This window comes from Notamacropus eugenii, chromosome 2, assembly GCF_028372415.1.
Source record: "Notamacropus eugenii isolate mMacEug1 chromosome 2, mMacEug1.pri_v2, whole genome shotgun sequence".
Lineage (NCBI taxonomy): Eukaryota > Metazoa > Chordata > Mammalia > Diprotodontia > Macropodidae > Notamacropus > Notamacropus eugenii.
In genome coordinates this window covers 54039668-54249075 of record NC_092873.1, presented here as the reverse complement: position 1 = coordinate 54249075, position 209408 = coordinate 54039668, and the positions used below count along the sequence as shown (strand labels likewise).

General features: G+C 42.7%; 2 protein-coding genes and 1 long non-coding RNA gene across 22 annotated transcripts; 2 read left to right on the top strand and 1 right to left on the bottom strand.

The window, feature by feature from the left end:
* Positions 1-48435: 48435 nt before the first annotated feature.
* KLHL24 (kelch like family member 24) lies at positions 48436-97305 on the top strand. Of its 6 annotated transcripts, none has more exons than XM_072640352.1 (7): positions 48436-48570; positions 63986-64960; positions 75549-75733; positions 78583-78701; positions 82914-83102; positions 84430-84618; positions 92172-97305. In XM_072640352.1, the coding sequence occupies exons 2-7, from the start codon at positions 64041-64043 to the stop codon at positions 92370-92372; spliced, it is 1803 nt and encodes a 600-aa protein (XP_072496453.1). In that variant the 5' UTR covers positions 48436-48570; positions 63986-64040; the 3' UTR covers positions 92373-97305. The 6 variants fall into 6 exon arrangements, with proteins under 6 accessions (XP_072496453.1, XP_072496450.1, XP_072496449.1 ...); XM_072640349.1 differs by having other exon boundaries at positions 48475-48614; XM_072640348.1 differs by having other exon boundaries at positions 48476-48650.
* Positions 71639-101656, bottom strand: LOC140525199 (uncharacterized). 5 transcript variants are annotated; one of them, XR_011973961.1, is made up of 4 exons: positions 101264-101656; positions 91175-91296; positions 85198-85343; positions 71639-71941 (listed from the first exon to the last, which is right to left on the bottom strand). It is a non-coding gene; the product is annotated as an uncharacterized lncRNA (long non-coding RNA). The 5 variants fall into 5 exon arrangements; XR_011973962.1 differs by lacking the exon at positions 71639-71941 and adding an exon at positions 82728-84824; XR_011973958.1 differs by lacking the exon at positions 85198-85343 and having other exon boundaries at positions 101264-101653.
* Positions 100548-209003, top strand: YEATS2 (YEATS domain containing 2). 11 transcript variants are annotated; one of them, XM_072640338.1, is made up of 30 exons: positions 100548-100725; positions 116295-116413; positions 117174-117271; positions 117370-117462; positions 118865-119113; positions 120549-120664; positions 125861-126022; positions 131310-131421; positions 140292-140336; positions 141901-142081; positions 147952-148191; positions 156952-157055; positions 159638-159745; positions 160561-160728; positions 162532-162790; positions 164357-164518; positions 172715-172839; positions 175087-175245; positions 177272-177448; positions 180276-180468; positions 185649-185780; positions 187104-187202; positions 188283-188394; positions 191109-191182; positions 193277-193356; positions 193717-193918; positions 196882-197108; positions 197878-197952; positions 198506-198579; positions 199182-201198. In XM_072640338.1, exons 2-30 carry the CDS (start codon positions 116314-116316, stop codon positions 199288-199290), a joined length of 4035 nt encoding a protein of 1344 aa, XP_072496439.1. In that variant the 5' UTR covers positions 100548-100725; positions 116295-116313; the 3' UTR covers positions 199291-201198. The 11 variants fall into 11 exon arrangements, with proteins under 11 accessions (XP_072496439.1, XP_072496447.1, XP_072496446.1 ...); XM_072640344.1 differs by lacking the exon at positions 199182-201198 and adding an exon at positions 205215-209003 and having other exon boundaries at positions 100562-100725; positions 116292-116413; XM_072640343.1 differs by having other exon boundaries at positions 100562-100725; positions 116292-116413; positions 187107-187202.
* Positions 209004-209408: the final 405 nt, after the last annotated feature.

The following is a 209408-nucleotide window of genomic DNA, read 5'->3' as shown; positions in this document are numbered from 1 at the left end:
ACATACAGATGTATCTAAAAAGTAACTGGAAGGGGGCACAGTAAATAGAGCAGTGACCCTGGAGTTAGGAGGATCTGAGTTCAAATCTGGCCTCAGACTACTTGACACTTACTAGCTGTGTAACCTTGGACAAGTCACTTAACCCCAATTGCCTTGCCTTCTCCTCTCCAAAAAAAAAGAGTAACTGGTGGGCTATGGGGTGATCAGAGGAATGGACCTGGAAAGATATCATGGATACCTTTTGATCCCATACAGTCATCTTACAGAGAAGGAAAATGGCACCCAAATCAAGGAAATTACCTATTCCCAGTCAGAAAGGGAAGGGCCAGGGAGTAGGTCTCCTAAGTCTTTGATGCCTTTGAGGCCTAAGGCCTGGGCTACGTTCACAAAATCTGTGCAACCCCTCCCTAGAATGGATGAGGAGAGCCCAGTGCAACCCTGACACTCTGGAGTAAGCAAGCATTTATTAAGCACCTACTATGTACCAGAGGAGAGGTGGAATGAGGGATAGCTAGTCAACCTCAGAGCCAAATTCAGGTCTTGCCTGGGACACATACTGAGTGACCTTGGTCTAGTGTCTTTACCTATAGACCAAAGGTGTCAAACTCAAATAGAAATGGGGGCCACTAAGCTGTACATCACTTAGAAAACCACACATTAACATCCTATTTTATTTTTACTTGTTTTGCTAAATATTTCCCAATTCCATTTTAATTAGGTTTCTGCTGTATTCCAGTGCTGGAAGGTGTATGGAGTCCTCAGTCATGTTTAGCACCTCTGTTCCAAGGCAAAGACCTCCTGTGGGAGAAGGAATTTCCTCCCCCCTCCAATACTCACCCCATTTCCCTAAGACAGTGAAATTCCAGGTCCAGGTTCTACCCCTATCCTGACATGCCAGGCAGTATGTTGGGTGCTGGAGATACAAAGACAAAAAGGCAACAGACAGTTCCTGCCCTAAAGAACCTTACATTCTGGAGTGGGGGCGGGGGCATTTGAGATTCTCTTCTTACTCTGGTCATTAGAAGTCAGTGACTCAGTTAAATAGGGGGTGTATGTTAGTAGTGGTCTCCCAAAACCGCTAGCCCCCCAGTCCTGAGACTGTGTACCCCTGGTGCGGGAAATGGCCCCTCCATAATCACAGAGCACCGCTGGCAAGCCCAACGGCTGCGAGTCTCTTTGCCCATCTCCTTAGTGGCAGGGACCTTGAAGGGACTGGAAGATCAGGCTTCCTTGCCTCATTTCCCCACTTATAATATGTTTCTAAAGTCATCTCAATTTGCAAAGTAATCAACTCAGACTTTCCACACACGCAGAGGTGACTTGCATGACATCTGGCATGCTGGTAAAGGTATTATTAGCCCCTCACTTTAATGACTGGTTAGGTTTAAATTTATTCACCAGAAAAAAAAGAACAAAAAGACGAGGACAGGAAGTCGACCACCTCCGCAAAGAGCTAGAACCTGACAGATTATTCAGGTACTTTCCAGACCAAGCTGAATTTCAGTTCGCCTTTTGATATCAACAGAGTGAGAGCATATGATGTCATTTTCCTGAAACATCTCCCTGCCCTTACTTTTTCTGTTCCTACAAAGATGCACAAATCAATAATTTTATTTCATAAACTCATCCTCCTCATCATCACTAACTTTTGAATAGGACAACGCACTCAACATAGGTCATCTCATTAGATCCTCAGAACAACCTTAGGAAGTAGGCCCTATTATTATATCCATTTTACAGATGAAGAAACTGAGACTGAGAAAAGTTAAAAGACCTAACCAGGGACACATATCTAGTCTCTGAGATGGGATTTGAACGCAGGTCTTCCTGAATACAAGTCCAACAGTCTGCATTTAAGTGCCACTGACTGCATTTAAGTGTCTACCATGGGCAAGGTCTAGAGATGTCAAAACAAAACCATCCCTGCCCTCAATGCATGCTATCAGGGTACACTCACATGAATAAAGGTGAAAATTGTTTGAATTTCCATTATCAAAGGAAAGCTGTAAGTTCTCCAGTATCAAAACAGATAGATATCTCGACATGAGAAAAAGAAGCAGCCCTGGTCAAGGTATATTAAAATACAGTCATGCAGGAGAGGCAGGAAGATCAAATGGGGAAAGTATTGGATCTGGAGTCAAAGGACCAGAGTTCTTCCCATACTGCCACATTAGAAGTCAACCAGAACTCCTAGGAAGCACCTGCCATTGAGAATGGATGCCATCCCTTCTTAATATGTGCACATTCTATTTTAATTAAGTACCTTTGCTTCATTTTATACGTCATCTGCTTCAGTCTGATATAAAGAGATGATACATTGGTGGGGGGTGACTTGGGCAAGTCCCACAAGATCAAACCCAGTCCACGTAGACCCAGAGCTTGGGGTTCTGGGCCAAGAGTTCCCCAGTTCTCATTCTCTTGATTTGTTGATGTTAAGACACGAACTCCACCAGATGGCAGCAGATGCCTTGACTGGTGTGAAAGCAGCAGAACCATTGTTTTAATTGACCTCTCCTGGCCAAGCCCCCTTACAAAAGGTTGGCTAAGCAAAGGCTGCTTGACAACTTCGAGGATCTGTTGTAGCAGGAATTCTTTTTTCCAGGATGGACTAGACTAAGTGTCCATTAAAGTCTCTCCCAATTTTGAGATTCTGGGATATCAGTGCCCTTCCCATTCATCCTTAGCAGCTTAGTCTCACTGATCTCTGAACAGCTTTAATTAGGTTTGTTTGAACCCACCCTGACCCTTTCCCTTGGATTCCTGCTTTCTGGGAAATGGACCTAACTCTGGGACTCCAAGGTAGTGGAGTGTCTACCATCTGCTCGGTAAGTCTATCTATACCCGAGGGCATCTTTCTACAGCTGTAACAGCTCTTGGGCATTAAAACCAGTATTCAGTCACCTTTGTAACTCCCTTGCCGTATTGTACCCCTGCCTTCCGCATCCCCACAGAAAAAGTTGAGTTGAATTAAGCATCTCTCTCAGCATAGAACATGACTCCTTTATTTTTATTTTATTTTTCTAGCCCCAAGGATGTAGCTTCCCCTCAATCTCACCCTAAGGAAAAGAGAAGCATCTCCCTTTCCTACAGGCATCTCAGGTGTTTACTTGATGGCTACATGTTGTTTGAAATTTGCCAGTTGTTTCTTCCATTGGCCAGCATAAATTTCCTGTGTTCAAGGGATATCCTTTTTCGCATGGAACACCAACTTTCTGAACAGCACTTAAACAGGAAATTTCACTTAATTCAGGTTTCCAAGGATCTGATTTCATCAATGGTTCATTATTTTTTTTCTGCTGTGGGTAGAGAATTGAAGCTGGATCACGGGACCATCGATCCAGAGTGGGAGGGAACTCTAGAGGTTGAGTCTGATCCCCTCATTTTACAGATGGGAAAACTGAGGCCCAGGGAGATTAAGTGAATTGTCCAAAATTATAAGATCTTAGATATAATTAGAGATAATGAAGTCCGGGGCGGAGCCAAGATGGCATAGTAGAAAGACGCACATACACATAACTCCGAACCCACAACCCATAGAACAACTACAAAGAAGTAACTCACGGCGAATTCTGCACCCAGAGGCCACAGAACATTGGAGTGAGGGAGATTTCTGTTCCGGAGAGACCTGCAAACCTCTCGTAAAAGGTCCTTCGTGCTGAGGACTGGGCGCCGGGACTGGGAGCTGAGTACAGCCCTGCCGTGGCCGCGGCACCGAGAGGAACAGATCCGAGCGGGCTTCAGGGACGGGATCTCCAGCGGCCGCACAAGTACCTCCACCCACAGGTGACGGGGGTCGGTGAGAGAGTCCCTTTGGCGGGTCGAGGGGGGAGTGGGGTGCCCCCATGGCTCGGGCCCCCTCGGGAGACAGAAGCTGAGGGGCAGCGGCAGACCAGGGCTCCCCAAGCAGGCAGGAGCCTGGATCCATTGTTGAAGGTCTGTGCATAAACTCCCTGAGGGAAGTGAGCCTGAGAGGCAGCCCTGCCCTCACCTGAGCATCTGAATTTAATCTCACACTGAATAGCAGCCCTGCCCCCGCCCAAAGCCCTGAGGCTGGAAGCAGCATTTGAATCTCAGACCCCAAACACTGGCTGGGAGGATCAGGAGGTGAGGTGGGTGTGAGGAAAATATTCAGAGGTCAAGTCACTGGCTGGGAAAATGCCCAGAAAAGGGAAAAGAAATAAGACTATAGAAGGTTACTTTCTTGGTGAACAGGCATTTCCTCCCTTCCTTTCTGATGAGGAAGAACAATGCTTACCATCAGGCAAAGACACAGAAATCAAGGCTTCTGTGTCTCAGCCCACTCAATGGGCTCAGGCCATGGAAGAGCTCAAAAAGAATTTTGAAAATCAAGTTAGAGAGGTGGAGGAAAAGCTGGGAAGAGAAATGAGAGACATGAAGTCAAAGCATGAACAGCAAATCAGCTCCCTGCTAAAGGAGACCCAAAAAAATGTTGAAGAAAATAACACCTTGAAAACTAGCCTAACTCAATTGGCAAAAGAGGTTCAAAAAGCCAATGAGGAGAAGAATGCTTTCAAAAGCAGAATTAGCCAAATGGAAAAGGAGATTCAAAAGCTCACTGAAGAAAATAGTTCTTTCAAAATTAGAATGGCACAGATGGAGGCTAAGGACTTTATGAGAAAGCAAGAAATCACAGAACAAAGCCAGAGGAATGGAAAAATGGAAGATAATGTGAAATATCTCACTGGAAAAACAACTGACCTTGAAAATAGATCCAGGAGAGACAATTTAAAAATTATGGGACTACCTGAAAACCATGATCAAAAGAAGAGCCTAGACATCATCTTTCATGAAATTATCAATGAAAACTGCCCTGAGATTCTAGAACCAGAGGGCAAAATAAATATTCAAGGAATCCACAGAACACTGCCTGCAAGAGATCCAAAAAGAGAAACTCCTAGGAACATTGTGGCCAAATTCCAGAACTCCCAGGTGAAAGAGAAAATATTGCAAGCAGCTAGAAAGAAACAATTCAAGTATTGTGGAAATACAATCAGGATAACACAAGATCTAGCAGCTTCTACATTAAGGGATCGAAGGGCATGGAATAGGATATTCCAGAAGTCAAAGGAACTAGGACTAAAACCAAGAATCACCTACCCAGCAAAACTGAGTATAATACTTCAGGGGAAAAATTGGTCTTTCAATGAAATAGAGGATTTTCAAGCATTCTTGATGAAAAGACCAGAGCTGAAAAGAAAATTTGACTTTCAAACACAAGAATGAAGAGAACCATGAAAAGGTGAACAGCAAAGAGAAGTCATAAGGGACTTACTAAAGTTGAACTGTTTACATTCCTACATGGAAAGACAATATTTGTAACTCTTGAAACATTTCAGTATCTGGGTACTGGGTGGGATTACACACACACACACATGCACACACGCACACACACATAGAGACAGAGTGCACAGAGTGAATTGAAGAGGATGGGATCATATCTTTAAAAAAAATGAAATCAAGCAGTGAGAGAGAAAGATATTGGGAGGAGAAAGGGAGAATTGAATGGGGCAAATTATCTCTCATAAAAGAGGCAAGCAAAAGACTCATTAGTGGAGGGATAAAGAGGGGAGGTGAGAGAAAAACATGAAGTCTACTCTCATCACATTCCACTAAAGGAAAGAATAAAATGCCTACTCATTTTGGTAGGAAAAAAAAAAAAAATGAAGTCCAACCCACATATTTTACAAATGGAGAAACGGAGGCCCAGAGAAGGAAGTGATTTGCCCTAGGTCACATGAACTCCTGGTGACTCTAAGTAGGGTACTTTTCTACTGCAATTCACTGCTTTGCACCCCTGATATGTTACGATAAAGTCCAGCATGTGTTTCTTATGTAAAGGTAAAAGAGCCTCAAAGAGTTAACCCAGTCCTATGAAGAGTGGGGAGACTGGTGAAGCAACACTCTAGGGATGCTGGTAAACGTTTAACAACTGGCTCTTTAAAAAATAAAATTACTCATGACACACTTTATAGTTTAACCTGTATTATTAACATTTCCTCCATGACTTTCTCAAGTCTAGACAATCAACACAACAAACAAAATCAAGCCCAGATTTGTAGCATTTGCCAACAAACGTTCCCATTAAAAATTTAACAATGACTCTAGAGACCCTCCCAGGGGGCTCCAACTCAACCTCTGGACGCCCCAGGAGTAAAAGACTGGTCCTCTACTTCCAAATAGTCCAAAATACAGGAACCCTTTCCCACCCCACCCCACCTTGGCCTAGGTTCCTTTCAGCTCAGCCCAGGACATAAAATATAAATTATACACATACAATATTTCATAAATTTATCACAAATTGGCTCATGCAGAATTCTGGGAAAATCTACAATTATAGTTTATGGCTCATTTCCCATTAAGATTCTCAGCTCCTTTTCCATTTTTCATGATCTGAAAGGAAAAGTCACGTTATGGTTGAGAATATCTTTACTATGAGACAATAGAATCTCTCATTCCAAATTTCTAATTTAATTCTAGTAATTCTGATTTCTTACAGTAAAGATATTGTGAATGGTAACGTGACTGTGAGTTTCCAGGGAGATAGGGTCTTCAGTCTCCATCCCGCCAAGCAACCCTGGTTCCTGTAGTGACTGAGAGAGCAACAACACTTTTCCCTAACAGAAGCTTAAATGTAACACACACAGAATTCCTCCCTTCCCGGACTCCCAGCCTTCAGCAACTATGACTAGAGAAACCTGACTGCTTTTATTAGAGGAATGTTCCCTGAATCCCAAAGTCAAAGTCTCAAGGGAAAAAGGGAAGGAATACACTCACCAACATTCATTCTGCCTAGGTGGTTTGGGGCAGGTCCACATCCCTGAGCCCCAGATTCCTTAAGGACTTTATATGTATCTTGTATGTTCTTACTTATTTACATGTCTCCCACATTAGAATGTAAGCTCGTTTTGTATTCCCTATTAAGGCAATCAATAAATGGTTGAGTGAGTGATTATAAAAAGAGGGGTCTAATTAGCTGGCCTCTGAGGTCCCTTCTAGCTTCAGAACTAGGATTCTATAAATATGTCAGTTCATCTCCCTAAGTCTCAGTTTCCTCATTTGTAAAGTAAGGTTGGACTGGAACAGATTCCCTACCCCTGGACTAGAGAGTCTCTGAGGCCTCCTCTAGTTCTAGAGCTAGGAGCTTATGGGTCAGTTTTCATGGTTTAGTGCTCCATAACTCATGTAGTCAACAGTAGGACATTCTATTGAACCTATATGCAGAAGCTGGAATTCTGACCATGTCATTTACTGCCTATATGACTTGAATTAAATCTGTCCATCACCCCGGGCCTCAGAATCTTCATCTGCAAAGTGAGCCCTACCATTTGCACTAGATGGGCTAGGAGGTCTCTTCCAGCTCTAAATCTATAAGTTAATTTTTAAATCTATATCTCTAAATCCAAATCTATGGCACTATTGTCCTTCCTGGCTGTGTTTTAGGCAGATTTTTCCAGTCAAGCATTTGACAGCCTCATCAGAAATCCCTAGGTTGCCAACTCTGACCTACAGATACCTCAGAAAGTGGGGAGGAGGAGGAGGAAGAGGAAGAGGGAAGGCAAAGCAGACAGAAAGGAGAGGATTCCCCAAGCTCTTCCCACAGTTTACACCTGGTGTCCCAAAGGAATAGAACACATCTCTTCTTAAAAGCCCCTCCCAGCATGACAGTTGACAGGGCCCCAGGTCAATGAGCTCTCAACTTTGTTTCTGAGGTGCAAAGTACACTGGTACAGGTGGACATCAGAGGAATGAGAATAAAAGACTTGTCCACATAAGCAGGGGTGACATAGTTAATCACCATCTTTCCATGCCTTAGTAAAGGAGTCTTCATGAGCTGCTCTAGGTGAAAAAAATTCATCCCTTTGTAGCCAGCTTTCTTAAGATGATTCTCTCTCTTCTCAGAGTCTGGTCCTTAGCTAGTACATAGCAGGACCAGTATTCAAAGCCTTTCCAGAAGAGATGATCCACTGGCATTGTCTTTAAGAACACATCATAACTCAGTCACTCTAGATGACTAAAAAAAAAAATAGATTAGAACTGTCAGTGACGGAGGGGTTGTGGGAAAAAGAATTACAAATACTCTCTTGGTGGAACTATAACTTGGTCCTATCACTTGAGATCAAGCTGAAATTACGCAAGAAAAATAACTACCTTGTTCTTTTCCTTTGACCTAGCAATCCCATTACTGAGCTTTTATATGCATATATGTAAGTACGTACACACTTATGTGTGTACAAATACACACACTCACAAATATATAAATACACACATATATGTACATGTACACACATTTGTATATAATACATTTCTGTTTTATGGGTGAGTTCGTTCCATTTACATTCAAAGTTGTTATTACGAATTATATATTTCCCCTCATCCTATTTTTCCTATTATTCTTCTTACCTTCTCTTTTTATCTTATCCCTCCTTATGTGATTGATTGACTTCTATCTACTATATCCCTAATCCACATCCTTTTAAAGAATCCCTCCCTTACCCTCCTGTTCCTTAATCTACCCACCCCTCTAAGAATCCCTCCCTTATCCTCTTCCTCATGTATTGATCCATATATCCTTCTAAAAGTCCCTCCTTTATCCTGTCCCTTCACCCTCCTATTTCTTAATAAATTTATTACATTACATTATTCTACATTTTAATATAATAATATTATATAATTATATATTACAATTTTATACTCATCTAGATATGTTACTCTCTCTTCAACTCACTGTCAATAAGGTAAAGTTCCAGCACCACCAGCCCTTCACCCCCACCTGCTTCCACTCTAACAGTTCTTCCATTCACGCTTTGTGTGAGATAATTTTTTCATTTTACTTCTTCCCCAATTTTATCTTTTAGAATCAACCCCAAGTCTACTATCTATGTATGCTTTTTCAAACACCTCAAGTAATGATAACATCTTTAAGAGTACAGATAACACTTTCCCATAGAAAAAGTAAACAATTTGACCTTACTGAGTCCTTGATAATTGGTCTTTAATGTTTACCTTATGTGTTTCCCGAATCTTATATGTCAAATTATCCATTGAGTTCTGGTCTTTTTGTCACAAATACCTGAAAGTCTTTCAATTCATTAAATATCCTTTTCCTTCCATTCAGGATTATTCTCAGCTTTGCTGGGTAAGTTATTCTTGGTTGCAACCTCAACTCCTTTGCTCTTCAAAATATAATGTTCTAAGCCCTTCTGTCTTTTAGTGTAGAAGCTGCTAGAACTTGTGTTATCCTGACTGTGGATCCACAGTATTTCCATTTTTGTTGCTGCTGCTTGCAGTATTTTCTCCAAAACTTGCTAATGACATTCCTGTGATTTTTCATTTTGGGATCTTTTTCAGGTGCTGATCAGTGGATCTTTTTCTACTTCTATTTTATTCTCTCATTCTAGAACTTCAGGGAAATTTTCCCAATTGATTTTTTGTGACATCGTATCTGGACTTTTTTTTTTATCAAAACTTTCAGGTAGTCCAACACTTGTTACATTGTATCTCTTTAATTTGTTCTCTAGATCAGTTGCTTTTCTAATGAGATATTTCACATTCTCTTCTATTTTTTTTCATTCTTTTGATTTTGTTTTATTATTTCTTGGTGTCTTATAACGTCATTAGCTTCCCCTTATCCAATTTTAGTTTTTAAGGAATCATTTTGTTCCTTAAGTTTTGGGATTTCTTTTTCCAATTGGTTGACTTGCTTTTCACAATTTTCTTAGATTGTTCTTATTTTTTTCCTAATTTTTCCTCAATCTCTTACTTGATTTCTAAAGTCCTTTTTAAGCTCTTTCAAGAACTCCTTTTGGACTTGTGAGCATTTAACATTTTTCTTTGAAGTAAGAGTGGCTTTTTTAATTTCATTGTCTTCTTTTGAGCGTTAACCCAAATCTCCATCCACATAGAAGTTATCTATGTTCTGGCTCTCTCTACTTTGCTTACTCTTTTCTTTTAAGTGGCTTATTTTTAGCGTCAGATTCTAATCCTTAGGTGTTTGGGGGGATGTGGAGGGAGTGATACCTCAGGCTTCAGATTTTTCTTATTTTTGTTTTCTGAGCTTTGTTTGGGGGTCCAACCTTGGTCACTTCTCTCTGGCTCTGAACCACAACCAGAGCCCCCAGTCTCTAATGGACTCCCTGAGTCCCTCCTGCACCTGCAAACTTCAGCCCACTCCTCTGCCCTAGAACTGAAACCAGGGACTCCACTGTCCTGCAAGTGCCCACAGCCAGCAGGGTCCCTGACCCTCTGCAGCTGCCCTCAGTGCACCTGGCCCTGGATCCTTCAATCTTGCCTTTCTCAGCTATCTGACCCCTACACGGTCCCTGAAGTGAAAGTTTCTGCTGCCAGTGCTGCCCCACCTCCAGGTACCCCCAGGCTTTGTTGTTTGTTGATTCAGCCAAGTCAGAGTCTCCAGGAGGTGCTTGTATTTCTTTCTGGCCAAACCCACCCCTGGTATACCAGGCTTTTTCTGAGGTCCTATCAAACTCTTTAAGGAAACTAACTGCTTTACCCTGAATTTTAATGATTCCTGCAGCTCCAAGTTCACTTGTAGGTGATGTTTTTGTCTTTAGGGGGAAATTTGGAGAGTCTGGCATTTATCTTATTCGGTCATCTTCCCTACATGCACTTTCACACATAGAAACTCATACATGCTTACATGTGTGTGCATATTAGCATGTATGAACACATGTGTTGCAAGTGTGCGTGTGCACACAAAATACATATTGTGCATGTACACATGCTCACATACATACACTCACCCTTCGATAAGGCCAAATACAGAAACGAAGAATCACTACAAAACAAAATATCCATAACAGCATTTTTTGTGGCATCAAAGAACTGGAAATAAAGTGGGCGCCCTTTGTTTGGGAAATGGTTGAACCAGCTGTTGTATAGGAATATAATAGAATATTATGGTGCTTTAAGAAATGACAGATACAAGGAACTGAGAAAAATAAGGGGAAATTACCATGGACAGATGCAGAGTGAATTGTCGGACTATATGTGTGTGTACATATATATGTATGTGTATGTATGTACATGTGTGTTTGCATATATATATATCTATATAATCACTAAAACTATGTAAATTAAAAAATCACCAAAAGGAAATCTAATTCTGAGGAATTAAGAAACTAGTAAGAGAAACTCATATGATCTGGGAGAACTGATTTAAAAAAAATAGCCACAGCACAGTGAGTGCTTTGGGGTACCAGGTGCCAATTGAGTAAGAGTGAGGGGGAATCTTCTCCTCTTTTTCTCTCTCCTCTCCTTCCCTCTCCCTCTTTCTCCTCCTCCTTCTTCCCACTTTCCAGGCATCTGTGGGGTCAGAGCAGACAGGTAGTGAGAATGCTGCCTCAAAGCTAGGTCTGATGTTCGCTCCCTGTATGACCTTGGAAAAGTCACTTGACTTCTCTCAGCCTTGGTTTCTTCATCTGTAAAATGAGGTTGGATTATATGGCCTCTGAGGGTCCCTTCCAGCATCTCATGAAACATTTCTTCCTCCTCACTTCAGAGGGGTGACTGGGGCAGAAACTCCTTCTGGCAGGTGTGGTCTCTGGATCAGGTGTCTTGCTTAATTGTTTTTCTTTGTTGGGGTGGGGGGGCTCCCTAGGGCAGGAGAGGGAGGAGGATATTTCCAGAAGTTAGCAATACATTAAAACGAAACGCATCAATAATTTTTTTTTTTTAGTACAACCCATGATGACTTCCACAAGCATCAGAGAAGGACCACAGTGGAGAGATAGGTTTTAGAAAAAAAAACACACATTTTTTTAAAAAGAGACCAAACTTCATTTCATGTCTGTCTTTCTTTTGTGTTGGTAAGAGAATAGTTAAAACAGATGATGGAAAATATGCAAGGTGGGCCTGCCCCCAAACCAGAACACTACCTCTGGGACATCTGTGGGGAAGGCCGGACAGCCACTAACGGAACAAGAACCACCTGCTCCTATATAATAAAGCCCAGAACGCAGAAGAGGAAGGAGGACAGGCTGGTTCACTCCTGTACAGACTGGCTAAAACCACTGGAACTCTATCCTTGGTAACAGCGATTAAGACAATTGCACAATCCCCTGCCCTATTCAACCATACTGAAAGTGTTGTGTTCAGTTCTAGGTCCACACTTTGCGAAGGCCCTGATCAGCCTGAGCACTTTGAGAGGAGGGAGGTCAGGGATGGTGACACACCTCCAGGATTAGTCAAAAGCACTGGGCAGGCTGAGTCTGGACAAGAGTAGGGTGAGTGGGGGAACAGGACAGGGTCATCAAGAACTGGAAGGAGAAAGAGATTTGACTCTGACCCCAGGGGGCAGAACCAGGACCAATGGGGTGAAGTCCCAGAGCAGCAACTTTAGCCAAGAAAAAGCTACCTCCCAGTGAAGGCTGTCCGATGGTGATGTGGGCTGCTATAAGAGGTGATGGACTCACCCTCTTAGGGAGTCCTTGAGCAAAGCCTGCATTGGGAATGTTGTAGAAGCCAGTCTGGCTCAGTGTGAGTTGGACTAGGTCCCCAAGATGCCTTTCAGCTCGGAAATTCTGAGATTCTACAACTCTTCACTACTCTGGAGACCTACAGAGCATTTTGGTGGTTGGTTGATTTTTTTATGCTTGTATCTTAGACTGTTGAGCTCCACCAGCACAGGGGCCATGGGACTTAAATTTTGTGTCTCCCTTAGGACCCAGCACAGTGTTGTACACAAAGCAGGTCATTAACAAGGGCTGAATGAATGAAAGTCAAAGTGGCTGCTCTGCCTGTACCCTTGTGGTCCTCCATACCCCATAGTCAGCCCCATTCTCTCTGTAGTAAATAGCTGGGATCCACTGAATGGGGTGGGGGTGGGATAGTATGTCGTCAGAAAGAGCTTGGGTTTTACTCCTAAATGAATGAATAGCATTTATTAAGTGCTAATATATGAGATTTGTTGTTCAATCATTTCAGCCATGTCCAACTTTTTATAACCCCATTTGGGAGTTTCTTGGCAGAGATCCTGGAGTGGTTTGCCATTTTCTTCTCTAGTTCATTTTACAGATGAGGAAAGTGAGGCAAACAGAGTGAAGTGACCTGCCCAGGGTCAAGCAGCTAGTAAGTGTCTGGGGCCAGATTTGAACTCAGAAAAGTGAGTCTTCCTGACTCCAGGTCTGGAACTTTATCCTTTGCATCAGCTAGCTGATATGTGTGTGTGTACATACATGTATGTATATGCATATATGCATAGCTACCATTTATACAGTGCTTTAAGGTTTTCAAAGCACTTTACAAATATTATCTCCTTTTGTCCTCTCACAACCTTGGCAGGGAGGTGCTATTTATATCCCTATTTTACAAATGAGGAAACTGAGGCTCAGAGATATTAAGTGACTTGCCCAAGATCATGCAGCTAAGTGTCAGGTTGGATTTGAACTTTGGACTTCCCAACAATAAGTCCAATGCTCGAGCCCAGGGAAATACCTTGATCAATAAGCAATAGTTTCTTCAGGAACAAAAGCCTGAGGAAGACAAATCTAAATTAGAGGGCAGGAGATCCAAGAACTTCAGAAGAGAGTTCATCTTAGGTTCCTAGGTGGCTACAAGGGAAAGGTTCTGGTTGGGTAGAACGAGCAGAATTTGGCCCAAACTCCTTCTCATAAGGGATAGAATCAATCAGTTAAGCAATAAGCATTTACTGAGTGCTTACTATATGGCAGGCACTGTGCTAAGAAACCAAAAAGAAAAACAATCCCTGTCTTTACAGAGCTTATACTCTAACGGGAAGGCAACACATATGAATGAATGATGGATGGATGGTTGGGTAGATGGACAGATGGATGAATGAATGGGTAGATGGATAGGTAGGTGGATGGATGGATGGATGGATGGATGGATGGATGGATGGATGGATAGGTGGATGGATAGGTAGGTAGTAGATGGATGGATGGATGGATGGATGGATGGATGGATGGGTGGGTGAGTGGGTGGATGAATGAATGGATGAATGGATAGATGGGTAGATAGATGGATGGGTGTGTGGATAGATGGATGAGAGAATGAATGAAAAACATTAAGTGCTTACTATAGGAAAGACAGCACATCTATCTAGAGTTGAAAATAGGAAAGGCAGAAACTTAGGCCTCATATAGCCTAGAGAGCACCAGACAGTGGCCTGATGGCCTAAGGAAGGTGGGGAAAATGAGGAGAAAGGGAAATTCACTGTACTAAGAGGATGTTTCATGCTCAAGTTTACCTGGACATTTGGGGGAAATGCCTTGTGCCAGTATGCTGTTTATTGTTTAATGAAATCTTATCTTTCCACTTCAACTGATTTTTGTTTTTTAAGAGGGAAGTTAAATAACGAATTTCAAAAGCAGGGCAGGGGGGTGGGGTGCTCAAGCCAGACCAGTGTGACCAGCTTTAGAAATTTTCCAGAACCTACTAGGGCTGGAGGAGCCAAACAAGACCTTACAAACTCTGGTTTGTAAGAAAGGGCATTTGTTTTCAAAGGGCATGTAATCAATCTAGGTATTAAATCTTGCACAATAAAAGGGTCCAGTAGACCTATTTGTATCAAAATGGAAATTTGTATCAAAGAAGGTAAACATAGTCCCTGTGAAGAGACACACAAATTCAAGATGTAGCTGATCTTTCTGTGTCCCCCTGCACCCCTTAACCCCCAACCCAAAATTACCTTGTTTATATCTCATATATGAGGCTGCTACATGCTTGCCCTGAATAGAGGGCTAACTTATTCAGGAAGGCTTGGGTTCAAAGGTGACACCTATTACCTTTTAGGCAGCTAGGTGACTCAGTGGAGAGAGTCTGGGACCTGGAATCAGGAAAACCTGTCTTCAAATCCAGCCTCAGCCACTAGCCATGGGACCCTGCACTTAATCTCTGTCTATCTCAATTTCCACAACTGTAAAATGGGAATAATAATTGCACCTACCTCCTTGGGTTGTTGTGAGGATCATATGATACAGTATTTATAAAGTGAGTGCAAACTCTAAAGAGTTCTATAAATGCCAGCGATTATGGTTAGTTATTATTGTCTAGTCTGGTGAAACCCTTGTGGTTAGTCTGTATAACCTCTGTATGCGACCCCTCCAAATAGTGCTACTAGACCTTGACCACAGTCTTACTAGTCAATAGTTCTTTTTCTCACATAACATAAATAAGTCATGGGAGGTCAGCCTTGGATAAGAATGCCCTTAGGGTTCACAGGGGCTGAATTGTCCAGGCTGGAACAGAACAGCTACAAGTATTATCACAGAGAAAATCTCCCAAAGTAGAGACAGTTGTGAACCAGAGTTTCAGGAGATTGAAAACCTATTGGGCAGAAGAGGTCTCCTGGAATGGGTGATTCTTTCAGGACAAATCAGTCAGGAGTACACTGCAGGGTGGGAGAAACTATATGAATCCTCCAAAGCAATAAGATTTGTGGGTGACATTCTGAGACCACATTGACATTCTGAGGTTTCGCACCAATGCTCTCTGCAGGAATACGATCTGTCCCAGGAATTCCAAAGCTGCACTTTTAAAATCTGGCACATAGTCAATGGCCTGAAATCCAATCCAAGATGGAGAAAGCATAAGCAATTGGTTAATGGATACCTTAGGAATCCAAAAGATCATCTTCACCCTCACACAACAGAATAAGATTTATAGCTGGAGGAGACTTTAAAGATCACCCACTCAACCCAAACTCAATCTTGGAGGTCATCTAGTTCAAACTCACTATACAGATGGGGAAACTGAGGTCCATAAGTGAAATGACTTGCCCAAGGTCACCCAGGTAGCTGATGATATATGTACTTCCTTCTTCCTGAAACTGATCAATCAGAGCTGATTCATTCCAATCCAAATGTTGGGCATATACCCAGAAAGTAATTTAAGAAGGAACTAGCCCCCCTGACATAACAGCCAGATCTGGTTGATACCAGTCTCCTTGGGTATGGGGTTCTCAAAGACTCTTTACGTCTTAGGTTGAAAACATCAAAATTAGCTCACACATGGGATGAGGAAGTAGAGTTCAGTCCACTAGGAATCATGATCTTTTAGAAGGCTACTTAATAAATGAGGAGTTTCATCATTGATAGAGAACTGGCCTCAGAGTAAGGTTCAAGCTCTAAATCTGACCCACTGGCTGTGTAGCCCCCAGGAAGTCACAAAACTTTGCTTCATGGGTGACATGGGAGACACAGACACAGGACTACTTAGAAGTGTGCCCACCTCAGAGAAGGTGCTGTGCTCTATGAGCAAAGCAGAATTGAAACAGCTCAAAGGAAACACAGGATGCACAAATTTAGAGAATCCATACCAAATGTTCGCGCAGACTATTTGTGCTTGATCTGTGGTAGAGCATTCCAGGCTCTTATTGGTCTGATCAGTCACAGTTGGACTTGACTGTAGCATAGTGATGTCATTTTGAAGGATGAAGGACAACAACCACCAGGGCCTGACTGTATGGTAGCTGGAGATCCACTTGCAAGACATGAAAAAGTAGGTTCCTGATCACTGGGTACCCACCATGAAGCCAGAGGTGAGCACAACTGTAATGTAATGGACAAATCTAGAGGCAGACTCGCCGTTTGACACTGCATTTGAGCTGAATGTTTCAGCCAAGACAAATTATCTCTGCCATACATCTCCCACCTAAGGGACTGTCCTCCGAGGAAACTAAGCTTTGTAGAAGAGGATCAACACCACCTACTGGAGAGCTGCGGTACAAAAGACCTGCAAAGGATGATGCAGAACCAAGGACGGGGAGAAAGGTAGTATTGACTTCCCCATTCTCATCTACTGGGAGGGTCAGAGAGAGAGTCCTGCCTCTGAAAGGAATGCTGTCAATGAATAACCCTGAGGGCTTCATCTGGCCCTTCCGAGTCAGTCCTACCAGGAAATGTGTGCCCCAGGGGCAATCCGTGGACCAGGAACTGTCCCATAACACAGCCTCTGAGAGACCGTGGCTGGCTTGCACGGAGGGTTCACTGTGGTGTGTTTTGTTTGTGGTGTTTGACCTGCCCAAAATAAACCTGCCCAACCTTTGAGCCAGTCTGAGACAATCCCCTGGATGACGTCAGTTAGTGAAGCTCTTACATTATCTGGGTGGAGATCATGAGTCAGAAGACCGAGAGCTTCCCCACAGTGGATGTACCTGGGCCTTTGTTTCATGGGAGGGTCTCTGACGTCAGGATTCCATGAATAAATCGGCCTCCACCCAGTCAAAATACAATGCTGCCCTCAGAAGGAGTAAGGTACAGTGGCTTGCACTGATATGCCTTTGGCTCCCAGTCCAGATTAACCATCGATTCTGCCTTTTACTACCTTGTGCTTTTAGCTGCACGTGAAGAATGTGTTTAGGTGTCATCAAATTAAATAGGAGGGATGTGAAATTAGAAAGGAAGAAAGTTCATTTAGTGTTATTTCCTTATGCACACACCCCAACTTGAACCCTGTCTGTTGACCCATACAATTCAATTCACCTCAAATGTCATACCACTTCCTACCACCAACAGCCTTCCTTAATCCTACCCCAGGGGTAGGGTCTTTTGTTTGCACTTTTACGTGTTTATCATGCATTGTTTTGGATTATGAGAGAGTGTAGAATAGTAGGTAGCAAGAATTCTCTTTCTCTGGATGAAGAAAACCAGGCCCATCTTAGCTGTGTGACTCTGGGCAAGTCACTTAACTTCTCAATGCCCCAAATCACTCTCAAGACCGAAGGCAGGACAATGATGGTTGATCTGAATTGGTGAAAGAAATTTGTTAAGGGCTCCCTATGCCAATGAAATCACAAGTCTGCTCAAAATTTTTTTAAAAGCTTTGTTACTTGTGAGTGGGTCATGTTCCACTCCTGTATTGTGAGTTCATAAGGTAGAGATCATGTCTTACCCAAAGTTTTGATTTCTCCCAGAAACTAGCACACAGGTTTGCATACAGCGGGCATTTAATAAATATTTGTTTATTTTAATCTATTGGCAGTTGGGGAAATGGTTGAACAAGCATTCAACAGACTATGAGGATCATAGGAGCCCAGAGTGAGAGCTGAAAAATGCCATCAAATCCAACCCCTTTCATTTTACAAATGAGGAAACTGAGGCAGACGGGTTAAGTAATTTACATGCAGCTAGTAAGAGTCTGAGACAGGATTTGAACTCAGATCTCCCTGAGTGTTCTATCCACTGCACCATCTAGCTGACTGGACTGTAAGAAATTAATATGAGTCTAGAGATGCCTGGGAAGAATTATATGGACAGATACAAAGTGAAATAAGTAGAACCAGGAACCCTATAAATGAGAAGAGCAATATCCCCAAAAGAGTAAAAAATGATTATCATGCAAATTATTTTTAAAAAGTTTGGCCCTAAAGAATAAATAAGATGCCCAGTCTACAGTTCAAAGACGTGAGTTCGAATTCCAGATATGCTACTATATACACATAAGTATATGTATACGCTCATACATATACACACATATTTAAACTTTTACATGAATATTGATGTCTGAGGACCAGCCTGGTTAAATGCAAACAGGCCATATGACTGGCCAGCAGGTGAATATTTTTAATTATAGCAACTCTCAGCAAGTACTTACTAAATGTCCTTTCTCCCACTAAGGGCTGAAGTTGCTATCTGCATCAGAGGAAGGAGCATCCACAGAGATGGCAAGCTTTGAAGCTCTAACTCTCATCACCTCCCAAAGCTCTGGCTCAGACAACTTAGATTATCTCAGGTACTTTAAGCATTTGGCCCATGTGGATTGCCCACGGAGTGTGAAGATGCTCAAGAGAGGGAGGCAATGTGCGTTTAAAGCCCAACTTAGTTTCATTGTCCTTTGCTCTACATAACAAGCACGGACAAGTATCTTGTAATCCTTATCTTTTTGGTACAAATTAGCCCCTAGACAGTTCTACTTCTCTTTACTGGGATTCTGTGGTCAAATTTCTTTGAAAAACTGCGCTTCCAGTTAATTAGAATTAATTTGTAAGAGCTCTTAGTCTGAGGGTTGTGAACTTGTTTTTAAAAAATATTTTAATCCTATATTTCAATATAAACTGGGCTCCTCTATAATCTAAGGCATTTTCTTTTACAAATTTAAAAACATGATTCTGAGAAACGGTCCATAGACTTCACCAGACTGATGGAAGTTTTCATGACCCAAAGAATGTTAAGACTCTCGGACCCAATTTCATCTTTCTTAGGTGCACTTAAAATTAAGCTTTCTTGTAAACATGCAATTATTATACAGTTAGTATATATTGCTTGTTCATTTGGTCTGTTTCCTCCTTTTACCCAATGAAGTCTAAAGTCTTATTCTGGGCCAGAGAGAGAGAGAGAGACAGAGACAGAGACAGAGAGAGAGAGACAGAGAGAGAGAGAGAGCGCATGTATGTGTGTGTATGTATGTATGCATGTACACATTTATTCTTTTTTCTTTGTTTCAATATTCTATCAATGACTGGAAGAAATGGCACATAACAGTCTCAAAGGAACCCAAAATGAACATCATGGAAAGGACAATGGAAGGTACCATGATAAGTATGAGCAGAAGGCTAAAGCCTGTAACCAATGAGGACAGAAGAACAGAAGCAAATGGTATCACTGGTACATGTGTGACAGAAGAGAAGATGGACTGGTCACATGGTGAGAGAGAAGGACAACAGGTGGACATTCTGAGTGCTCCACTGGGGTGCTCATGACCATGAAAGAGCAAGGAAGCTCTTTCACGGAGAATTTATAGGAGGGCATGGGCACACAAGATGGGCAGGACACACTGAGGAGTAGTGAGCCATATCACTGGAAGTCACACCCATTTTAATGAACTCATAGAGTCATTTGAGCATACTCTCTCCATTGCTATCTGGAAGAGCTAAGTAGTACAATGGTAGTAGCACGGTGCCTGGAATATAGTAGGTATTTAATAAATGCTGTTCCTTTCCCCCTCACCAGTTTACATATTCTGAGACTGCATCGTTCCATTATATGGAACCATGTAGCATCACTATGAGAACTGAGAGATTGAGAGGCAGAGCTCCTAACAACAGAGAGCTGAGCATCCCACTCTACTCTGCCCTCTTCAGATCTCATAGGGAGCATTGTGTTCAGTTCTAGGTGTCATGGTTTGAGAAGGACATTGTTTAAGCTGAAGAGTATCCAGAAGAGCCAATCCAGAGAGCAAAGGGTCTTGAATCCATGTCATGTGAGGAGCAATTGTTTCCCCTGGAGAAAGAAGACTTAGTGGCTGTCTTCAAGCATTTGAAGACATGTCACATGGAAAAGGGCTTCTTTTTGTTCTGTTGGGGCTCAGAGGGTAGAACCAGAAGGAATGGGTGAGAGTTGTAAGCACAATTTAGCTTTGATGTCAAGAAAAGCTTTCTAGCAATTAGAACCTTCCAAAAGTAGAACAAGCTGCTGTGAGAGGTGATGGATGCCTCATTCTTAGAGGTCTCAGAGCTGGATAGCCACTTGCTGAACATGTTCAAGTAAGGATCTCTTTGCATATATGTTCTAAAGTTCTTCCAAATTTAAAATTTGATCTTTCTTGGAATGGTTAATCTCCCTCTCCTCCTTTTCTTCTTCTTCCTCTCTCTCCCCCTCCCTCACCCACTGTAGATCTGGACCCATGATTTCATTGGAGTAAGGAATTCTCTGTGTAGAAACTCCCTTTCTCTGTACAAGTCAGCACTTTTTCTACCATCTACAGTCTTAAAGAGCTCCCTGGGGCACTGAGAGGTGACAGCATTTGCCCAGCGTCACATAGTCAGCAGACTTCAGAGGCCAGATGATCATCCAGTCCTCTACCTACTACACTACACTACCTCTCCATCAGACGAGAGGATACTGATGTCTGCACCAGGAAACAGCTGAGGAATATCCAAAGCTATATATGATTACCCAAATACAATACAATACAATCCCTCCTATCAGCTCTAGGCATGGTTATTGTGCATCTCTGGTATCTGTCCAAGGTATGTGTACAGATGGGCCAATTCAACGCACTACTCATTCATTGTACATCATAACCTAGGGAAGATTTTGGTTTTACTTCAGTAGATTTTCCTTAACAGATTTCATTGTCAGCTTCTTCACTGTGTGGCAGCTTGGTGGCACAGTGAGCTGGGTCTGGAATTAGGAAGACCTAAATTCAACTCGAACCTCAGACACTTCCTAGCTGTGTGACCCTGGGCAAGTCACTTCACCCTATTTGCCTCAGTTTCCTCATCTGTAAAATGAGCTGGAGAACGAAACGGAAAACCACTCCAGTATCTTTGCCAAGAAAACCCCAAATGGGGCCATGGTGAGTTGCACATGACTGAAATGACAACAGCAATAGAGGAAGGGAAGGGAAGCGAGGAAAGGATGAGAGAAGGATGTTTGTTACGGCTTTGCATTTACCCCAGTGTTCAGTGTAGACTTTCTTCACTCTCAGGTCCCTGATATGTGCAGGTGACACTTCATTACTGGGTCATTGGGAGGAAATAAATTACAAACTGTAAAGCCCCATTAGCACCTACCTCCCAAGGTGTGAGGATCAAGTGAGATTATATTTGTAAAGGGCTTAGCATGGTACAGACCACATAGTAGGTGCTCTAGAAATGCTTGGTCCCTTGGTCCTTCTCCCCACAGAAATGCGAACAGCTCCATAAGCCATAATAATGTAAAAATGTGGCGGATTCAGGTATTGAGGTGGATGGGCTGATTTTCTAGGTCACAATGATAAATATTTGCAGAGTGAACGCACAAGAATATGGACTGGCCAAGTCAACACTGTCTCAGATGTCCCTTTGCTCACCAGTACCTGTCCCCAAAAGGATCTGAGTTGGGAGCTATATATAGACAGGGGCTCAGCATGGGGTCAGCAGGAATTGCAGTGGCATTGTTTGCCAAAGGAAGGGCTGTGAGCTATACCTATTTATAAATCAAGTGTGGGGGGAGGGGAGGGGAAGGGTGGGCAAGGGCTTCCTGGGGAGGAGTGGGGGTGGGGTACAGCTTCCTGAAAGGAAAGGCTATTTCAGAAAACTTGGGGGTGGGGAAGGATACTCCCCCAATAATCCCATCAGTCACACACAATGCCCTTCAAGTGTAGTCCTGAACCTTGGTCTTCTATCACTCCTAGTTGCAAATGTTGACCTACTTTTTTATGCCTCCTTCTCCAAGGACTTTATGCCCTTGGAATGTTCTGAACTTGTGGCCTGGACCACAAGTGCCATTCACGGGGAGTCACATGATCCTGTCTGCACTTAAGGACAGCCACTTGGCAGCATGGTGGAGGATAGACCGAAACGAGGGCAGAAGAGGCAGAAAAGACAATTAAGAGAGGGATTCTTCATCTTTTTTGTGCCTTGGCCTCCCTTTGGCAGTGTGGGGCAGATTGTGTATCCCTTCTCTGAAAAATGCTTTCAAATACATAAAATAAAACATGTAGGATGACAAAGGAAACCAATTCTATTGAAAGAAAATTAGAAAATACTCAAATAAAAACAAGCTCATGGTCCCCCAAGGTATGAACCCCAGATTAGGAGGCTCTTAGAATTCTGTAAGAAAGAGTTGATGAGCCCCAAAATAAAGGTAGGGTTTATATGAATAAAAGGAGTCAGATGTGAGAGATGTTATATTTAGTATTTTATTTTCCCCCAGTTCCATGAGAAAAACAATTTTTAACTTTCGCTTTTAAAACTTTGAGTTCGAAATTCTCTCTCTTCCTCTCTCCCCACCCCCACTCCCACTGAGAGAGCACGCAGCTTTAGGTTATACTTGCGTAGTCATGCAAGACACTTCTATATTAGTCATGTTGTGAAAGAAAACAGTGAGAAATGTTATGGAAGTAAAAATAGCAAGACGATGAGCGCACTTATTCACACACGCATTTCCTATGTGCAGATCACATCTGTCCCAATGCTTTGTAAATGCTTGCTTTTTATTTTTATTAGCATTTATTCTTATTAACAATAATAATAGTGAGCATTTCTCTGGCACTTTAAAGTTTATTAAATGCTTTATAAATATTATTTGATCCTCACAGAGATAGATATTCTTATCCTCATTTTATTATTTATTATCCTCATTTTACAGATGAGGAAACTGAGGCAGACATTGGCACATGGATATTTTTGCCACTGATCCAGATTCAAATGTCTCCAAACCTTATTAGGTGGATGTTGATGATTTGCCAAGGCCAAAAGGAGTTCTTCACCTGGTGACCAGGCTTCTGGAGGTGAACCTCTCATCTCCTGCAACAGTCTTAAAGCCTTTCCAAATGTGTAGGACGTACCAGAACATGTGCTTCATTGACCAAGCCTTCAAGAACTCAAAGTAACCCATCTACCCAGGATGAGGTATTAGGGAAGACTTTAATGTAGGGTATCTACTCATGTCCAGCAAGAGTCCACCATGGCATAGTAGGTGATGAACTGGTCTTAGAGTCAAGAAGCTCTGGGGTCTATCTCTAACCTCTACTGGCTTTGAGACTCTGGACAAGTCACTTCACCTCCTGGTGCCTTAGATGACTCTAACGACAGACTCAGATGACAGATGTCCTTTCAAATAAAGATCATCCAAGGGTCATCTGGCAAAGCACCTAAATATAGTTTTGCTGCCATGAGGAGAACATTCTGAGGCTCTGGTAATAGAAGCCACTCGGCTTTCCAGAAATGCCAGGCATGAGCCTGCAATGCTGACGACAAGCAGGGACAAGAGGAATCTGTCTGTGGTGCTGGTGGCCAGTGGCAGAACCTTGCTCTCTGTCACACCAATCCCTGCCACCCAGACTGACTGCTGGGGCTAGGGAAATTTTGCCGCAATGTGCCAGAGCCAAAGCAAGATTTTTAAAGTAGAGTCAGACTGATTCCCAGCATTTGGCCAACATTTAAAATCTTTAAAAAGTAAATAAAATAAAGTAAAAAAATTTAAAATCTTTAAAAATAGCCCAAATGAACTTCCCCCCTCCTGTGGAAAAATATCTTCCCCTTTCTGTAGAAAGTATCACACAGCAGAATTACTGAATTTCAGGTTCAATCCATATTTGGAGAAAGATTCTCTTGACAACATGCGTGACAAGTGGGTAACCATCCTTTGCTTAAAGACCTCAAGTGAAGGGAAAGCAACTGCCTCCAAGGGCAGCCATCCATTTTTGGACAGTTCCCACATCTGCTTACCTCAAGGTAAATTCTCTAAAATTTCTATCCATTGCTCCTGCAGTATTCCTACCATCTAGGAACAAACAGAACAAGTTGAATCCATCTTTCATGCACCATGTCCTCAAATATTTGAAGACATATTCTGTCTTTACTCCCTTATCATATTTTCTTTTCTCCAAGTTAAATATTCTAGTTACTTCAGCTGACCCCTATATGGCATGAATTCAAGACCCTGCATCATCCTAGTTGCCCACCTGTCGACACTCTACAATTTATGGTTTTCCTAAAATGTGTTTCCCACAACATTCCAGATGTAGTCTGACAAAAATACCATCACACAAGGCTTGGAGGCTATGCCTCTTAACGCAGCCACATTAGCTTTCGTTATCACTCATCACACTAATGACTCATGCTTAGCTTGAAGTCTACTAACTTTGAGACCTCCTTCTAACAATCCTGTCTAACCACATCTCCCCCACCTTGTACTTGTGAAGTTGATTTTTTGAACCCAAGGATAGTACTTTACATTTATCCCTATGACATTTCATTTCCTTAGTTTCAACTCAGTGTCCCAGCTTGTCAAAATCTTTTTGTATCCTGACTCCAATGTGTTAACACATTTGAAATGTTAGCTATTCCTGCCAGGTTTGTGTCATAGGCAAATTTCTTAAGTGTACCATCTACACCTTTATCCTAGTCATTAATAAGAACATCAGGGCAGCTAGGTAGTGCAGTGGATAGAGCACCAGTGCAGAAGTCAGGAGGACTTGAGTTCAAATCTCACCTCAGACACTTGACACTCACTAGCTGTGTGACCTTAGGCAAGTCACTTAACCCCAATTTCCTCATCCTGGGTCATCTCCAGTCATCCTGATGAATGTCACTGGATTCAGATGACTCTGGGGGAGAAGTGAGGCTGGTGACCAGCGCAGCCCTCCCTCACTCAAAACAAAGTCAAGTGCAAGTCATGTCATCATTTCTCTGATGGCATGGTCTTCTTCAGCAATGAAGGATGAACACACAACAATAAGAACATTAAACCGCATGAATATGTTAAGAATCCCTAGGACACTGCTTTATACTTTATTTCAGTTTACAACAAACTACTGCTATTATTCTTCATATCAGACTTTCAACAAGTTTCAAATCCAATTAATTATATCACCATCTTGCCCACAATTTTCCACAAGAATAGCACGAAAGATTTTCAAACACTCTGTCAGAATCTAGGGAAAGTATGCCTACAGCCTTCCCCTGATGTACCAGGTAAGGTCCAATCAAAAAAATAAAGGAATGAAGGTTAGTCTGGTGCCAATTGTGCATGATAAAATCATGTTAATTTCTCTTTGAGAGAAATTGCTTCCTCTTCTAGAAGTTCATTGACCATCTCTTTAATAATATATTCTTAATTTTTACTAGATATTGAAGTTGATCAATAATTGGAACTCCATTCTCTTTCCCTTGCTAAAAAAAAAAATTGTCCTTTTCCAGTCCTGCATAGTACCTCTCCTGTTCTCCTTAACTTACAAAGATCACTGATAGACATTCAGCAATCACACCTGCCCGTTCTTTCTGTACACTAAGATATGGTTGCCTGGACAAGGTGACTTGATAAATCTATTACTAACTAGATCATAATATACCTAATTATCTATCATATCATAGACTATTAATGATATGTGCTTAAATAAAGGCTTACTGGTTGATTAGGACTAGAATAAACCATATAAATTATCAAATCTAATTATTTTACAGATGAGGAAAGTGAGGCCCAGATAAGAGCTCATGGTCACATAGGTAGTTTATAGCAGTACTGGGACTAAAGTCCAGATTTCTTAACTCTCCAGGCCAATACTCTTTGCATTAGACCACAGTAGATAGTCTTTGTGAGCTGAGTGCAAAGAGATTTCCTTTCAGAATCAGAAAAATGTCCAAAGAATGGATGAAAACAAACACTTCTCCTGTGATTCCTCATTCAAATTTTATAAATAAATATGCTGTACTTCATGGACTCTGGTGTTGCAACTAAGCCTACCTAAAGAATAGGATATGCTAAGAATTGTTTCTTGAGTGCTGGAAAAGTTTCATTGAGTCATCTCCAGTGTCTTACCCAATCTTCTAGATGTGCAAGAAGACTGGATGGAATTAGAAGTGAAGTTCATGGCTGAAAAATTCTGTATGAGACTAGCTGCCCTGTTTAGGGACTGACTCCTTGACCTTGGCTTCATGAGCACTGAGTACCAATGACTGAGTTTATCTAAACAGTGAACATGCACCGGGATTTTCCACACTCAAAATCTTATAACACAAAAATCTCCTCTCTTCCCCCCCCAAAAAATCTCCAAACAAAATACATTTCAATTCTCTTTAATTAAAAATAAATAAATGTCTTGGAGAACTCTTTGGAAAGGTGTTACAAAGGTTGTCATCCTGTTTCACCTGGCCATCCCATGGGTTCAGATCAGCATTGAGTACACTTTTTCCCAGTTTGGGGAAACAGAGAAGTGACAGCTAGGAATCTGCTACAAAGGTAAGGGCTAAAAGCATCTTATGACAAAGATGATTCAGTGACTATGATCCAGGTTGTGGAGGTAAATGAGCAGAGGTAGAACAGAAGCACAAAGACAGAATCCAAAAGTCTTGGGAAAATAGCAGAAAGAAAGAGAAGAAGACAAAGACAAAGGAGGAAAAGGAGGAGAGGGAAGGAGGACGAACAATTACTACCTATGCATTTCCAGGCTTAACATTTACTTTTGGCATTGTAAAATTAAGAGCAACTCTTCTGGAAAATGTCCAAACAAAAACCAATACGATGTTAATGAATCACCCCAAGGTAGTCACAGATATACTAATACCTCCATGTCAACAAGGAGGAAGAGACTTGATAGGTATTGTCAGAGTACATGCTAACTGGGTTACAAATTTAAAGAAATGCTTTTGGAACAATCAGACTTCACTTCATGAAGCAATTGTAAAGGCTGACTACAACTATACACACTGTTGGATTTGTCAAATGTGACCAAAAGTAGTTTATGTCTGGATGGAGCCCATGAAATAGCTAAGAACTAAGAGGAAACAAAAGGCTCTAACTAACTAGACTAAGATATTAATATTACATATATTAATATTATTAATCTCAATATTACACATAACCCCTCCCCGCCAAATATCCTTTAGCCAGAGCATTGTAACAGGCAGAACCCTACATGTGCTGCAGGCTGAGTCTGCCTCAGGCTGATCCCCTGGTAGTTAAGATCTAATATTGGAATGTAATGGGACGCTTGAACAAAAGGAGACTGACTTAGTCATAGCAGGGGAAGGTCATGAACAAGGAAATTCTGTGAGGAACCCACAGTGATTCAGCTGAGTTAGGTTTCTAGATATTGGTTGTGCTGATGGTCCACAGTCAGAAGCCTCAGAGAGGGAGCTGGAGATCCTTATGGCCTTTTGTTCTCAGGTGAATGGAAGGACTGTTAGCAGCCTGTGCCAGTCTTTAAGTCAGTTAAGTCCCAAGGAGAGTTTCAGTAACTCTTAAGGAAAATAACTGGCCTAATGTGTGGGGGAGGGGCTGTACTAGCCTGGTCTACACAGCAGGCTCCTAGGAAACGTGGCTCCCATCACAACATAACAGAGCCAGAATGATTTAAGAAGTACATCAGCTCCCATTCATGTAGCACCCCAAGGAAAGTGCCTTACATAAACTGGTTCATTCGATGTCATAGGGTCAGGATGAGGAAGTTTGGTAGAAAAGTAAAATGGGGATCAAATCTGCCCAAGAATCATCTTGGTTTAGCCCACTCAGCTCTCCATAGGAGAGCTTGTGTTTTTAATGTCCAGGTGTACATGGCTGCCCCTGACTTCTGGTTGCTTCTCACGGTGTCCCTGCTCCTGGTATCACCCCCATTTACTCTCCGTGGAGATGTCCTCCATGCTGCAACAGAGAACTCCAAGTAAATTGTCCAAAAGAATTCACCAATCAAGGTCCTAAGAAGGCAGGATTGGGGCCTATAGTGTGGCCTGGGGAAATGGGTGACTCCTTTCCCAGCCCCAACTAGTTTTTTTCTCCTCTAGCTCAAATATGACAAATTAGATGTTACAATCTCAGGCAACTCCTTCATATCAAAAAATTATACATAATGTATACAGATCTGGACAGGATTAAATTATATATTCACACATATCAATAATTTTCTAAAGCTATTAAAGGGAATTTTTTTCTAATTTTTAAACTCAGTTCCATTTTACTTTCAGTGAGAATATATTCATCCATTCATATGTTTATTTGAGTTAAAAAGAGAAGTGGGAGAGTAGGTGGAGACCTGAGTTTGATGCTGCAAACTATGATTTCAAATGTTTCTTCTGACATATCCGGCTGTGTGATCTCAATCACTCAATCTCTCAATGCTCCAACAACTCTCTAAATTCTCCATATATTCTCCATAAAATTGCCTGCATTGGGAGATGGTTTCCTCACATTGTCCGGTCCTCCCTATCAGGGAAGTCACAACTCTGGTTTTCACCTCCATTCCTCCATTCTTTCAGAAAACATTTGTCGAGAACCTATTAGAATCCCATAACATTAAAGGGAAAGATTTCAGAGATTATTGAGTCCTATGCTCTCCCTTGATAGAGAAGCCAATGGAAGCCCACTGAGGCTAAGGGACTGACCCAAAGTTGTAGAAGGAGTTAATGGTAAAACTAGAGCCAAAACCCAAGTCAACTAACTTCCAGGCCAACGTTCTTCTGATTGCGTCTAAACAATGCCACTGAACTAAAGAAAATGCTATAATGAGATCAACAGTCCCTTTCCCAAGGGACTTTGGGCCATATCATTTTGCAAAAACTCTAACAAGACCCCTCCCTTGTTGACACAGGGTTGATGCCTCAAAGAAAGAGGAAGGAGGCTAGGGAAAGAACTTTGAGAACTCAAATTGCGTTGATTTTATCTCTCTCTTTTTTAACCTTTCTCAAAAAACCACGTCTCGTCTAGGGTTACATGTTACATCAGGTCATAGCAGAACTGCAGGGCAAATAGAGATAAACCAAGCCTGGACACAGCACTGCTACCAAAGGAGTGGACTATGCCTGAAACAGAGAGGCAATGTGAAAGCATAGAGAGAGTCAGGAAGACTTGAGTTCAAGCTAAGCAACCCTGGACCAATCAATTCACCTGTAGGTAGTTCTCTAAGATGATAACTTGTGGATGGGATGACACCCTGCATTGATGGAGAGGAATTCCCATACCTAGGAAATCGCAGGTATAGCAGCCAAGGGGGTCACACCAATAGGGCCACCACCAGTCACTCATGAATGGAAGGACACCCAGAATCCTATGATTTGAGAGCTGGAAGAGACCTCAGCAACGTCTAGTACAAACCATTCACAAAAAGAACTGCCCTGCCCCAATCCAATGTGGCCCATAAGTGGCCATTCAACTTCTTCCTGAGTACCTCCAAGAGGGAGACACCTGTCCCCTCTTCAGGGAGCACATTCCACTCTCGCACAGCTCCAGTTGTTAGAAACTATTTCCTGAAATCAAAACGAAATTGGTTCCTTTGTACTTCTAACCTTCCCACTATTTCTCCTGGCTCTGCCTCTAGGGCCAAAGAGAAAAAGTCTAATCCTTCCTCCATATAACAGACCTTCAGATACTTGGAGGGAATTCTCACTTACCTCTAATCCTTCTCCAGGCTCAACGCACCTTCATTCCTTCACCTCAAGTTCTACAATCTGGATATTACCCAGATTCCTCCATTCCTCAATATGCCAGGGTTCAAATGATTTGACTAGCACAACCTAATCTTCCAGCAGAACTTGAAACAAGGTCTACTACAAATAGCATTGCTGTGACCAGAGCTAGAAAGCTAGAAGTTCACTGGGAAGGTATTCTGACCTCAAGACCTTGCTTCTGACCTCACCTCCAAATATGAACTTCAGTTAATCAAATAATTTTGTCTCATACCTTGTGTGACCCTCAAAATGAAGATTTTCTTTTCCATCATCTATCATACATACCTCCTCTGGTTTGAAGGATAGAATGAAGAAAAATAAAAGCTCACACCTTGGAGAAGTACCTAAGATTTAATATCACTCATCAACAAGACAGGAGACCATGTGGAGTAGTGGATAGAGAGCCAACCTAAGCATTGGGACGACCTGGGTTCAAATCGTGCCTTTGATACCTACTTCCAGTGTTCAAGAATTCTACTAATGCTATCCAATTGTACCAAAATCCCAGGATCTAAGAAGAAAAGCTGGTATAAGAGCTTAATCAGAGAATAAATGCATTATATTAAAAAGTGTTGGGAAACAGCCTAGGCTTTTTCAAGCTAATCACTCTCTAGTGGCCAGTGGGGATAGTGTAACTTCTTAGGAAACTACTGTTTACATGTACCAGAGAGAGTAGTTTGTGAGTTCTGAAGAGTGGTTTACATAGTACACTTACTTGCCTCATGGTCAGTTCAGATATTGTGCCTAGCCAATTAAATTCCTTTGCTGGATAATTAACACAGTAGCAAACAGTCCTTTTGTAAGGACACAAGAAAGACAGCCCTGGAAATGCACAACCAAAGGGTCACATCTACAGCCAGTGTCACATGACAAAGTCTCAAAGCCTAAAGTGAGCATTCACTTAGAAGGTAGTCATAATTTTCAAACACAAAGAGGTATAATGTTCAAATCTGGCCTAAAGAGTCAAGTTCTGCTCTGTGGATAAATCTACCATATGGAATCCATTTTCTCCACACCTACCACACACAGCCTCTTTGAAAGAAGTGAAGAACTATTCTCATGTTTTACTTCTGGAAAATCCTTCTCTCCTCTTCCTGATATAATGGATATCTATTATAGTAATAAACCAGTGTCTGCCTAGGGAAGTATGGTTGTCATATGTCTGAAGTATTAAGAATGTTCAGAAAACATTTACGTAAATGAAAACTGGAATAGGGTAAGAGAGTATGGTAACATTCAGTTCCAGTGTGGCAACTGAGCATAGGAAGGGCCAAGAATTTCAACGCAGTAGAGATTCAAGGAATGTGGAATCAGCAGTCATGGATAGACATGTCTGACTCCGTCTGGATCATAATAAAGGATGGAATCTTCTTACTGAGTACCAGGCTAATGTGGATGATGGGCCAATGGTGCGTTTGACAATAGGAAGCTTAGCTAAGTTAGAAGGAAGTGCTGTGAGCCATATCTGAGTGAAGAAAGGACTCTCATCTTCTTTCAATCACATGGGAAATAAGAACTAACTTGATATTATATGAGGGATCATTTTTTTGTGATGCCATTGCAAACAAAAGAGAAAAAGAAAAAGAAAAACCAAGGAGAAACAAAAATGAATAAATGTTACCATTCAAATTTATGAAAACTCCAAGGTCTTTAAATGTTACCTCACTTCTCCACAACATGATTTTGGGGATCTTTTTGTGTTACTTTCCCTCATCTTTACACAGTACTTCAGAAGGTCAATAGATCCTCAGGAGAGGACAGAGGTAGTGTAGTATATTGGATAAAAAGAAAGACCTGAGTTCAAGTCCCACCCTCCTACTCCAACTCATACTGGCTGTGTGAACCAGGGCAAGTCACATAATCTCTCTTTGCTCTGGGCATCTCCCTAAGTTTATCAGTCACAGAGAAGGTGTTGACTTACATGAGAACAAGGAGTTTTCCCACCTGAGAGTTTTCTCCATACCCATGAAATCACAGATCTGCTCCCTATCCCAGTCCCAAACTAGCTGTGGGTCCTCAGAAAAGTCACTTTCTCACCAGTACTTAATTGGAGCATCACTAGGGAATCTCTGGGGCAGCGCTAGGCCTGGAGTCAAGAAGACCCGAGCTCAAGTCTGGCCTCAGATACTAGCTGTGTGACCCTGAGCAAATCACCTAACCCTGCTTGCCTCCGTTTCCTCATCTGTAAAATCAGCTGGAGAAGGAAATGGCAAAGCACGCCAATGTCCTGACAAGAAAAGCCCAAATGGGGTCACAGAGAGTTGGAAACATGAAAAATGACTGACCAGCAACAACCAAAGAGATCTTTGAGGTCCCTTTCCAGATCTGATGGTCTAAATTTGGAGGGGGAGTGAAGGGTGGGGTTGAGAAATAAGGATTTACCATAGCTCCTTTGTTATTTTGATAAATAATGATCTCCACATCCTGTACCAGAAAAGCAGAGAAGCCTTGGAATTCTTTGTCTTCTAAGTGCTAAGGCCACAAGTCAGCCAGAAAGAAATTTTCCACAAGGGAGGCTTCCCAGATCCAATGGTCCCCAAAGGCAGGTGATCCAACTGCAGTGATGCACTTATAATCCTTGCAGGGCTGCAGGCCAGAACAGACACAGCTGGAAAGAACATGTTCTTTGCTCCTTGGAGAAAAATGATGTATGGTGCCGGCCCAAGCTGCATTATTGGGGGAAAAGTAAGGAGCATAGGATCTGAGCTGAAAGACCAAGAGGTCATCTAGTCCACCCCACCCCCATTTTAAATATGAGGAAACTGAGGCTCAGATGTGAAGTGACTTATCTATGGTCACACAGTGAGTGAGTTCCAGAGGCAAGATCTGACCCCAAGTCTTCCTGACTCCAAGGCTGCTTCTCCTTTCATTGCCTTTCAAGGATATACAACAGCTCCCCATTTCCTCGTACATCAAACCTAACCTCCTGACCTGGCATTTAAAGCCTCACCTTTGCTCCAGCCAAGCTGGTCCTCTGCTCATTCCCATTCCATGACTTCACTATGTTGTCCTCCCTGCTTGAAACATCCCTCCTAAATCAAAGAATCATCAAACATTAGATGGGAAGGACCTTACCAATCACCCTCATTTGATGGATGAGTTGCTGTGATCACGTGGGTAGTAGGGGGTAAAGTTAGGATTCCAGGATTATGCATTCCTAGTACACACTTGCTGACATTGTTTGCCCTTTGTTCTCAGAGAGAACCAACCACATCAGGAAGGTGATGCCATGACTTGCAAGTGAATTGGATTTAAGTGAGGGAGGGCTGTGCAAAGTCACCAGCCACCAGCCTCCTCTGGAGTCATCTGGGTCCAGTGGCCAGATATAGATCAGAACGACTGGAGATTTAACACATGAACGAACGAATGGTTGGTTTACTCTTCTACGGAAGAGATAGCATGAGTAAGGCTCTAGTGAGCTCAAAGAGAACTTGGATAACTTCCACAGCCAGATAGACCCAAATAAGGAAGGACAAATAAAGAAAGTAAAGCCCAGATAAAGGACTCATTAAAAGTTAGTCAAGTTAATGGAAGAACCAGGACCACAACCCAAGTAGCCCTGATGCCCAACTTAGTGGTTTTCCCAGTATGGCAGTTAGTAGATATTGAACCTTCCTACAGGCCTCTCATTATTATCATGTGTCTAGCAATGAGAAACCCCAGTCTTCTGATTCCTTTGCTGTCACAATCAAGGCTGAAGACTTACTTGGAGCAGAAACTGAATACTGTATTTGTGTAAGGCTCTAGCAACAAAATGGCAGAAAGACACTGTCTACCTCTGAGGAAACTGGAAATGATTATAGGAAGCAGTGATAATGCAGTAGAGAGAACACTTGTTCTAATATTAGAAGACCTAGATTCAAATTCTACTTGTGAGACCTTAGGTAGGTCACCTAACCACTCAGGGTCTCAGTCTCTTCATCTATAAAATGAGTAGAAAGAATGGGAGAACTAGATAACCCCTCAGGTTCCATCCTGCTCTAGAACTAATATCTTATTCACCCATGTCACTTAACTTGTGGGAGCTTCAGGTTCCTCATCTGCAAAATGAGAAAGTTGGACTAGGTAGTCCTTTCTGGCTCTGAATCAATGATCCTTTGATTAAAAATTTTAAAAAAAGAAATTTGTTTAGGATTTCAAAACCATGGTACCATGCTTGCAATGGTACCATGATAGAACATCCTGCCTCCAGTGAGGTTATCTAGCCTACAGAGGACCCAGAAACAATATTTGCCACACCAGGGAAGACCAAGTGAATGTTTCCAGTGTCAGAAGTGGGCATAAACACAAGGAAAGTTTCTGGAATAATTGGGTTGTCTAAGTCAGATTAGTTGCCTTGTGAACTGAATCTCTAACAAATGGACCTTCCATGCAGTGCATGGGACCAGGAGGGACCTGGGATATTCCCCACTGATTTGTGACCATACATCATTATCAGACATTGACTGGCATCATAACCTAGAGCTGGAAGGAGCCTCAGAAACTCTTGAGGGCTCCTGAAGTCCAGAAAAGTTAAGTGACCAACCTAAAGTAAGTGGAAGAAGTGGGATTTGAACTCGTCTTCTGACTCTAAGTAAGTCCCCTTCCCTTTCCCCTGTTCTAGGTTACCTCCACTTACTCAGTGAGATATAAGGAATGCCCTTGCCCTGCTTATTCACTGACTTCTGGAGTCATTATGTATGACTGATAAAATCAGTGGCATTTAGGGGATGATTGATCTAGTCATGGCTGACCATTTGGACTAATTTACACCTGAACCACATTCTTAGAAGAGGCTTTTAAGGGAAAGATGGGGTCTGGGAACAAGTATTTATTAAGTGCCTGCTATATGCCTAGCATTTTATAAATATGATCTCATTTGATAGGAAGAGCTGATACAGAATTGGAGAGAACAGAAAGAAATATGATAAAGAGAAGTCAGAAGGTCACACAAAGACTAGAGCTTCCTCCAGAGAAACCTGCATGGCCCTGTAATACCCTCCAGGGAATCATGTAGCTCCAGAAAAGGAAGAATGTGGTGTCCCATGAGAGGAGGAAACCACATGGCCCAAGACATTGTAGCAGCTAGAGGTAGAGCTGCAAGAATTCCTGATCATGGCCAAAGGACATGAACAGTTTTCAAAAGAATTGGAAGCTCTTGATAACCATATGAAAACAGGCTTCAGATCACTAACAAAAAGAAAATGTAAAATCAAACAACTCTAAAGTTTTTTCTCACATCCATAAAATTAGCAAAGATAGTCAAAGATGGAAATTGACCCTTAGAGGGGCTACAGAAAGATAAACACATACATTGTTGGAGGAGCTGTGAATCAATCCGTCCACTTTGGGAAAATAATTTGTAATTATTCAAGAAAAGTGACCAAACTGTTCATATTCCTTGACCTAGAGGTTGTAAAAAAGTGCTGAGAACAAAGTAGGTACTCATTGACTGGGAATTGACTGAACATATTATAGTACACAAAAATGATGAAATGGTAGTGTTGTTTAAGACATGATAAGTACAAAAAATTCAGAAAAACAGGGCAAGACTTCTATGAACTGATGCAGAGTGAAGTGAGCAGTATTAGTAGAACAATATATGCAGTGACTTCAGAAATGTAAATAAGTGAAAACAACCATAGAAAAATAAAGCTATATCATTATAATGACTAGTCTGGGCCCTGAGGAAGATACAGGAAATGCTTCTCTCTTCATTGGAGAGGTGACAAGCTATAGGTAAGTCATGTTCCAGATGCTATCAGGCATGGCCCTTGTGTCATTAGTCTTGTATAATTGTTTTGCTTTGTCTAAAGGAAAGGTGAGAGTTGGGGCAGAACAGTGATCTAAAAAAATAAATAAAAGAAATCAACCAAACGAAAAACAATGTGGGGGGCAGGGGCGCTGAGAGGGAAAAGGAATTCCTGACTAAGCCTCCTGGAGGAAAGTGGAAGGTATTGGACCAAGAGCCAGAGCCAAGAAACTGCAAGGGATTGAGCCACAACATGGAAGCACCGCCCCAGATCTTGGCCTCCATAACCATGGTGAGCTATAGGGAATGGGCTGGTCTTGCTGACAAATTGACCTTCAGGGACACAGTGCCTGGCACAGAGTAGCTGCTTAATAAATGTTCATTGATTGGTTGGTTGATTCTTAGTACTATGAGTTAAGGACTGCATCATTCTCTGGGACAGGTAGATCTTAGCAGAGAGGGAAGGAGAAAATTGCATTGACTATTTATGAGCTCAGATGTCTTTTGCATTTTTCATCAGATGAAATAAAGCCTGCCCTAAAAATCAATGCATTATTAACTTGACTATCTGCATGGGAAATGGTGGTCCTTTTACTTTTTTCTCTAGCAACCTAGATGGGAGCTGTATTCTAATGTTCCCAGGGGAATTGCTAGGTGGAAATATGAGGCAAAGGGAACAAATTGTGAGAAGCTTGCCAAGAATGAATCCAATCGATGCAGACTCAGAGCTGGACTTCTGAGCAGTGCATTAGATTAGAGGATCATTCAAAATTCCATTCACATCTGCAGGTTACAGAAAACTGGTGATATGAAGCCTGGGAATGCCTAAGAAAAATACAGTAAGGTGGCAACTAAGCCATTTTTTTCTTCTGATGTATTTCCAATGGAAAACATTTTGTTTGGAGCATTTATTATTTAGTTTGATTGTCATGTTGATGTTTGGTGTTGTATTAAATCCTGTAGGCTGTAGCCTGACAACAAAGGAACATAATTACCACACCCTTTGCTAGAAGGACTTGTCTTTGGGTTAAAAATATAACCAGGCCTGTTAAATATTATATTTCTCAATTTCAAGCATCTGTGATTTGGTCAGCAGGCACATTCCTCCAACTCGATACTAACCCTGTGTGACCTCTTTGACTTCTTTCAAAGTTGCTGAGGCTAAGGAATGATCCCCCAGAGGCCAGGCTGATGATGAATCTCTAAAATGAGTGATGCTGGTCTTTGGATAATAGATGGGCCTTTCCAGTCAGTGAGGGCCTGCTACAGTTTGCTCTCTGCTAATGAGGCCTTCAAGAACTCAGGTTTACCTCCATGCTACAAGTAAGGATTTCAGGACAAACCTTACATATTTTTAGATTTTATTTTTGTTTTCAGTGGGACCTCCTACCTTCTAATAAGCATATTTCAAGTCTCACCTGTTCCAGGAAATCTGACCTGCTTATTCTTATTCTTGTTGAGCTCTCTTGCCTCTGAAGCATTATTCTCAGCTCAAAGGTGCCTCAGAGACCATTTAGTCTAGCCCCATTACAGAAGAGGAAACTGAGGCCCAGAGAGATTGAGTGACTTCTCCAAAGTGACAGTATTGGGGATAGGATTTGAACCCAGTTTCTCTGACTCTAGGGTCCATACTCCTTCCCTATACCATATTGCCTCCTTACCCGTAGTCTGCACCAAAAATATATTAGGAGATGAAAAAATCTCCCTCTCCCTTAGTCCAGGCATTTATGCCAAGAGATGGGATCTGTCCTCCCTTTCAGAGATATTTCAGAATCATATTCTTCAAGTGATAGAGGAGACAAGAATTAAATAAAAGAATGAACAAACAAATCTGCTAATGAAAAGCAATAACTAAACAAGAAAGATAGAGAGTGTACTTTCTAAGGGAGAAGGCACTACCTGAAGGAGAGTCAGAAAGGATAGTGATGGTATATGTACTGCCACATACATTGAAAGTAACCTGGGAAAAGACATGGAGGGTGGGTTCTGAGCAACGTAATATGAATCCTCAGCTTTCAGAATCTAACATTCTAGGGGCAGTGTCCAACTTACAGTGGTAGAGGGATGGGGAGGTTGGCCAGGGTACAGATGGCATGATTTGGAAATATCTGCAAAGTGACATAGAAGTTGTTCCAGGTAAAATAAAGTGAAAGCTTCAATGACTAGAGATTCACCAAAACCAATTTGGAATGGACAATAGGTACCCATTTGGGTAGACCAAGAAAAAGGTAGTCACACATGGAAAAACCTCTACCTTTGGGTAAAGAGTGGGATAATGATGATAGGGATAGGGATAAGGGCATGGTCTGTGACTTCACTGATGGTGATTTCATAAGTTCCCATGGATTTGATTACCATCTCAATGCTGATGATCCTTAAATCTACTTGTCCTGCCCCGATCTCTCTGTTGACCTCCAATCTTGCATCTTCCAGTAGCCTCTCGGACATCTTGAACTAGATGTCCCGTAGACATCTTAAATCCAACATATCCAAAACAGAATTCATTATCTTTCTACCTAAACTCTCTTCCCTTTCCACTTTGCCTGTTACTGTAGCAGGCAGTAGTCCCTCAGGCTTACAACCTAGGTATCATCCTGGACTCCTCACTATCTCCTCCCCCATCACTGCCACCCTCTCCATATCCAAGCTGTTGCCAAGGCCTGTCTATTTCAACTACAGAACATGTCTTGTCAGTTTCACCATTGCAGCATCTCTTGTCCATTTCATCTCTTCACCATCTCTTGTCCATTTCACTATTGCAGCATCTCTTGTCCATTTCACTATTGCAACATCTCTTGTCCATTTCACTATTGCAGCATCTCTTAAATATGCTTTCTACTCTCCTCTGACACTTCTATGCCCCTAATACATGCCCTTCTCACTTCACATCTAGACATGGCAATAGCTGCTGGTGGGTCTGCTTACCTCAAGCCTCTCCCCAATCCAGTCCATCCTCCATTGAGCTACTAATTCAATTTTCCTAAAGCACAGATCTGAAAACATCACTCCCTATTCAGGAGCCACGTTGGCTCCCTATCACTTCCAAGTTCAAATACAAAATGCTCTGTTTGACATTCAAAGCCCTTTATAACATAGTCCCCTCTTTCAGTTTTCTTATGCCTTACTCCCCAACTTGTATTTTTGGATCCAGTGCCCTGGCCTCTTGGCTGTTGCACGAACAAGACACTCCATCTCTCATTATGGATATTCTCTCTGGCTGTTCCTCATGCCTAGAATGCTCTCCTTCCTCTGTTCTGACTACTGATTTCTCTGGATTATTAAAGTTCCAATTAAAATCCCACTTTCTAAAGGAAGCCTTTCCCAAACCCATTTAATTCTAGTGCCTTTCTTCTTTATTTCCTACGTATCCTATATATAGCTTGTTTTGTATATAGTTGCTTGCATGTTGTCTCCCTCATTAGACTGCAAGATCCTTGAGGACAGGAATTATCTTTTGCTTCCTTTGTTTCTCCAGTAGTTAGCACAGTGCCCGGCACATTGTAGTTGCTTAAAAATGCTTATTGATTGACAGTAGTGGGAATTCCCTAACAGTATGAAATTGTTCTAATATTGTCAGTTGAGGTATATATCATCCTTCAGGTCTACTGCCCTTCAGTTAGACTCTGGAGGTAACTAGCTTCAGGTGCTGGGGGTGAGAGCCAAGGATAGCAACAAGAAGGACCTACAACACATTCTAGGAATGAGGAATAGGAAACTAGAGGAGAACTGATAATGAAATATAAATGCCATGTAAAATGCCAGCAGGGAGCAAAGCACTAGCAGAGAGCTGGTGGCAAAAGAACAATGTGGCTTCTCCCTTCCTAGGGCCTCATCCAGGGGTAGACAAAGGAATCGTACATGTATATCCATGGTAGAAAATAGTTTATAGGAAGGCAAATCTCTTGACTCTTAGGCTCACATGACAGCCCTTTCTCTTTCCTTTACTTGTAAATAAAATTTCAATATGTTGAAGCCCTATGAGCCTAATACTTTTCAGGGGAGCTAGTGGCATCCCTTGGGGATTGAATGCTACATGCTGTTAGGTGGGGACAACAAGCCTGGTAAGTGCCAGTACTTTACTTACTTGTACATTCAACAAATATTTATTGAGGGCCTACTATTTGTGAAGTCTTAATCTTAGTTCTGTGGAAAATGCAGAGAACCATAGCACCCAAAGCAGGCTTTCAGTATCTTAAAATGGATTTGGGGAAAGAAAAATACTCACATAAAAGTTTAAACGCAAAAGTTAAATAGTAGCGTAAGAAAATAATACAAGTCCCAACTGGTGCAAATAGTGCACACTAAGAATTTATAGAAGGTGGAGACCCTTGTGAGTTGGATAAATCAAAAAAGTGTTGGTAATTGAACTGAACCTTAAAGGATGGTTGGGATTCAAATAAATTGAGAAGGAGTAAGGCAAAGGTACAAAGGTAAGAAGGAGGTTGGGTGCTCAGGGGATGGTACATAGGATAGTCAGGCTACACGGTAGGGTTTGAGGAATTCTTTTCTAGAAAGACATGCTCAGGTAGGAGTTTCAGTTGTAACTCAGCTAATAACTAGCTATGTGACTTTGAGCAAGTCTCTTCTCTCTGGGCCTTTTTCTTTGTATTGGATACAAGAGGAGTCAGACTAAATTATCTAGCTCTCAAGTCATTTCTAGCTCCAAAATTCTATTGGGGCATAATTCAGAGGGGATTGCAGTGGAGAGAAACAAAGAAATCCATTAGAAACTCTTGTAATGATAGTTCAGTTTAAGGGGAAAAAAAGAAAAGAAAGAGAAAAGATGGCCTGAAGTGGAAATAAGAGGAAAGGAAAGGAGGGGATGGAGGAGAAGGATATTGAGAAGAAAGAGTTAATAAGGCTTGAGAACTAACTGATTGGATGTGAGAAGTGATGGGGAAAGAGAAGTCAAAGACCACTTGGCATTTAGCCCTGTTCCACTGTACTGTTCTCCAGGTACCCAAGCCCCATAAAAATGGGGACTGTCTACACATCTCTTGTATTACTTTTAAAACCAGCACCTTGCACAGTGCTGAACGCATAATAGGCACTCAATAAATCTCTATTATTTGAATGTTTCATGGAAAGATACAGCAGTCTGAGGGGGAAGAGCTCTGAATTCTGCTTCAAACAACCGGGATTAGAATCTGGCCTCTGATATTTATTGGCCATGTGGCCTTGAGTTTACTTCTTGGGATTTCAGTTTCCCCATCTCTGAAACTGGGATAATAAAACTCACACAACCTAATGGTATGGAAGCAGGGACCATTTCATTTTTGCCTTTGTTTCCCTGGGCAGGGCCTGGGCAGCTAGGTGGTGCCATGGTGCACAGAGCACCAGGCCTAGAGTCAGGAAAACTCATCTTCCTGACTTCAAATTGGCCTTATTTGATACTTATTTGCTCTGTAATCCTGGGCAAGTCATTTAGCCCCATTTGACTCAGTTTCCTCATCTGTAAAATGAGTTGGAGAAGGAAATGGCAAACCACTCTAGTATCTTGGTCAAGAAAACCCCAACTGGGGTCATGAAGAGTTGAACATGACTGAACAGCAACAGCCCCAGAGCTTGGCACAGTGCCTGGCACACAGTAGAGATTTAATAAATGCTGGGGATTGATTGGCTGGCTGATTGATTTCCTTAGAAGATCATTGTAATGTAAATGCTTTGTAAATGTTAAAGGGCTGTATCCCAGAATTTCAGAGTTGGAAGAAACCTCAGAAAGCTTCTGTTGAGACCATTACTAAAAAGGATTCACCCCTCGTACAGCAGAGGAAACTCCAGCCTCCAGAGACAAGGAGCTCATCACTTCCCAAGGAAGCCCATTCTCCTTTGGGGCAGCTTTAATTATTGTGACATGGAGCCAAAACTGGCCTTCATGTAACTACCACCCATTGTTCCAAGTTTCTGGTTCTAACTCCTGGAGCCCAGTAGAACCAGGTGAATCCTTTTTCTATAGAGCAGAGTTTCAAATAACCTGAAGAATATTTAGCATGTTCTCCTTGGGTCTTTGCCCTTCCAAGCTAAAGGTCCCCCAAAGGAGGGCTGTGATGATGCCACTGTCCTCTGCTCTAAGGAGATCACAGCTGGAGGACTCCCATGGCATCATCCTACCCTCCCCATGCTGGTTTGCCATTTTCTCCATGTCCTCCATCAAATGTGGCTTATCTTCCTCCTCTGGCCTCCACTTACCCAGCTTATGAACATGCCTATTTCTAGCAAGGTCATCCAAACTTGATATCGCATCTCCTACCTCCAGTCATGGTAGCAAGATAGTGGCCATTATGGTAGCAAGAGCTTCATTATTTTGTATGTATTTTTCTCCCCATAGAATGCAAATTATTTTTGTCTTTCCACAACCAGTTCCTAATTCGTAGTGCCTTGTACATACATGGTGCTTTGTACTTAAATGTTTGTTGAGTTGAATTGATCTCCACCCACTTTCTGGACATTATTTGTCTTTTCAAGTAGCCCAAGATTGCATTACCTTTTTTGGCTGCCACTTCACAGTGTTGATCTATTGAAAATGTATTCCACTGAAGGTGCTAGTTCTGTTTCTTTGACAACTGTTGTCTAATTATCTTCCTATCCCATACTGGTATATTTGAATTTGTTATGACTTTATATTTAACCCAACTAATTTTCATTTTATTCAATTAAATTGGACTTATCAAGCATTTACTAAGTGACTATTATATATTGGACACTGGGGATACAATGAAAATTAAAAGAATTTCTGCCCTCAGGGAGCTTATATTCTACTGTAAGAAAACAACAGGCATAAATAAAGAAAAAAGGACAATAAGAAAATACGACACTATTTGGAGGTGGGAGAGAAGAATGCTAACAAGTAGAAATCTTAGGAAAGGCCTCGTGGTAGAAGTAGCACCTGAGCTGGGAAACTGTGAGAGAGAGGCGAAGAGGAAGAGCATCCCAGGTATGAGGGACAGCCTATGCAAAAGTATGGAGATAGGAAATGGAGTGTCCTAAGCAGGGAAGAGCAAGGGGCCACTTTGGCTGCAGTGTAACAACAATGGAGAGATAGGTTGGAACCAGAAGATGAAAGATTAGAAATGCCAGATGGTGGTGGGGGGGACAACAAAGAGAAGTCACTGTAGCTTCCTGAGCAGGGAAGTGATATAATCAGACCAATGCCTTATGATTAATTAATTTTGGCCCATGGCTCTAGTCTCTGCCATCTGACATGTTAACAATTCCTCCTGGCTTTGAGTTATTTACACAATTGCTAAGCAAGCCCTCCTGCTACCCCAAGAAAGCCAACAATGAGAAGAAAGTCCCTATGTACTCCAAAACATTTTTATTCACTATTTTGTGATAGTGAAGTCATGGGAACAAAGGAGATGCCCATCAGTCAGGGAATGGTACGTGAATTTAATGGAATATTTCTGTGCTGTAAGAAATGATGTGTGTGATGGATACAGAGAAGCTTGGAAAGAGCTATATGAACTGACGCAGAGTGAAGTCAGCAGGGCCGAGGAAACAACATACACAATGGCTACAATGATGTAAGTGAAAAGAACAATGTTTAGGACTGTGACCACAATCACACACCAAAAAAATCTAAAGTAAATGTAACAAAATTATACAAATCAAACAGGACTCCAGTGAGGGTGATCAAAAGTCACTCCCAACCTACACCTCAGTGGAGGTCCATGGGTGTTACAAATTGCACGTGTTTGGGGATTTTTAATGCATTGGTCAGTCATGTTAACTTTTTTTTCCTCTCTAAAAAATGCTATTTGTTTTATGGGATGGCTCTTGGGGCAGGGGTGGGAAAGAAAGGAGAAGGATGCTTGGGATAACTATGGTGATGTAGCAAACAAAAAATATCAATAAGAACTGATTTTAAAAAGAAAAACATGACATCTCTGCCTTTATTCAAGGCAATGATCAAAATATTGGCAAACGAAGGAGCTAGGGATGCATCCCTGCGGACTTCCGTATACAGTATGTGGACATTGATCCATTCATGACTTCTCTTGAGCCAAGTCTTTCAAAGAGTTCCTGTTCCACTGAAGAGTACCACCAACCAACCTACCACTGAACCTAAACAAAAACCACAACAAAAAACAACCAAGCAAAAACCCAAAGGTTGTTGAATGATTGGGGGATGAAAGCAAAAGGCATTAGATGTTACCAATGAGACTTCCCCCCCAGTGGGTGAGATTCTAGAGTCTGGGTTCTTAAGCTGGTAGTTGTAATTTGCTATTTAATATTTTGATGGCTGTATCTCAAAACAATTGATTTCCTTTGTAACCCTATGTATTCTATTTCATGCATTAAAGACATGATTCTGAGAAGGGGTTCTCAGCTGTTAAAGTGGACCATGACCCTTCCTCCAAATTTAAGACCCCTTGCTCCAAAGGGATTCCTGTGTTGGATAAGTTACTCTCAGTATCTGACCTCTCCACTTTTGAGAGCCTATGCAGAGGGTAGTAGGTAATAGAGAGCTGTGTTGGAGTCAGAAGACCTGGATTCAAATCCTGTCTGTGGAGACCTTGAGCAAGACTTAACTAACTACCTTAGCCTTGTTCAGTCATTTTCAGTCACGTCCAACTCTTTGTGACTCCATTTGAGGTTTTCTTGGCAGAGATACTGGAGTGATTTATCATTTTGTTTTCCACCTCATTTGAGAGATGAGAAAACTGAGGCAAACAGGGATAAGTGACTTCTCCAGGGTCACATAGGTAGCAAGCATCTGAGGCCAGATTTGAACCCAGGAAGATGAGTCCTCCTGACTCCAACCCTGATACTCTATCTACTGCACCACCTAGTTGTCCTCACTATAGTCTTAGTTTTCTGCTTTTTAAGGTGAGTTTTTGAACAAATGACCTCCAAGGTCCCAGCCAACTAAAAAATGATACTACAATTCTATGACTATTTGTAGGCATAAGAATAAGCGCTGAACGTATGATTTCATTGATACAGGGAGGAAACCCTTAGCAGCAATGTTGTTAAGTGATGTTCCCCCTCCCCCAGGTTTATAGTCCTAGAGAGCTGCCTAGAGAACCCAGAAGTCATGTGTTTTGTAGACTCACATAGATGGTATGTGTCATGACTAGGATTTGAACTCAGGTCTCCCCACCTCTGAAGCCAGCTCTCTATCCACTACTACACACTATCTCTATTTCTAGAGATACTTTGTTATTTTTTTTTGTTTTTTATTTGTTTTATTTTAAAAGACTAATCATGTAAAGTCAGGGTCCCATTACAGGGCTTGTGGGAGAGACAATGGTCAATTCTTGTTCTCTCTTCTACACCCCACCAGGCCATCTTCAGTCATCCTGATGGATATCTGGTCACTGGACCCAGATGGCTCAGGAGGAGAAAGTAAGGTTGGTGACCTTGCACAGCCCTCCCTCACTCAAAAGAGTCAAGTGCAAGTCACATCATCATTTTTCTGATGCAACGGTCTTTTTCAAAAATGAAGGATGAACTCAACCTGTGAGTAGACAGAGCTGCCTGAGTAGGGACCCAGCTAGATGGGTAACCCAGCTCACACTCTCCCTTCTATCTCCCCTTCCCCTTCCTTCATGGTTTATGTCCTTCCTTCCTTCCCTCCTTCCTTCCTTCCTTCCTGTTCCCAAAACCTTAAACCTAGTGTGCTCTGAAGCCCATACATCGGACAACATTAGGTCCTACCCCAAACTCCACTTAATGACTGCCTTACAGTGATTATCAATAGTAACAGTTTCTGTTTCCCTCCCAGCTTCATTTAGTTATTTTTTTCTTTTGTTCATTAAAAGGGCCATTCCTTGACTACTTCTTAAGTAGGCCTATTCACTCAACGGGCCTTACCTCCCTCTAAGTGACTACCTGAAAAGGCCAGCCTAAAAATGTCAAGGTCTCCCATTGCATCCTGATGCATTTGAACAACGTGGCCAGCCCATTGGAGTTGCACTTTCTGAAGCATAGTTGGAATACTTGGCAGTTCAGCTCCAGCAAAGACTTCAGTGTCTGGTATCTTATCTTGCCAGGTGATCCTCAGAATCTTCCTAAGAGTTCAAATGGAAGCGATTCAGTTTCCGGGCATGGTTCTGGTAGACTGTCTATGTTTCACAAGCATATAATAATGAGGTCAGCACAATGGCTCTGTAGACCTTCAGTTTTGGTGGTCAGTCTAATACCTCTTCTCTCCCAAATCTTTCTTTGGAGTCTCCTAAACACTGAGCTAGCTCTGACAATGCATGCATCAACCTCATTGTCAATGTGTACATCCCTGGAAAGTACACTACCAAAAAGTGAACTTATCCACAGCATTCAAAACTTCTCCATTTGTTATAACCAATGGTTCCAATGTATGGATGGTGTGGTGGTGGCTGATGGAGCACCTGTGTTTTTTTGGTTAATTTTCTAATTAACCAAATTGGAATTTTCTAATTTTCTAATTACAATCTCTCACCCAGGTCACTGAGCAAGGTAGGAAGAAAGGAAAGGGTTAAATCTCAGAACAGTGGTTTCCTAGGATGATTCTAGGGCATGATATCTAGAGCTGAGAATCTCTTCCAATGGTATTCAGTGTAGTTTATTATAGTTTGAGGGCGGGGTTAACCTCCTCAATAAATTTCGATGGGTCCCTACTACCTCTAGGATCAAATATAAAATGATGTTTGGCTTTCAGAGGTCCTTCCTAACCTGGGCCCTTTCTACCTTTCCAGTTTCCTCCCTTCCACGTACTCTGATGTGATTCTGTACCTTTTCATAGACTATCTTCAATGCCTGGAATTCTCTCTCCCTTGGCTGCTCCTCATAGGTTACCTTCCTTCAAAATTCTCTTAACTTTGAGATTAGCTCCAATTCACCAAGTGTATGTATTCACACTTGTATGCATACACCCTTATATACATATATACTTACATATCTTACAAGTTATCTGATGCTTGGCATGGTGACTGGCACATTGTAGATGCTTAATAAATGTTTCTTGACTTAATTTTGCTTAGATGTAAAGGGTTAATAATTTTCTTTAAATTATAGTAACTAACACATATAGTACTTTAGAGTACAGCAAACTGGTGAGATAATACACAGGAGTCAGAAAGACCTGAGTTCAGTTCTTCTTGTAGAAGAGTTTTATTCAGATCACTTAATCTCTTAGCCTCAGTTTCCTCATCTGAAAAATGGGGATAACAGTAGGACCTCAAGGTTGCTGTGAGCGTGAAATGAGATATTATCTGTAAAGTGCTTTGTGAACCTTAAAGCATTATATAGCTTATGGTGATTGGGAGGTTCATGGGTCAGCTAGGTGGCATAGTGGATAGAGGACCCAGCCTGGAGTCAGGAAAACTTGAATTCAAATCCAATCTCAGATACTTTCTAGCTGTGCAGCTTCACTGGATTTGCCCCAGTTTCCTCGTCTGTACAATGAGCTAGAGAAGGAAATGTCCAAACCACTCCAGTATCTCCACCAAGAAAACTTCAAAATGGGGTCATGAAAAATCAGATATGACTTCAAAACAACGACAAAAGAAGGTTTACCTGAAGAGGAAGCATGGGCCTGAATAATTAGGCTTTCAAGTGGCTCCCAGCTAGAGGCACGTTCACTCTTCCCGAGAGTCTCTGGTCCACCACCTGTCCTGCAGGTCCAGACAAATCCAGCAATGGAAGGGAGGGCGGCAGGAGCCTGGAGCCACCAGGCAATTGGAGGCTACTTCCCTGGCCAAAGAGCTCTTCTGATGTCACTCTTTATCAGCCCCACCCTGCTTTCCAAGTGTTTTTGGAGACTGGAGACTGTAATTATTCTGGGAATGTCCTGGATATATTGTCTTGGCATGGAGCAGACTTTTGCAAGAGTTACAAGGAAAAAGAACCCCAGACCTGATCAACCTTGAGCACATAAATTCAGGCCACTCTGTATGCCCGGCAGAGAGAGCTCTGGAACTGGTTCAAGACCTGAATGAGAATCCTCCCAGAGGTACTTGCTGCCTGTGTAGCCCTGGGCAAACTGGGGCTACCCCTCACCCAGGTGTGAGGATCCGGCAGGCCAATAGACATGCATAAAGCACTCTTCGGAGCTGGACAATAGCTAGGTGTTCTTGCACAGATTGTGCCCCCATCCACCTACTACCTACTTAGGAAGCCTCCTGGCTTCCCTCAAGTCCCAGATAAAGTCCCATGTTCTAGAAGTCTTTCCCAATCCCCCTTCATGCCTGACCTCTGTGGATTATCTCAGGTTGATCCCGTCTATGTCTTATTCTTACACAGTTGTTTGCAGTTGTCCTCCGTGAGACTGGGAGAGACTTAAAGGCTGGGACTCTTTTTTTTGATATTCTCAGCACTCAGAACAGCGCCTGGCATACAGTAGGCACTTAATAAACGCTTTTTGACTGACAGATCCCATTGGACTGAGTGTCTTGAGGACTTTTTACAGTGCCTGGCATACAGTAGGCACTTAATAAATGCTTTTTGACTGACAGACCCCATTGGACTGAGTGTCCTGAGGACTTTTTACAGTGCCTGGCATACAGTAGGTACTTAATGCTTGGGAACCTTGCCAAGTGCTTTACCAAGATTGGAGCTTGCAACAACTCTTAGTAGAAGATGTTACTATCATCCTGCTTTACAGACTGGGAAGCCGAGGCCTCAACAACAATAGGAGCCAACATTTACAGAGCGCTTTAAGGTTTCCCAAGCGCTTTCCATGTAATTCTTTCCAGAACTCAGTGTTCCTGGCAGGCGTGCGAGGATGGCCAGGTGACACGTCATCTTCCCTCCCCCCTTCTCCTTCCTTCGCTCCTCCTCCCCGCGAGAGCCGGAAGGAGTGGAAACTACACTTCCCAGCATGCCCCGGGGCTCCCGGCGCGCCCTCTCATTGGCCGGCTGTCGCCGACACGCCGTGTTTTGACTCGGGCGGATCACGTGCCTCCTTTGTTGTGAGCTCGAGCCTTCGAGCTAGGAGGTTGGAGACGCCGCCGGGAAGGGGAAGCTAGACGGGAGACCGCTCTCGCCAGCCGCGGCCGGGGTAACGTTGTCGCCCGGCCCGCGGGGGTCCGCTGTGGCTGAGAGGTAGCCGGGGCCCGTGACTCCGCGATCCGCCTAGAGGTGTGGGAGAGAGCGACCGCAGCCGACGCCGGCGGGGAGCAGGAAGCGGGGCCGTGGGGCCGTGGGGCCGGTAGGGCGGGGGGGGGGCTGGCTGTGGCGCCGGCCGGAGCGCGGAGTCGGGGTGCGCAGCGTGCATGCGGGGCTCCAGAGCGGTGCTGCTCCCCGACGCGCGGAGCCCAGACCCGGACACCCTCGTCTCTCCTCCTCGCCAGGGGGCTGGGGAAAAGAATCCGGGTCCGAGTTCCTCGCGCCCCGTCCGGGCCTGGGCCCGGGTCGCTACCCCAGTGTTATGCTCTTTGCGCGATTGCGAAACGTGCGGCGCCTCGTCACCTGACCGTGACCCCCCCCCTTCTCCCGGCCTTTGTTTGTTTAAGGCGGCGGGCTCGGAGACCGGCTGGGGGAACCTGGGTCCCCCGGGGCGGGGGTGCGGGGTATGGAGGGGGCGGTGACTCCCGAAGCCCCGCCTCCTTCTTCCTGGCCGTTGTTTCTGGATGTCTGGGCTCCGCTATCTTTACATGTCCTGCGGGCACCCTGTTAGCGCTTCCGGGATTGGCTGCCGGCCGGCTGGTGGGCGGGGCGGCGGGGCAGTTTCCGCGAATTGATTGGATGGCCTGTCTCCGGGGCGCTCCCTCCTCTTCCCTTTCGCCCGCCCCCATGAAGGTGACCTGGAGGACGCGCGCGCGCTCGCCCCTCCCCCTGCTGTCGAGGCAGTTAAGTTACCTTGAGTAGCGGCGCGTGGGGGAGAGGGCGGGGACGCTACCAGGGGTGGCGGGCCCGGAGTGGCCGTGACCTGCACGTGACCCCGCCCCGCCCCCCGCCCGGGCCTGGAGGCTGCCCGGCGGGGACGGACGCTGCACTCCGTACGGGCGCGTTCGTTTGGCCGCCCTTTGGGCCGGGCACAGCCGAGCTCCGAGTCTACGGACCCGGGTTCGATTGGTGAGACCGCCGCTTCTGCCGGCGTGCCCCCAGGGTAAGTGTTCTCTCTGCCATGTGGGGGGGGGCGCGAGTCCGAGATTCTCGGAGCCTCCGTGCGTCGTCGCCGGGCCCCTAGCAGAGGGAAGCCCCCGGTCCCGGGGCCCTGCGTGTGGGGGAGGGGTCGGAGCGCGGCTGGTCTACACCTGCGTCTGCCCCGCGCGCGGGGGAAGCGAGGCCCGGGAGCGGGCCCGAGAGGCCCCCCCACCCCCGCCTGCTCTCCGAGGCCTGCGCGCGGCCCCTTCTTTGCCTCGCCGCCGGCAGGGTATATACGCGGGCCTCCGGGCTCCTCCGGAGCTTGTGTGCGCGGGCGGGCCCGGGTCCGAACTCGTGTAAACAGGAAGCGGGGGAGCCCCGGCCCAGGAAGGCTCGTTCCGCTTCCTTGTTTCTGTGATCTTAACCTCGCCGAGGTCCCGAGAGGAGCCCGGGCCTCCCCTGCTTTCGGAAGACTGTGTTAGGGCCGAGTTAGTGACCCGTGGCCGCGATCTGCAGCCTGAAGGGCCCCGGGCCGCTCCTGCCCTGGGATGTCGTGGGGCTTTTCGTGATTTTTTCTATTTTAAACTTAATGAGAAAAGGAATGCCATGTGCAGAGCAGAGCCTTGGACGGGACCCCGCAGGAAGCAGTGAATTTCGGTTTGCAGAAAACCTGCCGGGTAAATGCCCCCCTTGTCCGAGACGCCTCCTCTGCACCCAGAGGGTGTGTTGTCTGTCCGTGTGTGGTCGAGGGGGGCAAATCCACCAGTCTCCTGTTTCTGCTGAGGCCAAGAGCATCTTCCGCCATGGGTCCTAGGCTTTACAGGGTTTTTCTAAATCAGTCAGCTCATTTCCACGGTAACATTCCAACCCAGTCATCTCCTACCTGAGACATTGCCTATGAAAATTTTGCCCCAATTTTCTGCATTCCTTGTATTCTTGGCTGCATAGATTTTATTTATACTGAACGTTTTGAATTATATTAATTTTAGTTATATAATTATATATAGTTTAAGGTCTGATACTGCTGAATCTACTTCCTTTATATCTTTTCCCCGGGCTAATTTTATTTTTTTTCCTAACTCAGTAAAATAATTTTTTAGTAATTTAATTGGATGACATTAAATAGGTTAGGTGAAATTGTTGTTTTAAAATTATATTGACTTTACCTTCTCGTAAATGTTACTTTAATTATTTAGATTTGAGTTTATATAAAAAGTACTTTATGTTTATGCTCATATGGTCCTATGTCTGTTTTGGCAGGTATACACTGAGGTATTTTATACTGTCTAGTTTTTTTAAGTGGTCTAAAGCTATATTGAATAATATTACTGATACATAGTGTAGGGTTTTTTTGACATTTGATTAGATCTACTTTGACTTTGAGAACATGATTATATCCCTGCTTTTTTTATGTGATAAATTCTACTCCTGCCCTTTATTTTATCTTTGTGTGTTTCTCTCATTTTTATGTCGCCTGAAAGCAACATATATTATTGAACTGAAATTTTTAGTCTGCTGTCCATTTTTGTTTTATGGGTAAATTCATCCTATTTACATTCCAAGCTGTGTATTTTCCTCCTTCCTATTTTTCCTCCCTATCCTTCTCACCCTCTTTACCCTAAATCTCCTAACTCCTCTGCTTTGCTTCTACCCACCACTTTGCCCTCCTGTTCATTAATCTGCCTCCCATCTAAGAATCCCTCCCTTGTCCCCCTTGTTCTCTTGTTTCTTTATGAATTTAGTTGGACGTATGTGCCCATGTGTGTATACACGTGTAATTTCCCTCTTTAACTCATTTCTTTCATTGTTGTTTTTAAGGACTTTGCACTGTATGCAACTAGTGACTATGCTAGTTTTCAATTGTAGACATCAAAAACTAAGGTGCTTTTCCAGCCCTGGCAATGCTGTAGCCAAATTAGTTGATTTTTTTTAAAGTTGAAGATTGGACCAATATTCATCATCCAAAGCTTTCATTTTTCCTCCATAAAATAAAAATATTTGTGATTACTAAAAGTTTATAGAGGCCACAGAGTGGCTTCAGAGTCAGAAACTCCTGGCTTTAAGTCCTTTGTCACCCTGGGCAAGTACCCTTATTTCTCATCCCCTGAATGAGTGCCCCAGGCAGCTCTATATCTGAGACTTTTATGTTGCCCATCCAGTACAAATCCACCTCATTATTTCTTCATCCACAGGGAGTGAAATCACAGGAGCCCTCTGCTTTGTTTTTTACACTTTTTTCCAAGTGTCTCTGAATTTTTTATTGACTTTGTTACCTTTGAGATAAATAAAAAGGCACTATTTTTTACATGACACATTATTTAGGGTCACCCTTAAATTTATTTTCAGAGTAATGGTATATATTATAAAGTTTTTGTTCATGAGCTTAACTGTACATAATTTATACGTATTGATACGTGTGTACATATAATACATATATGATATACATTAACAATATTGCATGTCTTGTATACTTTTTCATGTGTATGTATACATAATATATCTATGCACATGTATTCAAACTATAAAGAGTATAAGATAATTTTTAGAAAATACTCTAGCAGTTAGGGTATAAGGAAAGGCACTGCCTAGTTTGACTATTTGTGACAATTACTCAAAGTATTTTTTTTAATTTCAAGGTTCACGTAGAATTCTTAATGACAGTGTTGTTGTTTTTAATATGATCTTGAATGAAAAAGTGACTCTCATCCCTAACCTCACCTTATTCCATTCTTCACCATCCCAGCCTTTGGATTGTTTGGCCATGACAGCTGTTTTCTCTTCATAGCAACAATCAGAAGCTGCTTTTCAAAAAATGATCTTAACAGTTCTTTCAGCTTCAAGAAGCCCATGTCCCAGTGTAAGGGAATCAGCACCAGCTTGTCCAGTTGCCCAGCATTTTGGAGGTCTGTGCTTACTTACTGAGGATTTATTCCACTGTTTCACAGCATTCTTTTTTTTCAATTCTTGCAGTTTGCATTTTTAAAAATTACTTAGAATATTTTTCCCCAGTTACATGTAAAAACAGTTTTTAACATTCATTTTTAAGACTTTGAGTTCCAAACTCTCTCCCTTCCTTCCCCCCCCATTGAGAAGGCAAGCAATTCAGCAAAGGTTATACATGTGTAATTTTGCAAAACATTTCCATAATGGTCATATTGTGAAAGAAAACATAGACCAAAAAAAAAAAACTTCAAGAAAAACAAAGTAAAAAAAGTCTACTTTAGTCTGTATTAAGCCAACTGTTCTTTCTGTGGGGATGAATGGCATTTTCATCCTAAGTCCTTCAGAGCGGCATGAACTTAACTTTAAAAATAATAGCTGACAACAATTAAGTATTTTCAACTAAATTTTTTTAAAAACTTGCAAATAGATAGCCTGATAACAACTGAACCATTACCTCTAACTGTACTAAACATTCAAACAGTTATAGATTCAACTGGAAGGAAAAAGTCAATGACCTGGTTAGTTCAAATAAATCTAAACTAGTTTTTGAGGATAATCCATAGGTAGGTGTCTTGGGACAGGCTTGGGATTGACTAAAATAAATCAGACTCGGGACAACCCTAGACTAGATCTAGAAGATCCCTGGGTTTGTTTTCATCTGCCCCTGGGAGGATCACCCTGAAGCAGAAGAGACCCCTCGTTGTCTGGACTGTGATCTAAACAGGAAGGCACCAGAGAGGGGCATCATGGGGAGATAGAATTACTCAGTTTGGCATGCCGTATGCTTTAATGTGATTTTCCTTCTACTTGCTGAAGTAAAAATAATTTTATATTGTAAATTCAGGTGAGTAAGCATTTAAAAAACAGCGACTATCTTCAATCTAAAGTTGAAAACAACAGGAGTACATTCTAAGGCATCTGTTGTACAAGATCTGTTAAGGATGAAATGGCAATGATCTCAGAGGAACCATAGCAGCATTAAGGGGGACCAGCTAAAGCCAATCAAAGAAGATGGGATTTTAGCTGAGGTTTCAGGGAAGGCAAGAGGGAAAGGAGGAGAGGAGGGAGAGCATTCCTGCATCAGGGTGTCTGGAGAAGAAGCATCTTGTTCATAGAACAGCAAAAGAGACCATTATCCCTGAATCACAGAGTACTGGAAAATCAGGAAGTGGCCAGGTTATGAAAGGCTCAAAAAGGCAAATGAAATTTTATGTTTGATTCTGGGACTGTTAGGGAGCCACTGGAGGCTTGGGGCTAACGGTCACCAGGTCACTGTGCAGATGAGGAGAAGCTCAGAGCAGGATGGCAGACCAGTAGCAGAGGACAAGGGCCTGACCCCGTGAGCTGGGCCCAGCCTTTGCTTAGTCTCTGACTGATGCTCCTCCCCAGACTCTTGATAGGTCTCTGTATAGAGCACATCCCCTCTAATTACTGTAGAACCCAAACCCATTCAAATGAATGGGAGAGGGCTCCTCCTTTGGGTTCCATGTTTTCTGCATGTTAGAGGAGTTATGGTTACTTTTTTTTTGCTGGATACTGTGCAGTTGCTGTCTTGTGTGGTCTCCTTTGCGTTTCAGTTTTAGCCTAGTGCAGTAAAATGAGGCAGTCTTGCCTAGTGGATAGTGTTGAACTTGTTAGGAGGAATCAGGAAAGACTTGTGTTTGAATTACACCTATGGACCTGTCACTGTGTAATCTTGAGCAAATCAGTTAAATTTTGACCTTCCTAATAGGTTTATTGTGAAGTCACATATGGAAAAGGCCCTGCACACTGCAGATGTTCAAGCACTACCATTAACCAAAAAACCAATCTGAGAGTGTTTCTTCCAGCTCTCTGGTGTCGTGTGATAAATGCTCTGGTGCCTTGCCCTCTGCTGCTTCCCAGTCACTGCTGCTGTGGGACCATTCTTGGTCAGACTGGGAGTGCCATCTCAAGCCACCCCCCATATCTTCTTCCCATCAGGACTCCAGGCAGAGGGGGTGGTGCCATGGTTTGCATCTGCTCTAGTCCCAGCCCAGGCAGGGAAACTGGTGCAGTTTTAACTTTGGTCAGTATAAGAGCTGCCCTAAAACGGAATCCCTGGAATGATCCTGATGCTTCTGAACAGGGAGAGGACTCCTCAACTAACTCCAGCCTCCCTCTGGGCCAGGACAGAATGAGAGTGGCCTGTGGGAGGGTGAGGGGGCAGAACAAGGTTGCTGCCAGCCTCAGCCCTTAGATGCGGATAACAATATGTAGATTTTTGTATTCCTAGAGACATTCTCTCTCTCTCTCTCTCTCTCTCTCTCTCTCTCTCTCTCTCTCTCGTATAGCTCTGAACTCTTGGCAGAAATGCCTTAGAATGTCCTACATTTGAACCTTAAACATTCAGTGCGTAACGAATGTTCTATTCATAGATTCTTGGCTTAGAAACCGAACTCTCTGAGACTGTTGAGCCTCTTGTGCCCAATCCAATATGCTGCTCTTTTCTCCAAGCATTTTCTGCCTTCCCACAAAGGCTCACTGATCTAGCAGGGTCGGGAGGGATTCAGCTGAATGAATTGTCTTCTCTATATAGTTTAATACCATGTCTGTACATTCCCAATGAAAAGCAAATAAATGTGTGTGACTGTATGAGAGTTATCACCGTACCTTGGAGCTGTTTGACAGCAAATCTTATTCAGCTGAAGATTGGTTTTTTCCCCTTGAGTTGTCCTGGGTTCTTATTGAGACTTTCTGTAACTTATTAAAAGGTACTCAGTATAGAGCAGTTTGAGTTATGCACATTTAAGAGGTACTTAGTGGGCCTTTCGACGTAAAAGCAGACATAATTGAAATTTAAATTTGGCATTACACAGAAATTGTTTGTATTTTTAATTGAGTGGAATAGTAATATCTAAATAATTATTTGAATTGAAATAATTTTCTTTTCTTTTTCAAGTTTACAAAAATTATTCATGGCAACTCCAAAGTAATGACATAGAGGTGGCATAAATCATAAGTCCCAGCCCATGTTACCACACCGCAGACACTATGTATGGCCTGAGGAATACAAGGACCTAGAATGAAATAAATTATCCCCTGAAGCGGCTTCCATTTGAGGAGGGAGGGAGGCCACATCCCACATGCCCACGTCTACATAGGACTGTGTACAGACCCAGTGGAAAGAGGGTGGATGACTGCAAGGGAAAGGGGGAGGCATAGACATAGGAGAGGTTTCGTATGCTTGTTGAAGGTGAGAGAGAGAAAAGGGGTCCCCTGATGTTGTCTTTTTAGAGTTGCCATGTTTTCCAGAAACACTGGACCCAGAGTATGCAGGAGACCCTGAATGTGTCAAGGACAGAGCCCTCATAATTTATTGTTTGTACCCCAGTTGGACTCCCTGTGTGTGCTCGGAGTCAAGACAGGAGCCAGGCAATGTGTGCTGGACTGAGAAGCTGCTTGTGCAGCCAGGATCCTTGGGGATAAGCAGCCCCTTCTGTCTCATGGTCCAGCAGCTCCCAGGCAAAAGGAATGCAGCTTCTGCCTTCCTCCCCTGCCTCTCCCTTTTAGGTGGATATTTCTGTTTATCCTCTTTGTTGCACTTTTATGAATACATAATCTTCTGTTTGGATTTGAACTATGCACTTGCTTAGGGTTCCACATGCATGTTCATTTCTCTTGTATTAAGTGCAACTCATGGACCTCTGATAACTGTTTTTGTGTGTGTGTCCTGCACTGGTCTGGCTTACCTCCTGGTGAAGGGTGGAACACCACTGGGAAGGCCTTCCTGAGGAGTTGCAATCATGTACCCTTTTGAGGTGTGCCCACCCTGAAGAAACCAGAGCACTCTGGAGTGTGACCTCTTGGGGTGGTTTGGGTGGGTTTTTGGATCCTGATCTGGGACTGCATCAATGAGGGGGACACTCCCTTCACTAGGGCAGACCTCTGTCTACAACTTAAGAGTCTTAGGGAATTGTCAGGGGACCAGGCCACGGAGGATGTAAGCTGAGAACTTCCTGATTCAAGCCCACTCTGCCTCCCAGTACTTGGGCATGAAGTGAAAGCTAGTCACCTTCGCAGCGGGGCCTCAGCCTTTCCTAAAGGCCATTAGCTAGCCAAACTGTAGAGGAGTAAGGACCTGGTCAGTGGGCAGGGTCCTTGGGTCAGTAAAATTCCAGATTCTTAAGTCAGTCAGCAAGCATTTATTGAGCATCAACTGAGGCCCTCTATTAAGCCCTGGGGCCACAAAAGCAAGAATGAAGAGGAAGTTAGTTCCCACCCTCCAGGAGCTTATCTGGCATTATGGGAAACAGCCTGCTCTTACATGAATGTATATTCTGTGTCATTTATGTGTTCTGTATGAATATGTACTGGAAGGAGATAAGATGTCAGGAGAGGGAGAGTCCAGGCTGCATCTCAGCGTGTCCAGTAGAGAAACATTGGGTGCCCCAGAACAGTGTCTCATCTCAGCATCACTCCTGGTTGTTATTGACATATTGAACATAATTCATTTATCTCTGGCCTAAGAAATTGTACCTGAGGACAAAACTTGTAAAATAAGCCTTTTGGAAGGTAGTGAAACTGAACTCACATTTGAGACAACAAAGAATGACGGGGTCAGTTTAGAAAGATAGTAATAGTCTAGCACTGTCATTCTAACCATAAGTATAAGGAATTGATTTGTGATTGTATTACTCAAAACATTTTTAGTTTTATCTGACATAGCATATATTACTTTCAGGAAATGATGCCAAAAAGCCCTGATATGAAGGATAGCTAGGTGGCACCATAGTGCACAAAATGCTAGGCCTAGCCTCGGGAAGACTCTTAGTAACTGTGTGACCCTAGGCAAGTCACTTAAGCCCATTTGTCTCAGTTTCCTCATCTGTAAAATGAGCTGGAGAAGGAAATGACAATCATTTAGGTAACTCTGCCAAGAAAACCCCAAATGGGGTCATGAAGCATCAGATGTCACTGAAAATGACTGAACAACAACAAAGCCTAATATGGTGGTCCCAGCAGCTGATTTCTCTGTTGTTTCATTTTAAGTGAAGAATAATACCACAAATAAATATTTTGTCCGTGTGGCTTTGTGCAGTGAATGCTGATAAAGGTATTTACAAAATGGATAACTTCAAAATTTTTTCAAGGAAATTTCTGTCATCCCCTTTGCCTAAGTAGGTTTCATCTAAGGTATTTTATTAGAAAAATAGGTTTTTGGTTTTTACAGATCACAAAGAAAGGCACTTTCACATTCTCTTTAATAATCTATGAGTTCTTATTCTTACTCATTTGTCTTTCTGTCTTAATTCCCTCCTGTTGAATTTTAAAGTAATTTCTTCCATTTGCTTTTGAAATCCAATTGTCCACATTATTTATTTAAGCTGGCTCAGGCTATTGGGCTCCATAGACATCTAAAATGAGAATCCTGATTGTTAGAAGGCTTTTTCTTCTCTTTTGAAACCTGTGAAGTTCCCCCTTAGTGTGTCAGACTCTGTTGGACTCCAAAGCTTATCAGCCTTTGGATAGATCCTGAACTTGCCTGTCCTCACCCAGGCTGCTGCTGCTGCTGCTGCTTCCGCTTCCCCCACCCCTTCCTCCTTCTTCTCTTCCTCCTGGGATATTCCTACCATCTCTGTGGGAAGTTCAAAACTTTTGACTTTTTGAAGGTTACAACACTTTTCTCAGGTCACCGGGGGAGGAGAAGATAGAGATTATCCTCTCCCAATCTCTTTTCTCCCTTAAGGGCCTGTCTGGAACTACTTCACCCATCAGATTCTAAACTTATTGTTTTGTCAGAAGCTGACTGATTCCTCTTAACTAATCGCAATCCAGTTCCCATATATATAACATCTCACTTTATCCAGTGGCTTGAAGCATTTCACTTGACTCCACAATGATCAGGGACTTTTTTTTTTGGTTCACTCAAGATGTCCAAGAATTGATGCCTGTTTTATACCTTTGAGTAATTAATTCCACCATATCTCGTGCAATCCTCTTAACTCCCCTGAACAACACCTCTCTTCCCCCACCTTCCGTCCCCCACTACGTTGTAGCCATCCCTCTCTTCTGCATCACTTGGTATTATAGTTATTTGTATATGTGTGATCCTGGGATATGAGGACATAGTGTGTCCCTCCTGGCTGACAAACTCCCTGAAGGCAGGGACTGCCTTCCGTCTAGCACTGGGCTCATGCTGGTACCGAAAGAATGCTTACTAATTGTGTTGCTTGAGATTTTCGTCCCTCAGAGCAACTGGACTTCCTCCTGGGATTGTGCTTGTCATTTCAGCCTTCATATTGCTTGACTTTCTAGACCTGTCATACGGGCCACCCATTGCTATGATTTATTTGAGTACATTTAGAAGATAAATATGTCTTTTCCGATGATTTAAATATACCTGCAATTTTCTATTCTTAGAACTTGAGTCAAGTCTAGATTTTTTTAGTGTTCTTGAAAATCTTTGCCAAGCCAGGCGTGGTGGCACACACACCCCTTAATCCCTGCTTCTGAGGAGGTTGAGGGAGTTTCTTTCTGTAAGGCCTGACCTCATGGGGTGACAGGGGACCAGCAGGCTGCCTAGGGAAAGAAGAACCAGCGCAGATGGGAAATAAAGAAGGTCAGAGCTCCCAGGTCCATCTCATAGTTCATTGGTCAAGGGGCCAGGCGGTGGCTGCAGTACCTTCAGCTTCGTAATGACAGGAAGACCCAGGCTCAAAAAGGGAAGGAAATTAACGTCTTTGACAACTCTGATGTAAGCCACTAGTAGATCAACAAACCTTGTTTCCTTTTGTGCAGAAAGGGGAAAATAGCTCACAATAGTCATTTAAGCAAGTAACAAAACGCAAAAGTAAATTTGAAAAAACTATAATAAATGGGGGAAGTTGTCTTCAATCTAAAGAAGTCTGGCATTTAGTGCAATATTATTATGGAATCACAAAATATAATGGGTATCCTTGATTCCAGAGGACTGAGGATGGAGGCCAGAACCCACTTCCTAAGTGAGACCTGATTGATGGAGGGCACAGAATGAGACAGAATGTTTTGGATAGAAATCAGCTTTTTTCTTACAGAGCCTTTAGGGGTTTTTTGGAAAGGAGAGGAAGGATAGATTTTTGTATGGGAAAAAAAAACTTGCATTATGACTGTCTAGCTTGAAGGGTCACAGATAGGCAGTCTTGTTTGATGGTATTTCTGCTTTCCTATTAAAATGACATGATCCATTCTCATTGTAAACAAACCCGTGGCAGACTTTGATTTGAAAGGGAGGTGAGGAGCCATCTGGCCAAGCCAGGCTTCTAAAGAAGGAAGCCCCGATGTCACCGACCCAATGAGTGGTGCTTGAGCCTCTGAACTGGAAAGCAGCCCAGGAGAGGGACACCCCACCTCCTGACTCATGGCCTGTTCCGTTATGGGACAGTTGTTCCCTCTGTCATCAGTGATCATCATTTCAGCCCTGCTAAACCTAGCCTTTCTCTGATCTTTTCTTGTAGCTTTTCTCTTCCCTTGCTTCGCTTCCCTTGCTAGTTTCAGCTTTCATTCCTGAGGGTATTTACAGGACTGTGCCACACTCTCACATTCATTTTCTGTTACCTGGCTTTGTTTGCTTCTTGTGTGCATTTCATTATAAAATCTAACTTCATTGATGAGTTCCCTTTATATTTACTTTAATCTCTTAAGAGCAATCCTGTTTTTTCTCCTCACTAGAGTTGTTACTTGGTATAGGTTCAGAATTTCATTCTGAGTATTCCTTATCCCTCCTGGTCTGATTTTCTCTGAAGCATTTTTTTTCATCCATAGGGTCTTATCCATTTTTCTTTTGTTTAGTATTAGATTAGTATCTACTTTAATCTGCTTTGCAACCTCTGCCCAAATCCAGGGCACATGTCACCGCCCAGATTTCCTCTCCTCTCTCACAAACTCTAGAATGAAGTGGTCAATTTCCCCCAAGGTTCCCAGCATTTCTACTTTAGAAATCACTTCTTCGTTAGTGAGAACCAGATCCTTAATTTTCCTTTATTGATTTGTCCACCTTTTGAAGGTTAGTTTTTCTTCTTTTGGTGGTCAAGAAAGTGCTAGTAGATGTTATGATAATTGGAATTCCCCCATCACCATTATATCATACCTCTGGATTAAGGTTGTGATCTATTTACAAAACTTTGCATAAATTTCCTTTTTTTCCTTCTAGGTCAAGAGTTCTTAATCTTTTTTCTTTCATGTCTCCCTTTGCCATTCTGGTGAAGACCTTGTTCAAAATTAATGTTTTGAGAATCCCCCTGAAATCTGATTATTAGGATAAAATACATAGGATTACAAGGGAAAACAGTTATTATTGAAACACAGTCATCAAAAGAGTTTTAAAAATAGGCTCATACATCCCAAGTTAACCCCTTTTCTAGGTGCTCTGTTGTATATATATCACTGACAAAAATAACTTTTCTTATTTCCTCTTCGACCTTCACCCAAATATTCTTTCCTTATACTTTCCAGATTTCCTCTTCTAAGAGTACCATCTTAATATATAATGCTGTCTTATCACACCTGCCTATTACATGTTTTCTTAAATTTATTCAGAAATTTCAGTTCCGTAATTTCAATTATAAGTATAGTTACATCTGAAACAATGTACCTGTCTCTATATGTAAATTGGAGAATTAGTCTTTCAAGTATTTAGAATGGAAGGCTGGGATAGAGTGGGGTATATAGCCTTTTTCCCCTTCTTGCTGAAGTTTATTTGCTTTCCTATTTATTCCTGACATGGAGATCTGTTCATTGAAAAAAAGGTCAAATTTTAAAGATCTAAAAAGAAAGTTTGTGTTTTAGCCCAGATTTGTTTTACTTGATTGAAATTTGGATTGACATGTTTTTCCCTCTGAACCCTTTTGTACATTGCTGCTAATGGCTGAGCTATTTTTTCAGTTACCATAGAGATGAAGTGGCTCCCAAACTTTTAACTGGGCAGGTTTACAGCACATTGGGCTCTTTTCTCTTTGTAGTGAGCAGTGCAGAGATGAGGATTTATCCCCTGATCTTCTTTGCCCTAGTTAGAGCAATTTCATGGGATCCTTGCATTAGAGCTGGAAAGGACCACAGAGGCTTCATTTTACAGTTGGAAAAAACTGAGGCCTGTGGAATTTTCCATGTCACTTGAGGGGGTTGGACAAGGTCCCTTCCAGCTCTAGATCTGTGGTTCTGTGAGTTCCACTAGTAGATGGGGGGACCCACTGTAGGTCTCCAAGCTCACAGGCCAAATCTGTAAGTAGACCCCAGCTTTGCCACTTGCTTCTTTGAAGAGGATTCTCACTAGGAAGGCAGAGAGTAACTGGCACCAGCATCTCTTAATAACTTTTGTAGAAAGGAAGTTAATCCTTCTTCTCCTCCCCTTTTCATGTAGGGGAAATGGAGGGTCACAACTCGAGGAACAAAGAATAATTCTGTTTAGTCTTCATTTTATCCACTTAAAAGCAACTAGTCTTGTGAGCTCTGTTAGAGAACAACAGGCAAGGAATGAGAGGAGGAGGCTGTGAGAGATGAAGAACTACATCTGGACAGGGTTTGGTTGTTAACAGCTGTTGGTCAAGAAATATCTCCTGTTAAATGTCTTTAGCAGCCCAGAGCAAATGCTGCCAGATGTTCCTTTGAGCCCTGGACCACTGGAGTGGTGTTTCTGCACAGAGCCATTTGCATGAGAAAGACAGGAGAGAAAGGAAGGACTCCCTGGGGCAGGGACTATGTTTTAGTGGAGCTCTATTTATTAGGTCGCAGCTCCTTTGAGGCCTTCTGGTCTGGTCTCCTCATTTGCAGATTAGGGAACCTAGGCCCAGAGAGCTCATCTGACTGAGTGGTTGGTAGCAAACATTAAAGGACATGATGGCTGCACTGCTCTGTGTTGAACAAGTTGACAGTGAAATTGAGGAAGGTCAGGCCTTGAGTCACTGCTTTTTTCAGGGAGAAGGGAGAAAGGCAGACTAGTCTGCAAGCCTTTATTAAGCCCCTGTTAATGTGTCAGGCACTGGAGATACATACACATGAGTGAAGCAGTCCCTGTCCTCAAGGACCTTGTGTGTTAAGTATATATAGACTAAATGCAAGTTCATTTTAGGATATTGTTGATTTAATTCCTTTTAGAAATTGTTGGGTAGTAACATAAGGCCCCTCCAAAGAACTTTGACAAGTTGTGCTAATAGATCATTCTGACCCTCCCCATAGCATTCTAACTAGAAGGACACTTTCCAAGTGAAAGTACCCTTCTCCTGAGATGGCAGCGCTGTCCTCAGAAATAGGAGTTTGGAAGAAAGGAGACTTTTAGAGGAGGAAAGTTAATTGAGTTTCGTTTTAGAAAAATAGTAAGATTGAATGAGATAAGAATGAAATAGAATGAAAGAGAAAAATAGAGTGGGACTGGTGGAATTTGCAGATGAGGAAACACTTTATCAGTTGAGAGCAGCCTTAGGACTGAGGGGGAAAGTGACTGATCATGGGGCCCACAGGTGTCAGAGGTGGGGCTTGAGCCCTGTCCTCCTGACTGCCATGTAGCTGTGCTTCTCAGGGAGAATAGGCAGAATGAGGAAGATTTGTGTCCTCTCCAGGGATTGGTGTCTTGTACTTTGTAGAATGATTTAATGTCTCGTAACACTGGTTTTTCAGGTTGTATGCCCCCTCCAGCCACATCACATGGTGAGTTTTCCATACTTGAGATGACTTAAAGAGTTGGCTCCATTCAAAAACAAATGCAGTATCTGGTGGCCATCCTTAAAGTCAGTGAGCAGCACTTACTAGTTACTTGATGTGCACCAAATCCTATGCTAGGTAGGCCCTGGCAGCATAGAGACTAAAAGGAAATGTACCTCGCCCTCACTGGGCATACATTGTAATGGGGAAAAACCATGTGTACACAGCTAAAAAAACAAAATACACGAGAACAATATAAAGTCATGTAGCCCCTCTGCCTCAGTTTCCTTGTCTGTAACATGAAGGGCTAAGATTGGTGACTTGTCAGGTCCCTTCTAGCTCTAAATCCGTGATCCTGTAATTTCAGCAGGGAGGGACAGAGTGTCTAAGAGGGGATTGGGCAGGGCTGTCCGTGGAGGATGTGGCACTGAGTGGAACCTGGAAGCTGTCTCAAGGACAATCTTATCTGACTTCGCTCACCTGCTCCTGGGGTACCTGTCCCTCCTCAGGCTTGTGTTTAATTGTGCTCTACTCTGTGTTCTGTTAGCATAGTCTGAGAGAACTGTGGGACATGAAGGCATCCGAGCAGACTTGAGTGACAGGACGGTAACCCAATGTGATATAATGTAGGAAAGCTCATAGCCTTAGGTGAGGACTGGTCTGGTCCTCAATGCTTGGTCATTTTTGAGTGTAGCATCTGGTTCTCTTGTTATCTCTGGCAGAATATTTAAGCTTTCCATTTTAAAAAATGAAATTATTAACTGCTTTTTTGCATTCAGAAATGTTGCCTTTTTGTTCTCTTTCAATTTTAGGAAGGAAGATCTTTAGCAGGCCTTTCTCACAAGGATATAGCCAGCTGATGTAACCATGGTACTAATCCTGGGCCGCAGACTGAACAGAGAGGATCTTGGGGTGCGTGATTCCCCAGCTGTTAAGCGCAAAGTGTTTGAAATGGACCCCAAATCTCTCACAGGCCATGAGTTTTTCGACTTTTCTTCAGGATCCTCCCATGCTGAAAACATACTCCAGATCTTTAATGAATTCCGAGACAGTCGCTTGTTCACAGATGTCATCATCTGTGTGGAAGGGAAGGAGTTCCCATGCCACCGTGCCGTCCTTTCGGCCTGTAGCAGCTACTTCCGAGCCATGTTTTGTAATGACCATCGAGAAAGCCGAGAGATGCTGGTGGAGATCAATGGCATTTTGGCTGAGGCCATGGACTGCTTTCTGCAGTATGTTTATACTGGAAAAGTCAAGATCACCACTGAGAATGTCCAGTACCTCTTTGAGACGTCAAGTCTCTTTCAGATCAGCACCTTGCGTGATGCCTGTGCCAAGTTCTTGGAGGAACAGCTGGATCCCTGCAACTGCCTTGGGATCCAGCGCTTTGCTGATACACACTCCCTGAAGACGCTTTTCACCAAATGCAGAAATTTTGCTTTGCAGACTTTTGAGGATGTGTCCCAGCATGAAGAATTCCTGGAGCTTGGCAAAGACGAGCTCATTGATTACATTGGTAGCGATGAACTGGTGATTGGCAAGGAAGAGATGGTCTTTGAAGCTGTCATGCGTTGGGTGTATCGGGCAGTTGACCTGAGAAGGCCCTTGTTGCAGGAACTTCTGACCCATGTGAGACTGCCTCTCTTACATCCCAACTACTTTGTGCAAACTGTTGAAGTGGACCAATTAATCCAGAATTCTCCTGACTGTTACCAGTTATTGCATGAAGCCAGACGGTACCACATCCTTGGAAATGAGATGATGTCACCAAGGACGAGACCAAGAAGGTGAGCAACTTTTCAAAGCCGTAAAATAAGTCCTGCTTTTGACCTTAGAACCTGAGTGACCTTGACCAAGTCACTTATCAAGGAAGTTTAGGACAGAGGGACTTGGAGATCCTTCCAGCTCTAGACTTCGGATATAGAAGTCTTAAGTCCCATCATTTCTCTGGGCCTGTAAAATGAGGGGATGGACAAGGTGGCCCCCAAGGTCCCTTCCAGTCTAGATTTGTTATCCTTTAATTCTGTGAGCTGGTAGGAGGAGTCATGTTTGCAGATTAGATTCTTGATGTGTTCAGTGCTTAATCTGGGGACAGCAGAAAGCAACCAAATAAATACAGTTTTGATGATTTCTCATTATAGCAGCTTATAGAGCAGGACCAGAGAACCTTTTTTCTGCAGTAGAGAACATGAGACATATATCCCAGCAGCAGTCCAGCTCCCCCAGCATTGCCCACATGGGAACTCCAGTTTAGATAGTCTGGGCTCTCATTTCACCTGCTTTGAAAATTGTGTGATCATCCTAGTTAATGTTGACAATGGTGCCTCCTGAGTGCCAGGCATTGTGCTAAGTGCTTTTACAAATGTGATCTCATTTTATTCTCCCAACAACCCTGGAACTGCGCCTATGATTGCCATTTTATAGATGAAGAAACTGAGGAAAACAAGTCTGAAGCTCTGTGTGATGCAGTAAAGGTGTAGGGGGAGAGGATAGGAGAGCTGAGGGGCAAGGTGGGGAAAGAGGAGTCTGGGAAAACTTGACATAATCAGCATTTATGAAGCTCCTACTATGTGCCAAGCATTATGCTGAGCCCTGCTCACAGTCTGAGGACTGGAGATAACCACAGAGGGAAAGCACAAGCGTTAAAGGAAATAGAAAAGGCTTCTGATTTAAGGTGGGGTTTTAGCTGGGAAAGCCAGGCTTTGAAGATGAGGAGAATGTTCCAGGCATGGGGCACAGCCAGAAAAACAGTCAGGAGATAGAGAGCCCTGTGTGAGGCCCTGGGTCAGGAGAATGTGGAGGTAGGGTTAGGTGGAAGAGGCCTAGAGACTGGACTGGGAGCAGGTGTGTCACGTAGGCCTCATCCAAATCAACAATCAGAGGCTGAGGAGCTCTTCCTTGGCCTTCCCCAGTTCTTTCTTGTTCAAGCTGTGACAGCCCTGCACCTGGTTGGGTCTGTGTAATGTAAAGATCTTCCTGTCCATTAATAGGCCTCAGGGGGAGCCCAGTAAGGGAGGCTTGTTTTGTAGGAAGGCCCACACTTTTTGTTAATTAAAGAGGCACTGGGTCAGGAGGGTTGTGATGCCCTCTGGCCGTGAGAAGTGTAGTTATACTCTGAGGTGAGGTTTTGCTTTAGGGGCTTACTCTTTGGAAGAAGGTTAGTATGCCAGATGAGGCTCTGGGTAGCCCTTAAGCCCTCTCTCTCTGGTAACTATGTATGTATGTAATGTATGTATCTGACATATCTATTGCTTATGGTCAGATAATTAGAAGCCCTTTCTGTTAAATAGGTCTTTACTTCTCTGCTTGTAATTTCTCTGTTGGTATATGTGATTAAAGAAGATTGTTGACCCCTCAAAAGTTGCTTTACTTTTAGAAAAGCAGATCTAAAGACTTGTGCTAGTGGCCCTCCTGGATGTTTTAGGGTGCTTGCAGGCTGACATCGCCCCCTGACATCAGGGTCACCCCCTAACAGGCCTTCAGGAGGTGTAATACCAACCCTGCTGAATTCACTGCAGCACAGCAAAGAAGGAGATAAGCCTTTCCATGCATGTAGAGCATCATGCCAATTTACTTCAGTCAGATGAGGATTTATTAAACTCTTCTTGTATAGTATGCCTTGGAGATACCAAGATGAAATGAAAGTATTGACTCTCTAGGTAAAGGCACACACAGAGAAATGAATACAGAATAATTCAGAGGGAACATAAGCAAGGGTCTTCACCTTTTAGTGGGTTCCCTGGCCCCCTCTGGCCATTGGTCTATAGAGGCCTGTGCATCTCTTCTCAGAATCATGTTTTTAAATGCAGAAAATAAAGTACTAAGGATCACAAAGGTAACCAATTCTTCCAAAAGACATTTAATAAAATATTTTTTAAAAAGCAAGTTTATAGATCCCAGGGTAAGAACCTCTGAATTAGAGAGATCAGAAAGGTTTCCTTATAGAAGATGAAGTCTGAGCTGAGCCTTGAGGGATGCTGAGGATATTAATTGGTAAAGCTAAGGAGGGAGTGTGTTCCAGGGGTAGGAGACTGCCTGTGCAAAGAGATAGAAGCTGGGAATGGAATGAGGAGTGTTAAGTGACCAAAGGCCAATCTGGCCAGAACAAAGGCTTTGTTGTGATCAACTATGATTATTGATCAGTGGGGTGGTCAGGCCAAGAACTGAAATTCCCCACCTATGCCTTAAACGCCCAGCTTCCTCAGTGCATTTAAAATACAGTTTCATTTATAGAAACCCATCTTGCAGAACTTTGAAAGGCTACATCTCTTGTGTAAAGTGAAGTGTGCCTCTTTTAATAATGAGAGAGGTCCTGTTTTTCTAAGATGGCCAGATGACCCCCTCTATTAGATCATTACTGAGTTAGAATAATTGGGCCTAAGAGACTCTGCTAAGAGTGCATTTGGCTGCATGTGGGGGAAGCAGGGAGCAGGCCGCTTGCCTGACCTGGGTTTGCCACCTAATGGTTGGAGAAAGGAATTCCTGGAGTTCCAGAATCTCAGAGTTGGAAGAGGCCTCAGGGCCATCTGGTCTAACTCAGACCATGCAAGAGGAGACTTTCTTCCAAAAGTTCCCCAGCCGGGGTCATGCAGGGATTTGGAGAAGTGTGACTCCTCATCTCCCCAGGTGGCCCACTCTTTTATTTTCTTTGGGTACCCCATTTCATTGCACCCTGTTTGCTTTCATTAGAATGATTTTTCCCTTTGTAATTTTTTAAACTTTGAACCAGAAAGTCTTATATGTAAACATGACTGTGTCCTTGCACAAAGAAGACTGAAAAGTGCTGATTATACATGAAAATGTGCCACTACTGGCTTTAGCCTATTCCTTTGAACCTGTATTAAGTTCAGCATGGCAGTGCCCACGTTGCCCTCCCCATCTGTGGCCTCCCTTGGACTCCTCTCTTTGTGCGTTTCATCGACTTTTCTTCCCTGGTTTTGGCACCATTATCATTACCCCTCTCATCTCTCTCCTTAGAACCAGAATTGTAGAATGAGAAGGAACTTAAGAGGTCACCTTGTTTTGCAGGGACCAAAACGCTTCAGCTACTTGTCCAAGGTCACGCAGCTCCTTGGAGCTAAGTCTAGGACTCAGATCTCTTGCCTTCAGTAAAAATAGCTGATGCCTGTAAATGCCCCTTGGGGAGGTCCTAGAGATACTGTTATTCCCATTTTGCAGGTAAAGAAATTGAGGCTCAGGGACTTGTTAAGTATGGAAGATGGGATTCCAACTTGGGTGTGTCTTGGCTCTGAGGCCAGCCTTCTTTATTCTGCCCCTTCATCTCCAGGAATTCCATCATCATCTTTCTGGGATGCCTTGTCCATGCCAAGCAGCATCTCAGAGCCTCCCATTGATTCTATTGCCGTGGCTTTTCTTGGAGAATAAAGGAAGGAATTGGAGCATTTTCAGTGTGTAAATTTCATGTCGAAAAGTTCCCCTCCACACCCTCCTGAAATAAGAAGGCCTTTTCTCTGTGGCTAGCTGCATCCCTCCAGCCTTTGTTTGGTGTTTCACAAGTTTTAATAGAGCCTACAAATTGCGAAAGACCATTTATCGAATAAAGGTTTTTTTATAGCCTTGAAAGTAAAGCTTTCTAGTAAATTTCTGAAGTGTGCCAAAGTCCAAATGCTCAATACTCAGTATACTGGAGAGAGGACGAGGTCTAGAGGCAGGAGGTCCTGAATTCATCCTCCTGCCAGAACAAAGGCCTAAAGGTAGCAGAGAGCCATGGGGCATTTTGAGGAGAGGAGTTGCACAGTCAGACATTCTTTAGAAGTGTTAACTTGACCCTGTGTGGAAGATGGATTGGAGTGGGGAGAGGCTTTAGGCATGGAATGCAATTAGGTTTTTTGTCATCATCCAGATGAGAGGTGGTGAGGGTCAGAACTTGGTGCTGGGTGGAGAGAAGGGGATACCAGATGAGAGGGGCGTGTTGCAGAAGTGGTAGGATCCCTGAGGCTTGGCACTTGACTGGACGTGTGAGATGAGCTGAGGATAACTTGAGGTTTTAAATGGGACCACTGGAAGGGGAGTGGTATCTGTGGCAGAAACAGGGATGTTTGGAAGAAGGGGGAGTTGGGGGAGAAAGAGAATGAGTTCGGTTTGGGCTAGCTGTGGGCTGTTGGGTAGTACATAATCTCCCAGGCAGTTGGTGCTGGGGGCAGGGCTGGCATTCAGGCCTGACCCACAGGATGCATGGGAAGGTCAGGCCTGAGAATCCTCCATGGACAGAGGAGAATTGAAACAAAATTAGTTTTTAGTGGAGGAATTTCCTGCTCGCTCTTCTTATACAGGTGTTCAACCCAACCACTTTACTTGCATGCTCGGCCTCTCTTTATTTGTCACCTTCCTACCTCCATGTGTGGACACATTCCCCTGGGACTTCTCGGTTCTCTGTTGAAGCCTGGCTGATTTGTCCTCACCTTCAGTTACCATCTCGATGCCCATGACTCCAGAGGCCTCATTTCTCCCATGGATCTAGTCCATCCTTGAACTGCCTCCATTTGGATATTCCTGGCAGCAGCTCAAACTTTGAAACTTGCCCCTTTCCCCCAAAACTCATGCCTCCCCCTTCAACATCCCTGTTTCTGTGCATGACAGCACTAGCCTTCCTTAGAGGAATCTTCTGTTTTTTCTTCCCTCTACTAAGATGTCCTATCCTATCCAGCCTCCCTTTGGGTGATGTTTGCCACCCAGTCAGCCCTTTCTCACCACCAGGACCTACGGACACATAGGCCCAGACGAGGAGCCCTCCCTCCTCCTCAAGACAGCAAATAATATGATATAAACTATACATGTGCAGTCATGTTAAACATTTTCCACAGTAGCCATGTTGTGAAAGAAGAATCGGAACAAAAGGTAAGAAAAACCATGAGAAATAAAAAACAAAAAAGTGAAAATTGTATGATCTGCACTCAGACTCTAGTTCTTTCTCTGGATATGAGTAGTGTTTTACATCACAAGTCTTTTGGAATTGTCTTACATCATTGTGTTGCTGAGAAGAGCTAAGTTTATCACAGTTGATCATTGAACAATGTGGCTGTTACTCTGTGTAGTGGATCTAAGGATTCTAAGAAGCAGAGGAAGGCGTGGACATGGGAGGTGGGGTCTCTAGGAGGCCAGTATCTAGTTTGGCTACATCAGAGATGGGGGAGAGGAGTGACATGAGAGAACTCGTGGGAAGGAGGTGGGAGCCAGATGGTGAGGTCTTGGTACTTCATCCTAAAGGAAATTGGGAGGCATGGAAGACTTTTGAGCACAGGAGTCATCCAGTGCCTTGAGAAGATGCTGGGAGGCAGGGAGACCAGCCACAGGTGACTGCAAGGCTCTCACCTGGTTCATGCAGCCCATCTTGAACCTTGCCCATGGATGGGCCATGGTATACCTTAGGAAAAGCCATCTGTACAGTTGTCTCTTCCTTGCTAGGAGTTTCTAAATGCCTTGGTAGACAGGGAACTATATCTTGTTTCTTCTGTGAATTCTTCCTAGGGCCACCTTTTACATCATGAGTACTTAATAAACATGTTCAGTTGAATACTATCCGTTGTGAGAGATGGCATGCACCCAACTGGGGCTGGTGCAAACATTGGCCTGAAGTTTTGAGATCTGATTACACAGGCTTTAAATTGAAAAAAGAAAAGAAGGAAAAAAGAACTTACAGTGCTCTGATAAGCCTGGTGCTCAGAATAGTGGCAGTACCCCTCCCCCCACCTTATTCCCCCCCCCCCCCCCCCAACCACATTCTCTGCAGCTTTGGGCAGGAGCAGCACTGTACCAGTCAAATGTTTAATAATAGCAAGGAGGACAGGGTCCATGGGGTTGAAGGCATGTCCCCATGAGGCTAGGCTTTCTTCCCTCCCACTCTTGCTTGCTCAGTGCTGGGGCATAGAATCTGCTTGTCCATCTGGGATAGGAGGGGACCTCTAAAGGTTAGGACTGATTGGGTGGCCTTCCCACGCTTAGAACATCACGAGAGCAAGATGTGCCCACTATAAGCTTTTCCCTATAACTTGCTGTCAAAACAACAGATGTGTCTTTCTCTTCTTTGAGCTGATCTAACTATATGAGACCAGGAGGAGGGGTGGGAATGATTGGGACATCTAATCTTCAATCACATTGACTTGGAAGGTATAAGTTGCCCAACTTGTGGGTCTTCTTGGGCATCCCAAAGGGTGGAGCCATAATACAGTTACATCTCTTGATACTCACCAGGGAGCCACCATGTGAAAAACCATAGGTGTCAGCTGGATTACCTTCCTTCCTTTGACTTGGATGTTACGTTGGTTAGTTTTCCTGGACTTATATTGGGAAACATGGGGGGATGGAGGAGTCTATTGAGAAATGAAGGTAATGTAAAAACAAAAGAATTCAGCAAAAAAGAAATTTAAGCTGTTAGCTAAGTGGAGGGAATATTTTTAACTAGCAGTAAATTAGATAGTCTCTTCACCATAAAATTGCAGGGCATGTGTCATAAATTCCTTTTACTTCTAAACTGTGGAGACTCTCACATACAAACAGTTTGTTTCCCCATCTTCTCCAATCCCTGTTTTGTGCTGGTAATGCATCTGACTTTGTTTCTAGCAATTAGCTGAAAGCATCCATAGACACACCATCCTGTATAGTACGATAAAATTCCCCACTGTCCTTGTCCAGCTCTTGCCGTGATAGCATAGGTGGTGATTTGCCGGCTTAGCAGTCCTGAATCTCAGCTCCATGAACCTCCACAGGTCTTGGTTTAGGGTCATTGCAGACATCTCCTACCCAGGTGACTGGAAAGGGAAAGTTGAGTCCATGAACTATAGACCATACTATCCCTCCCTTTTCTCCCATTCCCCAAAACCAGTGGGAGGCAGATGAAGATGCAGGAAAGAATAAGAAAATGCATGATTATTTAGCATAAAAATAAAGGATAGTATGATGGTGTAGAGAGAGCTAAATTCATCCCTGGTGCTGTGAGCTCCCCTGGGGAGCTACCCACTTGTAGTTACCTTCTACCTGATCATTAACTACTGGGGAAACGCAGAGGAATAACTCACGCCCTCCTTTTTGAAGGTCTACACTCAGTACCCCAACTTTTGGGGGGGGGGTTGAGGGAGTTTTCCATTAACCACTAATAAAGGTTATGGTGGCTTCAAAAGTTCTTGTAAATCCCAGATAAACCACTCTGACCTACTATTCTGGAGCAGTGAAGCTATTTCCCTTTTCTAGGGGTCCAAATGCCACACCTCCACAGCTAAGAGTCTTGGGTTTAGAATACATTACCTTCCCTTGTTTCAATCAAGTTCCAAAAAGTTCATTCGTTTCAGTTGTGTCCAATTCTGTGACCCCATTTGGGGTTTTCTTGGCAAAGCTACTGGGCTGGTTTGCCGTTTCTTTCTCCAGGTTTCCATCAAGATTTGCATTCAAATCCTCTTCTGCCATATACTATTTATGTAATGTACAAATTGTTTTGTCTCAATGAATGAAAGACTGAATGAATAAATAAATGAATGAACCACAATCTTGCCACTATCTTCTCAGGCTCACAACCCAGGAGACATCCTGGACTCTTCACTCTTTCACCCTCCATATCTAATCTTTTGCTAAATCTCTCTCTTTCACCTCCTCTGGGCCCCCTTCTTTCTTCTGACTGTGTCTCCACCTTGGTGCAGCCCTCATCAACTCACCCCTGGACTGTTGTAGTAGCTACTGGGAGACTCTTTCTTCTGCATGTTTCTCCCCACTATTCCATCCTCCATTCAGCCACCAGTGATTTTCCTAAAGTGCAGACCTGATTGTATTACCCTTCTCCCTTCAATATACTTTTGCCCCCTGAAACAAATACAGAATGCCCTTTTTGGCATTCAAAGCCCCTCAAACCTGCCTCATACTACCTTTGCAGGTTTGTGTCATATGCAAATTTCTTAAGTGTACCACCTACACTTTTATCCAAATCATTAATAAGAACATCAGGGCAGCTAGGTAGTGCAGTGGATAGAGCACCAGTGCAGAAGTCAGGAGGACTTGAGTTCAAATTTAACCTCAGACACTTGACACTCACTAGCTGGGTGACCTTGGGCAAGTCACTTAACCCCAATTTCCTCATCCTGGGTCATCTCCAGTCATCCTGATGAATATCTGGTCACTGGATTCAGATGACTCTGGAGGAGAAGTGAGGCTGGTGACCTGCACAGCCCTCCCTCACTCAAAACAAAGTCAAGTGCAAGTCATTTCATCATTTCTGTGATGGCATGGTCTTCTTCAGCAGCGAAGGACAGAACACACACACATTTATGATATATTATATACATGCACACACACACAGAAAGCAAGAGAGCCCACTTGCTTTATATACATTTGTTTCCTTCTTGTTCTTCCCCCTCTAGCTCCTGTTAGATTTTGAGTTCTTTGAGGGCAAGAACTGTCTTTTATCTCTGTGTCCCCAGCTCTTAGCACCAGCATAGTAGATGCTTAATAAATGTTTATTAATTGATTGGACTAAGGTTCCAACCCATTTGTCCAGGTAGGGGTGTTGCACGTGCAGTTGTCCATGTGAGGGGGAGTTCTCAGGAATAGGTGAGGCCTTTGAACCCTCAGGTTCACCTTTGTTGGTGATAAGAATGACAGGCAGCAGGGATTGAGAATTGCTCAGAGGTGTTGCCTTCCCCACTCTTGCTCACCGTGACAGAGCCAGGATTTGTAGCCAAGCTTCTGACATTCAGCCCAGTCTGCTGGCTCCTCATGGCAGCTGATTTTGGCCTTGATCATTTTCGTTGACCTACTCTGTGCGTTTTGTGTTCTGGCCTCTCTTCTTGCTTGTACAGGGGTTTTACATGAGACTAAGATTGTATTTGTTTTCAGGGCTTTTACAAGTAACCTCCAGTATTACTTGCCTTTTGAGACAAAGGAAATCCTTGGCCTGGTACTTTTAGGAAATGGTCCATAGCGCTTCTGAGAGATCTTTCATAGGTGATGATTTAGACTCATTCTGAAGACAATTTGGGATCATTTTCCCTAAATGAGTTTTCTAACAGTTGCCTCCATTGGGCTTCAACTTTTTAGTGAGTTGTGGCCTAGTGAGAACTTGGTGCAATTTGTGCCTGTCACCTGTTCCCCAAGAAAGGTCTTTCTGTCCTTAGCAGACTTAAAGATTTTGTTCTGGATTCTCCCTTCTCTACAGAAAAGCTTCACAAGAGCCTCAGTCTGGATCCCTGGGGTTGGCTAGTCCAATGTTAGATCATCTCCATCTCCATCCCAATGGTGACTCCATGTTAGGCTGGAGGGAGAGAGCATGTGGACTTTGGGGGCCCAAGGACCTGCATTGGAATTCAGGCTCCCTTCTCTCTTTAATCTCTTTGGGCCTCAGTTTCTTCCTCCAAATGAGTAGGAGGACTACATGATATTTCTGGAATCTTCCAGCTTGAATTCTGAGTCTACAAAGGATCCACTTCTGCCTAGTTTTTATTCTCTACCTTCGGTTTTTCATTGAGGGTGATGAAGCATGGTGCCCATCCCATGGTCACTGTTGTATAGCCATGCCCTCACCTACTCTAAGTCAGTGCTTTGGAGCTTTGGGGAAGGGTTTTTGAAAATGTTCAGAAATGACAGTCGCTGTTTCCTCCCTTGACTGACTCTCATCTCAGAATTCTAGGGAAATTAGTAAATGATGTTTTTCCCTAGTAGTGAATGAACAGACTTTTAATAAGGGCTTAACTTTGTTGTAGGCACTGTGCTAGGCAGAAGTGGTACAAATATAAAAGTGAAGTTTTGCCTCAGGGACATTGCTCATAATGGGGAGAAGGACGTTTAAGCATGTATAAGGAAATGGTCTTGAGCTGACCACAGTCTAGTGCCAGGCGCTAGGCTTGATCTGATTACTGTTGTTATCAGAACTGGTGGGGGTGGGAGGATGAGGAGATAGGCCAGCAGCAAAGGTGGCCAGAATCTGCTGGCTAGGCCTCATGTCTTAGTAGAAGTCTGGATGGGAGGGGAGGAGGCATCTACGGCTCCCCCTTGGTTTGACAGATTGATCTAAGTTTTCCCTCACCCACCAACCCAGACACACCCATTTTTAGCCCAGTGATCTAAGTTTAGCATTCCTACATTATCCGTCTAGATCATTGCCCTCTTTGATTTGAGATTGACTGAATAGTTTCAGTGGTCCATCTGCTTCATATTTCTTTTTATCCTTTCTAAACACATTCTAGGTGATTTTCAGTGGAAAAATCAGCCTCTCTGATTCTGCCTAATTTTGGATTGTGTCTCAAATCCAGCAGTCAGATATGTGTCCACTAACTTAGGGAGTACATTCTCAGACTTGAAGGTAGACTGAATCACATTTTACTTGTGTTGGTCAGTCATGATTGTTCCTTGTGTCCCCTTTTAACCTCCTTTTAGATCAACTGGCTTCTCAGAGGTGATTGTGGTCGTTGGAGGATGTGAGCGAGTTGGGGGCTTTAATCTTCCGTACACTGAATGCTATGACCCTGTTACTGGCGAGTGGAAGTCTTTGGCCAAGCTGCCAGAATTTACCAAGTCTGAATATGCAGTGTGTGCTCTGAGGAATGACATTCTTGTCTCAGGTAAAAATATCTGGCTTATTTAAGATGGCGTCAGCCTCATGCTGAAAATATTCATGAAAGACAAGTAAGTGTTTCCGTAACCAAAATAAACTGGATTTTAAAAAAAAGTCAACTTAGTTGTATAAAACATGAATGAAGGAGAGATTATTTGCTTTACAAAAACACTGCTTTATAAAAAGATTTGTTAGGGGGTTCCTCTAAGTATGCTCCTGCAGAACATTGAAAATTTGATTTAATCAATGAATCTTCATTTAGCTTCTTTTCAGAGTCATATCAAGGTGCCTAAAATGAAGTTCCCACCTTCCCTTTGTAGAGGTGGGAGCCTGGGTGTGAAACACTGTATATACTGTCAGACTTGTTCAGTCAACAAGTACATGTTGTCCTGCTGTGTGCTGAGTATTGGGGGTGAAGATACAGAAAAGGAGATAATCCCCACTCTCACAGGATTTCAGTGAAATGAGGGGGAGATAATGATGTATACAATAGTACAGTCTCCATATATGTCTATACCCACGTAAGCATACAGGGAGTAAACACGTCATTGTCTGCGTTGTTGTACGCTCTTGGCCAGTTTACCTACATACAAAGGGAGAGAGAGAGAGAGAGAGAGGCCCTGGCAGTGGGGGTGGGGGGGAGGATCAGGGAAGGCTTCCTGCAGGAGATGGTTGAGCGTCTGTCTGGACGAGGGGGAAGATCACTGTTTGGGATTGGGATTTGTCAGGAAACAAAGACGGTGCGCAATAACACAGATTTCATCAGGAAAAGGAATAGAGAATGCTCATACAATCAAACTTTTCTTCTTGCCCCTTTTTTTCTGGAATTGTTCTGAAAACTCTAAAAATGAAATGGTAATTCTCTTTAAAGCTTCCTGGTTGTATTTTCAGTCTCTTATCTTTGTATGCTCGGTCTTTTATCCCTTTTAGCCACTAACAACAAAGGAACAAATCTTGCTTGAGCATTGGCAGTTTTTTACAGCATGACTAAAAGTAAATCACCTTTTTATACTTGATTTAATATACTTGAAATAACAGTAGCATCTGTCTACATTAGCTCTAAAAAGTATGGTATAGGTACACCCATGAAGGTGAGATGAAGTTCCACAGGGGCCTGTTCCTCTCTGTGCTGCATTAGCTAAACCCTCTCCCCCAGGGGGCAGATGGGAGTTAAGGGGACAAGTTGAGGTGCATCGAACCCTGTGCTTGAGCACGTGAGGCCCAGAGAAGTCAAGGCTCCTGGGATGCCTAGGAGGTTTCCTCTTGGTTTTGTAGTACTTAGCTCAGCCTCTGTCCAGCTTTAGCTTGCTGGTCTGTATTTTATACTCAAGAGGCAAGATAGGTAGTAGATAGGAAACCCAGATAACACATGTTGGCTGTGTGCCCCTCCCTAGGAACCCTCTAAGACCATTAGGAGCAGAAAGTTTTCAACTTTCCCAGTGTGAGGATGTTGCCTTCCCTGGGCTTCTCTTAGCAGTGAAATTAGAGACTTCCCCCAACCCCCAAATTATAATTAGGCAATTTCCATTGTCATTGAATGTATACATCCTTAGTGAAGCCATTTCTATTTTAACATAAAAACAGAATGTTAAATTATTATTCCAAAATTAAATATTATCAGATAGGAGAACTGATTTTGGATGGATTTTTTCCAGCAGAAAACATGTTATGTTTTACCTAAATTTCAACTTTTTTTACTTTAAATTATGACACATCGTCTTTCACACGGTAAAACACTGAATATATTTGAAGTTGCATTGAAACTGCTGTTGATCATGAGATCTGATCTTTATCCACATCGAGAATTGAGAGCGAGAAATATACTTGGGAAAATTTGTTTTGAAGGCATTTGATTTTTCTTATATTCTCTCCTTCTCTCCACAAGGCTTTCTAACATGTAAGTTAAAGTGATATCATCTTAGAGTGATAACGACCTTGGACAGATAATCTCTGTACCTCTTGCCCTCCTCCTCTGTAAAACACTGGCCTGGATGACCTCACTATCCCTCCCAGCTCTAAAGCTATGAGTCTGTGATCTAAGAGGTTTTTTTTTCCCTTCATGACATCAGCCTTAATAATAACTTGTTACCACTTGCCTACCTATGAATTTATGAATTTGTTTTTGAATCTGCAGTTATTTTATCCTTAGATTACATGAGTTTAATACCTTCTATGGGAAATTAGTGCTTTGTTTTAGTTATACTACACCTATATTCTTCAAAATTCCAAGGGCTTTTATAGTTTTTTCTAGGATTTGGCAAAGTAGTTAATATTGAATCCATCTCTTATACGGTATCATTTCACATTTCAGCTGTTTCCCCTTTTAACCTTGATGACCAAAACTGTTTGATAGATATACCCATGTTAGTGTTTATGTATTACTATTTTATGTTAGTGTTAATATTATATATTTAATATGGCCTGATACTTGCATTTTAGCTGTGGCTAAACCAGTAAGTTAACTACTGAGATTTTCAGGTACCTTGACTGGAAACTAATTAAGACAGGAGCTGGTGAGCAGACATTCTAGTGTTACATGACAGTTGGGTTGATCAGAGCTTAAAGAATTAATTAATTTTCCTTAGGTATATTACTTTGTACTTACAGAACTGAAACATGAAAGTTTGGAATGGTAGAAAGACCTTTTTTTGGCTCGGGCCAGAGGATCTTGGTTCAATTTCTACCTCGGTGACTTGGGCCAGCTTTCTTCCAGGCTTTGGACCTCAGTCCCCTCATCTCTAAAATGAGAGCTTTCGACTGGGTAGAAGCTGAGGCCCCCCCCCCCACCCCCACCCTTGAGCAATGCTCCCTGTGAAAAATGGCAATTGGTTGTTACATGTTTGTGTCATTTTAAAGGGGGAAGAATCAATAGCCGTGATGTCTGGATTTATAACTCACAGCTCAACATTTGGATCCGAGTTGCCTCTCTCAATAAGGGCAGATGGCGTCACAAAATGGCTGTCCTCTTCGGTAAGGTAAGAGCAGTTTCTTTGGTGAATATTTTCTGTGAGGTGCCAAAATGGTGACTCTGACTGTCCAGTAATGGTTCTGTTGTTTATGCTTCAAGAAAGACAGAAAAGAGTCCAAGCAGACTTAGGCATAGCGTAGGGCAATTTTAGGAATCAAGGTTGTCAGTGGGCCGATGCTGTTTTAGGTGGTAGACCAAAGATTAGGATGTGAAGGCTGACAAAATGGAGGCATTGGTGGAATTCTGTATGGAAAGATGGGTTTCAGCATGGCTGGAGCATATCCCCCTAGAACTTGAGTCTTAGAGAGTCCCTATAAGGGTCTTTAGGTCCGGCCCCGTCCCTGCTTTACTGAGGGGGAGCCCCAGGCTTCTAGGGTGTAGAGCTATGTAGTGAAAGAAGAGTAGCAAGAAAGGGAAGGTGACAGTGAATGCTAGACTGACACTGTTTGGCCCCAGGACTCGGTAATGGTTCTGGCCACTTAGGGAAGGCTTTCAGGGGGGCAGCAGGGCCCCTGGGCTGGCCATACCCACCAGGGCCATTATGTCAGGCATTGATTCTTAGGATTGATCCCTCTGTTTCTGTAATTCTATAAAGGTATTGGAATTGGAAAGAATCTCCTTTGAAGGTGAACCATATCAGAGATTTCAGCAGAACTTACTCAGCTTTTGTTCTTGCATGATTATCATTGTAATTGCAATCAGTCGTGATTGGGCTTTCCACACAGACACTTGTTTTCAGATGTTACCTTGTTTTCTTTCACAAAATTCCTGGGAAACAAATATTCTTGCTAGAGGAGAAATGTTGGCTCAAGAGAACAGCGCCTGGGGGTAGCCACTGACACTAGGTGAAGTGCTAGGGTCCCTTCTGTTCTGTGAATTGAAAAGTGGCAGAAAGAAACCCCACCAGTGAATCTACCAGCATTTATTAAGCACTTACTGTGGGTATGTGTCAGATACTCTGATGAACACTGGCAAAACAAACTCAAGTAGAAAAACAGGCCCTGCCCTCTAGGAACTTCAGTTCTAATGGGGAGAAAGACCTTATGGAGAAGAGAGAAGTACCAGTGGGGGCCTTGGAATGAAACCTGGCTGGCCTGAAAACCCTCAGCAGAGTTGGGAGGGAGTGACCAAAGAGGTGGAGGATGGAGGGACACTTCTAATGGCTACATTCTAGAGTTCAAGTGAGGCTTCAGAATTAAAGGCTAAGGGATGAGACAGCCTGGCAAGGTATGGATAGAGCAGGTGCAGGGGCCCTTGATAAGTGTCCCAACTATGATGGACTTCATTGGGAAATGAGAAGCTTCAGCAGTTCTCAGTAGGTCTAGGGGGAATTTCCTCTGAGCTTCTAGGCTGGTAAACTGAGGCCAGGGACCTGAATCCAGAGTCCTTGACCCCTCATCCATAGCTCCTGAAACTCATTTCTTCTCTAAAGATCATAATGGTTTCATTATGTCAGACATGGGTTTAGAATAACCAACAAGGTTTCTTAGGGTTGATACATTTTTAGAATTAGAAAAACAAAGGGACTAGAAGGATGTGAAAGAATCTCATTTGCAGGTGAGCTGTGTCAGATTTCGGCAGAACTTACCCAATCAAAGCCATTCTAGGTGATACTGGTCCCCAAGTCACCAGGTGACAAGTACCACCATCTTTGTGGGCTATGTGGCAGGGCACCCAGCCTTGGACTGTTGGTTGATTTTGGAATATGGGATTGGGATCCAGAAGAATTTGTGGAGAAAAGGGCCCACCTCCTTTGGTCTTTGCGGCTATGATCAAAGGGCAGATTAGGCCTGCTGGTTTTCAAGATGAAGAAGCAGCCCCAGTTTTGTACAAGCTCTCCTGTTTGGGCCATTCAGACCAGACTTGGGGACTTTGTTCCTTGAAGTCCAGGAACATGTTAGCTAGCCAGCCTAGAGGGGTGAGGGCCAGCTTGAAGCAGTTATGGGATGGAAGCACTGATTGGTGCCCTGCTGAGGAGAGTGCCATCCTTCGTAACTAAGTTCCATTGATGGTCACTTTGTGGGGAACTAGAACATACTTTTTTTTTTTTATTTTGTAATGTTTAACAATCACTGCCATACAATTGTGATTTTATCCCCCCCACCTACCCCCCACTCCCCCCCTCCCTCCCCACGACTGTATACAATTCTGTATAGATTCTACATATACTTTCCTATTGAGTATATTTTCACTATAGTCATGCTATGTAGTCAGACTAAGATAAATGAAAGAAATCGTATAACAAATCAGAACATGATACACAAACACATACACATACACAAACATGATCTGCTACAATATGTGAGTGACTTCCATATTTCTCTCTCTGAGTGTGGCAGGCATTTTGCCTTGAGATCCTCCATTGGGATTTTTTTTTTTTTTTGGTAAGAAGTTCTTGTGTTATTACAAAAATCTAAGTCTACCAGAAAAAACTCTCACACACTGTGGTCGTTGCTGTGCACAAAGTTCTCCTGGTTCTGCTCCTTTCACTCAGCATCAGGTCATATAAGTCCTTCCAGGCCTCTCTGAAGTCTTCTTGTTCATCATTTCTTATGGCACAATAGTACTCCATTACATTCATATACCATAATTTATTCAGCCATTCCCCAATTGATGGACATCCCCTTGACTTCCAGTTTTTGGCAACTACATAGAGTGCTGCTATAAATATTTTTGTACATGTGGGACCCTTTCCCATTTTTATGATCTCTTGGGGATATTAGAACATACTTTTAAGAACAATCAGAATGAGGCATTTAAGTTGGGGTGGATTAGGTAGATGGAGAGAGAGAGTAGATCTGCAAAGAGAGAAGGTGCAGTGTGCCTTTAGGAAAGGAGATGCTGGTGTGGCAGACAGTGTTCGCTGGGTTGGGAGTAGAGACCTCAATCCCAGACTGGCTCACCACTGGCTCGCCCAGGGCTTTTGAAAAAGGCATTAAATCTCTGACTCTTTTTCTTATCTCTCTCAAGGAAGCATTTTTGTTGTAATTGTTGTTCAAATCTTTCAGGCTGAACTGTCATTTGTGCTTATCCATTACATCCTTTCTCTGCAGGGTGCTAAGTACTAGAAATTCCGAGATAAATACCATCCGAACACTGATCTCAGGAGTTTATAATAGGACATATTGCTTTGGGACTACTCTGGGATCTAGTGGCCCCGACCAGAGCCCTCTAGTGAATGTTGTAATGCAAAGCCGATGAGTTCTCTCTCTCCTTTTCTTGAAGTCTGAACAGTTTGTCTTGATGAAAATTAGTCAGATATGTGATGTGTTTTCTGGTGCTTTTGTATTTACTTGGAACATTCTGCAGCATTGTGGGGTATTTGCCTATGAATATTATCTCTAACAGATTCATACATGTTAGTCAAATTTCATCCCCCTTTCCCCAACCAAAATGTAATTTAAACCTACTTTCAACACTTGGTAAGTTCCTACTCTGTGCCTGGCTCTGTGATAAGTAAGCTCAGGAGATACAAAGATAAAAAGAGTAAACTAACCCTCAGTGCCCCCAAGGAACTTAGATCTGCTTGCGAGCACAACATTTATAAAAATAAGTAAATATAAGTACGTTTCAAGAGGAAAAGGATATTAATCAGTTGGTGAATTAGAGAAGACTTCTGGGATAAAATGGTACCTGAGCTGAGCCTTGTAGGGAAGAGAAGAGTCTTTGTTGAGTGAAGAGATGAGGAGGGGGAAATTCCAGGCAAAGGCTTAGCCTGGGCAAATAGAAGCTTTGGGGGTGTCAAACATCTACTTAAACATAGAATGCATGAAGGAGTAGGTTAATGTAAAATCAGGCTGAAACATACCAGATTATGAAGGCCTGAAATGCTGTAGGGTGGGCTGGGATGGGGTCGGGTCAGTTTTATCTCAGAAGCACCAAATTTTCAAATCAAGAGTGTAGCAAGTCTTTACTGTGTGCTGGGTACTGTGTGTAGTTCAGAGGATACTAGAAAATTCATTTGAGTAGCAAGGCTTTGATAGACAGATGTGGAGGTGATATAAAAACAAGATATTGATAAAAACATTGAAAGTAACATGAAGTGACTTTTAATTTAAATATTTAAGCTAAACTTCCTGTAATCATTGGCCATTCATCATTATTGAGATCTTTCCAAGGGGAAAAAATGATTGATTATGTGCAACTAATCCCAGTAGTGGCTTTTGGCTAAACTTGCTATCAGATAGATGTCGCCAATTTCTGTGTGTTGTAAACACAGGTTTATGTGGTTGGAGGCTATGATGGTCAGAACAGACTCAGCAGTGTCGAGTGTTACGATTCATTTTCAAATCGGTGGACCGAAGTAGCTCCCCTCAAAGAAGCTGTGAGCTCCCCAGCGGTGGCCAGCTGCATCGGCAAGTTGTTTGTGATTGGCGGAGGGCCTGATGATAACACTTGCTCAGATAAGGTAAGCAAGCCTTTGTGTTCTTCTTAACTAAAACTGCTGAGTCAGCTAGATCAATAGATCGATCACTAGATAAGAACATTAATACAAAATGCTTATCAATTAAATTCTTAACGGAAAAGGTTTTTTAAATACTGTCTAGTACTGTGTTCGTGGAATTATTCCTTTTCTAAATGAGCCAGGAATTAGTTTGGTGACACTGATGGGTCTGTGGGTTCAATATAACCTTTTCCCTCTCTCGAGTGCTGTGTACTTCTCATCCATGTCCTCTTCCTTAAATTCTCCACAGAAGATTCACCCAACATAATGGGGGGATGGGGCGACAAGTGTTTTCTCTTCCATTTCTAGAAGCTTGCTAGTCACAGTTTGGTCAAACTTTTCGGAATGGGGCTGTGCAAATATCCTTTTTAAAAATGTTATTGGGGTTTTTCTATAGAGCTCACAAAATCTGTCTTCAAGAAACAGGTTGGCTGTTTAATACGGGCTGTGTGGTTTGCAGACAAGGGAGCAAGTAGCCTGTAGAGTAAGTACTATGAGGAATTTTTAGAAGGGGAGGAAACAGCAAAAGAAACTTGGAAGAGTAACCAGATACTTTGGAAAACCACATGCTTCTGTTGGCAGAAAGTTATCTGTCAGAGTAATCAGATTGAGCAAGAGCCAAATGATATTTATGGGAACTATCATTTTTGGAAAAAGAATTGTTGTTGAATACAATATAACTGTAGTCCAGTCAGCATCATTCATCCAGGCATCATGGCCATTTGGGCTGGACAAAACAGCTGTCTACCTTCAAAACTCACTAGAAAGCAGGGTTTCTCTGAATATGGTGGATTGAAGAGTTGAATGTCTTACAGTTGCTTAAGATAACTGTAACTGGTTTTGAAAGATTTTGAAACATTAATTTTGTGGAAAAAAGTATACATTACAATATATGTGGTAGGCCTTCATATTCTGCACACACGTGCGCGTGCACACACACAGAGCATTTCTATTTACAAAGAAGAAAAGAAAAAGGTGTAAATGTACAATAGTTTGTTGATTCCATACAGCTCTCTGGCAGCATTTCTAATTGGGAACTTTGAGTATTATCGTGAGAGACTGTATATACAGAGTGTCCCAAAAATCCTGGTACACTTTTAAGTAACTTGTAACATTTCATTCCAAATGGACAAATGTTACATTATTCAAATGTCTTAAACTGTCTGGCTTTCTGAAATTTTCTTTGTTAAAGAAGGCAAGAATTCATTTCTGTGGGTGCTTCTTATGAAGGCTTTTTTTTTTTAATCCAGGGTTCAGGTACCTAATTAAATGTGTTTCCATATCTTACCAGGTTCAGTCTTATGACCCTGAAACTAACTCTTGGTTACTTCGTGCCACGATTCCCATTGCCAAGAGATGCATAACAGCTGTGTCCTTAAATAATCTGATCTATGTTGCTGGAGGGCTCACCAAGACCATCTACTGTTATGATCCAGTTGAAGATTATTGGATGCATGTACAGAACACATTCAGTCGTCAGGTAAAAAAAATCTAAAACCATGATTATTAGTAACTGGGTCTGTTGGAACTCCTTCAGGAGACCTCTTATTGGAGAAGTGTGTGTACTTCTTTTTCTTCTTGACTAGAGATATACCGAGTGCTGTGATGAAGCCCTTGCTCTGATCTCTTCCACTTCTACCTTGCTGCTGCTCTGGGGACCCTTAGGATCTTTGCCATTTTTGTCTCCTGGACCCCTCGGGTGGCAGCCAGAACCATGTTTTTAAAGGCATAGAAACAAATACGTGGGATGAAGCATGTTAGCCTTTCAGGATCTGAAGTCCCCAGGTCAAGAATGCCCGCTCCATCATTTCCCACTCCTTCCTCTTGGAATTAAAGTACCTTCCCTTTCACTTTAGTTCCTTGTCTTCTGACTACATGCTCCGCTTTCCCCCCTCTTTAAAAATAAACCCAGCACCAACAAAGCCCTTGCCCTCCCTTCCGCTACTGCTCAGGGCTCCCATTCCACCTCTCTATGTGTTCTGACTGCCACATTTCCTTCTCATGTCCCTGTTTTCTTGCTAACCCCTTCTTGAAATTCGTTTTCCCCCAAACGTCTGACCTGATAATATCCTGGCGCACTTCTTTCCTCTCTGTTTGTTCTGCACCTCCTTTGCTGGCTCCTCTTCCTCATCTTGATTCCTGAATGTGCATGTTCTTCCAAATTCTTTCCTCAGACATCTGCTCACACATGTTTCTCTTTGGGGTCTATGAAAAGGACATGGGGATTGTAGTGGGTGGCACTAGCGCCAAGGAACTGTCGGGGTTTCCCCATTTTCTAATTGGGAATCCTCTGTCACCCTTGGACCTAGTTTGAAGCAGAATGGAAGGATCCTTTCTACTATTTCTCTTGCCCAGTTTTTAACTGATAATGTACTGTGCTCCTTTCTTATGCTCCTCATTGTTCTTGGGGAACTCACAACTTTAATTTTTCAGAGACTGTGGTAATCTGTAACTCAGAGCAATACATTATTATGGGAAGAGAATTTATGTTTTTTAAAAAATGGTCCTTTGTTTCATGGAGAAGCTTAAGGTTATTAAAAATCACTACTCACGTTTCCCAAAAGCAATCTAGCTTATATCTTCTATTTAGCTCTAGGGCTAGGTCATCATTCATACAGTGTCTATTCAGGATATATGTATTTAGGGGTTCTGCAGTTTCTCCAGGTATCTATATTAATTTCCAAAGCCTGGGCAATAGACATTTTTATTATGGTTTTTCTTGTGTGGTTGTTGAGTGTTATTGGTCTCGTTTTGCGGGCTTCACTGTTTTCTAGGGCTTGGAAAATATAATGTCATGAAGAAAGGCCCAGTCTTGGAATCAGGAAGCCTGGATTTGGGTCCTGACTTGGGTTGCTTGTTGACTGTTGGATCTGACCTCCTGCACTGTCAAGAGGAGTGATGAGGCAGATGCTTTTATAAAACTTTAAGGCTCTGTAGAAATGATAGTGACTTTGATTTTGCCAGCAGTATTTTCTTTGCAGGAGTTACAGCCAAGAAAAACAAAAACCTCCAGATCTCACTTCCACGTAGTATGTAGTGTAGGGGAAATTTTGTGGTGACCAGCTGTCCACTGAATACATGATGTCTGTTTCTGCCATGGCCAAGTCAGACAGTCAGTCACATTTTCTAAAAGCTTATTCTTCATTTATTTGTTTATTTGCAAATAGTGTTTTATTTTTTCCGATTGTGTCCAGTCTTGGAATTGTGTCCAATTGTAAAGAATGATATTGTATGTCCTGATGCAGTGAGATTAGCCCTGGCCTTTGATGACCTGCCAGGGTGATGGAGATGGCTGTCTGCTCAGCTGATACTTGCCACAGACTCTTCTGACAGCTTAGACCTCGTGGCCATCCCCCACCAAATCACAGCCAATCTCTTCTTTCATCCTCTTCTTCCCTAACATAACCAAGGAGCTCCCTTCTGAGCCATCCTTAGCATTCAGCTTCTGGTTCAGCTTATTTTAGACTTCACACCTTCGGGTACCCTTCTTGCAGGCCCATATTATCCCTAAACATTTGTCCTTGCTTTCAACTTCTGTATGGGTCCTTTCCAAATTTGTATTGCTTGATAAACTTCCTGTACAATCATTTTAGGCCCTTTTCCAACTCATCAGAATCATTTCTATTTTTGTTTTCAGAGCATCATTTTTTGGCAGCTTCTTTGAAAAAGTCTATTTGGTTCCTACTTATGCTTTCTCTTAATTCTTTGAAATTTCTCCCAGTGTCTCCCAGTACCTCCCTCAGAGACTGAAATGATCACTTGCCTCTGTGGTTCTTGTTTCTTCTTTAGTAACCAGTTTCTCCTTTTTGTTTAGAATCAGGTCTGACATGTAGTTATCTTATTCCAATGTCATTCTCCAGTTATGAACAAGGTCACAGTGCCCTTTTTGTATTAAGATTTCTGATTTTCCTTGTTTACCCTCCATTCCTTGGCTGTTTGTACCTAGAATTAGAGGCCATGGGTTTTTCTGTTGGCTGTCTTCTTGAATGTTGTCTCCAGGGATTTACAGATCCCTCTCTCCTGCTATGCTTGACTTTAGCAGATCTGTGTGGGCAGGCAAAGGACAAACCTCACCTCCTTTTTTTAGTTTAAAGCCCTCTTGGTGAGATTTGTAAGACTAGGTGAAAATAAGTCCTTTCTGATTGTTGTCAAGTACATGTTGTCTCTTGGCAAGAGCCCATCTTTTCTGGAAATCAGTAAAAATTTTTCAGGTAGCTACTATGTACCAGGCACTGTGCCAAACGCTGGGGATACAAAAAGAAGCCAAAGATGAGCCCGACTCCCAAGGAGCTCACCATCTGATGAGGGAGACGAGAGTGAACAAATATGTACAAGCAAGCTCTCTGTAGGACAAACTGGGGAATAATTAACAGAGGGAAGGCTTCTTGTAGAAAGTGAGATTTTAGTTAGGACTTAAAGGAAGCCAGAGAGGTCAGGAGGAAGAATTGAGGAGGATTTGCATCCCTGGCATGGGGGTCAGCCAGATAGAAGGCCAGAGCTGGAAAATGGAGGGTCTTGTTCGTAGATCAATCAGGAGGCCAGTGTCCCTGGATCCAAGGAGATGGACTGGGGAGTAGGGTGTGAGAAGCCTGAAAAGGTAAGAGGATGATAGGTTATGAGGGACTTTGAATGCCAAGTGGAGGATTTTTGTATTTGTTCCTGGAGGCCATAGGGAGCCACACGGGTTTATTGAGTAGGAAGGGGACATGGTTGGCTTTATGTTTTAGGGGAATCATTTGAATGATTCTAAACCTTATTCTCATAAAACATCTTGGTCAGCTGTTTACTTCCCAGAATTGCTGTTCTCATATGGACAGTCCTCCTGGCAGTCAGCAAGAGTGAGAGACTACCTCTGCTGTCCTAGAGGTCTTTGCCAGCCTCTATAAGCCTTCGTCAGTTCTTTCTGGTGCTGTCACTTTTTCCCTTTCCCATGGGTCACCGGAAGTGAGTAATGTCAAGGTTGACTAGCTTCCAGAATCTTTCCATCTCATCCCAAAGTGTGTGCCCTAGAGAACCACGGACTTTTCTGTTTATGCCAAATGGGACCATTTTTGCTTAATTGCAGCCCACGAGAAGGAGGAAAATGGGCAGTGGCTCTCAGTCCTGACTGTAGCCTCGGATCATGAAGCTCATTGGTTGTCCCATCACCCACTGACTCATGGGGCTGGCTCACTGCCAGGTCCATCCCTCACACCTTCTTTACATGAAGTAACTTTTAACCCTCTTTCCCCAAACCTCTGCTAGTGTCTGGTTGGGGGCACTCCAGCAAGTCCTTTTTCTTCCTATTAAGTTTCAGCTCAGCCCCACATTCCAGCCTGTGACATCTTCATTTCCCAATGCTGTCATCCAGTATGTGAGCTATCCCTTCCATCTGTAGTTTTGTGCATATCATTGATAGAAATAGTCAGTAGTGAGAAGCCAGTGCTAGATCTTAAAAGCCCTTTTCTAGAGACCCTCTCCATTTGACTCCGGTTAATTAGCATTCTTAACCATGTCCCCAGTTCTTATTATTATTCAGTCTACATCTCTTTCTTGTCCACTATTCCTTCCCTGGGTGAGAACTTAACCAAACTCTGTATTTTTTACCATCTGGATAAAATCTACCACTTAAAATCAGCCAGAACATGGGCGCTAACTGGGATACTGGATTTGGAGTCAGGACAAAGCTGGGTTTGTCTCTTCCCTCCAGCTGTGATTGTCTCCATGGCTTTGCCACCTCTGTAAACCTCAGTTCCCTTCTCTCAAAAATGGGAGAAACAATACTTTACACCCAACCCCAGCCCCACTGTGCCTGCCTCAGTGCAGCTCAAATAGGAAGGTAGGCGAATTAAAAGACTGAATGGCAGCTGCTCTTATTGTGGTTATTATTACATCTCTGGGGTTTTATGAACAAGTCCTGCCTTCTCTTAGCTGAAAATACACATAGCCTGGAGGTTAAGGACTCACCTCTTCAAGGAGATCATTTTCCTGCCTCCTCTTCTTCCTTCCCTTCCCTTTCCTTCCCTTCCCTCCCTTCTTTCCTCTCCCTCCCCACTCTTATTCTTTCAGGTAAAAAAACTCCAGGTGCTGGACCACCTGACTTACGTATAGACTGCTGCCCCTATATAAGTTGGATATGGTGTCTGTATTTTTAAGACTAAATTCTTTTCCTAAAGAACTGGTTTTTTGTAATGCACTTTTATTATTATCTTTGTTTTTGCATTACCTACATTTCTCAGTATGTACTCCTTTCTCTCCCCCCAACCTTGAGCCATCCCTGACAGCCCGGACAGTTGAGCAGAAATAGCCAGGGTCTTAGAGCACCTGGTCTCTGATGATGCACCCTAGGGCTCCGCAGCCAGCCTCCTGCTGGTAACCAAGGCTAGGCTGCCTCCTTACGGTTCTTCTTGGGGCCCAGTGTGGCTTCGATGATGCCACAGCTTTTGGATTCAGTCATTTTGCTGTTGTGGAAGTTGGTCCTCCCCAGTACCTTAGGGTCTAATGACCTGAATGTGATTTGGGGCCTCATTGAGCACTGTCACACCCTGGATAGCCTTGCTCCAGTGGTTGGGTTAGAAGTCATTTATAGGAGACCAACCCTGCTCCCCACCCCCATGCTCACTTCTGAAACATTCACTATAACGTGATTAGTCTGAGCCCACCAAGCCCTGCTGCCTCCGTCCCCGACCTCTGCACTCCGCATTGGTTCTCCTTGCTCAGCCCCAGGACATACTTGACACCCCTCTCTTCTATCAATCCTTCTTCCAACCCAGACTCACTTGGCTCTGCCCACCCACCATGCTCCGTCCTCTCTTACACATGGGGCCTTCTCACCCCTACCCCATCCCCACGTGGGAAACGCTGCCAGTAACGATAATTTGTCTTAGTGTTGAAAACAACTTTTAATTTGTGTCCTAGTCAAATGTTCACAAGAACACAGTGCTATTAGTAATGGGCATAGTGGATAAACTTGGGTCTAGAAGGCTCATGTATGCGTATTAAGGGAATGATGAATTACTTCAAACAGTGGGAGAGTAGGGAGATGCTGTCTTATTTCACAGATTCTTTAAACTGCCAGTAATTTAATACCTTCAAAGGTATGGAATTTGTACCCTGAAAAACCTTCTATAGAAGGTGTAGAGAGATGGTTAGGCTGTTGTTTTAATTAGTCTTATGAGATAAAGCACAATTACTAAATGCCTTTGTTTGATAAAATATAATTCCTCATTATCTTTGCATGTTACAGAGTTATAAATATTGGCATAATTGGAGTAATTCAGGGAAGAAAGTGATCCTCAGAATCTTTTAGGCCTGTGGTAAACACCTATTAGCCCCCAGATTCTTAATTAATAAAATGAAACCAAACAAGATGGCCATTCAAGTAAAATCCCATTGTGGGGAATATGACATCCAGATGAAAAGACTCTTCTAAAACCTCCTCAGTGGCCCAGCCCACCAAGTGTGACAGAGCAAAGGTACCTGGGGGCGCAGGTTCATCCTCCAGTGGCCTCCTCACCACTCTTGCACCATCTCTGTAAGGATGAGCAATGAACCTGTGGCTTGGGTCACCAAACAGCATGTCCCCATCCAGGGTCTCTGGCCTTACCTTTCCTGTGTTAAACATCATAGCTGTTCCCACCAAATACATGTATATATCTGTGTGTGTGTATACATGTGTGTCTCTATATATACATGATGAATATGTGTGTGTTGTGGACATGTATATGTGTATAATGTGTAAATGTAGATATATGTGTATACACACACGATTTAGTTATATGTAGTGGTCACTAGGTGGCACGTAGTATAGAATACAGGGTCTTAGGAAGGTTTGACTAAGTGAGTGAGTCACTTAGCCACTGTCTGCCTTGGTTTCCTCATCTGTAAAATGGGGTTTATAAAAGCACCTACCTGCCAGGGTTGTTGAGGGTCCGATGCAATAATTTTAGCACAGTGCCTGTGCCCAGCACGTAGTAAGTGGTGTATATGTGAACACACACATCCACACACTTCCACACACATCCACCCACCCCCATCAGCACAGTGACACAGCTTACCAAAAGTCCCCAAGGCTTCTCTCTTCACACCTTCCTCTTTTCCTTCTCTTGTGGAGCATTTCTTCTGGCTTCTTTAGTTGCTACACAGTTATCTGCTCATCCTCATCTACAATCTTTACAGACTGGAAGTCACAAGAAGAAGGAAAAGCATGTTTCAGTGAACTCCATTATGATCTAGCTGACATTGGGCATTGACTATATATAAATTTAGCGATTTTATCATGTAATGAAATTGGCAAATACACAAGGATGTAATGATCCAAATTCATTTGAAAGTAATATTTTTATTTTTAATATTTTAAATAGATAACCTCTTTTGAGGAAGAAAGTGATAGTCTTAAATTTGCACAGATAAAGTGATAATTTGTCCAGCGTCACATAGTAATTTTAATAGTCTTGCTTAGCAATAGAAAGTTGGTCTGCTAGTGAGTGTGTCTCTCCAGTGGATGCTAAGATACAGTCCCACTGCTTTTTTATACACTCAGACACACTTTGTTTGAATTTCAGCATACTCTTTGAGACTAAGTATGGAAAATTAACTTCTAAGCTTTGTTTGAAAAAACAAATTCTATGTTGTATATTATTAATAATATATATTTATAAATTGCATATTAGAAATATATGAGAGAATTGCCATAGGTTTTAATGATAAAATTTTCAATCAGATATTTAGTAATCAAGTAGCAGAATGATAGCAAAGGGGATAAGAGTGCACAAAGCGCTGGGTTTAGAGTCAGAAGGACTTGAGTTCAAATCCTGCCTCATTTACTTACTAGCTGTGTGAGCTTGGGCACTCCCATAAATTCTTTTCCCCTCAGTTTCCCCATTTGTAAAATGGGAATAATAACAGCACCTACTTCTCAGGTGAGCCTGCTTTTTTGCAAACCTTAAATTGCTGTGTAAGTGCTCAGTATTGTTATTATCTGTGGCACACTTCTGCTTCCAGCCACAACTACTTGAATAATTCATTTTTTTCTTCACATACTTGATTAAACAGGAAAACTGTGGAATGTCTGTCTGTAATGGCAAAATCTACATCCTGGGTGGAAGACGGGAAAATGGAGAAGCGACAGACACAATTCTCTGTTACGATCCTGCCACCAGCATCATCACCGGGGTGGCTGCCATGCCACGGCCAGTGTCCTATCACGGCTGCGTGACTATTCACAGATACAATGAAAAGTGCTTTAAATTGTAAAGCCAGGAAGCCGTGGAGTAACGGCTGCCGCCACCGTGGCTTCCACCACAGATGGAAATGTTTCCAAGGGCCCCAAACAGACGCTCAAGGTTTCTGGTGTTTGGTTTTTATGTGTTATAAGCAAAGAAGAGAGTTCCTGTGCCTCGCTGACCTGGGTCAGTGCCCGTCTCCAAACTGTAAATAATAGCACAGCGTCCAAAGCCTTACTGGTTGTCAGGACTCCGACTGGCGGCAACAATGATCTGATGTTCCCTCTCTTTTCCCAAGAGAGGCCTTGGGGGGAGGTAACCTTTACAGGTATTGGTAGGGCTGTGTAGACTGCACAGTCTTCCTACATAGCTTTGCACCATTTGTGAATAGTCGCTTCATTCTCAGTCTGTTCCCCTTAGACTGTATGTGCCTAATTGTGACATTCATTCTGGAGGAAAGCTGCCTAGGGCTTCCTTGTTCAGCTTGCCTACATTGGTTCACTCAGTGCTTAAGCCTTTCTTCAAAAAAATATCTTACGTCACAAGAAAGTAGGTAAAATAAAAAGTTTTATTAATGAATCTTTTTTCTCTCTTATGGATGGAAATTTGGTGATTGGTTCAGTTTGATGAATGCCCGAGAGGCGCCATACCGGCATGGCGATCGTGATGAAGAACTGCTCTTTTTGGGGAGACTCGTAGATGTAATCCCCGAAGGCCAGAAAACATGGGCCAATTCATTTCGAAAGTAATGAAACCCCTGAAAGGAAAATAACCCAGTGTCTCCTGTCGAGGAGAACCGTAGTAAGTGGTTCTTGGGATGGACTGTTTCTAGCTCTGGAAGAGACCTTGGAGGTCAGAGGAGCTGCTCATTTTCCTGAAGTGGGCCTACATGGTCAAGAACTGCTTTCATCTCACAAATGGGTACCTTCATTTGATGAGGATCCAGCTTCTGGGGGTGGGAGGACGGATCTTAGTGGGATCTTCATTAGCTGCAAAGTATTGCCACTCCCGTTGAGGGGAAAGCCCCTCTTCACATTCAGGGACCACTCATGACAGTGGGTCATGTTTTCATAATGAATTTAGCCAAAAAAAAAAAAAGGACCTTGATTTAAAGGTCAGTGTCATCTTTATGCATCCTTTCTTCCCACCACCGGTCAAATGTCAGCTTCCCCTAAAACCATGTCCTTTCCTCCAGTACTTCTTGGCTAATCTCCAACTAGCTTTCACTGAAGGAGGAGTGCTTGCATTGCATTCTGGGGAGCCGTGTTCCATCCATGGCAATACCCATAGAGCTCTTATCAGAAAGCATAGAGTGCAGGACTGTTTCACTTATTTTAGAAGGGTACAAACATTTGTTTTCCACAACCTGCTCTTTCATACTTAGCTAGAAACTGAATCCTGTGCATCTCTTTGCTATACAAAGGAGACCCTGCAAATGTATTAGAGCAAAGACCACCCAAACAAAAAGACCCTTCCCTGGAAATCTCTCTAAGATGTTTCTCAGATCACAAGATGCTTTGAAGAAGGCATCCAGGAGCGTTAGAGAAATTAAGTGCGAAACAGGCTTTTAGCCTGAGTTACAACAGGAAACATTTAAACTGAAATTAAGGGATAAATGTACCCTCATAGTTTAGCAAAGAATTTCTGCTTGTACTTAACTGCTGTATAATTTCTTGTGTACATAATATTATCGAAGATAGCAATACAGGGATTCATTTGCATTGTTATGTGTATTTGTAAATTGGTGCCCATCTGTAAATAAAGGCACTTGATACCGAAATGTTTTTCTGCAGATAAATGACTTTTGTGGTCAAGCCTCTTTGTCTTTTGTCTATGACCTGTTTAACATGGATTTTGTAACAATTATGCATTCATTTTTAAACCTTTCTCTGCGCCGACTTTAGTAATAAACGTGCCATGATGTTCTAAGGGACAAGATCTGCATTGTAGAGGTAGAGACTCAAGCTCCTTCCAGTGTGTGATTTCTTTTTCCTTGATCAATGCCTGAAACTTTGTAACATAACAAGTTATTTTCCAAACTAGCAACTAAAAGACTACGGAGAATTAGTATTTTTTTATCCCAGTGAATTTAGATGAAGTTGTTATTTTTGAGCTAGCGACCCAACTGATTGTGTGAAATGTCCGAGGATTATGTGTCATCCTCAGTGAAACCAATCAGCTACAGAGAATTGCCACCTATTGGTGCAGACATTTGAGGTACTGCTTAGGTTAATGGTAAAGATTGCATTTGTATTGGCATTGTGCTGTTAAGGGGTTTTTCATATCTGTTGCTCATGTGGACACACACGCTTGTATGTGAAGAAGCATTCTTAGCCATCTGTCATGGTGAAAGGCAGGAGGATTTTGTGTGGACTCCAGTTAAATAAAATAGAAAAGAATGAGTTTACCTCTTAGAGCATTTTTTTTTTCTTACCAGGTGTCTTCCATGTGAACTATGGATATGTGAAAGGGAGGTGACAACCATCTTTATGACAAAGAGCTACTTGGAAGATTCCATCGCAAGGTCAAACCAGTCAGGAGGAGGGATGCTTAGAGCGAGAGTGCTGTGTTCTGCTTACTTAGTTCTGCTACATAGGAGAGGGAGGAGTTCAGTGAACTTATTTTCAGTATCAGTAGATACAAGAGCATTTAAATATTAGGCTTTCTTCTCCGGGTGTTACAACAGCAGAGACATTTTTGGGCTTTCTCCCACTAAAGAGACTCAGTAGCTCCTGTTAAGGGTGCCTGCCTGCCTGGTACCACTGATGGGTCCTTCTTCATTTTTAGGAACCCCCCCCCCCCTTTCCCATCCTCCTTGGAATGGGCATAGAGTGGGCCACCTTTTGGATCTCCAGAAGCCTGGTAAAGTTTAAAAACTCAGATATGTTACAAGAATTTGGAGAATTTTTTTACTTTGTTTTTAAGAAAGAAAAATACTTGGGGAGGAAATTAATTTGTCCCATTCAAATTTAGGCTTTTGTCACTAGTTATTCTCAGAATTCTAGGCTTTAAGGCAGTGGCTTACCATTCATTCTTTCCTCTTAAAAGAGAGAAAAGGCTTTCTCGTTTGGTGCATTCTGTTTTACTAGCAATCACCATCTAGTTCCCCTGTTTAGTTCTACTGTCAAATGCCCAGTGAAACTCAGGAAATGATGACAAAAAGTCTTTACTTTTGGCCATCTACATACCAGGTTTTTTATGTTGTCTGGAAATGACAATAGACAATAAAAATTTGCTGTGAGGGCCCAGTCTAAGGACTGGGCCCATATTTTTGTTTTGTCCTAACTCATGAGAAAAAGTAGAGGCTGAATGGTGTGGGGTGTGTGAGGAAGCTTCTTGAGGCTCGTCTGTGCAAAAGGCATCTTTGACCTCAGACAGTTTTCTCAGAGGGGAAGATAATCTGCTGTCTGTGTTGAGTCAAAGGAGAATCTTAGATGTCTGTTAAAGGCTACTGTAGGGCAGCCTTTGTGAAAAGGCAAGGAGCTAGTTGCTATCTTAGCAGGAGTTAATATCACTCTCTCAACATTAGCCTATTGGAACATGTTAGTTTAAAAGTATTTTAAGCCAAGTCATTAGAAACCAAGTCCATGTTTACTCACCTCATTAGTCCTTTAGTTAAATAAATGAGTTGAGTAGGTACAGTAATTAATGTAGGGGCAGTTTGGCCCAACTGAACCATATCACTTCAGAATGCTAGGTGCCAGAGACCACATGAGCCAGGAGAGAGTGAATCCATTGATAATTCCAAAAAAACTAGGAGAGTAGTTTATCTCTTCGTACTTATTTAGATAATATTTTTGAAGTGTGGGAATTTTTTTTTTTTGGTATGAATGTTTTTCATTTTGTGTGATTACCAGGATACTCTAGTGCTCAGGATGATCAAGTGATAGATGATGGAAATGACAGTCACAAGTGTATAGTAACTTATTTTACATTCTTTTTCCAAAGAGACTGTAATCCCTAGTAGGGCAGGGACTTTGTCATTTTCATGTCTACGTGTCCCCAACACCTAGCATGGTGCCTTGCACATAGTAGGTGCTTAATAAATGTTTGAATTGAATTTTCGTGTTTCAGAAATAATTGTGCCTGAATTTGCTGGATGTGCCTAATGTTTTCTAGTTGTTTCACATACTGTACTCTTAAGCTACACAATAATTGCTTTAGGTAAATATCATATTTGTTTCCTGTAGTGCAAACAAGGTTCCCCACCTTTTAATTTGTGTAGTGAATACTAGGCAAAATGGGAGAAAATGAGAACACTTTAAATAGTGATAATTTACTTCTCTGAAGCTGCTGTGGCCTAAGGCTTATGATTGATTTCTCTTTGGTTCCTGCGTTTTCCATAGCTTTCAAATATATTAATTGGTCGCATCTTAGTTCCAGGGATTCCTTCGATTGCGTATTAAGCAGTACTCTAACAATTGCTTGGCAGAATGTCATGGGTGGTTTTATTTCTCTTCTGTCTTCAGACCAAGGTGCTTATTACAACATTGAGATAACCTCCTAATCTGATAAAATTTCATTTGAAATACATGAGGTTATACTTGCATATCAAGAAATTACATCCACTAATTTTCTTTTTGCCATCTCACTATACGTTAGCACCATCCTTCACTAGGATTTTCTTTTCATCTTTCTTGAAAGCTGTTACTTTTTGCCAATTTATTTATGGAAAATTAAAAACTGTTGAGCTAATCCTTTTTTAGGGGTTAACTGGTAAAAACAAGTTATCCGATTGGACACAAGTGCAGCCTCGCCGGGAGTCCGGAGCAGTGATGGCCGTTTTTATTGTCAGTTTGGAGTTCCGGGGTGCCTCAGCATTGAGAAAGATCACCTTGTATTTCGGTGTCTTTAAGGTTCTGTTGTAGCCCCTCTGTACTTGTGTTCTATTTCAATGTACTTGCAAAGTTTTCTTCAAATTCTAAAAAATGTAATGTACTTAATAAATTTTATCTTTTAACTTCTGTTTGCAGTAAGTTTTTCTTCACAGAAATATCTCTCAAATAAACCTCTGAGGCTCCTTACAAATGTGGATTTTGTGATAAGTCTGGAAGAGTGAAGATTAACACAAAGTAGCCCACTCTGTGCTATCTTACAGGAAAGCCTCTAACGCTAGACCCTGTGGGTGATGGGTTAGTTGTGAAATAAGCCTTTGGCCTTTTCCTAACCTGCGCTTTTAAAGTTAATATTCAGCTGCATCTTTTGTATCAATTTAGAATAAACTTGATTTTATCTGTCATCACACTGTTCAGAGCAGAGATATGAAAGCACAGGGAACAGTTCTGGGAAATTACATCATTTACTTACACTTAGAAAGTATTCTGCTGGAAGAAAAATTGATATTTTAAGCTTAAGAATTTATAGTGTTTTAAATATTCTGGGCTAAATAATGGGTTGTGGATGATCATGCCTTTCCACTCCCGTTATTTGACCAGTCAATGTTCTGATGTGTGTAATGGGAAACGAGGGAACTTCTTGGTTGGAACCTCCTCAGAGGCTATATTAACTAAGCCTGAATGCCGAAAGGGTTGTCTAAGCTGGAAAAGTTCTGAGCCCAGACATGGTGGCCATGAAACCATTTTAGAGCAGCCCACCCAAGCAGTAGTTCAACACCAGGAGGTTGGTTCTTTGGTTAATTAATGTAAAGACCATTAATAACAGCTAAAATGTCTTTAGGGCTTTACATGTTATTTCATTTGGTTTAGAGGCTGTAGCTTTCTTTAGTCACCCTATTCTTGGCCTTCACTGGGCATCAAAAGAGCTGCCACCCCCCCCAAACATCAAGTATTTTGGAAAGCAATTTGTCTAGCAGCAAATGGTTTTTAGGGTGATTTCTGCATTTTCCACCCCTCTTCCTGACTTAAAAGAATCAATAAATATGTATATTGATAAAACTAATACTTTTGTGCTTGACATTCTGAAAAATTAAAGAGAGACAACTGCCTTTTGCCAGTAAGAATCAACAGCGCCAAGTCATGTTGAATCTGGAGCTGAAGGGAGCTGGTCAAGGGGTCAACCAAGGTCAGCTAACCTGAGGCAGAAGCAGCCCCCTCAGTTTAAAGTATGTTGCCTGCACGGCAGCCCAGCCTGTTATTTTTGGACATAAAAGGTCTGATCTGACTGAGTACAGGAAAATTAAAATTCAGCAAAAGCTGAAGACCCTGATGTGTGCAAAGCATAGGCATTATTACTGAGCAAATAGGGATAAACGACGTCACTGAACCCCCGGCTTTCTCTGTGCCATTCTTACCCAGCCCGAGGGCTTGGAACCAAACCACAATGAGATCTTGAATCCCCAGCTCGGCCTTTCCATCTGGCTCTGGTCTACCAGACCTCACCATCCAGTCTGCACCTTCATCCTCCAGACTCCCAGGGCTGTCCCATTTGACCTGCTGTCCCCAGGGACTAGAGGCCTAGCCACCCATTTTTCAGCTGACATTTTTAGTGACTTTCCTAATTGAGAGCAGGATCTGGCTGTCTCTTTTCCATCCTTTCCTTCCTCATCTTTTTTCTCTTTCCCTTTCTTTTTCCTTTCTCTTTCTTCCCTAGCTAAGCCAACGTGTGTTGTATAACAATATATGCTTTTTCATTTATTCAGCTGTAGTATAATACAAGAGCACTAGATTTGGAGTCGTGACCTGGTTTGAGTCCCAGCTCCGGTACTTAATTTGACCATTTCTGCTCTAAGCCTCCAGTGCCTTGTGTGTCATACACAGCTGTAAATCCTGTGAAACCTTAGTATATAAACCACCTTCTCCCTGAGTCACTCCACGCCTCATTTTCTTGGGGGCGGGGGGGAACAGGAGGGAAAAGAGGCTATTTAACCAAATTAAGACCAGAGGGTTCCTTGGCAAAGGGAAGGGAAGAGCTGGGGTTGGATGGAATTAGGGATAACCAAATTGACTGGTGAGTCATCTTTTTCCACTGAGGGAACTAAAGTGTCCAGCCGCCTGGACCTTTGCATCAGCCATCCCGGGCCCCGGAAGGAGCCGGAGCAGGGCTGGAGACCCACAGGAGGCCCTCTAGGTCCTCGAGTCCTGTGGCCGAATCCAGACTTCCCGGAACAAATCCCCTTAACCAAAGGATGTGTCCTGTAAAGGTTGGCCTCCTCCGAAGGCCCCAGAAGGCCTCAAGGCTGCAGGTTCCCCCCTCTGGCTTGGAGGTTGAGGGTCCAAATCTGACCTGCAGGCTTTTCCAGCTCCTCGGGGCGCACCGCTGCCATTTCCGTCTGTCTTTAGAACAGCCTTTTCCTGTCTGCACTTTCCAAGACTGAACCAAACAGAATGCTCATCTCGTGGCATTCGGGGTGGGCAGCCTTCTGATGCCCGCTACGGGGGCCCGGGCGGGAGGGGCCTGTCACGGGCGGCTGCGAGGCTTCGCCTAAGAAGCGGCGGATGAAGGTGCCGGTGTCCGGCAGGACGAGGCCCGCGGCGGCTGCTTCCCGACCGAGACGCCGGGGCGGGCTCGGACGGGGGAAGGGGCCCCGAGCGCAGGGCGCGGCCGGGCCCTAGGGCAGGCGGAGGAGATGGGGCGAGGCCCCGGCTGTCCGGGCACGGCGGGGCCTCGCGGGCCTGGTCATCGGCACCGGGCGGCCGCGGAGGGCGCTTTGCCACGTTCTCGCCCTCCGGCGTGTACGGGCCCGTCTAGACCGGCCCAGCGGTTTTCACCGGTTTTCCTTCATTTCGGGACGCGTGCCATCAGCTCCCCCTTGGAATGGGGGGCTGGTGTTTCCCCGAGGGCTCGGGGGGCTGCGGGTCTGGGGGTGGCAGGGGGAGGATCCACCTCCTCCGAGGCGCCTGGCCCCGTCCCAAGAGGAAGATTCCCTCGTCTGTGTCCAGCCGGGGCGCCTTAGGGGAAGCGCCAGGCGCGGTGCCCGGTACACAGTAGGCGCTCAATAAAGGCTTCATCCATTGTACCGCGAGCTCCCAGAGGGCAGAGCCCTCGCCTTCCTTTGAGCCCCGCATACAGCAGGCGCTTAAAACACACACGCTGCGGTGGACTTCCGGCCTCCGAGCCCAAACGGAGCCCGGCCTGGGGCTGCAGCGCCCCCTGCCGGGCACCGCTAGCGCTCTCACAGCTCTGCTCTCCCCCACCCTCGCTCCCCACCCCCGCTCCTCGCGCCTGCTCCCGGCCCGGCCCCGCCCCCTGGGGGCCCGAGCGCCGCCGCCGACGCCGCCGCCGCCGAGCGCGCGCCCTTCCGCGCGCGTGACGTCCGGAGCGGGCTGGGCCGGGCCGGGCCGGGCCGAGCCGAGCCGCGCAGTTCGTTTCCCGTCGGGCGCCGCGCCGAGCTGGGAGCCTCGTGGCGGGGCGTGGTCTAAGTAGCCTCTCCGCCCTGCGTCTGCCGTGCTCCGGCCGCGGGGTTCTGGCCTCGCACTCATCCAAGGGTGAGTACCCTCTGAGGGGACAGTGCGAGGGAGTCCGGGGCCCGGGGGTCGCGAGGAGGCGGGGGGGAGAGGAGGGGTGCGTGTGCGGGGGTGGGGGGAAGGAAGGAGGGGAGCCCGGTGACGCGTGCTGTTGCTCTGGCTTCCGCGCGTGCGCGGGGCGGCGGCGCGTGCTCCTGCTCCTGGGCGCGCGCGCGCCCTCCCGCGGGAGCCATTGTCCGGGCGGAGGGGGAGGGCGGGCGTGTGCGCGTGCGCGTGCGCGGCGGCGCCCCTCCCCCTCCTCCGGGAGGCGGGGCTGGGGGCGGGCGGTCCCGGTGTTTGTGTGTCTCCGCGAGCGTGCCTGTGCTCGGCCCTGTGACCCCTCCCCTTCCCCCCCCCAGAAGGTAAGCTCCCCGAGGGCAGGCGCTCTTGGGATTTGTCTCGAGCTCCGCCGGCTCCCGCCGAGTCCCACCTTCCCCTTTACAGATGGGAAAACTGAGTCCCGAGGGGGTCCAAGGGCATAACGCTCCTCAGCGCGGGGTGCTCCCGTGGGTTTGCTCACCTTTGAGGGAGGCTCGAGTTCCAATCCCGCTCCGGCCTCGCCTGGTCCGTGACCGTGGGCAGGTGTCCCCCAGGCTGCCGGCCTCCGTTTCCCCCACTTTCCCGAGTGATGTGAGGGTTCCGTGGGACATATTTGTAGGCGCTTTAAGCGGCGGCTGTTATTGTTAGATCTCATCGAGGCTCCCCGGACCTGCGCGGGTGGACCGAGGGGGCCCCGAAGGCAAATCCCGCGCATTCCTGCCCGGGAGGCCCGGGCCTCAGTTTCCTCGGCTGTAAAATGGGGTCTCCCGTCTGCCCATCTCCCAGAGCCGGAGAGGGGAGGGCTCCCGAGAGGTGAGGTCTGCGTGGGCTTGGTGATGGGGGTGGGGGCTTCTGGGGGGGGCCTGGAGCTGGCTGCCCCCCCCCCCGCCCCGCCCCGCCCCGCCCCTCGTCACCCGTTGGCTCCGGGGCTGGGAAACCTGACACCTTTGTTCAGCGTGAGCGCTTCTGTCCTGGGCCTTTCTAAGGCGTTTGGAGCGTTATCCCGGAGTGCGAGGGCTCCTCCTGGAGCTGGGCCGGGCCGGGCCGGGCCGGGCTGGGCCGGGCTGGGCCGGGCTGGGCTGGGCTGGGCTGGGGACTCCCGGGAGAAAATCCCGTCCGCTTAGGTAGATGGCATCTTCTGCAGAGGTGAAGTGACTGGCCTAGCCCCCAGCGGAATGGGCCGGAGCCGAGCCTTCCAGGCCGGGCCAGCTTCGTCAGTGCGCTGTAAATCCTTGATTGATTCTGGCAAACACCCTAGACGTGGGATGTCGTAGCTAGGTTTCTGTACCTAAAACTGCCTGAGTGTTCACCATGGGTGGGCTGCCCAGGAGGGCATTCAGCCCCCTGGAATGGGGAAACTTACTTAAATGGGGAGATTTTATACGTGTGTTTATGAATGTGTATACGCGTCATTTATATGTTGCATTAAACGTACAGAATATTATGTATTAACGTGTCACAGATAATATACTGTACATTATTAGATGATCTACGTCTAATTTAAATAACAGTGCAAGAGATAAGTAACAGAAGAGTAGTGCCATGGTCGACAAATATCTATCTGAAAATTTTAGGTTTAAAACTTAGAGTCGATATATGTATAATATGCCCAGGACCTTAAGGAGACCTCTCTGTACCATCTAGTCATGCTGGAAATAATCTCTCCTCTGTCCTTTGATTTTGCACCTTGCCCTTTGGCTCTTTGCAGTCTGATGCCCTCCCCTGCCATTTCTTCTCACAGGTCTCACTTCTCCCTAGTCACCAACTGTCCTCAGTCTTGTTTTTTCACCTTCCTGAAATATTGGCTCCTGTTGGTCACCTTGTCCATTCTCTTCTGGATGCCCTGCCTGTTGACTTCAGAGACTCTGGATGCCGCCCGGGGCTCTTCTGGCAGCTGTTTCTTCTCTCCTGTGGCCACCTTTTCCCCAGCAGTACTGTCCTTGGCCTTTTTCTTAGTCTAAACACTGTTCCTTGGCAATCTCATTTACTCCTATGACTTATAACTCTTACCCTGATGCACACTGCACGGTCAGGCCTGATGGATCCTCCAGGTCCCAGCCTCCTAACTTTAGTTGCCCTGGGGGACATCTCCACTGTGATCTGGTCCTGCCTGAAACTGAACTTATCTCATGCTCTGTACAATGGGCTCCCCAAGGACACCACCACTCGCAGGCTCCCATGTTGGAAATCTTGGGTGTCATTTTTGTTTTGATTTTTGAAGGTTTTCTTAAAAACCATTAACATATAATGAAGCAGAATTTGGGAGCCTCTCAGTGTTGACTTTATACTCTTACAATCACGTGTAGTGTTCTTCTGGTCCTACAAAGGGGCAGCATGTCCTTGTCTGTTCTCTGGGATCTTCATTTGATTTTCAGTTACAGGGAGTTTGATTTCTTTTTAGTGACATTGCTGTAGACATACTGTATCTTGTTCTTTTGATTCTGTTCATATAGCTTGATGTCAGTTCCCACAGATCTTCCCAAGCTTCTTTGAATTCCTTATTGGGGCAGTGGAGATAGTGCTGAGCTGCCATCAGGAAGATTTCAGTTCAAATCTTGCCTCAGACTCTTACTAACTGTGAGACCCTGGGTCAACCTCTGTTTGCCTCAGTTTCCTCAATTGTAAAATGGATAAAATAATAGCAGTCTCACAGGATCTATAATAAAAATCCTCACAGGGTTGTTCTGAACTTCAAATAAGATATTGAGCACTTAACACAATTCCTGGCACATATAAGTGCTCAATAAATACTTGTTATTTTCCACCTCTCCTTTTTCTTGTCAGTAATTTCCTTGGAATGTAGTTGTAGTGATGAGATTCTGGGACAGTAGTATAAACAATGTTACTGCCAGAATTCCAGCTTTTCCCCAAATGGTTGAAGCTATCTATCTGTTGTTCCTTCAAGCAGTACTTTAGTGTGACTGTCTCCCACAGTTTCTCCAGTAATAAGTTTCCGTTTCCTTTCATCTTTGTGAACATGATTGGCATACAGTATACAAGGTAGCTTCTTAATTTAGAATTTCTTTTACTGTTAGTGATTTGGGATGTTTTTTAGGTGGTTTTTGATATTTTGATATGTGTCAATTTCATGTACATTCTTACTATCATACTTTTATTAGAGATGTTTAATTCAAAGTTTCATCACAGTCTGTATTTTCTTCTGATTCCAAAAGTATTGTTTTTTTTATTGGTGTGAAATGATATGTATGTAGACATGTATATACATAGACGTGTTAGGAAGGAAAGATCATTTATTAAACACTTGCTACAAGCTAGGAAAGGTCCTAAGTACTTTACAAATCTATTCTTATATTCTCACGTTCTTACTTACTGGCCCATCCCTGCCAGTATCACTCATTCCTTACACTGGTCATATTGTGCCAGGATTTCCCAAGTTCCCGCAGGTTCTACCATACCAGAGTAGCTTTGAGGGGGAGCTTGACCTTTGAGTTTACTCTTGATGACCAGCCTCCCTAAGTAGGAAGATTTGCGCTGTTATCACCCTGGCCAGTAGGTGGTGAATTCTTTGGCCATAGCAACCCAGGAAGCCAAAATTTAAAAAGTGTTCCTGGGCCTTTGCAGTCTCCCCTGCTCCCACATCAACAGTGACAGAAGAGCAGAAAAATGGGGGGAAGGGGGAGTGGAGGTGCTAGGAACGATACTTCTTTAAAAAATAATTTATTTTTAGTTTTCAATATTCACTTCCATAAGATTTTGAGTTTTAAATTTCCTCCCTCCTTCCTCTCTTCCCCCCTCCTCAGGATAGCATGCAGTCTACCTGAACATTCATATTAAGCATGTTTTCACATTAATCATGATGTAAACAATAATTAGAATCATGAAAAAGAAGACATGAAACAAAACAGCAAAAGAAAAGGAGAGCAAATAGTATGCTTCCATCTGCGTTGAGACTCCAAAGTTTTTTCTCTGCATGTGTATAGCATTTTTATCATGAGTCTTTTAGAGTTATCTTAGATCCTTGCATTGCTGAGAAAAGCTAAGTCTGTCAAAGTCAGTCATCACACAGTGTGGCTGTCACTGTGTACAGTATTCTCCTGTTCTATTCATTTCATTCAGCATAAGCTCATATAAGTCTTTCTAGGTTTCTCTGAAGTCCACCTGCTCCTCCATTTCTTTCCATTACATTCACATTCCATTTCCATTACATTCACATACCACAACATGTTACTCCATTCCCCAATGGATGGCCATTGCCCTTGATTTTCAGTTCTTGGTCACCACAAAAAGAGCTGCTATAAATATTTTTGTACTTGTGAATCCTTTTCCCGTTTTTATGATCTTTTTGGAATACAGACCTAGAAGTGGCATTGCTGGATCAAAGGTTTTTATCAAATAGTTTTATGCTCTTTGGGGCATAGTTCCAAATTGCTTTCCAGAATGGTTAGATCAGTTCATAACTCCACCAACAATGCATTAGTGTTTCAATTTTCCCACATCTTCTCCAACATTTGTCATTTTCCTGTTTTGTCATGTTAACCAATCTGATAGTTGTGATATGGTACCTCAGAATTGTTTTGATTTGCATTTCAATCAAGTCAGTAGTGATTCAGAGCATTTTTTATATGACTATAGATAGCTCTAATTTCTTTATCCGAAAACTGCCAGTTTCTATTCTTTGATCATTTATCCATTGCGGAATGACTTGTATTCTTATTTATTTTAGAAATGAGGCTTTTATCAGAGACACTGGTTGTAAAAATTCTTTCCCAGTTTTCTGCTTCCGTTCTAATCATGGTTGCTTTAGCTTTGTGCAAAACCTTTTCAGTTTAATGTAATCAAAATCATCCATTTTGTATTTTATAGTGTTCTCTATCTCTTCTTTGGTCATAAATTCTTCCCTTCTCCATAGATCTGACAGGTAAACTATTCCTTGCTCTCCTAGTTTGCTTATAGTATCAGCCTTTATGTCTAAATCATGTACCCATTTTGACTTTATCTTGGTGTAGGGTACCAGTAAGAAGATGCTCTATGCCTAGTTTCTGCCATACTATTTTCCTGTTTTCCTAGCAGTTTTTGTTAAATAGTGAGTTCTTATCCCAGAAGCTAGGGTCTTTTGGTTTATCTAATAATAGATTACTATAGTCATTGACTATTGTGTTTTGCATACCTCACATATTCCACTGATCCACCACTATGTTTTTTTAGCCAGTACCAAATAGTTTTGATGATTACTGCTTTATAATACAATTTGAGATCTGGTATGGCTAGGCCTCCTTCCCTAGCATTTCTTTTCATTAATTCCCTTGATATTTCTGGACTTTTTGTTCTTCCAGATGAATTTTGTTGTTGTTTTTTCTAGCTCTAGAAAATAATCTTTTGGTAGTTTGATTGGTATGGCACTGAATAAGTAATTTAATTTGGGTAAAATTGCCATTTTTATTATATTAGCTCAGCCTACCCATGAGCAGCTGATATTTTCCCAGTTATTTAGATCTGACTTTATTTGTGCAAAAAGTGTTTTGTAATTGTGAAGAACAACACTTCTTAGCCTTCCAGATCTCAGCTTGAGGTTACTGTAAATGGCCAGCAGCTAGTACAGGAGAAAGCACTGACTCCAGAGCCTGCTTGGGACATTTGTGTGACTGTGACAAGTCAGTGTCCCTGCACAGGTAGCTTGAAGGGCTTGGGCTAGACCTCTTCTGAGGTCCCTTCCAGCTCCACATCTATGAGCCTTTGATTTTTTTTTTTTACATACCATGTTTGTCTGTGTTCCCTCAGTCAGTCAGCAAGCATTTATTTGGCATCTCCTGTGTGTTGCCTGGCTTTGTACTAAGTACTGGGGGCATAAAGACAAAAACAAAACAGCTCCTGCCCTCAAGGAGCTTACATTCAGTTAGGGAGAAATAACATGTACATGTATATGCAAAATATAGACAAAGTGATTATTTGGGGGACCAGGAAAGGCCTCCTGTAGGAACACTTGAGTCCAGCTTTGAAGGAAGCTAGTGTTTCTGAGAGGTAGCAGTGAAGGAGGTGTTCATTCCAGGTGTGAGTAACAGCGTAGGCAAAGGCATGGAGATGAGAGCAACAAAACCAGTTTGGCTGGAGTGTAGAGTGTGCAGCCAGAGTGGAAAGGGTTTTCAGAGGCAAACAGAAGAGTTGGTATTTAATGCTAAAGGAACCTGGAACTTTTTACATAGGGGAGTGACAATGAACAGCCTTGTGCTTTAGGAATATCAGTTTGGCAGCTTTGGAGGCTGGACTGGACAGAGGGGCAGAGCAGACACTAGCAAGGAGACTGGTTCAGAGAATATTGCAGTTATTTAGGTGAGAGGTCAGAGTAAAAAGAAGGGGAGAGATGTTGAATTGACAACAGTACTTGCCAACTGGTTGGCTTGGGCACTGGAAAGAGTGAAGAAGAGGCAAGGATGACCCTGAGGGTGTAGAATTGGGTGCCTGGAAGACTGCAGCAAGAGAACTTTGAGAAAAAGACAGTAAGTTCTGCTTTGGACATGTTGATTTATGCTTAGAGGACATCAAGCTGGAAATGTCCAGCAGGCATTTGGAAATAAGTGCTAGGGCTCAGGAAAGAGATGAGGGATGGATGATGTGTAAATTTGTGAGTCATTTACAGAGATATTTGAACCTTTGGAAGGACTTGGGAGGTCACCTAGCTAGAGTATAAAGAGATAAGAGGAAAGGGCCCAGGCAGAGCCCTCTGATAAATATATATGGAAATAAAATATATGTGTTTGTACACATACATATATACACATATATTTGTGTGTGTATACATATACATACACAAACTCACATAAAGAGTATGGGCTATGGATGATGATCCTTTCAAAGAAATTGAGAAGAATCAGCTATACAAGTAGTGTTACAAAACAGAGAAAGGAAAGATGAAAAAGGAGGGAGTGGTTGACCATATCAAACATAGCAGAGAGGTCAACTGTTTAGGGCTGAGGAAAGGTCATTGGACTTAGCACTTGAGAGATCTCTGGAGACCTTGGAGAGAGCAGATTCCATTCAGTGGTGGCCTTGGAAGCCAGTTTGAAAAGAGAGGTGAAAAGGTGGAGGCAGTTGGTGTACAGATTTTTTTAAGGTATTTGACTATAAAAGGAGGGGGAATTGTTCTATAATTCCTCCATAGAAGATCTGCCTAATGTACTAGAGACTCTCTATCTTCTTGTTCTTACTAATAGAGGCATATTCCTGAGCACCCCTGAGCTTGTCTCTCTGTTATTTGCGGGTCTCATTACATGACCCCTACACACAATGTGCATTTGAGGAAGATAAGCTGATGGGAAACACTTTTAAAGTTTTTTTTTTTTAAATTTCACATCGGTTTTTTGTTTGTCTCTCACTCTGCCTCTTTGGTTTTGAGTGGAGGAAGATTCCATGTCTTATGATGGACTCACCAGACGTCTAGAGGTTTTTCATATGTTTGTTAACAAAGTACTGTCAAAAAAAAAAAAAGTGCTGCCTTTCTCTCACATTGTTGACTTGAAAAGGAAAGACAAAGTGAGACAGTCATTAAAGAGCTTTGTGACTTTTGGTTGGCCTTTATGGTGCAGGCTCCAAGCTGTTTCTTCCAAGTGGAGGGTGTTCTTTTACTTACAGAAGTGCTTCTTAGATCGGCCAGGGGCAGGGGTGTCTCCACTGTACCTAAGGGTCAGAATCTGGGCAGCTCAGGATTTCAAGATATGGCTCAGGAACCAAGCTTGAAAATTCTAGAAAACTGGAAGGGATGACTAACCTATTACAAGGCTGGGTCATATTTACTACTGATGATCATAAAGTGTTTGAATTGAATTCAAGAAAATCAGCTTCACATGTTCCAGTGGGGGACTTGTGGCTATGGAGCAGTTTTTTCTAAGAAAAATCAAGGGATTGTAAAGGGCCTGAAGGTTCAGTGTGGGTTGCCATTGCATAGTTACTTTGTTACTGTGAAGAATTTGTCATTTCATTGATAAGGGTGCCCCCCTGCCAGGCTTGGAATAGAGCCACCCAAACAGTGGGGGCCATTTGAGGCTGCATTGAGAGGACAAGGGTCCAGATCTGGGCAGGGGCTGAGCACAACTGGAATCTTTCATCATTTATGGGAGCTACGGTTCAAGAAGGACATTGGTAAGCTGGGAAAGGCATTCAGAGCTTGCCATAGGAGGAAAGAGCTGGGTGCATTTTAGCCTGGAGAAGGGAAGATGCAGGTGGGCAGTATAGCTTTCCACAAGAATTTGAAGAACCGTCATGTGCGAGAGGGATTAGGCTTCTTACTCTATTTCTTCATTGAGGTACTGGGTGGAAATAAGCTCATCCTTTGAAGGAGGCACCATGCTGCATACAAAGATGAATGCCCAGGCACAGCTGCTCCATCTCCTCCTGCACATGGGTGCCTTTTCAGCCCCCTATGTGTAGACAGTTACCTAAGTCACTGAGAGCATAAGTGCTTTACCTGGGGTCATCAGGCTGTGCTAGTCTGTGTCCAGACTGTTCCTTACTCTTCCTAGATCCAAGCCTGCTCACATTACCATGTATACTGTAGTTCAAGAAAAATTTGAGAGTAGCATGATGGGTTAAAACCCAGGCATGGGATTAAGAAGAACTGGATTCCAGTCCGGCCTGTGACAGAATAGCTATGTGACCCTGGGCAAGGCACTTCTCTCTTTGTCTCTCACCCTTCTTTCCTCCCCTCCCAACTCCTCTTAAGACTTCCTGATCCAGCTCTCTAACCACTGAAATACCAACTGCCTCAAGACAACTTGTGTGAATGCACAGATGGAATGCTGAGTTTGGGGAACAGCTCTAGTTTGTCTGAAATACACTTGAAGGGGAATAATAAAAAAATAGACTTAGAAAGATAGGTGAGATCCAGGTAATGGGGGTGATGGATGTATTTTAGCCCATTGTCAAAGAAGAGTCATTGAAGATTTTTGAGCCAGCTTTAGGAAGATTATTTTGAATTGGAGAGGGTAGATGCTAAAAGTCTGGAGGCCCCTCAGGAGGCAGGTGCAGTGGTCTTGCTTAGCATCTGAACCAGGGTTGTGATGGAAAAATGGAAAGGAAAGGATGAATATTATGCAAGACTTGGCATCTGATTGGATTGAGGGCTTGCGGTGAGGAGAGGAAAGAGACATGGATAATATGGAGGAGAGGAGCTTGAGTGTGTACTTAACAGAAATACAGGATTTTCTGGAGGAGAGAGACAAGTTTAAGGTGGAGATAGATGAATCTTGAACTTAAAATGCCTTCAGGACATTCAGGAAGAGATAACCCTAACCCTTTTGGGCTGAAGTTCAGCAGAAAGATAATGCCAGATAGTTGAGAGAAGCATCATCCTGGTCAACCCTTGGGAGCAAATGAGCTCACCAAGGAAGATGGTGGAGAGAGAAGAGCCCAAGATTGAGGCCTGAAAAGATACATTCTAAGAGACCTGGATATGAATGATTATCTAGTAAAGGAGATCATCTGTCAGGGAGGGGAGGGAAGTAGGAGAGGACAGTTAGTGACAGTGCAATTAAGAGAGAATTGCCTGGGAAGAAGGACAGTAGGGTTCTCAAAAGAGAGCATGAGGAGCAAGAAAGGCCTTTGGATTTGGTAGGTCAGCTGGCACCTTAGAGACAGCAGTTTCAGCCCAGTGGTAGGCCAAGGGTCACAAAGCCAGGTTGTCATTATGTGAGAAGAGGCAGGATTTTAGGCAGAAGGCCAGCAGGAGGTCAGAACAGGTGAGAGGTAATAGAGAAAGAACTCGGCTTTTGATGAAGTAGAAATAGCAAGAGAGCTTTGTTTTCATGATGAAAGGGAGAATTGGCAGAAGAAATGCCAAAGAAACAGACCCAGGAGGGAAAATGATTTCCAGTATAGGTACTTAAAATTGAATTTCTACTCTTTTGTGTGGACTGAATGAGAAAGTATCGTTTGTAACCTGTAAGCTCATCCTACATCACTGAGATGATGAGCTGAAGACTGTGCTGTATCTCTTGGTTAACTGACTTTCCAGTGGCCTAAAGAGGAACCATGTTTGATGAAAAATAAAGTCAGCCCAAGGGCAAATGGGAGTAAAGAAGAAGGACCAGCTTAGAACTGTGTGTGCAGTGGGTGAGCTGGTTTCTTGAGAGTTCATTTGCAGCTGGTGTAGATAGGACACTAATGGGAACAAGGTGTGTTAGTGCAAGTTCCGCCCCACATCTGTGGTTCCAAACGAAACTCAGATGCCAGAAGAATCTTTCAGGTAGAGATCAGGGCATAAGATGGCAGGAGAATTGGCTACACATGGTTAGAAGCTGACTTATCTAAGAACTGGCCCCAGGACAGTACTACCTGAGTCTCCAGGGTTATTTCCCACTTTTGTGGCAACCTCGAGCATGATTGGAATGAGAATTCTTACTGCCCACCTTCAAAGTGTGTTTGTATTTTGCTGTTTCTAAGGGCTTATTAAGCGATTGTTTACAGTAACTATCTTTGGGTTTCCCCGTAGGCAACCGAGGCAAAATTACTTGTTCTCTTGAGTTCAGGCTGTGACTCAGCTCTAAGCAGCTTGTGCCTCTGAATTTTTGTCAATTCTCCTTCCATAGAAACACTAACGTTCAGTCCCTTCTCTCTACTACCATGGTCATTTCCTCCCCCTCAACCCTCCAGTTTATCACCTTTCACTGAGATGATGGCAGTAGTCTCCCAACTGGTCTCCACTTCAAGCCTCTTTCCATTCCATTTCATCCTCCATAGGCTGCCCAAGTGATTTTTCTACAGGTCAGGTATGATCATGCCATTTCCCTGCCCCCTCTCTCCCCCCTCACTCAGTAGACTCCAATATTATCTCTAGGATCAAATATAAAACTCTTTATCTGACATCTAGATGTCTTCAGAGCCTGCCTTTCTTATCATATGAGGTAGTTTGGGTAAGGAGCAGGGAAAGGGGACAAGGGGATGAGCATTTATGGAGCATCTAGTTAACTTTGTGCCAGGCCCTGTGCTAAGTGATTTTCAAATCTCATTTACTCCTTACAACCACCCTCTAAAGTGGAACCTTCTAGTATCTTGCCCAGGGACACACAATTAGTACGTGTCTGGGGCCTAATTTGCATTCCAGTCTTCTTCCTTCCAGGCCCCTTACTTTGTCTAGATGATGTTATCCCTGTTTTAAGAATGAGGAGACCTAGTTCACAGGTACTTCCTGGTCTGGAGAATGGTCCACTGTAAAGGGAGAACAGTCTGTGCCCAGATATCATTCGTTAATCTCCTTGAGTCCTTTGTATCAACTAGTGACTCACTATTAATGCCTATGATCCCTTTCACCCAGAGGTCTACAAGTAAGAGAAGGGGGAGCAGCCACACCCACTGAAGGTGGGAGAAAGCTTGAGCTTCAGCTTAGGAACCAGACAATGCCGAGATGGAGTCCTCTTTATATTTGACCTCCCTTCAAGTACTGAGTGACCCTAGCACTTTGCAGTTCTGTGAACATACTAATTGTCTACTAGGAGTGTTGAGGTCCTCTTTGAGGTGCTAGGGACACACATACACACCAAAACAACACATTTTTCCTACATTCAAAGAGATTACAGTCTTGTAGAAGAATGAGATGTGTGCATAAATAGCTGGAATACAATTCAGCCAGTCGTTTAACTTTTATTAGGCACCTTCTCTGTGTTAGCCTCTGTGCTAAGCACTGAGCATATAAAGAAAGGTAAAGAAAGGACAGTCCTTGTTCTCTAGGAGCTTACACTGTAGTGGGGGAGAAAACATCAAAGTGACTGTACAAGCTGGAGAGAATGGAGAGAAGGAAGGTATTAACAGTGAGGAGGATCAGTAGCTGGATTCACCTGAAAGAAGCCAAGGACCCCAGGAGCGATAGTATAAGAAGGGAGAGAATGTAAGGCATGGGGACAGCCAGTGAAATGCCCAGTGTTTTGTGTGAGAAAGAGCACAGAAGCCAGTGTCACTGGATTGCAGAGTATGGGGAGTGTGGTGGAATGTAAGGAGATTGAAAAGGTCCTGGGATTATGCCAGAGAGAAATAAATAGCTGAGTGACAATTCTATTCAAACCATGTGGTCTCATCTGTTCTAATTACGCTTATTTGCCAATTAATAACTTCCATGGAAAACTCAGCACCCTTCTTAGGAGATACCACGATATGATAATAATAACTACTAACATTTATATAGCTCTTACAATGTGCCAGGTACTGTGTTTCATATCATCCTTAGAATAGTCCTGGGAGGTGGGTGCTATCATCCCCATTTTGCAGATAACTTGCCTAGAGTCAAAGAGTTAGTAAGTATCTGAGCCTAGATTTGAACTCAGGTCTTCCTGACTCCAGGACCAGCACTCTGCCCCCTGCACTACCTATATTATGTTTCAGGGTCTTTTGATTAGAGTGGAAAAGCTAATGCAGGCTCATGGGGATATTAATAGAAAGAGTATCCAAAAGGTAGTTAGACCCTAATGAGAATACTGTGTCCAGTTTTGGGTGTACTCTTTACTTCTTCCAGATTACTTTTCACTTATGTTTATTTGCATTTCTTATGAACTATTTAACATTTTATTCTATTTTTATAAAGTCTTTTAACTTTATTTTATTGTTTCTTTGTTTTGTTTAGTTTTATCGCTTCTTGATGTTTCATGGAGTCATGAGCTTCCACTTGGCCAATTCTAATTTTTAAAGAATTATTTTCTTCAGTGAGCTTTTGTACCTCTTCAGTATTTTTTTTTGGGGGGGGGGGTTACCTCTTACCACTTGACTGATGTTGATTTTAAGGAGATATTTTCTTTAGTATCTTTTTTGCCAGGCTGTTTTTATAATTTTCTTGCATCAGTCTCATTTCTTTTCCAATTTGCCCTCTACCATTCTTATCTGATTTTTAAACTAAATTTTTACTCTTTTTAAAAGAAAACCTTTCTTTAGTTTGTTCAAGAAATTCTTGTTGGGTTTGTGTCTCATTTGCATTTTTCTTTGAGGATTTGATTGTAAGTGCTTTCAAGTCATTGTCTTCTTCTGTATTTGTATCTTGAGTTTCCTTATCATCATAGTAACTTTTTATGATTGAGTTTTGTTTTGCTTTTAATCTCTCGAATGTTTCCAGCCTTCATCATGGCTTTAGACTTATTTTTAGTGTTGGGCTCCATACACGTCATCAGGGGAAAGGAGGGAAGGGTGTCTGGTCAGCCTGAGTTTTTGTCTTGCATGTCATTGCTGCTTTCACAGCCCAGTCTGGAGGCATATAAGTTTTTAGTGCCTTCAAAGTGTTGTGATCCAGTGAGAAGTCTGTTCACTGCCCTTCTGGCCTGTAAAGTCCTGACTTGGTTTGGGTCGCTTGGCTTGTGTGAGGCTAAGCTTCTGTAAACTGCTTCTGGGCTCAGTAACTGTTAGCCTTCCTGGAGGTTGTGCACGTTCACAGTGATTGAACTGCTGGCTCCCCCTGGTTATTCCACTGTAGGCATATATATTGGGCAAAGGCTAGTACTGAGGGCCCTTCCCCTTCCTCTTCTTGGGCTCACAGCCACTCAGCTATGGTTTAGGAACTTATTTCTTGATCCTTGCACAGGTAGGGGCCCTCCTTCCTTGAGACCTTAACTAAGTGCAGCTCCCATGAGCTGGCCAGGTTGTTCCAATACAAAATGTACACTTGGCCAAAAACACTATTTTATGGAGAACTCACATGGGGCAGGTGATCACATGGTGGTCAGAAGAAAACGATACAAGGACATTCTCAAGGTCACTGTCAAGAACTTTGGATTTGATTGTGCAGCATGGGAGACATTGGCACAGGACCGCTAAGCATGGCGTGCTCACTTCAGAAAGGGTGCTGTGCTCTATGAGCAAAGCAGAATTGAGACAGCATAAAGGAAACGTAGGATGTGCAAATTTGGAGTAACCACCCCAAATGTCCACACAGACTATCTATACCCAATCTGTGGTAGAGCATTTGGAGCTCATGTTGGTCTGATCAGCCACAGTCGTACACATTGAAACTTCACTTATCATGGTGATGTGATTTTGGTTCTGTTTGAGAACGAAGGACAACAACCAACCAACCAACTTCTCTGTGTCTTGGACCTGGGTAGTGGGAGACAGAGCTGCCAGATGGCACCTGCTTTTGCTCCTGGTGCTGGCACAGGGGTCCCTTGCAGTCCTTACTGCCTTGGGACAACGGGCTGCCCTGCTGCCATGTCTGTTTGTTGTGGCGCCATTGATGCTGTTGCAGTGCGCTCCAGGCCGGCACTCACTGCAGTGTCTGCAGACCTCTCTGTTTTGTCTTCTAATTTCCCTGAGTTGGAAAAATGACAACTTATAGTGACTTTCTTGGTTTCCCTCTTAGCATTTGGTCTGGCACTCTTTATTGGTGGTTGTAGAGGAGGGTGGGATGCTGGAGCCTGGCAGGCAGTGGAAGAGAGAAGGTTAAGTGAGATGACGGATGTTAGAGATTAACCTTCTCAGTTAGTTCACTGAATTTTTACCGTTTTGGATTCTTGATGTCGTAGTGTCAAACTAAAATAGAAGTGGATCCCTGTAGCCACAAATTGACTTAGAAAACCACAAATCAGCATTATCTGTGTTAACGATATTTTTATTTATTTTGTTAAACATTTCTCAGTTAACAGTTTAGTCTGATTCTAACGACTAGGGAGTTTGAGGATCCTGAGTTTGATATCTCTGTCCTAAACCATGGACACACACCTGCAAGTGCTTTATCTCTTGTACATAATTCCTATTTGGGAGATGCTTGAGAGGTGAGAGGATAGGACACAATGTCTGGTCTTCCATCTTATTGGTCACTTGACCTGGAAGTTTGAGTGCATTCTTTATGAGGAACATTGGGAAAACTTATGCTTGTCCAGAGGCAAGAGTGACCCAGGCAACCAGGGATTTGGAAACCATATTGAAGACATCTAGTCCAGTAAACATTTAGTAAGTGCTTACAGTGAATAAAAAAGACAGTTTCTGCCCTCAAGGCATCTCCCATCTAAAGCAGGAGAGAGCCCACAAAAGTAGTCTGGGGAGTGGTTGGGGGAGGCAGGGCCCCACAAGGTGGTACCCAGTGTGGGGCCACCTTGTTTTCTGCAATTAAAACACTTAATGCCAGACATATCTTAAGTGTTTAGTGAAAAGCAGATATTAAAAACACCTTCAGGGAACCCCAGAACACTTCCCTCCTTTCCCCTTCTTTCCTTCCTTCTTCCTGACATTCCCCAGTTATTCAGAAGAGATTGCTTCTGAAGTCTAGATGGAGCCCGTTCTTGTTGACCCCAGGTGTCCTCAGGACTGTTTGAAGTGAGAGATGGGCTCATCTGTGTCACCTGTTTCTTTTCCATGGAGGGGAGGGGGGTGGTCTGAGCAGTAACTGAAAAGCATCTGCCAAAGTTTTTGACCACCTTGGAGCAGCATGAGACTGTTGTAGGTGTGGGGACGTGGTCTTTGAAAAGCTGCACGCTGGCTGGAGACACTGATGGAGGGCAAGAGCGTTGTGAAGCTTGCTGGGCCTGTTGTTTGGCTCTCCTTTCGGGAATATTCTGAAAGGCACTGTTTTCCCTTCTCTTTCTGCACAGTAGGGAGCAGCTGCAGGTCGTCATGTCTGGAATCAAACGAACACTTAAAGAAAATGACCCTGACTATGAAGACATTTCTGTGGCTCCCCCAAACAAACGGCATCGAGCCTTGGAGGATTCAGGTAGAGCTCTCAGGGTCACTGGAGCTTCTCTGTGTAGAATGAATTCCAGCTTTCCTCCTCAACTCGCTAGACTTGCATTTGGGGTAAACTGACACAGACGCTTCATTAGGAGGAATGGGCCAAGGAATGCTTCACTGTAGGCTGAAGGCTTTTAGCTGGATGGAATCTTAGAGTTCCATCCAATCCCCTTGTTTTACAGGGGAGGAAACTGAGGCTCAATTGAAGTGATAGTCAAGTGATGGGGTGATATGGGGATGTGGGATGCAGGTGTGGGAAGTTGTTTCAGAAATGGAATCCAGCTAGCCAGTGGAAATCTTAGTGTCAAGGCAGGTGGTCTGTGGCTTCCAGGTAGTTGTAGTTCTAAAATCTTAATTGAAATGAACCTTAGCTAGCAATATCCAGATCCTTCCCTGATTTTTATAGAGGGAACATGCTGAGACCCAGAAAGATTAACTTGTTCAAGGTAACACAACTAATTGAGAACAGCTGACTTCGAGTAATGATCTTAATTGGAGTTCAGCATCATCCCAGTTTGCATAATATCTGAATTGATATTGCAGAATTTGTTTCCCCAATCTGAACCATTGGCTTCACCTGGCTGTTCAGGTGTACTTTCCTTCTTGCCATCTTTCCCTTTGCTTGGGTGTTAGCTCAGAAATGTTTCCTGCAGAGCCTTCCTGGTGCTTTCAGAGCTGGATTCAGGGAGTCTCTGAGAAACCAGAATTGTTTAACTGTTGTTCTGGTTTTGTTCTGTGGACAGCTCGAGATGCTGCTGTGCAGAAGATTGAAACGATTATTAAGGAGCAATTTGCTGTTGAAATGAAAAACAAGGAGCATGAAATTGAAGTCATCGATCAGGTATCAAGCAAGAGAGCTGCTCACCAGGGGTGGATTGGAAAGGTCATTGTTGTTTGTTGCTCTTTTTAAAGAAATAAACATTTTAAATTTATTTTTAGCGCCTGATTGAGGCCCGAAGAATGATGGATAAACTTCGCGCTTGCATTGTGGCAAACTACTACGCCTCTGCTGGTCTTTTCAAAGCTTCGGAGGTAAACTCCCTGCCCCCACTCCACCCTGAGAATCTTTGAGTCTGTCCTTCTGTTGTTCCTTGAGTTATGGTCTCCTAAGTGGAGGTGTGGCTTACTTCTTTGGTTGATTCAGCCTTCACTGTATGCCAGGCCATGGGCTAAGTGCTGGGGAGACCCAGGAAAAGTTTCACTCAGCCTCCATCCATTCTTTCATTCACCACTTGTTATATGCCTTATTTATGTAAACTGTTCTGCTCGGTATGGAGACACCAAGTTAAGAACAGCCTTCTTTGAGAAGAATGTTTTTAAAGAGGCATCTTTTCTCTTTGTTCTTTCTCCTGACTTTGTGTACTACTCTCAGACTTCATCCCAACCTGATCCCATCCTTTAAAAGAAGGGGAGATAAGACACATTAGCTTCTCACCTCCCATCTCCTCTGTGTCGGCCTCTCATTTTCATTTCCGTGTGAGGAGACAGTGGGATATAACAACAGTTGGCATCTGAAATCAGTGTTTGCTTGGTGAACTCAGACTGCTAGGAATGACACTTTTGGTTCTGCCAGTTTGGCCCTGTTTGTAAGCTTTAAGTTTGTTTTTGACAAAGAAGCTGATAGAACAAGAATCTAGAGTTCTGGAAACTTTTATATTGTGAAATAATAACTCTCCTCTCCTTTTCGTCTTTTTTTTTTTAACACTATTTATGGAGATTTTCTTTTTATGGGTTTGTTGCCAAGGAAACAGGGTTCATCTGAAAGAGGAATGTTCCTTCTAGATTGTCATTTTGATTATCTAAATGTCCTCACATTTGTCTTGAGGAAAACCAGCTTTATTTCAGTTAAGATAAACATTAATTTGCCAGCCTCCCTGCACTGCCAGTACAAGAATGACCCCGGGATGAGGGAAAGGTCCTGGTGAGGGTGACCTGTTGTTGGTTTTTAAAGAGCGCATTGACCAGGTGAACTTCAGACAAGGTCAGTATGACTTTGAGGTACAGAGGATGATACCACCCCTGGTACTGCCTTGAATAAACTGAAGTTTAAAAAATCCAATCAATTTCCAATGCATTGAAAATATAATTGGATACTCAAGTGGCTGGGAACAATGCCTAACTTTCTGGCTTGAAGTGCCTTAGCTTTAACTGACAGCATGAAGACCTAGCCAGTAGCTAGACCTTTGTACACAAAGATTTTAATGTATCTGTGGAACTCATGGTTGCAAGGAAACTTTCTGTCATTGCTAATGTTCCCGTTGCTTTCTGTTTAATGCTGCCACATTTTATTAAAGTAGGTTAAAATTGTTCTTGTGTATTTTTTTTCTGGTGTTGCTGTTAGAAGAAGTTAAAATGTGCTTACTTTCTTGGACCGAGTTAAAAGTATGTGGGTGTTTTATTTCTTTGTTTGTTTTGTTTTGTTTTGCTTTTGCAGGGATCAAAGACCTGTGACACCATGGTTTTTAATCATCCCGCTATCAAGAAATTTTTGGAATCTCCATCAAGGTCCTCATCACCTGCTAATCAGAGATCAGAAACACCATCTCTTAACTATTCAGAAAGTGATTCTTTATCTCAACACAATGACTTCTTATCTGACAAAGACAATAGCAGCAGTCTGGACCTGGAGGAGAGATTGTCCCACAGTGTGGAGCTTCAGAGGCCTGGCAGAAATACTGGGCGGGTAAGGTTAATACTAAAGGATGATTTGGAGGGACAGAAGAGGAGGGCAGTAACAGATGGACTTGGCAGTCTTTTCCATATGCCAGTTTTCTAGGAATCAAATTATGCAAGATGGTTTTTTTAATAGTTTTAGGCATTTTAGCTGCTTAGAAGTACATAAAGAGGAAAAGACCCAAGCCCCATGATAGTCCTTACTGTAGGCCAGGCATGTGGGACTAGGACATGCGTCCGCTGTGTCTAGAGCTCTGGCCCAGGCCAGTGGGTGTGACGGGGGCCACTGCTACCTGAAACCCTGCACTTGTGAGAAGTCCTGTTAGTGGGGGCTGGTTTTCCACATGCCATTGAAACAGACCCTTTTCTGTCATAATGTCTTGCCCTGCACTGAATACTTTGCAGAGTGCTTTTGTGTACATAATCCCAATGGATCCTCATAGCCAACTTGGTAGGTGAGGAGGGCAAAGTATTTTTTCTACTTTCTGAATGACAGAATCAAACTTGGTGAATTAACCAAAATCACACAGTTCATAAAAGGTAGTGATGAGACAGGAGCCAGGTCTTTTGACTCCAGTGTTCTTCCTGTTATACCACTTGCCTCTCTAAATAGTTTATTTTAAAAACAAATTCTTAATTGCTGACACTTACGTGCTGTGATTTTGGCACTCTCAATCAGGGATTCATAATCTGAAATCCAGAGACCCAAAAGGGATCCGTGGATAGATTTTAAGAATCTGTTGATTTGGAAAGGGGAAAAAATGCGTCTTTTTTTTTAAGCTCCTCTTTTTTTTGCACACATTCTGAGAAGGAGTTTGTTCGTAGATTTTACTTGACTTCCATTGTGGTTCTCTTACACACAAAAGGGTTAAGAACCCGTCAGGACTGAAATATTGTCAGTTTCTTCATTTGAAGAATAAAATTGATGAAAACAGGTTTCAGATTTTGCTGCGTTTTAATGAAGACGTCTTTCAAAGAGTTACATTGTCAAATGATACTAGAAGATGTCATCATCTTGATTATCTGGAACATTTGGTCAATGGGAAAACTCTCCTTATAGCAGAATAATGAGAAAAAGCAAATGTTTTAATCAAAATATTTTATCAAACCCAAATATTTCGTCATCTTCATCAAGTCTCAAGTATATTATTTGCTGCTCACTCATTTTAATGTGCTCCTCTGCTCAGTTAGTGAACATTTTTTCAGTTCTAAGGCACTGTGCTAGGCCAACTGCATGCAGAGGTCATGGGGCCTGGAGATCTAACAAATGCTGCTTTTAAAAAAATTATTTTTGGGGGGGAAGGAAGCTTGTCTTCTGTTCTAGTTGTGGAACTTTAGCCTCCATACTCCCTTCTACCTTGGAGGCTGAGTCTTGGGAATGAGCTCTACAGACGCGCTTCTCTTACACGCCTCCATCACTTAGTGACTGTTGTGGATTTTTACAGGACCCCGGGGGTGGAGCCAGCTCCCGGAAAACAAACCAGCAGCATTCGGATCTCACTTTGGAAGAAGTCTCTAGACTGTTTGTGAAGAAAACCATAGTAGTTGGCAACGTGTCAAAGTAAGTGCGCGGCTGGGCCCAGAGCCTTTGTTTCCATCCCATCTTACTGAGCCTACAGGCTGAGTCATAGGAGGATGGAGCTGGAGGAGCTTTTTTGAAGCTGGAGACTGAAGTACAGAGAGTGGTTTATTCAAGCCTCCCACCTAGATAGTGACAAAATGACAACTAGAACTCTGGTCTCACTCACAGGTGACAGACCTTCTGGGCACACACAACGTTTAGTTGTATGCTGAAAAGCATACAAACAAAGATTCTCTCCTAACTCTGAGTGGCCAGTTGGTCTGGGTAGCCACAGGTCCCTCAACAATTTACATACAGGATCAGGAACATCTGCTTATTTCCCACAGACTGTCCCTTCACATTTCAATGATAATGAGAAAGGACAGTCTCTCCCATGTAAGTGGGAAGACTGACATGCATGGGCTCTGGAGAAGTGGGTGAGAATTCTGGCACTGATACTGACCCAAGTAAACAATCATGGGAAAGTTACTGAGATCCCTCTGAACCTCTCTGCTCCTCTGTAAAAGGGGGACAAGGTTCTTACGTTAGCTGGCTCGAAGGGTTGCTGAGAAGAAAATGCTGTGTGAGACTTGAGTACTTTGTAAATGGGGCATGATGCCAGCAATGATCAAGAAGTGGTTACCATTTTGAGGGTGCACAGGAGAGTTGCAGGAGGGCTGCCTGTGCACTTTGATGGTCTGGATAGGAATCCTGTCTCTGCTACCTGACAAGTCATAGGACTTTACTGGGCCTTTCTTCACATATAAAAGGAGCTAATGAAACTGGACAGTAGTTGTAGGTATTCTGCATCTTGTGTTTCTATTCTCAGTGGACTGGAAGGAACCTTAAGAGACTATCCAGTCCAGCCCTTACCTTGCCATTTTAAAGATGCAGAATTGAAACTCAGAAAGGTTCCCATGACTTGCCAGAATCAGCACAACTATTTACTTTGACTTTGCTGACAGAGAGATTCCAGATTGGGATTTCTACAGTGACCCATCTCTGAGGCTAAACTTTGTCAAAAAATATAATTAGCAGCTAGATATGCTAATAATGATTTCATGTAAGGTGGACAACCCAACCCCAAAGTTAAGATTCCCTGCCTTGAATGCACTCCTTCTTCCTGTCTGCTGCTTTGGAAATCCCTGGTGTCCTTCAAAGCCCAGCTCAGCTGGTCTCTCTTGGAATCACACCATGGGGTCTTTGTATTTACTTCTCTGCCTCTGTGTTGTTTTTTCCCCTCCCCTAGAGGGTGTGTTCCTTGAACACAAGGACCATTTTGTTGGGGTAGTTGTAGCACCAGTGCATGCGTACTACAACCTTAGACACCACCAATATTTCATTAGATTTGTTGAAGAAAAAGAGTCCAGTGACTAAAAATTTCAAAACAAAATAACAGTCTACATATTTCACAGCTTTAACCACTCAAATCCTTGTTGTTATGGATACAGGCTTTTGTCCTGGTCTTGTTTGGAGGACAGTGGAGAAGGTACTCTGATGTGCCTTGTGTACATCACAGAACTTAAAAAAAGCCAACTTAGTGGTTTTGAGTTTTACTCATAAAAGAGATGCTAATTTCTAGCACTGTGAGGAAGCCAACATAGAAGTGAGTAGGTACTTGATTAAATTCTCACATGTTACTTCCTCATATAATTGTCAGGACAGTCCCTTCATAATGACTGTCTTGGGGGAGGGGACTCTAGGAGTCCTGTGCATGAGAACTTGCCAGATGAATCTGGTATCAGATCTATGCAAGTCAGCTCCCGACTGGCCAGCCAGCAGTGTGGGGCAAATAGAGAAGTGTTCTTCTCTTCTTTAATGTATGTACTTCCTGTGACTGGCTAATGTGTGGGCATAAGTTTGACAGGAAGTATTTGTTGCAGCTCATGCTCATATATTCACTCCTTCTAAATAGGTTATTTTTCTATGTGGAGCTCAGGGTTACACCCTTGGGCCATCGGAGCTGAGCTCCTCTAGGGGAGGATGATCTCATGCTGTACTGTGAGTGTGGCCTCATTTCTGCCAAGTTCACTGGGTTAGTTAAGTTCACTAATCACTGTCTGATAACATATGAGGGCAACTTGGTATGATGGAAGGAACGTTGAATTTTGAGTCTGAGGACCTTGGTTCAAATCCCAGTTCTGCCCCTTATTTCCTGTGTGGCCATGATCAAGGCTCCTAGACTTCATCTGTAGAATGAGGAAATGGACTCATTGCCTTTTGAGATTCCTTTCTACTTTAAACCTCTGATCCCGTGAACTAAAAGATCCACTGAGTTTCTTTAGACTTTAATTCTGTGATTCAGAAGGGCCTTGGCTCATTTAGGAAGCTCTTCCAGTGTGCCAGGCACAGTTGCAAGCACTGGATGTTTGTAGTACTGTCTGCTTTTGTGTAGTTGGTTGATGGAGATAAATTGTTTGTACCAGCCAAACTCCCAACAGCCCTAGGCAAATTCTTCTGTATCCTTGAGGGGCTGGACTAAAGTGACCTCTGCAGTCCCCTCCAGCTCTAAATTTATGATTCTGTGAAGTACTTATTAACACTTATACCTGGTATAGTAGTTATTATTCTGTGTTATCACTTAATAGCACTTGGAGCTGGGCCAACTAGGGCTACAGAGAAAAGCAGTTCACTCTCCCTGCCCCAAGGATCTCAGTGAAGAGCTCTCCCTTCTCACAGGGGAGGGATTCAGCATGGCAGTCTTGGCCTCCTACTGAGGTAAGCATTCCAACTGAGTCTTAGGAAGCCAAGGATTTTAATAGTCAAGGAGGGCCGGCCACTGTGAGAGATAGCCAGTGCAGAGGCTGGAGCATTATGGGTGAAGGCCAGCAAGTGGCTTGAGTTGTGGGATGGTAGAATGTGTGGAGGGGGAGAAAATAAAAGAAAACCAGGATGGTCAAGAGGACCAGGCTGTGAAAAGCTTTAAGTGCCAAACAGAGGCCTGGGCAGTTTGATCCTAGAGATAGTAAGGAGCCAGCAGAGGTGATTAAAAGTGGGGAGGGTGCAGCGCGGTCAGAATTAAGATTCTAGGAAGTCCTTTTGGCTTTGATGTGGAGGATAAATTGACTCTAGTCAGGTTGATGCACCTGTGGGCCTGAGCGAGGCTGGTAGCACTGTACATGGAGGGAAAAGGGTGTAAATGAGGAAGAGGCTGTGGAGGTAGAAAAAACAAGATTTGTCAGCTGATTGAATATGTGGGGTGAATCGGGTAAGGAACTAAGGGGAACACTGAGCTGGTGAACCTGGGGACTGGAAGGGTGATGATGCCCTTGACAGTGCAAGTTATTAAAGTTGTCATATGAATAAGGAATGTTGTCATTATCCAGGAAAATAAGGGAAATAGAAGAAAAAACCAACAGAGGTAAAACTGTTACAACAAAAAGCCTGACAATAAAAACCTCTATTTAACAGAAGATTTCTAAGCCTTAATTGATGACCCTCTTGTTTACAGTAATGTTCGATACAAAAATTTAGGAAATAATAATGACTAATGCTTTAATGTTTATCAATTGCTTTTCAATCCACCAGTAAGCAATTATTAAGCACCTCCCTTTTTCCAGGTACTATGGTAAATGCTGTGGATATGAAAATAAACAGTCCTTCCTGTAAAGATTTAAAACACACATGCATTAGTATATACAAAACAGGTACGAGGTGGCTTGAGCTAGATCAAGAATCCACTGAAGAGAAAGTTAGTAGCTGAAGAATTAGTGTCATCCAGGCAATGATGGATGTTTTGAGTGGACCCCCATTAAGCTGGTCCAGTAGGACATCTATCTGTTTTGAACAGTGAGGACAGAAATTAAGACTTGAAAAGGTAGAAGGACATAGGATTGCATTTTGGAAACTTGTTTAATTATTAGTGCTTTCAAGAATGCCAAGCTTCTCCATCCTTCAGTCAGCTTTCTCATGGGCCTCATGCTTGTCTCCCCTGTATGCCTCCTCTGATTTGCCTGCCCCTGTTTCCCATGTTTGTTTGTCACTCTGAATTTCATCCCTTTCCTGGCTTTCTTTTTAAGTTCCTGAAACTTACTTGTTTTTTAAAAAAATATCATCTCCTCCCAAAATAGACTAGTGTTTCTAATGCAGTAATTCTGTGTAATTCATTTTCCACATTTACTCACACATTTTCCCCTTTGTAAGAGATCTTATTTTCAACCAGCTACCTATATTCTAGAGCAGCCCATCCCTGTGATTCTTAGAGTTATTTAAACTGCTATGTAGTATTCCTTGAAATTTAATTTGTTGGTGAACCACCTTATTCATGGCCTTTTAACTCTTAATTCTTACATTGATAGGGACTTCATTTTGCATAGGATAACCAAAGTAGACTGACTGCCTGTGGCAGAAATTGAGGCAGCTAGGTGACCAGGCATTGGATGTGGAGTCAGGATCAAATGAAGGATGCCAACATGTGTGCTAGGAACTATACCGAACACTTTACAAATGAGATCTCATTTGATCCTCACAACAACCTCTTATGATCCCTGTTTTACAGTTGAGGAAAGTTAGGTAGACAGAGCTAGCATGTGTCCAGGGCTAGAAGTGAAGTTGGCTTTTCCTGACTCCAGGTCCAGGGCTCTATCCACTGCACCACCTACTTCGTTTGAATCTTGCCTCATCTACTTAGAGTAAGCTGTGTGATACTAGACAAGTCACTGAACCTCTGTGCCTCAGTTTCCTCATCTGTAAAATGGAGATAAATAATGGGACCTACCTGCCAAGGTTGTTGTGAGGATCAAATAAGGTGATATATGTGGAATACTTGGCAGCCTTCCGAGCATTGCAGGCATGCTGCTGTAATCATTGTTCCTGTTGTTATTTAGGTCTGTAGCGGTCAGTGTCAGAGAGCAGCAAGGTCTGGATGAGACTCAGTCAGTGGTTGGTAGTTCTCCATTCCATAGTAAAAGATAACAGTTCATTTTGTTAGCTGTGTAGTCCTAGCCACAAAATGACTTATTGAATTTTGTTTTGTTTTGTTTTTTATTAACTAAAAGCTGACTCTTTTTTTTTTTTTAATCTTAAGTGTAAGCTTGTTTTATAGACATCCAAACTTCTTTCTGGAAAGAAGAAACTGCATGAGTTTTGTTGTGTTTATTTCACTTGAACCCTAAACTTTCCTCAAAATGGCAGAGAGTAAGTGGTTTTGAGCATGTTTTCTGAAAAATAATAGTTCAATTTTATTTTTCTTACTAGGTACATTCCCCCTGATAAGAGAGAAGAAAATGACCAGTCAACTCATAAGTGGATGGTGTATGTCAGGGGCTCCCGGAGAGAGCCCAGCATCAATCACTTTGTGAAGAAAGTTTGGTTCTTTCTCCATCCCAGCTATAAACCAAATGACCTTGTGGAAGTTCGGTGAGCACACTTACAATGTCATACAGTAAACATTTATTAAGACCTTATGATGGGCCAGGCACCGGGGGTACAAATGAGAAAAAGACAGTCCCTGGCGTTGGTGTAAAACAGTACCCAAAGGGAGCTGGTGTGTGTAAGGGGGAGAGGGGGCTGTCAGAGAGGGTTCCTGGAGCAGGGGGATGATGGTGGTGGTGATGATGTGAAAACTAAGCAGAGCAGCTGGTGGCAAATGGGAATTATGTTGTTGTTTAATGAAGCAGTAAACATTTCCTAAAATTGCAGAAGTACAGGGATCTTTAAAGCTCATCTAACCCAATCACTTTTTACAAATGAAGAAACCGTGGAAGAGAAAGGTTAAGTAATTTGCCCAAATTCACACAGCTTGTTAGTGGTAGAGCTGGGGCTAGAATCAAATGCCTATTCCAGAGGTCTTTCTACTATACTATATTATCTTGAAATGGAAGAGAAATGTGGTGACCATAATGTCTTACACTGAAGCAATTTTTGGACTGTGGCTGTTTGCCAGATTAATAGCTTCAGGTCCCTATTTTTACCAAACACCTTAATAAAAGTAGCAGAGTTCTAACTAGGGCAGTGTAATGTGGACTTTGCCACAGGGTCCAGTCCTTTGGGGAAGGTGGAAGGGGAGGGCCTTCTCTCTGGGGCAGTTCCCAGACCTGTATGACAGTGAAGTTTGGGACCTGTACTTGGAGCTCCCCTTGTCATCTCACTCAGTGAGCCTCATTCTTTCCTGCAGGCTTCTGTAAGGAAGTCTTGAATGGTTCGTTAGCTGTTAGTGCCAGAGTTTTCACAAAACTGACTTTGGGTGATTTAAAAAGACAGTTTAATTTTGGGAGACAACTTACAATGTTTGTTCTTTTGGTCCTGAAGAAGTGACTTTGGCTAAATGTCTCAGATCCTAGCAGCTAGGCAGATGCTCTCTCTTCCCTTGTCTGTGCTAAGAACACAACTTGTGAAAATAGTATAGGCACTAATTGTGTCAGCATTTTTCTGAATTCCCAATTGTAGTAAAGCTTGTCTTAGTTTCAGAATGTTTAGCTTGCACGTTCTCAGTAAAAGTAATTAACTTTTATTTCAACTCTCTTTAAGAGTTGAAATGGAAATTTTGGGAAAATAGCACTGTGGTAAGTAAAACTTTTGTAACTAGCCTCAAATTATAATACTTAGAGTTAGAAGAGTTGTCATGTTAAACTCTATTGTAATTAGGAATAAACCACTGAAATGGAAACTTAGGAAAAGGAGAGAAAAAAGAAAATCAAGAAAAACAGAAGAGCCTGTCTGAAAGGCCTAGAGCAGGGCTGGGGAACTGTGTCCTTAAGGCTACCTGTGGCCCTGTAGGTCCTCAAGTACTGTCCTTTGACCGAATTCAAACTTCATAGAACAAATCCCTTTAGTAATAGGCTTTGTTCTATAAAACTTGGACTCTAATGGCTGCACCCAAGAATCTAGAAGGCCCCAAGGAGGTAGAGTAGCAGAGGTGCTTCCTCTGGGGCCCAGGAGCTTGTTTGTTTCTGTTTGTTTTCTAGATATTTGAATCTCTTAGGGTTTGGGGGGAGTTTTTTGTTTTGGGTTTTTTAAAACTATTTGACAGTTGTCATTGTCTTTGTCATTTATTTATCTGTTTAAAAACAAGGTTCTGAGAAGGGGTCCCAAGACTTTGCCAGCCACTGAAGAGATGGGCCCCAGAGTAGGTGAAGAAGCCTTGCTCTTGGGGGAGAGCTCTATTGACCCAGTAAGATCAGATCAGAAAGGGAACAGGAAGGGGAGGATGGGGGGGAGGGGGAGAGGCAGAAGTTGAGTCTAAGCCAAGCTAGCTTCAGGAATGCGTGGACACCGGCTAGGGTGGGGTGGGGTTCCACCAGCATCCAGCTCTGCCTGAGATCAATAGAACTTGAGAGAATCCAGCTCTCCTCCCAGAACCTCCCTGGTCAGACTTCGTTCTTAGGAGCTGCTGGTGTTCATTTTGATGGCGTTTGGTTGTGCTTCTCACTGCAGTAGTAGCCATGCTGCAGGAGGGTTCACATCTCACATGCAAACACAGTCAGACTGCAGTGCTCATTTTTTCCCATACTTTCTCTATTAAATTCCCTTTTCTTGATGTCTGACTTGGAATCCCTCTCCTGAGCTTGGACTTTAAATGTAACCATTTCTTTTGTGAAGGCTGATGACCTAGTTCACAGTCCAGTTATGTGATGGTGTCTGACTAACGGGCCGTTTGCAGCTTTAAGAAAGGTTAGTGTTAATCCTGTGTCTGGATCAGAAGTGCACATTTGTTTTCATATCTCTCTGAATCATCTTGTGCCTGATAGAGAATGCAGAGTCTGTCAGTTTCCTTTAAAGTCTTCTTCTCACTTGACAGAATTGCCAGGTATGCTGTCTAGCACCTTTGTTGGACAGAATTTCAGAGGACAGCCCTTCCTAAATTCTACTCTGACCCATATCTTTTCCCAACTTTCATGTTGGTGCCTTAAGGTATCTCGGTGCATTCTTGACTGATCAGGAGAACCCTCAGATTGAGGCTACTTCCTTTATATGGAACTGGTGAGGCTGTGTTAGGATGGTTTGGGAGCAGCCTGCTCATGAGCCACTCCCATGAGTCTGCTCCAGATCTATCTGGCCATGATTCAGAGAATATTATTGACAGTGAATTGGTATTGTGGCCTAAGGGTTTGTAGAACTAATGTTCTCCTTAGGGGCTGCTCTCTGAATTTACCCCTTTGGCAAATCTGAGGCTCCTCTGGAAATAGTAAATCCTTTAGAAGACTTGGCCCCTTCCCCACCTTCGCTGGCCAGTTGGCAAGGTTGTTCGGAATTTACCAGGCTTTGCTGTTCCTCACTGGACTCTGCAGCATCGATTGGCTTTGCCTCACTGAGCCCAAATCTTGCCCTGGCAGAGACTCAGAGGCCTTGGGGAAAGAAGCCCCAAGTCTGGGAATCAGTTCAGGCATCTGTATTAGCTTCTCTGTGTTGTGAGGATTGCTCTGGATGTGGAACTCCCTCAGTATCAGGAACTGCTGGCGTGGAAATTTCTTATACCAATGCACATCAGTAATTTCTGTGTAACTTGTAACATTGAGTGACTTGGCCAAGACCACACAGAAGGGGCAAAGCTGCCATGGGCATGCTTCCTCCCAAAGTGAGATCACAGGTGGAAAAATGTTTTGGACATCAAAGTCTGTCTTCCTAGGCTTTGTGCCCAGCTGTGGCTTTATCCAGGCCCAGCCTTCAAAGGGGCACTTGTTAACAGAATGTCCCTTGGCTGACTCTCCTGACCATTGCTGCTTTTCAGCTTTTATGGGAAATTTAGCAGCATTATTGGCATGAACCAGCTTTTTATTGTCAAGCGAAGGCCTTCATTAATATGGACACTTAACTGAAACATCCCTGAAGGAAAATTTTCATGGACACTTGATGGATCCCTAAGATGTGAGGCATATAAAACCCTACCCCTGGGTCCTGACCATTACCTTCATTTCTCTGTAAAGGTCTAATGCTTTCAGACAGTTGATAAATGCAAGTAATCTTCACTATAGTGTGGCAGGTTTCCTGGGGCCAAACTATCTTCTTTTGTGTTGGATTACAAGTGTGGTTGACATTTATTAGCACCACATCCAACACTACACTGGGCCAGCAGGAGCCCATGTCATGATTGTTTTTTAGCTCCTCGTTATTCCTCCACTTGGTTGATCCACACTCCTTCCATGCTCTACTTTCCAGTTGATCCATTCCCTAGAGTCTCTGCTCTCATCACTGGAGGCCTGAGTGGGGTTTTGGTTGTTGGTGTTTTGCTCCAAGTTTGTTTTTCTCACTGCTGCTTGAAACTGTGTTGACTTTTAGCCAACTCCTTCAATGCCTTGGCTGGTATCTGACTGGTTTTATCAGCCTCGAGAATTCCCTCTTTTCTCTGGTCTGTAATGCAGGCCCTATTTGTTTTATTGAAATGTACTAGGTACGTTATTTTTCAGCAGTTTCCCTTTTTGGTCTTAAAGTGTTGAAGACAGCAACTCACCCTTGGGGTGGGTGGTCTTCTTGCCTTGTTGCTTCACATGTGCTGTTCTGGTATTTGTGAGGCTGTGTAGGCTTTGGGCTTTTATCCTTTGCTTTTGGTCTTGCTTGCCAAAGCCCACATGACTCTGCTCAACCAGAACTCACAATTTTATGGTTTTTTGATACTAAGGATTACCTCCCTACAACTTGGACATGTTTTCCTCTTCCTTGGTTAGGAATTTATATTTGTATTTTAAAGGCATTTCTCCCCTTATCGCATATTTCTCTGATATTGCAATAAATCTGTGACCTCATTGATATGGGTACTCCCCCCAGAGATGTAGATTCTTGTTTCTTCATACCTAACCATCCTTTGTGGCTCATTTCTGTCGTTCCATAAACTACCAAAAAGGAAGGGTCCATCCAAGTGGGGACGTTCCATGATTTTCCTTCCTTTCAAGTGTGGTCTCAGCAATAAATCGTGTCTGCTGTCTGAGGAGCAACCCATGATAATACGCAGAGCTCAGTACCATTGGGTTGTCTGCTTGCTGATGACCTCTTTGGTGATAGCAACTCATTAAACAAAGAGAAGTACCCAAAGCCCTCCTCCATCCCCATCCTCCCAGCCCTTTCCTCTGTTGTAGTGGCTGTGGCAAAGGGAGAAGAGGTTGCTGAGAAACAGAGTCTTTATTTTTTAAACTGTTTGTAAACACGAGCACAGCTGTTGAATGCTACCTGTGCAACATTCTTATGAGCAGTACTACTGGAAAAACTGGATCACCTTCAACTTCAGTTTTTCAGTTACTGAAGATTTAATTTACAAGTCAATAGAAATATTTTAGGTTGCTGTCTGGTGAGGGTTCACTTGTCAGTTCACAAACACATTTTGCAGGGGAGAGAGGCATTTAGTCACTCTGTGGGACCTTTTTTTTGAGATTCCCTGTTTTTGTTGAGTATCTTAACTCTCTCTCCTTATCTCTTCCCACTTCACATTAGCCAACTGTCTTTTTTTGTTTGATTTCTTCCAGTCTGGAACAGATAGGGGTAGATGGGGTTGAGCAGAATGGAGTGTGAAACTTAGAGGCCAAATGTAAGTTTCATTGAGCTCTGTATTTGCCCCCTATTTTCTAAGGTACCTTTAGCAGAACTCAGCAATAATGAGTTGGCTTAAGAGAATCTCATTGGGAAATGTTTGTCAGTCTACCTCATGAGTTAAGTACTCTTTTTTTAAGGGGAAGGAAAGTGTCTGGGTGAAATCTCCATGTCTGCTTTTCTCTAGAGAGCCTCCTTTCCACCTGACCAGGAGAGGTTGGGGTGAGTTTCCTGTCAGAGTTCAAGTTCACTTTAAGGACAACCAGAACAAGCGGATAGATATCATCCATAACCTGAAGGTATTGTATGGGAATGACACTACCCTGTAATGGCTGGTGGGTACCATTTGTACTCCCACACATGCTGTATGATTGAGAGAAATGGTCATGGTGGGAGGAGGTTGGTGGAAGGTTCTTGAGGACAGTACAGTCCTTGCATCCGAGTTCTGGAGGCAGAAAGGAAGACCACTCCATTATAGCTGTCATGGGAGAGCCAGGGTTAGTGACTCAAAAGAATTGCTGTGAATTCTCAAAGAACCAAACTCTTTTGGAAATAGCCTGTATCCAGTAGAAAGGCCTGCTAGTCATGTGACTTTGGGCCAAGCACTTAAACCATTCTTATGCTTATGTTCATTCAAAATGAAAAGTCTGTCCTAGTCCCTGTATTTCCATGGACTCTCCTGAGGACTTTGGAAAGGGCATTTCTCTAAATGCATAGGGCAGCATAGTAGGAGCCTTATAAATGAATTCTTTCCCCATGTGCCTTTTATAGGTTGATATCATGCATATTTTCCACTGACTAAATATTCATAACTTTAGTATTAACTTATAAATCATTCTTTTCTCCTTGGTTGTGACTAGGTTAGTTGTTTTCTTTAGAGCAAGTATATCTGTGGAACTCCTTCCTCCCCCACAGTATTCACACCTGTCAGCCTTAAAGAATGCTGTCAAAGCACCACTGAGGCATGTCTTTACCAAATTAGAGATAGGCATTAGTATCTTGGTATTTTAAATTACTTTCTCAATCTGCTATTTTTTTTAAACCTAAGTATATTTTAAATAGAGAAGCACAAGGAGACTTGGTACAGTAAAAAAATCAGTAAGTGTTACATACGGATATTTCAGTGGATCTGTCTCATCTTTGCCCATTTGGTGTGGCTTTGTCCACTCAGTGCTTGAGGCCTTCCTTGCTTTCTCCTGGCCCCACAAGTACTCTGGATGTCCATACCTGTCATCCTTCACTCTTACCACATAACCCTCCCTTTTTCTCTTGTCATATACTAACTTGATGACTTCTTTTACTCTTGTTCATCTTGGGAATTCCTCATTGGTTGTATGTTTTAACCTAATCTTACCTACCATGATTTGCTCTATCTCTCTTTGAGGCTTTTTGTCATTAATTCATTCATAATTGTTTAGAGACTCTTCTGTTCCCAGTCCTGCTGCCATACAGCAGCAAAATTGGTAGAATGTTGGTTTTAAAAAGATTGACCTTTGCTTTCATGGGTAGCTGGGGTCGTTACAAGGGGCTTTTCATTTTGCTGAAGGAAGTCTATCTAGTCCGTTATCCTCTTTTCTACTCTGGACCCTTCTGACTGTGCGTCTATAATACTGTCTGTACCAGTGCATGTTGTAAGCGTTCTCTATCCACTTGGTCTTTCCAGGGTGGATGGTCAGGCCAAACTTCTTTTAATCATTGCAGATCTCCACCAGGAGGTTTGGGAGCATAACCAGTTGTAATTAATTGTCACAGCAAAGTGATCAAAAGAACCCAGAAAGCACATTAATCAGCAGATACTTAGCTTGACTGCCACATGGAGAGAGAGCGCCACCAAAGGCAGCATCAGTTAGAATTTAAATTTGTTTGTGTACACAGTTCTGAGCCATAGTCATGTATGAGACAGAGTAGCAGGGGAGCTTGGCAAATCACCCTGATGGCATTTAAGGACAGTAATGGAAGGGGAATAACAAACAGGAGAAGAGAAAACTATTCATAGCACTAACAGAACAAGCTCTTCTCTCTCTCTGGGCTCTAAGGAGGCCTCATTCACTGAAGCAGTTGAGACCACTTCCTGTTACCCCTCCTCATATCATTCAGGTGCCTTCTGCACCAACTTTCTCCATCACCCTTGTCATAATTACAAGAAGTGGTCATTTCCTGGCCAAAGAAAACCTCTCTGTGCATAAGTGCTCCTATTTCATCTCATCTTCTCCAGCAGAGTGCCTTCTCTATCCTCTCCACCCTCTAACTTATCTTCAATTTCTCCCCATCTTCTGGCTCCTTCCCCACTCTACAAACATGCCCTTGTCTCCTCATACTCAAAAAACCCTCATGACTTTTGCCTTCCCTTGCTGTAATTCTGTATCTCTCTTTTTTGTGACTAAACCCCTTGAAAAGTTTGTCTACAGTGTTTCTGCTTCCTTTCCTCTCACTTTTTAACTCCTACAGTCCGGCTTCTGATACTGCTCCCTTAACGTTCTCTTTAAAGCTCTGAAAGTTCTCATAATTGCCTAGTCTCATGACCTTTCTCAGTTCTTACCTTGATCTCCCTGCAATCTTGGATGCTGCTGATCACCTTATTTCCTTTGAGTGTCTATTCTCTCTCTTTGTTCTTTCTCTCTCCGACCCCTCCTCCTCAGTCTCATTTGTTGAGTCCTTATCCAGATCACCTCTGCTGGTGATTTGTTTTGTTGAGTGATTTCTGTAGCATTCAGTTATGATTTCTCTTCCAATTCTCAGGTCTGTTTATCCAGCCCTTCTCTCCAGGCTCATATCTCCCCTTGTCTGTTGGACATTTCAGACTGGATGTCACAGACATCTTAAACTTTCTGTCCAGATTCGAACTCATTTTCTCTCCTTCCAGGTCTTCCCTCTTATACCCTCCCTTATTACGGCTGCAGGTACAAGCTGTCCCCTTGGGTGACCAGTTCCTTGAAGGCAGGGACTTGTTTGCTTTTATCTTGGTATTCCCAGCACGTAGTATAGTGCTTAACCTGTGATAGGGGCTTCATCAAAACTTAGCAGTTGATTAATTGATTCTCTTAAAGTCAGGAATTATGCCTTGGATAGCTTTATGTCCCCTCACAGTTCCTAGCATCCTGTGTTCATGTGATGTGAATGACTATAAGGGAATTTGAATTTTTGGAGTCCTTGAACCGTTCTTCTTTGTTGTAAGCTGAGCAGTTTAATAGAAAAGATCAGGAGAAAGGACAGTGCAGATGTGGCCTCTCAGGTGCTCCTTTCAGAAGGGCCAGGGATTACTCTGATTACTTTTTAGTAACTTATCTCAAAGAAGCAATGCCCTTGGATGAACAAGTAACCGTAGGGAAACATATTACACACATAAGAAAAAGTAATAAATGATCACTTTATCCCTTGCCTGAAGAATTTTTTTTTTATTTTCATTGATATTGGACTCCAGCAAGTACTCTCATAGTTGGTTTATTAATTTTCATCAATTTATTCTTTCCTAACCTTACACTTCAGTATTTAGTGGAAGTGACCCAAGCTTTCAAAGACTATTCAGGGGAGGCCTGGGATATTTAAGTTTTCCCAAAGATGCAGGGATGATCCTTTTGTTCATTCTTGGAAGCAAGGATCAAGAATCAAAGGAGACAGCCCTGCTAAGAGGAGAGGGGATAAAAGGGGGCCTTGAACCAAAAAAGTTCACTGGCCAAGCCAAGATAGCAGAAAAAAGGCAAGAACTTGCCTGAGCTATATGTGGATCTAGGTTGTAGTCTTAGGGATAGGAAGAGCAGTTAGCACACCAGACCTTGTGGTGTGGAGGATGGGGATCCTGGCCACAGTTTCAGGGCAGAAGTCGTTCACAGACCAGAACACAGGCCAGGAAGGCAGTAAACATACCTCTCCTTACATCATAGCACCTTAGAAAAACTGAAAATTGGGTCTACCAGAGTCATTTTCAAGGTTTCCAGAGGACAAATGATACTAGGGCAGTCTGGGCAGGTGCCTCCCACCTCCAGCATGAAGCAGCTTTCGTCTGTAATCTACATCAGCCTCGTCCTTCTGTCTGCGTCCTTCTACACAACTTGCTTAGCAGATGTAGATTTCTGCTCTCAGGCTGCTATAAGCATGGAATGGATGGAGGCGGTTGGATCGCGGCAGCTATTGGCTAGAGTTTCTGGTTTCTTACCCTCCTTTTGCTCTGTGTGGGTAGACTCCAAAAGATAACCCCCGATGAATCCAAGTGCACACAAGCATGGAATTTGGGACTCCATAGACAGGTCTAGCAAACTCTACCAGTGTCCTACGTGAAGGGAAGAGATTAGTCTTGAAATAAGATTCAACTTCCAGTTTCAGCAAAGATAACAGGACTTTCACACCTAATTTCAGAAGGGTACTGTTTAGTCCTGATAGTTTTCCTCTCTCTGTAGCTTAATATCAGAATTATTTCCATGAACATTTGCTGAACTGAATCAGCAGGAAGAACTGATGAACTATCATTTGTGTTCCCAGCACTACCTTGACACTCAAGGATACAAAAAAGGAATAACCAAAACCATTCCTCAAAGATAAGTGGTCACAAGATAAGAACAGTTTTTGAGAGAATTGCAAATTATAAATTACATTAATTGCCATTTGGAAACTTGCTCCAAATCAATAATAATAAGAGAAATACAAATTTTAAAAATTCTGAGTTTTCACCTGTCACCCTGAAAACTGATTAAGAAAACAAAAATGAAGATAGTGCTAGAGGAGTTGTGGGAAGAAAGGAATACTTGTACATTGTTGGTAGAGCTGTGAATCAATCCATCCATTTTGGCTATCCATTTGGAATGATGCTAATGTGTGACATTACTTCATACTTTTTGACTAAATAAATTCCTCTACTAGACATATACCCCAAGAAGTTCAAAGATGAAAACAGTTTCAGCAGGACACTTTGTGGTAACAACTACAACAAAAACTGGAAACAAAATAAAGCAAAAGTCAACTGGTATAATGTAATAATTCCTGCTACATAGAAAGGAGCCAAATCACAAGAAGGAACCTGAGCTCTGAGAGACTGAGAAAGCAGAAAAGAAATGGTGCTAGAGAACAAATAAGGGAACACAGTTATCTCCCTTTGACAGAAGTGTGGGGGAGATATACAGAAGGAGAATATCAGGTAGTGTTGTTTAATGAGGTTTGTTTGTTTGTTTTTTTTGTTACAAAGAAGGATTTGATAGGGGAGAGGGAGAGACAGTGGTATAGACCTAGAAATAACTGTGATGTAAAAATAAAAGGCATCAATAAAACAATTTTAAAAGAAAAACTGAAAATTTACAGAACCCCACCTTACCCCCCCCCCCACTCCACTTGAACCAACTCTGAAAACAGCTATATGAAAAAACCTGAAGCTTGAGACAGTGCCCCTTTCACCCCAGAAGCAGAGCTGGACTTAAGCATAAAATTTAAATTCCATAAATAGGCTAGAAGAATGAGCAAACATTAAAAAAAGAACCTGACCTTGGAAAGTTACTGTAGTAACAGGAGATCAAAACACAAACTCAGAAGATGACAATAAAATCAAAAGTGCTATATCCAGAGCCTCAAAGAAAAATAGGAGTTGATCTCAGACCCAAAAAGAATTCCTGCAAGAACTCAAAAGGAGTTTAAAAATCAAATAGGAGTGGTGGAGGGGGAAAAAATGTGAAAGCAAATGGCAGTGATGAAAGAAAATCATGAAAAAAGAGTCAACAGCCTAGTAAGAGAGGCACAAAATCAAACTGAAGAAAATAATACCTTAAAAAACATCATAAAAAAGGCACAACCATCCACTGACAAGAACTCCTTAAAAAGTAGGATTGGCCTAATGGAAAAGGAGATACAAAAGCTCGCTGAAGAAAATAATTCCTTAAAAATTAGAATTGGGCAAGTGGAAGCTAATGACTCCATGACACATCAGAAAACAATAAAACAGAATCAAAAGATTTTTAAAAAGACAAATGTGAACTATCTCATTGGAAAAAAAAGTGACCTGGAAAATAGATTGAAGACAGATAATTTTTAAGAATTATTGGACTACCTGAAAGCCATGGTCAAAAAAAAAGAGCCTAGACATTTTCTTTCAAGAAATTATCAAGGAAACTGCTCTGATATTCTGGAACCAGAGGGTAAAATAGAAATGGAAAGAATCCACTGATCATCTCTTGAAAGAGATCCCAAAAGGAAAACTCCTAGGAATATTGTAGCCACATTCCAGAGTTCCCAGGTCAAGGAGAAAATATTGAAGCAACCAGAAAAAAAAAATTTGAATATCATGGAACCATAGGATAATGCAAGATTTATCAGGTTCTACTTTAAAGGATCAGAAGGCTTGGAATATGATATTCTAGATGACAAATATTCGAGATGACAAACTAGCATTATGACCAAGAATCACCTACCCAGGAAAACTGAGGGTAATATTTCAGGGGAAAAAATGGACGTTCAGTGAAATAGAGGGCTTACAAGCATTCCTCATGAAAAAGACCAGAGCTGAAGAGAAAATCTGAGAAAACAAAATTCAAGAAAAGCACAAGGTAAATAGGAAAGAAATCACAAGGGCAAACTGGTTACATTCCTAAATGGGAAGATGATACTTGTAACTTCTAAGAACTGCATCATTTGTTAGAGCAGTTAGAAGGAATATACATAAATAGAGGGCATGAGTGTGAGTTGAATATGGTGGAATGATATCTAAAAAAAGTTAAAATTAAGGGGTAAGAAAGAGGAATAAACTGGGAGAAGAGGAAGGGGGAAGTGAATTATCTCACGTTGTTGTTTGTGCTTCTCAAAGAAGACCAATGACATCAGGAAGGTGATGTCATGACTGGTAAGTGAATTAATTAGATGTAAGTGAGGCAGGATTGTACTTCTCAGGAGCCATTTGGGTCCAGTGGCAAGATACAGACCAGGACAACTGGAGGTGGACCCTGATGCACTGGGAGACCTTGGCCTTTTTAAGCTAAAGTCTTTCCCAGGTCTCAGTTTGTCTGAGGCAATATTATTCAGTGATTTAGACTAGGTAAGAAGTGAGGCAGAGAATGGCCTCTTTTATTTAGTGAAAAAAATCATTCTGGGAGGGAAAGCTACTCAAGGTTTCTGGCCAAAACAGAAACAATTGTTATTTATGGGCACTCTGAGCTATAGGAAATCAAACAATGGCCAAGTGAGCCATGGAGTGAGAACTATTGTGGGCCAATCCATGAGAGCCAGAATGATTTGGGTTTAAGGCATCCAAAATCTAGACCTCCGATGCTATATTTCAAGAAATAGTAAATGAAACTATATGGGGCAAAAAAGTCACGAAAGAGCTTTTACAGTGGAGGGAAAGATGGAGGGGTAGGGACAGTACTTGAACCCTACTTTCATTGAAATTGTTTCAAATTGCCAATAACATACACACTCAGTTGGGTACAGAAATCAGTCTTTTTCAAGAAAGTAGGAGGGAAAAGGGATGAGAGAAGGAGAGGAGGTGCTGATAAAAGGGAGGGCAGATTGGGGGAGGCAGTAGTCAGAAACAGAACACTTCTGAGAATTTACAGGATAAAAGAGTAGCATAAATGAAGAAAAATAGGATGGAGCGAAATACACAGTAATCATAAACTTAAAAATTTTTTATAGCAGGTTTCTCTGATAAATGACTCATTTCTCAAATATGAGAACTCAGTCAAATTTATAAGAAAGATTAAGTCATTCCCTTGTAGGTCAAAGGATATGGACAGGCAGTTTTCAAAGTAATCATAGCAGTCTAGTCATATGAAAAAATGCCCTAAATCACTGTTAATTAGAGAAATGCAAATTAAAACAACCACACACCTATCAGTTTGGCTAATATGGCATAAAAGGAAATAACATGTTGGAGGGGATGTGAGAAAATTGAGACACTAATGCACTATTGCTGGAGTTGTGAACTGATCCAGCCATTCTGGAGAACAGTTTGGAATTATACCTAGAGGGCTATAAAGCCATGCATACCCTTTGACCCAGCAATACTACTGCTAGGTCTGTATCCCAAAGATATAAAAAAGGAAAAGGACCTGTGCGTATAAAAATATCCATAGCAGCTCCTTTCTGGTGGCAAAGAATTAGAATTGAGAGGATACCCTTCAGTTGAGGAGTGGCTGAACAAGTTATGATGGAATACTGTTGTAATGTAAGAAATGACAAGCAGTGTGGCCTCAGAAGAACCTGGAAAGACTTATATGAACTGATGCAAAATGAAATGAGCAGAACCAGGAGAACATGGTACACAATAACAGCAATTGTATGATGATCGACTGTGAATGACTTATCCTCTTTTTTTTTTTTCCAAGGGGGGAGGTGAGACAAACAGGGTTAAGTGACTTGCCCAAGGTCACACAGCTAGTTCCATTCTCAGCAATGCAATGACCCAAGACAATTTTATCTTATGATGAAAAATACTGTCCAGAGAATGAACTGATGGCATCTGAATGAAGATTGAAGCATACTTTTTTTAGCTTTCTTTTCCTTTTTTCTTACTTTTTTTTGGGGGGGGGGGGGGGAGTTGTACTTTGTTTTAAAACATGCCTAATATGGAAGTGTGTTTTGCATGGCTACACATGTATAACCTATATCAAATTACTTGCCTTTTCACAGTGGGAGGGGGGAAGAGTGAGGAAGGGAGAGAATTTGGAACTCAAAATTTTAAGAAATGAATGTTAAAAATTGTTTTTATGTGTAATTGGGAAGCAAAATATTAAATAGAAAAGAAAAATTAAAAAAAGACTTTGTGTACAGCACCAGCTAAAGCTGGCCCCGTTGAGCTAGGGTTGCCTTGCATGTGGGCTCTTGACAGCCAATGCCAACCTGACCAAGGTTGGGGAGGCTTCACCCTCATGAGCTGTAGGAAGACAAGTCTTTCAGCCACAGCAGTTCCTGAAGACCATTTCCAAAGTCACAGGTGGAGCACTAACACAAATAAAGGCTCAGATCCTAAGAAGATACTAACGGACTGTTCCATTATTTCCTATTTTCCCCAGTCCTCTGAATAGGAAAAGAGCATTTTTAGGGCATGTGGTGGATTTGCTGCCAGCAGACTTTCAAACATCCCCAACTGTTGTGTGTGGAGGCCTGCTCTCAAGGGGAGCTGAATGTTTTTTGAAGTTTATTGGGTCGCTGGGCACTAGACATAATTGACTTTTGCTGTTTTGTCTTCCTACAGCTGGACAGAACTTACACTGGCCTGCAGACTCTTGGTGCTGAGACGGTATGCTTTTACCTAAATGCTCTGTCTAGTGATGAGTGGATGGAAAGGCATGTTCTTGTTGCTTCTTTTGCATTTGTGATATGATACAATGCTCTCAAAAGCACCGTTTGTTAAAGCAGTTGCTATAACAACTAGAGAAGGAAAACTGAATCCATTTTTATTTAGGAAAATATTACTGGGCTAATGATGAGCAGGGTAGTATCCTGGTATTAAAATAGAAAAAAAAAATAAAAGATGGTGCTAGTGTTTGAATCCTGGCTTTGCAGCTTATCCCACACTAACTTGGGCCGACTACCTCCCTGGGCTGCAGTTTGCTTAGTGATAAAATGAGACTCTTAGACTAGAAGGTCTCTTCTATCTCATACCAAGGGCCCTTAAAAGTCAGGTAAGTTGCTATTGACCTATTTGTCATGTTGTGAGTTTTTTCCAGTAGTGGGAACTGGTTCACTATTTCGTTCATAAATATAAATGTTTGTGTGTGTGTGAAACATGTTTTTAATATAGACTATGTGTATGTGTGTATGTATATATATATGTGTGTATGTATACTTTCCTTTATAACCATAACAAGCATGTGACTTGGATGATTGAGATTAAATGAAAGGGCCCAGTCTGACTATGGTCTGCAGTTTTTCTTTTTGTAAAAATAATTGGAACCATATATCAATCAAACTTCTGACTGTTGTCATATTGGCACAATAATCTGTTCTGTTGAACTAACTCTCTCTGACAGTATTACCCTCAGAGCCCAGTAACTTGTAATGTAGAAATTGGCATTGAAATATTTGAGTCTAGAAAGCTAAAATCCTATTCATGGACCTAGAACCGACTCACTGAACAGCAGGAACTAAGACATCTCCGTAATTCAGTTTTCGTATCTCAGGTGATGTGAGTTACTAAAATATAAAAATCTATGACAGTGTTCATAAAAATATTTGATGGGATAAAATGTAATTAAAAATGCTGTTATATGAAGTCATTACTTCTGTTTGAAGTTAGCGAATGAAGAACATCAGTTCTACTTGAGTAGTCTAATATGAATTTTGTTAGTGTTTTATGGAGAACCTAGTATAGCATGGCTGTTTGTATAACTTCATTTTAAGTTTATGAAAAACTTTTTATCTTTCATTGCAGACCTTAAAACGCTATGCAAATGTTTGTTGTTGTTAATTCTTTATGGGCTCATTTGTACCACTGTTAAGAAGGTGCCCATGTGCCAACTAGATGTGGTCCAGGTTTCACTGAGATCATAAATTCTTAACTGCTAGATGGCATAGGTATGATTGTTTACGAAAGCAGCAACCTGAACCAGACTCTGAGGAGTCAATCTGTGTGTAAGCTGTGTTTCACGAGTAGGCCTCCCCTTTTGCAAGTGAGACATGCAGGTTGCTAGCTTTGTGGGTGCAGAACTGATGGCTTCTAAAAGGAGGCCTGACCAGCAGCCTTCCAACTACTGACCTGGCATTTGTCATGTCTCAGGCCTAGGGCACCACATTCTCAGGCAGGCCCCAGTGCCTTCCCAGATGTTGTGAGTGACGCGAGCATGTGTTTTCATGTCTTCCAGGTGGTGGATGTTGAGCTCCATCGGCATTCCCTTGGAGAAGACCACCTTTATCCTCAGTCCTCAGAGTCTGATGTCTCGGACCCCCCCTCATCTTTGCCTTTGCCCATCCCAGCCCCAGTGAAAGTTTCTTCTCCCAGAAAGCCTTCACATGAGCCTGTGCCTGATGCTGCTATGGAGAAAGGTAACATAATGTGTGTTATTTTGGGTGCTGATCTCTCCTTCTGGAGCATTTCCCCTGGTTTAGATGGCTCACAGATTCCTCTGCCACGTGTAAGTCTAGTCATGCCATTCCTTGTCCTCCATACCTTGGTTCTTGGCTGACTGCTAAGTCTTCTCCTCCTCTGCCTCCTTCCATGTATAACCCACTTAGCCAGACTGAACTCTTTGTGAGGATTTACCCATCTCTTCCTGGAGAAATCACCAATCCTTGAAATATTAATAAAACTGTAGGTTTCTAACATTTGTGCACTGACTATGAGCCCTGCTAGATTGTGATCTCTGCAAGGGCAACAATTAGGTCTTCTGAGTTCTCCCAGTGCCTAGAATAATTCACATGTAATTTGTACTTAGTAAGTAGTTTCTCAATGACAGATGAACGTCTTTATAAGTATTATATCTAGGATGCTCAAATTCTTTTTTTAAAAAAATTATTTATTTTTAGATTTCATCGTTCACTTCCATAAGATTTTGAGTTCCATGTTTTCTCCTCCTGCCCCAAGGTGGTTGTGATTGTCTTAGATCCTTGCATTGCTGAGAAGAGCTAAGTGTATCAAAGTCAGTCATCACCCATTGTGGCTGTTGTTACTGTGTACAATGTTCTGGTTCTGCTCATTTCACTCAGCATCAGTTCATTTGAGTCTTTCCAGGTTTTTCTGAAGTTGACGTGCTCATCATTTCTTATGGCACAATAATATTCCATTACATTCATATACCACAACTTGTCCAGCCACTTTCCAGTTGATGGGCATCCCCTCAATTTCCAGTTCTTGGACACTACATAACGAGCTGCTATAAATATTTTTGTACATGTGGGTCCTTTTCCCATTTTTATAATCTCTGGGGTGCAGACCTAGAAGTGGTATTGCTAGGTCAAAAGGTATGCAGTTTTATAGCCCTTTGGGCATAGTTCCAAATTGCTCTAGAATGGTTGCATTAGCTCACAACTCCACCAACAATGCATTAGTGTTCCAGTTTTTCCACATCTCTCACATTTATTGTTTTCCTGATTTTCATGTTAGCCAATCTGATAAAGTGTGATGTGGTACCTCAAAGTTCTTTTGATTTGCATTTCTCTAATCAGTAATGATTTAGAGCATTTTTTCATATGACTATAAATAGCTTTAATTTTTTCATCTGAAAACTGCCTGTTCATATCCTTTGACCATTTATCAGTTGGGGAACAACTTGTATTCTTATAAATTTGTCTCAGTTCTCTATGTATTTTAGAAGTGAGGTCTTTATCGGAGACACTGATTGTAAAAATTGTTTCTCAGCTTTCTGCTTCCCTTCTAATCTTGGTTGACACTCAAACTCTTGAGTGGTTGATGGGCTACATTTCAAACAGGCATCAGGAAGGCCTTCTTATGCATCTGCCCCCAATGGAGCAGCGTCAAGCTTAGCCTCATCATACAAAATGCCAAGGGTGCAGACCAGGACATGTCACTTGTGCACGCGCGCACACACACACACACACACACACACACACACACACACACTCACACTCACACTCACACTCACTCAGCAGGCCATTCAAGTGGCTCAGAGCTCTTTAGGGGTGATGAGGGTCTGACTTCTGTCAAACAAGGCTCCTCTTTCCTTCCTTGCCACCCTTGCTGCCTATTTCCATTCCAGCAAAGGTGTTATGCAGCTCAGTGGAGAGGAGTTCAGCTGAGTCCTTTGCGAGTTCTACCACATTGGAGTCTCCATTTCTGCAAACCAGTGTGCTGACAGATCTGCTAGTGTGGTCCCAAGAAACTGACCCCCAGTGCCAGTCTGTATAGTCCAGCAGGATGCCCTCCTTCATTGCGCCCAAAAAGGAAAAGCAAAGCCCACCACATATCTGTGAAGGGTTTCTGTGTCCAACGCCATGTTGATTGGGCCAGGACAGGGTCTTGCCTCAGTTGTCTAGAATGTTCTGCCACCGCAGAACCAGAAGGGTGTCTCCCATGTGGTAGGCCATGGAAGAGCAGCCTTGGCCTCAAGTCTGGTCTTCCACTCCTCTTTGAGTTGTGCTTAATCTCATCGAGGCTCTGATGTTCAGCATAAACACAGGTGTGGTACCTCCTATTCTGACTTTACATACATTTAAAGAACACTATACCTTCTCCTACAGCCTGCGGTTTTAATTTAATGTGGATGCTTTAATGTTTTTTCACTCTTTGTCTTTTTTCTATATTAGACGTTTTAGATGAGAAATTCATCAGATGTAGTTGGTTAAAAGCTGAGTTCTTCAAATAGATTGTAATCAATCAAACAATCATTTATTAAGCACATACTATATGCCAGGTCTGTGCCACCCACAAGGGATACAAAAGTGAGACAGTCCCTGATCCCAGGGAGCTCCTCATGGGCAGGGACTGAGTTCATTTTTTGTGTGTCTCTAGTATCTGGCACAGTGCCTCTCATGGAGTGGTTACTTTATAGATATTGGCTGAGGTCTTTAAAGCGTGAATGAATATTTTCTGTTTGCATTAAGTTCCATACACAGTTGAAGCAGTTTTCTAGCATAAATCACGATAGAAGGGAATCACTTTGTTCCATGCATGTGTGTTGTAGTTCATTTCTTTTGTTGTGTGTTAAGTGGAATATGCAGTTAGCTCTTCACTCTCTCAGAGTAATAACTTTTTTTTTAAATTAATTTATTTATTTCACTTTTAACATTCATTTTCACAGAATTTTTGGGCTCCAAATTTTCTCCCCCCTTGTTCCCTCCCCCCACCCCAAAACACCGAGCATTCCAATTGCCCCCATCACCACTCTGCTCTCTCCTCCATCATTCCTCTCTGCCCTTGTCTCCATCCTCTCCTCTGTCCTGTTGTGCCAAATAACTTTCTATACCCCTTTACCTATATTTCTTATTTCCTAGCGGCAAGAATAGTATTTGACAGTTATTCCTAAAACTTTGAGTTCCACCTTCTTTTCTCCCTCCCTCCCCTCCCCCTCCCTTTGGAAGGCAAGCAATTCAATATAGGCCAAATATGTGTAGTTTTGCAAATGACTTCCATAATAGTCGTGTTGTATAAGACTAACTATATTTCCCTCCATCCTATCCTGCTTCCAATTACTTCTATTCTCTCTTTTGATCCTGTCCCTCCCCATGAGTGTCGACCTCAAATTGTACCCTCCTCCTCATGCCCTCCCTTCCATCATCCCCCCCACCTTGTTTATCCCCTTGTCCCCCACCTTCCTGTATTGTAAGATGGGTTTTCATACCAAAATGAGTGTGCATTTTATTCCTTCCTTTAGTGGAATGTGATGAGAGTAAACTTCATGTTTTTCTCTCACCTCCCCTCTTTTTCCCCAAACTAAAAAAATCTTTTGCTTGCCTCTTTTATGAGAGATAATTTGCCCCAATCTGTTTCTCCCTTTCTCCTCCCATATATTTCTCTCGCACTGCTTGATTTCATTTTTTTTTTAAGATATGATCCCATCCTATTCAATTCACTCTGCGCACTCTGTCTCTTTGAGTGTGTGCATGTGCATGTATGTGTGTGTAATCCCACCAAGTACCCAGACACTGAATAGTTTCAAGAGTTGCTAATATTGTCTTTCCATGTAGGGATGTAAACAGTTCAACTTTTATAAGTCCCTTATGATTTCTCTTTGCTGTTTACCTTTTCATGCTTCTCTTGATTCTTGTGTTTGAAAGTCAAATTTTCTTTTTAGCTCTGGTCTTTTCATCAAGAATGCTTGAAAGTCCTCTATTTCATTGAAAGACCAATTTTTCCCCTGAAGTATTATATTCAGTTTTGCTGGGTAGGTGATTCTTGGTTTTAGTCCTAGTTCCTTTGACTTCTGGAATATCCTATTCCATGCCCTTCGATCCCTTAATGTAGAAGCTGCTAGATCTTGTGTTATCCTGATTGTATTTCCACAGTACTTGAATTGTTTCTTTCTAGCTGCTTGCAATATTTTCTCCTTGACCTGGGAATTCTGGAATTTGGCCACAATATTCCTAGGAGTTTCTCTTTTTGGATCTTTTTCAGGTGGTGATCGGTGGAGTCTTTCAATATTTATTTTGCCCTCTGGTTCTAGAATATCAGGGCAGTTTTCCTTGATAATTTCATGAAAGATGATGTCTAGGCTCTTTTTTTGATCATGGCTTTCAGGTAGGCCCATAATTTTTAAATTGTCTCTCCTGGATCTATTTTCCAGGTCAGTTGTTTTTCCAATGAGATATTTCCCATTATCTTCCATTTCTTTCATTCTTTTGGTTTTGTTTTGTGATTTCTTGGTTTCTCATAAAGTCATTAGCCTCCATCTGTTCCATTCTAATTTTGAAAGAACTATTTTCTTCAGTGAGGTTTTGAATCTCCTTTTCCATTTGGCTAATTCTGCTTTTGAAAGCATTCTTCTCCTCATTGGCTTCTTGAACCTCCTTTGCCAATTGAGTTAGCCTATATTTCAGGGTGTTATTTTCTTCAGCATTTTTTTGGGTCTCCTTTAGCAGGGTGCTGATCTGCTGTTCATACTTTGCTTGCAAGTCTTTTATTGCTCTTCCCAGTTTTTCCTCCACCTCTCTAACATAATTTTGAAAATTTTTTGAGCTCTTTATGACCTTTTCCCAGAACTGATCCCATTGAGTGGGCTGGGATGTAGAAGCACTGACTTCCGTGTCTTCCCCTGATGGTGAGCACTGCTCTTCCTCATCAGAAGGGAGGGGAGGAGAAACCTGCTCACCAAGAAAGTAACCCTCTATAGTCTTGGTTTTTTTCCCTTTTCTGGGCATTTTCCCAGCCAGTGACTTGACTTCTGAATATTCTCCTCACACCCACCTTGCCTCTGGATCCTCCCAGCCAGCGCTTGGGGTCTGAGGCTCAAATGCTGCTTCCCAGCCTCAGGGCTTTGGGCGGGGGCAGGGCTGCTATTCAGTGTGAGATTAAGTTCAGGTGTTCGGGTGGGGGCAGGGCCGCCTCACGGGCTCAGTTCCCTTAGGGGGTTTATGCAGAGACCTTCAACAATGGATCCAGGCTCCTGCCTGCTTGGGGAGCCCTTGTCTGCTCCCGCCTCTGCTGTTGCCTCCCGAGGGAGCCTGAGTATGGGGGCACCCCACTCCCCTCTCGACCCACCAAAGAGACCTTCTCACCAACCCCCGTCACCTGTGGGTGGAGGGACCCGCGCGGCTGCTGGAGATCCCATCCCTGAAGTCCGCTTGGATCTTCTCCTCTCGGTGCCAGGGCCGGGGCAGGGCTGGGCTGGGCTCCGAGTCCGCAGCGCGACGGACCTTTTGCGAGAGGTTTGCAGGTCCCTCTGGAACAGAAATCTTATCCACTCTGCTGTTATGTGGCTTCTCCTGTTCCCGAATTTATTGGCAGCTCTTTACTACAGATATTTCATGGGCTGTGGGTTCGGAGCTAGCGTATTTGTGTGTTTCTACTCCGCCATCTTCAGAGTAATAACTTTTTAAAATGTTTATTCCCTTTGTCATTACATCACTCATCTCACCTCCCCCCTCTATGGTGAATCTTTTTTTTACCTAAGAAAAACAAGTAAAAATATCTGATACTATAATGACATCTGACAATATAGACAATATTTTGTTTTAGCAGTCCCTCTGTTCTCTGCTCTGACAGGAGTAGGTTTTGTTTTCTGTTCTCGAGGATATTCACTGGCTTTTCCATGAAAGTTGTATCTTTTAGTAGCAGGTGGAAAAGATTGCTGATTTCATTTACCACTAGTGAATATCTTAGAGGGAACACAAGGTAACAGGGAGGAATTGGTGGTGTTTTATTGGTGTGACTCATCTTGTCCTCCTTGGTTAGGTGGTGAGGCACTATGTATCATTACTTCATGTTCTGTATCGTTATTTCATGTTTTACCTGTTTCATTCAGGTTTCCAAACGAAAGCCGAAGCTGACAGACCCACAGCATTTTACTCCTTGCCATCTTCAGTGGAACGTACACCCACAAAATTGGTGTCATCTCAGAGGGTCACCTTTGGCTCTCATGGTAATTCAGCATTCCAGCCAATAGCAGCCAGTTGCAAAATTGTGCCACAGGGTCAAGTTCCTAATCCTGAATCTCCTGGAAAATCTTTTCAGCCGATCACGATGAGTTGTAAAATTGTCTCAGGTAGGCCAGAGTTCTGTTGTTGTTGGTGGTGGTAGTGGTGTTGATTGTGGTGGTGGTGATGGTGGGGGGGGAGGTGGTGATGGTGGGGGGAGGTGGTGATGGTGGGGGGGAGGTGGTGATGGTGATGATGGTGGGGAGGTGGTGATGATGGGGGGGAGGTGGTGATGGTGATGATGGGGGGGAGGTGGTGATGGTGATGATGGGGGGGAGGTGGTGATGGTGATGATGGGGGGGAGGTGGTGATGGTGATGATGGGGGGGAGGTGGTGATGGTGATGATGATGATAACAGCAATTGGCATTCATATTGATCTTGTGGTTGACACTGATCTTTCCTCATGGCAGCCCTCTAATGTAGGTATTATTAACTTTATTATTCATCCAATTTTACAGAGTGAGAAAACCGAGGCTGAGAAAAATGAAGGTCATTGTAGTGAGGTGGAAGTACTTGTTGAGCCCAGGTCTTCTTGGTCAAGTCCAGTTATCTTTAGGCTCTGCACTCTGCTGCCATGAACTCTGTTCTTCCCATGGGACAGGTTATGGGAGAAGCCATCTGAAAAATTGTTTTCTCTGTAGTTGTCAGCAGTTACTGAGAGGAAAGAGTGATTTTTTTTGTTTGTTCTACCAACTTCTTTTTACATATCAGGGCTAACTGATTGAATCATCCCTCTTGTTGAGGGCCTTATTATCCCTTTCAAAGATTCTTCAGACTTTTTTCCTTCTCCCACATTTTGGCCATTTTAGTAATAATTAGGACCTCAGTTCAAATGTAAGCAGAAAGAGAAGAGTTGAAATTCACAACCTGTGACTTTGTTACGTTATAATAGCATAGAGACATGACTTATTTGGGTAGATGGTTGAGTCAGTGGCAAAAATTAAGCATTGGAATCTTCTCTGGAGGCAAGTCAGGAAGCATTAAGCCCCCTACTGTGTGCCAAGCATTATACTACATACTGGGGAGACCAAAAATGGCAAACATAGTTACTGCCCTCATGAGTTCACAGTCTACTGGGGAGAGACAGTGTGCAAACAACTATCTGCCAGGAAGATCTATACAGGATAAATTAGAGATCATCTCAGAGGGAAGACACTAATATTAAGAAAGATGGGGAAGGGCTTGTGAAAGTGGGACCTTTGATGAGATTTTAGTGCTGCCAGGAGGTGAGAGCAAGGGAGGAGGGAATTCCAGCCTTTGGGGACCATCAGTGAAAACTTCTGGAGTGCCTTTGTGAGGAAGAGCCAAGAGTCCTGCTTCACTGGATCAAAGGGAGGGGAGGAAGGTAGGAGGGAGCCAGGTTAGAAAAGATCCTGGAAGCAATGGTTTATCCAAAGTAACTCTTTTCATTCACCAAGTTCTGCCTAATGGTTTCTTCTGGTGTGATAACGACTCTGAGTTCTCAAAAGCTTTGCCAGCAAAATACCAACTTTACCAAGTTATACCAGTCTGGAAAGACTTCACCAGACCAGTCTCACTAAATGTAAAGAGGTTCCTTGCCTTTTAGCCTAGGCACTTTGGGTAGTGACTCCTTGGGCCATGGCAGCCCACAAAACAAAGAGTATAAAATGGCCCTTCACCCTCTGCATCCTCCTCCTGTTTCTGTCATGGCAGTGGCAAGGTGGTGGAAAGGGGTCAGAGGGTGCTAAGAATTACAATTTTTAGGCTAACTCTAAACTTCAAAATAGCTGCTGGTAGAGATACTTGTGACCAACAATTGGAAACAGCCGTGGACGACCTGAATGCAATCATTCTTGACATTCTTTCGATAGCTCAGGATTCTTTATGTTTCTCTCGTCCTGGAACCTTGGACCTTTGGCAGTTTGGTGAAGCCCATTGGGCCACTTATCATAATCATATTTTCTTAAATGCATAAAATGCGCAAGATTACAAAAGAAATATATTGAAATACAATTGTCAAAGTAATTTTAAAAAGCAAGAAACTGTATTGGAAAATACAACCTTAGGAACCAGAGACCAAAGGCTTCCATAGAAACCGGGTGCCTACATATCTTGGCTATTCTTAAGAAAAATCAGTAGGGGAATAACATCGTAAAACATGGAATTGGCTATATTTTAACAGATATGAAACTACTCATTGTAGATGTATGAATCATTACCAAATCAGTTTTCAGTGACCACAGACTTGTTAGAGCAAAGACCAAAATTAGTACAAAGATAGGAGAAAGAATAAAAAGGAGAAAAACTATATGAGATGTAGTTGAAACAACTCAGACCTTATTCAAGGAAGTTATTGTTGGAAATTAGAATATAGTTAGAAGTAAGAACTTAGATACAGATGAGTAATTCCATGCATAAATTTAAACATTGTAAAATAGTAACGAAAACATAAGAATTTAAAAGGTCTTTTAGCGAGAAACCACCTAACCTACCTGACAACTTGTGGAATATGACAGTTAATGGTGATACAAGACTTGAAAATATCTGCATATGGATTTTAAAATTTGTAACATCTCATTGAGAAACACAGTTGAAGAATAAGAGCCCTATAACTTCAAAAAAAGAGAAGCAACAGAGAATCGAGCCAGTTTAAAGGAAGTTTGGTGAGAGAACCAACTAAGCAAAGTCAGCCCCAAGGCATTCAAGGACAAACGGGAAAGATCAGCAAAAGATTTAAACTTAAAAACATATTAAGAACATTAAATCCAAGATATTTAGACCATTTACATCCCAGTCTTAGATGTGCTTGTAGAGGAAATAGAAATGGTACTATAGAAAATAAAGAAGGGAAGAGCAGCTGATTCGAGTTCAGTGTGCATGAAGGAGATCCAGGCTGCAGGGAGCATGACAGAGGGGTGGTTAATTGAGAAGACTTTCACGTCAGAAATATCAAATGCGGCATCAGACAGAAGCATTCAGTGCTCTCATGGGGGAGATCTGGAGCAGACTGGCAGGAGAGGGTCCCATGAGGGGGTCCCGTGGCACATGATGTCATGCTCACTACAGCAGATGGAGAGGGCCCCCTGAAGGGGCCCTCTAACCACTCAGCATCCACAGAGGACAAGGAATGTGCAGTTAGACTAGGATGTGTTTGTGCCACTGAGCTTGCCTTCCATTCCCCTGCGTAGATCTTGCTGTCACTTAGCTGCTTGCGTGGTGTCTCCCCCGTCAGACTGAGCTCCTTGAGGTCAGGGACTGACGTTTGCTTCTCTTTGTATCCCTAGGACAGTGTTTGGTTCTTAGTAGTAGTTAACACAGAAGTGCTTGTTGATTTGACTGGACAGTGAGTTGGATTGAGGATTACACCCAAGGCAAAATTGCAGGCTTCCTTTGTGATCTCCAAGTTCTCTCCAGGTTTCTTTTTTCTTTTTTCACACCAGTATTCTACTAGAGGTCATGTGTGTTTTTAGTCCCAAAACATCATTGTCTCCATAGAAAATGAGTGTCCCAAGAGGGCAGAGGAGGCGCTCAGGCTTGGGGAGCAGAGTTCGTAGATGATAAATTAGGAACATCAACAAAGAGCCAGATTAGAGTGTGCCAGGAAAGTAAAGGATGATGAGAAGAGAGGATGGACTATGTAGCAAGAGTGAGCAGTAGTAGGTGAAAGGTGCTGGGGCTTGGTGGTGTCCTCAGAATATTAGGAGAAAGTGAGGACTCCCTCCCCCACCCCAATACTGGAGAAATGCCTGAGGGCAGATGGATAGGCAGACATGGGCAAGAGTTACCCAGGAAGGACAGGAGGGGCTGCATCGTTACAAGTCCGTTAAGTCAGTAGGCATTTATTAAGGGCCTACTATTGTTCTGGGCCTGCCGTCTTGCATGGAAGGAGCATCCAAGTTGATGGATTCACACATCTGTGTTGAGCGTAACTCTTTTACCTCCTCCAGTGAAGAGTTGAAAGCTTTAAACAACGAAAGATTGTGAAAGGTCTCTTGTTTTTGTTTTAAATTGGCTAAATCTAGGGGACATAACCTAGGATTTCATTGGAATTGGTAACACAGGTTGAAGAAACCCCTCCTGGCAATGCAAGGTCATCACCTTCTCTTCCACTGAGCATGGCCTTGGACCCTGAGAGAGTCACATGGTGCCACAGTGTGGCTGAGGCTGGACTGGAACTTGGATCTTTGTGGCTTTGAGACCATCTCTACCCACAAATCTGTACTGCCATTTTGATCTTAATAGCATAGACCGTTGGAAGGTGCCTCAAAGGTCATCTAGTCTGTCCTCATTTACATATGGATAAGGAAACTGAGGCCAGGGAAGGGGAAGTGGGAAAGTCACTCACCTCATTTCAGTGCAGTCTGTGAGCTTTCTCTCTTAGTCGTTCTGACTTGACTTTCATTAATAGAGACAACTGCTGACTCCATAGCTTCTTTACATTGACAGTCGCTAAACAGCCCAGTGAGTCTTTCCCTACACTTATGAGTGAGCATTTTCTGGCTTTCCATGTAAGCAGGCCGTAAAACTTGGAGACAGTCCTAGGACAGGATAATTCTGAGGCTAAAAGGGGATGCAGGAGATTCCAGATGACTTTTGTATTATATGTTCTGTGATTAGGAAATGATGGAAAATGGAGGGAACTTATTTAATAGCCTAGACATCTTAAATTAAGGGACTTGCCCTTAAATTCTGAAAGAGTTTAGGGAATTTAGGTTACCTGAAAGAAGGAAGGAAGTATGATTTCACATGGCAGGCAGAAAATTAAAAACTGGTTTCCTCTGAGATTGGTGCTGAGCTGGAAATACAAGTTTGAGGTTAAGAAAAATTCTTAGCAGAGAAATTCAAGGAAATTTAGCGGTGTTAGTGGTGTCAGTAAATTTTAACGATTTGCTCCCATGAAGGACAGTTGTGCTCTCTCCTAAACATTGCATGGTGCCACATTCAGTAGGCAAAAGCTCTCCTTAGCATCTGAATGTTTGTAGTCACTGACTGAAGGGTAGATTGGCTTGATAAGAGATACACACCTTTTTCCTAGTGCATTGAAGTGAGGCGTCTCAGACTCCCTGGGCTCTTGCTACCTTCTAGCACTTTAATTACTTCAGATAGAAAAGAGCCAGAACCCACTGCCGGTGTTCTGGAGACAGCAGTCCCTGGCAGTTAGGTGTAGTGGGAGGCAGACTGATCCCTGGAAGCCCACGTGCTCATGACAGTGTTGCTGCCAAGTGTTCAGGGCCCCATCCCTCTTCTTGTGCTCCTCTGTCACCCGTTCTAGAAGGGCTAGACATAAGTATTTCATTTCCCTCTTTTTTATGAATAAAGGCTCCCCAGTCTCTACTCCGGGTCCACCTCCTCCTTGGACCCCAACTTCCACTCTAGTTCATATGAAGCAAGGGACTGCCAGCTCTGTTATTAATAATCCTTACGTCCTCCCGGACAAGCCTGGGCAGGTGATTGGAGCCACAGCTCCCAGTGCAGATGTGGGGTGTCGTTGCCTTAAGTGATCTATGGTACACTTTACTTGGTCTGTTAAAGTTGAACTAGTCACCAGAAATGTAGCGGGGGCTAGAAAATGTTATCTTCTGACAGAAGCAAGGGAAGCAGGCGCAGCAGCAGCAACGAGGAAATCATTGTACAAGAATATGCTTCAGAAAACCGCCATTTCAGGCATATCATGATGCTCAAAAGGCTTCTCCCCTCCATCCTGGAAGATTCAAGGGGAAATTTTTCTTTTCCCTCCTGAAGAAACCTGACAAGAAGTTGGTCTCCCATTCTTTTACCTCAGAACTCTTGAATGCTTCTCAGTGCTCCAGAATTTTAAGTCTGTAATTCAAGTAGCTGGTAACATTAGGAAAATACTTCTTAGACCAGTGGGCAGAAATCCTACAAAGAAAACATTGGAGCCATAAGGATGGGGGTTGAATCCAAACAATCTTTATCAAGGACCTTATCAAGGACATAGGTGATGTGAGAAACCTTGTGGTGTGGTGGAGGCCCCCTTAGAGTCAGGAAGGCCTGGGTTCAAGTCCTACCACTAGCATGTACTAGTAGGGTGACCAGGAGCACTCAAAGTCTGGGTGCCCAATGTAAGCTATAAATGAGATGACGTTGGTAAAGAGTCACCACGAGGGTAGTGCCCACGTTGAAGAGATCACAGGACCAGACCAAAAGGAAAATGTGCTACAGGGGGCAGGGGGTGGGGGCGCATGAAGATGAGCCAGTCAATGGCCACTGTCCTCAGAGAGCTTGTAGTCCAAGGAGCAGCTGGGAACCTACAGCCTCGAGGCCTGTTCTGTGAGGTCTGGAGTCAGTCAGAGGGCTGTGCTTGAGGACCTAGAGGGCCATGCAGCTTGAGGTGGCAGGATCCCCACCCCTGCAGTAACTTGTTTGTGAGTCACAGCATGGTAGGGTTTAATCCTGTTACTCCTTATTCCATCGCTCATAGTTAAATGAGTTTTCATTTGTGACGTCTTTACCAGAATTTCAGTCAGAAAGACTTCTCATGACTCTTGTTAGAAGACAAGAGAGTGAAAATATGAGGCCCACCTCAGAGAAGACAAAGTTTCAGGACACTTGAACCATGCTGAATTCAGATCACTATGCACCCCAGAACACAGCCTTGACCTACGCTGCTTCAAAGTAATATTGTGCACGCATCCTAACCAAAGCTCTCCCAAAGTCCTCTAGCCCTCTGCGATCTGCTTAGCTGCATCCACTCCCATTCATGTCTTACTTTGCCATCCCTGCTTCTTCCTTCCCCATGGCTGGGACCCCTCCTTCTCTAGCCTTGCCAAGATGCTGCAGACACATGGCCTCTTGCTTTTGTTTCTTGTGCAGCTGCAGAGGCCAAGGAAACCTCAGCGAATTTGGGAACCTGTACCAATGGCTTCTCTGTTAGAGCCGTGCCCACAGCAAGAGCCTGCCTGCACTTGTGATCATTCAGAAGAGTCTGGTGGGATTTTTGTAGGGCTTGGGAGTGAATAGTTTGCATGACTGCCATAAACTCGTGTTGCTATAACTGCGAGTAGCACGGAGAGGAAGCAAGCCTTCGGATGCCCATTTACAAGTGAAGATTTGACATCAGAGTGGATTCCCAGTGACCTCTCCAGCCTTTGATAGTCAAGAGTCAGGGCTGCAGCGTCTGTCACAGCAGGACTCCCATCGCTCTTTAAGAGCAGAAGCAAATGTTAATGCTCCATCTCACTGCTTTGAGAGTACATAGAAATCTAGAGACCAAAAAATGTTGGATGTTTAGATGAGTGAGTTCTGCTTGACTTGAAGGCATTCCAAGTCATTGTGACCACATTAGTCACTTAATGTCTGTTGACTTGAACTGAATCTTTCTGTTTCTCAGTTTTTTGAAGAAGAGACAATGAGCTGGGATTCCACGCTCTGTCACCTCCCTCCTTCTCCCAAGATGATGTCCAAGGCTTGAGGCCCTTTCGTGGCTCTGTTCCTTGAAGAAGATGTACCTTTTTTCAGTTGTGGAAAAGAATGGCTAGACTCATGTAAGAGGCTTCTAAACTGAGAATTAGGGGATCCCCAAAGAGAAAAGAGGGACCCCTCCCCTCATTTCCCTTCTGGTCTATCCTTGGCTTTTTCATCTTCCCTGCTTCGTTGCACCAGACAACTTTCCCGGTGCGGGCTGAGCCACTCCTGCCCCCCAGCTTGCTGCCGTTTCTTGCTGAAAGCCTCCCTTCTTCACTGTGGGCCTTACTGACTCTGGGATCTAGAGCTGGAGACCGCTGTTGAGGTTATCTAGTCGCAGTCCTTCATTGAAAGACAATCACTGGCCAAAGCTGGAAAGCCCCGACTCTGCCTCTTCCTGTGGTGTTCCAGGAGTCTGATTGCACTTCAAGCTGGCATAATTTCAAACTGCACTCAGACTTGGGGACACACTCCATATGCTTTTGAATTTCTGTAACACCCAATTGACAGCCTTAATAGGTTGAATTCGGGCTGCTCTAGAACCTGCCATAATATTGTTGCTAGGAGTATAAATGTTCCCAGCAGTCCTCTTCCTGCTAGAGTTGTGATTTTGTATAAGCAGTCAGCAAAATGAGGTAGGACATGCCTGCATAGAAAAATGATTTTGTTCCTTTCAAAGTAGTTCTTTTGAGAGACTGATTCCAAAGGCATTACCATTGCTGGAAACCTTTTTTGGAATCCCTTTTCAGAACTCACACTAAATCTTTTTGACTCTTCTCAATAGTAGGTCATTTTTATTTGAAGCTGGATTTTATTTTAGAAAAAAAGTCTTTGGGAGCCAAGTGTGCTGGATGAAGGCAGTGACTAACCTGCAGAGTCTCTTGTCTTTTTTGTTTACGCTCTGCCATCCTACGAACGGCAGGAAGCAACAACTTCCAGGTGTTGGGGATCAGACTGATGTGTACCCCACAGAGTAATGAGCCTGACTTTAATTGATGCTGAGAGCAGCTCCAAGTATCCCCAAAAGGCTTGGAGTGACAGAAGCAGATCGAGAAATGTGTAGTCCTTCAAGGGATGGCTCGAAAGACAGCTCTCATTTGGGCCTAGAGCCCATTGCGTGAGGCCTAGTGCGCAGACACTTAATTGTCATTTGTTCAGTTGCATCCTCTCAGAGTACCTCTTGTCCACGTGGTATCTTCTGACTCTTTCTTATCCCTTTACCTCCCTCTCTGAATCTAGCTCCTTGTGGTCTGGTGAAGGGAGCAGTTTGGGAAACTGAAACATTTTTTTTTCCACAGTAGTTGGAAATCCTTTCTTTTTCAGCTTTGCTTGGATCATAAAGGTAGAAAATAAGGAGTGGGACAGTGGAAGAGAAAATGTCAGATACTTCCAGATCTAATTGTGCATGCCTTAGGCTTAAATCTGTCCTTTCCTTCCTCAGGAAGCCCCACCAGCAAGTTGTCCACTGCTTCTCAGACTGCCCAAGGAACAGGGTCTCCCATTCCTAAGATCCATGGAAGTAGCTTCGTCACTTCTACGGTTAAGGTAACACTTTCTTTGTGTGCTCATGTGTTTCTGTTTTCAAAAGTCTGCAAGTTCCCCACATGTATTGTTTCTCCCAGCAGAACATTAGCTTCTTGAGCACAGGGGCCGTTTTCATTTTTCATGTTGGATCTCCAGTGCCTGGCACACAGTAGGCACTTAATAAATGCTTGTGGAACAGTTGAAAGCGGTGTCTTTTCAGTGGACTGCAGCTTTTATCAGTTACATTCATAGAGTTGGAAGGAAATTTAGAGATCATTTAGTCCACCCTGTTACCCAACACAGGAAAGATTGCTGCAGTATGAAAGCCTGTATATCAAGCCGAGCCCTGCCGTTTACTTTCTGGGTAACCTTAATTTCCCCGTACCTCGGTTTCTTTGTCTGCAAAATGAGGGGATTATACTGGAGGACTTCCAAGGATTTTCTGAGCTCTAGATCTTGTCTCTCTGTCTCCAGGGAGCTCTGGCACTTGTGCAGGCAGTGTGCCTGCCCCTTGGTGGGGCAACTCCAGCTTGTTAGAAGCTACTCGCTTCACTAATGCTCCTCATTTGTTGTTTCTTCTTTCTCATGGTTTCTTTCATTAATTCTAATTCTTCTTTATAGCCTGACTAATAGGTTTAATATGAATGTACATGTACAGCCTATACCAGATTGCGTGCTGTCTTGGAGAGGGTGGGAGAAAATGTAGAACTCACAAGCTTATGGAAGTTAATGTTGAAAACTAAAAATAATTTTTTTTTAATTTTTAAAAAAAGAAAAGAAACTACTTGCTTATGCTTAACCAGCCCATCTTTACTATGATATTCTGAAAGAGCAAATAATGATTTCGCTGTCCCGCTCCTCTTGCCTGTCTCCTTCAGCTTTATATTATAAGCTGCCACTTTTCTGAAATGAATTTTGTCTGTTATTTTTTTTTATTGGGTCTGGTATTATCTAAGTAAACCATCATATCATTTGCCCACAGAGACCATTTTTCTTTTCTTTACCTAAATAAGCGTATTCCTTCCATTTATTTTCTTGTCTTACTGCTATTTCTAGTATTTCTAGAATGAAATCAGTTGATAGTAGTGACTATAGCTCTTACTGGATAGGATTTTCATGTTCTTCTCTTAGAAGTAATGTTAGTACTTGGTTTTAGATTGACCTTGTTTATCATATTTTTAAAAGATTACTTAATTCCTGTGTCTTTTGATGTGTTTAACACAAATTAATATTGTTTTCAAAGGATTATTTTGCATCAGCTGATATAATCATGATTTGTATTATTTTTGTTATGTTTATAGGCTTTCTAATAAAAGTGCTTGACACATAAAAAGTACTTAAATGTTTTGCTGAGTGAGCTCATGAATCCTGCACTCATGATAGAACTCCTCAGTGAATAGGTTTTTAAAATAGGTCACATATCTTTAATATTTTATTCAATATTTTTACTACAATTACTAATATATTAGTTAATAATTTTCTTTTTGTGCATGATCTCTCCCTCCTTTGGGTGTTAGCACATTTTTCTCATAGAAGGAGCTGGCTTACATGCCTTTTATCTCTGATGTAGTTTATGTAATACAAGCTTAACACCAGGATCCTTAAAACAGTGCTGGAATGATCACCTGTCAGAGGCTGTCCACATGATACCTGCTTAGCACTGGGGGGAACTAGAAGACCTGAGGTTCCTTGAGATGTCAAGTTTTAGGTGTCCAAATTAACTGTGTTGGAGAGGTGCATTTTGCATTTGAAATTTTGAAATTTGCATTTAATGTAAATTTAGAGACCACTGTTGTGCTGAACATCTCATCAGCATTAATGACCAAACAACACTAATGATCTCGATTAATGGTGAAGCAGTTCCTCACCCCCACCCCCCCACCTCCTGATAGAGAGGTGAAGGCTTAAGAATGCAAAATGAGATCAATTTATTTTGGACCGGCCAGTGTGGATGGTTGTTTGGATTGATTGTACATGTCTATAATGGGTTTTGTTATTCTTTTGTCCTCAGTTGGGAGGAGGGAGATGATGAGAAGGAAGATCTTGACCGATTAAAATGAATTAAAAAATTTTTTAAAAACAAGAGAAGGTTCAATTTTCGAAGGGCGAGAAAAGGGAGGCACAAATGTGTCAGAAATGACTGATGTAAAAAAATTTTAATTAAAAAATGAAACTACTACAAATTATAAAAGCTTGTATTATATGAAAAACAATACAGTAAAAAAAATACCTATACATCTTCAGAAAGTCATATATCTTGTTGTCATTGAAAAAGAAAATTTACTCGGTTCAATAAAATAAAATATTTGCTAAGTCTATAGTTTCCAAACCAAGCAATGAATGATGTTTAAAAGGAAATTTGTTAACAGAGGACATCCAGTTGTGTCTCCTGTTTACTTGTAACTCTAAAATAGTATTAAATCTCAGTTCGAACTGTTCCTGGGGAGACTCCAGAGACTCTTCTTGAGAAGTGAATCTTCTTGAGTGAATTTCTCAGATTTCCAGGGTGACATAAGCTCAGTCACTCAATATTGGAACTGAATCAGATTTCCTCCTGGTTTTTTAGTTGCCTAATTATGTACTCTGTGTGATTGCCTACCCAGCAGGAGGACTCCTTGTTTGCATCTATGCCTCCTCTTTGCCCAATTGGAAGTCACTCCAAGGTGCAGAGCCCTAAACCTGTCACTGGAGGCCTTGGAGCTTTCACCAAGGTGAGGGTTTGTTTTAGGCCTCTGTCCATGGTGGGTTGGGGTGATGGTGATCTTTCATTGGCTTTCCCATTACAATGTGCCACCTTTCCCTCAGCTCCTTGGGAAGTGAGATGCAGTGTTGGGATTCTGGCTTTAGTTCTGTCAGCACCTTCCCTTTTCCTGTCTTGTGTCTCCGATTGGCAAAGAAAGGATGGTGTGGGTGTTCTGGTGCCAATCCCTTTCTATCCCAGTGTGTAGGACCTGAGCAGGGAGGCCATCTAAAACACTCACAAATGGATGAAAAGAAACCCACTTGAGGCATGTTGGGACAGCCCACTCCACTTGGGGACAGCTTTATTTTGAGCCAAAATCTGTTTCTGTAGCTTTTCATCCTTGGTTTTAATTCACCCTGTCCCTCTTCCCCCATCAAGTGCGATTCCTGGTCCATGTGAATAACTCTCATATCCTTGAAGGCAGCTCTCATGTCTCTGCTAAGTCCTTCTTCTCTGTGGTCCTTGAGTAGGCCCCTGGTCATCATGATTTCCCATCCTGACCGACCTCCTCTGAACTTGTTCAGCTTGTCACAAAACCCTTTCTAAAATATGATCCTTAGAATGTCTGATCCCTCACAGATGCGAAGAAGTAGGCGAAGGGATTTTGTTGGCATATTCACAGGGTAAATGCTGTTTTTCCATATGCTTGTGTCCAAAGTGAGCTTTATCCAGGTAGTTCCTTGCCTTTTCTTGCAGACCACATTTCGCTAATTTATTAATCTCAGCAGACAGAATGTCTCCAGAACTGGGTACCTTATGTAGTGTCATTGTGTTCATTACAAGGTGATCATCAAGCAGGAGCCTGGAGAAGCCCCCCACATGCCCACCTCAGGAACTACTACTCAGCCGCCTCTTCCCCAGTATGTGACTGTGAAAGGGGGTCACATGATAGCTGTGTCCCCTCAGAAACAGGTCGTGGCTGCAGGAGACGGGACTGCTCAGTCACCAAAGGTACAAGTACTGTTCCTCCAGGGTTTGTTAGAGGAAGGGCTTTGGCAGCCATTGCATTGTGTGAACCAACCAAAAACCCACGACTTGGAATCAGATGACTCGGGTTCATTTCCTGGATGCCAGTTTGCGACCTTGGTCAAGTCAGTGACTCCCTGTGAACTCTCAGGTCCACATTTGAATGTCCCAAATCAAGTGTTTTCACTGCTTCGCTGAGATCAGTCAGATCATGTCACTGAAGCTATATTGACAGGACCCTTCCTAGTTTGATTAACAGGTATTATGAGGAGTGACAATTGCCATGAAGATTGGGGTACCCCCAAACATTAAGAGAACCTGCAGCCAGGGTCCTGATCAGAAAGGCATGTGTCAGTCTCAGATCAGTATTAAAAGCAAGAGTGTTGCTAGGGGCCCTGAAATAGTTTGAGGCAGAAGGAGAAAATGTCACCTCCTTTGCCACCAAACCAAGGTCCTGCTTCCCAGAGCCTGGAATCCCTTCCTGAAATGCCTCACAGCTCTCCTTTTTCACTTAAGCCTCTTTGCTCTTAGTTTTAGTAATTTTCTATATGTGTAGATTTTAGGAGAAATGTGTGTATTGCTGGGAGAAGAAGAAGAAACAACAGCATGAACATATATGAGAGATACGCCTTATCCTTCCTGCTTTACAGAAGTTCTTTGAGGCTCATAGTTGTCTCTACTCCAGGTGATTCCCTGGGAGCATTTCACTTAGATTGTTTCAATTACTTGCCAGGTATTCCAGTTCTAGGGACCATAACTTGAGGGATCCAATTCAGGGACTAATAGAAATGGAGAAGGGGGTGAAACCTTTTGATATTTGGCCAGGGAGCGAGACAAGAGTAGATCTGGGCAAAAAATTTGCCTTCTTTGGTTTCACCTCTACATGAGAAACCAAATGATGCGACAGTGAATATGCTGCCATTCAGAAATGGATTTGGATCTTTTCCTTCAGTGTCCATCAGTGTTTCATATCATAGAAGAGGGAAGAAATACATGCTCACTCAGGTTATAAAACAGAGGTAAACATATGGCGAAATGTAAATTGTTCTCTGACTTGTCCCACAGACGTTTATCTGAATGAGTACATTCTTTGTGTTACTTTCTGTCCTAGTCTATCCCTGTCTTCATTGCCTTTTTTAAGATTCATTTGAAGCCTTTACTGCATTTTGTATGGCACCTTATAAACCCCCACTAATTTTACATTAAAGTTGATTAGAATTAGAAATATTATCCCTGTGAAGCATGGGAAGCCTTCAGTTCATTTCTCCTCCACACACCTACTAATCAATCAGTAGAGTGCCAAGGTCTGTGTTGAGCATACAAGAAAAGAAAGTCTGAAAATTGATCTGCTGTCCTACGTGAAGATGTTCAGGTACATTAGTGCTACCTAGCTTACTGGAAGAAAAGACTATAAAACGTCGGGATGGCTTCCATCTCACTTTTCTTCTACGATGAGGTCATGCTGTTGATCTCATTTTGTCTGTAGAGGCAGAAATCAGGGCCAGCCATAAGCAGTATTCTAGTGATTTCCAGTAGTTGACATGTAACCCAAATGCTGTCCTGAATCCCTATGACAAGTTATCTGCCCAGAGCAGCTGCGTTTACTCTTGGATGACTGACTTAGATCCGTGTCACATGCTCAAGGTACCTGATTTTGCTGTGATTGTTCCTATGGGAGTAGTCTGAGCCACAAAAAATCACTTGCTTACGCTAATAGCTCACTCTGAGCAGGTGGGTTTTAGCAGAGGACCAGAAGAAGCACAGGTGACATCTCTTTCTCTTGCACAGGTGGTTGGTGTGCCAGTCGGGTCTGCTTTGCAGTCCACAGTGAAGCAGGCCATGGCAATCAGTGGTGGCCAGATCCTGGTGGCCAAGGCCAGCTCTGCCGTTGCCAAGGCCGTTGGTCCAAAGCAAGTTGTAACCCAAGGAGTTGCCAAAGCGATCGTGAGCGGCGGTGGAGGAACCATTGTTGCTCAGCCTGTGCAGACCTTAACCAAGGCTCAGGTCACTTCTGCTGGAGCCCCGAAAAGTGGATCCCAAGGTTCAGGTAATGATGTTATTGGTCAGTTTAGGAAACCTCTTAGGGAAGGCACAGCCATGCCCTGGCTCATAATCAAATTGTAAAATTCTGCATAACATCCATATTAGTAGTCAGTGGTGTGTGATCCTGACAATCTGAGGGCATTGAGGGCATGTTGAAAGGTGTTCGCTTTATCTGGCCCAGTAATAATTTGTGGAGGACCCTCCAAAAAGAGTCAAAGTTTACTTTTTATTATTATTGTTACTTTAAAAATAACATCTTGCAGGACTACTAAAAATAGTACTTAAGAGTCTGAAACATAATTCTCAATTTTTCTAACACCTCTCCTAAGAGTCATTTCAAACTCATATTCTAGTTAAATCATTTCAAAAAAACTGTAATTATCTAGCTGGGCTCTTTATAGAAGGTGGTAGAGTGGAAAGGGTGAACCATGGGGAGTCCAGAAAGCTGGGCTGCTATCCTAGCTCTACCACACCTTTGTGAATAGACCTCTTCTCTCTGCGTCCTTATCTATTCAAATGAGAGGTAGACTGCCCCTGCCGAGAAGGGAAGAGGCCATCTTGCCCCAGCCTCAGCTGTTACTTCCATTCTTTGTCATGTGTGTCCAATCTAGCCTGCTGTCTTAAGATAGATTTGAATTGAACTCTCTTTTCTGTCGCTAAAAGTTTATCATTCTTAGTAATTTATCACTCTGATATGCCTTAACACATGCCTTTTTATGAAAATTTTTTTCCCTTTGGATTGTGATGTAGTTCAGCTCTCTTGGCTCCTTGGCAAACTATACTCTCAGAAGTTAATGCTGTCCTCATTCCCTATAAAAAGATGGGCAGCTTCCCCAGCCTCCCCCTGCCCCTGGGAATGGAATCGTCAAATGCACCATGCAGGTCACTGAGTCCTGCTTCGGAGACTTACAATGCATTGGCTGCTGCTCATCAGCAGGTCTTCTAGTGGCCTTGAGAGCTGGGGGAGCCAGAAGGTGCACTTGGCTCTGACCACAGCGTAAGATTTGGGAAGCAAGATTTCATAGCCCTTGTGACTTTGCCCTTCACTGCCTGGATATGGTCTCTTGGTCTAGAGGATGGATCTTGAACATGATTTTTCTTGGTTTGAACCAAAATAAACATTCCTCTTTACTGACCCAAGACTATGAGGAATTCAGCCCTGAAAAAGAGAGTCAACTGAAGGCTCCGTTGTGTTGGACAGAGAACTTGAGTAGATGCCCAAGCATAACATCAGAGCACTTCTCAGGATCTGTCTGAAAATGCATATAGCCCATAGATGGGTTTGGCGCTTAGTGTTAGTAATAGCTTATCCATTCTGTCATTTCTCTTTTTCCTCCTTCTCTATCTCACTCACCTCCCACCATGTGTATGCACACACACACACACACACACACACACACACACACACACACACACGTGTTGACTTTGGTTAACAGTGCTATAATCACAAACATTAAATAAAGAATGACTACTGTTTATAGTCATCTTTTTCCACTAGTCAGGTTTTATTTTTACTGATATTTCTGTTTTCAAGTGTTTCATCACCACCTGCCTTTCTCTGTCATTCTAGTGATGGCTACTTTACAGCTGCCTGCCACCAATCTGGCCAACTTGGCAAATTTACCTCCTGGCACTAAACTGTACCTTACAACAAACAGCAAGAACCCTTCTGGAAAAGGAAAGCTTCTGCTGATCCCTCAAGGAGCCATCCTGCGAGCCACAAACAATGCTAGTGAGTCTGTCTTTGAATCATTTTGTTCTTGGGGTACTGGGCATGTTCATCTGGGATCTGTGAAGTGAATGGACCAGGCTTAAGGGGCAGACAGCAGTTCTGCTCTGCTGTGGGAGGCTTCTTCACAGTGCAGAGGTGGTGGCTTCACTTTACTTTGGGTCAGAAACAACCTGATCCATTTTCATGATCAAGTGGTGTGTGAAAAACATGAAGGGAAGCCTCCTTGGGTATCCTTTCTAGGGGTCTCAGCTTGGCTGTTCTTTTCTTTCTAATGTTTGTCCCTTCTAACACCAGATAAATGTATTCATTCTAAATAATACTTTTGTGTTATTAAGGATGAAGGGACAAAAATCAGATACTTCGGGTATATTCCAGTGGCAGGGTTGGGGCCTGGGAGGAATCATTCATTTCAAGTGACACTGAGAAAGAAAAGATAAGAAAAGTGCTCTGCCTCCAAACCTAGAATTAGGACTATTAATCAGAAATCAGTTCCTCCTGACAAAATGGCATACCCTTAGCATCTGAGAGAAGTCTTAGAGTTGTCTATGTACCACAGCTCCCATTGTCCCCCATCCTGTGCCTATTAACAAGCTCCGAGATCAATGTCAGACATTTCCCGAGACCACTGCTTAAGGCTGAGGGAGCTCTACTCTGGATTGTCCTGGGTGAAGCTGACTTGCTCTCTGCCCCTGCACATAGTCCATCTATGTGGACTGGCTGCCCTGGGTGAGGAACAGGACTTTTTTCTTCCTTGTCCTTGACAAGCCAACCAGGGTGAAATGTGCCGGTACCTATAGATAGGGAAGGGCATTCTGGGCTAGGTCTAAACAAAGAAGTTCTAGATGGTCATCTTGGGTTCACTGTACAAAATCAACCAAATGGGTGAGATGCAGGAAGACAAGCCTGTCGTGTGAGATCTGAATTTAATGGTCATTTCCTAAGCTCCTAAGAGATGAAACCTTAACAACTGCTAAGGTCTGTGGACGTAGTGGCCCTAAAGTGGGAGATCCTGGCATTTTCTTCTATCGTGTAAGCACCAGTATAATTGAAATCCAGTTCAATCTCTTTTTTTAACATTTATTCCTAACTTAATACATAATGACAAAAAAAGAACATTTCTTTGTACTCAGAACAACATAAAAAGGGGATTCAATGTAAAACCATGTATTTCCATTTCATACTTGTTTTTTCTCTTTCCACCCTCACCCTGCCCTAGAAAGGCTACCATTAGACACAGTTGTGTGTCTTTGCATATCTTGTATGCTTCTGTTTATCAGTTCTTTTTCTGGAGGTGGAGAGGTCCTTCATCCTCTGACTGCCTGTAATACTCAAAGTGACTAGTTGTTGCGCGTTGTTCTTAGAGCAGTGTGGCTGTCACCGAGTACGACATTCTCTTGATTCTGCTCATTTTCCTCTTCGTTAATTCATGTCAGTCTTTCAATGTTTTTCTAAAACCAGCCCGCTATCGTTTCTTAGAACAGAGTATTTTCATCACAACTTGTTCAGTCATTCCCCACTTAACAGGCATCTCCTCAGTTTCCAGCTCTTTGCCACCACAAATAGAGCTGCTATAAATATTTTAGAACATGTAAGTTCTTGTCCTTTTTCCTTAATCACCTTGAGAACCAGATCTAATAGTGGTATTATTGAGTCAAAGGGTATAGGCATTTTAATAACTCTTTTGGCATAATTCCAGATTGCTCTCCAAAATGGTTCTGTCAGTTCACAGCTACACCAACAGTGAATTAGTGTCCCAATTTGTCTACATCCCCTTCTTTTGTTTTAGCCAGTGTCATAGGTGCAAAATGATATTTCAAAGTTTAATTTGCATTTCTCTAATCAGTAATGTTTTAGAGTATTTTTTCATGTGACTGCATATAGTTTTGATATCTTCATTGAAAAACTGCCATATCCTTTGACAGTTTATCAATTGGGGAATGGCTGATATTATAAATGACAGAATTCTTTATATAGTTGGGATCTGAGAAACCATCTGTAAAAAACATTTCCAGTTTTTCTGCTTTCCTTCTGATCTTGATTACATTGGGGTTTTTTTGTACAAAATCTTTTTAATTTAATATAATTAAAATTATCCATTTTACACCTCATGATGCTCTCTATTTCTTATTTGTGAATTTTTCTCCTGTCCATAAGTCAGATAGGCAGTGTGATCCACATTCTTCTAGTTTTCTTGTTATATCTCCCTTTATATGTAGGTCACCTATCCACTTTGACTTTTTCTTGGTAATGGTGTAAGATACTGATCTATGCCCAGTTTCTGCCAGACCACTTTCAACTTTCCCAACAATTTCTGTCAAATAATAACTTCTTATCCCAAAGCTTAAATCTTTACATTTGTCAAACCCAAGGTTGCTGTAATTATTTGCTACTCTGTGTTGTATGTCTCTCTCTTCCACTGGTCTACCTTTCTGTTCTTAGCCTACTACCAGATAGTTTTGATAATTACTGCTATATAGTATAGTTTAATGTCTAATACTGCTAAATCTTTATATTTTTTCATCAGTTCCTTCAATATGCTTGACCTTTTGTTCTTCCAAATGAACTTTGTTATTATTTTTCCTAACTCAATAAAATAATTTTTTGGTAATTTAATTGGGATGCCATTAAATGAATAGATTAGGTAAAATTCTCATTTTTATTATGTTGTCTCTGTCTACCCATGCACAATTAATATTTCTCCAGTTATTTAAATCTGACTTTAATTGTATAAAAAGTGTTTCATAATTATGTTCCTGGATTTGTTTTGACAATTATATTTCAAGTATTTTATACTGTCTGCCATTTTCTTAAATGGGTTATTTCTTACTGTCTCTTTTTGCAGGGTTTTGTGAGTAATATAGAAATGCAGATGGTTTATGTGGGTTTATTTTATATCCTGCTGCTTTGATAAAATTATTGATTGTTTCCACTTACTTTTTAGTTAAGTCTGTAGGATTTTCCAAGTATGTCATCATATCATCTGCAAAAAGAGATTCTTTTGTTACCTCATTGCCCGTTCTGATTCCTTCGATTTCTTCTTTCTTCTCTTACTGCACTTCTAGGATTTTCAGTGTGCTGTTGAATAATATTCATGACAGTGATCACCCTTGACCTTACTGGGAAGGCTTCTGGCTTATCCCCATTACAGATAATGCTTGCTGATGGTTTTAATTAGATGCTTTCAATTGTTTTTAATAGGAATAAGTGTTGTATTTTATCAAAAGCTTTTTCTGCACCTATTGATACATAATTTTTGTTACTTTTGTTATTGATAGACTCAGTTACATTATTAATTTTCCTTATGTTAAACCATCCCTGCATTTCTGGTATAACTCCCACTTGGTCACTCTCTATATATGTATTATTGTTGTAGTCTCTTAGCTAATGTTTTATTTAGGATTTTTACATCCATATTCATTAATGAATTTGGTCTTTAATTTTATTTCTGTTTTGTCTCTTCCTGATTTAGGTATCAGTACTTAATTTCATAAAAGGAGTTTGGCAGGACTCCTTTATCTGTAATTTCAAATAATTTATTTAATGTTAGACTTAGTAGATCTTTTTAATAGAATTCTTTTATAGATCCATCTGGTCCTCATTTTTCTTTGGAAACTCATTTATGTCCTGTTCTATTTCTTTTTCTAATATAGATTTGTTTAAATATTCTGTTTCCTCCTCCCTTAATCTAGGCAGTTTCTGTTTTTGTAAATGTTCTTCTATTTCACTTAAATTGTTCAGTTAATTGACATATAATTGGGCAAAATAACTCTGTGTAATTGCTTTGATTTCATCTTCATTAGTGGTATATTCACCTTCTCATTTTTAATACTAGTGATCTGGTCTTCTCTCTCATATATTAACCAGTGGTTTAACTATTTTTTTGCTTTTTTTTTTTCTTTTTTTACTAAAACCAACTTCTAGTTTTATTTATTATTTCAGTGGTTTTCTTCCGCTCAGTTTTATTAATCTTATCTTTAATTTTTAAGATTTCTAATTTGGTGTTTAATTGGGGATTTTTGATTTGTTCTTTTTTGGGTTTTTTTTTTTTAATTACATACCCAATTCATTGCTGTGCTTTCTCTTTTTTATTGATAAAAGCATTTAGAGATACAGATTTTCCTTTGATTACTACTTCTGCTGCGTACCATTGGTTATGGTTTAGATTGTTTTGTCTCTAGTTTTTATCTGTGTTTCCATGGTCTCTTATTGAACGTAATTTTTATTGAATTTTGATCTGAAAAACTCATATTTAATATTTCTGCTTTTCTCCATTTAACTGTAAAGTTTATATGTCCTAATATATGGTCAATTTTTGTAAAGATACCGTGTACCATTGGAAAAAAGGTGTATTCCATTCTAGTCCCTTTTTTCCATATATTTATATATCTAGCTTATTTAAAATTCCATTCACATCCTTGACTTCTTTCATTTTTTTTTCCTTTTTTGGTTAGCTTTATCTAACTTTGAGATGAGGTTAGAGTCCACCACTATTATAATGCTACTATTTCCACCTGTTATTCATTACTATAGCATTTGGTGAATATTGATATTGCTTCATTTCCTATGGTACCTTTTATCAATGTAGTTTCCTTGTTTGTCTCTTTTAATTAAATCTGTTTTATCTTTAACTTTGTCTGAGCTCATGATCGTTATCCCTGCTTTTTTTACATCAGCTGAAGCATAATATATTCTACTCCAGCCCTTTATTTTAACTCTTTGTGTATCTCTCATTTTTAAATGTGTTTCTTGTAAACAATATGTTGTGGGATTCTGATTTTTAATCCATTCTGCTATCCCTTTCCATTTTATGTGTGAGTTTATTCCGTTCACATTCAAAGTTATAGTAACGTTTTGTGTGTTTCCCTCCATCTTGTGTTATCCTTCTTACCCTCTTTTTTTACCTTATCCTCTTCACAAGTCTAATTTACTTGTAAGCACTGCCTACCAGTCCCACACCTTTTTAAAGAATCCCTCCTTTATCCTCAGCCTTTACACTCCAGTCCCTTAATCTACAGTCACTCCTACTTCTTTGGTCTGTATACCCTTTTAAAAGTCCCTCCCGTATTCCATCCCCTCTGTCTCCTATTTCTTTGTAAATTCAGAAAGCTTTTATACCCTTGTAGGTGCATGTGTTATTCTCTCTCCAACCCAGTTTCAGTGAAGATAAGAGTCCAGCACCACCAGCCCTCCGCCCCCCACCTGCTTCCTCTGTGACAGTTCTTCCATTTCCACCCAGTTTGTATGAGACAATTGCTCTGTTTTACCTCTCCCTGCCCAATTTTATTAGTTAGAATCTTTTTTCCATCATACTTAACTCTGCCCCAAGCTTTCTATGCATGTTCTACTATTCTACTATTTAAGTAGTGGTAACATTCTTAAGAGTACAGATAACGTTTTCCCATGTAAGAAATAAAGAGTTTGACCTTGTTTAGTCTCTTATAATTGGACTTTAGCGTTTACCTTGTGTTTCTCCTAGATCTTCTATGTCAAATTTTCCATTGAGTTCTGGTCTTTTTGTCACAAATATCTGAAAGTCTTTCAGTTCATTAAATGTCCTTTTTTTTTTTCCCCACTCAGGATTATACTTAGTTTTGCTGGGTAAGTTAATTTGGGTTTCATCCCCAGCTCCTTTGCTCTTAAAATATAATCTTCTAAGCCTTCAGTCTTTTAAGTTGGTGTTAAATTTTGTGTCATTCTGACTGCAGCTCCAGAGTATTAAAATTGTGTTTTTCTTATTACTTGTAGTATTTTCTCCTTGACCTGGGAGCTTTGAAACTTCTCTATAATATTTCTCTGAGTTTTCATCTTGGGATTGCTTTCAGGTGGTGATAGGTGGATTTTTTTTCCATTTTACCCTCTCATTCTAGAACTTCAGGGCAGCTTTCCTTAATAATTTCTCATAATATCATATCTAGAGTCTTTTTGATCATAGCTTTCAGGTACTCTAACAACTCTTATATTACCTCTCCTTGATCCATCGTCTGGATCAGTTGTTTTTCTAGTGAGGTGTTTCACATTTTCTTCCATTTTTTCATTCTTTTGATTTTGTTTTTATTACTTGGTATCTTATAACATCATTTGCTTCCTCTTGCCAGCTTTTAATTTTAAAGGGGTTATTTTCTTCCTTGCGTTTTTTAAATTTCTTTTTCTAATTGGTTGACTTTCTTTTCACCGTTTTCTTGATTTTCTTGGACTGTTCTTACTTTTTTCCTTAATTTTCCTCAACCTCTCTTATTTGATTTTTAAAGTTCTTTTTAAGCTCTTCCAAGATATCTTTTTGAACATGTGACCATTTGACATTTTTCTTCGATGTAGGAGTGGCTTTTTAAATTTCACTGTCTTCTTCTGAGTATTAACCCAGATCTCCTCTATCCACATAGTAACTATCTATGGTTGAGTTCTTTCTCCTTTGCTTACTTGTTATTTTTTCTTAAGCAACTTATTATTATAGTCAGGTTCTAGTCCCAAGGTGGATAGGTGTTTGGAGTGGGGGTTCAAGTTTTCCACTAAGCTTCAGGTTTTTCTTAAGAGTTGTTTTCTGAGCTCTGTCTGGGGGCCTGACCTTAGGTACTTTTCTCTGCCCTTGAGCCACAGCCAGGGTCCCCAGTCATGGTGTTACTGCAAATGCCCTCTCTCCCTCCCTCCCATCCCTTCTGCTGCTGCAAACTTTAGCTTACTTCTCTGTGCTGGAGTCTGCTTTCAGGCAAATTCTCGAAGCCTACAGGGTTCCCTACCCTTGGCTGCCCCACTCATTCACAGCTGCAGCCAAGGACTGGGTCTGGCTAGCACAATTGGACAACAGAGTCTGACCCTCCCCCACACTCCTGAAGGGAGGTACAGCAGTAAGCACCCCGGCACATAGAGGAGGGTCTGCTGCACAGGTTCTTAGATGTGCTTTTCTAAAAGGAAACCAACTTTTGAGGGGTCAGCAGTCACTTTAATCAAACCCATATATCAAGAGAGAAAATATAAGCAAGAGCAACATCCAGGGCCTCCAACTGTCTGTCCAACATACATCATTACCAGAGAGAGAAGCGCCAATATCTGGGTTTTCAAAGCTGGGAGGCTTCTTAAAACGGCTGCCCAGAGTCTCATCTGGCGCGAGAACCTTCTTCCAAAATCTAAGTCCCAAAGCAAAACCTTACCTCAGAGTATAAATACTCTTTTCAGAGCTGGAAGGCACAACCCCTCAAGACCTGACCCAGTGCCTCACCAGCAATCAGCAAAAGGTGTGGCCCCCCGTACAAAACAAGCCTCCTCTGATCCAGCTTCCCTTAACAGCCCCACCTGAGACCTGTCAATGGGCAGTGTTATAGGAGGCTGCCCCAGGGCTTGTTGTTTGGTGATTCAACAGAGTTGGCCTTCACTTGAGCCTCTGGCCTTTTTGGCATCTTCTCAAGTAGTCTTAGGAGAATAACTACTTTACCTGGACTTGAATTATTTTTACCACTCTAAGTTCACTTTGAGGCAATGCTTTTTGTTGTTTGTTGAGGAAATTTGGAGAGCCCACTGTTTCATGTCTTATCTCACCATCATCTCAGAATCCTCTCCTAAATCTCTAGGAATCATTCTTTATCCTAACCTGCTCTTGAGGGGTTTCCAGAGTCCTCAGGACTGGAAACTTCTGTTATTGGGTGTAGAGATAAAGGCATGTGAGTCAGAAAAGTCTGTTCCTGGATGGAAGAAACAGAGGCCAAAAGCTGAGAGATAGTTGTTCGGACTAGAGGTCTGGAAAAGAATGGGCATTTGCAGTTACTGTAAATGGAAAAAAAAAACCTGAACTTAGTCCAGGGACGGAAGGCCAAAAACAGGAAGAACACAATCTCTGGGTTTCAATAAAATCCAAGACGGTTCTTTGAGAATGTTGAATGGCCCCAGATTTGGTGGCTGTTTATTTGTCTGAACAGTAAGAGAGTTACAAACCCAAGAAAGTCATATTCTTGGCTGGAAAATGCCAATATCTAATTTTCCTTCCCTTTTCTCCTACACCGGAGCACAAAGAGCTTTTCAGATCTGTCTCCACTGTATTTGGAATTTGTCCATTCACTTTCTGACCAGGTAGATAATGAAGAGTTTTCAAAACCACTCCTGGCTCTGGAGAGTGGGTGTCAGTTTGGAAAAAAATCAAGTATATGCTTCAGAGGGAGAGGGAGGCTCGGAGGGACTGTGGGATGATGGCGCCTCTTTGTGTTCCAGACCTCCAGGGAGGAGCTTCTGCAGCTGGAGGTAGCAGTGGTGGTGCAGGAGCACAGGGTGCGAACCCTGGAGGGGCGTCCCCGCATTTGACGTACACATCCTATATCCTCAAGCAAACTCCACAGGTTTGGGTCCTTCATTTATGCTCTTTTGATATTCCTTGGAGACTGAAAAGTTGGAGGGATTATTTAGGACTGACCTTTGGGTGCAGTTGACCTCCTCTAGAATGCTGCCATTGGGAGCCAGGATTAACATCACTTTATCATTGGGGCTCCCCCAGCCAGTCCTGTGTTTGGGAGCCCAGGACAGGGGTCATTTGACCCATCAAATAGTCAAGTGCACATAGAAGTAAGCAGTATTTGAAGGTCTGTTTTATACCTCAGTGATAAGGCCCTCCCTTCATCCCAGCACATAGCTATCCTCCACATACCCATCTTGTCAGATGCTGTCCCCATATTAAAAAAAGAAAAAATCCGTTGTGAGCCTAGCATGAAGTATCAGCATAAGGTCCTTCCAGCTCAAGAACTTGGAGAGACTGTAGTGACTTTTCAGTAGCAAATCCCCATTGGTTTCTGTTCATTTCCATTACTTTTTCCTTTTGTTCACTTATATCTATCTGTTGTGGGTACTTTTAGTTCTTTTCTCACTTTATGTGATTTCATGAAGCTCTTCTCAGATTTCTTTGTATTCTAAATAATTGTTGATTTTAGTAATACTAATCCTGGGCCACAGTCGGTTTCACCATTCCCCTCTAGTTGAACAGTTAGGTGTTTCCAGTTTCTGATAAGATAGTCAGATTATTTTGTAACTTAGACTGCATGCTGACTACCAAGTTATTTTCTAAAAAGATCCTACTAATTTGCACTTACTAACGATGAATGAGGATGCCTGTTCATCTACCTGTTTATCTCTTATCCTTCCAATGCTTAGTTTTATTGCTATTAATTTTTTGTTGCCATTTTAATGAGTGTGAGATTGTACCCCAAAGTTGTTTTAATTTTCATGTCAATACTACTAGTGAAGTTGAGCTTCTTTTCAGCTACATATTAAGAATTTGTTTCTAAGTTGAAAATTGTTCCTATCCTTTGAAGACTGGAAGTCGCCATTATAAATGTTTTATTGCTCTCAATGTATTTTAATTGTCAAGTTTTTTTAATCTGTTATGTCTTCCATATATATTTTCCCTAGTCTGTTTTATCCTTTGATTTTTTTTGTTATACATATTTTTTTATTTTAATGTGTTCAAGCACAACTGTCTTCTCCTTAAGTATTCGAATTTGTCGAAGAGGAAAAATTAAGAGATAAATTCTTCCCTTTTTTTGCATTTTTTTGGGTTTTTTTTTTTTAAGAATTAGGAAATGTCATTTAACTTCAGTTTTTGGAATTAAATAAGGGTCTAAGAATAGATTTTTCATGGCATCCCCAATAGAAGTACAAGGAACAGCTGTATCATTTGTATTGACACACAAACTTTTATGTAATTTTACCATAATTTAATATAAATTCTTCCAAGGGTGGATTTTTAGATGCAATTACAAGAAAATACTACAGTTTTACCTAGAAATAAAAGTTTTCATATATCCTTTTTTTTTCTTGGCCATATGCGTTTTTAAAATGTACTGTGTCAGTTGATGCCACTTGGTATTTCAAGGAGACCAAATCCTACATCCTCTATGTAAGTTGTATTGTTATGCCTTCTAAATGGTTGGATTTTCCAAGGTCTTTCCAGTGTAATGCCAGCTTTGTCAGGGTCTCTGAAACTGGAAAGACTTTGACTAACAGATTGTATGTCTCTGTTGAAAAGGCTAGCCCAGCTGATCATCAGGTTAGCTCTAGAGGACATATTTTTTATCCATAGCAAATTATAAACATGAGGAGCTGCTGGATGAGAGTATCTTCCTCTACCGAAAGGAAATCCTGCATCCCTTGAACTGTGGAAGTGATAGCTGTACACTGGGAAAAGCAAATAAGCATTTTTATTGTCTCTAGAAGACCCATGGTATGATGTTCTTGTGGCCTTCACCGTTAGCATATAGCAAAGTCATTATCGGGCTATCAGGGAAGGGGGTGGAAAGAGAACGTGGTTCGAGACTAGAAGGGGGAAGATACCCACTCATCCACCATCCTGTTGTCTCTCTCTGAATCATCTGTGGCAGTAAGCTAGGTAAAATTGACATATTTTAGCTATCTCACTTGCTGTTTGTTTTCTGATATTGTGCATGATATTCTGTCCTGGGGAGCTTTCTATTTCTGTGCTGATGGAATTTCAGAATCTAAAGAAAGCTCTTTTTCCTGTAACAAAGCCTCTTTTTGTGACTTAAGGATAGGTGGTAGTGACTCAGATCTTTTTGCTTTTCCTTTTTTGTCTCCAGGGTACATTTTTAGTTGGCCAGCCATCCCCTCAGAGTTCTGGAAAGCAGTTGGCAACTGGGTCAGTGGTTCAAGGCAATTTGGGAGTCAATGCATCCTCCACACAAGGACAGCAAGCATTAAAAGTCATCTCTGGGCAAAAAACAGCTTTATTCACCCAGGTAGTATGCCCTTTCCTCCCTCTCCCCCACCCCCGCCATTTCCTCTTTTCTTTCTTTTGATTCTTTCCTCCCTCTCTCCCTTCCTTCCTCCTTTTTTTCCCTATTTGACTCGGTCCTTCCAAAGAAAATTCCACTTTTCTCCCATGAGACTGCCATCACATGTATCCTCTAAACATCTCAATTTTATCCAGTAGTAAATACTGACAAGGGGAACTATTGCCTCTTTCTAAAAAAAAATAAAGCAGAGGAGAAGAGAGCACTTGACTACGTAGAGGAATTTTTAGGTGCCTCCCAGAAGAGATGAGGTGACCCTTGACTTTTTCATGGCTTCTTAAAGTCAGAGATAGTGCATGCACACCTTATGGGCAGCTTTTCTTTATGTGGTCTCAGTTCAGTTCAACAAACTTCTATTTGATTTCTCCTGTATGAACTGGACATAAAAAGACAAAACCAGGTGGGCTCCACCTCCAGGAAACTGCTTCATTGTGCTGGTGGCAAACAGTACATCAAAACAGCGTATGTGAGAATGGTGTCTTAGGGAGCCCTGAGAACAGAAGGAGTCCAGAAGGGCCTTGGGCAGGATGTAGACCCTTGAGCTGTGTCTCCTACCAGCAGGTGACTTTGACTCTGCCTAATAATGGATCTCATTCAACTCCCACCTTGGTGTTGCTAGGCCAGTGTTATCATCATATGCATGATTTACATAAAGGAAAACTGAGGTTCAGAGAAATCAGGGACTTGCCCACACTCCCATGACTAGTAAGAGCATGAGATTCATTTGCTTACTCCTAATGCCACCATTTAGTTCACTCTGCTGCACGGCCTCTCAGTGTGTCCTGATAGAGGGCATCCTTTGCAGAGGAGCTGATGTGTTCAGTAGGTCACTCTACCAGGAGTGGAGAAGAGTGGGGAGAGGGCACAGGGTGAGGATTTGAAATTCTGTCCACGTTGGACTCACTGAAGATTCCTAAAGTGTGTGATTGCAATAATAACAGTTAATGTTTTCATATGAAGTAATCTGTCAGGTATTTGCTGGATCTTCAAAGTGTCGGGTGGTACTTTAACTATTCCAGCCCATTCCCCAACCACTTAGCACACCAGAACAATGTTCATCTGCTCTTTAGTATCAGACGCTTGAAGCTCATTCATAGTGTCACTGTTTCATTCCATTGTATTCATCTCTAAGTAGTCTTCATCTGATACATGTAAAAATAGTAGGAGAGGCAGCTTGGGGTAGTGGGTAGAAGGCCTGCCTTGGAGTCTGGGAGATCTGGCTTCAGGCATGGTGTGAGTCCATTTTTGTAGGCTCTCTCTCTGTCTTTGTCTGTGTCTCTCTATCTCCCTCCCCTCTCCCCCTCTTTTCCTCTCTCTCCCTCTCTGTCCCTCTCCCTCTCCCCCTCTCTCTCCCTCTCTGTCCCTCTCCCTCTCCCCCTCTCTCTCCCTCTCTCTCCCTCTCCCTCTCTCTCCCTCTCTCTCCCTCTCTCTCCCTCTCTCTCCCTCTCTCTCCCTCTCCTTCACTCCCTCTCCCTCTCTCTTTCTCTTTCTCTTTCCCTTTCCCACTTTGTGGGCTTTATGACTGTGGGTGAGCCTTCTAACCAGCTGCTCGGGACCCCAGGCAGTTCTCTAAATCTGTAAGGTACAGAAGAGTCATTGCAGTTACATCCATTACATAGTGGAAAGACTTTCCACACTAGGGAAAAAATAGGACATATATTGTGAACTACTTTTTTAAGACACTGGCATTCTTAAAAACAAAGTTGATCTGTGCTTCCAAATTCTGGTTTCCAGCTGCATTTATTCACATGTCCTAAATTATTGGCACCAAAGCATTGTGAAGTTAAGAAGCTATTAACTTTGAGTTTGTTGCAAGAGTACACTAGTCCTTCCCAACCTCTATCATAGGTTCACATAGCTCAGGTCATAATTCTTCCTGCACTGCTCTAACTCTTGAGCTGCCTTATAAATGTAATTGAGATACCTGCTAGCTGCTGCATCATTATTATTTGCACATAATTTCTTTCTACAGGCAAACCCTGGTGGGCAGGCATCTCTGATGAAAATATCTGATGGATCCTTGAAGTCTGTGCCGGCCACCACCCCACTCTCCAAGCCTGGGACCACCGTCCTGAGAGTCTCAGGGGGTGTGATCACTACTGCCACCTCCCCAGCTGTCTCTCTCTCTGCCAATGGAGTTGTACAGCAGGTAAGAAGCATTGAGGTAGCAAAGAATTGATCACGGAACTTTGGGCAAAATTCACAGTGAAAGCAACGTGGCATCTGCCTCAGAGAATCCACCCTCTGTGGGGCCTCTCTCCCAGGGGCGCAGCGCAGAACCCCTCAGGACTCTGTGACCATTCTTGCTTTTGACCCTTTCCTTTGCTTCGGCCTTCTCACCTTCCTGTCATGCATTTATTTATGTACTGAGGGTTTTAAGAGCAGAGGAGACGACATTATAGGAAGAAGGAGAGCCTGGCCAGGTAGCCGTGTAACCAGTCCTGATTTGGACTTGGGAGAATGAACTCCCAACCTGTCTGGTCTGAATGGCTGCTCACCTGGTGTACTGGTGATGATTTTTGTATCTTCTTTGATAGTAAGAGTGAGGGAACTTGTCTAGAACACGCACATCTCCTAAGCCGCAGAGCCCAGAGCATCGGTTTCATCAGCTTTGTAGGATGTGAACATGGCAGCAGCATAGAAAACATAGAAGTTTACGGAAGGCAGGAGGGGAGAATAAGGGCATACATATCAGAAGGGGGAAGATAAGGCCCCTTGCCCACTGGTCAGAGCAGGAGCTGTGGCTTTGTCTCCCAGCCTTCATTTTGCTGCGACAGGCAGTGTCCTCTCCTTAGCATAGTTGTGGCAAGAAGTCTGAGCCAGTCTCTTTCCCATCACAGTATTCTCTTATCACAGTGGCGCATACAAGAGTGATGACTTGAAATTATTACCTTTGTGTCAAATAGTATTTGCTCGTAATTGTTCTAAATGTGTATTTGTTAAGAAGAGCCCCCTTGTTCTAATAGGATGGGTTTTGGTTCATTTTATTTTGTTCGTTTATTTTGAGGTGACTTTTCTTTCAAGGAGAAATTGAACACATCACTAGCAGTATTTGACCCTCATCGTATCACTCTTAAAATTCTGAGCATGATATACCTCTGTTGGCTATAAGGTATGCAAGGTGTTGAGTGTCTTATAAACTGTACAGGAAGGAGGAAAATGGTGCTAGGCCTCCTGAATATTCTGGGACAAATTGGCAAGGAAGGAGCCTAGCACGACTGTAACTCACTGAACATTGCTTAGACCAAAGTCGCCCTAGGGAGTAAATCTGGCTGAAATATCTTAGTTGTAAAAATCTGAAATGCTGCAGCTCCCAGAAGGGTTGTCATTGTGCTTACCCCCAAAGTTAGGAACACATCACTCCCTTGGCTACAAGAGCTTACAAATAACTTCCTCCCGAATTCCCACAGAACCAGTTGACTGTTGGCCCAGTAAGACCGCCTTTTGTTCCCTGAAGCTGGAAGACATGAGACTACCTTGCATTTGCATAGCTCTTAAACCTTTTCAGAGGAAATCATAGGCATTCTGCCCCTTGACGCAATCTGATCCTGGTGCATGTAGCCTTGGGAGTCTGAGCTGGGATTACAGAATGACCCATCCTTCAGAGGAAGTCACCTTTGAGATTGGTGCCTTTGTTAATGTGACAGAGTAGGAATGTAAGGTTTTAACTGTCCTGCTGTGAGATTGGTGAACATTGTGTGATGAAATGTTCCGTTTAACTGTAGCGCGGTCAGCCTGGGAAATGTAATAAATCAGAAAATCGGTCAATAGGACCCATTCCATTCAAGAGAAAATTCAGTGTTTGTAGGGAAGAATGTGAAAAGTTTTTATGTGGATGATGTTAAATAGTCTCTACATCTGTAGAAGACAGAAACAGGCTTCAACAATCAGGAGAAATGTGGATTTAAGAAGCAGTGCCCGCCTGTCAAGGTAGTAAACCCTGAAATGGGCAATCAGAAGCTGTGTTGAGTCTTCACTGGTTCAGATCTTGAAGTCGAGAAGACTCTTTCCCTTATGATTTAGAAATTCATCTGCTCCCATATGAGGGCTCAGGCTGCTGGTTTCTCTGCGAGCTCATGGGATCTGAAGTCTCAGGAAATAGGTACATTGTTGGCCCTGGAAGGTAGTTCTCTAGCAGAGCCTCAAGCTTCTGTCTTGTCTTTTGAGGACTATTATCGCACTTGTGGATACTCACTCTTCTTGCCCCTCACCTTTGTCTCTGATGTTCCCTATCCCAGGAAGATCCTGAATGCCTCCTTAGTCTGCTTAATGCTGCTCATGAGAGGACTAACGGGCTGCTTTCTCAGAAAGCTCAGAGTGCTTGCCATGTAGAAAGAATGGGACGAGGGAGGTTCATGATTAGGTTTACATGGCAGACAACATAGATTTAAAATTGGCTTTGATTCCCTTCAGTTCCTTGGGTAAGGGACAAATGGGGAAACAGATTGGACCTTTGTATTCATTACTATTGGGAATTCCCAGCAGTGCAGGTAAGCAGCTTTCTGAAGACAGCTGCCTGGGTGAACTCTCAGACATTGTGTTGTGGCACAGGACCTGAACCTAGGTCTTCTTGGTTTTGGAGCTAGCTTTAGCCATCATGCCACACTGCCATTCATATTCTGATAAAAATTATTAAAAGACTGAAAGGTTTCACTGGAGCTGTTTAGCAAATGGCTTAGGTGACCTGGCCTGGTCATTTGTGTCATGTGAAGATCAATTTGTCTACAGATTCAGAACTCTTGGGTTCTGACAAGTAGCCTGTTACATCTCCTGCTTCCAGAAGAGCTGCTCTCTCCATGGTGACAGGAGGAATCTAAGATGGTGTCACTTTCATTATTGGTAGTCATGAAATATTGTGCCAAAAATATAAAATAAACTTGATTTACTTCTTTGTGACGTTTGGGGAAAAAAAAGAGATTGAAAGGTAATGCTGTCTTTCTTTAACTCCTGTTATTCTTTGTGCGACTGATGAGCAGTCAGAAGGAGCAGCTTCTAGCTCCGCTTCAGCAGTGGGACCTGGTGGGAAAGCTTGTGGGCAGCCATCACTGTGTGTGACTCCAGCCCAGGCAGGGCCCGTGGGAACCAACAGAGCTGGCACCTCAGCCGTCATCAGTGCCGCATCTCTGATGTCCGCAGCAACTCCTGTCTCTGGCAAAACTGCAGTCTCAGGTAAATGGCCTCTCCTTCTTGCTTTATTATTCTCTTCTGATAGTCAAAGCCCTCTGGAACCTGGCTCTGCTCTGCTCTGCTCTCCCAGTCTTAACTAACCATGGGCAGCTCCTCCTTAGGAATTCAGTGTTTGGGCCACTCCCTCTTCCTGGACGGCCTGCATGGTGCCCCTCTGCTTCCCTCCCTGCTTGGTCTGCTGACGTCCTTCCCATTTCCAGTTACCATGAGGCTTCCTCTGATTCCCCATCAGTGATATTACGTATTTAAATTAGTTTGCGATATCCCCAGCTCGGTTGGACGATGGCATGGCCTTCATTTAGTCATTGTCTCCACCATCCTCCAGCATCTCAGGAATGATTCTCTTACTAACTGGGCCTTCCTGAGCCTCAGTCCTTCTCTATAAAACAGGGATGATAAGAACACCTACCTCTTAGGGTTGTGAGAATCAAATGAGATACTGTCTGTAAAGTGCTTTCCAAACCTTCATTGTTTGCAGAAATTGTAGTCAGTAGCTATTACAGCTGTCGCTTCCATTAACTAATCCCAGATTTGCTCCATTAAATCAGAGAAGTAAAGCAAAAGGAGACCTTAGAAACTGTTTAGTCCTAACACACCCCCTACCCATCATTTTACAGATGAGGAAACTGAGAGCTGAAGGGACTTGCCAGAAGGGTCCCTAGATGCTATCTCATCCAACCACTTATTTTACATATGGGGCGGAAATTTCAGTCACCAAAAAATATTTATATTCTTGGAGGTGTGTATGCGTGCTTCATATGAGATTCCTGACAAGCTGGGTGTAGAAATTTTTGTAAACTCTGTTTTTCTTGATGGTTTTTTATTCTAATCTCAGAGAAACACTGAGTCTTCAGTGAGCAGTGGTTTTTTTAATCCTCCCTACCCTTGCTGTCATGCAGCTCCTTATCTGGACTGTAAGAGAGTTGATTTTGTTGGCCCCATCTCTGTCCTTTCTTGCATCTTTAAGGCTCCATTTCCTACGACCTAGTCTCAGCTGTACTCTGCATCATGACCTTGGGCCAGTCATTTAACCAACCTGAGCCAGAACTTCATGTAGAAAATAAGGCGTTTGAATGCCATCATGTCTCAGTTTCCTTCTAGCCCCCAAATCTGTTTCTTCTAAGCCCATGCCCTTACTTACTAGTAATTTTTTTCTTAGCTACTTGGCTACTGTGACCCATGAAACAGATGAAAATATAAAATGAGTAACAGCCCCACACAGCTGTAGTTTCATGGAGATTGTGGTGGGGGGACATAGTTCTTAGAATATCTACAGTCATGAATTTAGCACTTGACCTTCTTAATAAACCTGGGACGCTTACTCGTCCTCTGAGCCTAGCAAGTCACTATAACTCAGTCTGCCTCAGTCTGACCTTCATTTTCCCCCTAAAAAATCAAAGAAAGAGGAAAATGAACCATATGAACAAAAATATTTATAGAAACTTTTTGTAGTAGTAAGGGGCTGGAAATCAAGGGAGCAGTTGCTATCCGTTGGGGAATGGCTGAACCCGTGATGATATACCAATGTAATGAAATACAATTGTGCTATAAGAAATGAGGAAATTAATGATTTTAGAGAAACCTGGGTAGATTGCAGAAACAGATGCACAGTGATGTAAGCAGAACTGATAGAATAGTTTCTGTGATAACAACATTGGAAAGACTAAACAACCGTGAAAGGTTTAAGAACTTGGATCACAGTGGGACCAGCCAGGAAGCCAGAGCTCTCATGGGGAAGCACCTCTGGAGAGAAGGGTGAAAGACTCAGCTTGCTGGTGTTTGGCTCTGACCAGTGCAAGAATGTATTTTGACTACACTTATTTGTTTATTTTTAACGGAGTGGGAAGATGGGAAGGAGAGAGAAAATAGATTTTTGTTTATTTTAAAACATGAAGTTGAATTTAGAAAAAAAATTTTAAACAAAAAAGGAGGGGGAAGGCGCATCAATTTTAAAATGAAAACCATATTGAAAATGTTCAAAATCAAGAGCTGAAAGGAGCCAGAGGGTTATAATGGGCTCACACCCGCACATGCGAAGTACTTTATTCAAATCAGAAAGTTCCAGATGGAGTGAGCACTAAATGATATCCTGAAAATGAGATGTACAAGTTACTTCAGAATAATCGTCTATGTGCCCTCAGCCCATTGACTGGTGAAAGTAAAAGCCAGCCAAATAGCAAATGAAAAGAAAGGAAAAAGATGAAAAGACACCAAATTTTATTTCACCTGACATGTTTAACTTTTGATTCCCCAAATTGGAATATAGCAAAAATAGAGTGAATCCACTTGATCATCAGTTTTAGAGAAATTTGGCACATGTTACCACAGCAAGAAAAAAAATTTTTTTAGAGTAAAGCCCCGGGGGTGGGGAGAGACAAAATTTCCATCTGCCAGAAAATACTTTTTTCCTTGCCAAAGGTGACACTATTTTATAGTACAAGCTCATTTTTTAAAAGTTAAAATATCAAAAACATTTTGAGGGAAGAAATGAAGTCCTGATCAGGCTGAGGTCTTTGTGAGGGGAGAAGAAAGAGACTGCTACAGAAGAAATTGTGGAGGTAAAGATAACAAGATTTGGCAACTGGGACAATACTGAGTTTGCCAGTCTGGCTGACTGGGCAGGTGATGGTGCTCTCAGCAGTATTAGGGAAATTCAGAAGAGGGATAGATTTGGGGGAAAGATAATTGAATTCTGTTTTGGATGCATTGAGCAAGTGGAGATGTCCAGTAGACATAGGACTGGAGATCAGGAAAAGAACTGGAGCTGGATATACAGATCTAAAAGTCATCTACATAGAAATAATAATTAAACCCAAAGGAGCTGATTATATCACCAAGGGAGAGAGCTGTCACAGAAATCCCAGAGAGGACAGGGTATCCTGGAGGAAAAGGTGGTTAATAGTATCCAAGGCTGAAGATGTCAGACAGGATAAAAATGGAGAAAAGGCCATTTGATTTGGCAGTTAACGAGATCCTTGGTGACTTTGGAAAGGGCAATTTCAGTTGAGTGATGAGATCAAAAACCAGATTGTCCTGGGTTTAGAAGGGCTTTGTTAGTGAGAAGAGAGGAGATGGAGGTATTGAGTACAGAAGGCTCTCTGAGGACTGAGTCTGAGAAGGGGAGGTAAGAAGTAGAGTAATAGCTAGTAGGTCCTATAAGGTGTTTTTAAGGATATAGAAGACATAAACATGTTTGTAGGCAGTGGAAAGGGAACTTATAGAGGAGTGATTCAGAATGAGAGGGTGATAAGTAAGGGACTGGAGTGGTGTAAGGGAATGAAACTTAAAGTTACCTGTAGAAGGATTTGCCTAGGTGAGGATAAGGGCCATCTCTTCATTTTGGAAATGATTCATAGCATTACTCTGCTTATTTAGTTGAGTTGTCATCTTCCTGTTATTATAATGAGGTGAGAACCTTATCTCTGTTCCCAAACACCAAAGGATGTGCTCTCTCTGATTCCCCAGTACCTAGTATATCGCAAGCACTTAAGAAATGCTTCTTGATTAATTGAGTTCCAGGGTATTTTCTAGGACATGACATTTTAGCCTCTGGAGGACTGCCTTTCTCTGCTGGGCTCCATGACAGGTCTGCACAGAGGCCCCACATCCTTTCTAGTTTATACCCAGGTCGTATCAACCTTCCCAACAGCTTTCCCATGAGGCCTCTTATCTCCACTCACAATGCCATGCCCCTTTTGTCTCATACCTCTGGTCCATCCAGCTCATGGCCTCCAGTGTGACCTTCCTTCAGCATCCATCTGTCCCTGGGATTCCCTTACTCAGCCAGGCCCGATGGATCCTTTTTGCCTCAACAATCAAATTAACTATTTAGCTTTCAAACTCCAACACAACCTATCTCTCACTTATATGTCCAGCGAGCTTCATTAGACGTTAACTCCCCCCACACTCCATGCCCCCCAGATAGCCCTTCTCTCTGTCCTGTGTCTGTGACACTCAAGTTTTCCTCTCTGCTTTTGAGCTGGCCCTTGCTTGGAAAGAGATGCCCCTTGGTTCCTGTTATGCTTTAGATATGATCTTCCTCATTAGAATATCAGCTCCTTGCAAGAAGGGATTGCTTCATTTTTTTTGTCCTTGTGCCTAGTCCTCCGTAGGTGTTTAAGAGACATACATACTTTAACAAACAAACATACTTGTTTGGTTGGTTGTTTGATCCTATCGCAGATTTTGAGATTCTCTACTTGGTGCATGGAAGGGCAGGTTGGATTGGATGTAGTTTTGCCTCTTGTGTCAAAGCCAGGTGTCAGTGAACATATATTAAGTCCTACTATGTGCCAGATACTGTACTAAGAGCAAAAGATGGTGTCTGCCCCTAAGCTCACAGTCTAATTGGGGAGACAATAAGCAAATAAATTGGTACAGACAGACTATATATGGCATAACTGGAATAAATAATGATAGCATCCGTATAGCACCTACTATGTGCTAGGCGCTAGGCAAAGCACTCGGCACTTGTCTCACTTCATCTTCACGACAATCCAGAGATGCTGTAATTATCCTCATTTTTTATAGATGAAGGGACTGAGGCAAAGGAAGGTTAAGAGACTTGTTCAGGGGCACAGAGCTAGTGAGTGTCTGAGGCTGGATTGGAACCTAGTTCTTCTTCCAGGCCTGGTGTTTCATCCACTTTGTTTGTTAGCGGTCCCAGAGGGCTTGGGAAGGCTTGTAGAAGGTGGGATTTTAGTTGGGACTTGAAGGAAGCCAGAGAGGTCAGGAAGGAGATTTGAGGAGGCACAGGGGCCAGCCAGATTAGAAGGCCAGAGCTGAAAGATGGAGGGTCTTGTCCATGGGACAATCAGGAGTCCAGTATCACTGGATCCAAGGGGATGAACTGGGGATTAGGGTATGAGAAACCTGGAAAGGCAGGAGGATGATAGGTTATGAGGGGCTTTGAATGCCAAGTGAAGGGTTTTTGTATTTATTCCTGGAGGCTGTAGGAAGCCTATCAAGTTGGGGGGTGGGGGGTGATGATCAGATCTGTGCTTTAGGAAGATTTGTAGAATAGAGAGTAGACTGGAAAGGGAAGAGACCTGAGGCAGGCCGACCTACCTCCACCCACCCACCCCCTCCCTCAACAGTTATTGTAATAATCCCGGCATGAACATTCTCAATCCCTCATGTGAAACTTTGTCTACTTCTTTCAGGCCTGTTAAAGATCCATTCCAACCAGTCCAGTCCTCAGCAGGCTGTCCTGACCATACCCAGCCAGCTTAAACCACTCAGTGTAAATGCTGCATCTGGAGGCATCCAAACCATCCTGATGCCCATGAATAAAGGTAAAGCCTCCAGACGTGCTTGGGATAGGAGGGCATTTTCCTGGGTCTTTTTTGGAGAAGCATGGTTGGCAGTGAGTAGCTCTGCTCTCCCCCACTCTGCTGCAGAGACAGGGTTTTCTCAGAGCTTATTTCAGGGAGTTCAGAGAACACATGGTTAGCATTCCATGGCACAAAGAGAGATAGAGAAGACCCAAGAAGGAAACAAACCATTCCTGTGAAGAAGAGGAGGCAGAGCTGCCTGAAAAAGCCCCCAAGGAGGAAGGGCTGCTTTGGGAGGACAAAGGGGTCCCTCTGTGCATGTGATAGACAGTTGTGGAGGATGTTCTGGAAGGACTTTTTGTTCAGGGAAGAGTTGGCTAGATGGATTTTAAATCCCTTCCAGCTCTGAGCTTCTAGGATTCTGCATGTTGACTCTTGGTGTACTTTGCTTGGCAAAGAAATGATGCTTGTGATTTTTAGTTTTCCATTTGGAAAAAATGTGGATCATCTAAAGTTTAGATAGAAGGAGACTCATACATGCTGGCCATTTTACTTGTCAGCACCTCTGTCCCTAGGAGAAAAAGGAATCGGTAATGAGCTCCCTGTGAGCAGCTCTGGATAAAAAAAAAAAATGTATAGGGAGGAAGTGACAATGACTTTACTCAAAGGAAGGTTTTAGATTATGTGTGGATTAATTTATCTAGTGTTATCTCTAGTCCACCATTCCCACAGGTAACAAACTTAGTACCACCATGTAAACTTGTTGAAGTCTCAGTAAAGTGAAAGGATGTTATTGATTTCTTTGCCATCCTAGAAGTTTTTCATCCTGAATTCATCTTGCTTTAAGATAAAAATAATTCTGTGACATCGTAGGACAGCCATGTATCATGACCTTCGCAGTTCTCATTATGTTGATTTTTGATGGGCATGAAATGGAAAACTCAACTGTGGAATAAGGGATTGGGGTTGGTGCCCCTGAGTCCTTTTCTCTACATCTGGGATCTTCTGAAAGCCTTTGAGAAACACACACTGTGGAGCCCTTGGGCCTGATTGATTATATGGGGACAGGGTCTGTTTGAGGGCCTCGTCCCCCAGTCATAACAGCTCTGTCCACAGTTGACTTCACTGTTGAGCTGATGATCTGCCCAGGGTTGGGAGTATGGGCGGGAGATGTGACTGTTGTTTCAGGAGGATGTTTACCCCCGCATTGAGGCTCTGTCTAGATGTCAGAGCAAGGAGCCTGGAGCCCTGAAATGGGAGAGTGTTTTTACGTAAAAGATTTGTGTTGATAATGCCATTTTTTATTATTGAGCATGTAGTTTATTCTTTTCCTTCCCCTTTCAGTAGTTCAATCATTGTCTGCCAACAAGACGCCTGCCATGCCCTCCGTGGTTGCCCCCAGCTTGGCCCCTGTCAGCTCTACTTCCACTACTGTTACTAAAGGTAAAAGTGTTTATTTTCCTTATTAAAAAGAACGGTAGAAAGATGCATTACCATGTGATACTTCCACACATCAAAAGGTAATAGACACTCATAATTCAAGGCAGTGGTGTTGTGTTGAGAAGCATGAGACTTCTCGTTTGTGGCGAACATTCAAGGATAGGTAGGATGGGAAACCCTGGTCAACAGAAAAGGTTGGAACAATTCCTTCTAAGAAAATCCATGGGACTGTGCTTCCCTCTGCTCCCTTCGGGGAGTTCTGGCATCAGTCATCAGAATGGCAAGAGGAGCTAAGTGGAAGATCTCAGGGCAGGTCTGTAACTCGGTGTTTACTGGTTCTGCCCATTTCCTGGCTGGTGGGTAATAGGGGCTGCTCAAAGTTCTTAAATGGGGAATGTCATAATGAAATTGGCAGTATTAAAAAGATTATATATGCAAAATATGCAGAATAAATGACAGGCAGAGCATCTAGAAACCAGGTGCCCAGTGGGGGAATATATAGTGAGACAGTTCTGGGTTTGGTCAGCTAGATCAGGGCTGGTGGAAGTTGACAGTAGCACTAGGAATGAAAGAAAGTGTGGGAAGAGAGACCTTACCAGCCTCTGGTAGCAGGTAACATGGAATCCCAGGATCATTAGCTGGGAAGTACCTGAATACTTGGGGTTTATTTCTTGCCTTGATCATTACACACAAAAGACCACGAAGATGGGAGTGTGGGTTGTGGGAGGTGGGAACATGAAGGAGGACAGCAACTGAAGAATGAGAGAGTTGATTCTTCTCAAGTTTCTGTAGAGATTGGATTCAGTCACTTTAATTTCTTAGAGGGACAACTTGTTTAGAATTCTCTTAGCTGACTTCCCACCTTGGTTTTTTGTGCTCTCACCCCTTGACAACTTGCCTCATGGATCTTTGTTTGCTGACACTGTTATGGGAGGAGCACTCACACCCACCATTGGGGGGCAGAGGGGCAGCTTTTTTCCTGGAATCCCCACAAGGGGAAAGGATTTTCTGTTTTTGCTTGACATGGTCCTGCATGTGATCCTCAGCCACTTATCCCTGACTGGGGTCTGTCTCCCTTTGCAGTGAAGATGGAGCCAGAAACACCAGGATCCAACGGCCTCACTTTGGTCTCTCAGGAAGTGCAGACAGAAGTGAAGACAGAAGAAAGTACTGAACTGGGGAACTATGCGATCAAGTAACATTTTCTATTCTTTCTAAGAGAGTTCAGTTTGTGGAGAGGGCTTTTGGAAGGGCCTGCTTTGTGCGCGGCAGTGATGTCTTTGTAAAAGCGCTGTCACTGATCCAACAGCCCTTCAGGGCTCAGGTGACACACTTGTTCTGCAGCACTCGTGTGACAAGGGCCATTGGCTCCATTTTACAGATGAGGAAGCTGCCTCAGGGTCCTGGGGTTAGACAGGGCTCCTGACTCCTGGGCTCTGCCCCTTCTTGCATTCATTCATCCTTTGGTTAAGATTCATTCCTGTGAACCTGCTGAACGTGCGGGGTTTGTTGATTGGCTTTCATTTCTTAACAGTAATATTCTGCATAGCAGCTCTTTGGCAGACAATTTAGGCCCATCCTTATGTCTTAAGGCAATTTCCAGACTAAAGAGGGAATTGCTGCAAAGCATTATTAATCACTTCACACACATGGATGATACGTAGTGCCAGTCCAAACACAGAGTCTGAAACAGTAACATGGACGATGAGAAAAGCATCCTGACAGAAATTTGCACAAGATCTGTGACTTCAAGACAGCCCAGATTTTGTGACTAAAGCAAATGGTGCAAGAAAATGCATATGACTTTAGGCTGCAAAAACTGATCGCCTCCTGAACACTTAGACGTGCCCAAGTGGCCACAATTCTGTCCCTCATAAAGTGACCATTGACAAATCCCCATACTGCAGGTGTAGACCCCAAACTATACTTGAAAATTCAACACACAAACTCTGCAGTCTTTATCACAGATAAAACAGTTGCCCTTAATTGTCAGATCTAACATAGTTAAAGAAATAAAAATAGTTTTTGGTGATAAATTTTATTTTTATTTTTTACATAAATATATATTATTTTTATCTCACTTATATTCCTTGCCCTCCATCTCCCAGCAAGCTATCTCATATTATAAAAAATAAAATAAAGTTTAAGGCAATTTTAAAAAAAAGGAAGAGAAGAAATTCATTAAAAACAATCAATAATTGGAAGAACTCATGTTCTAGGCATTCTTTTATACCAGCAGACCCTGCCACCTTCACAAAGGAGAGGAGCGTGAGCTTCTTGAGGGCAGGGATGGTTTTTGCCTTTATATTCTTGGCTCTCTGCACAGTGTCAGGCACACAGCAAGCGCTTACCAAATACTTAGGGTCTTGAGTTGACTTTGGGGCCAGTCTTCTTCTCTGTAATGTTGCAGCATTCACTTTCAGTTGTTTAGTAGTATCTGTTTTCTCCATTTACACAGTTAAGAATGACCTCTTAAATGTTCTTTACCATGCCAAGGACTCGTAAGCTCCAAACTGCTTTTTTCCAGTAAAAGTTGCCTTCAGAGTACAGAGACTCAATGGGAGATTCAAAACAATGTGGGAGTAGGCTGAGGCTTGTATCAGTCATATTTGCCATCCTATCTTCTACTGGAATTACCCTAAAGATGCTTCCAATGAGCCAACCAAAAATGTTTACATCCTATAAGCATTTTTCAATATAAGAAGCAGTCATACCCTGTGCATCAGTCTGTGGAATATAAAAAATCAGACTAGCAGGGTAAACAGCCTGTCCCAGGACTATTCTTACTGGAATGAGATAACGAGGAGGATGACCACCATTTACATAGCGCTACAAAGCATTTGTATACATTATCTCATTACCATTCATTTATTTTCAAGATTGGCCCTTAATTCATGCTTCCACCCAGGTACCTGATGACCTTCTAGGACTTCATCCTGCCACTGTGTTTGTTACACTGTGTTTGACGTCTCTGAGCCCCAGCTTTCTCCTCTGTAAAATGGGTGTGGGGAGAGTTGGTCTAGAGGCTCTCCAAAGTCTCTTTCAGCCCCAGAGCCTATGCACTCTGAATTTTCTAGAGTAGAGTTGCTTGCCCAGTCCTGTCTGTAGTGGGCTCTGGGTAGCTCCAGAACGAGAAGCCTAGTGGCACTGAGATGTCTGTGTCTGTGTCAGCCTGTTGCCCCTACTTCTTAGGCACCACAAGCTATTAAATATTTATCCTTTTCAGATGTAAAACCACCACCTTGAGTTGACTTTGGGGCCAGTCTTCTTCTCTGTAATGTTGCAGCATTCACTTTCAGTTGTTTAGTAGTATCTGTTTTCTCTATTTATGTGGTTAAGAATGACCTCTTAAATGTGCTTTACCATGCCTAATAGGAATACCTATTAAGAATTAGAAATTCCTCTCCCCCTGCAGATCGCACTATGTTAGGAAGGTAGAAAGGCTGAATAACTGTGTATTGACTCTGAATGGAGAGAACGAGGGCCTTACTTACCATGTCCATCCACCTTCCTGGGCTGTGATGAGAATTCAGTGGGACCACATGTGTAAAGAACTTTGTAAACCACTGAGTGCTACAGGAATCGTGGTCATTGGTTTAGAAACTCAAGCACCCTGAGATAATGCATGTTCCAGGCCTGTATACCATCTAGGCCCAACATGACAACTATTCAGCACTAACTATTCCCTGGCTCTGCAGTGGAAACTCAAGACCAGGTGAAATTGTGAGGAGGCTCAAGTCTTTGTTATGCCTAGAACTCCTAACACTTGGCAAAGTACAGGAACCCCAAGATTTGACAAGGGGATGTTTTCCCCCTTGTTCCTATAATTTACCAGGGAAAAAAAGTCTTAGGTCTAATGAGGCTTAAAGCTAGTATTTATTGCTTTTATTTTTTTTTAATCCCTTGTAGCATAGAACATTTAGAAAATACCCAACAGCTTCTAACAGCAATAGTAAAGAAGATCCCATTAATCACTAAAAAGGGTAAGTAAACAACACTGAAAAGATACAGTTTTGTTTTCCTTTGGACTCTGTACTAAGTACAGTCATTGTCATTTAAATGAACAATACTGGGTTTTTCTTTTGTCTTGTTTTTCTAATTTAGTCAGGTAAAAGTTGTGTTTAGAATGAATGGTTTCTTTTACCACTAGCTGGTTTTGTATTGTTTGGTTGTTGTGTTTTAGTGTCACTGATCTGGGAAAATAGAATCTACATTTATTGTTGTGGTCCAGTTTTGAAATCTATCAACAGTATTGTTTTCTTCCTGTCATCTAATCTTTGACATGAAAGGTTGTCAAGAGAAAACCGGAAGCAAAAGAAAAATATGGCAATAAGGGATTCTGTGCTCATTATTTGGAAAAGTTGTAAGTGTTTGATGTTAGTGTTTATTTGTGTTTGGTTATATATTACATTTATAATGTACAACCCAAGCAGAATCCTGTCTTGGTGTCAGACGCCTTAGTCATTCAAAAGTGTGGCCTAGCTTGGGAGGCAGGCCACCCGAAGAGTTACCTGCACTCAACAACAGTGATTTGATAGGTCCAGGTCATTCAGCCAACACTTATGTTGTGCTTGATTCTGGAAGGATGCAAAGATTAACGGGTGTGTCAGGGCCTATCAGTGATGACGAAACATGTATGCAGATAAATCTTGTGCCATTTAGAATGTGGCAAATATATGATAATGCCATTGAGAGTCCTGATGTCATAAAAGGGAGAGGTTGCTTTCATGTGGCAAGATCAGGAAAGACATTCTGTGAGAGGTGACTTTGATGATGAATGTTGAAGGTGAGATGGAAGGGGAGGTACATCAGGGATGATTAAAGACAAGAAAGTGGAGTGTGTGTTTGACAGCAGTCTCCAGTTTGGTTGCACAATATCCCATGATACAAAGCTGGGAAGAGAGGTTCAGGCTAGATTGTGGAAGGCGTTGGAAGCTGGTAGGGCATTGGAGCTTCACTCAGTGGGGAATAGAAGAGCATAGATAAGAGTGATGATGAGAACAGTGCGTGATGTAGATGAATCTGGCCGCAGGTTTAGAACATCATGAGCAGAGCTGGACCGGAGGCAGAGGAGCAAGGCAGGAGCTCTCCCATTCCTTTCTTGAAAGCACATAGCTCTCTCAGTCTCTTGTCAAAGGCACACACTGAATCTGCCATCTTGTTCCTGACATCAGCTCCTGTCCTCTTTTCCTCCTGTCCAGAAGGACTCTTACTGAACTAAGACCTTGAACTGTATTCCTCGCACTGACATTCTCAGGGCCCAGCTCAGAGGTCACCAAATTCAAACTCCATCTTTGCTTGTTTCAAATATCTTTATTTGTATAGATTTCCTTCCTCAGCTAAACAAAAGTCAGTTCTCCAGGGGCGGGCAGGTAAATGTTGGTGCCTGCCTTATCCCAGCAGCTATGTGCTGGCCATGCCAAGCTGCTCATTGTGGCATTGAGCAAAGTGGTTCCAGGGGACTCAGAAGCAGGCTTCAGCTACTCATATTTGGCTTGCATATTTTTTTTTCTTTAAAATTTTTGCTTTTTGTTATTGGGAACTTAAAAAACACCAATGGACATGGACATTTCCATAGATGACAAACGTAAGAATGTATGTGAATGGGGACTCTCTTGCCTCCAGCTTATTTTTTAAAACACAATAAATTCTCCATGTTAGTTTCATAGCTGTCTTGCTTTTCTGCATCTCCCTTTGAATACTTCTGTTCTCTTCCCTGCATTTTTTCTTGACTGTCTGGCCACTATTATTTTTCCCCCAGTTTTGAATTCTGAACTTTAAACATCAGCCAGAGCACTTCTGTCTTCAAGAACATATAACACACAAAAATGTGCTTCTCAGTTCTGCACAGCCACTTTTCTTTTTTCTTTGATACTTTTATTATACAGCTTATGTATTATTACTAACAATATGATTTTAAAATACAAATGTTTTCCTCCGAATCCTTTGCACTTAGCACAATTTTTCCATATTGTGCTTTTTTCAAGCACATCCATTCCCAATGATAGTGATATCGATAACTTGCCTTGAGTCTTAACCAAACTTAATTCAGACTTTGCTGGCGGTGTGCTTTCTAGGTGAAGATGCCCATTGTTTCTGTGCAAGTTCTGTGGAGCAGTATTATAGTTGGAACATTGGGAAGCGGAGGGCAGCAGAGGTAATCCTGTCTTTGTCTATCACCAGGGTGTAACAAAAAAACCATTTGGAGAGAAAAGGTAGCAACTCCTTCATGCTCTGGCTGCCAACCTGCTGGCCTAAACCTTGCCTCTTTGGAGCTAAGAATGAGGTTCTTTACACAGTACTTTGGTTAGAGCGTTTTATGAAATTATGTTTTTCCCTTATGCAAAAAAAAAAATCTCATTTGGAAAGGCCTCTTAGATGGTTCACTTCTAACATGGAATTAGGGTATCTAATTTCCCCATCCCAAAATGGCGGAAACATAATTGTCATTTTAGAATTTTCATGTCTTCTTATGTTTATGAATTAGAGAATATAAATTCCATCTTTTTTCCCCTAGTGGCAACGAGCAATGACAATGAGAAAAGTCTTACAAGAAATTCTGGAGAAGAATCCCAGGTTTCACAATGTGACACCCCTCAAAACCAAGCACATTGTCCATTGGTGTCGTTGCCATGGTTACACTCCACCAGACCCAGAGAGCTTGAGAAATGATGGTGATTCCATCGAGGACGTACTGACGCAGATAGACAGTGAGCCAGGTAAGCAGCTAGTGAAGGGAAGCTGTGTCATTTCTACATCAGGAGGAGCAAGGGATTCCTTTTCTGTCTTCTGACCACATCCCCAACAAGAGGTCCTCCCTCCCTTGTGAGGGAGCACCCTCTTTCCAGAGCAGTTGCTTCCACTTTTGGACAGCTTTAATTGTTTAGAAGTCTTCCCTCTCCACATCTTCCACCCATTTTTCTGAACTCTGCCCTTTGGACCCCAAGAAGAGCAATGCTCCTTCTTCCACCATGTGATGGCCATTCAGATACTTAAAGAGTTTCTGTGATTCTCCCTAATTCTTCTCTTCTCGATGAAGCTCCCTTCAACTGGTCTTGGTGACATGTTCTCTAGTTGTCTTACCGTCCTTACCTGCTTTCTTTTGGACAGCCTCTAGCTTCTCTTTCCCCAAGCATAATCCCAGAAGTGAACAGTATTCTCTTTGTGACTTGACCAGAGCAGAGGACAGCAGCAGGACTGTTTCCTCCTTCTCTTGTAATTCTCCACAATCAAGATGAACAATTACTTATTTAACTTGGATGTCACATGCAGTCTCGAAAACCTGTAGATCTTTTTCACAGAAACTGGATTTTTTAACCCAGTTATAGAATTTTGTATTTTGTCCTGCTTAAATTTCATCTGATTTGGTTTCCTCTGATCCATCATTCTAATACCTTGTTTGGATTCAGTTCTTTTGTCCAGAGTTTGGGACATCTCGAAAGTATCTGGTCCTCTGCCCATTTTGACAAACAGTGCCATTTCTACTTTCTTCCAGGTCACTGATGAAAATGTTGAACAGTGTATACAGAGCTAAGCACAGGTCCCCGGGGCTTGCTGCTTAAAGACCTTGACCTAGGTTGACATTCATCAATTCAGGAGTGCATTTGTAAGCCAGTCATCCAACTAGTTCCAAATCCAGCTAACCATACTAGCATCTAACCCTTCTCTCCATCTCCTCCACAGGGAAAGTAGGGAGAAACTTTGTCATACGCTTTGCTGAAAACTAAGTGTATTTTGTCTACAACTTTAATCTATGAGCCCAATTATCCTGTCAGAAAAAAGAAATGAAGGTAGTATGGCGTGACCTGTCCTGTGTAATGCAGTGCTGCCCTTCACCAAGCAGTGGAGATTGAACACCTTCTGTGCCTTAATATCTGGTCTTTGGGAATGAATTACTGAGGCCAAGGATATTGGGCTAAGAGGAGGCCTGTTTTGTCCTCGCAAGGCTCAGCAGTCTGCCCTCATATATTATTTCTCCCCTTCAAAGAACTGTGTAAATGTGTATTGTTTTTTCTGTCATGTCATATCTCCATGGTCTCACTTCCATCTCTCTTTGTGATTCTGTGTTCAACCCTGAACTTCCACAAGGTAACTTGATAAAGCATATATTAAGCCCTTAATATGTGCCAGGCACTGTGCTGACTAAGCACCAGGGACATTAAACTGGCCTCAGCCCTCAAATGATTTACATTCTAGTGGGAGAAGACAGGAGAGAGGGAAGTGGGAAGGAACCTCTCAGCATGGCTGGAGATGTCTGGGAAGTGTGACAGAGGCTGGAACCTGGCAGGGTAGAACTGACTTTAGACACAGTGACTAGAGTGGGTGGAGGGGAGAGCCAACCACAATTCCCATTGCTTTCTAATCCTTTCCATTCAGATGTAGCATCATTACTCATTGCCCTGCTGAGCTCCCAACTAACTCTCTCCTTCCAAACTGTCTTTGACTCTTCCTTTTCCCTCCACCTTCATGTGTAGTACCCAGTTCCTAACAAAGAAGGTGTCTTTCCCATATCCCCCATCCTTTGTTCTCATCATCACAGCCATCAAAAACCCTGGATTCCAGATTACAAGTCCATGACTTGTCTCTTGCCTCCATTTGGTTCATCTTGCATGTCACCATCAGGCAATTTTGCTGAAGTTTCACTTTCATAATTATCCCTGCTCAGAAGGCCTCAGTGTTTGACACGTGGACTGCAGAATTCAAGTCTGTGCTGGTGTTCAGAGCTCACCACCACCTGTCTGTCCTCTGCTTGGCTTCCTGGTTGGATCTCTCACTTCCCCATAGAAATGCTTCCAAACATGCTACATTCTTTTCCCTTTTTTGTTTTTTCCATACTGCTTCTTCTCATTGAAAGATTCCCCCCCCCCCCCTTCCCATCTTTCCTGCCTATCCCTCAAGACTTGGTTTAATCCCTGCCTTCTCTCCAAAACCTTTTTGGATCACTTGAATCCATAAAATCCTTTTCCTCCTTTCAGATGCTGTGCTGTACATTGTCTCTGCCATTTGTCGTTGTTTCTACCGCTTAATCCCTGTAATGTACTGCTTTGTTTTATCTTTTTTTTACATGTAGCAGTCTTCCCAGTCATAATGATTAATAAGTCTCTTAAAGTTATAGGCCATATGTTATACTTCTTTACAGCCTCCATAGTGTCTAACACAGAGTAAATACAATATATTTGGTTGATTTTTGCGTTGTACTACAGCCAAAGCTCTCCGAGCTGGTTCTCAGTAGACAAAACTTGGGACAAGTCATCCAGTCTATCTGTTCTTAATTTTCTTCTATGTATAATTAGAGGATTGGATCTCCATATGCCTTTCCAGCTCCATGATTAATTTTAAGGCTTTCTGTTAGTCAGTATAGGAAAACTAATGGCATTTGAAATTTTTTGGCCACATTATTGGCAACCTAGTCCTGAATTGTATATAATCCATTTGAGCAAAGAATGTTGCCCTGTACTTCATAGAGGAGTGTAGGTACTTGTCTGCCTCTCAAATTCATAGCATTAATTCAAAACTAGGAGGGACCAGAGAGATATTCTAGCTCAGCCCTCCTAGTCCATGCTTCCTAAATTCCTTTGGCCCTTGCCCACTACTTTCTTAGCTTTTAGAGGATTGGAAATGAATACATCAAAGAAACTTTTATGTTATTGCTCTATCGTAAGACTCCTGATTTCTCATTTAGAGTGTCCCTCATCCTTCACCACCGCTGATGATCTCTGCCGAAAACTGGAAGACCTCCAGCGGTGTCAGAAAAGAGAGCCAGAGAATGATGAGGAGGTGGACGTTCTCAGTGTCACGGAGCCTCTCAAAGCAAACATCAAGAGAGAAAGAGAGGAGAAGCGAGGAGGAGTAAAGTTCTATGTGGAAACGACGCCTGCATCCGAGTTTGTCAGCGACACGGCCCAAAAGGTAGAAGAGCGAGTGACGAGCAGAGGGGATGCTTCCTCTCCTGTGGGATCGATTCTTTGTGTGCTTGTTGTGCACAGACTGCCATGTCTCCTTCTTTAAGTTACCTACCTGGAAGAGAAGCAGCACTGAGCTTCTCCCCATGCCCGAGGACCCAAAGTGCAGAGATTTCAGAAAAGTACAAGGGTCAGAATTGACTCTCTCGCACTTGGCCATTGAGGCGCCCCTGACTTGGATTTCAGGGCTTCCACAGGGTCCAAAGCCACTGTCTGACTAAAGGCTTATTTCTTCCATGAAAGATATCAGATTTTAAAGGTAGAGAGAGCATTAGTAAGCACTTTCTGTGCTGGCCTCTGTGCCAAGTCTGCCTTCAAGGAGCTCACTTTCCAAAGAAGGAAGACAACACTTGGAAGGGACCTGAAAGAGGGGGCCATGCCCAGGCCATAATTTGTTGCTGGAAAGTGAGATGAAGACTTTGTTCTGAGTCAAATAGGCAAAAGCTTACCCATCAGAGCCCAGGGTGGGTTCCAGGGAGGCATCCCAAGTTTCAGGTGGTGGCCAGGAAACCAAAAGTAGGAAAAGCCAAACTTTAACCTGCCCTAGATTACACTGAAACTTATGGGAAAATCCCCATGATTTTCTGTATTACTTTTCCCATTGATTTTAATTGAAGTACTCTTAAAGGATTCCCTCTACTTCACTGTGTTTCGTTTGGAATGAAAACATTGTTTATGTGGAATGGATAAGATTTTTTCCTTCTCTCTCTTCTCAGATTGGAATCACCCTCCAGCCTGTTGAACTTCACAAGAACACATATGCATCTGTTGTTGAAGATATGATTCTAAAGGTGGGCAGCCAGTGGCCTGAAAGGGACTGAGGAAATTCACTGGGCCACAGGACAGGGCAGTCCCTGCCCTCTTTTGTTCTGTCTCCCAGTTTTCCTCAATTAGTGTCCTTTGGGTGTACGTGGCAGACAGGATGGTGTCTGTGGGAGGGGTTCCCATCCGTTTGAGGGTATAATGTGTGTGTTCTTTTGCTTTTTAGATAATGGTAAATCATAGATTAGCTAAGATTGGGGCACCACAAAAGCTTAGTGATACTAATGTTTGAAATGTTTTTTTAAAAAAGTCTTTTATACACACACACATACACATATATATTATATATAATCAAACATAAATTTTTTTGAGAAAATTGCTAATTTGCCAAAAAATCATCCTGCTTTATCATTTTCAAGAGTCATGAAATTATTGCATTTTGTTGATCCAAAATTCAGACCTTTGATAACTTTATGATTAGACTTTAGTTGTTCCAGAGGTTCTGGAGGAGGGGTTAGCACAAAGCCCTGTATTCCCACAGGTGGTGGTCAGGATGACAAATAACAGATTCTTCTGTTACAGGCAACTGAGCAACTAGTGAGTGACATCCTGAGACAGGCTCTGGCCATTGGGTACCAGACAGCATCTCACAGCAGGTGAGACCTTGTGATCTTTGTCAGTGTTGTCAGACATGGAAATAGAAGCAACATGGGATGTTGGGATGTCATGGTCTAGAGTTCACTGGACTAGAAAACACCTGCATGCTACCATGAAAGGGTTTCTGTTCTAAGCAGCCACTTAAGGTTAAGGGGCACACACAGGCCCCCATCTGTGCTTGCAGTATGTGGCTGGAGAAATGGCCATTTGGGGTCTGATCGCACTTCCTAGTCCTCTTTCAGAGGACTTCATCCCCCTCAGTCACGTGAGGATCAATAAATAAGACTCAGCGGGCCCCAGACAGGGCAGAGAGAGCCTCTTGCTCACAGCTAGGCAGCTTTGAGAGCTTCTTTCTCCTCTGGTGACTGTGTAGAACAGATCTGCACTGGAGAGGGAGGGTGGCTGTGAATCTCCAGGGCTCCCCATCTGAGTCTCCAAATATTGCTGGGGCTTTTCCTGCAGTTATTGTAGTAGCATTGACTTCTTCGTCATCGCAACCCTTTTGTGTGGAGGACATGGGCTGATGACATTTCTCCACTGAGAAATTCATTGATTCAGGTCATGAGTTTCCTCATAACGTCCTCTTATTTATTTGGCACAGGACTCCAAGAGAAATCACAGTGATGAATATTCACCAGGCAATTTGCAATATTCCCTTCCTTGATTTTCTCACTAACAAACATATGGGAGTATTAAGCAAGGAGCAGTAAACTGGAGATGCCCCCGGAAAAGTAGAAGGATGTGAAGATTCAGCCGAGGCATGTGAGCTGACCTCAGCACAAGTCATTAAGTAAAGTAGTGAGTGGAGGAACAAACTTTCCACTCGAATTTAATTGGTCGATCTTAAGACTCCAGAGTAAGAGAGACCCAAAGCTGGGATGGGTGGAAGCGTATCCGATGATTTTAAGACAGCTTTGATTTATTTTCCACCACACTTCTGTGGGAGCCTCCAAGGTTTGTGCGGCGTTTCTGGGGAAGACCGTGCACCAGGTCTGGTTGCACACTCAGTACCACCAGTGGACTCTGGGGTTACTGGCAGCTTCCCCCTGTTGTCTTGGAAGAAGAATTGTCCCAAAAGTGACACATGGAAAGCAGTGGTGGAGAGGTCAGTGGCAGTATTGACCTGCCTTGTTGTGGAGAGACAGCTGCTCTGCTAGGACCTCCCCAAGTGCTTATTTGGACCCTAAACTGATGTGATTAACTACAGCAATCAGATCTGTGGGAAAAAATAGAACACCTGGAGAGAAGTGCTGCTGGCTACCCATGATGTGGCCTCATACAGAGTTTTTTTCTTATGAGGCAGAAGAGTATTGCCCAAGCTACCCTCTCTAAGAAGACCCCAGGGCATGTACTAGGCTTGATACTGGGTGATAAGAAACGTGTTCATTCCAGTCATGCACTTAATTGTTTGGGAATTAACAGCAGCCAAAAGTCTCGGACATGAGGAACAGGCAGAAGTGACTTTGGATCATCATGTGTAGGTTGATCAGCTGGCTCCCTTGCATGCAGCCATGGGCTCTCTCCTTTGCCATGTACACCTCATTTACAAGCAGCTGTCTACAGTGTAGTGAGTGCTGATGGGTTTGCTTGAAAATTGTTTATTTTGGGGGAAAACTCCGAATGAAGGTCAAATAGAAAGGGTTCTTGCATTGGATGGGAGACTGAAGTAGACGTTACAGTCTCCCTCTGTCCTTAGGAATCTTTGAGTAGATGAGCTCTCAGACCTATTCAGGCAGATCTACTTCCCAGAAAAAAAGAAACAATACAGAGACATATCTGCATGTGTTTGTCCAATGGAGTAAGACAGAGAACATTCCTCACCTCTAAGTAGAGGCATCAAAACACATAGATGATGAAAAGAGCAAAGCCTAAGGAAGACAAGCAGACAGGGAAGAGCTTTTATTTAGCAGCAGCCCTGGCCTGATGCCCAGGGCACGTGGAAGACATCAGAATCAGTTGGTTTCATCCCACAGTCCATCTGTGATGCAGAACAGAGAAGCATCCAACTATCATCAATAGGAACTGGTCAATATAGACCCTGGAGGAAAACTCAGAGCCCTTGACATCTTTTGTAGTCAGAAGTAAGACTTTATCCAAACAGCCCTGTCCAAGTTTTCATGAACCCAGGCTAAGTGTTTTGAGTCAAGGGAAGGTGAGGTATGTCCCAGGGACCCATTTGATCATAACAGTCTTGCTGAAACCTGTGATCCAGCAGTCTGGGAAAGAGAAGAAAGCTGTTTGGTACAGTGCATGGCATGCTCAGAACACAAAATACCAGTCATTTAACTTGCAGAGACTCAGAATATTTTAACAGTTAAATGAGTCCCCAAAGCATTTGAGAATAGCTGGCATATATTTGGATTCAAAAGGAAGTTTTCTCTAGAATCTTTAAAATCTAAGATCTGGGGGAAAAGGATGCAGTTGGTCCATGGCTGACCCAGAGGAAAGCAAGCTCTTTCACTGTGAGTGGGAGAATATAAATAAACAACTTAGCAGCAAAGGAAATATTAAATATTAATAGATCTCTTTATGTGTTAAGACTTTCCCAATGTATTTGTATGATAATGTGTAACATAACTGGTGTAATATACGTGGCTACAATAAATTTTCTTTTAGTAGTTGTGATGGGCTTATTTGACTCCAAAGTACAGTCCTGTTGGCATTTTTTTAAAGAGACAGGTCCAAATAGCTTTACTATAGTGGTTTTCCATTTCCTATCACAATAACCTTTTTTTAAATGTAATTTAAGTTCATAAGAGAATAACTCTAGTGACTGAAACACTGAAGTCCCCTTTTGAGACATTTTGCAAGAGAATCTGGGAAGAAAAACAAACATATGCCTGAAGCAAGCTTTTCCAACTTTTTTTTTGCCAGAAATGACCCAGTTTAAAAAAAAATCTTGCAAAACAAATATGTCAGAGAGAGAAAACTTCTTTGTAAGTATTCACTTTTGAGAAGTTTTCCTTCACTAGAAAACTAAACTGGCAAAAAGGATTGTGCTTTAAAAATAAATAATTGGAAAGTAAAAGGGTTTTTCCCCCACAAATTTTATCTGTTGTCAGAATTCAGCAGAGGGATCGAAGGGCGAGGAGTAACTCCACTGAGCCTCATTGAGGTTCCAGAGAGTGACCAGGCTTGTTGTCTTCACAAGAGGGTCTTCTTACTCACCTTGGGAAGTCACAACATAGAAGGAGAACCCAGCTCTGGGGAAAAGATCCTTAGCAGCGTTTGGGTGTAATTTGTTAGGATGTGATTGATACCATAGCGTTTGCGTGGAACCATGTAATTCTTCTACAGGAGCTAAAGGTGTGCTGACCACACATATCTGTAGGTCCAGTGTTTTCCAGAGCAGTCCTGCCTTTAGGCAGAGAAAATGTTTTCAGAAAAACTTTGCAAGGCCAAGATGGCGGAGTAGAAAGACGCACATACACATAGCTCCGAACCCACAACCCACAGAACGGCTAGAGGGGACCAACTCACCGTGAATTCTGCACCCAGAGGCCACAGAATATTGGAGCGAGGGAGATTTCTGTTCCGGAGAGACCTGCAAACCTCTCGCGGGGGGTCCTTCGCGCTGCAGACTGGGCGCCGGGACTGGGAGCTGAGTGCAGCCCTGCCGCGGCCGCGGCACCAAGAGGAAAAGATTCGAGCGGGCTTCAGGGACGGGATCTCCAGCGGCCACGCGGGTCCCTCCACCCACAGAGGGACCTGCAAACCTCTTGCAAAAGATCTGTTGCGCTGACGCAGAGCCCAGCCCAGACCTGTGGCGGCCGCGACACCAAGAAGTACGGATCCGAGCAGGCTTCAGGGACGGGATCTCCAGTGACGGCACAAGCCCCCCCCCCCCCCCCCCCCCCCCCAGGTGACGAGGGTCAGTGAGAGTCTCTTTGGCGGGTCAAGAGGCGAGTGGGGTACCCCCATGGCTCGGGCCCCCCCGGGAGATAGAAGCTGAGAGGCGGCTGCAGACAGGGGCTCCCCAAGCAGGCGGGAGGCTGGATCCATTGTGGAAGGTCTGTGCATAAGCCCCCTGAGGGAACAGAGCCTGAGAGGCGGCCCTGCCCCGACCTGACCATCTGAACTTAATTCTCACACTGAATAGCAGCCCTGCCCCTGCCAAAAGCCCTAAGGCGGGAAGCAGCATTTGAATCTCAGTCCCCAAACGCTGGCTGGGAGGACCAGGAGGCAAGGTGGGTGTGAGGAGAATATTCAGAGGTCAAGCCACTGGCTGGGGGGAGAATGCCCAGAAAAGGGAAAAGAAATAAAACTATTGAAGGGTACTTTCTCGGAGAAAAGACACTTCCTCCCTTCCTTTCTAACGAGGAAGAACAATGCTTACCATCAGGCAAAGACACAGAAATCAAGGATTCTGTGTCCCAGCCCACCCAATGGGCTCAGGCCATGGAAGAGCTCAAAAAGAATTTTGAAAATCAAGTTAGAGAGGTGGAGGAAAAACTGGGAAGAGAAATGAGAGGGATGAAAGAGAAGCATGAAAAGCAGATCAGCTCCCTGCTAAAGGAGAACCAAAAAAATGTTGAAGAAATTAACACCTTGAAAACTAGCCTAACTCAATTGGCAAAACAGGTTCAAAAGGCCAGTGAGGAGAAGAATGCTTTCAAAAGCAGAATTAGCCAAATGGAAAAGGAGATTCAAAAGCTCACTGAAGAAAATAGATCTTTCAAAACTGGAATGGCACAGATGGACGCTAAGGACTTTATGAGAAAGACAGATATCACAGAACATAGCGTGAAGATTCGAAAAATGGAAGATAATGTGAAATATCTTATTGGAAAAACAACTGACCTGGAAAATAGATTCAGGAGAGACAATGTAAAAATTCTGGGACTACCTGAAAACCATGATCAAAAGAAGAGCCTAGACATCATCTTCCATGAAATGATCAAGGAAAACTGCCCTGAGATTCTAGAACCAGAGGGCAAAATAAATATTCAAGGAATCTGCAGAACACCGCATGAAAGAGATCCAAAAAGAGAAACTCCTAGGAGCATTGTGGCCAAATTCCAGAATTCCCAGGTGAAAGAGAAAATATTGCAAGCAGCTAGAAAGAAACAATTCAAGTATTGTGGAAATACAATCAGGATAACACGAGATCTAGCACCCTCTACATTAAGGGATCGAAGGGCATGGAATAGGATATTCCAGAAGTCAAAGGAACTAGGACTAAAACCAAGAATCACCTACCTAGCAAAACTGAGTATAATACTTCAGGAGAAAAAATGGTCTTTCAATGAAATAGAGGATTTTCAAATTTTCTTGATGAAAAGACCAGAGCTGAAAAGAAAATTTGACTTTCTAACACAAGAATGAAGAGAACCATGAAAAGGTGAACAGCAAAGAGAAGTCATAAGGGACTTACTAAAGTTGAACTGTTTACATTCCTACATGGAAAGACAATATTTGTAACTCTTGAAACATTTCAGTATCTGGGTACTGGGTGGGAGTACACACACACACACACACACATGCACACATGCACACATACATAGAGACAGAGTGCACAGAGTGAATTGAAGAGGATGGGATCATATCTTAAAAAAAAAAAATGAAATCAAGCAGTGAGAGAGAAATATTGGGAGGAGAAAGGGAGAAGTTGAATGGGGCAAATTATCTCTCATAAAAGAGGCAAGCAAAAGACTTATTAGTGGAGGGATAAAGAGGGGAGGCAAGAAAAAAACATGAGGTCTACTCTCATCACATTCCACCAAAGGAAAGAATAAAATGCACACTCATTTTGATAGGAAAACCTATCTCATAATACAGGAGAGTGGGGGACAGGGGCACAAGCAGGGTAGGGGGGAGGATAGAGGGGAGGGCATGGGGAGGAGAATGCAATACGAGGTCGACACTCATGGGGAGGGAAAGGATCATAAGAGAATAGAAGTAATGGGGGACAGGATAGGATGGAGGGAAATATAGTTAGTCCTATACAATACAACTAGTATGGAAATCATTTGCAAAACTACACAGATTTGGCCTATATTGAATTGCTTGTCTTCCAAGGGGAAGGGGTGGAGAGGGAGGGAGCTAAAGATGTTGGAACTCAAAGTGTTAGGATCAAATGTAATGTTCTTACCACTGGGAAATAAGAAATACAGGTTAAGGGGTCAAGAAAGCTATCTGGCCCTACAGGACAAAAGAGAAGACGGAGACAAGGGCAGGGAGGGAGGATAGAGGGGAGAGCAGATTGGTCACAGGGGCAATTAGAATGCTTGGGTTTGGGGGGGAAGGGGATAAAAGGGGAGAAAATTTGTAACCCAAAATTTTGTGAAAAGTTAAAAGTTAAATAAAAAAAAAAAAAGAAAAACTTTGCCAAAGAAATATTCTCTCTATCACATGTGTCCTGATCTTTGGTTTAAAAAATACAGTTACAATTGTGAGAAACATGTAATATATGAGACTGACCCAAGGGAATTGTTAGGAACTAGAATTATTGTATGATTACCACTCAATACATTGAAAGACATTTGTGGATGTATTTTATCTTCCCTTTTGGATTGTAAACGCCTTGAGGCCAAGGCCAAGTCTTGGATATCTTTGTAGCCCCCTGGAGGACCTAGGATATTGCTAAGGAATCAGTCCACTAACAAATATGTATTATGTACCTTCTGTGTCGTAGGTAATGTGCTACACACTGCGGATGCAAGTACCAAGAATGAAATAATCACTACTCTCAGGGAGCTTGTATTCGAATGTGTGAGACAGATACAAGTACAGATGTATATACACGCACACATACATATATGACATATAAAATTAATAAAGATCCATCAGTTTAGAGATCTCTTCAGCCCATAGTAAGGGCCTCCTACATGCCAGACATCGTGCTAAGGCTGGAATTACAAAGACAAAAATGAAACAGCTGCTTCACTCATTGAACAAAGTGAAGGGACAGTAAAGGAGCAGTGGATAGAAGTTGCAAGCAAGCAAAATTGGACTTTATAAAAGAAGAAATTTCCTGATGATTAGAGCTATCCAAAAGTAAAAAATCTGTCTTAACAGGTTCCCCATCACTTGAAGCCATCAAGCAAAGGTTGGTAGACCCCGTGTTTTTCAGATATATTGCAGAAGGATCCTTTTTGTGTTTGGGTTGGACTTGGTGACAGAGACCTCTTTGAATTCTGAAATTCTGTAATATAACAGGTACACAAATAATGAATTCAAGATCATTTGAATAGGAAAAGAGCACCAATACTAGCAAATACAGTTTGGTTTTAGGTTTGCACAGTTTCACATACATTCTTTCTTGACTGATTCTCCAACTTTGTATTATTACTGAGACTTAGAGATTTGTGATTTGCATGCAGTTAAACAGCTAATAAATGAGGCAAAAGGTAGAGATAGGGAAAGATCCATATCCCGTTCCTTTGCAGAGTTGGAGATCCACATATGAGCTATATTATTTGTGTGGAATATTGCATAGAACATCAAACCTCAAAATGTTGGTTGGATTTGCTGGGGGTTTTTTCCCTCTTTTTAAAATTCATATATGGAATAGCTCCCTGGAAGGGAGCAAATACAGGGAGAAATATAGGTGCTGGTAAAATATATCAGTAAAAAAATCTTTTGATTTTGAAAGCACATCCAAGAAAACATGAAATAGAGCTGGAAAGACATGATGGTTATGGCTGTGGAGTAATTAAATGCCAGGCCAATGTGTTGATGTCTTAAAAGTAGTTGGTCTAACCAGGCCCTGATGGTTTTTGAGCCAGAGATTGATATAGACTAACTTGTACTTTAAGAAAATTATTTTGGAAGATATTGAACTAGAGAAGGAAGGAAGGATAACAAACTTATTTGGAGCTTCTGGCCAACAAGAAAGGAAGCATTGCCAGAAGAGAGACAAAAGAAATCTTGACATCAAATGACCTCGTATATATTTCATGGTAGAGCAGAAGAGCAAAGCTGTCCGTCATTTGGGCATATTGCCAAGTGTTTAGAGAAAAAAAATAACCTCCTGTACTCTAATATTTTTGAAGTGGAATATATCCCAAGGGAATAGGAAGCCTTTAAAGATGAAATTCTGAAAACATTCAAATTATTCCATTGAGAAGGGGAAAATGAAATTCCCTCAGACTACTTAAGGATTCTGATAAATGAATATCAAGGACTTAAAAGTGGATATTTTTTAAAGATATGCACAAAATTAAAGCAAGGCTACAAAATTGTAGCATGGTCCTCAGAGAATTTTGTCAGTAATAATTAAGTCCAGAGTGCGCTGGGGCTGATGTTGGAATTTTAAAGATGGCAATATGGATTTAAAATAAAAAAATCTGTTAAAGGCAGAAAGAGAATCAAAGGAAGGGACAGGTTAGCTGCTTGGGATGGTGAGGATGCTGGTGAGAAGGCTAAACCACTCACCTCTTCAAAGTTGTCTCTTCCAAGGATTATGATCATTGGACTGGGAAATAAAGAACAAAAACAATGAAGGAGTAGAAACCTAAGATGATGAAAATGAGAAAATGGCACCTTGACACCCTCGGTGCATTAAGTTTGCCAAACCCATATGAACTACATTTGGCAAATGCCATTGCTGAGCCATTCATTGGTGGTCATTAAAAAATCTTGAAGGGCAAAGAAGCTATAGGACTAGAGAAGGGCAACCAGTGCCCAGTTTTTAGTAAGTGGAGTCTACAAACCATAAAATGGTGGACTTGATTTCTCTTTTTTGGTCAGTTTCCAGAACATTTTAAGGGGATGATTTGTAAGTGCTTAGAAATGGAACCAGCATCACTTCATCCAGAATAGATTATGTCAGGCTAACGTCATTTAATGGGATAAATGCAGGTAAGCCAAAAGAATGCTGTAGATGTTATGTATTTAAATTTCAGCAGTACATTTGGCAAAAATCTTTCATGCTTTTCTTCTGGATAAAATGAAAAATGATGAGCTAGATTAGCTAGATAACATCTAGCTAGATATCTGGTTAGCTAGATTTGAAACTAATTGACAGAGCCAAAGTGTAGAATTATAGATTTAGAGCAGGTAAGGACCTCAGGGGCCCTCTAATCCTACCCTCTTGTTTTATAATTGAGAAAAATGAGGCCCAAGGAAGTTGTTAACTTAAGGTCACAGAGGTAAGTGTCAAGAGGCAAGATTTGAACCCAACCAAGTCCTCTGACTTTAGATTCAGTGCTCTTTCCATTCTGTTACACACATTAATGGTTTGGTGTGAACTTGGAGAAGGCTCTTCAGTGAAATGCCCTTGGGGAGGAGAGTTGGTAGTGACCTAGAGGAAAGCATCATTGGCATACTAATTGGCACAAATACCAAGAGTTAAGAGCCCAGTTTGTATCTAAAAAGATTGACAGTCTAGCATAAGGGACTAGGTGAAGTAAAAGATAACATTTCCCTTCTAAAAGTCACCTTCACCAAATAAGGATAATGTGACTGGATAGTAGTTTCTGGAGATAAGATTTCAGAACTTTAGTGAACTAAACCTGAGCCAAAAGTATGGCAGCCAAAAATACAAATGCATTGAAAGACAGCTTTTAGATCCAGTGATAATAATTGTTGTCACGTCTAGAATACTGTGCTTAGTGTGGGTCACCATATCTTAGGAGAGGCATCAACAGGTGTCAAGAGGACTTCCATGTCGTGGTAAGATGCCAGACTAGATACATTTCTCTGATGCCCTTGATATCTCAGACCTCTCCAAAGAGTATGCATGTTATCCATGGCTTAGAACACCCAGAATCCAAAAGAAGATTCCAAAAAACGTGTACTGACATCTACACTGATCTCATTCAGCATCCATCCCACATATGCCACTAACATCAAGTCTGCACTGGCCATCTCTCACTGGCTCACAAGAAAACCCCACATCCCAGTTTCCTCCTTCAGTGCTGTTGAAATCCTAACTTCAGGCTGTGGAAATCTGACAGGACAGATAATCCAGTGAGTCTGTGCAGAAGTCCAAACTACAGAAACTTCCTAAGGGCCACAGGACCAGAGGGCACCATTCTTTCTTTGCTACAAGTGGTCTCTACAAGAGAGCTACAAACATGGAAAGCTGCAGGACATGTAGTGGCTCAAAATATAACTCAGCACCACATACCACTTCTTCCCCTCCTTCTTGAGCCTCAGAGGCCCAAACTACACAAATTAACCCATAGCATCAGTGTAGCAGTTCTGGTGGTGTCAGGTCAGAGAACTGAGGAACAGAGGGAATGGAGCAGGACTCTGTGTGTGTGTGTGTGTGTGTGTGTGTGTGTGTGTGTGATGTGGCACTTCAACTAAACCTGGAGGAAAGTACTCAGCATCCTGCTAGAGCCAGTTCTATCTACCCACCCAAAAGTCACTTGGGTCAAAAACCTAAGGTGGTGAAACATGAATTGCTAGGTGTGGGTGGGATCTGAGACATTTGGAGACTTAGCCCTCAAGGAAACAACCATTAGGAGATCAAGAAGTTCAGAGGCTTAAGAAAATGACTAGGGGCAAATAAAAGGTGGCGGGGGTGGGGGGGGGGGGGAGGAGACCTATATTACCAAGAATCTTAGGAAGAAGAAAGTTCAACATAAACAGATAAATCAACAAGAAAGTCATTAACAGTAGAAAGAAATATGGTCTCCAGGTCCAGCAAATGAGTTCAGGCATCTATGTATATAGTAAAACAAAGGAAAATGTTACATTTGATGAGGAAAAGACTGATTTTTGAGGTGAATATGAAACCAGAGCATGCTGTTCCTGGGTACAAAAGAAAAAGGAAGAATATGAAAGCAGAATTTATGACTTGCACAGCAAAAATAATGGGCAGAAAAGGAAAACATCTGCACTGGCAAGTCTCGCCAAAGAAAAGAAAAAAATAGACTGG

Excerpts from the sequence above, each read along its gene's own strand:
- KLHL24 (XM_072640352.1), top strand. The coding sequence starts at position 64,041 with ATGGTACTAATCCTGGGCCGCAGACTGAACAGAGAGGATCTTGGGGTG. Across the intron at positions 64,961-75,548 it reads CCAAGGACGAGACCAAGAAG|ATCAACTGGCTTCTCAGAGG; the intron begins GTGAGCAACTTT and ends ACCTCCTTTTAG. Across the intron at positions 83,103-84,429 it reads ATAACACTTGCTCAGATAAG|GTTCAGTCTTATGACCCTGA; the intron begins GTAAGCAAGCCT and ends ATATCTTACCAG.
- YEATS2 (XM_072640338.1), top strand. The coding sequence starts at position 116,314 with ATGTCTGGAATCAAACGAACACTTAAAGAAAATGACCCTGACTATGAA. Across the intron at positions 131,422-140,291 it reads ATATCATCCATAACCTGAAG|CTGGACAGAACTTACACTGG; the intron begins GTATTGTATGGG and ends GTCTTCCTACAG. Across the intron at positions 140,337-141,900 it reads AGACTCTTGGTGCTGAGACG|GTGGTGGATGTTGAGCTCCA; the intron begins GTATGCTTTTAC and ends CATGTCTTCCAG.